We start from the raw sequence: 288,358 nt of genomic DNA on the forward strand, positions 1-288,358 counted from the left end.
ATATAGGAGATCCCTGAGATGTATTTATTTCAATGCGAAGAACATAGTAAAGAAGCTGGATGAGCTCAAGGTGTGGATTGACACGTGGCATTATGATGTTGTGGCCATTAGCGAGACGAAGTTGAAGGAAGGTTGTGACTGGCAGTTAAATGTTCCAGGATTTCACTGCTTTAGATGTGACAGAGTTGGTGGATTAAGAGGGGGTGGTGTGGCATTACTTGTCAGGGAGGATATTAAAGCAGTGCTGAGGCAAGATAGACTGGAGGGCTCATCGAGGGAGGCAGAATGGGTAGAACTGAAAAATGAGGGTGAGGTTACTATTATGGGGGTATATTATATGGGGAGAGGGAACTAGAAGAGCAAATGTGCAAAGAAATAGGTGAGATGTGCAGTAGGAATAGGGTGGTGTTGGTTGGGGATTTCAATTTTCCAAACATAGATTGGGAAACACAGTCAGTAAAAGGACAGGATGGCTTAGTATTTATGCATTGTGTTCAGGATTGCTTTTTGCAGCAATATGTTGAGACACCAACTAGAGGAAGAAGTAATGAAATGGGGCAGGTGACGGAGGTGAGCGTTGGAGAGAACTTCGGATCCAGTGATCATGGAGTCTATTAGCTTTAGCTTAATGATGGAAAGGGATAGGTCGGGTCCAAGGTCGAAGGCCAGATTTGGAGAAATGAGAATGGATTTGCAGAGAGTTGTGTGGGCTGATCTTTTTGACGGAAAGGATGTGGAGGAAATTTGGGGGGCACTTGGGTGAGATTTTGAGAGTACAGGATCTTTATGTTCCAGTCAGGCCGAAAGGGAAGACTAAAGGTTTGAGGGATCCGTGGTTTTCTGGTGAAATCAAGAAGTTGGTACAGGACAAGAGGGAGGCCTATACTAAATATAAAAAAACAAAGGATTGAGGAGATGTATGGTCATTTCTTAGATTGCAGGAAGAACTTTAAGAGGGAAATTAGAAAGGCAAAAAGAAGGGATGAGGTGTCAATAGCTAATAAAGTGAAGGTGAATCCTAAGGGATTTTATAGATATGTGAACAGTAAAAGGAGGGTTAAGGATAGAATAGGTCCACTGGATGACGGGATGTAACTATGTAAGGAACCGTATGAGATGGGAAAAATTTTGAACAATTTTTTCTCGTCTATTCACGAGGGAATGGGACATTGGGCTATATGAGATATGTAAGGTAAAACATCATGAGATGGGAATGTGTAAGGAGTTACCCTGTGCAGGGCTGTAACAAGAAGGGGAGGTGTCCTTGTACTCCTGTTAGGTAAAACATCATGAGATGGGAATGTGTAAGGAGTTACCCTGTGCAGGGCTGTAACAAGATGTGAATGCATCCTTGTACTTACAAGATAAGAGAGACATTGATGGATTGAGAGGCAGGAAGCTAGCAGGGAAAGGATAGCAACAGTTTTAGTCATTGGACAAGTAATGATATGATGATGTTCTAAGCACGTATCCAAGGGTATAAAAACTCACCATTTTGCTGATAATGGCAGAATGCATTCTCCGACTAACATTGTTAGTCGCAAGTGTTACAATCCGGTAATAAAGAACAAAGAACCCTGATTTCGACTCAGTCTGGTGTTTGTCTCACTCATTCATGAACAAAGCAGACCTAACAGATAAGAGAGGTAAAGGACTTAATTATGGAAAGGATAGGGATTAGTAAAGCGAGGGTTTTGGAGCTTCTAGGATTGATTAAGGTGGATAAGTCTCCTGGTCCTGATGGGATTTTCCCCAGGACTTTAAGGGAGGTCAGGGATTAAATAGCGGGGGCACTGATGGTGATTTTTCAAAGATCACTGGAGGAGGGGGTGGTACCACAGGATTGGAGGGTTGCGAATGTAGTTCCATTGTTTAAAAAAGGCTTTGGGTGTAGGCCAAGTAATTATCGGCCAGTAAGTTTGACTTTGGTGGTGGGAAAGGTTATGGAGGGTTTTCTTCGAGAGTATATACACATATCTGGATAGGCAGTGATTGATTAAGGGCACCCAGCATGGGTTTGTAAAAGGAAAGTCATGTTTGACGAACCTTGTTGAGTTTTTTGAGGAAGTGACAAAAAAGGTGGATGAAGGTAGAGCGGTTGATGTGATCTATTTGGATTTTAGTAAGGCTTTTGATAAGGTTCTGCATGGAAGGTTAATAAGGAAGGTTCAGTCACTTGGAATTAGTAGAGAGATTGTGACTTGGGTTCAGAGGTGGCTGGAAGATAGACAGCAGAGAGTCATTGTGGACAACTGTATGTCAGGTTGGGATCAGTGCTGGGTCCCTTGTTGTTTATCATTTATATTAATGATTTAGAGGAGGGTGTGGTTAACTGGGTAAGCAAATATGCGGATGATATGAAAATAGGATTACAGAAGGATTTGATTTGTTTGGAAGAGTGGACTGAAAGATGGCAAATGGAATTCAATGTAGACAAATGCAAGGTGTTGCATTTCGGTAAAAATAACCAGAATAGGACATATACAGTTAAGGTGAGGGCATTAAGGCACACAGAGGAGCAGAGGGACCTGGAGGTTATGGTACAGAGTTCACTGAAGGTGGATTCCCATGTAGACAGGGTGGTTTGGAAGACATATGGTACGCTGGCCTTCATAAATCACAGTATAGAGTATAGGAGCTGGGAAGTGATGCTGCGGCTGTTTAAGGCATTGGTGAGGCCAGGTTTGGAGTATTGTGCTCAGTTCTGGTCTCCAAATTCTAGAAAGGATATAGATAAGGTGGAGAGGGTGCAGAGAAGGTTTACAAGGATGTTGCCTGGCTTACAGCATCTGGATTACAGGGAGAGATTAAGGAGACTGGGACTTTATTCATTGGAATGTAGATGACTGAGAGGGGACTTGATAGAGGTATTTAAAATTATGAAAGGAATAGATAGACTAGATATAAACGAACTCTTTCCCCTGAGGGCAGGGTAGGTTGGAACAAGAGGACCTGAGTTAAGAGTAAGTGGCAAAAGTTTAGGAGAAATATTAGAGGATGCTTTTTCACTCAGCGAGTTGTGGCAAAATGGAATGATCTTCCAAATTAGATAGTTGTGGCAGGGTCCCTTCAGTCATTTAAGAGAAGGTTGGATGTGAACATGGAGGTGAGGGGGTTGGAGGGTTATGGGCAGAGAACGGGAGGGTTGAGCTAGTGGAAGTTGTTCTAGTGAACCAGTGTGGACTTGAAGGGCTGACATGGCCTGTTTCCATGCTGTAAATGGTTATATGGTTTTATTGGGACTGGGAGGGAGGAGGAAAGATTGTCAGTATGATGCACTGTATGTGGGTTCAAGGTTCCTTTTCTAGTCACATTATAACACATAAAAATGTAATATACATGATATACTTTAACTTTTCTCTGCTGTAGGGGAAACAAAGAGTCCCACCAAACATTGCCCTCTGCCCCCTAACCATAAGAACGACTCCTGTTCAAACCATTGGCTGCTGGAACTTGAAGACCAAACCTTCGATACGAACAGGAAGCCTTCAGTGCCCAAAGCCTTTTGTTGCCCTCAGCACTCTTTTGAATCCTGGTTCTGATACCTGGTTCTCATCAACCCGTCTCCAGCGGCCCACAGCTAATGTAGGTCTTTTGACCACAAGTGGCTACCCGCCTGCAGTCTGCGTGGGCCTTTCAGCCACTGAACCCCTTGCTGGTCTGCTGCTGTGGTCACCTTCCACGCAGTGTAATCTTCCATGCTGCTGCTTCTCATCGGGGGGGGGGGGGGGGGGTGTCCTCTCCATTTCTGCTGGTCTGCATTATCCGCAGCTCCCCTGACGTCTGCAATCCCTCTTGGGCACAGACCTGTGAGGTTGCAGGATTATTTGTAAAAAAAATGGCTCGTTAAACAGGCCATTTAAAGCATATACAGAACTGTAGACTTCAGTCCCTGTTCTCCCAGGTCTGTAGCAGAAGCACTGCCATTTTGTTTTGGGGTGGGGGGGGAGTTGGGGTTGCCACAGTAATAATATCTTGGTCTTGACCTTTCACCCCACCAGCCTCCATGTAATTTTCTGCAAACTCCAACATTACCTCATCATCAGTGATATGTTCATCTCCTTCCCCTAATTTTTATTCCACAGCGACAACTCTCACTGTGGCTCCTTGGTCCATTCATCCCTCTCCATCCACCTCTCCCTATCCCCTGGCATTTTTCCCAGTGACCACAACACTCCCCCTGTGCTACTTTCCTTACCATCTTCCAGGGATGAAACAACCCCCCCCCCCCCCCCCCACCAGGGCAGGGAACATTTAAGTAAAAGCCCTTTTTCTTTTCACCTCCTGTAACATATTTTTCATGTTTTTTTGTCTAGTTGGTAGAAGTACGGAACAAATCAAAACTTGACTGCTTCACAGGGAAGGGGCCCATAAACGTTGAGCAGAGTCCTAAGTGGGTGGGGGGTGGGGGGGGACAAAAGTTGAGAATGGCTACTTGAATTCTCCCTCCCACTCTTGACACCAACCTGTTTATTCTCCTTCTAGCAAATTAGGTTGGAACAACAAAATCTCATATTCCACTTGGCTGGCTTACAAATGAAGTATAAATACCAATTACTGTATGCATAAACATTGAATTTTCTAATGTAAGGTTTTTTAAACCCCCCCCCCATGATGCTCGTCCCTCACCTGTCTAGTTTTCTTCTCCCTTTTCCATCTCACCACCCTCCCCCCCCCCCCTCCCCGTTCCTGACCGGATTCCATTTGCCCACCATCCCATCCTCATCTGGTTCCACTCATTCCCCATACTGATATATGCTGACAGTCTTTCCTTCGTTCTGATATTGGGTCTCCACTCGAAACACCTTTTGTCTCAACAGACGCAGCTTGACCTGCTGAGTTCTTGCGATATACTTTATTTAAATCAAACAAGTATGTCCTTTCAATGTTCCTTCTGGCTATCCATCCCATAAGATGATGATAGTTCCTTTCAGTCAGTTTGTGGGGTTTGATAGGATACCCTACTCCACAGAAAGGAACAGCATGTGCATGAATGGATTTAGGTGAGTAGGGTCCAGACCCACCCTCTCGACATCCCCCTCCTGGATCCAATAGTATGTAAGGTCCAAGACGACTGGGGGAAGGTCTGTTGCAGTGAATGGCCAGACCAAGCTTCAATGCAAGGGATGCCCCTTCGGCGCTTCATAGCACGTGTTTGTTGTCTGTCTGCCCTTGAACAGGTCTTGTTCTCATCCTGCAGGGTATTTAGCCACCCTCCTTTCAATGTTCCAACAGGATTCTAAACCTCAACCATTCAAAATGTATGAATGAATGCTTAGAGCAGTGGTTTTCAACCTTTTTCTTTCCACCCACATACCACCTTAAGCAATCCCTTACAATCACAGAGCACCAATGACATAAGGAATGCTTAAAATGGTATGTGAGTGGAAAGAAAAAGGTTGAGAACCACTGACTTAGAGAGATATCACAGATCTTGGTCATATAATTCAGAACTGCCTTGGCCTGTAAGAATATACAATCTCAAGCTTCAAATGTCAGTGCAGTAAAATTAATATTGCTGGTGCTTGCTTACCCCAAGAAACTGTCTTATGACAGTTTGGACAACTGAAAGAAAAAGAACACTCCTCAAAATATTCATGGATGGCAAGTCCACTGAAAGCTTTAAGGCCATTTGATCTCTTAATTCTGTTAGACAAAGATGTTGGAATTGGGTGACTAGAATTGAGGAACTGGTGAGGTAGACTGTTGCAGTACAGAAAATGGTTTTAGCAGTTAATATTGACTTGAGGAGCAATCTTGGGGTTAATGGTTTATAATAGTTTTAGTATTGAAAAGACTCGGCAGCAATGCCCTCAATGCACATTCTTTTCGCTATTGCCACTTGCGTGGGGGTATGTCGTGTTGTCAGCGTGGGGGAGGTGTGCCTAGGGCCTGACTGGGACACTTGCATGGAGGTGAGTTGGGTTGCACTGAGTTTGAGTGGGACACTTGCATGGAGGTGAGTGGGGTTGCGGCAAGGGCCTGACCAGGACATTTGAGTGGAGGCGAGTCGGGTTGTCAGCATGAGGAAGATGCACTAAGACCCTGACCAGGTCATTTGCATGGAGGTGAGTCAGGCTGTGCTGAAGATCTGACTAGGACACGAGGATGAAGAGCCGCTCGCCTCTGGGGCGACTCTCCCAAAGTGTCTACCTGCTGAGTTAGAGTCTTTATTAGCACTAGGAATATTAGTAAGGCTTTATCTGTAAACTTGGGGGAGGGGGTTAATTATGACAGTGGCACAGTTAGCGTAGCGGCTAGTGCAACACTGTTCAGCGCCAGCGAATGGGGATTGAATTTAAATTTTGTAAGTTATGGGAATCACTTGATTAATGTGAACTTTATATAATGCAAGTCCACAATACTGATTTTTTTTCCAAATTAATTTTGCACTGTCTTTTGTCTTAAACGGTATATTCTTAATCCAGGTGCATTGTAAGAGTGAATCTCTGTAAAATTCAGATATCTGACATCCATGATCCCCAATCGGGATTTTACTGTAGAAGCTTTTTTTTATGCAGAGAATGGTGAACACTTGGTAAAAAAGCCATTGAGCTGTTACAGAAGAATGGATGAGTGGAATCAATGAAATATTTAGACACACCCTTTATAATTTGGCAAATTCTCTTTAATGGAACAAGTACATTTTAAATCTATCATCCTTGCTTATTCAAAGGCAAGATCTACCGTTTAATGAAAGGAAGACCTTGTATTTGTATAGAAGGATGATAGCTTAATTTTGCATCTCTCCAAGTAAGATAACATTGATCGCCAGTTTGGAATTGTCCATTTTACACCATTGCAAAGTTTCAAAAAACAGTCATGTGCATTTTTCTACACATTTAAATAACCAATAGTAAATGCCTTTAAAACGATTTGGAAGCAAGTTATTCAGGATAAGGCTACCAGTGATTTTTTTTTTCCACCAAAAACTACCTATTTCCCCATCTAAAACTCAAGCTTAATTCAGTTTGTTATTAGTATTTAGCAGTATCTTCAGTTTAAAAAAAAGCACTATCCAATCTGTCGAAAAGAAAATGTGTACCTCTGAGATAGCCAACCAACTGTGGCTTCTTTTAATTTTCCTCCTATCAAATAATTTTTCAACTTTGCCCTTCTAAAGGTGTGAATCCCTTCCTGGAGTTTAGGTATCATCCACTGCATGTTTGTGGACTTGAAGTTTTGATTTTAAATCCCACTAGAGCAATTGCAGAATTTAAATTTAGTTAAATAAATCAAACTGGAACAAAGAGGTCATATCAGTCATGATCAGAAAGCCCACAGATAAATCAAATAAATTTTTCCACAATTTGGCCCATATGTGACAGCAGGCTTCACAGTTATGTAATCAACTGTTTATTACTTCCTGAAATGGTCTCATAAACTTTTTGAGTGAAAGGCTGTTAGGGATTGTCGGCCATAGCAGAAATGCCCACATTTCTATGAAGGAATAAAAGAAACAGCTTGACAGTTTTTAGCCTAAACTCACTAGTCAGGTGCGCGCACTTGGCACAGTAGTTGTAAGGTGGCGAGGCCAACTTCTATCCAGAGCTCAGGTTGCAAGGTCAATTATGACACCTCCCACTAGAATAGAGGCCAGAATTAATCAACTCATTGTAGACAGGAGACTGTTCCAGGTCTGCATTGTTTCGGTACTCATGATGCTCAGATTGTCAAGAGCCCCGTTTATCAGTGAGAAAGAAAATGACCAGAGTTGACACTTTCTCTGTTACATCTATTCTAGTAGTTGTGACATTTGTCAAACAACTTGTAGCTACCAAAGTGTGAAACTGAAATAAAATAAATCCATTGATTTGTCCTGCAGAATAAAGAGGTTTCCAGAATTTGGTTTTGTTTTTATACTCCTAGCTTACTTGGTCATTTCAGAGTCCGAGAGGGACAACTAACTAACAAAATGTGGCTGGCTGTGATGTAATCTGCAAGTGAGAAAATATCCTGGAAGGGACTTTGAACAGCTTAAAAAGAAAAACAAGCTTATCATTGAGACAAAGAATCTTCGACCTTAAACACCAATCCTGCCCGCAGATGTGGGCTGACCTGAGTGTTTCCAGCACTTTGTGTTTATTCTAATCAACAGTAACTTAGTGACAAAAATATTAAAGTTCATACAACATTATTTACCATAATTCTTAATATCTATTTACTCCATTTAATATTGCTACTGCTTAAAATATAGATCTTTGTTTTCAGAAGTCTGCCTTTATACAAGTTACAGTAGGCATCATTTATCTGAGTCCTTGAATGGAATTGTGGGAATAAAACTAATCCACTCTGCAAATGTTCAGAGACATCATTTCTTTGCTTGGAACAGAATTCACCCTTAGATTAAATGAGATGAATAATAAGAACTGGAAGAAAAATGAATTTCTCTGCAATGGTGAGAGAATCCACTGCTGCTCAGACAGGGATCTTTTAACCTAACTGTTGGGTCACTTGCTTCAAGAAAATAAAACTCAGAAATTGATCCAGCCTTGAGCTCATCTTTCAAACTTATTGTTAATTCAAGAACAATTTACACAACTGTTCTGTACTGAAACCTACAATACACAAAATATTGCAGTAAATTCACCTAACTGGTGAATGTGCAGGACTGACTCATGACAGTGATAGGCAAATGAACGGTTCCCATTAGTTTGGCCTCATCCATTCAAAGGTATTTCATCTGCGAGGTGGCACACGTGCAAAATGGAAATGACCCTCAGTACTTTGGATTTAAGTGAATGATACAAGAGATCAGGTTGAAAGACTGAAGTCACCAAAAGCATAAGCCGAGGGACTGAATCCCCTTATACCTCAGCGTACCCGTGCTATTAGCAGACATTTGCCTTCTTGCAGAGAGCAAGGTTAGCGTAGTGGTTAGAGCAATGCTGTTATAGCGCCAGTGAACTTGGATCGAATCTGGCGCTGTCTGTGAGGAGACTGTACATTCTCCACATGTCTGCGTGGGTTTCCTCCCACCTTTCAAAATGTACCAGGGCTGAGGGTCAATTGTATGTAATTGAGTAGCACGAGGTTGTGGCCTGGAAGGGCTTGTTAGCATGCTATATGTCTAAAGTTTTTAAAAGACTGATTCAATGAGCATACTCCTGTACTTCACTACTTTTAGCCAAAAATATGAAACCAGAGAAGTGAATTAGGTCATTTATTGTTTGTTCACTCTTATTTGGAGGTTAAACATAACAAATATATATCATAAAAATAGTTGAACCAAATCTCCCCCCAAAAAATGCACTAACACTGATGTTATTTTGTCTAGCCATCCTGTTCCCTCTGCCCCCTCCAAAGCCCTCCAGCTTGTCAGCCTACAGGCTCTATTATGCCAATTACTATTGAGGATGCACATGCTGGGCTCCGCTACAAAACCACTACAATTATTTTTAAAATTAAATACTTGATGCCAGATGCCACTTTGTTCCAACATCTCTGGATAACAAGTACGAGCATAACTGATTCATCTCATTTTAACCCATAGGCAGGGGAGCCAAATCTAAAACTGTATCAACCTCTCCACCTTTGGTCACTCTTATGTAGAATCTCTCAATTACTTGGATTTTACCAGCAATGACTTAAAGGCATGGAGTGGAATGAGGAAGGAGAAAGGAAGAGACTCACAATGAAATCACAATTCCATTCTGATTGAGATTGATGCCTTAAAGATTTGGTATCATTTGGTGCAATGAAGAAACAGATAAATACATGAATAAATTCCAACAACAAGAGCTGGATTCTGTGACAGTAACTCAAATCACCAACTTTAATAATCTTCCATCTCTTGGAGACCAGCACATTGGTACTCTAACATCACAGAGCACCTATTGGCATAGTTGCTGTCCAGATCCAGTTCGTAACTGTGGATACAAGAAATCGACATGAAGCATTTTATTTGGCTTTGTATAAGTGTTAAATTATAACTCCCATGGTGACTTTGTGATATTTTACTATATTAAATGCGTTATAAAAACACATAGTAAAATAAATAAAGCAGACCTTTGCAGGTGCAAGTATGAACAGCTTTTCTGAATCTGGAAGTTACAAACTAGCATCTCAGATCTCCCTGGAAATGCTGAAGGAACCCAGAAATTTGCAATATAGGATTCTGGTTTTGGAATAATATCAGCTAAATAGAAAACTAGACCAGGCTGGCATACAAAAGATTTTCGTTATTTTGTCCATGGGCCTAAGAACCGGTCAAAATCTGAAGTAGAGACACACGAGATGCTAGAAATTTCTTCTGGAAATGAGTGATAGGAAGAGAGGGATGTTAACAAAGAGCACCATTCTCAGCGCAGAGAATTTCACACCAGGTTCTGCAGTGTGTGATTTATGGTAGCAGATGGTCAAACGCATTTTGTAAAGAGAATCCCTACACTTTCAAGTGTACAAGAAAGGGAAGACAAAGTTTGTAAAAAGGAGAGTTACAATTGCAATGTATTTGCAGTCACTCCACTCTGACCCCAACGTGATGTTCATATTCCACCCAAGATTCCAAACTTTATGCCTCTGCCTTTTAACACATCAAGTTCTCCACCTGTTTAAGTTTAAAAAATAATATTGAAATATTTGAACAAATATGGGAGCCTTACATGAAACACAATAGAGAAAACCTACCGGGGACATTCACTACCTAAATTAACGAAAGGAGAAGGAAATGAAAAGAATTGACTCAGTGGAATTTCTTGTTTATTTTTATTGAATGACAACATTGTTTGACTGGTTTAATGTATCTTAGATTTTGTACTTTATATGGATGGGGGGGGGAGGTAGGGTGGGTGGGATGGGAGGAGGGAGAAAATGACACTGTATATATTTGAAAAGGAAAATGTATGTATCATGGTCAATGTGGTTTATGGTGTGAAAAATAAAAAATTTAAAAAAAAAGTTCTCCAGCTGTTCTGGTGCACTACTTTTTCTCAAGTCCATCCGTACTCATCTAAACATTTGCTAGTGAGTTCCACATTCTAGACACCTTATTCTAAATTCTCTACTGATTTTTAATTTAATTTAAAAAAAAAATTAGGCATACATCACAGTAATAGGGCTCTTTCAGCCCAGCCTGTCCAATTACACCCAATTGACCTACAACCCCAGTACATTTTGGAGCGCAGGAGGAAACTAGAGCACCTGGAGGGAATCAATGCAAAGTGGGAAGAATACAGACAGACAGTGACAGATTCACACCCTGGTTTTTGGTGTTGTAACAGCATTATACTTAACTGCTAAGCTAACAGTGACACTCTTGTATACTTATGTCTGATCTGGTTACACCCAGAGAACAAAGTTGCTTATGCTTTTCCACAATTTGAAGTACCTCTCAAGTTATCTTTAATGAAAACAGAGTGTTCCAGCCTGTTATGTGTTTCCTATCATGTGGGATGAAAAAATGTGTTAAATGGAATTGACTCAGAACAAGCTGAGATCAAAATTTGAGATCAGGAGAATTACACACCACCTCAATCTGTCTCCCACTCAACTACTCAGCAAGGTACGGTATCACCTCTAGTTCAATGAAGAGTACAGAAAAAACGTGTCAGGAGCAGGTCCCAGGGACAGCTAGAGGTAAAGTGTCAACATACAAACACATTTGTGCTGATGAGTAAATATTTCCCCTCATGTAAGTGAGTGGTAGAATTGAGCAAACGAGAGGTTACTTGGAAATTGAGGAACCAGTGCCGACTCGATGGACCAAAATGGCCTCCTTCCACTTCGTAAGGAAATCGGGAATTTGCAGTCACATGAAGAATAACCAAAAAACAGCCCCAAAGAATGATTTCTGCTAGGGGAGTTGGGGACTGTGGATTTGTGAAGGGCAGGGACTACTTACACTCCTAATGGTACCGAATGAGCCTGTAATTACAGTCTTCAACAGTGGCATATTGTGGTTCACCTGCATTAAAAGAACAAACAAAGAGGTGGTTAAGGGCATTGAATTCTAGTTGTCTGATAGTGGGACCAGCAGTGATGACACTTATTGGCAGCAAATTAGAGTTGGAGAAGCAGAAGTGGGAACTATGCAATCCACCTACAAGAATAAGATGATTTAAAAAGTCTTGAAGTATTGATTTGACCTCAAGGTATTGCAGGCTACCAGTTCTGCACTGACAAGCTCAGAGAGTTTATTCCACACAGTAATCAGGCTCCTGAATTAACCCTCAACAGTGCATTGCTTTGTACTAATTAGTCTTTTATCATTGTAATTGTGCTCTCACCCTTCTACTTTACATGCGGTATGAACGTTGGAGTCAACCTGTTGGACTGGTTGCGGAAAAACCTTTCTCACACTGCCAGTTATAACGTGACAAATAAATTATAAATCATAAATACATGGCAGAACAGACTCGGTCCATTGGCCTAATTCTGCTCCTATGAACTATGATCTTAAAATTAAACTTCTGCTTTATATGACCAATTTTTCAAATTAATTCTTTGCAATCTTTATTTTAACTTCATTGTTCTTAGTTGTCCATTACATGGAAATATTATGACATTTCAATGTTTAGGAAATAATAAGGAAAATTAAATTCATTATAATTAAGAAGCTACAGAACTAGAAACAAAATACCAACATTGCAGGTCATCAGCGGAATCCCAACTGTTCCCCCCCCCCCCCCCACAGATACTGCCAGTCCTGACTGTTTATAATATTTACTGTTTTTTTAAAATTTCTATTATATAGAAAATATAAGGAGCCTTGGTTTTCAAGGGATATTTGGGAATTTGGTTCGGAGGAAGAGGGATGTGTACAATAAGTAGAGGTAGCAGGGAATAAATGAGGTGTTTGAGGAATTTAAGGAAGTGTTAAAAAAAATCTTAAGAAATAAATTAGAAAGGCTAAAAGGAGATAAGAGGCTGCTCTGGCAGGCAAGGTAAAAATAAATCCAACGTGTTTCTACGGGTACATTAAAAGTAAAAGAATAGTGAGGGATAAAATTGGGACCCTTGAGGATCAGAGGGGTAGGCTTCATGAGCAGTCAGAAGAGATGGGGGAAATTTTAAATGATTTCTTCAGCATTTACTAAGGAAAGGAATATTGAGTCAGGTGAAGTAAGAAAAGTGAGTAATGAGGTCATGGATATTATACAGATTAATGAGGAAATAGTATTGGCTATTTTAAAGAGAATCAAGGTGGATAAATCTCCAGGTCTTGACAAAATATTCCATAGGACCTTGAAGGAGATTAGTGTAGAAATAGCAGGGACTCTGACAGAACTATTTAAAATGTCATTAGCCACGGGTGAGATGCTGGAGGATTGTTCCACTGTTTAAAAAAGGCTCTAAAAGTAAACCGGGTAATTATAGGCCAGTAAGTCTGATGTCTGGCGTTGTCTCCGCTCCATCCTCAACATTCATTGGAGCGCTTTCATCTCTAACGTCGAAGTACTCGAGATGGCAGAGGTCGACAGCATCGAGTCCACGCTGCTGAAGATCCAGCTGCGCTGGGTGGGTCACGTCTCCAGAATGGAGGACCATCGCCTTCCCAAGATCGTGTTATATGGCGAGCTCTCCACTGGCCACCGTGACAGAGGTGCACCAAAGAAAAGGTACAAGGACTGCCTAAAGAAATCTCTTGGTGCCTGCCACATTGACCACTGCCAATGGGCTGATATCGCCTCAAACCGTGCATCTTGGCGCCTCACAGTTTGTCGGGCAGCAACCTCCTTTGAAGAAGACCGCAGAGCCCACCTCACTGACAAAAGACAAAGGAGGAAAAACCCAACACCCAACCCCAACCCACCAATTTTCTGCAACCGCTGCAACCGTGTCTGCCTGTCCCGCATCGGACTTGTCAGCCACAAACGAGCCTGCAGCTGACGTGGATATTTACCCCCTCCATAAATCTTCGTCCACGAAGCCAAGCCAAAGAGAGAGAAGAAGAGAAGAGAATGTTGAAGTAGTGAAATGGGAGATGCCAGAGAATAGTGGTGGAAATTTGCTTGTCAACTTGGAGGCTGGTGACTATTGTTGTTTGTCATGTATATTAATGATCTGGATGATAGGGTTGTAAATTGGATTAGTAAGTATGCAGATGATACTAAGATTGGTGGTGTTGTGGACAGCAAGGAAGGTTTTCAAAGCTTGCAGTGGGTTATAGCCCAGTTAGAAGAGTGGGCTGAAAGATGGCAGATGGAGTTTAATATTGATTGATACCTGTGAGGTTTTACATTTTGGTCGGAATAATCAACAACGGTCACATGGTAAACAATTGAGGAGTGCAGTAGAACAAAGGGGTTTAGGAATTCTGGTAGATAATTCCCTGAAACTGGAATCACATGTAGATAGGGTGGTGAAGAAAGCTTTTGGTATGTTGGCCTTCATAAATCAAGAGTATTGAGTACAGGAGTTGGGTTGTCATGTTGAAGTTGTATAGGGCATTGGTAAGGCCAAATTTGGAATATTATGTGCAGTTTTGGTCACCAAATTACAGGAAGGACATCAACAAAATAAAGAGAATGCAGAGGAGATTTACAAGAATGTTGCCTGGTTTTCAGGGTTTGAGTTAAAGGGAAAGGTTAAACAGGCTCATACTTTACTCTTATACAAGATTGAGGGGTGATTTGATAGAGGTATTTAAAATTATGAGGGGGACAGATAGAATTTTTCCATTGAGTCGTGGAGATTCAAACAAGATTAAATAGATTGAGATTGAAAGGGGAAATGTTTAGAGGAAACATGGGGGAATTTATTCACAGAGGGTGGTGGGAGTTTGGAATGAGCTTCGGCCGAAGTGGTAGATGCGGGCTCGATTTTACATGGACAAGAGGGTATGGAAGTTTATGGAATGGGTGCAGATCATTGAGACTAGGTGGGAGAAGGTGTTCAGCATGGTCTCTAAGGGCTGAACTGGCTTTTTTCTGTGCTGTAATAATTATATGGCTATAAATAAAGTCAGTTCCATTCGTGTTAAAACTATGCTCCCAATATGAAAGGAAGTGCAACTTGAAATAGCGAAATCAAATCAGAATTGCAAAGAATTATTTTGAAAAACTGCAAACATGATGCAGAACAGAGTGTGGAATCAACTATGTGGGTCCCATATTGTGTTCCCCATATCAGGTTTCTTCACCACCATCTCCACCCTGGGAATGAAATGCTCTACTATCAGATCACTTACAGCTGATACCCACTTTGTCTCAAAATAATAGTTCACTACCCACTCATCATCACTCCCATTGCCAAAAATAATAATACAAGAACACGAGACTTAAAAGCAGTCTCGAGAGAACTGATTGAATAAGAATGTCTACTTACTTGCTAAATTCTCGGGGTTTGGTAGAGGCATACGTCTGAGAAAACAAAAGGAAGATTGTGAAGCTTCTCCCTCATAAGGCCAAAATAACTCTGCAGATGATGACATTCTCACAATGTAATATCTCACTGAGATAAGAATAAAGAAATGAAGAATACACTTTTTGCACATCAGCCTCAGTTCTTTGTGCTGAATTAGGCTTTCGTGGTTTCTCTGTTTTCTCAAAATTTAAAAAAACCTCCTTATTTCCATTCTTTCTATAAAGCAATGTACTGAAAAAATAATGCTATGTACGCAAAAAGAGAACCTCAATAATAGATGTAAAAACACAAAAGGTCAAACCGTGTACTTTATGTAACCATATAACCATTTACAGCGCGGTAACAGGCCATGTCGGCCCTTCGAGTCCGCTCCGGTTCATTTGAACAATTCCACTAGCTCAACCCTCCCGCTCTCAGCCCAGATACTAAAGATAAAGATACATAATCAACGTTTCAGGCTTGAGCCCTTCATCAAGGTATGGAAAAATGGTGGCAGGTGGGAGGGGTTGGGGGAAGTAATAGGAGGATAAGGGAAGGAGGGCTCAGGAACAAGCAGGCAGAGGAGAGATGCCTGGGTGAATACATAGGAACATAGGAAGTAGGAACAGGAGTAGGCCAAAAATGGCCCATCGAGCCTGCTCCGCCATTCAATACGATCATGGCTGATCTAATTTATGGCCTAACTCCACCTACCTGCCTTCTCCCCATATCCCCTAATTCCTCTATCATATAAAAATTTATCTAACCAAATTTTAAATATGTTTAATGAGGAACCTCAACCACTTCCCTGGTTAGAGAATTCCAAACATTCACTTCTCTCTGGGAAAAACTATTTTTCCTCATCTCTGTCCTAAATCTACTCCCCCGAATCTTGAGACTGTGTCCTCTCGTTTTAGTTTCCCCGGCCAGCTCAAAAAGCCTTCCTACATCTATCCTATCCATACCCTTCATAATCCTATATGTTTCTATAAGATCTCCTCTCATTCTTCTGAACTCGAGCGAATACAATCCTAGATGATTTAATCTTTCATCATAAGTCAACCCCTTCATCCCAGGGATCAACCTAGTAAACCTCCTCTGGACCGTCTCCAAAGCCAGTATATCCTTCCTCAAATATGGAGACCAGAACTGGACACAGTACTCCAGGTGCGGTCTCACCAGTACCTTATACAGTTGCGACATTACCTCCCTACTCCTGAATTCAATTCCTCTAGCGATGAAGGCCAACATTCCATTTGCCCTCTTAATAACCTGCTGCACCTGCAACCTAACTTTTTGCCATTCATGCACAAGCACTCCCAAGTCCCTCTGCACAACAGCATGCTGTAGTTTTTCACCCTTTAAATAATATTCAGCTCTTTTATTTTTCTTGCCAAAGTGGATAACCTCACACTTACTAACATTGTACTCCATCTGCCAGACCTTTGCCCACTCAGCCAGCTTAACTATATCCCTCTGCAGACTCTCCACATCCTCATTACAATTTGCTCTTCCACTCAATTTGGTGTCATCCGCTGTAATGGAGGATTAAAACCATGTACCCAGATGCTTTTTGCTTATGTGGAACTGACGACACTGGGTCCACACGCAGGTCACCTTACTTTCAGAACTAGCAGATGTAATTAAACTCAGCCATGGGGACTTATCTGAAGATACACTTTGAAATGGAATTCCACTGTGAGGCCCAGGGAAAGCAGTTGTCAAATGCAACACTCTGATATTGACGAATTGGTCACAACCTGTCTTGCTCGAGAAGTTTTAATAAGTCTTTGTATCTACGAGATAAACCAGGAAATTATAACATCCTGGTTCCATAATAATTAATCTTCTAAATTGTAGAATGTAATGTTCAGTTTTGATTTTGGCTGACAAATATTAGAAGGAGTAGGCGCATGATTAATTGTTTTTGGGGTATATAAGCCTGTGGTCCTGCTGCTGAAGTTTAGACTCTCCGAGGGGTGGGAACACCCCTTGTCAAGAAGGAAGAACAGCCAGAGTCCGAGCAACGTCCCGGTCGGGGGAGGTGGAGAAGCTGCTACCGGCGCCCTGACAACCTACTACAAGTGTACAGTCGTTGCCTCGCTTTGGCAGTTGGGACCAGTCCAAGCGTTGATAAGTATAGTTGGAAAGGGCTTGCATATTGTAGTGTGAAATCAGCTTTTAAATTAGTAATAAACTTTTGTATAAACTGAACTGCTCTCGGTGTGTGTGTCTATTTTCTTTCGGTAGCTCAAACACTGTGACCAATCTAAAATGAACAAAATGAGAGGTATAAGTTTACCCAAGACAATTGGCGCTGCGAGCAGGATTGGTCTCAAGATGTTTCGCCGAAAGAAAGAGGTGAGCCCTGAGCAGTTCTTGATTCCTGGATGGACTTCCAAAGACGATGGGTTTGGCATGTTGGCCAATATCCTGTCTTTGTTGGGACCACCCATTAGTTGGGATGAGAAGTTAGACTCATCAAGTGCACCTCTGGGAGAGCGGGTTGCCACTCTCCTTCGAGAAAGTAAATTTCCTGATAAAAAGGGAACGCTGACGAATGGTTTTTGGTTGCTGGCCACAGCATTACGCCACTCCGTTCAGCGTGAAGCAGAATTAATTCAAAGAGAAGTAGAATCTCAGTGCAAAAGAAAGCAATTAGAGGAGGAGCTAGAAGTCCTGCGACAATGCTGTTCCATGATGAGCGAGATTGTTCGCACCAGTCAGGACAGAGCCAAAGAATGGGAAGATAAGCATGTCCAAATGATTTGCCGTAATATTAAACTCCGGCAGCAGCTCTGTGCAGGTAAGGAAAGGCATGGAGTAGAACCCGATCCATATCGTATTCATGCCATGATAAGGAATGGTGACGATCCTGATGTAATTGAGGATTGGGATGGGAATATCTGGAATGACAATGGTAATAATACAGATACTCCTCAGCATGTGTCTAACATACTACCCTCTCCATCTGCTGTTCACGCCCGCCCTATAAGGCAGCAGATTTCCCAAACAGACAGAAGGGGGGATGATGTAAGGGTAGAGATGGAAGGGATAGATACCCCGGTTTCCCATGTGGACCCAGGGGAAAATACCCAAACCCCTGCTTATGCTCTATGGCCTACTCCCTCTGTTGGATGGCCTCCACCTCCTCCCCTAGACTGGGTGGAGGACCCTGTGAGCCAAAGTGGGAACAGGGGTCGGAAGGAGTCAATGATCCGTGATTTCTCTGTAAAAGAGCTGGCTGCTATTGGAGATCGATTTAGGCAAAAAGCAGGGGAACATCATCCCCAGCTGCTAAGTCCGCCTGGCCCAGCTGTGCTTTCTGCTCCCACTGCTGCTTCTATCGAGCTGGCTTCTCCTGCTCCAGTTACTCATGATGAGGTAAAACAATGGGTTAAACAGGCTCTTAAAGATAACAATAGCATGTGGTCCTGGAAGCCCCCGAACCCTTCTGAAGCCTGAAGGTGTGGGCAGGATTCCCGTGTCTACTCCATCGAGACACGGCGCACACACGGGGATCCGCGGCCCTACATACCGTTAACAATCCACTGGGGTGGGGGTAATGATCGCCAATACTTGGCTTTGGTCGACACCGGTGCAGAGCACTCGGTGATTCCTGGTAATCCCGACCTCTGGACTGGACCGGCCTTTCGAATAGAGGGGTTGGGAGGAGCGGTCACCCTGGCAAAGGAAATAAAAGTCTGTGCCATGGTGGGTGATAGCCCTTCCCCTGTCTGGTTACATGCCCTGGTGGCTGCTACTGACGAGTGTATCCTGGGTATTAATATGTTGGCCGGTATGGCCCTTAATACTAGCCAAGGGGGATTTGAATTTGGAATTCGAACTATTACAAAAAAACTAGTAGTGGGTCAGGTTAAGTGGGATCCTGTGATGGTGCCAGCCCCCATGAAACCAGTGTGCATTCCACAATATCGTCTCCCTGGAGGGCAGGAAGAGATTACTGCCACCATCGATGCTCTGCAAGAAGAAGGGGTAGAGAGGCCCGCAACGTCGCCCTTTAATAGCCCTGTTTGGCCGGTCCAGAAGCCGGACGGCTCCTGGAGAATGACAGTTGATTATCGTTTTTTGAACAAACATGCCCCACCACTTGCTTCAGCAGTTCCGGACATTGTCACCCTTACTGAAAACATTGCTACTGGGAACTCAGGAACATGGTATGCTGTCATTATTCTTGCTAACGCCTTCTTCAGTATTCTTATAGCTGAGGACTCACAGGATCAGATCGCCTTTACCTGGAAGGGGCACCAGTATACCTTCACCCACCTTCCAGTATCGCCTTCCCTCTCAATTCACCATTATATTGATGATGTGGCCTCCTGGAGCCTCTGGCAGAAACAAGAGGGTCGCCGAGTCCCACTGGGATTCTGGTCACGTACCATGCCTGAGGCTGCCACTCGTTATTCTGTTTTTGAACAACAGTTACTAGCCTGTTACTGGGCCCTGCTAGAGACTGAAAGAATGACAGGTGATGCAGATGTTCAATTGCGACCTGCACTTCCTATAATGAATTGGGTCCTGGCTAATAATGCTAATCTAAAGATCGGGCGGGCTCAGCAGTCTTCTATTGTTAAATGGAAGTGGTATATTCAGAGTCGTGCGACCAGAGGGCCTGAAGGGGTGGGCCGCGTACACGAACAGGTGGCTTACCATCCCAGGTCAGGAACTCACTTATCGGAGGAGGGGGATGGTGGCTCCAGTCAGTATGCTGAGTTGAAGGCAGTCACTTTACCACTAGATCCCCATGATCACCCTCTTCGCCTGTTTACTGATTCCTGGGCTTTGGCTAATGGACTTGTGGTATGGATGCCTGATTTGCAAAAGAACAACTGGATGATACATGACCGCCCAGTATGGGGCAAAGAGTTGTGGCAGCTGTTGTGGGATGCTTCCCACCATCGTGAGATAACCGTTTATCACGTTGATGCCCATACCAATATGGCGACTAACATGGCTCAACATAATGCAGTAGCAGATCAGCTTGCCACTATCAGCTGTGCTGATACCGTCCCCCTGGCTCGATGGGCACATGAACAGAGTGGTCATTTGGGGGAGAAGGGATCAGCTATGTGGTCCCGTACACATGCTTTATCCGTCCATCAGGATGATGTCCGCATGGTCGTACGTACATGCCCAGAATGTCAGCTTGTGAAGTTCCATACCATTCCACCTGGTCCACATGGCCGAATAAAACGGGGTGCTCACTCAGCTGCGGTCTGGCAAATTGATTACATAGGCCCCATGCTAGACTGTATGGGTAAATATTACATCCTAGTAATGGTTGACACCTTTTCGGGCCTGGTTTTTACTTTTCCCACCAAGACGGCTGACCAAGCTAGCACTATCCAAGGACTAAACCATTTGATTTATCGTTATGATGTTCCAGAGGAGATTCACTCTGATAATGGCTCGCACTTCTCCGGGAAAGCAATCTGTGATTGGGCAAATGACAACGGTATTTTATGGGTCCACCATATTCCTTATTACCCGCAGGCTGCCGGGTTAGTTGAACAAATGAACGGCTTACTGAAGGAACAAATTCGTTTGGAAACATCACTGGGGACCCAGAAGGGATGGTGCCATGTGCTGCAGCAGGCAGTCGACAATTTGAATCATCGCCCTTTAAAAGGAGGTACACCTTTCCACTGACTTCTTCACGCTCCTGAATTACAGCCTATTCCAGAGGAAAAACAGTCATTGCCCCCCATCCCCGAACTAGAGAATGTTGGACAAAAGGTATGGGTGGCACCACCAGGTAGTGGCCCTCCTGTAAAAGGGGAAATAGTGACACCTGCCCAGGGTAACACTCGGTGGGTAGCTATTGAGGGACAGGATGATTTAGTCTGTTTAAACACTGAACGCTTATGGTATCGTGAGTGACATGTGTCAGGCTTCTTTGTTCCAGGTTCTCCATTTTACACTCCTGGTGATCTGGCTTAACAGCTGCTTTGATGCCAGCAATTGGATTTGTAATGTCGAGGACGTTCCAAGGGAGTTCCCCGTGGGAAACACGGTCCGATGCATTACACCAAGGAAGTCCTCGGTCACCAGCCTCAAGTGCAGCTTATATAAATATGTTATTGTTCAGCATGTTTCAAAATCTGTTCGTGAGCTCCAGTACCTGAGTCTTGTGGCCAACAAGGATAATTTGAGCCTTGGTTGGAATCCTTTCTCATGGCTAACTGCTACATTTGGGGGGGTGGGCCACACTATCCTCCGTTGGTTGCTCGCGTCATTGCTTATCTTTGTAATTGTTGTTTTGATTTCTCTTTTTTCGCTCCCTCTGTACTCAAATACTGGTTAGGCCTCGCAAATGACAGATTGTGACCAAGGGGTGGGATGTAATGGAGGATTAAAACCATGTACCCAGATGCTTTTTGCTTATGTGGAACTGACGACACTGGGTCCACACGCAGGTCACCTTACTTTCAGAACTAGCAGATGTAATTAAACTCAGCCATGGGGACTTATCTGAAGATACACTTTGAAATGGAATTCCACTGTGAGGCCCAGGGAAAGCAGTTGTCAAATGCAACACTCTGATATTGACGAATTGGTCACAACCTGTCTTGCTCAAGAAGTTTTAATAAGTATTTGTATCTACGAGATAAACCAGGAAATTATAACATCCTGGTTCCATAATAATTAATCTTCTAAATTGTAGAATGTAATGTTCAGTTTTGATTTTGACTGACAAATATTAGAAGGAGTAGGCGCATGATTAATTGTTTTTGGGGTATATAAGCCTGTGGTCCTGCTGCTGAAGTTTAGACTCTCCGAGGGGTGGGAACACCCCTTGTCAAGAAGGAAGAACAGCCAGAGTCCGAGCAACGTCCCGGTCGGGGGAGGTGGAGAAGCTGCTACCGGCGCCCTGACAACCTACTACAAGTGTACAGTCGTTGCCTCGCTTTGGCAGTTGGGACCAGTCCAAGCGTTGATAAGTATAGTTGGAAAGGGCTTGCATATTGTAGTGTGAAATCAGCTTTTAAATTAGTAATAAACTTTTGTATAAACTGAACTGCTCTCGGTGTGTGTGTCTATTTTCTTTCGGTAGCTCAAACACTGTGACCAATCTAAAATGAACAAAATGAGAGGTATAAGTTTACCCAAGACATCCGCAAACTTGGCTACACCACATTTTGTCCCCTCCTCCAAGTCATCAATGTAAATGATGAACAGTTGTGGGCCTAACTCTGACCCCTGCGGCATCCCACTTACCACTCTCTGCCAACCTGAAAAACTCCCATTTATCCCGACTCTCTTCCTGTCAGACAACCAATTTTCAATCCAGGCCAATATACTTCCCCGGACTCCACTTTCCTGTAACTTACTGATAAGTCTCTTGTGCAGCACCTTATCAAACACTTTCTGGAAATCCAAATATACAACATCAACCTGTTCTCCTCTATCCACCGCACTCATTATATCCTCAAAGAATCCTAACAAGTTTGTCAAACAAGATCTTCCCTTACTAAAACCATGCTGCGTCTGCCTGATTGAACCCTTACGTTCCAAAAGTTTCACTATTTCATCTTTAATGACGGCTTCAAGCATTTTTCCAACTACAGACGTCAAGCTAATTGGCCGATAATTTCCAGTCTTCTGCCTACATCCCTTCTTAAAAAGAATAGAGAGGGAAGGGGGTGGAAAGCTAAGGAAAAGTAGACAAGCGGAAAGGGAATGGTGGGAGAATGGAAGGTAGGTTAGCAGAAACAGGAGAGATCAATGTTAATGCCATCTGGCTGGAGAGTGCCCAGATGATAAATCAAGTGTTGCTCCTCCAATTTATGGGTGGTCTTGGATAGGCCATGAGAATGGGATGCAGAACTGAAATGGTTGGCCACTGATGTGGACAGAGTGAAAGTGCTCCCAGCGATCTCTCAGTCTCCAATGTAGCAAAGGCCACAAAGGGTATCCGCAGTTAATCAATCCCGCGGATACACAAATAAAGTGTCGCTTTACTTGAAAGGCCTGCACAGGGCCCCAGATTGTGAGGGAGGAGGTGCTGGCACAAGTGTACAGTTTCCTCACCCCTTGTCCCCTGCAACTATTCTCACAATTTCTCTATTTCTGCCACATCTGTTCCCAAGATGGTCTTCCAGTCCAGATAATCTGAAATGTCCACCTTCTTTCACAAACGGGACTTCCCCTCCACCTTCATCAACTCAGCTCTCACACGCATCTCCTCCATTTTCACTGATCTGCCCTCGCCCTCTCTGCCCCCAGGTGGAACAAATACAAAATTCCCCTTATCCTTACGTCCCACCCCAGCAGCCTCTGCTTTCAATTTCCAGCATCATCAACATAATCCCAACATAATCAGACACATCTTCCCCTGTCCTTCCCTCTCTGCCTTCTGTAGGGACCCTTCCCTCCATGGTTTCCTCGCACACTCATCCCTCCCCACCAATAGACCCTGGCACCTTCCCCTGTGGCCACAGAAGGTGCAACACCTCCTCCCTCACCACAGTTCGGGGCCCCAAACCAGCCTTTCAAGCGAAGCCACACTTTACATGTATCCGGTGCTCCCTTTGTGGCCTTCTCTTCATCGGAGAAACTGGGCGCAGACTGGGAGATCGCTTCGCTGAGCACCTTCGTTTTGTCTGTGGCTGGGCTCTCACTAACATCAACTTCTCTGGTCTCCGCTAACCTACTCTCCATTCTCCCTCCCTTCTCTTTCCACTTGTCTTCTTTCCCTTAGCTTTCCACCCCCTCCCCTATCTATTCACCCAGCCATCTCTCCTCCCCCTCCTTGCTCCTGTGCCCTCACTCCCTTATTCACCTATCACCTCCTGCCTGTGGGACTTTGCTCCTCCCCCACCCCTCCCCTTGCCATTTTGTTCAGATGCCATCATTTTCCCATTCCTTGATGAAGGGCTGGAGCCCAAACACTGGCTATGTATCTTTATTTTTGCTACATAAAGTACATTGTTTGACCGGCTGAGCTTCTTCAGCATTGTGTTTTTACTTCAACCACGTTGTGTGCAGACTTTCAGGCATGGACTAGTGGGGCCAAACTGGCCTGTTCTGTGTTATATGGTTATATGTTATATGGTTAAGTGTTGGATATGTATACTTGTACCAGTCCATATGGAAGATGGGGGTCCCACTGCACCCAGTTCCATTTGGCCTATCTGATACTGTGGAATAGCTGATAGGGCAAAATAATTCTGGTGATCTTTCAAACACCCCAGAGGTACAGCAACGGGTTTCAGCAGGGATGCCATCACACCCCCTTCCAGGAATGGTACCTGCCTCATTAAAAGAGGCTCTCACTAAGCAGCCCCTGCCATAATGATAGGACACACCAGTGGAGGAAAAGTATGCTTTGTGTGAACTGTCTGGGATGGAAAAACATTCGGCAGCAGTGATTGTGAAAACAAATGGAATTGGGTAGAGCCTATTCATAACCTTACAGATAAAGGGGACCTCGTCACTAATTGGGCTGGGATCATCAATTAAACAAGCCAGATTCCCTGTGAATCTGTGGATGGGAAGTGAGGATAATTTCACTGCTAATAATGGCACCTATTTTATTTATGAGTCTCAAGCTCCTGCGCAACTGGACTGGGTCCTGCTACCTAGGATATGTTGTCCCCTACACACATCATGCGAATGATCTACAGACACACTCATTTGGTCCTGAGACAAAATGCATGGGAAACCGGTACAGTTGAATGATTTTTTTTTTTGCCCTTATGGCCCTCCCACTGAGATGATTAGATTATTGCATGAGCTTAACAGTCTGGCCTCCATCTTAAAGCAGGTAGACAATGACACAGCAGAGACTATACAGAAATTATATGATGAAATTAAGAATGATCGACCTCCAGAATAAGATGGCCCTCGATTAATTGCCAGCAGAGAAGGGAGGCATTTGTGCCTTGATCGGCAAGGAATGTTGAACTTATTTTCCCAATCATTTGGAAAATATTACCAATTGATTAACTACCTAAGGGTACAGGCTATCAGTCTTTAGGTACACACTTTGAAGGGATGGTGGAAATAATTTGTGGCATTGGGTTTCAGGCCAAGGGACTTGGCTTTCACATGGGACATTGACGGTAGTAATTATTTGTCTTATTATTTGCTGTTGTCAAAATATGTTGCCAAGCAATTTTTAAAAAATACTTTATTTTAATCTTGTGGTCAAACATGTATCGAGAAATAACCATTACTTAAATACATAAATTGAAATGAAAAAAATCAATGGTACAAGTTGATCTACATCCATCACGTTAGGAAACATCTCAGCATTCACCCTCTCAATCCTTTTAGAAATTTTTATCTTTCTATACCTTTGGAATTTTCTATCTCAGAGGCTGCAAAAGTAAATCACTGAATATATTCTCAGCTAAGGGGGATAAGGTTCTTGGTCTACTAAGGAGATGAAGGCTACGAGAAACAGGCAAGCAAAAAGAGAGCAAGCTACAGCCAAATCTGCATCAGTCTTGATCTTACTGAATCGATTGAGGAGGTTGTTCAATCCTGATCAGCGTCAGGTTTGTGCCTTGGTGATTTGATGAAATGTGGATAAATAATGCTCTTGCCTAAAAGAGCCACCTTTAACTTGCTATGTATAGCTCTTACCTTGGGTTTGCAGGAACTCGGTTCTGAGGCAGCCCTCTCTGTCCGCTGTAATAGTTCTCATATAGGATGAGGGCTGAAGAAGAGAAATAGAAATATCACAGACTGTTGTAATAAACCAACATTAATCATTCTTTAAATGTCCTCATTGCTGAGATGTTGCACCACAACCTTGAATGGTTTTGCCTGGAGACCTGCACCCAGAATTCCATCCATCTTAATCTATGTCTACTAAGCACCATAGCTGCCAGGGAGAGTCGCGATTTTGTTTTTCTGAAGGAAGCACTGCTCACAGTAAAATGTCATTTCAATGATGGCTCATTTTCCAAGCTTGCTTCTCTTAAAAACACTATTCGTCCAAAGGTGCTCAATCTCACCATACAACGGTTCCGTGGTCCGATGCAACTCAACTTACCACTAGAATTTAATCCTTCCCTCTAATATGTACAGGCGTCAAATTATAGATAGTGATCAGTGGCTAAAATGTGGTCATTTATGATCACTCTCTCCCTTAACCTAAGGACACCTGACAGTCATGCTTCTCTTGCACTTCATTCAGTGAAGTAATCACTGCTTCTCTGCAAACCCAGCAGTTAATTCAAGAGCAGATCAGTCACTGTTGTACATGACTGAGGTCCTTTCAGCTGTGTTTTAAATGGGCAATTGCATCCACAGTTCTAGGCCTTGAGAATGTTTGGATCTCACCAAGTCCACTGGGTCACAGTTTCTATCCCAAGTTGGTTCACAGGCTCCTGCTGGAAAAGACCCTTCTACCTGGTGGTGTGTCTCCAGTTCTTTTCAAGTCAATGAAGAAGTCAAGGTCCTTCTGGATGTTACACTGTTCCAACACCTTCCGTATTTCTTCGTACATCTGAGGAGGAAGCAAAAAGAAAGATAAAGGCAACAAAAGGAAGAAAATAAGCATGAATCCCCAGAAGACAAGCCATCAAATGGTGGTGTTGCCATAGCTGCTGTAATGCCAGTCCTGTTGCTGGTTCAGACCCATAGAGAGCAGAGAGTGGAGACACAGAGCTCCCCCGCAGCGTCTTACCACCCAATCCTACTGCCGACAGCTCTGTAGAAGCTAAAGGAGCCAACAGTATTCTGTATAAAATCTTGCAACCACAGGGTCCGGAGTGGCAGTGCTTGTACTCCGCAGCAACCAGAAAAGGTTGCAGACCACAGGGGAATAGTGGACTGGAGGAGGGCACTAGTAACAGGGAGAATGCCACCCCAACCCCACCCCCATTGAGAAGGAGAAGCAGAGGAGACGACCCCAAGGATGGTGATCATGGTGGCAGACCAGCGAAGGACTCTGTGGCTGAAAGACACACACAAGTAGCAAACTATTGGCGAACCCGCACAGGCCACGGGTTGCTGGCGGCTCAAGGTCAAAGGACTCACACCAGGCTGAGGAATGCTGGAGACTTGCTCATGAGTACCAGATATCAGAACCTGGATTCAAGAGGATGAGGGCAAGGAGGATTCCCAAATGGCCCTGGGCACTGAAGGCTTGTTCATCATGTCAGAGGTTTGGATCTAGGCTTGGGTTGTCAATGGTTTGAACGGAACTGAAGTTTTGTGCAAGCTGCAGAGGCTGCAGGAGAGCTGGAGGCAGATCCGCGGACACTTGGACTCTTCAGGAGGTGGTGGGGGGGGGGTGAGAATTTATTTCTCAGATTGTAAGGGGCATCAGGCAGACCAAAGGCAATTCCGTGCAATATTACATTTCATGATAATAAATAGTATCTGATCTGAATTGATCTGAAAACCGAGGTCCAACTTCTTGCCCTATCTTTTATCACCTCTTACATTGCTCAACCTTGCAACCAAGATGTTTATAAAATAAAAATACTAATAATACTGGAAAAAAACTAAAAACAGCAACTGTGGAGAAAGAAATTGAGTTAATGCTTCAGATGAGTGACTCAAAAGATCTCCTCAGGACACTTCTTCCTTTTAATCTTGTTGCTATATCCTATAGGACTACACATACATCCCAAATTTTGCCACAGCTAATTCTTTTTTAAAAGGCCAAGATTAACCTTATTACACTGGTGGTTTATAACTTTGTTTCTCTCTCCATGGGTGCTGCCAGACCTACTGGAAGAAAATTGTCTTTCTTTTTGGTAGCAAGAATAAATCTATTGTAATGCAAGAGCTTAAGAAATAGGAACAGAAGCAGTTCAAATGGCTCCTCTGATCTTCAATAAAATCATGGATGATCTAATCTTTTCCTCAACCCCACTCTCCGGCTGGACAAACCTCTCAGCCATTACAAATATTTTAGTGGTAAAACCTATGATCGTGCTGGGTTTTAAAAGAGTAGAACAGCTGGAGATGGGCAGGAAACAGAATCAGATGTGGTGGTGGTTATTTTCTGAGCCAAGTAGAAAAGCATCTGTAAGAGAATGAAATTCTCACCTCATCGCTAGTCACACACCCTTGGGAGAGTTGATTGGCGTGAACCCACATGGCATTTCGAATGTTGTGTATTCTCTCACAGTCCTGCTTCTCAAGGAACTGCAATTAGAATAAACTATATTTAAACCCATCTCCATTCTTACCCCACAGAATGTCCTTGGGGTTTCTTATTTTTTTTAAATTTTAAATTTTTTTTTCACATACAAACATTTCTCATTAATTTACACAGTGGCCTTTCCTTCCCCCTTTTTTTCCCCTTTCCCTCCCTCCTTTCTACCCACCCCCCCTCCAAAACCCATTAATATTCAACATTTACAATACAATAAAACCATAAAACAATATCTTCACTCAAAGGAAAATAAACAAGAAAAATATGTCATCTATTTATTACACACTGAATCTAGTCGTTTTGTCTTCTTATCATTTTCATTCCCATTTTAGGGGATGGAGATCGTAGGCAAGCTCTCTCTGATATGTTCCATGTGTATGGTTCCCAAATTTGTTCAAACTTTGTGACTTTATTGTTTAAATTATATGTTATTTTTTCCAATGGAATGCATTTATTCATTTCCATGTACCATTGCTGTATACTCATGCTCTCTTCCATTTTCCAAGTTGACATTATACATTTTTTTGCTATCGCTAAGGCTACCATCATGAATTTTTTTTGCACTTTATCCAATTTGAGGCCTAATTCTCTACTTCTTATTTTACTTAAAAGAAATATCTCTGGTTTTTTTTTTGGTATGTTATTTTTTGTAATTTTATTTAGTATCTGATTTAATTCTTCCCAATACTTATTTACTTTCGTACATGCCCAAGTTACATGTAATGTTGTTCCCATTTCCTTCTTACAACGAAAACATCTATCCGATAATGTTGAATCCCATTTTTTTAATTTTTGAGAGAAATATATACCCTGTGTAACCAATTATACTGTATCATGCGTAAGCTTGTGTTTATTGTATTCTTCATAGTTCCAGAACATAACTTTTCCCATACTTCATTTTTTTATCTTTATGTTTACATCCTTTTCCCACTTCTGCTTAGGTTTATAGTTTATTTCATTTTCCTTATCTTGCAGCTTAATGTACATGTTGGTTATAAATCTTTTAATTATCATTGTGTCTGTAATCATGTATTCAAAGCTGCTTCCTTCAGGTAATCTCAAGCTGTTTCCCAATTTATCCTTTAAATAAGCTTTCAATTGATGATATGCAAACATTGAACCATGAGTTATTCCATATTTGTACTTCAACTGTTCAAATGTTAATAAATTATTTCACCAAAATACAATTTTCTATTCTTTTGATTCCTTTTCTCTCCCATTCTCTAAAGGAAAGGCTGTCTATTGTATAAGGGATTAGCAGATTTTGAATTTTGGTATTTTATAATTCGTTTTTTTCCTTTCTAAGTGGATCTTCTTCCATGTATTAAGTAAATGATGCAGTACTGGTGAGTTTTTATATTGCACCAGCTTTTCATCTCACTTATAAAGTATATGTTCCGGTACCTTTTCCCCTATTTTATCTAGTTCTATCTTAGTCCAGTCTGGTTTTTCCTTTGTCCGGTAAAAATCTGATAAATACCTTAATTGTGTGGCTCTATAACAATTTCTAAATTTGATAACTGCAAACCACCTTGATTATACCTCTCTGCTAATTTATCTAACGCTACCCCTGGATTCCTCCCTTTCCACAAAAATTTCCTTATTATTCTCTTTAGTTCCTTGAAGAATTTTTCTGTTAAAGGAATTGGTAACGTTTGAAATAAGTAGAGGAATCCTTTGGAACACATTCATTTTAAGGCAGTTTACCCTCCCTATCAACGTTAGTGGTAATTCTTTCCAATGTTCTAAGTCTTCCTGCAATTTCTTTATTAGTGGCTGATAATTTAGTTTGTACAAGTGGCTTAAGTTATTATCTAACCTGATCCCTAGGTATCGGATTGCTTGGGCTTGCCATTTAAAAGGTGATTCTTTTTTTAAATTCTGTATAGTCTGCGTTACTCATTGGCATCACCACTTTTATTTGCATTGATCTTGTACCCCGATATTTCTCCATATTCCTTCAATTTCTTATGTAATTCTTTTACTGATACCTCTGCTTCTGTTAGGTATACTATGATGTCATCTGTAAATAAGCTGATTTTAAACTCCTTCTCCTTTATTTTTATCCCTTTTATTTTATTTTCTATTCTTATCAGTTCTGCCAAAGTTTCTATTGCTAAGGCGAACAATGAGGGGGATAGTGGACATCCCTGTTTAGTTGATCTACTTAATTTAAAGTAACTCGATACATATCCGTTCACTGTTACCTTCGCCAACGGTCCATTATACAATGCTTTAATCCAATTTATATATTTTTCTGGTAGATTGAATTTCTGTAATACTTTAAATATGTAATTCCACTCTACTCTGTCAAAGGCTTTTTCAGCATCTAGAGCAACAGCCACTGTTGGTTTCTTATTTCCTTGAACTGTGTGCATTAGATTAATAAGTTTGCAGACATAGTCCACTGTTCGTCTTTTCTTAATAAATCCAGTTTGATCTTTTTTTTACTATTTTAGGTACACAATCGGCCAATCTGTTTGGTAATAATTTCACTATTATCTTATAGTCTGAGTTAAGTAGAGATATTGGTCTATATGATGCTGGTGTTAATGGATCCTTCCCTGTCTTTGGTATTACTGTAATTATTGCTGTCTTACATGAATCTGGCAAGTTTTGTGTTTCTTCTATCCAGTTCATTATTTCTAGGAGAGGAGGAATTAATAACTCTTCAAATGTTTTATAAAATTCTATTGGAAATCCATCCTCTCCTGGTGTTTTATTGTTTGGCAGCTTTTTTAATATATCCTGTATTTCCTCTATTTCAAATGGTTTTACTAGTTTGTTTTGTTCCTCTTCTTGCAATTTCTGCAATTCAATTTTAGCTAAAAATTCCTCATCTTTCCCCTTGTTCTCAGTTTGATACAATTGTTCATAAAATTCCTTAAAATTTTCATTTATCTCTGTTGGATTATATGTAATTTGTTTGTCCTTTTTCCTTGATCCCAGTATCGTTCTTTTAGCTTGTTCTGTTTTAAGTTGCCAGGCTAATATTTTATGTGTTTTTTCTCCCAGTTTGTAATACTTTTGCTTTGTTTTCATTATGTTCTTCTCCACCTTGTACATTTGTAATGTTTCGTATTTAATTTTTTTGTCCACCAATTCTTTCCTTTTCGTTATATCATCCTTTTTTACTAATTCCTTTTCTGTTCTTACTATCTCCCTTTCCAACTGCTCTATTTCCCAATTGTAATCCTTTTTAATCTTAGTCACATAATTTATTATCTACCCTCTAATGAAGGCTTTCATTGGGTCCCATAATATAAATTTGTCTTTCACTGATCCTGTGTTTATTTCAAAATATGTTTTAATTTGGCGTTTAATAAACTCCCTAAATTCCTGTCTTTTAAGTAGCATGGAGTTTAACCTCTGTCTATATGTTCTTGGTGGAATGTCCTCCAGTTCTATAGCTAATAATAGGGGTGAATGATCTGATACTAGTCTAGCTTTATACTCAGTTTTCCTGACTCTCCTTGAATATGGGCCGACAACAAAAAACATATCAATCCTTGAGTAAATTTTGTGCCTACTCGAATAATATGAAAATTCCTTCACTCTTGGGTGTCGCCTCCTCCATATATCCATAAGTTTTATTTCCTGCATTGATTTCACAATAAATTTGGCGACTTTATTCTTTTTATTTGTCTTTTGTCCAGTTTTATCCAACATTGGATCCAAATTAAGGTTAAAATCCCCTCATATCAATATATTTCCTTGTGTGTCTGCAATCTTCAAAAAAATATCCTGCATAAACTTTTGATCCTCCTCGTTAGGCGCATATATAGAGAGCAAATTCCAAAATTCTGAGTATATTTGACACTTTATCATTGAATACCTCCCTGCCGGATCTATTATTTCCTCCTCTATTTTGCTTGGTACATTTTTGTTAACTATTATGGCTACACCTCTAGCTTTTGAATTATAGGATGCTGCCATTACGTCTCCTACCCAGTCTCGCTTTAATTTGTTATGTTCCACTTCAGTTAGATGTGTTCCCTGCACAAATTCTATATCTATTTTTTCCTTCTTCAATAAATTTAGTAGCCTCTTCCTTTTAATTTGGTTATGTATTCCATCAATGTTTATAATCATATAGTTCAACATGGCCATCTTATATCTTGCATACATCTCTTTTCCACCTCTTCACCACCTCCATCCCCCTTTTCATCTCTTAGTTTTCTCTTATTACACTTAATGTACGACAACACATTTAAAACATAAAGTATCCCTGCAGTTCCCACATCCATTAATACCTTAACCTCCAAAGTTCCCCCCCTCTCTGAGTTGCCCCATATCCCTTGCTGGGCAACCACAACTCCCCTTTTCATTTGGATTGCGATCTGAGATAACAACTCTTGTGTCTCTTAAATTTTTTTGTCACTTTCTTCCAATTTTTCTCTTGTCATTTACTTCCATTTCTACAGCCGTTTCCCGCTCTTCCACATTCTCTACTCTTTCCCCTATTTCTGTCATTACCAGTTCTAACCTTTGCATTTTATCTTCTGTTCTTTTCATTTTCCTTTTAATTGCATTAAATTCTAATGACAAGCATTCTTTTAATGATCTCATTTGTTCTTCAAAAAAGACTTTATCTATATTCTGTACATCAGTTTTACCTTTTATTTCTTTGTCCATCAATTTTACCTTCTATTTCTCTGTGAAGATCTTGGTCATCTTCTTCCTCTTCTTCTGTGTCTGTATCTGTGTTTGTGTCTTCTCTTATTTGTGTCTGTGTCTCTTCTGTTTTTCCTGATGAGCTGCTGGTATCTCTTTGTCGGGCCTCTTCTTGCTGGGCCTCTTGTTGCTGGTCCTCCCCTCCTGGGCTGCTCGTCTGTTGTGCTTCCTGACGTTGATCTTCTCGGTCATCCCTCTGTCTATCTCCCACGTGTGCTTCATCGGTCCCTCTTCTGCTGCCTTCCTCGTCCTCCAGCTGAGTGCCCTGGTGTCAGGCATCCCTCAGCTGTTCGCTCTGAGATAGTCCACTTCTCTGCTGAGCCCCCCTCCCGCCGGTGTCCTCTTTCTCCTTTGATTGCACACTTTTGTTTGGCTCTGAGAGCCATTTTTGTAGTGCACTGGCTGGTGGGTCGTAACTCCACAGTGCAGGTACTGACCTCGAGGCTCAGGCGCTCCTCGCCACCACAGCATCCTGTTCCTTCGTGCAGGTAAGGCTTTCTTCTATCTTCTCCGGCGAATTTTCTACTTTTTTTCCAGTTGCTTTTACTTTCTCCTTCTTGGGAGCCATCTTCTTTCTCTTCTCTGTATCTTTATCTTCTATTTCTTATATTTTATTTTTGTTATGCTTTGCTTTTTCCTAACTTTTTTCCTATTTTCCTAGAGAGGGCTGGTTTTCCCGACCGGCCACTACTCCATCACGTGACTCCTCCCCCTCCTTGGGTTTTCTTGAAGTGAGATTAGACCAAAAGTCACCAACATTCTGGCAGAATTGGTTTCATTCTTCCAGTAATATTCAGCCCCAGCTTTCTCCTCAATGTTCAAGGATTCATACTTCATCTGCATGCTTATTGTGTTTAGAATGTGGCTTTGATGAGAAATTCAAGTTCAATTGACTTGTAAGAGCAATGTCACAGGTCAAGATTTGTGCATACATTGTGCTCACAGGTCACCCATCAGACCTTGAACCCGCAGGAACTAGAATTCACGCTTTTCTTCCCATTTAAAAAATAACAATTTAGACATACAGCACAGTATCAGTCCCTTCCGACCCATGAGCCCAGTAAAATACACCAATTAACTACAAATCTCAAATGATTTTGGAGTATGGGAGGAAACCGGAACACCTGGAGGAAAACCCACGCAGTCACAGAGAGAACGTACTAACTCCTTAAAAACAGCGCCATATTCGAACCTGGGTATTTTGCCCTGTAATAACATTGCACTAACCACTAAGCTAACCTAGTTTTATTTAGTAAAGATAGCAACCAAGCGATCATGAAGGGTGAAGCTTTTATTAACAATGTTTATAATGGATAGGTATCAGATCCCTCCCCCTCCTTTCAAAAACGATATAAATATTCAATCCCATATTGAAAGATTAATTGGTTTTTATTTTGCACCTTTAACCTGACCCTCTGGAGTCAGAAAAACCTTCCAATGAATAGGATTCTTGGTGTCAATTATAATTTTGCTTCCTACAGGGTTAGTTATTCTGAGAAAGATTCACATTCTTCATACCTGCCGAAAATACCTCAGTGGCTTTGTCCACCTTTTCTTATTGCAGCCCACCCACTACGTGATCCCACCACCAGACACATCTTCCCTGCCCCTCCCCTCTCCACCTTCTGCAGAGACCACTTCCTCCATGACTCCCTTGTCCACTCCTCCCTTCCCATCCCACCCCCATGCCCTTGGCACCTACCCCTGAGATCGCAGGAGATGCTCCACTTGTCCCCACAGATCCTCCCTCACCACCATTTGGGGTCCAAACCGTCTGTCCAAGTGAAACAACACATCACTTGTGCATCTGCAGGGGTCATCTACTATATCTAGTGATCCCATTGTGGTCTCCTCTGTATCAGAGAGACTGGACATGGACTTGGAGATCGCTTCATTGAGTACCTCGGCTCTGTCCATTGTAATAGGAGGGATCTCCCAGTGGACACCCATTTCAATTCCGCGCCCCACTCCCTTGCTGATATGTCTGTCCATGGTCTCATGTACTGCCAGACTGAAACCACCCACAATAGCATTAACATTAATTCCCCTGTTTCCGTTAGCCCCTCCCCCCATGTCTCCTTTCCTGTAGGTCTGTCTCTCTTCCCTTTTCCCTATCTCCTTTACCTCAGCTCTCTATTGACAGAGTCAACCCCAACCCCTCACCCCCATCAGCTCTCACCTTTCCTCTCTCTTAGCTTCTTCTCCATATCCCATTATCACCTTATGTCTGTTGTTCTGTATTCCTCCCACTGCCATTTCTTTTACTCAGATGCTGTCTGCTTTTTCCACACCTTGAAAAGGGGCTCAGGCCCGAATCGTCACTAATGCTGATATATCTTTAACTCCTATGGACGCTGCAAGACCTGCCGAGTTCCTCCAGCATTTCTGTGTTTTTACTACAACCCCGCCACTTTAGCTTCTATATTTATTCAATCACTTTGTGGCAGGAAGATGCAGATCTTCAAGTTCCATAGTACAGGTACACAATCCTTTATCTGGACATTTAAAATCTGGAAAGCTCCAAAATTCGGCAAGTGGGGAGAGAGTCAGGTAGTTGAGAGGGAGAGTCCGGCAGCGCGAGTCGGGCGGACAAGAGATGTGTGTCGGGCAGGTGAGGGGAGGGAGACCGGCAGTGCGAGTCAGGCAGGCGAGAGGCTGGCAGCTCATGTCAGGCAGGTGAGGGAAGGGAGACCGGCAGCACGAGTCGGGCAGGTGAGGAGGGGGGAGACCGGCAATGTGAGTCGAGAGGTCCGAGGAGAGACCGGCAGCGCGTTGGGCGGGCAGGGGGTGGGGGAAGACGGGTAGCACGACAGGAAGGGGGTGGGGGTGGATACGGGTGGGCTTAAATCTGGCTTTCCAAAATCTGTAAAAATCCAAAATTTGGAACACATTGTCCCCCAAGGGTTCCGGATAAAGGATTGTGTACCTGTATGGCTGAAGGTCATTCCTACACATGTTAAAACTGCCTGGAATGCTTCTATTTATATTCTTCATTACTCAGTATTATCACTGGTAATCTTGTCAAAATCTGATTGATGGATGTGTGGTCAATGTTTTGCAATGTCTTCACATTCCACTGGGTGTCAGCCTGTGCGAGGTACTTATTAAGTGGCTTCAAGAATTTAGCAGCATGTTTACTTTGTAGCTGCCCTATGGCAGCACTACAACTCCCAGAAGACATTGAACCGGCCATGTGACATCAGTGTTGTTATTTTGTCATTGACCACACATCCATCAATCAGATTTTCTGGAGAGGGCTAGTATTCTCCTACCGGCCACTACTCCATCACGTGACTCCTCATCCAATATGGTAGCTGACCAGGCCAATGATCTCTGAGGTGACAGATGGCATCAACACAGCTCAGCTCACCAGGGATCAGCTGAAGATACCAACACACGGGCATACCACACCGCCATCACCAGCCTATAAATGAAGGAGGCCCAACTCTCCTGTGCGATATGTCTACAGGCCACCCTAGGCCAATCCTGCCCGCAACCTGGAGACGGCAGGTATTCAATCAAGTGCATGGAGTCTCTCATCCTTCCATCCAGTCCACAGTCTGCTTCATTTCGGACAGATTCATTTGGTACGGGCTTCGGCGCGAAGTTTCACTTTGGGCAAAAACCTGTGTACAATGCCAGTGAGCCAAAGTCCATTGCACACTAAAGGACCAGTGCAATGTTTCCTGCCCACAACGGACAGGTTCGACCAAGTGCACGTGGACATGGTAGGGCCCCTTCCCAAGAATCAGGGGATGAGGTACCTTTTCACCAAGGTCAACAGCTTTACACACTGGCCAGAGGCAGTGCCCATGCCGGCCGGTGACACGGAGACCTGTGTGAGGGCCTTTACCTCACATTGTTGCCTATTTTGGTGCCCCTTTCCACATAACTTCAGACCCGGGAGGCCAGTTTACCTTTTCCCTCTGGTCAACCATGGCCAAATTCTGTGGCAGACAGCAACACCACACAACCGCCTACCACCCCCAATCCAATGGGCTGGTAGAGTGCTTTCACCCCACCATCTAAAAGCAGCCCTAAAATCACGGCTGCATGGCCCCAATTGGATGGATGAACTCACATGGGTCTTGCTGGGCATCTGCACAGCAACGATAGAGGGCCTCCCCACCTCATCATCGGAAATGGTCCACAGCACACCGCTCTCCATCCCAAGTGATGACCATTTCGGCTCCATGGAACCACCACCGAATGCCCTGGATGTCCTACATAGGTTGAGGAACCACACCACCTACCCACAACCACATCCTACCACCATCCATGGGACGCCAACCAGCCACATCCCACAAGAACTCAAAGCTGCGGGCTTGGTCTTTATAAGACACGGCAAACCAGGTATCCCCCTGCAGTGCCCTTATGAAGGGCCTTCAAGGTACTGAGAAGGGAAGGGATTGTATATACTCTAGACATTGGAGGCAGGCATGACATGTTTGCAGTCGACCACCTCAAGAAAGCCCACTTGAGCTGTTCAGAGCCTTTCCCAACCCCTACACTACAGCGCTGGGGGCACCTATCAAAAGACAATCTCCCAAACTTCACCCAAAGAGACTGTGATTCTGGGGGGATGGGGTGGGTGGTGTAGCAGGTCAGGTCAACCCTGCACACAACAAGCCGAATTGCCGTAGCGAACAGCCAGCACAGCAGGGCACAGGGGCTTTCCACCCACCACGCAGAAGTTCCAGGCTGCAGGACGCATTGCCAGGGGAATGGCTAGGCTTCACGGCAGCATTATGACATCACTCCCATGAGTTTGGTGCCTCCCCTAAAAAGGAGCACACGTGGTTTGAATAAACGGCAGTTACTGGTTTACTTGCTTGGTGTGGACAGTGTTTATTTCAGAAGCTCTGCCTTTAGCAGTGCTACACCTTCTCGAAGATGAAAGATTTGCTGACTCATGCCACCATGCTCAGCTACCCAGTTTTAAATGCAGCCACCACCCTTTCTACAGATGCTTCCAGTATGCCCTTCATCAATATGTCAATGGGCAATGGAAACATTGCCGCCATCTTCGTGAAGCAGAGAAGAAATACAGTGCTTTTGATAAGGAGCTTTTAGCCATTTACTGATCTATTTAACACTTCCGTTATTCTTTGGAAGGCAGAGATTTTACTTTCTACACTGACCACAAGCTCTTAACATTTGCGTTTTCCAAGGTTTCAGAACCCTGGTCAGCGTAACAACATTTCCGATTTCTCCACAAGAATACTACATATTTCCAGAAAAAGCAATGTAGTAGCTGATCCACTTTCCCGCTCTGCTCCACTCAAGGTTTTGTCTGTAGATCAAGCTATTGACTACGCAGCTTTGGCCGTGGCCCAAGAACACTCTTCCTTTGTGCCTGAAGACCTCAAAAACTGCAAATATGTCTTCATCCAAAGGGGAACACTTTGCTATATACCTGCTGAGTTTAATTATTTAATATTTAATTACCAAAATGTTTCACATAAATGGCAAATCAAGTTCATTTTTTCCTCCCTCATTGAAGGGCTCAAGCCCGAAACGTTAGTGATGTATCTTTACCTTTGCTATATAAAGGCCACTGACCTGCTGAGTTTCTCCAGCATTGTGTGTTTTTACTTAAACGTTAGTTATGTATCTTTACCTTTGCTATATAAAGGCCACTGACCTGCTGAGTTTCTCCAGCATTGTGTGTTTTTAGGTCAACTAGGTTGACCTGTATTTTGGACATTGGAGGGAAGCCACAGTCTTTCACGATTGACAGGCTTAAACAAGCTCATGTGGACAAGTCACCCACTGCAGCAGCCAACAGTCCGTCTCAGAAGTCGACCACCTAAAAGACAGACAAACCTTTCTGCCAGTTCTAGGGGGTGGGGCTGGGGGCTGTGTAGTGCCACTATACTGGCACAATGACTCCCAGAAGGCATCGAACCGGCCATGTGACATCAGTGCGTATTGAAGTCAGCGCGAGTCAAGCTTTTAAAAGGTTGCATAGGTAATGAAGAGTAAATCTATTTGATTCACTCTAGAAATACCTTGTGTTGTTATTTTGTCATGTCCATTTCCATTCCAGTGGCCACAACTTCACTAATATTAGTCCAAGGTTGGGAATGGGAAAGAAAGTTAAAATGCATGGTCTTTTGTCATTTATTTAAATCCAAAGAGGTATTTCCCCATGACTATCAGATTCTCTCCCACTATCTACAGTTCAATTAACTTGAAGTAAAGCACAAAAGTCTGCAGACACCATGGTTGAAGTAAAAACACACAATGCTGGAGAAACTCAGCAGGTCAGTGGCCTTTATATAACAAAGGTAAAGATACATAACTAACGTTTAAGTAAAAACACACAATGCTGGAGAAACTCAGTAGGTCAGTGGCCTTTATATAGCAAAGGTAAAGATACATCACTAACGTTTCGGGCTTGAGCCCTTCAATGAGGGAGGAAAAAATTAACTTGATTTGCCATTTATGTGAAACATTTTGGTAATTAAATATTTATTATTCTGCCTACAAATGATGCACAACATGACTTGATACAGAGGAATCTCCACTGTTGCCACTCCATTGGATTGAGGATCCGTAAAACATCAATGTGACATATTCCAGAGGGCAGCCTATTTAACTCTCCACTTACACTTGGGAAACAAAGTGCAAGTTGCATTAAGGTCATGAGGCAATAAATTGGTTCTAAAGTGAGCTTCTTCATGGAAGACAAAGGGTATTGATGGAGGGGTGACTGGAGGTCATGCTCTGTCCACAGAGGAAGTTAAGATTTTTACTGTGTTAATCAAGATTGATTTAACTCCTGGTTAAAATTTTACCTCTTAGTCCACCTCTAGGCTTTTATTTGCTATATGCAAATCCACCTTTTTAACCATTGAGCACTACAACACAGAAACAGGCCATTTAGCCCATTTCATCCACCCCTGCTAAACTATTTCACCTAGATCAATCGACCTACACCCAGAAATACATCTGCCATCCAAGTAGTTATTCGATCTTATCTTTAGTGTTGAAATCAAACCCACATCCGCCACTTCCACTGGCAGCTCATTCCACATTCTTCCTTCTGATGCTCCCCTTAAAAGTTTCTTCTTTCACCCTTAACCCATATCTTCTAGTTCTTGTTTTACAAGAAATTATTCTTCCAAAAGGATTCTTCAAAATTATTCCATATTGTTCTTTACTAAATCTATTGTTGTCACTGGATGGAGGTTATCGTAACAGGAAATTATTCAACTTCTTTCTAAATGCTTTGCAAAGTAATGAATGGTAAAATCATAACAGGACATCATACAGATGCCTCTCTCAAGGTCGCCATGCAGGTTGATAGGAGAGTTCAGAAGGTGTATGGGATGCTGGGCTTCATTAGTCAGGGGATTGAGTTCAAGAATCGAGAGGTCACGCATGCTACAACTCTACAAATCTTCCGTTATGGTCACCTCATTATATGGAGAGGGTGCAGCGGAGATTTACCAGGTTGTTGCCTGGATTGGAAAGTAAGTCTTATTAGCCAAGGTTAGCAGAGCTAGGCCTTTAGAAGGATGAGAGGTGATTAACTAGAGGTTTGCAATATTCTGAGAGGCAACCAGCAACTTTATTCCCAGAGCAGGAGTAGCAAACAGCAGAGGACATCTGTACAAAGTGAAGCAAGGAATGTCGAGGGGATATACATCAGGAATGTTTTTTTAACACAGAGAGATGTGGGTGCCTGGAATGCCTGGGTAGGGGTGGTGGTGGAGGCTGAAACATTAGTGCTATTTAAAATTCTCAGACAGAGATGAAAGTAAAATAGAGTGTTATGATGTAGAGAGGGTTTAGTACAGGTACATAATCCTTTATCCGGAACCCTTGGGAGACAGTGTGTTCCGAATTTCGGACTTTTCCGGATTTCAGAACAAAAGCCAGTTGCCCCAGATTTAAGCCCACCCGAATTGTGCTGCCGCATCCACCCATTTCCAGTCGCGCTGCCATCTCTCCCCCCTCCCCCCCCAACCTAGTCACGCTGCTGTCTTTCATGGGAAGTGGAGAGAGTTCAGGGGAAGGGGAAGAATTCAGGGGAAGGGGAGAATTTAGAGGAAGTGGGGATGATCAGGGGAAGCGGGGATGATCAGGGGAAGCAGGAATGATCAGGGGAAGCGGGAGAATTCAGGGAAAGTGGGAGAATTCAGGGGAGGTGGGAGAATTCAGGGGAGGCGGGAGAATTCAGGGGAGGCGGGAGAATTCAGGGGATGTGGGAGAATTCAGGGGAGGCGGGAAAATTCAGGGGAGGCGGGGAGATTTCAGGGGAAATGGGAAAATTCAGGGGAAAGGGAGAATTCAGAGGAAGTGGGGATGATCAGGGGATGCAGGGATGATCAGGGGAAGTGGAAGAGTTCAGGGGAAGAGGAGAATTCAGGGAAAGAGTAGAATTCAGAGGAAGTGGGGATAATCAGGGGAAGCGGGAACGATTAGAGCAAGCAGGAACAATCAGGGGATGTGGGAATTATCAGGGGAAGGGGAGAGTTCAGGGGATGTGGGGATGATCAAGGGAAGCGAGGATGATCAAGGGATGCGGGGATGATCAGGGGAAGCGGGGATGATCAGGGGAAGCGGGGATGATCAAGGGAAGTGGGGATGATCAAGGGAAGCGGGGATGATCAAGGAAAATGGGGATGATCAGGGGAAGCGGGGAGACTTCAGGGGAAGCGGGAGAATTCAGTGGAAGGGGAGAATTCAGTGGAAGGGGAGAATTCAGAGGAAGCGGGGATGATCAGGGAAGGGGAGAATTCAGGGGAAGCTGGAAGAAATCAGGGGAAGTGGGAAGAAATCAGGGGAAGTGGGAAGAATTCAGAGGAGGTGGGGAGAATTCAGGGGAAGTGGGGATGATGAGGGGAAGCCAAAGAATTCGGGGGAAGCAGGTGAATTCATGGGTGGGGAAAATTCAGGGGATGGGGAGAATTCAGGGGGTGGGAAGAATTCAGGGGAAGTGGGGAAAATTCAGGGGAAGTGGGGAGAATTCAGGGGAGATGGAGAATTCAGGGGAAGTGGGGAGAATTCAGGGGATGGGGAGAATTCAGGGGTGGGAAGAATTCAGGGGATGGGGAGAATTCAGGGGAGGTGAGGAGAATTCAGGGGAGGTGGGGAGAATTCAGGGGAAGGGGAGAATTCAGGGGAGGTGAGGAGAATTCAGGGGAGGTGGGGATGATGAGGGGAAGCAGAAGAATTCAGGGGAAGTAGAGAATTCAAGGGTGGGGAGAATTCAGGGGAAGTGGGGAGAATTTAGGGGAAGGGGAGAATTCAGGGGAGGTGAGGAGAATTCAAGGGTGGGGAGAATTCAGGGATGGGGAGAATTTAGGGGAAGGGGAGAATTCAGGGGAGGCGAGGAGAATTCAGGGGAGGTGGGGAGAATTCAGGGGGAGGGGAGAATTCAGGGGAGGTGAGGAGAATTCAAGGGTGGGGAGAATTCAGGGATGGGGAGAATTTAGGGGAAGGGGAGAATTCAGGGGAGGTGAGGAGATTTCAGGGGAGGCGAGGAGAATTCAGGGGAGGTGGGGAGAATTCACGGGAGGTGGGGAGAATTCAGGGGAAGTGGGGATGATGAGGGGAAGCAGAAGAATTCAGGGGAAGTGGGGATGATGAGGGGAAGCAGAAGAATTCAGGGGAAGTGGGGATGATGAGGGGAAGCAGAAGAATTCAGGGGTGGGGAGAATTCAGGGGAGGTGGGGAAAATTCAGGGGAGACTGATAAAATTCAGGGGAAGGGGAGAATTCAGGGGAAGTGGGAGAATTCAGGGGAGACGGAGAATTCAGGGAAGGGGAGAATTCAGGGGAAGTGGGGATGATGAAGGGAAGCATACATAGATTGTTCAGTGGTAAAATATGATGTGCTTGCACTGCTTTAATTGTATTTCCCTCTGCATTCTGCATTTTCTTTGAAACACCATACCATGCAGTTTTAGAACTTACTGCAACAATGCACCCTGCATGTTTAGAGCTTACTGCAACAATGCACCCTGCATGTTTAGAGCTTACTGCAACAATGTACCCTGCATGTTTAGAACTTACTGCAACAATGCACCCTGCATGTTTAGAACTTACTGCAACAATGCACCCTGCATGTTTAGAACTTACTGCAACAATGTACCCTGCATGTTTAGAGCTTACTGCAACAATGCACCCTGCATGTTTAGAACTTACTGCAACAATGTACCCTGCATGTTTAGAGCTTACTGCAACAATGTACCCTGCATGTTTAGAACTTACTGCAACAATGTACCCTGCATGTTTAGAGCTTACTGCAACAATGCACCCTGCATGTTTAGAACTTACTGCAACAATGTACCCTGCATGTTTAGAGCTTACTGCAACAATGTACCCTGCATGTTTAGAGCTTACTGCAACAATGCACCCTGCATGTTTAGAGCTTACTGCAACAATGTACCCTGCATGTTTAGAACTTACTGCAACAATGCACCCTGCATGTTTAGAGCTTACTGCAACAATGTACCCTGCATGTTTAGAACTTACTGCAACAATGCACCCTGCATGTTTAGAGCTTACTGCAACAATTCACCCTGCATGTTTAGAACTTACTTCAACAATGTACCCTGCATGTTTAGAACTTACTGCAACAATGCACCCTGCATGTTTAGAGCTTACTGCAACAATGTACCCTGCATGTTTAGAACTTACTGCAACAATGTACCCTGCATGTTTAGAACTTACTGCAACAATGCACCCTGCATGTTTAGAACTTACTGCAACAATTCACCCTGCATGTTTAGAGCTTACTGCAACAATTCACCCTGCATGTTTAGAGCTTACTGCAACAATGCACCCTGCACTTTTGCTTTATTATTCCACTACTTGCTGTACTCGAGCCAAGTTTATTTGCTGAGATAGCACACTTAACAAAGCTTTTTACAGTATCTTGGTGCACATGATAATAAGCAATTCAATTTAATGTGTGCATTCAAACCTACCTCACAGGTCTTGATGTGCTCCATTTGCCATTCCTCCTGGATCTTCCCCAAATTGGAAACATTCTGCTGATACTGTCTATCTGTGAGGGGGAGAAACAAGATACGAAACCACAAATTAAGTCACAAGCATGGGACAGATAAAACAAGAACATTTTCTTACAGCATCTTCATTTCTATGTTCCACGCAATGGTCACAAGCAAAACATCATAACAAAAACCGAGTCAAAGAAGTAGGCTTTGGATTGTGGGAGGCAGAAATTTATATGCTTTTTACATAGCCACTTTATTTCGGGATATTATTCCCTTTTTTCCAGAACACGTGCTGTGTTCAATGCATGAAACCGGAATGGGGGTGCCATTCCAGTCCTGAGTGCAGTACCTTGGGTAAAGGCTAGTTTTAGCAGGTGTAAATGAAGCTATTTGCATTGGAAACATTCAAGTCTGGTTTATTGACCACTTTCTGTAACTGGATCAGAAACAGCATGTCCAATACCATCACCTTGATGTTTACCGAGCTGACCCACGACTGTGCAGCGAGATACAGTTCTAATCACATCATCAAGTTTGCTGATAACACAACTGTGCTAGGGCTCAACAGCAAGAGCGATGAGTCAGCTTACAGAAAGGAGGTGAAATCACTAACGGATGGTGCAGAGACACCAATCTACACCTGAACGCCAACAAAACAAAGGAGATGGTGGTTGACTTTAGGAAAGCCCGGTGGGGGGGACAACTCTTTGCTCCACCATCGAGGTAGTCAAGAGTACCAAATTCCTTGACATGCACCCAGCAGAGGACCTGGTCCCCAACACCAGATCCATTGCCAAGAAGGCCCAACAATACCTTTATTTCCTGCAGAGGTTGAGGAAAGTCCAGCTTCCACCCTCCATCCTCACTACATCCCATGTAATTACATCACCGCCTAGTTTGGAAACTGTATCATCCCAGAACACAAGTCCCTGCAGCGGACGGTAAAGACTCCTGCGAGGATTAATGGAGTCTCTCTCCCTGCCATGATAGACATTTTTAACGGCCACGGTTTGCAGAAAGCCATAAACATTGTGAAGGACTCCACATACCCCTCCCACAATCTATTCTCCTTCCTGCCATCTGGGAAGAGGTACTGAAGCGTTCAGGCTCTCACAACCAGATTACGAGACAGCTTTTTCCCCCAAGCCGTGAGGCTTCTGAACTCCGGGGACACAGGGCTAGCGTATGTAACATGATATTTATAAGAAATATGTTATTTAGATAAAAGTTCCTGATGTAATTTATCCATGTAAATAACCAGCTCCATGGTCCGGAGAAAATGCTATCTCGTTTACAAATAAAACATAACTTGTCTTTCACATTTAGCATTCTCCTTAATCAGTCTTGGTTACCAGCTTTTACTCTTAATCTTCTATAACTAATCTACCCACCATCAGCATTGGGGTGAATTTAAGTTATATAAATTATGTTGATTTATTGTGTTATCATTTCTCCCTTGCACTTCATTTTGAATATGTAAGCATGCCGTGATATTCAGAGTCCATTAAAGAGAGATTGCAACACTACTGAAGACATCTCTAAGAATATTCAAGAAGATTCATCCAGGCTAATATAAAAATGCATGGAAAACAAATATAGCACTTAAGTATGGAAATTGGGAATCCTGCAAGCAATACCAACAAACCAGTCATTGTGCCTCACCAGTTACAAACAAAGAGGTCATTATATGAGAGCCCAATGTATCACAAAGCAAAGAGATTGTTATTCAAAGAGAAACTCTTGCTTTGAGACAAACAAACCAAGAAAGTTAAATCTGGAAACTCAAAGGGTCAAGATTGGCACAAATACACTTGGATTAGATTGGAGGAAGGATTTGCTTTCTACTCCTACCAGGTCATCTCTTTATCAGGATGCACCATCTTGGTACCAAACACGCAATTTGAAAATAACATCCACTGTTAAAGGAAACTTAGCCTCTTCTTCTGGCAGCTCGTTCCAGATAGCGACTACCCTCAGAGAAAAAGTTGTCCCTCAAGTTCCTCTTTGATCTCTCCCCACTCACCTTAAACCTATGCCCTCAAGTTCTAGAATCTTGGGATTGTGAGCTTTATCCACGGCCCTGGAGATTTTATAAACCTTTATAAGGTCACCCCTCAGTGTCCTATACTCCATGGGAAAAAAGACCCAGCCTATCCTAAAAGCTCAAGTCCTCCAGATCCAGCAACATCTTGGTGAATCTTCCCTGCACCCTTTTCAACAGATTGACATTTCTCCTGCAGCTGGATGACTGGAATGGCAGGCAGTACTCCCAGTATGGCCTCACCCATTCCTGCCACAGCTGTACCATGATATCCTAACCTTTGCACTCAATACCCAAGACAGGATCATTAATTTTACCTCCTATTCCTCTGTGCAGAGCTTGGTCTTCTTCTTCTGTCTGCTCTTGGATTTGTGTCTTCCTTGTATCTGTGTCTCTTCTGACTTTCCTGTTGAGCTGCTTGTCTCAGTTTGTTGGGTATTTTTTTTCCCCATGGTTTCTTGATGTTGGTCCTCTTCTTCTGGGCTGGTTATCTGTTGTGTCTCTTGCTTCCTTTTTTCTTTCTCACCCCCCCCCCCCCCCACCTTTCCCATTGCTTTTATTATCTTCCAGCTGGGAGTCCTGCTGTCGGGCCTCTCTCAGCTGTTTGTGCTGTGGAGTTTCACTGTTCCCCCCTCCCATCGGTGTTCTCCCTGTCGCGCATGCACAATTGCGCACCTCTGTTTGGCTCAGTGAGCCATTTTTGCAGTCCCGCGGTCGGAGGGTCGTGACCCTGCGGGGTCTCCACTAACCTTGGGGAGCGGGCTCCTCTTTCCACAGCGGGTCCTTGCTTTTTCGTGCAGGTAAGGCCTTCACCTTTCTCTTCCGACGTCTTTCCTTTTTTTCCCGTTGTTTTTGTTTTTTTCTTTCTTGAGTGCCATTTTCTCCACACCTTAATCTTTTATTTGTTGTGTTTTATGTATCTGGGGCTTTGCTTTTTCTTCACTTTTTTCTGGAGAGGGCTGGTATTCTCCTACCGGCCACTACTCTATCACGTGACTCCTCCAAGACAGGATCATTCGATACCCAACATCTCAAACCACATAATCAGAGTAGATGTAAGTGCTACCAGCCAATAGCAATGGACAATTAAGATTTTGATTCCTGAACACTTTTGGGTGTATTTTATGGATTTGGGGCTGTTGATCATGAAAATCACCTTAAAACTTTCCTATCACATACCGTTTTTTTAGAAATAACCTATATTTGTGATATCCCATCATATTTTAAATTTTAAATCTACTTCAAGCCTACAAAGCCACGAAGCGCAACATGTCCTTGAGCATTGGTAATGACCTTCTGGAGATTGTATCTGATCCTTCTGTAGATATCTGAATCTCTTGATCTGAACGCCACAGATCTGGTTTTCAACAATTTGTGGATCTCTTGGTTCAACCATGGCTTCTAGTTAGGACACACCCAGATAGTTTTAGTTGGAACATGCTTGCCTATGCATTTCCTGATAAAGTAGGTGATCACTGTGGCATATTCATTTGGATCTGCCACTGATTCCTTGAATCACTGACTCCAGACAGTCACGAAGCAGCTCTCAGACCAGGGATGGCCAAACCACGACTCGCGAGCCACATGCGGCTCTTTGACATGTAATGTGCAGCTCGTGGCAAAACCTTACATGGGGGGAAGGTAGCTGTGGTCAGCAGGGAGGGTAGGTGTATGCAGCGGGGAGGGTAGCTGTAGGCAGCGGGGAGGGTAGCTTTCGCCAGGTGGGAGGGTAGCTGTCACCAGCGGGGAGGGTGGCTGTTAGCGGGTTGCCAGCTGACTGTCAACAGCCTGCCTGCTGCTAGGCACCTGAAAGCTGCTAGCTGCTTTGCCTAATAGTGCCCCCCCAAGTCACCATTAGGGGCAGCTTACAGAGGCCAGTCAACCCATTGGGCATCTAACATTTGGGTCATAGGAGGAAACCAGAGCACCTGAGGGAACAGCACTTCTGCAGGTAGAACATCCAAACTGCACACATACCGCACCAGGCACCACTCAAGATTCGTCAGGGATAAACATATGCTGCTTTCAGGTGCCTAGGGGGAGTGCTCAAAAGCGGAGAATATACCTCTCCGAGGTGGGTTGAGTAAGTACACCTCGGGGACTGGTTCTCCATTTTCAGGTGGCCTCCTGACAGCCGCATTCTGGTATTTTAGACGGTTTTACATTCAGGTATTATGGCCACCTGAAAGAGGCTAACGATAGTGTTAGTGGGTGTGGCTTCCGATCACATGATTCCTACAGCTCTCAAACATCTGAAGTTTATGGGATGCAGCCCTTATAATAAGCAAGTTTGGCCACCCCTGCTCTAGACCATCTTATTTCAGCCTTCTTTCCCAGTGCAGTGCTCTCAATTTTTGCCTGTACACAGGAAGGAGGAGCACAAAGAGATGGTCTTTCATTCCTTTCTGTGGAGGTAGAAAGGAACGGTAGGCATCCATGACGGTGCTATGGATGATATTTGTCGATCCTCCAGTGCTTGCTTAACAGCTGCCTGTGAAGAGCTATGGATTGCAGTGAGAATAATGGTCATAAGTTCCCTCAAGGGGTAGAACATTTGACACTTTAGGACTAGATGTTCAAGATGAGGAGAGCAGTCATGGGTCTAAATCGCCTCACCTGAGCACCATGAAGATTTAACAATGAAGAGGACATTGCCTTCTCTTCCTTTATCCTAAGACATCGTAACCTGCCATTCTGAACCTTGACAAAGGTCTTTCAAAATTCCACAAAGACCATTCACTACCCATCCCTCATTGATCCTCTTGGTCACCTCTTTATAGTTTTTATAATAGATATCTAGAGTCAATTGCTATTGATTGCTAATACAGGATCAGGAGCAAAGAGGAAATGTAAAATGAGGATTTAATTTTTTATGAGCAAATTAGTTTATGCAAAATGGTACTGTTTTAAAAACGCTCAGTCCCATTTTAGATTGGGACTCACATATGCACATGAACAGACTGGCTCCAAGAATCTATTCTCTTTCACTGTTATGGCAGAGGGTACTTCCAGTTGTGACACAGCTGTGCAGTGGGTACGGCAGGAACACAGACTCAGTGCCACTTCAGTTTGTGGTATATTAACATGCCTGGACGCTCTTGGAATTTAACTATAATTAAAAGGACTGCAGTGGGTCCATGGTTCCTCCCACCCCCCCCACCTCATATTCCATCATGTTATGTACAATTTGTTCTTCATTCATGCTAGCAAACTAGTTTAGTGATTGGGGAAGTCCCTTATTAACCAACAGTGGTGTCCACAGTGCTCTATCTCACACAGTAAAACTCCAACCATTCTGCAGATTGTTCAGCTATCCTGTTCAGCATCTAACTTACTCCATGCTCCAGAGCAGTGGTTCTTTCCACTCACATACCACTTTAAGTATTCCTTATGCCAAAGGTGCTCTGTGATTAGTAAGGGATTGGTTAAGGTGTGTATATCTCTGTGCTACTTGGGAGGCTTCTTAACTAACTTAGAGATGCAAGATTTAAATAACAGAAGAGATTTTACTTAGTGATGCCTCAGGAAATTGTTCACAAACTCACATATATATACATACGCCCTACAGTGGTGCACTACAGTTACTACAGTGAGAAAAAGAGTGTATTCTTACACGGTTACAAAATAGTTCACATTATCCTGATTATATAACATGCCTCCTTCTCAAGATAAAGAAAAATTTAATGGTATCACTTTCTTTCCAGTGCAACTTAAGTAACTGAACTTGTATACTAGTTTATTTACACAACTATTTTTAAATAGTTCTAATCAATATCACACTGGCGGCAGTAAGTTGGTTCGCCATCTTGTGGATTTGGCTGTGACCATTGGGCTCTGTGTTGCTGCTCCACGTGGAGGTGATGTAGCTTGTTGTGTTTCACCTGACAACTGTTGTGTTGATGTTTCGGTATTAGTGGTTGTGGTCTCTTCACTTGATACTTCACTTGATATTGGTGTTGCAGGCTTTGTTGGTATTAAAGCTTTCTGCTTCATCACATCTTATGCCGGCCGGATGTGAATTCTGCTCCTCCTCAGCTGATTGCCAGAGTCTGTCTCAACAATGTATGATCTTGGTGTCTCAGCTTCTCTGATGACTTGGATTCTTCATCCGGATCTCATAATTGACAGAGATCAATCTCAACTCCTGACAGCTATCCAGATCTAGAATTGCTGGTCTGTCTGCACCTAACACATAGAACGTACAGAGGATGTTCTTTCCCTTATGGCAGCCATTGATCTTAGCTCTCCCTAGCTGCTTGATCATGTGTTCACTATAGGCCATTAATGTGGCATTGGCTGTTTGCAATGCACCATCTTTTGGATACCCTTTTATTATGTTCTCTGGTAACATCTGAAGGTAGAGTCTGAGTGGAAGGACGTTGCTTTGTGATCCAGTATCCAGCCTCACCTTTAGGTTAAATATCGTAAGCTTGTTCTGGATTGTCCTCTGTATTTGGATCCTTGTGTGCAATTCGCTTCCTTCTTTCATCTCACCCGACATCTTGTGAAGGTGTATGGATTCTATGTCCAGTATCTAGGTGTCGGAGACCTCACTGTTGTTTCCTTTTATGTGGTGGATCTTCTTGTCTTTTTTCTCCACTGGTATTACTGTTTTCTTCATACCAGACTTGCATATCTTCATCCAATGGTTTGCTTTACCACAGGCTCTACATTCAGAACCGTATGCAGGGCATTTGTTTCCGTCATCGAAGGGGTGTTGCCTGCCTCACTTCCTGCAGGTCTTGGGGGTTTGCACTTTTCTGATTGTGTTCTTTATAGGATCAACCCTTCCTTCTCTTTGCTGTGGGTGCATAGATAGGGATTTCATTTGCATCCTCGTGGCTTCGAAAGCTCTGGCTATGTCTACAGTTCAGCCAGCTTCAAGCTATCCTTCCCTATAAGAGACTTCTGCACTTTGGGATGGGCACTCCCCCATATTAGTTGATCAACTAATCTTTCCTCTATATCATTAAATCTGCATTTCGCAGTGACAATTTTTAGTCTAGTGAGGAAGTTATCAACAGACTGCTCAGACCAATTATGAGATCTTCACAGACTGCGGTTGAAATTTGAGAAGACTGAGGCAGACAAGAGAAAACCAAAAAATGAGGGAGATGGGCACTCCACGAAGACTCCTGCAGCCTTCCAAGGCCTCAAGGAAGTGACCGGCATCCTATGTAAACACTGTTGGGACTAACTCTGCCCTTGGACATTGGCAAATGAACCGGTGTGGACTTGAAGGGCCGACATGGCCTGTTTCCACGCTGTAAACAGTTATATGGTTATATGGTTTCATCAGTCTTTTGCATTAAGCCTTGAAATTCATAGAGTTTAATTCTATAATGAGACTTGGGTTCAAGGTGAGAAACAAACTTTCCAAATATCTGCTCTGGATCATTTTTCTCCCCCTCTGTAAGCTCCCAGCTATTAAATAAATCAAGGCCTCGCTCCTCTGTCCCGAGAAGTATATAACTGACCTTTGCCTCTGTTATTGCATTTTTAAAAGAGCTGTTGAATGCTAATTTGCACTCCTGCTGAAACTTTTTAAACAATTCAACAATGTCTTCAGCCTCCCAGCCCATCACTGGGTGACCTGCTATGGCTCCATTTTCTCAGTAATGCTTTTTTTCTTCTTTCCCTTGGTATTTCAGTGACTTACGATCAATTGTCTGGCTTTATTCTTGTTCTCTTATACCGCTGCCACTTTGTTATGTCTGTGTTACTCAAATAACAGAATAGATTTTATTTACTGATGTCTTCCACCATATCAGGAAACTGTTGGCACACTCACATAGACATACACCCCACAGTGGTACACCACAGTTACTACAGTGAGAAGGGTGTATTCTTACGCAGTTACAAAATAATTCACATTATACTGACTATATAACAAGATGGTATGTGGGTGGAAATAAAAAGTTTGAAAACCACTGTTTTAATTGTGCCTAATTGACTCATTATGTGTATGGTTTCCAACTCCAAAGGAAATAGCCCAATGACAATTTTTCTCAAACAAAATATTTCAGTAACAATGAGGTTCTGAGTAAGGAATAGTTGGTTGTAGATTTGCTCACTCTTTTCTCTGTATCTTCCTTCTCTACACTAACACATGCATTTTCCACTGATCCTTTTCTGATGAAAGGTGATTGATTTTTATTCTTTTTAACTCTTCATTGTGCAGGGAGGTGGGACTAGAAAGGGGTGTTTGGTTCGGTGCGGACTAGAAGGGCCTAATGGCCTGTTTCCGTGCTGTAATTGTTATGTTATGTTATGTTTTGTTATTCATAGACCTGTTGACTGTCTGCATTTTCACTTTTTATAATTGAGTCAACATTTCACTTGAATTATCATTCAAATGAATTACCATCAAGAGCAGTGATTCTCAACCTTTCCTTCCCATACCACCTTAAGCAATCCCTCACCATCACAGAGCACCGATGGGATAGGGATTAATTACAAGTGGTATGTGAGTGGAAAGGAAAAGGTTGAGAACACAGGTGGTGGGGGGGGGGTTTAGAATGAGTGTCCAGAGTGCAGCCGGGTCTGTACTGTGGAAAAAGCCAGGGTTCAGCAACATGGGTAGATTTGCTGCTAAAGTCCAGAGTGCTCGCGTATTTCCCACTCCCTTTAACCTCACCAGGTTTACTGAAATATTTATTATACTGTGTGAGATGAAAGCAGGCCTCAGGCCAAAAACGTTGGTTATACAGTATATCTTTGCTTCCTATGGATGCTGCATGACCTGCTGAGTTCCTCTAGCATTTTTGTGTTTTCACTGCAATCACAGCATCTGCAAACTTTTGTGTTTCACACAAATAGAGTGAAATATGTGTTGAAGTATTTTTACTGACCAAGATCCATCCAAGTTTATTTTTCATCCGAATTTACCAGTACAACCCAGTCCACGGAACAGAACAATGCAAAGCACGCGTACAGTCAGAACAAACATAGAGACAAATGATACATATGTATATATATAATATATATATATATGTATATTAAAATAAATATTATTAATAAATACTAGAGTCACAGAGAATTGTTTTAGCAGTTTCACTGCCTGCAGGAAGAAGCTGATCCTCAACATGGTCTTCTGACCCTGACATTTCTGTATCTTTTTCCTGATGGGAGTAGCGGGAAGATGCTGCATGTGGGGGTCGTAGGGGTCCTTACTCATTTTATGAGCCCCATTTAAATCCCGGTAGGTCACATTGATTGGGGAGGAAGACCCCGGAGTACCTCTCTGCAGCTTTTATGCTCCTGTGGATTGACCTCTGTTAGGTCTGCTTTGTTCATGAATGAGTGAGACAAACACCAGGCTGAGTCGAAATCAGGGTTCTTTCTTCTTTATTACCGGATTGTAACACTTGCGACCAACCATGTTAGTCGGAGAATGCATTCTGCCGTTATCAGCAAAATGGTGATTTTTTATACCCTTGGATACATGCTTAGAACATCATCATATCATTACTTGTCCAATGACTAAAACTGTTGCTATCCTTTCCCTACTAGCTTCCTGCCTCTCAATCCATCAATGTCTCTCTTATCTTGTAAGTACAAGGATGCATTTACATCTTGTTACTGCCCTGTACAGGGCAGGGTAACTCCTTACACATTCCCATCTCATGATGTTTTACCTTACACCTCCCATCCAATACCACACTGTGATACACCAGGCCAGGGCACTCTCGATAGAGTTTCTGAAGAAAGTTGACAGAATGGTGGCTGGTAGCTTCGCCCACCTCAATCTTCTCAGGAAATGCAGTCGCTGTTGCCTTCCTGTCAAGTGAGGAGACGTTGTGTATCCAGGAGGGGTCATTTCTTAAATCGACTCCTAAGGATTTGGCACTCTCCACTACTAAGCTATTAATATGGAGTGAAGGGTGGTCCTCCTGAAGTCCACCATCATCGCCTTCATCTTGTCCACATTGAGATTCAGGTTGCTATTCCCGCACCATTTCATGAGATTTTTGACCTCTTCTCTGTATTTTGATTCATCGAAGTTGCTAATGAACCCGACTACTATCATGTCATCTGCAAACTCGATGACTCTGCGGAGCTGGATCTGGCAATGCAGTCAGGGGTCAGCAACCTGAACAGGAGCAGGCTGCGCACACAGCCCTGAGATGCACCAGTGCTCGGAGTGATAGCGTTCAACGTTCTGCTGCTAACCCAGACAGACTGTGGTCTTTCCAGGTACAGAAGGGATGTCGAATCCCAGCGAGGCCATCTTCTCCAGCAGCCTCTGGGATAGGATTGCCTGGGATATGGGTCATGGTGCCATATGGCAGTCGTCACTGAGGCTTATTATCATCACCCTCTTTTGTACTGGGATGATAATGGGTGTCTTGAAACCCATGGGGATGATGGATCCAATTTCCCAGAAAAGCTGCTGGTCTGGCACCAAAGATATGAGGGTGGCACATTTTTGGTGTCCAACTGGATGCAATAACCTCTGCAATTTTTATGGAGAGATAATTCTGCTGTTACTGGGAGAAGTTGCTCTAGTTTCTCTTTTCTCTGCACTTTCAGCAAACTAGGTTTAGTTGAGGTTCTGCACCTGAACCCACTTAGAACTAATTGGCTGGTATATTCTTTTATAATTTATGTCCTATTATTCGATATATTGTGGCGGACCTTCGCAACTCCCCCACGGGGCCTCACAAAATGAAGGATGAACTCAACGATCCAGCAGGCTGCATGAGGCCCGCAGCGCTGCCCTCCAACTGGCCACAACCAAAAGAGTTTAACTGGCCTATCAGGGAAAGCGGATCGCAAACAACCAATCAGTGCTGAGAGGGTTTTGACCACACCCCTCAGCTTGAGAATAAAAGCAGGGCTGTGAGTCCAATAAAGCTCAGTGTGTTTGTTTGTGTCGTTCTTTCAGGGAACAGTGTGTTCTTTCTGAGCTAACCTGCATACACCTATAACCTCTCCTGTGCTACAGGCTCCGCAGAGCCATAGCTTGTAGCAGCGAGCTACACTATGATATTATTTTATGTTCCTCTCCAGACCAAACAATTATACTCTACATCTCTCTCCACAGATCTGTTGAGTGGTTTATTTGGTAGCCGACCACTACAAAGAAACACACTCACACCGTGTGGCAGGTTAAGCTTGTGGTGATATGTAATTACACCATTAGGTCACCAGGGGTCATCCTTGTGACCTTATATATAAATCAGTCCAGAGCTACAGTCTAGCCTTCCAAGTTTGTCTTGCAGAGAGACAAGACCTCTTAGTGTACATATTAGTTTATTAAAGCTGTCTTATACTCACACTGCTGGTGTGGTTATTGTCAGTACAATTAAATAAACTAATATGATAGCTACTAGGATGGAAGCTGCTTCTGCTCCAACGCGCATTCCTGACCACCTGGAGACTCTTCCTGAGAATGGGATCCGGGGACGACCAGCATGCACGTGCATCTGAGGACAGAGATGGCGAGGGACTGCTGTACTGGAATCGTGGTGGAATGCAGGGAAGACCACAGAAGTATGATAGGGCAGGTAAGAAAAGCCAAGAGCCCTGCCTGCCCATGGGTTCGCTGGTACGGTACAGGCGCCGCCGACTCTAAACCATGGTCCGATCACTACAAGCACGGGTGGAAGAATTTCCACAAGTCGTGCTCCCGATCGCCACGTATGTGCAAAATTCCCGACCATTCCAGAGCCACGGAAAGTTACAGTCACTCCCCCAGTAGCAGTTTCCCCAGTACCACGGAGACCTGACGCTACCACTGGGATTTCTCCTAAGCTTGCTGCAAATGTCCCAAAGCCAGAGACTCAGCCAGCAGCCCTAAGCACCCAGGTTACTCCTCCAGCAGACACAAGCCACACAGAGGCTCTACCAGCAGCTCCCAGTACCCCAGGGTCCTCCCATACTATACCTAAGGGACCAGAGACTATTGGGGTTAGATTTTCAGTGGCATTTAGAAAGCATTACAATAGTGCACAACGTGCCTCACCCCCCACTACGCCTTACGAAGAAACAACACTGCAGCCTGTCTGTCCTGAACATAGAACCCCCTCCGCTGTTCACACACCTGACCCCAGATTGCACACCAATAGCCACAAAGAGCAGGAGGTACAGCCCGAGGGAGAGAGCCTTCATTAGGACGGAGGTCTGCAGGCTAGTACAGGAGGGCATCATAGAGCAGAGCACCAGCCCCTGGAGAGCCCAGGTAGTTGTAATAAAGTCAGGAGAAAAACTGCACATGGTAGTGGATTACAGCCAGACAATCAACAAATTTACACAACTAGATGCCTACCCCCTGCCATGCATAGCAGACATGGTCAACAACATTGCGCAGTATAAGGTGTTCTCCACCATAGACCTGAAGGCAGCATACCACCAACTGTCCATTAGAAACAGCGATAGCATTTACACGGCATTTGAGGCAGACGGCAGGTTGTATCAATTTCTGTGACTCCCCTTCAGTATCACCAATGGAGTGACCCTGTTTCAGAGAGAAATGGACCGAATAGTAGATGAGTTCCAACTGAAGGTGGTGTTCCCCTATTTAGACAACGTGACAATATGTGGCCACACTCAGAAGGATCATGACACGAATTTAAAATGCTTCTTCCAGGCAGCTGAGGAAAGGAACCTAATATACAACAGGGATAAATGCGTCTTTAACGCCAGGAAGTTGCCAATCCTGGGCTACATAGTGCAGAACAGGGAAATCAGCTCAGACCCAGCCTGTATGGGCCCTCTCCTAGACCTCCCAGTGCCACACACGCTGAAAAGGTGTTTGGGACTCTTCACTTACTACGCCCAATGGATCCCCAACTACGCCGACAGGGCCCGCCCACTTATAAAAGCTTCAGTTTTCCCACGGTGCCCAGCAACCACCAGAGCATTAGGGACCATATCGCTAAAGCTACCATGCGGTCCATAGATGAGTTGATCCCGTTTCAAGTAGAAACGGATGCATCCAATGTGGCTATGGCAGCCACCCTAAACCAAGACGGACGACCGGTGGCCTTTTTCTCGCGAACCCTACAGGAGTCAGAGGTAAGACACAGCAGTAGAGAAGGAGGCCCTAGCCATTGTGGAAGCAGTAAGGCACTGGCGACATTATCTGGCGTGCAAACACTTCACCCTCGTCACGGACCAACGGTCTGAGGCTTTTATGTTCGATAACCAGAACGGGGAGAATTAAGAATGACAAAATCCTGCGCTGGTGGATAGAATTGTCTATATTTAACTACCACATTCTATACCGCCCCGGGAGACTCAATGAGCCCCCGGACGCGCTGTCCAGAGGCACTTGTGCCATCCTTAACCACACGTCCCAGTTGCAGAGCTTGCACAATGAGCTGGACCACCCGGGGGTCGTTAAGACTGTTTCACTTCATTAAAACTCAAAACCTCCATTTTCGGTAGAGGAAGTGCAGTCAGTGAACAAGAGCTGCCCTATCTGTGCGGAATGCAAACCACAATTTTACCGGCCAGACAAAGCCACCCTGATAAAAGCAACCAAACCTTTTGAGCGTCTCAGCCTCAATTTTAAAGGCCCGCTCCCGTCCAATAATAGAAATGTCTATTTCCTAAACGTAATAGACGAATATTCCCATTTCCCCTTTGCAATCCCGTGTTCTGATGGATCAGCAGCCACGGTTATAAAATGCCTCCAACCCATCTTCAGCAGATTTGGGTACCCGAACTACATACACACAGACAGGGGTGCTGCATTCATGAGTGCAGAAGTACAGCAGTTCTGCACGAGAGAGGGATTGCTATCAGCTGCACCACAAGTTACAATCCCAGGGGGAATGGACAAGTTGAAAGGGAAAATGCCACTATCTGGAAGAAGGTCCTCTTGACCTTAAAAGCAAAAGACCTGCCTGTTACTAGATGGCAAGAAGTGTTGCCAGAAGCCCTACACTCTATACATTCTTTGTTGTGTCCTGCCACTAACATGACCCCACATGAACGTATCTTTTCTTTCACAAGGAAAGCCACGACGGGCCCAGTGCTGCCTAAATGGATGATGACACCGGGACCTGTTCTCCTCCGGAAACACTGCAGACCCCACAAAGCGGACCCGCTGGTGGATCAAGTGGAGTTGAGGCACGCGAACCCTCAGTACACCTTCGTCACATTCCCAGATGGAAGAGAAGACTCGGTGGCCACCAGGGATCTCGTGCCAGCCGGATGTGTGAACAACGCGGAGAAAACACAGATGTCTACGAATCAACAAGGAGCGCAGCAGCAGTCACTAGAACAGTCGTCCATCGAGTCACCCCAGAGGACTATACCACCCACCCTGGAAATCAGGACCCTGGGTATGCCCACCCCACAATATATCACCACCCTAGACTTCATGGCAGGACCTAATCCCATACAAGAGGATCCCCAGCCCACACGGCCACATGGCCATCTAGTACTTCCCACTCCCACATCTCCACCAAGAAAGGCCGAAAGGCAGACGGCACTCCCCACCCATATACCACTACCGAGGAGGTCCAGAAGGCAACAGAAACCACGAAAAATTTTGAACTTATGAAATTACAAACCAGGGAAGGAGGACATGAGGGGGGGGGGGGTGGTGCGGGGGAATAACAATATTTTTAAAGTGGGGGATGAATGTGGTGATATGTAATTACACCACTAGGTCACCAGCGGTCACCCCAGTGACCTTGTACATAAAGCAGACCAGAGCTACAGTCTTGCCTTCCAGGTTTGTCTTGCAGAGAGACAAGATCTCCTAGTGTACATATTAGTTTATTAAAGCTGTCTTATACTCGCACTGCTGGTGTGGTTATTGTCAGTACAAAGCTCACTCCTTTATTAGGGCTGAAAAGGCTGCTTTTATACTGTTCAAGTTCCCGCCGTTTTTTGCTGATTGACAATAGTGGGCAGGAACATCCATGCATATGAATGCCCTTCTTCCCCAGCCTGTTTCTGCTGAGTTAGCTGGGCAGTTTGACCAATGCCATTTTAGGGTTGTTGGTCTGATGATGCCCCAGCTTCTACCCCCGCCAGTTCATTGTCCTAGGAGTCGCTTTAGCGATCTCTCTCCACGTCTGCTGCCATGCGATGTGCCGTCCCGATCTCCGCAACTCGGGCCGCCACAATTTTAGATTTTTAGCATCTGTATCATATCGCATGTGAAACTGTCCTCATTAATGAAACATCAGAATTGCAGGGATAACTTCCAGGCACTGAGGTTGAACCATTTTTGCTGTGAAGAGCAAAACTACTTTCAAGAGAAATGAGGCGAGGAGCCAGAGATATACATCAAGGGGACGCGAGTCGGGGAACTGCAGGTGGCTTTACTGTTGAGTCAAATTCTGAATGTTGCTCTGTGTCCCTCCCATCCCCTGTTCTTTGTCCATTCTCACTCACCGGCATCCTCGGCACTTTGCTTACTCTGGTTCGCCTTTGCCTGCAACTGGAACAAAACAAATACCAGATTTAGTTGATTCATGATATCAGGTAAAGAGGCTGAAGCCTGAAAGGTTACCTCCACATTTCTCTGCTTAGAATGTTGCCTGACTTGCTGAACCTTTATCTCGGATTTCCAGCATCTGCAAACATTTTGCCTCTGATTGATATTACTCAAAATCATGTAGTAGCGAGGTCACTGGCCACAGTTTAAATAATGCACCTCAATGGGTGGGGAATGTTTAGAGCATAAATGTAAGAGGCATTGGGTCATTTGGGTAAAAAGTTGCCAAAGTTTAAATAAAGGTTTTATTATCCACAGAGCAGGATGTTTCCATGCTCAGAAATGAAAAAAAAAACCAGAAAGCATCATCACTGATTAAAAAGAGAGAAGAAATTGTTCATGGCCCGGTCTAAGTAGGTGCTGTGACCATTGTTTTCCCTCCTCACCCCTTGAGAGTAGAAAAATTGAAAGCAAACCCTTATCAGGGGAACAGAAGCCCAATGTTCTCCCCTCACAGGCTGCCTGCTCCCCCACCCATCACTACTGGGTGCTCCCATCATATCCATCACCACAGGGTGACCCCCACCCTACCCATCAGCACCTAACCCGTCACCTTGGGGTGCCTCCCCACCATACCCGTCACCATGGAGTGTCCCCATCCTACTCATGTCCACGGGGTGCCTAGCTCCATGGGGCACCCACCTTCACCAGGGCATCACCAACCCATTGCTCTCCCTCAATGGGACATTTCCCACTTCCCTACACGTCCTCACCACAATAATGACATCCAGTTCATTTTCTCAACACACTCACACCTCCTGCAGCCAATGCAACTCTGGCACTCCTCCACACACACACTCATCCTGGCAGGGCAGTCAGCACCACTTCCCTTTTTGTTATTTTTAAAATTTATTTTATTTAACAAGTCACAATATAACAAATCTCTAACAATATTTCCACAAGCTCAGTATGTGTACATAGTTCATCACCACTTTCTTAAACCCAGTCTGCCAGTATGCATAGCCTCTATTAATGTCTGCTGCAGCACAAACGCTTGATTGCAGCAGCAGGAGATTGTGTAGTTCTTCACCACCAAAACCTCTTTTCCTTTGGTTTTGTGAACTAAACACAAAATTTGTCACGAGGCCCGAATATCACGTTAAGCTTCAAGCTGCTCCCTAACCTAAGTGAAATGGAGTTAAACGCCAACGCTGGGGTTCAGAGCGATGTACAGAAGTGCTGGAGAAACTCAGCATGGGACATTCTCAAAACATTTGTCTTCCTACGAATGATGGTTGAGTTCCTCTAGCACTGTTGTGTATAGCACAAGCTCAGTAAGAAACCATTTCCATTGAAATGTTGTGAAACCAATGACTCAGAAGCTATCGAGAATGATTCTTACTTTCTCCTGCTGCTTGGAGTTGCTGACACCAACGCTTCGATTTAACGTCTGTTCAGCCTCATCCTTTTCTTTACATTTTTGCTCATAGGTTTTCTTAGACTGCAGTGAATAAAAATCATAATGAAAACTAATGAAGCAAAACCGGTTATAAAAGAGCATTCTGCCCATCTTTCACTCCTGACTTTTACCCAGCAATAGAGCACAAAGCCCCACAGCTCCAGTGACCTGGGTATAATCTTGAGCTTTGGGGCTGGTGCATATTCCATCTACAACCATGCACATCTCCACTGGGAGTCTGAGTTTCTTTCCACATCCCAAAGACACACGCGTGGGTTGGTAGGATAAATGGCTGCTGGGAATTGCTCCCAGGGTGCAGGCGATTGGCAGAATCTGTCGGGGGTTGGTGCGCATGTGGGAAGAATAAAAATGGGATTGGCGTAAATGGGTGTTTAAAAGTCAGTTAGGACTTGATGGGCTGAGAGGCTGCATGAGTATAAATATTATCAATGCGGATGATTTATTGTCACGTTATTGCAGGACAATCCCCTGTAATTATGACTTTAAATGTCAGGTGTGAAAATCTAAGCCATTATGTTGAGCCTTAAGCCTCAGCAGAGAGAGAGAGAGAGAGAGAGAGAGAGAGTCCTGATTTGGTGACACGTCAGTTAGCCAGAGATCATTCCAAGCTCTGTGGGATGGAAAGGCAGTCAGTGAGCATCTGTTTGGTGATAATGGAATGCCATGGCAGTCCAGAGCAGGGTGTGGGGAGAGACAATTTAGGTATAATACCTGAAAGAGGTGTATATCATTATGAGAGGCATTGATAGGGTGGACCATCAACATCTTATCCCAAGGATAAATGCATCACAAACAAGGGATTGCGTTTAAGGTGAGGGAAAGGTGTGGGGAAAATATTTTACACAGACAGTGGTGGGTGCCTGGAAGAAGCTGCCAGAAGTTGAGGTGGAAGCAGATAAAATGGTAGTGTTTAGTAGGCTTCTAGATAGACACGTGAAATGTGAAGGGGAAAGAGGGACATCTCTCTGGTCCAAGCAGCAGAGTTTTAGTTTGCTCCAGACATCATGTTCAGCACAGACACGTGATGTGAGGGGCCTGTTCCTAAGCTCTACTGTTCTACATTCTATGTATAAACCAGTGATTCTCAACCTTTTTCTTTCCACTTTAAGTGATCCCTATACCATCGGTGCTCTGTGATTAATGAGGGATTGCTTAAGGTGGAATGTGGGTGGGAAGGTTGAGAATCACTGCTTTAGACCCAACTGTTATTGAAATATTTTGTTTGAGAAAAATTGTCATTGGCCCATTTCCTTTGGAGTTAGGAAACCGTGCACATAACGAGTCAATGAAGTACAAATAAAACAGTGGCATTCAAACCTTTTCTTTCCACCCACACACCACCTTAAGCAATCCCTTACTAATCACAGAGCACCGATGGCCTAGGGAATACTTAAAGTGGAAAGAAAAGGATTGAGAACCACTGGTATCAACCGAACAACCCAAATTACAGTGCCAGCGTTCTGGGTTTATATCTGGCACTGTCTGTACATTTTTCCAGTGCAGGCATGGGTTTACTCTCATTCTCGTGATTTCCTCCCACCCTCCAAATATGTTCAGGGGTCGTAGATTAATTGGTGTATTTGGGTGGCATGGGCTCATGGGCCGGAAGGCCTTGTCACCGTGCTTTGTCCACATCAAAAAAAAATCGAGACCAAGAAGAAAGATGTCATAAAGCGTGAAGAGGAGCAGAAAAGATTTACAAGAACGTTACCAGGACTGGCAGGCTTATAAAAGGAGAGTCCGATAAGATGGGGGGTTTCTGCAGGAAACTATATAGAAGTACTTAAATCATAAAGAGGCATCATTAAGGAGAAAGGTCACAGTCTTCTTCACAGGGTTGGGGTGGGGGGAATCTAAAACTAGACTCCCCTACCCTCTGTGCCAGAGTGAATGGTGGAGAGCTTGCGATGTTGTTAAGCCTACGGACAAAGACTGAAATAGAAAGGTTGAGCACAGTGGGAGTCAAGTTCTGAGCTGCAGCTATTTCAATGTAAGGAGTATTGTAGGAAAAGCAGATGAGCTTAGAGCGTGGATCTGCACCTGGAATTGTGACATCATCATCATTAAGTGAGACTTGGTTATAGGAGGGACAGGACTGGCAGCTCAATGTCCCAGCGTTCTATCATTCTAGATGTGAATAATCGTGGGTATAAAAACTTTCCAACAAGGGCAAACTACAGATTAGTTCAATTTCTTTCAGGTAAATCCATTAATAACCAAAAAAATGCTCCTACTTCCATGGTTTTTTTGTACATCATTGTCTTCTGTTTGTGCAGATTTTCTATGCAATGTTCAATCTGAAAAATAAACAAAAAACCAGCATGATTGGAAGAAAACAGGTCTTCTCGTTGTATTCTGTACCTTCAAGCAACGTCTTCTAGACCAGTACTGTCATAAACCTCTGTAATGTATAATTATCTGGTCGAGCAGGCCTATTGGCCAGTTGTACTTGTGGCCCCTCCCCACAGGCTCCTGTATAAAGGTCCCTGCAACTCAGTGCAGGACAACCGAGCAGTAGGGATAGGCTATGTTCCTAAATGAATTAAAGTTTATTGGTTCCTCCACAATAGACTCCTGAGTGATTGATGGTGCATCAATTTAATTCATTTGGAGTTTCTACAATGGAGCAGATCTTCAAACCACAAAAACTGGAATGACCCTAGTCGCCTGGAGCATCTACCAGCTTTGTTCAACAACTCTGTGCTGTTTTGAGGAATTCCTGCAGGCCTCCTCTAACATTTTGCTACGAGAGACTGACAAACTGCAAGTACTGCACTCCTGGGTCGGCACCCTGATGCCCTCCATGATCAGGGATACCACAATGTACCAGGAGGCCATGGACACCCTCAAAGGGCAATACCTGTGTAAGATCAACATTGTCTATGCTAGACACCTTCTAGTGACCAGAAAGCAACAACCCGGTGAGTCTAACGGCAAATAACTCCAGGCCCTTTGAGCACTCACCATGGCCCGTGAATGCAAAGCTGTGTCTGCTGCAGAGTATAGAGGACCTGATCCTGGATGCCTACGTCACGGGGATCAGGTTGAATTACATACAGACTTTTAGAGCAAGAGGAGCTCAGCCTGCGGAGAGCAGTCAAGCTGGCAGGTATGCTGGAGGTGACTCTCCAGAACGTGGAGGCCTACTTGACCGACAACATGACCTCCTCGTGGTTACCCCGGTTGCAGCCATCCAAGGATGCTCTACCACCCCTCCGCTCCACTAACGACCAGACTTCAGCAACAGTGTTCTGCGAAACCTTCCCAATGCTCTTGACTGGCTCTGGTAACGACCCGACCACAGCTGCAGTGTTCTGGGAACCCTAAAGTTCTATTTTTGAGGACGGGGCAAGCATCAGAAGAAACGCTGCTCTGCGAAGGATTCAATTTGCTCCAGCTGCGGGAAGAAAGGCCACTACACCAAAGTGTGCAAGTCCAAACCCATTCCTCACAGTGCTGTGTGCGGATCATGGGGGGGGCCATCACCTGGGGCCAGCAACGCCATGTGCGATCCATGGGGGCTGCCATCTTAAATGCCACCTTCAGGACCCAGCTGTGCCACATGCAGGCCATGGTGCCCTCCATCTTTGGATCCAGCAACACCACGTGCGGGCCCTGGGACCCACCATCTTGGACGCCACCACCTTCTACTGCAGTGACCTGACGTTAGCCTCCAGCATGCTCAACCAGACAGTCCACACCAACTCCCCAGGTCAATGATGGACATCAAGGTAAACGGCCATGTGACAAGTTGCTTGTCCGATAGGGGAAGCATGGAGAGCTTTATACATCCGGACACAGTGTGGCCTCTTCCTCACAGTACTACCGGTGAACCTGAAGGTCTCCCTGGCATCCAAGTTGTTTACAGCAGACGTTCGGGGTTTCTGTATTGTGACTTTAATGGTGAAGGGTTCTGCATACGACAACTTTAGACTGATGGTAACATCACAGCTCTGCACTTCTGTTCGGTTGGGGTTTGATTTTCCATATCACCTTAAAAACGTGATGATGGCGTTTGATGGGCCCCATCCACCCCTCACCATTTGTAATCAGAAATTCAATAGCCAAACACCCCGCCATACACATCCACCAACCTAACCACTCTCCATGCATGACTTGCTGGCTCTCTACACTTAAAGTCCCCCTCCATCGCTATTCACCAACCTCACCACTGACTGCAAACCCATCACCACTAAAAGCAGACAGTACAGCACTGGCGACAGAGCCTTCATCCGGGTGGAGGTACAGTGCAGGGGTTATTGAAGCCAGCAATAGCCCTTGGAGAGCATAGGTTAGTGGTTGTGTGGAACGGGGAAAAGAATAGCATGGCCATCGATTACAGTCAGACCATCAATACACTCAATTGGATGCATACTCCTTCCACGAATTGCCGACATGGTCAAACAAATTGCCCAGTATTAGGTCTTCTCGACCATTGACATAAAATCGGCATAACATCAGTTGCCTATCCGCCCAGAGGACCAACAGTATACGGCATTCAAGGCGGATGGCTGCCTCTACCACTTCCTGAGGGTCCCATTTGGCTTCATGAACGGCATCTCAGTCTTCCAGCAGGAGATGGATGGTATGCTGGATCAGTACGAGTTCCAGGTCAATTTCTCAAATCTCAACAATGTCATCATCTGCGGCTACGATGCCAATTTCCAGAGATTTCTTGAGTCAGACAAGCTCCTTAATCTGAATTCAACAAGGCCAAGTGTGTTCCACACAACTCACTTGCCCATCCTTGACTGCGTTGTGGAGAATAGCGTCATTGGTCCAGATCCAGACCGCATGAGACCACTCCTGGAGCTTCCCCTCCCACACAGCCTCAAGGCCCTGAACAGGTGCCTTGCATTTTTTTCCTATTTTGCTCAGTGGGTCCCCAATTATGAGGACAAGGCCCACCCCCTTATCAAATCTACATCCTTCCCCCGGCAGAGGAGGCTCGTGCAGCCTTTGATCGCATCAAGTCCGTCATCACCACGGCCACGATGCATGCTGTGGACGAATCCACCCCTTTTCAGGTGCAAAGCGACGCGACAGACCACCCTGGCAGCCACCCTTTATCAGGCTGGCAGGCCCGTCGCATTTTTTTCACGCACCCTGCAGGGCCCCTGAGATTTGACACTCCTTGGTAGAAAAAGAAGCCCAAACCATTGTCAAGGCAATGCTACACTGGTACCATTACCTGGCCGGTAAGAGATTCACTTTGCTGACTGATCAATGTTCAACAATCAACACTGCGGCAAAATCAAAAACAATAAAACACTGCAATGGAGAATGGAATTATCCACCTATAACTTAGGTGGATAATGAGCCATCAGATGCCCTGTCCCATGGGACTTGTGCCAGTGCCCAGATCAACCAACGGTTAAATCTCCATAATGATCTCTGTCACCCTGGTGTCACCAGATTCTTTCACTTTGTCAAAGCATGCAACCTGCCATACTCCATTGACGAGATCAGAACCATGACACAGAACTGCCAGTTCTGTGCAAGTCGCACTTCTACCTGCCAGACCGGGACAACTTATTAAAGCCACTCGCTCCTTCAAGTGACTCTGTGTCGACTTTAAAGGATCCCTGCCCTCCACCAACCATAATATATTCTTCCCTAACATCATCGATGAATACTCCCGCTTTTCATTTGCTATCCCCTGCTAGGACATGACCGCCATCACAGTCACCAAGGCCCTGCGCAGCGCTTCACTCTATTTGGCTTCCCCAGTTGCATCCACTGTGCCCGAGGGTCTTCATTTATAAGTGACGAGCTGCGCCAGTACCTGTTGGCCGGAGGAATTGCCACGAGCAGGACCACTGGTTACAACCCCCGAGGTAACAGGCAAGTGGAGTGGGAGAACACTATGGTCTGGAAGACTGCCCTCCTGGCCTGCGATCAAAGGGCTTCCCAGTTTCCTGATGGCAGGAGCTTCTCCTGGAGGCCCTCCACTCTATTAGGTGCCTGCTGTGCACTGTCACTAATGCTACAGCACATGAACGTATGTTTTCCTTCCCCAGGAAACCTGTGACAGGGACTACACTACCTGTATGGCTGAAATCCTGCTCTGGAGGCATGTGAGGAACCTTAAGTCTGACCCATTGATTGAAAGGGTTCACCTCTTCCATGCCAGCCCCCAATATGCCTATGTGGCATGAGGACCGTTTCCATCAGGAACATGGCTCTCTCAGGGTCCTGGAGACCGTTGCTAATCACCCTACACCCTCCTCACCATTGAACACATATAATACACCTGACCTCTGGTATCTTGCCTCCAACCCAAGGGAGGATACACCAGGCACAGCACCCACCCATCCTGATGGATATGAACAGGTGCCCGAGACCGTCCAGGACTCCACTGCTGCACCGCAGCCACAACGGTCCCAGTGAACGACCAGACCACCTGATAATCTGAACTTGTAACTTTGCAAGTTCTACCGCAGGATTCTTTAAAAATAAGGGGTGAATGTGGTAAACCACTGTGATGTATAATCATCTGGTTGAACATATGTACCTGTGGCCACTCCTCACAGGGTCCTGTATAAAGGAGGCTGTCCACAGCCCCCTGTAACTCAGTGCAGGACAACCGAACAGTAAGGATATGCTATGTCCTCAAGTGAATTAAAGCTATTGGTTTCTCCACAATAGTTTCCTGAGTGATTGATGGTGCATCAAATACAACTGGAATCAACCTAGGTCCCATCACCTCGTGTCCCATCCTCACCAAACATGTGGGAATGTCCTTGCCATCTCCTGGGAAACCCATCCCCTGACTGTCAAATCAGTTAGTGGGGCTATCACATTTTTTCCCTCCTGAAATCTGTTGCAATACACACCATAGTCAAATCTCTGGGATTTCCAGCATCTGATTTTTTATGTCAGAAAATAAATTCTTCCTTATAAATATAAGCACCTATCTTTAAATTTCTATGTCCAATGCCAAATTAAACATATAGGCAACAATTACAGTAGTTCAAGTACACCCCACCACCACCAATCTCACCACTTTGAACAGTACATATCACCTTGAACAACACACCACCATCCTAACACTGGGCTTCAAACCACCTCATTCAATATTTTAGTTGCTATAGAAGGCTAGGCACCTGAAATCTGTAAATGTCCTCAGTTTGTCAGTTCTGAAAACAATAATTGCAAATGCAGATGCTGAAAATCTGAAATAAAAACAAAAGTGCTGGAAGCACTCAGCCAGTCAGGCAGCATCTGTGGAAAGAGGAACAGTTAACGTTACATGTCCAGGAACTTTTATTTGAATTGTGGAAGAGTCGCAAACCTTAAAACATGGAAGAGTACAGCAGGTACAGGCCTTTCAGCCCACATGTCAGTGCTGAACATAATATCCAAATTAAAATAAAAATCTGCTGCTTGCTGCTTGCTCCTGTGATACACCCCTCCATCCCATTCTATCAAGCAACCTCTTAAACACAATTATTGGATCTGCTTCTGGTGGCCTGTTCCAGGCAACTACCACTTTCCTTGTCAAATATTTGCCATGCACTTCTCCATTCAACTTTCTCCCTCTCCCCTGAAACACATGTCCTCCTGTGTTTCCTAGGGGAAAATATTCATGATTTTTACATTTCTATAAGGTCTCCTATGTATCAAAGAAACCAACCACATCTTTTCTTTAATGGGGTGACCAGAATTGGACACAAAACTCCTAATGCAGTCTAACAAGTTTTACTTTGCTGAAACATGATTTCCTTACTCAGTGAAGGCAAGCATTCCATACACCTTCTTTACCCCTATTTGCATGACCACTTTGAAGGAGGTTAGGATCTGAAAACCCAGATCCCTCTGCACGTTCGTGTCTTTACAAGACCTACCATTTACTGTATTCATTTCCCTTACTTTTGGCCCCCCCAACTGCAACCCCTCACACTTGTCTGAATTTTTCATCGACAGCCCCTCAGTGGTTCATTCCAGACTGAACTGCTCCATTGCAGAGGGAAATGGCACTTGTCCGAATTCTTCATCGGCAGCCCCTCAGTGGTTCATTCCAGACTGAACTGCTCCATTGCAGAGGAATAATGGCTTGTGCCAGGTTTCCAGCAGGGAAGTTCACAGCAGCACAGAGGCCAGGAGTTTGGAACAGGATTCCAACACTGCAGTGCTGCCAGTCATGGATTTCTCCATTCACGGTGTTGCAATGACCCCTTTTAGCATGGGTTTCACGGATGCTCGTTTTACTCAGAATGCCTCGAGTACTAAAGCAAAGTAGCAGTTCATGTTGACATTCAACAATCAACATAGTGAAATGTTGAGCGATGCTCTTCATTAGTGCCACACAATTTTAAATACACACAGAGAGAAGAAAGGAATTAATTGAGTAACCATATGCCACATCATGTGAGAAGTTTATGCTTCCTCTTTGCTGTCATAAATGTGCAACATTTTTCAGCTTCCTTTTTTTGCCATGGAATCTGAATCAGTCACTTAACCTACAAAGTTTCTGTTTTGTTAATTTAGAGCTGCTCAAAGTGCTGGTGATCCAAATAAACCCACTGGTATCACTTGGAGCACCGATAACGATCCAAAATCTTTAACATGGTAAACAATAGTAACGGCAGACAACCATTCAGCCTTTGAGCCTCTTCTGCCATTCAATTGGATTATAGCTAATACCTAACCCAATTCCATCAAGCAGTTTTTGGATTGAGGAGTCACGTGATGGAGTAGTGGCCGGACGGTGAACTCCAGCCCTCTCCAGAAAAGTCGGGAAAAACAAGAGAAAATACAAAGGCACAGAAATACAAGTTAAAGAAAAGTGAATATAAAGGTGGAAAGAAGATGGAGACAAAAGGAGAAAAATCAAAATCAACGGAAAGAAGAGAGGAAGAGAAGACAACGGAGGAAAAAGGTGAAGGCCTTACCTGTCCGAAGAGGCCCGCTGCGGAGAGAAGACCCCACTACCTCAGGTCGGTAGAAAGAGAACTACAACAATGGCTCACAGAGCCGAGTAAAAGTGCGCAACCGCGCATGCGCGAGGAGTCGCGCATGCGCGATGCGCATACAGAAAAACACACCGACGGGAGGGGGGACCAGCTGGGGAGTCGATCTCCACAGCCGGCAACGACAGCTGCAGAACACCTGCAGCAAGAAGAGACCACAGAAGACAATAGAAACAAGAAAGAAGAGGAGGAAAGGGCAGCAAAGAAACAACAGATGGTCAACCTAGAGGAAGAAGAAGAGGAAGAGGAAGAGTACAGGGAAATAGAAGAAGAAAAGATAGGCAAGGTAAAGGAGGTACTTGCTCTTGTTAGAGGATACATGGAGTCATTTAAAGAATGGCAAACACAGGAATTCAATGATTTAAGAAGAAGAATAAACAACACAGAAAAGAAAATAAATAAAATGGATATGACCTTAACAGAAATGGGGAAAAAAATGGACAAGATGGAAGAACGGGCAATAGCAGCAGAAATGGAGGTAGAAGACTTAAAAAAGAAATTGGAGGAATCTAATAAAAAAACTAAAGAGACACAAGAATTACTAGCCCAAAAAATAGATATAATGGAAAATTATAACAGAAGAAATAACATAAAGATAGTGGGCCTTAAGGAAGATGTAGAAGGCAAGAATATGAGGGAGTTTATAAAAGAATGGATCCCTAAGGCCCTAGGATGTCCAGAACTACAGCAAGAAATGGAAATAGAAAGAGCACATAGAGCATTGGCCCCTAAACCACAACCACAACAAAAACCAAGATCTATTGTAGTAAAATTCCTAAGATATACTACAAGAGAAAAGGTGCTGGAGAAGACAATGGAAAAAGTAAGAGAGGGCAACAAACCACTGGAGTATAAAGGGCAAAAAATCTTCATTTATCCAGATATAAGCTTTGAACTCCTAAAGAAGAGAAAAGAGTTCAATGCAGCAAAAGCGATTTTATGGAAGAAAGGATATAAATTTACACTGAAGCATCCTGCGGTATTGAAAATATTTATTCCAGGACAACAAAACAGACTATTCTCGGATCCAGAAGAAGCACGAAAATTTGCAGAACAATTACAAAAATAGACTGAGGGATGAAGACGGGTAATGAGAGCAAAAATTATCACGATTGATATGTATGTGGGTAAAGACAAAAATAGACTGAGGGATGAAGACGGGTAAGGAGGGTAAAAATGACCACGATTGATATGTATGCGGGTAAAGAGGTATAAGAGTGAATAGAGACAACGGGCATATGTGAAAGTATCTGTAATTAGAGGAAAACATAGAAAGTATAGACAAGAATTAATAAGGGAAGGTAATGGAATAGAGAGAATAAGGAGGGAACTAAAAGAGTGACCTTTGTGACATATAAAAAACGAAATCTTTTCTGGGGGGGGCTGGGTGGGGGGAAAAGAGCGGTCACTGCAAAATCAGTTGACGCTTGCGAGTGGATTCGCAAATCCAAATGGAGAGGGGAGATGTGGTTGTCCGACAAGGGATAAAGGGCAACTCAGGAGGGGAAGGGGAGATTGGGGATAAAGAAGAGAGAAATAGGAGAATAAGGAAAATGTTGGATGTTGTAGGAATGTTGTCTGGTAAAGAGTTGAAAATAAGAAAACAGAAATGGAAAAGGAGGAAAGGTAATGATGGAAAAACGGAAAGAGAAGATAAACAAAATATAAAATGGCTACGCTGAACTATATGACTCTAAATATTAATGGAATACATAACCAAATTAAAAGGAAGAAACTACTAAATTTACTGAAAAAGGAAAAAATAGATATAGCATTTGTCCAAGAAACACATTTAACTGAATTGGAGCACAAGAAATTAAAGAGAGATTGGGTAGGACATGTAACAGCAGCATCGTATAATTCAAAAGCAAGAGGAGTGGCTATATTAATTAGCAAAAATGTGCCATTTAAAATAGAAGAGGAAATAATAGATCCAGCAGGGAGATATGTTATGATAAAATGTCAGATATATTCAGAGCTTTGGAATCTACTTAATATATATTCACCTAACGAAGAAGATCAAAAGTTTATGCAAGATATCTTTTTGAAGGTAGCTAATACGCAAGGGAACATACTAATAGGAGGGGATTTCAATCTGAATTTGGATCCAAATATGGATAAAACGGGGAAAAAAATTAACAGGAAGAACAAAGTAACCAAATTTATAATTAAATCAATGCAAGAAATGAAACTTGTGGACATATGGAGGAAACAAAACCCAAAAGAAAAGGAATACTCATACTACTCGACTAGACATAAAACATACTCAAGGATAGACCTATTCCTGTTATCAGCCCACATACAAGGGAGAGTTAGGAAAACGGAATATAAAGCTAGACTATTATCGGACCACTCACCCCTGTTATTGGCAATAGAGCTAGAAGACATCCCTCCAAGAATGTATAGATGGAGATTAAACCCCATGCTACTTAAAAGACAGGATTTTAGAGAATTTATTGAAAAACAATTAAAAATGTACTTTGAAGTAAATACGGAATCAGTGGAAGATAAGTTTATACTATGGGACGCAATGAAAGCATTCATTAGAGGGCAAATAATAAGTTATGCAACCAAGATGAAGAAGGACTATAATCAGGAAACAGAGCAGTTGGAAAGGGAAATAATAAACATAGAAAAAAAATTAGCAATAAAGGAAGATACAACCAAAAGAAGAGAATTGGCGGATAAAAAAATAAAATATGAAACATTACAAACATATAAGGTGGAGAAGAATATAATGAAGACAAAACAGAAATATTATGAACTAGGGGAAAAAACACACAAAATCCTAGCATGGCAGCTTAAGACAGAGCAAACTAAGAAAATGGTATTGGCAACAAGGAAAAAAGACAAACAAATTACATATAATCCAAAAGAAATTAAGGAAAACTTCAGAGAATTCTATGAACAATTATACCGAACCGAAAACGAAGGGAAAGAAGGGAAAATAGATGAATTTTTGACTAAAATTGAACTACCAAAACTACAAATAGAGGAACAAAATAAATTAACAGAACCATTTGGAACAGTAGAAATACAAGAGATAATAAAAAATTTACCAAATAATAAGACACCAGGAGAGGATGGACTCCCAATAGAATTCTACAAAACATTTAAAGACCTAATAATACCGCCCCTCCTGGATGTAATCAACCAGATTGATGAGACACAAAACTTACCAGATTCATGTAAAACAGCAATAATTACAGTGATACTAAAACAAGGGAAAGATCCACTCTCACCAGCGTCATATAGACCAATATCTTTGCTAAACACAGATTATAAGATAATAGCTAAACTATTAGCGAACAGATTAGCAGAACAGGTACCGAAAATGGTAAATTTAGACCAAACTGGATTTATCAAAAAAAGACGCACAACAGACAATATTTGTAAATTTATTAACTTAATTCATGCAGTAGAAGGAAATAAAGCACCGGCAGTAGCAGTTGCTTTAGACGCAGAGAAGGCCTTCGACAGAGTAGAATGGAATTACTTGTTCAAAGTATTGCAAAAATTCAGTTTACCGGAGAAGTATATTAATTGGATTAAAGCATTATATAAGGGACCGTTAGCGAAAGTGACAGTAAATGGACATGTATCAAAGCAATTTAACTTAAGCAGGTCAACGCGGCAGGGATGCCCACTATCACCATTATTGTTTGCGCTAGCTATAGAACCACTAGCAGAATCGATAAGAAGAGATAATAATATAAAAGGAATAAAAATAAAAGACAGGGAATATAAAATCAGTCTGTTTGCGGATGATGTGATAGTGTACTTAACAGAACCAGAACTATCAATAAAAGAACTATATAAGAAATTGAAGGAATATGGAGAAGTGTCGGGATACAAGATAAACGTAAATAAAAGTGAAGCAATGCCTATGAATAACGCGGATTTCTCAAAATTTAAGGAGGAATCCCCATTCAGATGGCAAACGCAGGCAATAAGATACCTAGGTGTGCAAATAAACAAAAATCTAGGCCAATTATATAAACTCAATTACAATCCACTAATGAAAAAATTACAGGACGATTTAGAGCATTGGAAAGAGCTACCACTAACACTGATAGGAAGGATAAACTGTATTAAAATGAACATTTTTCCAAGGATACTATACTTATTTCAGGCATTGCCAATACAACTGACAGAAAAATTCTTCAAAGAGTTAAAGAAAATAATAAGGAGATTTTTATGGAGGGGGGGAAACCGAGGATAGCACTAGACAAATTAACAGAATGGTATAAACAAGGAGGCTTACAATTGCCAAACTTCAAAAATTATTATAGAGCCGCACAATTAAGGTACCTATCAGATTTTTATCAAACAAGGGAAAAACCAGACTGGACGAGACTAGAATTAGATAAAATAGGGGAAAAGATACCTGAACACATATTATATAAATGGGACGAAAAATTGGTACAACATAGAACTTCTCCAGTATTGCACCATCTCCTCAATATATGGAAGAAGATTCATGTAGAAAGAAATAAAATAAATTACCAAATACCAAAACTAATATTGACGCAAAATAAGCTACTCCCTTTTACAATAGACAACCTTGCCTTTAGAAAATGGGAAAAAAAAGGGATTAAAAGAATAGAAAATTGTTTTTCAGGAAGTAGATTCTTATCCTTTGAACAAATGAGAGATAAGTACAATATAACGGGAGATACAGCGCTGGCATATTACCAACTGAGATCCTACTTGAAAGATAAATTAGGAAGCAACTTGAGTTTACCAGAGGGAAGTAACCTTGAATATGTGATTACAGATACAATGTTAATCAAAAGATTTATAAAAAATATGTATATTAAACTGCAAGAAAAGGAAAATGAGGAAACAAATGGTAAAACTAAACAAAAATGGGAACAAGATTTAAATATAAAGATAAAAAAGGAAACATGGGAGAAGTTATGCTCTGGAACGATGAGAAATACAATAAATACGAGGCTGCGTATGATACAATATAATTGGTTACACAGACTATACATTACACCGCAAAAGTTAAATAAATGGGACCCAACAGTATCTGATAGATGTTTTCGATGTAAAAAAGAAAGGGGAACAACAATTCATGCAATCTGGACATGTGAGAGAGTAGAAAAATTTTGGGATGATCTCAATCAGATATTAAATAAAATAACAGAAAACAATATACCAAAGAATCCAGAGATCTTTCTCCTAAGTAACATAAAAAATAAAGAATTTGGAATTGACTTGGAAGATGCACAAAAAAGATTTGTCAAGATAGCCCTAGCCGTAGCAAAAAAATGTATTATGTCAACCTGGAAATTGGAAGATAATTTGAAAATACAACAATGGTATATAGAAATGAATAAATGTATTCCATTAGAAAAAATAACATATAGTTTAAGAAATAATATTGAAATATTCGAACAAGTATGGGAGCCTTACATTAAATACAATAGCGAAAACCTACCGGGAACAAACATTACCTAAATTGATGGAAGGAGAAGAAAAGAAAAGAATGGACTCAGTAGAATTTCTGGTGTATTTTTGTTGAATGACAACATTGTCTAACTGAATTAATGCAACCTAGATTGTATAACTAAAATGGATGAGAGGGGGGAGGGATGGGGGGGTGGCTTGGGAGGAGGGAGGGGGGAGGGAGAAAAAGTCACTGTAAATGTGTGGAAAAGAAAAAGTGTATATCATGGCAATTGTGATTTATGGTGTGAAAAATAAAAAATTTAAAAAATAAAAAAAAAAAAGCAGTTTTTGGATTTAGAATTTAAAGAATACAGCAGCTCTGGTCCACCATGTCTGTACTGCCCATAATTAAGTTCATTACCTGACTGGACATAAACAACCCGTTTCTCTAGACCAGGGAGCACACCCATGCGCTATAGACAGTACATAATAATCACAGATGTACATAAAGATATAATTTGGGAAAAAAAATACAAATATTTGGGGATGGTTTAGCTCAGATACAGGATTTGGAAAGGTGATCAAAGAAAGCTGCAAGAATCCCAAGGTTTAGAAAACAAGTCTCGAGGCAATTATGAGTCTTTTGTAAAGCATAATTATGACTTCATTACATTAGAAGAACAAGTTTAGTCCTATAAACTGAGGTCCACACTATATAGGATATAAATTGGATCCTTGGATGTAATTCAGATTCATTCTGACCAACTACCTATGAAGGGAAATAAACTTGAATAGGGATTTGAAAAAAAGGAACTTTCTTATCATAAGAAAACAGAAAATTATGAGTTAATATGATATAAAATATTAATACAGGGCCCTCCATAATGTTTGGGACAAAGACACTTTCTTCCTTTTACTTGCTCCCAGCTGGAAGATAAAGAAAGCAATGGGAAACGGGAGGGAGGAGAAAGAAAAAAGGAAACTAGAGACACAACAGATAGCCAGACCAGAAGAGGACCAACATCAAGACACCATGGAAAAAAAAAACTCAACAAACTGAGACAAGCAGCTCAACAAGAAAGTCAGAAGAGACACAGATACAAGGAAGAGAAACCCAAGAGCAGACACAGAAGAAGAAGACCAAGCTCTGTACAGAAGAATAGGAGGTAAAATGAATGGAGAGTACATAGATAAAAAAAATTTTCAAGAACAAATGAAAGCATGAAAAGAATGGCTGACACTAGAATTTAGTGAAATGAATAGAAAAATGAAAAGTACAGAAGAAAAAGTGAGTAGAAAATGTGGAAGAACGTGTAATGGTGGTAGAAATGGAAATGAATTACTTAAGAAGAAAATTGGAAGTGACAAAAAAGAAACACAGGAGTTGTTAGCTCAGAAGATGGATATAATGGAAAACGAGCAATTCACAGGAACAATTGGAGGTTGAGTCTAGAGAAGGTAGGCGTCAAGATGTGGAACTGGAACCTGGAATGGAGTCTGTTGTTACAGTTTTGGAAGGGATTGCCTATCATATGGATAATATGTCTAACCAAATCCAACTCAAGGATTTTTGGATGTGACAACTAAAATATCTAATATGTCTGAAGATATATCTACAGTTAAGAGGGATGTCAGTAAATGTATTAAATTAGTGGATACAGTGCAAGAAAATTTTTTAAAAATTGAAACAGCTTTTTCTGAATGTAAAATTCAAGTAATAAGGAAAAAATAGAGAAAGTGGAAGATTCATTTGTGGTTTGGGGAATCCAGAAGAAAGACTTACTGAAAAAAATTGATTCATTGGAAAATCAAAGTCGGAGAAACAATGTGAAAATTGTGGGTCTCCCAGAAGACATTGAAAGGCCTGATACAATAAAATTTTTCAAGAGTTGGGTTCCCAAGGTGTTGGGCAAAGAGTTTTTTTCAGAACGTTTAGTATTGGAGAGGGCACATAGAGCGTTACAAAAGAAACTGTTACCGGGACAACCACCACGAGCGGTCTTAGTTTGGTGTCTAAACCATCAAGACAGAGAAATGATATGACGGTTGCCGGTACAGAAGGTAAGACAAAGTCAATCTCCAATGATAATTCAAAATAAGAGAGTATTTTTTTATGTAGATTTGAGTCAAAAAATTATTAGGCGACGACAGGAATTTAATTCGGCTAAAGAAGTACTGTGGCAGAAGGGTTATAAATTTTATTTTCGATATCCTGCTGTGTTAAAAGTCTTTTATGGTAACTTTCAATCTCAATTTTTTGAGAATGATCAGGATGCATTAATTTTTGCTAATTCATTACCGGATTTACGAGGACATGGAAGAGTTTCACCACCGTCGCCTAAAAAGAGGGCAAATGGAAATGGAAATGGGCAGAATGGAAAGAATGGGAAAAATGAAAAGAAAGAAGTTTTTACACAAAGTATTATTGACATTGAAGATCCGGAACAATCATTGGGAATGGAGTCATTGGGTTGAATATATTTACAGTATTGAATTGTATTAATATGAATGATGTATTTCTGCTGGGGGGGGGGTGGAGAGCACTGAAATCTTTGATAGTCATCCACCACTAGTGGGGTTTACCACACCCAGATTTTTAGGGCATTACTACCTTTGGGTAGTGTTTTTGGGGGGGGGGAATAATTAAATTTTTTTCTATATATACTTTCTTTTAAAAAAAAATTATTTTTTTAAAAAAGAAAGATGGTTTTAATTTACTAGAAGGGGAGCGATATTTTGTAGTAAGTGATTATATTGTTAGTTTGTAAGGATGTCTAATCTGAAATTTGCAACTTTTAATGTTCAGGGGTTAAATAATCTGATTAAGTGAAAGCGAGTTTTGGCTTATATCAAGAAAATGAAAACTGATATTGCCTTTTTACAAGAAACACATTTGACTGAAAAAGAACATTTGAAATTGAAGAGAGATTGGGTTGGACATGTGTTTTTTTCTTCATTTAATTCTAAGGCAAGGGCTGTAGCAATTTTAATTCATAAGAATTTGTCTTTTGAGTTGCAAACTATGGAAGGGAATGCTGGAAGGGTCTTAAAGGTGAATTGTAAAATTTTTACTGAATCTTGGACTTTGCTTAATGTTTATGCACCTAACGTGGACGATGAGTGTTTTATTTCGGATGCTTTTTTGTTATTAAATCAAGATAATGAATATTTTAGTTGGGGAGATTTTAATGGTGTCTTGGATCCTTTGTTGGATAGATCCCCAAAAATTATAAAGAAATCAAAGATGGCAATACAAATTGGGGCCTTGAAGGATTTAAATTTGGTGGATATTTGGAGAAGGGTTAATCCTACAGAGAAGGATTTTTCTTTTTATTCGTCTCGACATGATTCATTTTCTTGAATAGATTTTTTTTAGTATCAGCACATTTACAAGGAAGGGTATTACAGGCAGAATATAAAAGCGGGGTTATATCAGATCATTCTTTATTTTTTTTTCTTATGTAAATTCAGAGGTGGTACAATCATCTTATAGATGGAGATTTAACACAATGTTATTGAAAAAAACCAGAGTTCGTTATTTTTGTTAAAGAACAGATTACTTTTTTTGCCTGAAAATATTAATTCAGTAAAAAGTCATTTTGTGTTATGGGATGCATTAAAAGCTTATTTAAGGGGACAGATTATTAGTTATACCACTAAAGTTAAGAAGCAGTATATTGCAGAAAGCTTTGAATTAGAAAAGCAAATTGATGAATTGGAGAAGGAATTTCAGAAGGAAGTGATAGAAGATAAAAAGTGCCTTTGACTAAATTGAAATTGCGTTATAATACATTGCAGACTTATCAATTTGAATGTTTAATTAATCGATCTAAGTTATTATGAGTTGGGTGAGAGGGCACATAAGGTACTTGCATGGCAGTTAAAGAAGGAACAGGTTTCACGGATTATTAATGCTGTAAAAAAGAATTCAACAGTTATCTATAAATCTCAGGAAATTAATGACCAGTTTTATTCATTTTATAAAAAATTATATACTTCTGAGAGGAAACAGGATAGTGGTTCTATTGATTCTTATTTATCTAAGTTAACGTTACCAGCATTAAAAGAGGAGGATGTTATGGATCTGGAAGCTCCGTTTACAGAATGAGAGATTAAGGCGGTTATGTTGGAAATGCCAAATGGGAAGTCACCAGGCGATGATGGGTTTTAGGTCGAATTTTATAAAACTTTTTATGAAGATTTATCTTCGGTGTTTGGGGAGGTATTACAACAAGTGACTAAACAGTATGAGTTACCAGAATCTTAATTACTGTAATCCTGAAAAAAGATAGAGACCCATTGAAAGTGTCTTCGTATAGACTTATTTCTTTATTGAATGTTGATTATAAAATAATAGCAAAAGTGTTAGCAAATCGACTTGCTAAGTATTTACCTAAATTGATACATGTTGATCAAACAGGTTTTATTATAAATAGAAATGCTTCAGATAATATTCTTCAATTGATTAGTTTGGTCAATGCATATCGACAGCAGCCCAACCATCCAATGGTGGTTGCGCTTGATGCAGAAAAAGCCTTTGATAGGGTCGAATGGGATTTTTTATTTAAAGTATTGAAGAAGTTTAAATTTGGCCCTTTTTTTATTGGTTGGGTTAAAGTTTTATATACAAAGCCGACTGCTAGGGTGGTGACAAATGGTCAAGTATCATCATTTAAATTGATGCGTTCAACTCGACAAGGTTGTCCATTGTCACCAGCTCTATTTGCATTGGCTATTGAACCATTAGCTCAAACAATAAGACAGAATGAACAGAAAAGAGGTTAAGAGTTATGGATGAAGAGTATAAGATTAATTTGTTTGCAGATGATGTTTTGATATATTTAACATAACCAGAAAAATCATTGCTACATTTACAGGAATGTTTATTACAATATGGAACATTATCTGGATATAAAGTTAACTGGGATAAGTGTGAAATTTTGCCAGTTGGAGAAAATATTATAAAACTCAAATGGTCTGATAAAATTAAATATTTAAGAATAATTGTAAATACTGAGTATCAATCTTTATACGAGTTAAATTATGTTCCATTATTAAAAAAGACTAAAGCAGATTTAATTAAGTGGAAAGATCTTTGGTTAACTTTAATTGGTCGAGTTTATTGTATTAAGATGAATATTTTTCCTCGTATTCAATATTTATTTCAATCAATACCGTGTTCTCTTTCAAAGAGTTTATTTCAGGATTTAAATAAAGTTACGAGAGAATTTTTATGGAAAAGTAAACTTACTTGGAAATATGCGTTAGGTGGGCTTCAATTACTTCATTTTCAAAATTATTATGAAGCAGCCCAATTGAAAGTTATTAGTAGATTGATGGATTTGGACCAGGCCCCGAGTTGGGCTAAAGTTGTCATGGCCTGTATTTCTGAAGTCGATGTGTATCAATTTATATTTCGATGGAATGTAAATTTGTTGAGGGAATATATGACGATATTAAAACATCTATTAAAACTATGGATTAAAAAAAATAAGATTTTAGGATCAAAAGGTAAATTGTCAATTTTAACTCCATTATATAATAATCAGCTTATTTCTTTTTCAATGTTTAATAGTCATTTAAAGAGTTGAGATTCTAAGGGTATAGGATTGTTTTGTAGAAGGACATTTCTTTGTTTCAATCAATTGAAAGAGTTTTTGATATTGCTGAAAATTCTTTATTTGTTTATTATCAACTTCAATCTTTGGTGAAAAATATGTATGGTAGAGAGATGATTTTACTTGTATTGACAGAATTCGAGTCTTTGATTTCTTCTATACCGAAAAGGGGTTATATTTCTGTTATGTACCAAGTATTACAAGACAATATGGGTAAGTCAGAACGGGAGAAGTCTAAGCTTAAATGGGAAAATTATTTAGCTTTTGTTTTTCCTGAAGATTACTGGGCAGATACGTGTCATGATAGTGTTACTAAATTGACGAATGTGAGGTATGGAATGGTTAATTATAATTTTCCATCAGTTGTATGTAATCACAGAGAAATTGAAAAAAAAATGGTTTTAGTAATTTGGATTCTTGTTTTAGATGTGGTGTATGTACTGGAACTTTTTTACATGCTGTTTGGTCTTGTGTGCATGTACAACCATTCTGGGATGAAATTAAGTTAATTTTGGAAAAATTTTATAATTTTAAGTTACCATTGGATCCGTCTATTTTTTTAATGGGTTATATGATTCCTTTAAGGGGATTAGGGTTGGATAAATTTTAAATTGCATTTATATATTTAGCATTGTCTGCAGCTCGAAAATGTGTAGTAAGTACATGGAAAGATAATATAGTGATTAATATAATGCGATGGCATAATGAATTGAAAGCTTGTATTGTTATGGAAAAAATTACATATAATCTACATGACAATTCTTCTTTTTTTCTTAATAAGTGGTTACCATATTTGGAATATATGCATTTAGATATATTTTGATTTATTATATACTTTTAGTTTATGTTTATATATTTTTAGCTGTCCTTAGGAGAGCTGGCTGGCTAGGGAGGAGTCACATGATGGAGTAGTGGCTGGTAGGGAAACTCCAGCCCTCTCCAGAAAAGTAAAAAGATAGAGAAAAAACAAAGGCACAAACATAAAACCATAACAAAGTGAAAGTAAAAGTGTGGAGAAAATGGAGGCGAAGAATGAAAAACCAAAAACGGGAAGAAAAGAAGAAGGAAGGATGTTGGAGGAGGAAGGTGAAGGCCTTACCGGTACGAGAAGGCCCACCGTGGAGAGAGAAGCCCGCTCCCTGAGGTCAGTGGAAGCCCCGAACTCGGGACTACAAAAATGGCTCACGGAGCCAAACAAAAGTGCACAACCGCGCATGCGCGATGCGCAAGACAAAAATAACACTGACGGGAGGGGGGACCAGCTGAGGAGTAGATCTCCACAGCTGAAACAGACAACTACAACACAACAGCAAGAGGAAAACATAGAAAATAACGAGAACAAGAAGAAAGAGAAAAAAAATAAGAAATCAAAGAAACAACAGATGACCAACCCAGAGGTTGGTCACCAAGACACTTCTAATAAAAATAAGAAGACCAAAAATACCCAACAAAATAAAACAAACAACCCAACAAGAAAACTAGAAGAGACAGAGGTAAAGGACACAGATCCTGGAGTGGACTCAGAAGAAGAGGAGGAAGAACATAGAGAAATGGAAGATGAAGGGAAGGGCAAGTACATGGATATATTTTTTTTTAAAGAATGTATGGAAACAGTAAAAGAATGGGAGTCACAAGAATTCAGTGAAATAAAAAGAAGAATAAAAAGTACAGAAGAAAAATTGAATAGATTAGAGATGATCATGACAGATATAGGAAAAAGAGTAGACAAGGTGGAAGAACGAGAAACAGCCATAGAAATGGAAGTAGATGACTTAAAAAAGAAATTAGAAGAATCTGATAAAAAAGTTAAAGAGACACAGGAGCTATTAGCTCAGAAGATAGATATAATGGATAATTATAATAGAAGAAACAATATAAAGATAGTGGGCCTTAAGGAAGATGAAGAAGGCAAAAATATGAAAGAATTTATAAAATTCCCAGGATCCCCAGGGTCCTAAGAAGACCAGAATTACAGGAAGAAATGGAAACAGAAAGGGCACACAGAACATTACCCCTAAACCACAACCACAACAAAAACCAAGATCCATTCTAGTAAAATTCCTGAGATATCCAACAAGAGAAAATATATTGGAGAAAGCAATGAGGAAAATAAGAGAAGACAAAAAACCACTGGAATACAAGAGTCAAAAATTTTTTTTCTATCCTGATATAAGTTTTGAACTCCTGAAGAAGAGAAAGGAGTTTAATGCAGCAAAAACAACCCTATGGAAAAAAGGTTATAAATTTATGTTAAAATACCCAGCGGTACTTAAAATAGTTATCCCGGGGCAGCAAAGCAAACTATTCTCGGGTCCGGAAGAAGCACGAAAATTTGCAGAACAACTACAAAACAGACAGAGAGATGAAGAGATGTAACAAGAACAAAAATGACAACAAACTATATGTATGTGTGTATGTGGGTGTATATATATATATATATATATATATATACACACACATACATATGTAAATGTGTGTATGTATATATGTGTGTATATATAAGAAAAATAGAGTATAGGTAAGAACTAAGAATGGAAAGAAAGGGAAGAAAGGAAGTAAGGAGGGAATTAAGAGAGTGACCTTTGTTATATATGAAGATTAAAATCTTTTCTGGGGGGGGGCTGGGTGGGGAAGAATAACAGTCACTGCGAAATCAGGTGACACTTGCGAGCGGATTCGCAAATCCAAATGGAGAGGGGAGATGTGGTTGCCCGACAAGGGACAAAGGGCAACTCAGAGAGGGGAGGGACTATTGGGGTTAAAGGAATTTTAGATATGAGAATAGTGGAAAAATTTTATGTTTTAGAAATGTTGTCTTATTATGTGTTCAAAAAAAGAAAGCAGAAATGGATAAGAAGGGAAGATGGTGATGAGGAAACGGAAAGGAAAGATAAACAAAGTATGAAATGACTATGTTGAACTATATGACTTTAAATATTAATGGAATACATAACCAAATCAAAAGGAAGAAACTGTTAAATTTACCGAAAAAAGAAAAAATTGATATAGCATTCGTACAAGAAACACATCTAACTGAAATGGAACAAAAGAAATTAAAGAGAGATTGGGTAGGACATGTAACAGCAGCATCATATAATTCAAAAGCCAGAGGAGTAGCTATGTTAATCAATAAAAATGTACCAATCAAAATAGAAGAGGAAATAATAGATCCAGCAGGGAAATATGTCAGATATTTAATATAAAATGTCAGATATATTCAGAATTTTGGAATTTACTCAATGTATATTCACTTAATGAAGAAGATCAAAAATTTATGCAAGATATCTTTTTGAAGATAGCAGATACGCAAGGGAACATACTAATAGGAGGGGATTTTAACCTTAATTTGGACTCAAACATGGATAAAATTGGAAAAAAAATTAACAGAAAGAACAAAGTAACTAAATTTATAATTAAATCAATGCAAGAAATGCAACTTTTGGATATATGGAGGAAACAACACCCAAAGGAAAAGGAATATTCATATTATTCGGGTAGACGTAAAACATACTCAAGGTTAGACCTATTCCTGTTATCAGCCCACATTCAAGGGAGAGTTAGGAAAATGAAATATAAAGCTAGACTATTATCGGACCACTCACTCCTGTTATTGGCAATAGAGCTAGAGGACATCCCACCAAGTATGTATAGATGGAGATTAAACTCCATGCTACTTAAAACACAGGATTTTAGAGAATTAATTGAATGACAAATTAAAATGTACTTTGAAATAAATACAGAATCAGTGAAAGATAAGTTTATACTATGGGACGCAATGAAAGCGTTCATCAGAGGGCAAATAATAAGTTATGTAACTAAGATGAAGAAGGACTACAATCGGGAAACAGAACAGTTGGAAAGGGAAATAACAAATATGGAAAAAGAATAAGCAATAAAGGAAGATACAACTAAAAGAAGGGAATTGGCAGATAAAAAAATAAAATATGAAACACTACAAACATATGAGGTGGAGAAGAACAAAATGAAGACAAAACAGAAATATTATGAGCTATGAGAAAAAACGCACAAAATTCTGTTGTGGCAGCTTAAGACAGAACAAACTAAAAGAATGGTATTGACATTAAGGAAAAAGGACAAATAAATTACATATAATCCAACGGAGATCAATGAAAACTTCAGGGAATTCTATGAGCAACTATATCAAACTGAAAACGAAGGGAAAGAAGACAAAATAGATGAATTTCTAACTAAAATTGAACTACCGAAATTACAAACAGAGGAGCAAAATAAATTAATAAAACCATTTGAAATAGAAGAATTAGAGGAGATATTAAAAAAATTACCGAACAATAAAACACCAGGAGAGGATGGATTCCTAATAAAATTCTATAAAACATTTAAAGATTTATTAATTCCTCCCCTCCTGGAAGTAATCAACCAGACTGATAAAACACAAAGCTTACCAGATTCATGCAAAACAGCAATAATTACAGTAATACCAAAGACAGGAAAAGATCCACTTGCACCAGCGTCATATAGAACAATATCTCTACTTAACACAGATTATAAGATAATAGCTAAACTATTGGCCAACTATGTACCAAAAATAGTAAATTGAGACCAAACTGGATTTATTAAAAAAAGACGAACAACAGACAATATCTGTAAATTTATTAACTTAATTCATGCAGTAGAAGGAAATAAAACTCCAACAGTGGCAGTTGGTTTAGACGCAGAGAAGGCCTTTGACAGAGTAGTATGGAATTATTTATTCAAAGTACTACAAAAATTCAGCCTACCAGAGAAATATATTAATTGGCTTAAAGCATTATTTAAGGGGCCATTGGCGAAAGTGACAGTAAATGGATATATATCAAAACAATTTAACTTAAGTAGATTAACAAGGCAGGGATGTCCACTATCTCCCTCACTGTTCGCATTAGCTATAGAACCACTAGCAGAACTGATAAGAACAGAAAATAAAATAAGAGGGATAAAAATAAAAGAGAAGGAATATAAAATCAGTCTATTTGCAGATGATGTTATAATATACTTAACAGAACCAGAAATATCAATAAAAGAATTACATAGGAAATTGAAGGAATACGGAGAATTATCGGGGTACAAGATCAACGCAAATAAAAGTGAAGTAATGCCAATGAATAATGCGGATTTCACAAAGTTTAAGAAAGAATCGCCATTTAGATGGCAAACGCAAGCAATGCGATACCTAGGTATACAACTAAATAAAAACCTCGGCCATCTATATAAACTCAATTACCATCCATTAAGAAAAAATTACAAGAAGACTTAGAGCATTGAAAAGACTTACCACTAACACTGATAGGAAGGATAAACTGTATTAAAATGAACATTTTCCCAAGGATACAATACCTATTTCAGTCATTACCAATACATTTAACAGAGAAATTCTTCAAGGAGTTAAAGAAAATAATAAGGAAATTCTTATGGAAAGGGGGGAAACCGAGGATAGCACTAGATAAATTAACAGAATGGTACAAACAAGGAGGCTTACAATTACCAAACTTTAAGAATTATTATAGAGCCGCACAATTAAGATATCTATCAGATTTTTATCAAACAAGGGAAAAATCAGATTGGACCAGATTAGAACTAGATAAAATAGGGGAGAAGATACCTGAACATATACTATATAAATGGGATGAAAAATTGGTTCAACGTAGGAATTCACCGGTATTGAATCATCTGCTCAACATTTGGAAGAAGATTCATGTAGAAATGAATAAAACAAATTACCAACTACCAAAACTAATATTGACGCAAAATCAGCTAATCCCTTTCACAATAGATAACCTTTCCTTTAGAGAATGGGAGAGAAAAGGGATCAAAAGAATAGAAAATTGTTTTTTGGGAAATAAATTATTATCCTTTGAACAAATGAAGGATAAATATAATATAACTCACGATACAATGTTTTCATACTACCAACTGAAAACCTACTTGAAGGACAAATTGGGAAACAGTCTGAGGTTACCAGAAGGAAGCAATTTTGAATATGTGATTACAGACACAATGATAATTTAAAAATAAACATGTACATCAAACTGCAAGAAAAGGAGAATGAGGAAACAAACGGTAAACCTAAACAAAAATGGGAACAAGATCTAAACATAAAGATAAAGAATGAAACATGGGAGAAGCTATGCTCCGGAACTATGAGAAATACAATAAACATGAGGTTACGCATGATACAATATAACTGGATACACAGGCTATACATCACACCTCAAAAGTTTAATAAATGGGACCCAACAGTATCAGACAGATGTTTTCGCTGTAAAAAGGAAACGGGAACAACAATTCATGCAATTTTGACATATGAGAAAGTGGAAAAATTTTGGGAAGATCTAAACCAGATATTAAATAAAATCACAAAAAGCAATATACCAAAAAACCCAGAGATCTTCCTCCTAAGTAATATAAGTGAAGTATTTGGACTCGAAATGGATGGAGCACAAAAAAGATTTGTTATGATAGCCCTAGCTGTAGTAAAAAATGTATTATGTCAACCAGGAAATTAGAAGACAACTTGTGAATACAACAATGGTATATAGAAATAAATAAATGTATTCCATTAGAAAAAATAACATATAATTTAAGAAATAACATTACAATATTCGAACAAATATGGGAGCCACGCATGAAATACAATATAGAAATCCTACCATGGACTTCCACCATCTAAAATGACAGAAGGAGAAGATAATGAAAAGAACTGACTCAGTAAAATTTCTTGTTTATTTTTATTAAGTGACAACATTGTTTAACAGGTTTAATGTATCTTATAGATTGAACTTCAAATAAATGGGGAAGGGGGTGACTGAGGGAGGAAAGGGAGGGGGGAAAGGGGGGAAAAAATGACACTGTATATGTTTAAGAAGAAAAATGTCTGTATGTATCTTGGTCAATATGGTTTATAGTGTGAGAAAAAAAAAAATTTAAAAAGAGAGCTGGCTGATGGGGTGGGGGGGGGTGGGGATTTGATTTTTTTTCCTTTTTGGTTTTTTTAAAATATATATTCATATAAAATTTTCATTATGGAATGCATTTTGTATTATTATTGTTAATGATTCTTCAAAAAGATAAAGTTTAAAAAACAATAAAATTATCCATAAAATAGAAACAAAGATGGCAGCAAAACAAATCAATATAAAAATCAATATATAGCTGGAGATGTGTCTATTTAGACCTTTAATAACAGAAAAAAACAGCCATTCATTAATTTGCTTCAGCACAATATCCACCAATATTTCTACCCTGGAAACCTAGATATTTCCCCAGTTTTGTGAAGAGATGTCCAATTTTTAAACTGTTTGTAAGACAGGCATTCAAATGCTGCCACTTGGGCCATTTCTGAGGCCCACTCCTGAAATGATGCCCCCCCCCATCAAATTCTTCCAATCTCCAAGTATAATTTGTCTTACTACCATTATACTTGTCTGAATCCAATTTTGAGAGAAAATGACCTAAGTAATCTCCCAAAACAAATTGTCTGGGCCAAAAAGGAATTTGAATACCTGAAACCTCACCCCAATATATTTATGTATCATAATCCAAAATTCTTAAATTCTGGAACAAGATCAAAGCGCATGTACTAAGTCCCCCATATCCGCCTCACAGCGCCAGCAGTCAGGGGTATTTTTCAACCCTAATCTACATAACCTTGCTGGAGTCCAATAAAAATTGAGCAGAATCTTGAATTGAATTAGGCACACTTCTCAGGTCTCTTGACATTATTTTGATATTTTTACAAATATTGTCCCATTCTTCCATCTCAAAAATCACACTCAGGTCTATTTCCCATGCCCTTTTAAGACCCAACAGAAGTTTATCCCCTAAAATTTGAGTTAAGTTTGAATAATAAAATGAGGCTTCGTGACCTTTACGATATCCAGCTAGTAGAGTAGACAGTATCTTAGCAACTTGTGGGGGTTGCTGTGTAGAACCAAAAGTTGTGTGTAGCACATGACGCAGTTGAAGATATCTTCAAAATCGTGACCTGGAAATATCATACTGTTGGATGAATTGATTAAAAGATTTTAAATTATCATCATTATTAAGGTCTCCCAATTTAATTATACCTTTCCCTTGCCATTTCCTCCAGAAAAAAAAGGGGACTTATCAATACACAACTTTGGATTCATTTAAATATGAATTAAATTAAGAATATTATATTTATTTTTTTAACTGTTCAAATTTGCTCTTGCAAATAACTATCTTCTTTATACCTGACCCCTTTCCATTGTTAAAGGAATTAATCTATTTTGTGTCAAGGGCATTTCTGGACATTTCTCAGGCCAACGGATTGAGATTTGGTGCTGCGAGCAGCAAGGATCAAGGGCAAGTTTTCCTGGGACAATAATCACGTTATGATTTTCCTGGACCCACACGAGTAAATCAAGGAGAGTTTAAAGAATGTAAGAAGATGCTTCAGGGCAGAATGTGAGCTTTGAGCTGCTTTATTCAGCCAAGCTAAGAATAGAGACTAAGGGCGGCTTTAAGCATTTTGATTGTCCATATAAAGTAAGAAAACTTACTGAGGAGATGCGGTGGTCAAACTACACTAGTTAATTTGAGCAAGACGCGAGTCAGGTTATATTTATTCATTTTTAAATTATGCCGAATTGTATTGTACTGAAGCTACCTTGTTTTCGCTAGGGCAGATGTGGGTTAAGTGTACTATTGTTGACTCTAAAATTAACATAACATAACAATTACAGCACGGAAACAGGCTATTAGGCCCTTCTAGTCTGCACCGAACAAAACACCCCTTTCTAGTCCCACCTCCCTGCACAATGCCCATAACCCTCCATCTTCTTCTCATCCATATACCTGTCCAACCTTTTCTTAAATAATACAATTGACTCCGCCGCCACTATTTCTCCCGGAAGCTCATTCCACACGGCTACCACTCTCTGAGTAAAGAAGTTCCCCCTCATGTTACCTCTAAACCTCTGCCCCTTAATTCTTAACTCATGTCCTCTTGTTTTAATCTTTCCTCCTCTTAACGGAAATAGTCTATCCACATCCACTCTGTCTATCCCTTTCATAATCTTAAATACTTCTATCAAATCCCCTCTCAACCTTCTACACTCCAAAGAATAAAGACCTAATCTGTCCAATCTCTCCCTATACTCTAGATGCTTAAACCCAGGTAACATTCTGGTAAACCTTCTCTGCACTCTCTCCACTCTGTTTATATCCTTCCTATAATTAGGCGACCAGAACTGCACACAGAACTCCAAATTAGGCCGCACCAACGTCTTATACAATCTCAACATCACCTCCCAACTCCTATATTCCATGCAATGATTGATAAAGGCCAGCATACTAAAAGCCTTCTTCACGACCCTATTCACGTGAGTTTCTACCTTCAGGGAATGATGTACCGTTACTCCTAAATCTTTCTGCTCTTCTGTATTCATCAATGCTCTCCCATTTACCACGTATGTCCTATTCTGATTCTTCTTACCAAAATGAAGCACCTCACACTTATCAGCATTAAATTCCATCTGCCATTTTTCAGCCCACTTTTCTAAGCAGCCCAAATCCCTCTGCAATCCTTGAAAACCTTCTTCATTATCCACTATTCCACCTATCTTAGTATCGTCTGCATATTTACTAATCCAATTCACCACCCCATCATCTAGATCATTAATGTATATAACGAACAACAATGGGCCCAATACAGATCCTTGAGGCACACCACTGGTCACCGGCCTCCAACCTGACAGACAATTATCCACTACCACTCTCTGGCCTCTCCCTTTCAGCCAATGTTCAATCCATTTGACTATCTCAAAATTTATACCTAAAGACTGCACCTTCCTAACTAACCTTCCATGTGGTACCTTATCGAAGGCCTTACTGAAGTCCATATAGACAACATCCACTGCGCTACCCTCATCCACATTCCTAGTCACCTCTTCAAAAAATTCAATCAGATTGGTCAAACATGACCTTCCTCCCACAAATCCATGTTGAGTGCTCCTGATCAGACCCTGTCTATCCAGATGTTTATAAGTACTATCTCTAAGAATTTTCTCCATTAATTTACCTACCACAGATGTCAAACTTACAGGCCGATAGTTGCCAGGCTTCCTCCTTGAACCCTTTTTAAATAACGGAACCACATGCGCAATGCGCCAATCCTCCGGCACTATCCCCATATCTAATGACATTTGGCACCAGGGTCATTTCTGAGCAGTTAACTGGTCGGGCCGTTTCATAGACTATAATTCTTTGTGGAAGCGACATTTGGCGGTGTTGGATGTGTGCACGGAGGTGAGGAGGTTGGAGGGTTATGGGTGGAGAGCGGGAGGGTTGAGCTAGTGTGAGTTGTTCTCGTGAACCGGTGCAGACTTGAAGGGCCGACATGGCCTGTTTCCGCTCCGTAGACGGTTATATGGAAACATAGACTGAGCAAGGGACTTAGATATATATAAGAAATTGTTACCGGCAGCACAGTTATCAGCAGAGAAATCTGTAAACCACTGAGTGGTTTTACGCTTTTTTTTAAATAGTGCAGGTTCAAGTATGAGCAGAAGCTATTTACGCATCAATAGACAGCTGCAGTTTAGATGCGTAAAACAGGTCAAAGATGAAGCAGGGAGAATTCTTATTATTTTGTCAGAAATACAAAACCAATATATTTTAGCGAACATATATGCACCTAATATAGAAGATACAAGCCTTTTTATGGTTCGAAAGAAAACAACACTCTATTGGAGCTTATGACATTATACTTGGGGGAGATTTTCATTTGGTAATGAATGTAGTAAGACATTATCTAGAACCTTAAAGAATACTATGATGGTACAAAAAATGTATAAGGCCCTTGGGCTTGTAGATGTTTGGCACCTTAATGATCTCAGCAATAGTGATATCACTTTTTTTCCTCTATTCTTAAAACATATACAAGGATTGATTTATTTCTTATATATCTAAGTCCCTTACTCAGTCTTTGTTTCCATATAACCGTCTACGGAGCGGAAACAGGCCATGTCGGCCCTTCAAGTCTGCACCGGTTCACAAGAACAATTCCCACTAGCTCAACCCTCCCGCTCTCCGCCCATAACCATCCAACCTCCTCACCTTCATGTACACATCCAACCTTCTCTTAAATGACAGAAGAGACCCTGCCTCAACTATCTCATTCAGAAGATCATTCCATTCTGCCACCATTCGCTGAGTGAAAAAGCATCCACTAATATTTTTCCTAAAGTTTTGCCCCCTTACCCTTAACTCATGTCCTCTTGTTCCAACCTCCCCTGCTCTCAAGGGAAAGAGTCTGTTTATATCGAGTCTATCTATTCCTTTCATAATTTTAAATACCTCTATCAAGTCCCCTCTCAGTCATCTACATTCCAATGAATAAAGTCCCAGTCTCCTTAATCTCTCCCTGTAATCCAGATGCTGTAAGCCAGGCAACATCCTTGTAAACCTTCTCTGCACCCTCTCCACCTTATCTATATCCTTTCTATAATGCCTTAAACAGCCACAGCATCACTTCCCAGCTCGTATACTCTATACTACGATTTATGAAGGCCAACATTTCATATGCCTTCTTAACCACATGGGAATCCACCTTTAGTGAACTCTATACCATAACCCCCAGGTCCCTCTGCTTCTCAGTGTGCCTCAATGTCCTCCCCTTATCTGCATATGTCCTATTCTGGTTATTTTTACCGAAATGCAGCACCTCGCATTTGTCTACATTGAATTCCATCTGCCATCTTTCAGCCCACTCTTCCAAACAAACCAAATCCTTCTGTAATCCAAGAAAATCTACCACACTATCTACCACTCCCCTTATTTTTGTATTATCCGCATATTTGCTTACCCAGTTAACCACACCTTCCTCTAAATCATTAATATTAATGATAAACAACAAGGGACCCAGCACCGATCCCTGAGGCACCCCACTTGTCACAGGCTTCAATGTGCAATTGGTAATATTATAATATCAGATCATGCTTGGGTTTGTCTGGAGACAATACCTCAGTATAAGAGAATGCGGTACATAGATGGAGATTTAATTCATCCTTGTTACAAGATTCAATATTTAGGCAATCAATGAGACAACAAATCAAGGAATATATAGAGTTAGATACACTTATAGCCTCTTTGGCAGGGATTAATTGGGAAGCTCTGGAGGCAGTTTTGAGGGGATATATATTCAACATACTTCTTAAATTAAAAAAAAAATCAGAAAATTACAAATTTAGAAAATACAATCAAAAAGATTGATACAAAAATGAAGCAGCAGATGTCATCCAAAGACTTGAGAGAATTAACATGGCTGAAATATCAATACAATCTAATATTATCCCAAAAAGAAGTTTGGCTTTTTAGGGCAAGACAAAGGCAATTTAAATTGGGGAAGAAAGATGGTAAGCTTCTGGCAAAGTGTATAAAACAAAGAGAATCAAGGTCTACCATCCTAGCTATTAGATCAGCAACTGGTGATATTTTGACAGCACTCAAAAATAGTAACGGTGCTTTTGAAGAGTTTTATAAGAACCTATCCTTGGGTCGTAGGTTTTATATCGGAGTGGCCTTCTCCTATGCAGGTTTATTACCCGGGCTGGAGGGGCCTGCCTCCCCTCCTAGGTCGGTCCATACTGCCCGGACCGGGGCCGAGGCCGCCGCAGTTCACCCTGTGCCTGGACTGGGGCCACCGCCTCCCACTCCCTGCCCGGACCGGGGCCTCCGTCTGCCTCACTCGACCGAGGCCGGGGCCGCCGTCTCCCCCTTGCTCCTGCCCGTATCGGGGCCGCCGCCGTCTACCCTTCGCCCGGACCGGGGCCGGGGCCGCTGCTGCTCTCCCTGTGCCCGGACTGGGGCCGCCGCCTCCCACTCCCTGCCCGGACCGGGGCCTCCGCCTGCCTCACTCGACCGAGGCCGGGGCCGCCGTCTCCCCCTCTGCCCGGATCGAGGCCGCCGCCGTCTACCCTTCGCCCGGACCGGGGCCGGGGCCGCTGCTGCTCTCCCTGTGCCTGGACTGGGGCCGCCGCCTCCCACTCCCTATCCGGACCGGGGCCTCCGCCTGCCTCACTCGACCGAGGCCGGGGCCGCCGTCTCCCCCTTGCTCCTGCCCGTATCGGGGCCGCCGCCGTCTACCCTTCGCCCGGACCGGGGCCGGGGCCGCTGCTGCTCTCCCTGTGCCCGGACTGGGGCCGCCGTCTCCCCCTTGCTCCTGCCCGGATCGGGGCCGCCGCCGTCTACCCTTCTTCTCCCTGTGCCTGGACTGGACTTATATGAGACATATAAGGCAATCGAACAACTGAAAAGTGGCAAAGCAGCAGGTATGGATGGAATCCCCCCAGAGGTCTGGAAGGCTGGCGGCAAAACTCTGCATGCCAAACTGCATGAGTTTTTCAAGCTTTGTTGGGACCAAGGTAAACTGCCTCAGGATCTTCGTGATGCCACCATCATCACCCTGTACAAAAACAAAGGCGAGAAATCAGACTGCTCAAACTACAGGGGAATCACGTTGCTCTCCATTGCAGGCAAAATCTTCGCTAGGATTCTACTAAATAGAATAATACCTAGTGTCGCTGAGAATATTCTCCCAGAATCACAGTGCGGCTTTCGCGCAAACAGAGGAACCACTGACATGGTCTTTGCCCTCAGACAGCTCCAAGAAAAGTGCAGAGAACAAAACAAAGGACTCTACATCACCTTTGTTGACCTCACCAAAGCCTTCGACACCGTGAGCAGGAAAGGGCTTTGGCAAATACTAGAGCGCATCGGATGTCCCCCAAAGTTCCTCAACATGATTATCCAACTGCACGAAAACCAACAAGGTCGGGTCAGATACAGCAATGAGCTCTCTGAACCCTTCTCCATTAACAATGGCGTGAAGCAAGGCTGTGTTCTCGCACCAACCCTCTTTTCAATCTTCTTCAGCATGATGCTGAACCAAGCCATGAAAGACCCCAACAATGAAGACGCTGTTTACATCCGGTACCGCACGGATGGCAGTCTCTTCAATCTGAGGCGCCTGCAAGCTCACACCAAGACACAAGAGAAACTTGTCCGTGAACTACTCTTTGCAGATGATGCCGCTTTAGTTGCCCATTCAGAGCCAGCTCTTCAGCGCTTGACGTCCTGCTTTGCGGAAACTGCCAAAATGTTTGGCCTGGAAGTCAGCCTGAAGAAAACTGAGGTCCTCCATCAGCCAGCTCCCCACCATGACTACCAGCCCCCCCACATCTCCATCGGGCACACAAAACTCAAAACGGTCAACCAGTTTACCTATCTCGGCTGCACCATTTCATCAGATGCAAGGATCGACAATGAGATAGACAACAGACTCGCCAAGGCAAATAGCGCCTTTGGAAGACTACACAAAAGAGTCTGGAAAAACAACCAACTGAAAAACCTCACAAAGATAAGCGTATACAGAGCCGTTGTCATACCCACACTCCTGTTCGGCTCCGAATCATGGGTCCTCTACCGGCACCACCTACGGCTCCTAGAACGCTTCCACCAGCGTTGTCTCCGCTCCATCCTCAACATCCATTGGAGCGCTCACACCCCTAACGTCGAGGTACTCGAGATGGCAGAGGTCGACAGCATCGAGTCCACGCTGCTGAAGATCCAGCTGCGCTGGATGGGTCACGTCTCCAGAATGGAGGACCATCGCCTTCCCAAGATCGTATTATATGGCGAGCTCTCCACTGGCCACCGTGACAGAGGTGCACCAAAGAAAAGGTACAAGGACTGCCTAAAGAAATCTCTTGGTGCCTGCCACATTGACCACCGCCAGTGGGCTGATAACGCCTCAAACCGTGCATCTTGGCGCCTCACAGTTTGGCGGGCAGCAGCCTCCTTTGAAGAAGACCGCAGAGCCTACCTCACTGACAAAAGGCAAAGGAGGAAAAACCCAACACCCAACCCCAACCAACCAATTTTCCCTTGCAACCGCTGCAATCGTGTCTGCCTGTCCCGCATCGGACTGGTCAGCCACAAACGAGCCTGCAGCTGACGTGGACTTTTTACCCCCTCCATAAATCTTCGTCCGCGAAGCCAAGCCAAAGAAGATAAGAACCTATATATGTCTACCTCCAACTCTAGTCAGGATGAAATTGATAGTTTTCTGTGGCCATTAGGATTATCCAAGTTGATGAAAGAACAACAACAATACTTTAATGCCGCTATAACATTGGAAGAAATTATATCGGTGATTAAGATGTTACCTATTGGGAAAGCTCCTGGTCCAGATAGATTTACTATGGAATTTTTTTAAATGCTATGTGAAGGAGCCAGCCCCATTACTGTTGAATATGTAGGTCTATAATTTACCCCCTACTTTATCACAAGCACTAATTATATTGATTCTGAAAGAGGGTTAAAAATCCGTGTGAAGGTAAGAATTATAGACCAATTTCCCGTATTTCGGTGGATGTGAAAATTTTATCAGAGTCTTATAAACTGTTTAGATACAGTAATAACTCGCTTGATACATAGTGAACAGGTGGGATTTATTAAGGGCCACAGCTCATCTGATAATATCAGGCATCTTATAAATATTATGTGGTCGGTGGCCAATAAACAATCATCTATAGCAGCTATTTCACTCTTTGCTGAAAAAGCATTTGATCGGGGGGGGGGGGGAATGGGGATATTTGTTTAAGATTCTTCAGTTTTTTTTTGGATTTGGACCCATCTTTTTAAAATGGATTAGATTGTTATATAATAACCTGAGGCAGCAGTTCAAACTAGTGGTTACATTTCACCTTATTTCTCTCTTAGGAGGAGCACATGACAGGGTTTCCAACTTTCCCCAATGTTATTCTGTCTAGCTTTGGAGTACCTGGCAGCAGCTATTAGAGAAAATGAGAACTTTGTAGGGATATCTGTGAGAGGACAGGCTCATAAACTGATGATTTAAAAAAAAATTGTATAGGACCCTGGCTGGTCGGTGCCATTTCTTTTGACTATTATTAAGTTTTATTCTCGATTCTCAGGTTATAAGGTTAATTGGACAAAATCAGAAGCATTATGTTGACTGCATACTGCCCTGCATCTGCTTTTTACCCTGGCCAATTTCATTGTCCAAAGAAGGGTGTACGATATTTAGGTATCCATTTTTCACCCCAACTGTACTTGTCAATGTCAGGAAAAGTAAATGCCTTGATGATGAATGGTATTCCAAAGGTTAATTGTCTGTTCCAATCGTTACCACTGCAAATCCTAATAATGTTTTAAATTAAGGCTTTTGATTGGAATGGTAAACACCTAAGCTTGAAACTTCATAAATTACAATTGCCAGTTGTAAGGGGGGGGGCTTAGTTTTCCCAAAGTTAATGTACTACTATTATGTTTTACTCTTAAGCATTTAGCACATTCGTCCTTCCCTCCGGGGAGAGGAGAACACATCTTGGTATCATATTGAGGGTCTGCTCTTCCTACTATCCTTTCATTACAATGTTTGTCTATCAAGTTACCTCCTAAGCCAAGATTGCGCCCAATTATACTGCATATGCATTTGTTCTGGAATAAATTAGCCAGATTTTTAGAAAAATATTTTATTTTAATTTTGTGGACAACATGCATCCAAAATAATCATTACTTAAAAATTGAAATTGAAAAAAAAATTGTAAAAGTTGTCCATATCTCCAAACAATCCCATCTCCCCACTTCCCCTAACAAAACCTGGAAATAAAGAAAAAGAAGAAATAAAGAGAACTGAAGATTAAGAAAAAAAAAAGAAAAGAAACTGTCGGGGTTCAGTATCCAGTTCATAAGGTCTAATTCCTTTTCTAGCGAGATCTGTAATAGGGGAAAGAACCAGGACATAGAACTGAGGAACAGAATAAGTGTCCCTAAATATTCAACCCTGCGTTCTGCTAATATGGCTTTCAGACCTGCAAAAACATGTTATGCTTCCTTAAGTTGTAAGTAATTTTCTCCAGGGGACACAGCTGTGCATTTTCTCATTCCATCTGGCTATATTCATTTCTTGCATTGATTTAATTATAAATTTGGTTACTTTGTTCTTCCTGTTAATTTTTTTCCCCGTTTTATCCATATTTGGATCCAAATTCAGATTGAAATCCCCTCCTATTAGTATGTTCCCTTGCGTATTAGCTACCTTCAAAAAGATATCTTGCATAAACTTTTGATCTTCTTCGTTAGGTGAATATATATTAAGTAGATTCCAAAGCTCTGAATATATCTGACATTTTATCATAACATATCTCCCTGCTGGATCTATTATTTCCTCTTCTATTTTAAATGGCACATTTTTGCTAATTAATATAGCCACTCCTCTTGCTTTTGAATTATACGATGCTGCTGTTACATGTCCTACCCAATCTCTCTTTAATTTCTTGTGCTCCAATTCAGTTAAGTGTGTTTCTTGGACAAATGCTATATCTATTTTTTCCTTTTTCAGTAAATTTAGTAGTTTCTTCCTTTTAATTTGGTTATGTATTCCATTAATATTTAGAGTCATATAGTTCAGCGTAGCCATTTTATATTTTGTTTATCTTCTCTTTCCGTTTTTCCATCATTACCTTTCCTCCTTTTCCATTTCTGTTTTCTTATTTTCAACTCTTTACCAGACAACATTCCTACAACATCCAACATTTTCCTTATTCTCCTATTTCTATCTTCTTTATCCCCAATCTCCCCTTCCCCTCCTGAGTTGCCCTTTATCCCTTGTCGGACAACCACATCTCCCCTCTCCATTTGGATTTGCGAATCCACTTGCAAGCGTCAACTGATTTTGCAGTGACCGCTCTTTTCCCCCACCCAGCCCCCCCCAGAAAAGATTTCGCTTTTTATATGTCACAAAGGTCACTCTTTTAATTCCCTCCTTATTCTCTCTATTCCATTACCTTCTCTTATTAATTCTTGTCTATACTCTCTATGTTTTCCTCTAATTACAGATACTTTCACATATGCCCATTGTCTCTATTCACTCTTATACCTCTTTACCCGCATACATATCAATCGTGGTCATTTTTACCCTCCTTACCCTTCTTCATCCCTCAGTCTATTTTTGTCTTTACCCACATACATATCAATCGTGATAATTTTTGCTCTCATTACCCGTCTTCATCCCTCAGTCTATTTTTGTAATTGTTCTGCAAATTTTCGTGCTTCTTCTGGATCCGAGAATAGTCTGTTTTGTTGTCCTGGAATAAATATTTTCAATACCGCAGGATGCTTCAGTGTAAATTTATATCCTTTCTTCCATAAAATCGCTTTTGCTGTATTGAACTCTTTTCTCTTCTTTAGGAGTTCAAAGCTTATATCTGGATAAATGAAGATTTTTTGCCCTTTATACTCCAGTGGTTTGTTGCCCTCTCTTACTTTTTCCATTGTCTTCTCCAGTACCTTTTCTCTTGTAGTATATCTTAGGAATTTTACTACAATAGATCTTGGTTTTTGTTGTGGTTGTGGTTTAGGGGCCAATGCTCTATGTGCCCTTTCTATTTCCATTTCTTGCTGTAGTTCTGGACATCCTAGGGCCTTAGGGATCCATTCTTTTATAAACTCCCTCATATTCTTGCCTTCTTCATCTTCCTTAAGGCCCACTATCTTTATGTTATTTCTTCTGTTATAATTTTCCATTATATCTATTTTTTGGGCTAGTAATTCTTGTGTCTCTTTAGTTTTTTTATTAGATTCCTCCAATTTCTTTTTTAAGTCTTCTACCTCCATTTCTGCTGCTATTGCCCGTTCTTCCATCTTGTCCATTTTTTTCCCCATTTCTGTTAAGGTCATATCCATTTTATTTATTTTCTCTTCTGTGTTGTTTATTCTTCTTCTTAAGTCATTGAATTCCTGTGTTTGCCATTCTTTAAATGACTCCATGTATCCTCTAACAAGAGCAAGTATATCCTTTACCTTGCCTTTCCCTTTATCTATTTCACTGTACTCTTCCTCTTCTTCTTCCTCTGGGTTGACCATCTGTTGTTTCTTTGCTGCCCTTTCCTCCTCTTCTTTCTTGTTTCCATTGTCTTCTGTGGTCTCTTCTTGCTGCAGGTGTTCTGCAGCTGTCGTTGCCGGCTGTGGAGATCGACTCCCCAGCTGGTCCCCCCTCCCGTCGGTGTGTTTTTGCGCATGCGCGGTTGCGCACTTTTACTCGGCTCTGTGAGCCATTGTTGTAGTTCTTTTTCTACCGACCTGAGGTAGTGGGCTCCTCTCTCCACAGCGGGCCTCTTCGGACAGGTAAGGCCTTCACCTTTTTCCTCCGTTGTCTTCTCTTCCTCTCTTCTTTCCGTTGATTTTGATTTTTCTCCTTTTGTCTCCATCTTCTTTCCACCTTTATACTCACTTTTCTTTAACTTGTATTTCTGTGCCTTTGTGTTTTCTCTTGTTTTTCCCGACTTTTCTGGAGAGGGCTGGAGTTCACCGTCCGGCCACTACTCCATCACGTGACTCCTCCCCATCTGGCTATATTCAGAGGGGTATCAGACTTCCAAGTAATCGCAAGAGGTTTTCTGGTCACCACAAATACAATTTTAAGAAATTCTAATTGATACATGGACAGTTTGGATTTTATGTTGACAGTATTTCCCAATAGAAACAATCCGGGACTTTTGTAGTAATTGTTTCCCAATAATTTGATCTAACAAAATTCTTAAATTTTCCAAAAAGGTTTCACCTTAGGACATGATCAATTGGAATGTAAAAAGGTTCCCATTCCTTAATCGCATCTAAAACATATATCCAATATATTGGAGTTTAATTTCTGAAGGGTAAGATATAGCTGATGCAAAAAATTATATTACAGCAATCTATATCTTACATTAATTGTATTTGTCATCTTTGGCTTGGCTTCGCGGACGAAGATTTATGGAGGGGGTAAAAAGTCCACGTCAGCTGCAGGCTCGTTTGTGGCTGACAAGTCCGATGCGGGACAGGCAGACACGATTGCAGCGGTTGCAAGGGAAAATTGGTTGGTTGGGGTTGGGTGTTGGGTTTTTCCTCCTTTGCCTTTTGTCAGTGAGGTGGGCTCTGCGGTCTTCTTCAAAGGAGGTTGCTGCCCGCCAAACTGTGAGGCGCCAAGATGCACGGTTTGAGGCGTTATCAGCCCACTGGCGGTGGTCAATGTGGCAGGCACCAAGAGATTTCTTTAGGCAGTCCTTGTACCTTTTCTTTGGTGCACCTCTGTCACGGTGGCCAGTGGAGAGCTCGCCATATAACACGATCTTGGGAAGGCGATGGTCCTCCATTCTGGAGACGTGACCCATCCAGCGCAGCTGGATCTTCAGCAGCGTGGACTCGATGCTGTCGACCTCTGCCAGTTTTGGTATAAGTCAGAACATTTCTTGTCACCAATATTAATATTCAAGTCTGATTCCCATATTTGTTTTGATTTATATAATCCTGCTTCTTCTTTCTTTGGCTTGGCTTCGCGGACGAAGATTTATGGAGGGGGTAAAAAGTCCACGTCAGCTGCAGGCTCGTTTGTGGCTGACAAGTCCGATGCGGGACAGGCAGACACGATTGCAGCGGTTGCAAGGGAAAATTGGTTGGTTGGGGTTGGGTGTTGGGTTTTTCCTCCTTTGCCTTTTGTCAGTGAGGTGGGCTCTGCGGTCTTCTTCAAAGGAGGTTGCTGCCCGCCAAACTGTGAGGCGCCAAGATGCACGGTTTGAGGCGATATCAGCCTACTGGCGGTGGTCAATGTGGCAGGCACCAAGAGATTTCTTTAGGCAGTCCTTGTACCTTTTCTTAGGTGCACCTCTGTCACGGTGGCCAGTGGAGAGCTCGCCATATAATACGATCTTGGGAAGGCGATGGTCCTCCATTCTGGAGACGTGACCCATCCAGCGCAGCTGGATCTTCATAAGCGTGGACTCGATGCTGTCGACCTCTGCCATCTCGAGTACTTCGACGTTAGGGGTGTAAGCGCTCCAATGGATGTTGAGGATGGAGCGGAGACAACGCTGGTGGAAGCGTTCTAGGAGCCGTAGGTGGTGCCGGTAGAGGACCCATGATTCGGAGCCGAACAGGAGTGTGGGTATGACAACGGCTCTGTATACGCTTATCTTTGTGAGGTTTTTCAGTTGGTTGTTTTTCCAGACTCTTTTGTGTAGTACCTAACTGAAGTAAGGAATACATTGCAGATATAAACTTTCTTGTGCTCCACTTTTGAATTAGAATTTCCATTCCACTGCACTCTGTTAATATCATGGTCGGTACAAATTCATATCCAAAAAAAAATCCTAATTGAAAGTAGCAGAAGATTGTATTATTAAGAATATTAATGACACCTTCACATCATTCCATTCCAAATTATACAAATCAGAATCTCAAAGAGATGTTAATAAAATCAATGATTATTTGTCACAATTGGTTTTCCCAAAATTAGATTTGGTTGAGCAGATGGAACTCAATGCATCTTTTACTCAATTGGAGATCGAAGAGGCATTGAATTCATTGTACGTTAATAGATCTCCCAGCGAGGATAGTTTTCCACCAGAATTTAATAAAGAATTTAAGAATTTGTTAATTCCTCCTTTTATGGAGGTACTGAATCAAATGGTTGGATCACATACCTTGCCAGATTCTTTCTCAACACCAATAATAATGGTAATTCCCCAAAAAAGATAGAAACTCATTGAAACTGTCATCATAAAGACTGATTTCTTTGCTGAATACGGTCTATGAAATACTAGCCAAAGCTTTTGTAAGCAGATTGGAGAAATTTTTTCCAAAATTGATAAAAACCAACAGGATTTGTTAAAAGGCCATCAGCAAACAATGTAACCAAATTGCTTAATACAAATCATTTGGCCCAAAAAAAGAGGTGATTTAAATGTGGCAGTTGCCTTGGACGCGGAAAAGGGTTTTGATAGACTGGAGTACAACTTTTTATTTAAAATATTGGAGAAATTTGGATTAGGTCAAAACTTTATAAACTGGATTCGAGCCCTATATAATGAACCTAAGGCCAGAGTTGTGACAAATGGCCAAGAATCTTTAACGTTCCCACTGTCCAGATCTAACAGAGAAGGATGCCCACTATCTCCAACTCTTTTTGTATTGGCTTTAGAACCTTTGGCAGAAATTATTCAATGGGATCCAGACATTAAGGGATTCAAGATGAACATAAGATTAATCTGTTTGCATAAAATTAGTCTGTATTAATATATTTGACCAAACCAGAAACTTCTTTGCAAAGGTTGCATTTACAATTGGAAGATTATGGGAAGGTTTTTGGGTGTAGAATTAATTGGAATTAGAGTGAAATTATGCCATTAATTGATGGAGATTATACAAATTGTCAAAGAATTAAGCAATTTAGATGGTCAAAAAATGGGATTAAGTATTTGGGGATCAAAATAGATAAGGACTTTTTAAAAAAATTGTATAAAATGAACTACCTCCCCTTGCTTAAAAAAATTGAAGAAGATTTAATTGTAAGAGTTAACAGTAGTAAAATGAATATATTGCTGCATGTACAATACCTTTTTCAGACTCTTCCAATACCATTACCACAGAAGCTTTTTCAAAATTTGAATTAAGTTAGGAAATTTCTTTGGAAAGGTAAGTTAGCCAGAGTCTCTATGGAAAAATTAACTTGGTCAGAAATGGGTCTAGGTCTTAGCACTCTGTGTGCGCGTTCTAGTTCCAGCTTTCTCTCCTGATTGCCGACAAGCTCTAAGACTAGTTTATCCATTCCCTCTGGAATGCCGAAGAACTCGAGATTGTTGCGCCGATTTCAGTTCTTCAAGTCCTCCAATTTATCTGTTAGCTGCTCAATATCCACTTTGTTAGCCAATGGGGAGAACTCACTTCTCAACCTCTGTAAGCCAATTTATCAGTGATGACAGCTTTGACTCCACTGTATATCTTCAAGGTTTCCAGGTTGTCCAAGATCTTTTTCAAAGCCATATATATGTCAGCCAAATCATGATTCACCTCCTGCTGCACTCCTCAGATGGCGGTCCTCTGAAAATTTGACTCAAGGCCTCCTGCCCGGAGCACTGTGACCACAAATGTCTCTTAATATCTCCAGAAGCAGTCACCTTAAGTTGTTTTGACATCTTACATGAACAGTAACACTTCTGAGCTGCATCCGTTATAAAATAGACAGTAACAGTGAATTTTTATAGGATAATCATATACCACAAGCATTGTTCTAAGCAGCTATCACAGCCATTGTGTCATGTTACTCTTTCAAACACTTTCTTCTTAATGATGTTCCAAACTGTTGACTTTGATAATCCTAAGGTTTGAGCGATGTCTCTTACCATTTTATTCTTGTTTTTCAGCCTCAAAATGGCTTCTTTGACTTTCACTGGCACAACTCTGATCCTCATGTTGAAAAATAGCAACTACAGACTCCAAGGTGATCAAAAGCTTAGAAGCAAGCTTAGCTCTCTTATACCTGCACCAATGAAGCAACTGAGTACCTGAGTACTCACACACAAGCCAAATGTCCCTGATATGAGGGGACTCTGTATAAAAAGTGCTGTAATATCTACATAGTCAAATCAAAATGTATACAATTAACCTTGAATAAAATCTGGAATGTACATTTTAATCACGCGAATTGTTTGAATACAAACTTATAACTGTGGAGCACAGCAAAAAAAAAAGGTCTTTGTCCCCAATATTATGGAGGGCCTTGTATAATGAAAATAGATACAGGAAGAGAGAATTGTTGCAAGTTACTACAGACTGAAAATAGACAAACACAGGATGGATATTATAGAATTCATGTAGTATTATTGGTTATGGTGAAAACCACCTCAATATTCAAAATTAAGTTGCTGGGGTTGAAGGAGGAAATTTGAGACCACAATTTATTGGCGCACAATTTACTGTCAAAATAATAGTCAGGTCTATCACATTCTCCACCATATAGGAACTGCAGTCAAGGGAAGTATGGTGACATGTTTCCTCCATTGTATATAGTTATTATTGTTAGTTGTATATATGGAGCTGGCCCACCCATGGATGACTCATACCCTATGACTCCTCCCCTGTGGTCCTGGGCCATAAAGGTTGAGCCACCTTTCCTTTGCCACCATTCCTATCCTGGGAACCAGGTCAGCAAGGTTCTTCTGTGCATTAAAGTCTGTTGTTTCCTCAGCTTGTCTATCAAGATGTAACCATATCCTGCTAGTGCCCTACTGGAAGGTCGGCGATTGAAGATGGTAATCCAGACCAGAAGTAGCTGTCTGCAATGCTCTGCTCCACCATTAGCTTTGAAAATCAGCACCTCAGAGTATGTTTCCATAACTGTGCTCCCGTTGTGGTCTCCTCTACATCGGAGAGACTGGGAGGTCACTTTGTTCAGCACCTTTGCTTCTGTCCGCCGCAATGGCATGGATCTCCCAGTGGCCACCCATTTCAATTCCTCATCCCATTCTCTTGCTGACATGTCTGTCCATGGTCCATGCACTGCCAGACTGAGACCACCCACAAATTGGAGGAATAACACCTGATCACCCGTCTGGGCACCCTCTAACTGAATGACATTAACCAACTTCTCTGGTTTCTGTTAAAACCCCCTCCTCCTTCTTCTTCCCCTGTCACCTTTCCCCCAGCTGTCTCTCTCTTTCTCTCTCTCTCGCCCCCCCCCCCTCCTCTTCCCTCTGTCTCCTTTTAGACCCAAAATCAATTCTTGCCTCTCCTCTGATCATATCCAATTAACAACTTTTGTTGGTCTGGACTCTTCCCCTGCCAAGTCTTTATTCTGATGACTTCCTGTTCTTTGCTTATACCTTGAGGCCCAAAACGTTGGTAATATATCTTTATGAGACCAGCTACATTCCTCCAGCATTTCTGTGTGTTTTTACTACAATCACAGCATCTGAAGACTTTCATTTTTCACTCCGAATGCAGGTTGCAGCTATGGTTACAGAGGACTTACAGACTTTACAGATTACGTATCACATCACAGAACAACATGATCAAATCAGAGAAGTATAAAATATCTTACATAAAGGAATTTTATGTGTATTATTTCTATAATTTTTGTATTCAATATTGATTTTGGACATAGTATGAGTTATGATTTAATTATTTAATTATTATAATTATATAATTTGATGTCCTAAACAAAATAAGTTAATGTAATAATTATTGTTCTCCTTCTAATTTTCAATTGATATGTGACATATATGTGATATGATTTGATTTATGTTATCATTAATATACCTTGTGTAAAGGGTTTTTATTAAACTCAATAAAAATATTTTAAAAAAGAAAGACATTTCAATCCATGGCCCAGAAACCTATCTGGCATCAAAATGCTTGGTATCACTCACGCATTTTGTCTGAAATTTGAAATATTTTACACCTTTTCTTTATTTATTTTCCTTTACCTCCATTAAAAATTATTTGATCAGTCCTTGATTAGTGAGGGTATCAAAGAATATTGGGAGAATGCAGGAGAATGGGTTGAGATTCTAATGGCAGGGCAGATCAATGGGCCAGATTCTGCTCCTAATCTGATGGGCTAACACAAAACTTCTTGTTTTTTTTCTCTCTCTCTTATTTTATCTTAACTTACATTTATTTCCAATCCTCGTACGTTAACTTCAGGAACTTTCAGCGAAGTTGCTCAAGTCCTTGTTCATCGAGCCCCAGTTTGTCTGGCGCTCCTCAATGAGACATTATCTGCCTGTCTCTACAGAAATTTGACACACCTAAATTTTTAAAAAACTAAGTGTCCAGGACAAATCTAATTTGCAGTCAGCAATAAAAAGTGTTGCAGCAAGTTTCAGTACAATACGATTCATTTGCTCAGATTTGAACCAAAGCATCCTTGGCACCTCCCAGCTATATATATATATTGTCTGAACTTGCTATTGCTGTCTCAATGCACTGAGCAAATTGTTGGAGCTGTGGGCTGACAAGTTTGCAATCAGCTGGAGTTTGTCCTAGCATTTAAAAAGAGACTGTTGAGATAGTTTGCACATTGGTTTTAATTTTGCAAATTTGCCAAGGTCTGGGGAGGCTTCCATTAGCAAAATGTACTTCCTAGATTCAAAAAAGGAGGGAAACAAAGAGCAGGAAATTTTACCTTAATATATGTCGAAGTGAAAATGCTGGAGGCTTTGTTAATGACATTTTAACAGGGCCCTTAAAAAAACACTTCAACATAATCTAGCTGAGTCAACACAGTTTTCCAAACAAGGAAATTATGTTTCACCAATTTATTGGTGCTCTTTGAAGAAGTAACATGTGCTTATAAAATCAGCCATTCTCAATGGGGGTCTGACCCCCCCCCCCCCAACTTCCGGGGAACACAACACATTTAAGTAAAAGCCTGGGATTTTTTTTCACCTCAGGTAATAAATATTTTTATGTAGTCAGTAGGCAAGGTTAGCAGAGCTGGAACTTTTCTCTTTGAAGCGTAGAAGGATGAAAGGAAATTTGATAGAGGTCTACAAGATTATGAGAGTCCTAGATAGGGTGGACAGCCAGCACCTGTTTTCCAGGGCAGAATCAGCAAACACCAGAGGACATGTTTGGGGAGACCACAGGGGTAAGTTTTTTTTATAAATGCAGAGTGTTGTGTGGGTGCCAGGGATAGTGGTGGAGGCTGAAACATTAGGGGTATTGTGAGAATGAGGTGTCTGCTTTTTAGTTACAGTTAGAATTTAAAAGGCTCATTAAAATTCCTAAAGAGGAACAGCAGCGGCCAGGACCAACTAAAAATGAAATGCAGGCTCATTAACAATTAAAAATAACTTTGTAATATTTCATTCTTCCCTCCTGAACAAAAACACTGGCAGTATCAAGCAACACTTAACAGGACTACTTCTATCCATATCTATTGGTAGGTTTTGGTACTCGACCAGATCTCCTGGTGGGTGGTAAAACTGAGGCTTTAGTTCAGCACAGACCCTGCATGAAGAACAAATCTTCTTGACATCTTCTGTAGAAAAGGGGAGATTCTTTGCAGCAAAATGCAGCATCAGGGACCACATCTCTTTCCCAGGACAATACTTTATTGTGTAAGTAAATGTTGCAAGTTACAGCTTCCTTTCTTGAATCTTCATGTTCTTTATCTCTTTATGCCTTCTACTGTCAGGCATAAAGTTCACACTGACCTCTGATCAGTAACCAAGCTAAATTGGCACCGTGCTAGGTAGTGGCTTCATTTGCGCACTGACAGTCACTCCATTATGTCATTTTCTTTTGATTTTTGAATTGTTATTTTAATTATGACCAATTAATTTAAAAAAATTAACTAAGTGATTAAAGCTTATATATTGAATATACCAAGGGAGTTAGTTGGGAGGAGTGGGACGTGTTGGTTTCTGCGGGATTGTGTGTGTTTTTGTGTCTTTGGTCACAACCTGTAAAGTAGAAGGAGTTAGTGTTGTACTGGACAACACTCATTGGGAGGGTTTTTTCCATATTGTTCCAGGAATCAACTTGCATACATATGTTATTTTGTATTATTGCCTTTCTCTTTTTTCTTGTTTCGGATTGCTAGAGGAGGTGTGTACAGATACACAGATTTTTGTTGGATTTGGAGGAGACCTGCAGGACGGGGTGATGGAGAGGGATTGATGAATATTTGCATTAGATGAATAAGGTAATTAAGTTTGTTTATTTTAATGTTAAAGGGCTAAACAGACCAATAAAAAGAAAGTGTTAACATATATTAAAAAATTGGCAGTAGATATAGCTTTTCTTGAAGAAACACACTTAACTGAGAAAAAAAAACATTTGTAATTAAAACAGATTGGGTGAGATATGTAATGTCATCTTCATTCACTTCTGAAGCATGAGGTGTAGCAATTTTGATTGAAAAGAATCTTCCAGTTAAGGTCCACAATATTGTTACAGGCCCTGCAGGTAGATATGTAATGATACACTATCAAATTTGAGTAAATTGTGAGAATGAAAACCTTGGTGGCTGCTTTCCAAGCTTTACTCAACTTAATTGTACAGTTACAGTTAGAATTTAAAAGAAAGGTGTGTTCTAAATTTCTAAAGAGGAATGGCGATGGCCAGGATCAACTCAACAGGAAATACAAGCTCATTAACAATTAAGAATAATTTTGTAATATTATAATGGGAATTTAAGAGACTCTTTGACAGACATATGGATGAAATAAAAATAGAGGGTTACAGGGTAGGGAGGGTTTAGTATTTTTATTTTTAAGGAATATATGGGCCGCCACAACATCGAGGGCCGAAAGGCTTGTACTGTGCTGTAGTGTTCTATGTTCTAAGACATTGCCTAGAATGGAGGGCTAGAGATACAAGAAAAGACTGGAGAGACTCGGTTTATTGATAGAACAGATACCATTACAATGTTTAAAAGGCATTGAACAAGTACAGCATATTTGGATAGAAAAGGTGCAAAGATATGAGACTCATGCAGGGAATGGGATTGGCATAGATTAGTATCATAGTCAACACAGACAAGGTGGCCCAAAAAGGACCCTTTCTGTGGTGTTCAATTCAATGGCAAATTTGGAACTCTTGTGTAAATGGCACTTGATGCCATTTTAATTAATTTTAGATTTTTGTTAATGAGTGTTATTAAGTAATGTCAGAAACAGGGAGACATAAAGAACTAGTATTCCTTCGCCATTCAGTCTGTTAAGTTCCACTTCAATCTTTCCTTTAATTGCAAAAGGTACTGACCTGGGCTTAAAAGAACTTTAGTTTCAATGACTGGTTTCAGGTGAAAAGATGAAGAGCTAAATGGCCAACTCCCACTTTTGGGGGCAACAAGTTGCACAAATAGAAGGCAAGTTCAGTGGAAGAAACTTCCATAACTTCAAACAAGAGAACTAAATAAATATTAGAATCTAGAACACTTTGCAGGGTCGAGACAATTGCTCCAACAATGGATAATCCAAGCAAAGGGCTGAATGGCCTCCTTTAATGCTGTCTCATTCAATGATTCTATAACAATGGAATTCCCCCCGTTTAGGTGAGTGTCACTTTCACCTTGCCGTAACTCCCAATTCATTCTGCAAAGGGGTATAAGACTCAGGAGAGTCCTGAGGAACCACACCTAGATTCTGTTCCACTAACCTAGAGGCTTCACCATGCACCTAGAGGATAATCTGTAACAGGGTGGACAACAGGACATTCCACCAGAAGCCCAGCTCTTACCCACACTGACCCACAGCAAATGGGTAAAGTAGTGGGATGGGGAGGTAAAGTTTGAGCAGCAGGAGGCCATATTTGCCAAGTGCGCCCATTTTTAGCTACAATTTTGTGTGAAAGTGGAAAGACAAATCTAGATCACTCTTTTTGTTGACAAAAAAAACCTCACTTATCTAGTTTTAAATTTGGGAGTGATTCCTTAAAATTAGTCACAGGATACACAAGATTTCCACAAGAAAGTCTTGCCACAATCTTCCTGTCTTTAGGAAGGGATTATATTCATCCAAAGGAAGATGCAAGGCAGAGGTCTGTTTGACTATAAAATAAAAACCTGATCTTACCACAGCCAAGCCAAGTCTGAAGACTATCCTGATACCCAGCCTAACCAGACACATGTATCCAATCCTCTTGGGCATCCTTGGAGGAGCCAAACTGCAGAGGGAAGGGCCCACAGCTTGGCTCACGGCTCCTTCAGTGGATTTCACTGCCGGCATTATCCTTGGGATCCTGCCCTTGAGGTACCATCTGGATGTCTTGGGGATGCCTCAGTTCTAGTCTCAGTTCTTTGCCAGCTGACCATTACTACAGACATGGCGTTTGCACACCACCACTCAAGAAAGTCAAACAGGCGTTTTAAAAGCAAATATTAATGAGGACTTTTCAAGGCTGACGTGACCTAAACCCAACACACATAGTCCAAATCAGTTTGGCCAGCCAGGCAAAATGCTTGGGTTCATAGATTCATCGTTATCAGCACAGAAACAGGTCCTTTGGCCCTTCTTTGTCCCTGATGACCACAAAGCATACCTAAGTTAATGCCTATGTTTGGCCCACTTCCTGCAAAACCTTTCCTATCCATGAAGTGCTCTGGGACATCCAGTGAAGGTCTTGCAATGCTAAATGAATACATCTTTTCTTTCTATTGAAGCCCAGAAGTTTTAATTTTTTTTAAAATTCAGACATACAGCACAGTTACAGCCCCCACCCAATTACACCCCATTAACCAACAACTCCTCAATGTTTTTGAATGGTGGGAGGAAACCCATGCAGACACGGGGAGAACATACAAATTCCTTACAGATGGCACATGATCTGAACACTGTTGTGCTAACCACTATGTGAATCATGGTGCCCTTACGCTGACCCTACCACTTTTTGTTGTTATGATCTCAATATCTTGTTGACAGAATGTTTCAGACAAGCAAACCACTGCAAGGAGAGGGTTCCTGTTCAATATGAATTGCCATCAAAAAATTGCCTAGGTCTCAGGTACCAAACAGAAACTCAAGCCCCAACTAATTAAGGGAAGTTGTCTGGGAAGGTCAGAGTAAACAGATTAAAAGGAGCAGAAAAACACTCGGATGGCCATTCTCGAAGAGGGCAGGGAACTCGAAAAAGGTAAGAGAAATGATCATTTAATTAAAAAACAGTCAACTCACTTTTTTCCTTTGATCCTTTTGTTTTTCCCGGAATTCCTCTAGTTTTCTAATTTCTTCCCGCAGGCTGCTTGCTAGCTGGATATGTGAAAGCCCCACGTTCTCCATCTCTGCAAGAACACAAACTATTGATAGCAGTCAAGGCCTGTAGAGGCTGCAATCTGGAGCTAAAAATAAACTGCTGGAAGAACTCTGTGTGCCAAGCAGCATCTGTGGAGGCAGAGGGAGGGGTCGACATTTAAGGTCAAGATCTTGAATGAGTACTAAGGGAGTTGAGGGGAAATAGCCAGTATAATAAATCCAAAGGGTTTCTATAAGTACATTAAAAGTAAAAGATTAGTGAGGGATAAAATTGGACCCCTTATAGATAGTGAGGGTAGGCTGAGTGAGAAGTCAGAGGAAATGGGGGAAATTTTGAATGATTAGGGAAAAAATATTGAACCAGTTGAAGTAAAGAAAAATAGTGGGGAGGTCATGAAGCATATAAGGATAACCGAGGAGATAGTGATGGCTGTGTTGAAAAAGATAAAGGTGGATAAATCTCCGGGACCGGACAAAATATTCCCAAGGACACTCAGGGAGGCTAGTGGACAGATAGTGGGGCCATTAACAGAGATATTTAGGATGTCACTGGCCACGGGGGTAGTGCCAAAGGATTGGAGGGTGGCGCATGTGGTTCCGCTGTTTAAGAAAGGGTCTAAATGTAAACCTGGGAATTATAGGCCCGTGAGTCTGACGTCTGTGGTGGGCAAGTTGTTGGAAAGTGTTCTGAGGGATGGTATTTACAAATATTTGGAGGTACAGGGATTGCTAGGGAGTAATCAGCATGGTTTTGTCAGGGGTAGATCATGCTTGACAAACCTGATTGAGTTTTTCGAGGGGGTTACAAAAAAGGTTGATGAAGGGAAAGCTGTGGATGTTGTCTATTTAGACAAAGTTCCCCACAAGAGGTTAGGAAAAAAGGTGGAGGCATAAGGTATAAATGAGGAGATGGTGAAATGGATTCAGCAATGGTTGGATGGGAGGTGTCAGAAAGTAGTGGTAGAAAATTGTTTGTCCAATTGGAGGCCAGTGACTAGTGGAGTTCCTCAGGGATCGGTCCTGGGTCCACTATTGTTTGTTATATATATTAACGATCTGGAAGTAGGGGTGGAGAATTGGATAAGCAAGTTTGCGGATGATACAAAGATTGGTGGTGTTGTGGACAGTGAGGAAGATTACCGTAGATTAAAAGGTGATTTAGGAAGGCTGGAGGTGTGGGCTGAGAAATGGCTGATGGAATTTAATACAGATAAGTGTGAGGTGTTACATTTTGGAAAGGCAAATCTAAATAGGTCACATGCATTAAATGGTAGGCTATTGAGATGTGCAGAGCAACAAAGGGATTTAGGAGTTGTGATACTCAGGTAGATGGTGTGGTGAAGAAGGCATTTGGAATGTTGGCCTTCATAAATCGGAGTATTGAATTCAAGAGTAGGGAGGTTATGATGAAATTGTACAAGGCATTGGTGAGGCCAAATTTGGAGTACTGTGTACAGTTTTGGTCACCAAATTATAGGAAAGATGTAAACAAAATAGAGAGTGCAGAGAAGGTTCACGAGAATGTTGACAGGATTTCAAGGTTTGAGTTACAAGGAAAGGTTGTGCAGGCTGGAGCTTTTTTCTCTGGAGCGTAGAAGATTGAGAGGGGACTTGATAGAGGTGTTTAAGATTTTAAAAGGGACAGACAGAGTAAACGTGGATAGGCTTTTTCAATTAAGAGTGGGGGAGATTCAAACTAGAGGGCATGGTTTAAGATTGAAGGGGGAAAATAATAAGGGGAACATGAGGGGAAATTTCTTTACGCAAAGGGTGGTGGGGATGTGGAATGAGCTTCCGACAGACGTGGTCGAGGCGGGATCATTGGTTACATTTAAGGAAAGACTGGATAGTTACTTGGATAGGAGAGGATTGGAGGGGTAGGGACCGGGTGCTGGTCAGTGGGACTAGGAAGGTGGGGATTTGTTACGGCATGGACTAGTAGGGCCGAACTGGTCTGTTCTGTGCTGTAAGTGGTTATATGGTTATAAAGAGGTAAGGGGTGAGACAGGCAAGAGATGGAACCAGGTGAGGAGAGGGATAATGGAGCCAGCTAGGGGGTGGGAAGGGGAGGGTAAAGACTACAACAGTCTCAGCATCACCTTCTAACAGGTTGAAAAATATTGGTTAATGGCATTGTCTACTGTTTCTCATGTACTGTACTGGGAAAAGGATTCCCAGATCCAGTTGCTCATCCACGCGATTAAACTAATGAGTTCATTCTGTGGAAATGAGGGTTGTAATTGTTTGTTAGGAGTAATCTGGAAGTGATTCAAATATGCACAGAATCCCATGTCCAGCTAGACCAAATGAAAATCTATTAATATTGTCTCCTTACCCAGACAGTGCATTCCAAGATCATACTTTTGTCTATTCAGCAGTTTCTATATTACAGCAGCAAACCCATGCAAAACATACTCTACAATTGCTCACAGTAACAGAGCTAAATTTTGCATATGCTCACGTGACATTCAGTCACAGCTTGGAGAAGACAAATACTTACGTTGCTTAAAGACGTCGAATGCTCTCTTCAGTGTACTAAAAGGGAGGGGGGGGGTGAAAGAGACTGGGGTGAATAACGAAGTACAAGATGAGGTGGATGTAGTTGCAAATTACTGAGAATCACCATAGTACACGACTGGAGTAAAACATGAGAGTCTGCAGGCACCAGGATTACTTTATAGAGCAAGGATAAAGATACATAATCAATGTTAATGCATCTTTGCTCTATAAAGTACACGGTTTGACCTGCTGAGTTTCTCCAGCATTGTGTTTTACATAGTACACAATTGGTCTAGTTTCCACTGTCCTCCACCCCCACCCCAACTGAAGGATGAAAGAATCTAAATTACTAGTTAACAACGTCACTGGCTGAGTCCCATATTAAGAGTGACTTCAAATAATTTAAAAAAATTTACACTTCTAGATAGTGTTTTATTTTCTAACCTTACTCCGCGCTCTTCAACTGGTCAAGACAAAATTAAGGGTGACACCGTCAGCATAGCAGTAAATGCCACACTACTGCAGCACGAGCAACCCGGTTTCAAATCCAGTGCTGCCTGGAAGGAGTTCGTACATTCTCCCTGTGACTTGAGTGGCTTTACTCCAGGTGCTCCGGTTTCGTCCCACCCTCCAAAATGTACAGGGTTGGGAAGTTAACTGGGTGTAATTGGGCAGCACGGATTTCATGGGGTGAAAGGGCCTTCTACTGTGTTGATAATTTTCAAACAATTTAACTGTACTTTATGATTCAGGGTCCTGTGTAGGTCAGACCAGAAAGGGGTAGAAAGAGTTAATGAGGGGGTGTCATATTATACTTGCTGCGAGTGTTTCTTTTCATCAACGTTTTGGTTACAATCGCAAACTTGTTATTTCGAAACTTTGTGAGAGAAAAAAAAATCACCTCAGAAATGTTTATGAAACTTACTTCAGTTCATTTTGTCCACACACTTTTTTTGACAACGAAATCAAATCCTTGCCGTATCTCTCCTCGATGGAAGCCCTGGTTCACAGAAATGTAAGAACGTTACCATTCAGTGCAGAAGGCAGATGTCCATAATGGACAGCAGAAAGAAAAGAAGGATCAAGAGCCTGCACCTCATTCGATAAGATCATGACTGATCTGCCTCACTGAATGTATTTAACACACAAATTTTAATTAGCTCATAGATAGAACAATGCAACACAGGACAGACCCTTCAGCTCCCGATGTTGTGCCAACCCATATATTCATTCCTAAAAAAGAAAAAAGTGCTTACCCACCCTACTCCTCTATTTTGCTTTGAGCCTCCTAAATCACCACCAATTGATTCACCATGATTGATACTAGCCTTTGTAGCGTGAAGGGTCATGTGACTCCTCAGGCAGGAACCTAGTCAGAAGCCACCACATCCATCAATCAAGGTCAAGATCACCCATACTGAGCACTCACCTTGACACTGGCCCCTTTAAAAGACACACACATCGTCATTGGCTCCTTTAATCCCCTGACCTAGTTTGGGCATACCTGGGCCAGTTGGAGCCCAATATGTAGAGCAGTTGGGACTCTTTTCTCTGAGGAATGAACCCCAAGCTCTACTCCAGGTCATGGGCCAGAGACGATGCTGGAGAATCAATGGCAAGGTGTGTGCCAGTAATGGCTTATTGTGATGCTCGCTAACAAATCAGTGTTATATCACATTTCTTCTCTTCCAATTAATCAGAATGCTGTACCCAAGCCGGGTCCAGGGGTAGCAGGTATTTAATGCGATTTGTCTGGATTATCAACTTAGTTGCATCTAATGTGGCTGTACTGCTTGTGCCTTGTCTGAATGTCTGTGTTCCCTGTGGAGACTTTCCCCCTCAGGAAAATAAAGGTCTTTTGTGATAATCAATTTGTGTCCAAACTCGATGCTTCTCAGACCCACTGATCCCTGTTGCTCACATCACAGCCTTTCTATTTCATAATTATTCATTCATTTCAAATTACATTTTCCAGTGATTTAAACTTTTGTCTTCTGATCAATGCTACTTAAGAAACAACATGATTATATCTTTGGACATGATGGTTGATTATATTTTATTCACCAGAGTGCATGGGTACTCGGGTAACCCAATACCGAGAACCATTGGCCCATCCAGTCCATGCCGAGCTATCGTTTTGCCTATTTCCATCAACTTATTCCTCTCATAATTTTGTAGGCATTTCCAGATTCTTCAGCTGGCAGCAGGGCTATTAAGACAGTTTTTTTTACAAATATTATTTTGTGTAATATTAGTCTCTATACGTTCCATCATTGGTGCATGAAATTTATTTCTCTTCACTCAGTAGGTTGATAAAGCTTACGATTACTCATTGAAATACATTTGTTTGGGTTTTAATGTTGTTCTTGGCAATCAACTGGGAATTTACATCTGTGATCTATCTCATCTGCATTCAGATCCTGGAGCAGAAATAGAACCTATCCACCCCTTCCCCTAACCCTCAATTCTCCTAATCTGTGCATTCAATGAGGCAGCTTCTAGAGGCTGTGAAAATGGAACCAGCGGGCATAGCTTCAAGATTCGAGGGACTAAATCTACGATAGAGATGAGGAAATGCGAGAGAAATGCAGAGAGAAGTGAACCTGCAAAATTCTCTACCCAAGGAAGTAGCAGAGGGTCCATCATCAAATATATTTAAGACGGGGTTGGATAGATTTTTTTTGGCATGGAAGAGGAATTAAGGGTTATGGGGAAAAGGCAGGCAAGTGGAGTGGAGTCTGAAGCTAGATCAGCCGTGATCTTATTGAATGGTGGAGCAGGCTCGACAGGCCAGAAGGCCAATTTCTGCTCCTATTTCTTATGTATTGATCTAGATACTATTCCTTTCATAAATATGTTTCTATAAGATCCCCCTCATATACTCCAAAGAGTATAGACCCCGGCTACAGGCTACTCAGAAGATAACCCCTTCATTTCCATAATCAACCCAGTGAACCTCCACTGCACCACCTCCAAGGCCAGTATATCCTTCCTCAAGACCAGAACTGCATGCAGTACTGCAGTTATGGCATAAACAATAACCTGCACAGTCACAGCAGAACCTTCCTGCTCTTAAATTCAATCCCCCCAAGCAGAAAGACCAACATTTTATTAACCTTTTTAATCACATGCTAAATCATGTCCAAATCTCTCTGCATAATAACAAATTGCAATTTTTCACCATTTAAATCATAGCCTGATCTATTCCTTTTCCTTCCAAAGTGGACGACCTCACATTTATTGATGTTGTTCTCCATCTGCCAAACTCTTGCCCACTCACTTAACCTATCTCTAATCTCTGCAAACACCATGTCCTCGACACAATTTGCTTTTCCACTCAATCTTTAGACATATCAGAAAATTCGATATTCTACGCTCTGCCCCATCTTTCAAAAATCATCTATGTACAGTATATTTTGAACAGATGAACCCAGCATTGACTCCTGTGCACCCCACTAACCACTGATAGGCAAAGAGAGAAACATTTATTCCAACTCTCTTTTTCCTGTTGGTTAACCAATCCTCTATCAAGAGAGATTTTTTTTAATACTAATTAATTGTTGCTTTAGCTGTACTGTTAAATAATAATAAATACCAGTATCGTTGAATGGTCCTTTATAACTCGAAGCAATTTCATCTTATTATCCTCAATCAAGTCCCTCCCTGGGCTTATCCATCTCTCCCCATAGTCTCCTCCAGCCTTGCAACCCTCAGATCTGTGGGTTCCTCCAATTCCACTCTCCTGTGCATTTCCAGTTTCCTTTGCTTCACTATTTGGGCTGTTTTCAAAAGGTTTGGCCACCCTCAATACAAAGATGATGCATGAATTTTTTTTTTAAATAGATGGTGTGAATAAATAATTATCTGTAGATACAGGTATCTGGAGCAACAGCACTGGAGGAACCTAGCAGGTCGAGGAGCATCAGTGGGAGAAGCATGGTCAATACTTCAGACTGAACCACTTCATTCGGACGTATTTTTCCAGAATCATTCCCCGTTTTGATGAAGGATTCCAGGAAAAGTTTACTATCCTTTTTTCTCCCACTGATGCTGCTTGATCCACTGAGTTCCTTCAAATAATAATTTTAAATTCTTTGGAAGGAATATTGTCAGGGATGCTAGGCAAGATGGGAACTCAAGTAAATATAAAAGCTTCATCACATGACATTTGGCCAGCTATTAGTCTTTTTAACCTGTCTTCTTCCACCAAATGTAACAGTTTTATGACCAACATATAAACTAGGAACATGTCTTGACCCCTCAAACCTGCACCACCATTTAAAACTGTGCCTGATCTGACTGCAACCTCAAATCCACAGTCCCACCAACCTCCATCACCTTTTATCCTTTGCTTATCAAGTATCTACCTTAAAAAGCCTCCCTCCTCTTCCAATATCCTAAGATGTGTTCCCCATGAATCTCAGAGAAACATCACCCGTTGTTCTTCTCCTATTCACTATTGGGTTTGAAAAGAAACAGCTGGATCATTGTCCTTGGAGAAATCTGGGTTGGGTTGATGGAGGTGTGCGTAATTATGAATGGTTTAGAGAAGGTAAACCAAGACGAACTGTTCCTTGTAGAGGTTATTCAAGAAGCAAAAGGTGCAAAGATTTCAAATTCTTGGCCAAAAAATACCAAAGGAAACATGAAGGAAATATTTTTTAAAATACAGTGTAATTACATTGTGGACTCACAAAGAAAGTCAATCAGAGCTTTGAAAAGGAACAGCAGGGAGTAACACCAGATTGTGTGGAAAAGGCAGGGATACAAAGCTGACAGGATGACTCAATTAGGATCTGACAAAATCCCTATCGGCCATCGTACTTCCTGTGCCATCAAACTGCTCTGAAAAACAAGTGCACCTCACCAAATATTACCTTAAGTTCAAATTTAGAATTGTTAAATATTAGACCAGCAGCAATAGAAATTCAGCATGACAACGGTATCTTCAAAACAATAATTTTTATTAATAGCATCAAACTTCTTACTTAACCCCATTATGCACAAGTATGTGAGTGTGGGTCAAAATCAAAAACCATTTCAGTTCAGGCATAATTCTAAAGAGATGATTTTAAAGTTCAGCCAGTTTTGTTTTGAAACTCAGATTCTTTAAATTGTTGTGCCACAGCAATTATGGAGTCGGTGTGAGGCATCAGACTTTTCAACTCACAAATTTCTTGTTGAGTTGTTTTCAGAGAATTGTTTCTTCATGCAAATGATTTCCCCCTCTTGCATGGAGCCTTCAGTACGTGCTTTTCTTCCACGATGATTTCACAAGCCCAGGCAAGGATTAAATGAAGAAATGGTTATGTTTCAGATGCAAGATTAATTTTTCTTTCTTAATCAAAAGTGACCATTTCAATGGACACATCGAGACTCTTTCAAAGAGACGGTCTTTAAAGAGAAATGGCTATTTTCTTCAAACCACTTTTTCAGTGTTCCTCCTTTGACCAGAAGTAACCTATAGCAGTATCTTTCTGGTTAATGTATCCTCAATCTTGTGTGACTTACAGGATGGTCAAGCACCTGCTTCAATCCTGTGTAACCTACAGGATGGCCAGGCATCTTCTGGCTTCAGTTTGCAATCAGTTCCTTAATATTCAAAAACGTTTTCCATCTTGAACTGTCTTTACTACATGATATTACATCATTCTTGTCTTTTGAAGTTTATATTTTCTAAATGTTTTATGAGCTATTGCCTCCAATATGTCTGCTAACCACAAGCAAAAGCCTGTTTTTGTTTAAACAGATGTCCTCCTGAGCAACCCCATTGTCCTAGATATTCCAATGAACAAACATTTTTTTTTAAAAATTGGGGTTGCTTACCAGACATTGCAACTCCGAAAATGGCTTCTCTGAGCGTAATTGTGTGTCCCTGTGTCCAAACCCACAAAATAACTTTATTAAAAACATATATAGAATGTTATATACCTAAAGATTAATATTACAATTCTGTCACAATAAGCTTGTGACAAAAAATGGCAGTAATACTGGGGTTTCCATAATGGCAGCGGTGACGTTGGTGTTACCTGGGAGAGAGGAGAGCTAAGAGAGAGTGCTGCTCCACAAGGACCTACTGCTCAGACCTGATGCCAATGGATCTGTACAGAGCTCTGTACCCAAGATGGCAGTACCTGTGCTAGGTAGCATAACACAAAGGGTTGCAGAATCCATGGGAGCAATGGACTGGCAGAGGGCACCAGAAATGGGAAGAACATCCCCCAATGAGTAGGGGGAGCATGGAGATGACCCTACAGGGAAGGTGACCACAGAAGCAGACCAGCAAGGGGCTCAGTGGCTGAAGGGCCCACACTAGGCTGAGGGGTGTTGGCGACGTAGCCGTAGAACTCACACAGGCCACGGGCAACTTGTGGTCGAAGGACCTACACAAGCTCTGCTGGAGCCTGGCTCATGGCAGCAAAGTATTGGACCAGCATTCAAGAGGGTGCTGAAGGTGAGAAGGGCTCCTGAAGGGCCTCGGGCGCTGAATGTTTCCTGAGCATAAAGTTCTCCAAAAGGTAGTGGAGACTGCCCAAGACATCACAGGCAAAATCTTCCTTTCTATCAAGAGCATCTACAAGTTTTTTTGCACTACCAATAAGTGGTCATTCTGCCTTGTCCGCACGAAAAAGAATCTCAGGGCTATATGTACTCTGACAATAAATCTGAATCATATCAGATCTGGATCTAGAACTTGGACTGTCAAAGGTATGAACAGGTGTCTGTGAGTGCACTGGAGGTGAATCCACTGACAGTCATTCTCGGAAGGAACTCTCTGTTGCTTCTCTTTCTTTTATCGTTTAGGGGCACCAGACAATGCTCATGGTGACTCTTTGTTTGCCTTAAAGCAGACAAAAGTTGAAGTATATCATGTACATTACACTTTTATGTGTTGTACCGTGACAATAAAAGGAACTTTTAACAATGAATCGGGTGAAACAGCATTTCTCTGCAGCATGGTGCACACACTCCTGATACACAGAAAATAATACTCACATTATACATAAAAATATAACATGAATATTTTGGAATATTTCAGAACAATTTGCTTCTTTCATTTATAAGAGACACATGTTAACAGGAAATCATTTATCAATCTTTCAGAAGCTATTTCCCAGCCTGCAGCCCTGATTTTTGGCTCCTCCTTCCTGATTGCAGTATTTCAAAGATACAGTGTAATGGATAGAAAAGGTCTTCAATAATTCTCTGAGCCCTATTTGAGCAATGATCCCAGTGAATGTCATTAATAGAGGAAATGGAAACCCCAGTGATCTTCTCAGTCATACTGATGATCCTCTGTATTAACTTTCCGCCCGATGCTTTGCAGCTACCATACTACGCAATGATGCAGCCAGACAGGACACTCTCAGTTGTGCTCCAGTAAAATGTGGTCAAGATGGGGGCCAATAGTCTTGTTCTCCTCAACCTCCATCAGTCTCCTCAGTGTCTTGCAGACAAAACCTGTTCCATCAGAGTATTCCAGATGATAACCTCTTTCTTTCAGGTCACCAGAGCTCCTTTCTGCTTCTCTTATTCCAAGTGAAACATTAAGTCAGTCCTCGCCTCTTGTATGAGCCACAAGGGCTTCGACCAGGCTGTCTTCCAAAAGCTTACCAGCTTGTCCTGTTCCAGTCCCAGCAACTTCTGCTGGCTGACACTGTCAAGTCATCTCTGCTTTTCTCTTTCTCTCTCTCTCTCATTCACTGAGACTGAGGGAAAGACTACTTAACATTCTCTACTTGCAAAACCACATGACCCTCCTACAAAAACAAAACTCTCCTGCAGACAATAGTGGCTCCAGTCTGCTCTTTCATCTGTTGCCTTGATAATGTAACATCTCTGGAGCACTCTTCAAAGCTCTTGCAAAAAGGTGTGAGAAGCCACAATGTCTCCAGTATTTCAAATAAGATCTGTGTATTCTAACAAACCTTTCCCAATTTATCTCCCAAAAACATTTCTATATACTCTGTCACACAATGAACAACAGCCTGGCCTATGGGTTTAGCAGGGGAATGGGTTTAAACTCATTGGTAGGGGAATGGGAACCAGATTGAGAGGGCAATAAATAGGGCAGGAAGGATAGGCAATCAATAGAGCAAAATTGCAATCGTAAATGTCCATTTCATGGATTATGCTACAGCCTTGTCCCTTTACTCCATCCTGACCCACCTGGAGAACAATGCCTCATATGCTAAGCTGGTGTTTCAGCTCAGTGTTTGATATGATCATTCCCCAGAGTACAGCGGAGAAGCTGTCCTTGCTGGGATTCAACATCTATTTGTAATTGGATACTGGACTTTCTAACAGAAAGACCACAGTCTGTCTGGGTCAGTAGCAGAATGTTGAGCACTGAAGTTGTGAGCACTGGCACCTTAAGGCTGTGTGCTCATCCTGCTCCTGTTCACGTTACGAACTCATGACTGCTTCAGCAGACAGTGTTATCAATGACAAAGAGTAGTTGGTCTCATCAGCAACAACGATGAGAAGAGGTGAAAAATCTTGGGATATGGTGTGAAAGTAACAACCCGAGACTCAACATAGACAAGATGAAGGAGATGTTCATGGACTTCAGGAGGACCAAGAACAACCACCCTCCACTACAGATTAATAAGTCTTTAATGGAGAGACTGGTTCCTTGAAGTTTACACATCTCACTTGTCAGGAAGGCGCAACAGTGACTGCACTTCCTGATAAAATTGAAAAGGGCAAGGCTTCCAGCCACCATTACGTCAACCTTCTACAGGAGCTCTATCAAGAAAGTCCTGGCCGGCTGCAGAGAAATGGTTTGGAGGTCAATCCAATGGATTATAAGAGTGGCAGAGAGGATCAATAGAGTCTCCCTCCTTCCACTTCCCCACTCCCTCTCCAATCAACGTGATCTACTGGATTGTTGTCTGAAGATGGTGCCAAAAATCTTTGAGGACCCCTCCTTCCACCCTGCACACAACATCTTTCAGCTGCTCCCATCAGGGTAGAGATACAGGAGTACCAGGCTGAGGAACAGCTTCTTCCCACAGGCAGTGAGAATGCTGAACGATGTTGGAATCTAAGGGTTAAAACATCATGGAATATATGACTATTTAACAATCTTATATTTACTTCATGTTGTTGTTTAAAAATCGATGACAATGGGCAAGCAGTAAAGGATATTTCTTCAGGCATTTGCAAATTAGCTCATGTCCCGGTTCAGACCTGGCGACCCTTGGGCAGCTCATGGCTAGGAAATTTGTTTTCAAGAGGCTGGGGATGGATACAGACTGCAGTGCTAGTTGCTGGAGTGGTGGTGTTGGCTTTGATCCTGATCCCGTGAATCCTTCCCTGCCTCCAGTGCCTGCCTGGTTCAACGAGCATTTTCACAGAGAGCCATCCCCAGATCCCAAGGCATGTATTTGTCCCTACTGCCCTCCCAAGAGTATAATGACACCAAGGGGTCGGAGATGCCGGTCCTTGCAATAACTCCTGAGGTCTCGGTCTAATAAGGTAACAGGTGGTTGGTCTCATTTTCATGAGACCAAAAGGGGGACTGTTGGAATCTAGGGGTTAAAACATCATGGAATATATGACTATTTAACAATCTTATATTTACTTCATGTTTACAATATATATGACTATGTAACAATATTATATTTACTTCATGTTTACTGGTGGAATCTAGGGGTTAAAATATCACGGAATATATGACTATGTAACAATTTTATATTTACTTCATGGTTAAGGGAAAAGAGTAATGTAATTAAGTGGCAATCACAGCATGGAGCAAAGTTGGCTGAGTACAGTAGGGGTAGAATTGTCTGCTCCAAAAATACAAGGGAGAGGAAATGTATGAAACGATTTAGGAGGAATGCTCAAACTGAAGGAGGTGTTGAGTAGCACAGGAGACAGACCAGAACAAAGAGTATCCTGTAAGAAACAAAGGGAATGGAAAGCCAGTCTAGGAAGAAGATTAAGGCATGAGGAGGTGTTAAGGAGAACAGAAGAAATTGGCCAGACAGGAACAGAATGATGATTGGAAATATCTGGGGTAGGAATTGATTTCTGTTCAAAACAATAGGATGGTCTGATCTTGAGGATTTAAGATAAGAGGTCTACACCCGAGATAAACTGTAGAATAGGAAATTGCTGGTGATATACTTTATGTAAAAAATCTAGCAAAGGAAGCCAACTTTTGTTCTGTATGGTAATTTGGATCTATATAAACTGAGCAGACTGGACAATAGGGGTCAGTCTTGGTGAATAGCTTACTGTGCAGGTGACCTATGAACTAACGACTGACCCAGAGCTCTGTTAAGCTTTATTCTTGTGCTGTGTAATAAACTGATTGTTGAACCGAATACCTTCTCCTATCACTTCATTCAATGAGCACGCTGGACTCAGACGACACATAGACTAAATTGAGGGTAGGGTAAAGCCAGAGTCCGACAACGACCAAAAGAGTTTCTCACACTAACCATCCAAGACTCTCATATTCATGAAACAATATTTAGTTATTTATTTGTAAATGAATACTTGTCCAGCATATGTATTGTTTGTCTGAATGTCTCTTATGTCTGCATGCTTAGCACTGAGGACCTGAGAACGCAGTTTTGTTAGATTGTACTTGTGCAATCGGATGACAATAAATTTGACTTGATCTGAGATTAAGGATTTAACAGGAAACAAAATTGAAATGGATAATGTAACAGCACTGAAGGTTTTGTCTAAGAAATAAGGTATTATTAATGATCTTGTAGCACAGCTGGAAGTTGACATTATGGCCAACACAGAGTCATAGGTGAAAGAAGACCACATCTGGGAACTAAACATCCATAGATATTGCACAAAGAACTTTGGAAGGACAAGAAGGTAGGGATGGGATGATTCACACTGCAGTTTGAGAGGGAGAAATTATAATCAGAGGGGCCATATACTAATGGAATAAAGGGGATTACAGAGCTATGAGAGAGGAACTGGCCAAAGTTGATTAGAAAGGCACATTAGCAGGCAGGATGGCAGAGGAGCAATGGCTGGGGTTTCTGCATGAAATAAGGAAGGTGCAGGACAGGTATATTCCAAAAACAGAAGAGATATTTGAATGAAAAATGACACAACTGTGGCCGACAAAAGAAGTCAAAGCCCAAAGTAAAAGCAAACGCAAACGTAAGAGTATAAAACAAAACAAAAATTAGTGGGAAGATAGAGGACTGGGAAGCTTTTACAGTGTGCAGAAGGCAAAATTAGCAATTAATATCAAAAAGGACACCAAAAGTTTTTTTAAATAAATTTTTAAAAAGGAGAGAGTAGATATAGGACCAATAGGAAATGACAATGGAGAAATTGTAATGGGAGACAAGGTGATATCAGAGGAATGAATGAATATTTTGCATCAGTCTCTCGGACCAGATGGATGCACCCTTGGGTTCTGAAAGAAATAGCTACAGTGATTTTGGAGGCATTAGTAATGATCTTCCAAGAATTCATTGATTCTGACATTTCTCCTGAGGTCTGGAAAATTGCAAAGATCAGTTCGCTATTTAAAAAAAAAGGAAGGAGGCATCAGAAAGGAAGTTTCAGACCAAACATTTGTGGTTGTGAAGCTGTTAAGAGTTGATTGTCAAGGATGAGGTTGAGGAATGCCTGGAGTGGCATGACAAGATAGACAAGTCAGTATGGTTTCCTTAAGGGAAAATCTTGCCTGACAAATCTACTGCAGTTTTTTTGAGGAAACCACAAGCAGGCAAGACAAAAGACTGCAGTTAATGCTGTATACTTGGATTTTTGAAATGCCTTTGACAAGGTGCGGCACATGAGGCTGCTTAACAAGACGAGAGTTCTTCAAATTTCAGGAAAGGCAACTCCATGGGCTTATTGGAGGGAAAAAGAGAGTGGAAATAAAGCTATCCTATTCTGGTTGGCTATCGGTTACCAGTGGTGTTCCGCAGGGGTTGCTGTTGGGGTCACTTCCTTTTATGTTGTATGTAATGATTTTGATTGTGGAATAAATGGTTTTGTGGCTAAATCTGCAGATGACACCTGTGATGGAATATTTGGAAATGTTTTTGGGAGATAAATTGGTAAAATTTGAGTAGGTTACATACATACACACACTTTAAAACGGATCTTATTTGAAATACTGAAGAATTTATATTCATTGACATTACAGAAACTATGGAGAATGTTTTGCATATATCACAAGTTGGTGCTAACTGAAATTATGTCATGAAATGAATAAGACCATATTTTTGGAAGAAAAACTGGAGTCAGGTCGTCTCTGTTGGATGTTTTTTTTGCAAGGTTTCTGACCTCTCTGCAAAATGCTCACTCAAAGATCATTGCGAGGTGTTTTTTTAACCTAAAACAACAAATGGGAGCAGAAGACTGACTCCTATTGTTTGCTGGAGAGGGAGGGAGTTTTGCAAGTGAGAGAGAGAGAAGGACATGTGGCTGACAGTTTGAATCTCAAATGGAGAGAGAGAGACACACAGCTGAAACAGTGTCAGCCAGGAGAAGCTTGTTGGAACTGAAACAGAAGCTCCAGAGTGGTGGGATGTCTGGAAGTGCTATCTGACTGATGTTTCTCTTGGAATAAGTGGAACAGAAAGGAACTCTGTGATAGCCTGAAAGAAAGAGGTTATCATCTGGAGAACCCTGATGCAGCAAGTTTCATCAGTATGATACTGAGGTGACTAATGGTGATACCTCAGTTGTTGGAAATCCTGGAGCAAATCATGTCTCTCTGCAAACCTACAAGAACCTTCCTGAGTGGTAAACATTTACCTTTCAACCTTAGTACCTTTGGGCACTAAGGTTCATTACATGCATTTTAACTGCAATTTAAAGGTTCGATTATTGTCACATAATACTACATCTAGAATGTAACATACATGAAATTCTTTAACTTTGTCTACCATAAGGAAGACAGAGAGTTGCCACTTTGTCCCGCATCCCTCATAGAAATGAGGCCCCAGCGAGGAAGGAACTCGTGACCCCTTGTTTATAAGATTAGTGCTCTAACCACTGTGCTATTGGAGCCTCAAAGTGGAATTTAGAACAAAAGTGCACATAGATGCAATCACAAAGAAGGCTGACCAATGGCTTGATATAGGAGGTTCGGTATGCCACTAAAGACTCTTGTAACCTTCTACAAGTGTACCATGGAGAGCATTCTGGGTGGTTGCATCACTGTCTGGTATGGAGGGGCCAACTCTCAGGAGAAGAATAAACTCCAGGGAGTTGTTAACTCAGCCTGCAACATCTAGGCACCAGACTTCACTCTATCGAGGACATCTACATGAGGCAGTGTCTTAAAAAAGCAGCTTTGATCTTCAAAGACCCCCCACCACCCAGGCCATGTTCTCTTCACTCTGCTACGATCGGGGATAAGGTACAGGAACCTAAAGACAAGCACTAAGCAGCATAAAGACAGTTTCTTCCGCACTGCCATCAGATTCCTGCATAATCAATGCACAAAGATACTGCTTTACTTTTTTAAAATTTTTTTATTTTTTACACCATAAATCACATTGACCAAGATACATACATTTTACTTTTCAAATATATACAGTGTCATTTTCTCCCCACCTCCCATCCCACCCTCCCTACCTCCCCCCCCATTCATTTAAAGTACATTAAACCAGTCAAACAAAGTTGTCATTCAATAAAAATAAACAAGAAATTCCACTGAGTCAATTCTTTTCATTTCCTTCTCCTTTCGTTATTTTAGGTGGTAGATGTCCCCGGTAGGTTTTCTCTATTGTGTTTCATATATGGCTCCCATATTTGTTCAAATATTTCAATATTATTTCTTAAATTATATGTTATTTTTTCTAATGGAATACATTTATTCATTTCTATATACCATTGTTGTATTTTCAAATTATCTTCTAATTTCCAGGTTGACATAATGCATTTTTTTTTGCTATGGCTAGAGCTATCTTAACAAATCTTTTTTGTGCACCATCCAAATCAAGTCCAAATTCTTTGTTTTTTATGTTACTTAGGAGGAAGATCTCTGGGTTTTTCGGTATATTGTTTTCTGTAATTTTATTTAATATCTGGTTTAGATCTTCCCAAAATTTTTCTACTTTCTCACATGTCCAGATTGCATGAATTGTTGTTCTCATTTCTTTTTTACAACAAAAACATCTGTCAGATACTGTTGGGTCCCATTTATTTAACTTTTGAGGTGTAATGTATAGCCTGTGTATCCAGTTATATTGCATCATACGTAACCTCGTATTTATTGTATTTCTCATCGTTCCAGAGCATAACTTCTCCCATGTTTCCTTCTTTATCTTTATATTTAAATCTTGTTCCCATTTTTTGTTTAGTTTTACCATTTGTTTCCTCATTCTCCTTTTCTTGCAGTTTAATATACATATTTGTTATAAATCTTTTGATTATCATTGTATCTGTAATCATATATTCAAAGTTACTTCCCTCTGGTAACCTCAGACTGCTTCCTAAATTGTCCTTCAAGTAGCACTGTATCTTGAGTTATATTGTATTTATCTTTCATTTGTTCAAAGGATAATAATCTATTTCCTGAAAAACAATTTTCTATTCTTTTGATCCCTTTTTTCTCCCATTCTCTAAAGGAAAGGTTGTCTATTGTAAAAGGGAGTAACATATTTTGCGTCAATATTAGTTTTGGTAATTGGTAATTTGTTTTATACCTTTCTACATGAATCTTTTTCCAAATATTGAGTAGATGATGTAATACTGGAGAACTCCTACATTGTACCAATTTTTCATCCCATTTATATAATATGTATTCAGGTATCTTTTCCCCTATTTTATCTAATTCTAATCTAGTCCAATCTGGCTTTTCCCTTGTTTGATAAAAATCTGATAGGTATCTTAATTGTGCGGCTCTATAATAATTTTTAAAGTTTGGCAGTTGTAAGCCTCCTTGTTTATACCATTCTGTTAATTTATCGAGTGCTATCCTCAGTTTCCCCCCTTTCCATAAAAATTTCCTTATTATTTTCTTTAACTCCTTGAAGAATTTCTCTGTCAAGTGTATTGGCAATGCCTGAAATAGGTATAGTATCCTTGGGAAAATGTTCATTTTAATACAGTTTATCCTTCCTATTAGTGTTAGTGGTAAATCTTTCCAATGCTCTAAATCGTCCTGTAATTTTTTCATTAGTGGATAATAATTGAGTTTATATAGATGGCCGAGATTTTTATTCATTTATATACCTAGGTATCTTATTGCTTGCATTTGCCATCTGAATGGTGATTCCTTCTTAAATTTTGAGAAATCCGCATTATTCATTGGCATTGCTTCACTTTTAATCTTGTAACCCGACGCTCTCCATATTCCTTCAATTTCTTATATAATTCTTTTATTGATAGTTCTGGTTCTGTTAAGTATACTATAACATCATCTGCAAATAAACTGATTTTATATTCCTTGTCTTTTATTTTTATCCCTTTTATTTTATTTTCTGTTCTTATCAATTCTGCTAGTGGTTCTATAGCTAACGCGAACAATAAGGGTGATAGTGGGCATCCCTGCCTTGTTGATCTGCTTAAATTAAATTGCTTTGATATATATCCATTTACTGTCACTTTCGCCAATGGCCCCTTATATAATGCTTTAATCCAATTAATATACTTCTCTGGTAAACTGAATTTTTGCAATATTTTGAATAAATAATTCCATTCTACTCTGTCAAAGGCCCTCTCTGCGTCTAAAGCAACGATACTGTTGGCGCTTTACTCCCTTCTACTGCATGAATTAAGTTAATAAATTTACAAATATTGTCTGTTGATCGTCTTTTTTTAATAAATCCAGTTTGGTGTAGATTTAGCATTTTAGGTACATAATCGGCTAATCTGTTTGCTAATGGTTTAGCTATTATCTTATAATCTGTGTTAAGTAATGATATTGGTCTATATGACGCTGGTGCGAGTGGATCTTTCCCTTGCTTTGGTATTACTGTAATTATTGCTGTTTTACATGAATCTGGTAAGCTTTGTGTTTTGTCAATCTGGTTGATTACTTCCAGGAGGGGAGGAATTAATAAATATTTAAATGTTTTATAGAATTCTATTGGGAATCCATCCTCTCCTGGTGTTTTATTATTTGGTAGTTTTTTTATTATCTCTTGTATTTCTACTATTTCAAATGGTTCTGTTAATTTATTTTCCTCCTCTATTTGTAATTTTGGTAGTTCAATTTTAGTTAAAAATTCATCTATTTTGCCTTCTTTCCCTTCGTTTTCAGTTTGGTATAATTGTTCATAGAAATCTCTAAAGTTTTCCTTGATCTCCGTTGGATTATATGTGATTTGTTTGTCTTTTTTCCTTGATGCCAATACCATTTTCTTAGCTTGTTCTGTCTTAAGCTGCCATGCTAGAATTTTGTGCGTTTTTTCCCCTAGTTCATAATATTTCTGTTTTGTCTTCATTATGTTCTTCTCCACCTTATATGTTTGTAGTGTTTCATATTTTATTTTTTTATCTGCCAATTCTCTTCTTTTAGTTGTGTCTTCCTTCATTGCTAAATCTTTTTCTATTTTTACTATTTCCCTTTCCAACTGCTCTGTTTCCTGATTGTAGTCCTTCTTCATCTTGGTTACATAACTTATTATTTGCCCTCTGATGAACGCTTTCATTGCGTCTCATAGTATAAACTTATCTTTCACTGATTCCGTATTTATTTCAAAGTACATTTTAATTTGTCTTTCAATTAATTCTCTAAAATCCTGCCTTTTAAGTAGCATGGAGTTTAATCTCCATCTATACATTCTTGGAGGGATGTCCTCTAACTCTATTGTCAATATCAAGGGTGAATGGTCCGATAATATTCTAGCTTTATATTCTGTTTTTCTTACTCTATCTTGCATATGAGCTGATAACAGAAATAGGTCTATCCTTGAGTATGTTTTATGTCGACCCGAATAATATGAATATTCCTTTTCCTCTGGGTGTTGTTTCCTCCATATTTCCAAAAGTTGCATTTCTTGCATCGATTTAATTATAAATTTGGTTACTTTGTTCTTTCTGTTAATTTTTTTCCCAGTTTTATCCATATTTGAATCCAAATTAAAGTTGAAATCCCCTCCTATTAATATGTTCCCTTGCGTGTCTGCTATCTTCAAAAAAATATCTTGCATAAACTTTTGATCTTCTTCGTTAGGTGAATATACATTGAGTAGATTCCAAAACTCCGAATATATCTGACATTTTATCATTACATATTTCCCTGCTGGATCTATTATTTCCTCTTCTATCTTAATTGGTACATTTTTACTGATTAATATAGCTACTCCTCTTGCTTTTGAATTATACGACGCTGCTGTTACATGTCCTACCCAATCTCTCTTTAATTTCTTATGCTCCATTTCAATTATATGTGTTTTTTGCACAAATGCTATATCAATTTTTTCTTTTTTCAGTAAATTTAGCAGTTTCTTCCTTTTGATTTGGTTATGTATTCCGTTAATATTTAAAGTCATATAGTTCAACGTAGCCATTTCATACTTTGTTTATCTTCCCTTTCCGTTTCTCCATCATATACACACATACATATAGTTCGTGGTCATTTTTACTCTCATTACATGTCTTCATCTCTCTGCTTGTTTTGTAGTTGTTCTGCAAATTTTCGTGCTTTCTCTGGATCCGAGAATAGTCTGTTTTGTTGCCCTGGAATAACTATTTTAAGTACCGCTGGGTACTTTAACATAAATTTATATCCTTTTTTCCATAGGATCGTTTTTGCTGTATTGAACTCCTTCCTCTTCTTCAGGAGTTCAAAACTTATGTCTGGATAGAAAAAAAATTTTTGACCTTTATATTCCAGTGGCTTTTTGTCTTCTCTTATTTTCTTCATTGCTTTCTCCAATATATTTTCTCTTGTTGTATATCTTAAGAATTTTACTATAATGGATCTTGGTTTTTGCTGTGGTTGTGGTTTCGGGGCTAATGTTCTATGTGCCCTCTCTATTTCCATTTCTTCCTGTAATTCTGGTCTTCCTAGGACCCTGGGGATCCAATCTTTTATAAATTCTCTCATATTCTTGCCTTCTTCATCTTTCTTGAGGCCCACTATCTTTATATTATTTTTTCTATTATAATTTTCCATTATATCTATCTTCTGAGCTAACAGCTCATGTGCCTCTTTAACTTTTTTATTAGATTCTTCTAATTTCTCTTTTAAGTCCTCTACTTCCATTTCTACGATTATTTCTCGTTCTTCCACATTGTCCACTCTTTTTCCTATCTCTGATATGACCATTTCTATTTTATTCATTTTTTCTTCTGCACTCTTAATTCTTCTTTTTATCTCATTAAATTCTTGTAATTGCTATTCTTTCACTGATTCCATATATTCTTTAAAAAAAAAGATATATCCATTCTCCTGCCTTTCCCTTCTTCTTCCATTTCTCTATGTTCTTCTTCTTCTTCCTCTGGGTTGGATCTGTTGTTTCCTTGTTTTCTTTTTGCTCTCTTCTTTCTTGTTCTCGTTATTTTCTATGTTCTTCTGTTGCTGTGTTGCAGCTGTCACTCTCAGCTGTGGAGATCGACTCTGCAGCTGCTCCCCCCTCCCGTCAGTGTTTTTTTTCATGCGTGGTTGCGCACTTTTACTCGGCTCTGCGAGCCATTTTTGTAGTCCCGAGCTCGGGACTTCCACTGACCTTAGGGAGCGGGTTTCTCTCTCCACGGCAGGCCTCCTCGGACAGATAAAGCCTTCACCTTCTTCTTCCGACGTTCTTTCTTCTTCTCTTCTTCCCGTTGCTTTCGACTTTTCTCTCTTCGCTGCCATTTTCTTCTCACCTTTACTTTTACTTTGTTTTAATTTTTATTCTTGTACCTTTGTGTTTTGTGCATTTTTTTTCAACTTTTCCAGAAAGGGCTGGAATTCCCTGACCGGCCACTATTCCATCACGTGACTCCCCCTACTGCTTTACTTTTCATGCACTGTTATAATTTTTTTTTTAATATAGTAATGTCGTAAGATGGTTATAATATGAATGTTTGCTCTATGACGCTGCTGTGAAACACTGAATTTCATAGCTTGCTCATGACAAAAAAAATCCTGATTCTGAGTGCATATTTAATGTAATATTTATAAAGACTTCCATTTCTTGTGTTGAGTTATATCAAATAACAATAGAAGTGCTTTCCTGATTTCAGCAAATGACTGTTGGTGTAAAATGGATTGCCCTGTCTGGGTTACCATCATGCAAGTGTTACGAGCCCAGAGAACCCATAAACCCAGCAGCAATCGATACTCACCAAGACAAATGGTTAAACAAAAGTTGTTTTTAATTATCTTTAAACATGAAAATTGAATAAAACTTTAACTTATCTATTATTAACTTAACCTAACTTCTAATTCTAAGCACACCTGTATGCAATGCGTGTTTAAGTTCAGAAAGTTCTTTGGTTCAGAGTCCAATCTCACTTCTCATTCTTGCAAGTTCACTGGTTGCAGGCAATTCTTATACTGTGCACAGAATTTAACATGTATAAAGTTCACCAGGCTTTGGTGCTCGAAAGGTTAAATGGTTACCACTCAGGAAGGTCGATTTTCAGAGAGAGATGCATAGTTTCAGGACATCCACAACTGATATACTTCCATCAGTCACCTCAGTGTCTTGCTGACGAAACTTGCCCCATCAGGGTTCTCCAGATGATAACCTCTTTCTTTCAGGTCAACACAGAGTTCCTTTTTGTTTCCCTTATTCCAATTGAAACATTAGACAGCCAGCCCTCTCCTCTCGCATTAACCACAAGGGCTTTGACCAGGCTTTCTTCCAAAAGCTTGCCAGCTTGTCCTATTCCAGTCCCAGCAACTTTTTGCTGGTTGTAACACTGTCAAGTGGTCTCTGGGTCTCTCTCTCTCTCACACATACCCTGATACTGAGAGAAAGCCTGTTTGACTCTCTCTGCTTGCAAAAACACATGACCCTCTCCAACAGCAAGTCTCCTACAGACAATACTGGAGCCAGCATTCTCTTTTATCTGTTGCTTTTGGGAAAACAACAATTCATCAGTGACATCTCCTGAGCACTCTTCAAAGATCTAGTGTGAGAAGCCACTATGTCTAGCATAGCTCCAGTATTTCAAATAAGATCTGTTTTAAAGTGCTTGCATGTGACCTACTCTAACAAACTTTTCCCAATTTATTTCCCAAAAACATTTATATATACTCTGTCGCACAAGACAATATATCATAAGTACAACCATTCACATTGCTGATACAAGCACCTTTCTAACACTGGTCTGATGTGCCTCGAGGCCAGTTCAACTTTTCAGTTAAACTTTTGTCAGGCTTGTTACCTTCATCTGTGGCTTTCTATTTCAGTCAGCAGGTAGATTTCCCCTGCAGCAGTCAAAAAGCAACTCCATGATTCCTCAAAATATTACACTGCAGCTCAACCAGGAACTTCCCCTTCTGAACTTTGTGCAAATCTAGGTTCAACCTATCATGGTTTCTGAGAGCTCTATCAGTCCCCCACCTCACCCTGGAATTACATTCTTGCAAGTTCACTGGTTGCAGGCAATTCTTATACTGTGCACAGAATTTAACATGTATGAAGTTCACCAGGCTTTGGTGCTCGAAAGGTTAAATGGTTACCACTCAGGAAGGTCGATTTTCAGAGAGAGACATCCACAACTGATATTACATTTTCTCACACTGTTGGTTCTGGTTTGTGGCAATCCAGATAGGACCACAAAAGTCACTGCTTGTTTGATCTTAGAAGCAACAGAAAACTTCAATGAGTCCAAAAGCAAAAAAGCTGCAGATATCAAGGAACTCATTTTCCATCAAATTATATTCAGGAAGGGTACCTTAATTGCCAATTCCAAGATGGTTTCAGGTAAAGGAGCTGAGCCTAGTGTAAGGTAAAACATCATGAGATGGGAATGTGTAAGGAGTTACCCTGTACAGGGCTGTAACAAGAAGGGGAGGTGTCCTTGTACTCCTGTTAGGTAAAACATCATGAGATGGGAATGTGCAGGGCTGTAACAAGATGTGAATGCATCCTTGTACTTACAAGATAAGAGAGACATTGATGGATTGAGAGGCAGGAAGCTAGCAGGGAAAGGATAGCAACAGTTTTAGTCATTGGACAAGTAATGATATGATGATGTTCTAAGCATGTATCCAAGGGTATAAAAAATCACCATTTTGCTGATAACGGCAGAATGCATTCTCCGACTAACATGGTTAGTCGCAAGTGTTACAATCCGGTAATAAAGAACAAAGAACCCTGATTTCGACTCAGCCTGGTGTTTGTCTCACTCATTCATGAACAAAGCAGACCTAACACTAGCCCTTAACATTTTTAAATATCTGCAGCAGAGATGGGAAGAATTTCAACTGATAACATTCCAAGATTCCTTTATTGTCTTTGCCATCTCCAAGGCAGTCAAAGAGTCGCCATTAGTGTTGCCCAGCGACCCTTACAGTAAGAGAAAGAGAAGCAAAAGAGTCATGACTCTCTGTGGATTCACCTCCAGCACTCCTGCAGCCTCAAAGACTCCTGTTCAATCCATTGGAAACCCAAGCTCCAATACGATCAAAGCCCTTTGGAAGTCCTTCTTCCCTCAGTACCCTCTCAAATACCTGGTTTCCATGAGCCAGTCTCCAGCAGCTGCAGCCTGTGTGGATCCTCTAGCCACAAATTAAGATACAAATGGAGAATGTGGACATCGATCCCGCTTCCTCTCATGTGCTAAGTGAGTGCTCTACCATTTGAGTAGCACCTGACAGCTGTGGCAGGGCCTAAATGCCAAAACCAAATCCAGTGAAGTAGCAGATGGCAAAGCATCAATCTCAGAGGAACTCGATGTCTTCTACGCCTGATTTGACGACAGTATCAGTGAAGAACTGCCCCTCTTCACTCCACATCCCCTGATGATCCTATCCTGCCCACATCTGAGGATGATGTGCATGCTGCCTTCAGGAGAATGAATCCTAGGAAATTATCTGGCCGGATGGAGTACCTGGGTGAGTATTAAAAATCTGTGCTGACAAACTTAACAGTGTAATTATGGATATCTTCAATATCTCACTCCAGTAGGGTGTGGTACCCTCCCGTTTCAAACAGGCGTCAATCAGACAAGTGCCCAAGAAGAGTGTAGTAACCTTCCTTAATGACTATCGACCAGTAACACTTACATCAACAGTGATGAAATGTCTTGAAAGGCTGGTGTTGAAGCATGTCAGCCAGCAGCTAATATCTACTTCACTTGTCGTAACAACAGGTCTATGGTGGATGCCATCTCACTAGCTCTATACAAAGCCCTGGAACACCTGGACAGCAAAGATGCATTCATCAGGATGCTCTTTATCAGCTACAGCTCAGCATTTAACACCATCATCCCCACAAAATTGATCAGCAGCCCACGGTGAAATTGGATCATGGATTTCCTCATCTCCAGACCACAATTAGTGAGGATTGGCAAAAACATCTCCTTCACAATCACCATCAGTACCAGAGATCACAGGGCTGTGTTCTTAGCCCCCTGCTCTACTCACTTTACACCTACGACTGTGTGGCTTGGTGCAACGATAACATCATCTACAAATTTGCTGACAAAACCACGGTAGTGGGTTGAATAAAGGAAGGGGATGTTAAGATATGGAAGGGGGATTGAAAACAGAGGAATGGTGCACCAACAACAACCTTGCACTCAATGTCACCAAAACTAATGAGCTGATTGTTGACTTCAGGAAGGGAAAACCAGAGGTGTACAATCCAGTGATCATTGAGGTGAAGAGGATGAGCAAATTTTAAGTTCTTGGGAGTCACTATCTCAGAAGATCTTTCCTGGAACCAACACACTAAAGAAAGCACATCAGTGGCTCTACTTCCGGAGAGTTTGCGAAGGTCTGGTATGACACCAAAAACCCTGGCTAATTTCTACAGATGTGTAGTGGGAAGTGTGTTGACCAGCTGCATCATGGTCTGGTACGGGGACACCAATACCTCTTGAGTGTAAAGCACTGCAAAAGGTAGTGGACACATGCCAAGACATCACAAGCAAACCCCTCCCCACTATCAAGAACATCTACAGGGAATGCTGGCATCGGTGAGCAGCAGCGATCATAAAGGATTCACCCATTCAACACATCCTCTGTTCTCACTGCTGCCACCAAAGAGGAATAGTTGCCACGAGACTCACACCATCAGATTCAGTAACAGCTGCTATCCCTTCACCATCAGACTCTTCAACAACAAACTTAATCAGGGACTCATTTAAGGACTCTTGTGCATTTTATCGATATTTTATTCTCTCTGTGTTGCTCAATTTGTTTACATTCATTATCAGTTTACAGTTCTTTACTTGTTTACATGAATACGCTGTGTAGCTTTTATTTGCACTACCACTAAGCGGTAATTCTGCTGCGCACGCAGGAAAAAGAATCTCGGAGTTGTATGTGATGTCATGTATGTACTCTGACAATAAATCTGAAATTGCAGTGACTACTGTACAAGCTTGTGTGATTAAAAAACATGGAGGGAAATATGAACATGATGAGTTGCTGGTGGAAGCTGTTAATCAAAATTTGGAGAATCATCATTTTCTCTTTCAAAGTGTAATGATTTAAAAAAAAGAGGAATTACATTCATCTCAACAACCATACAATCGTCTGTGCCAGGAAGATAGCTGAAGCAGCTTGTTTCAATGCCTATTTCACATGTTAACCCTACTTGTTATGTTCAATTGAACACATTAGAGAACCTAGTGCGTATTTGCATTAAAGGAAGTACAAAGAAGGTTCATAAATTTTACTGCCGAGATGGAGGGGTGGCTTTTGTGGATAAACTGAGCAGTTTAGATGGGCAATCAGCGGAGTTGAGAAGAAAAGGATGTAATCTCATTGGAATAAAGAGGGTGCTAATTCTTTCAGAATAAGGTGTCACCTATGTAAAATGGAGGGATACTTTATTTCCCGCAGTCACAATTCTTCAGAATTTTCTACCTCAGAATTATAGAACACTACAGCACAGTACAGGCCTGCGCCCTCAATCTTGTGCTGACCTATATATTCCTACCCTAACCCTTAAACCTTCCCTACCTCATAACCTCTATTTTTTCTTTTATCCATGTGCCTGTCTAAGTGTCTATTAAACCCATGCACCCACAACTCTGTTTAAAAAAAAATCCCTGTTGTCTCCCCAAAACTTTCCTCCCTTCACTTTGTATAGATGTCCTCTGGTGTTTGCTACTCCCGCCCTGGGAAAAAGGTGCTGGCTGTCTACCTTATCAATGCCTCTCAGAATCTTATGGACCTCTATAATTCACTCCAAAGAGAAAAATCCTAGCTCTGCTAATCTTGCCTCAAAAGACTTTACTGTACTTGCTAATCCAGGCAACGTCCTGGTAAATATTCTCTCCATAGCTTCCACATCCTTCCTATAATGAAGTGACCAGAACTGAACACAATACTCTAGATTTGTAGAGTTGCAACATGACCTCTCGACTCTTGATCTCAATATCGACTAATGAAGTCCAGCATCCTATAGGAGTTCTTAACGATCCTGTCAACCTACTCAGCAACCTTGACTGATGTTTGAACTTGGACCCTCAGGTCTCTCTGTTCTTCCACACTATTAAGTATCCAACCATTAACCCTGCACTCAGCCTTCTGGTTTGACTTTCCAAAAAGCATTATTACATGCTTAACTGGATTGAACTCCATCTGTCACTTTTCTGCCCAACACCTCATCCTGTCTATATCCACTTGTAACCTACAACAACCTTCACTCTCTACAACTCCTCCAACCTTCATACTATCTGCAAACTTACTGATCCATTCTTCCACTTCTTCATCTGCATCATTTATAAAACTCACAAAGAGCAGGGGTCCCAAAACCACTCTCTGATTCCTACAGGCAAGCCAATTCTGAACCTACAATGCCAAGGTTCCATGGATCCCATGGAAGCAGAGCCACTGAAGATATTCCAGCCAATGCTGCCAGAGTTTGGATGAGAGGAGGGTTATGCCAAGTTGACAAGAAAGTGGATCAGTTCACTGATGATGTTACTGAAAGGCAGAGAAGGTCCATGGAAAGCCAAAGGTATGTTCTTCTGCTCCCATTTTTTACATTATGGCCCACACTCTATCCATGTCAGCAGTGAGAGAAGTGCCCTCCCATACAGTCATTAAAGAGGCAAAGCCATACGGAGGATACTTTTAAATCAAAAAAATTATTTACAGCATGTAGAAGCCGATTCTGGTCATTTAAACCTGTGCCGCCCAATTACACCCAAGCTTATAAGTTTTGGAATGTGGGAGGAAACTGGAGCACCCAGGGAAAAACCACTCTGACATGGGAAGACATTTCAAACTCCTTACAAACAGCACCAAATTAGAATTTGGGTCACTAGCGCTGTAATAACTTTGCAATAACTACTATGTCAACCACTTCACATTGATACCTGCATTGATATGGTGACAGAGTATATAAATATGTTTTTGGGAGATAAATTGGGAAAGGTTTGTTAGAGTAGGTTACATACAAACACTTTAAAACAGATCTTATTTGAAATACTGGAGCTCTGCTAATGCTAGACATATCGGCTACACAGGTTTTGCGGAAGCTTTGGAGAGTGCTCAAGAGACTTCACTAATGGATTGTTGTTTACAAAAGGCAACGGATGAAAGATCTTGTTGGAGCTGCAGATTGTCTGGATGAGAACTTGCTATTCTAAGAGGTTCATGTGGTTTTGCAAGCAGAGAGAATCAAACAGGTTTTCTTCCAGAGAGAGAGAGAGAGAGAGAGAGAGAGAGAGAGAGAGAGAGCGCTACAGTGTCACAGCCAGCAGAAGCAGCTGGGACTGGAACAGGACAAGCTGGCAAACCTGTGGAAAGCCCCATTTGGAAGACAGTCTAGTCCAATCCCTTGTGGTTCATGCAAGAGGAGAGGACTGGCTGTCTAATGTTTCACTTGGAATAAAGAAAACAAAGAGGAACTCTGTGTTGACCTGAAAGAAAGAGGTTGTCATCTGGAGAACCCTGAAGGGGCATGTTTCATCAGCAAGACACTGAAGTGGCTGATGGAAGTACATCAGTTGTGGATGTCCTGGAACGACAAATCTCACTGAAAACCAACAAGAACCTTCCTGAGCAATAACCATTTACCTTTCAAGCACCAAAGCCAAGTGAACTTTAAAAATGTTAAATTCTGTGCACAGTATAAGAATTGCCTACAACCAGTGAACTTGGAGGAATGAGAAGTGAGATTGGATTGTGAACCAAAGAACTTTTCTGAACTTACACACACATTACAAACACGTGCACTTAGAATTAGAAGGGGGTTAATTTGGGTTAGTTAAGTAAATAGAGATGTTAAAGTTTGATTCTATTTTCATGTTTAAAGATAATTAAAAGCAACTTTTGTTTAAGTAACTATTTGTCTTGGTGAATATCTATTGCTGATGGGTTTTGGGGTCCTTTGGGCTCATAACAATACAGGCAGACCCAGAACAGACATGATTACTTAAGACTGCACATCCAGCATGTGCTGTTGACCATTCTTTGGCTTGGCTTCGCGGACGAAGATTTATGGAGGGGGTAAAAGTCCACGTCAGCTGCAGGCTCGTTTGTGGCTGACAAGTCCGATGCGGGACAGGCAGACACGGTTGCAGCGGCTGCAGGGGAAAATTGGTTGGTTGGGGTTGGGTGTTGGGTTTTTCCTCCTTTGCCTTTTGTCAGTGAGGTGGGCTCTGCGGTCTTCTTCAAAGGAGGTTGCTGCCTGCCAAATGATCATAGGATGTAGCATGCAGTGTTGTGGCTCGAGAAGACTTTTGATAATGTGCTTTATGAAAGGTTAATGGACAAGGTAAAGGCGTTGAACAGAATGCAGCCGAGTGGCTACCAGACAATGGATGCAGGAAAAACAAGTCTGTTTCATATTGGCAATCTGTACCTAGAGGTTCACGGGCATCAGTGATGATGCCTCAACTATTTATAATGGGTACTGATATCAAATCACAATGGTTACAGAGTTTACAAATATATGTTGATTAATACATAGTAAAGAAAAGAGAAAAAAATGACAAACTACTAAAAAAAAACAAAAACTAAAAAAAATTAAAAACCATCGAAACCCTCCCTCCGCTAACCCCAATAACTAGAACGCTTCCACCAGCATTGTCTCCGCTCCATCCTCAACATTCATTGGAGCGACTTCATCCCTAACATTGAAGTACTCGAGATGGCAGAGGCCGACAGCATCGAGTCCACGCTGCTGAAGATCCAGCTGCGCTGGGTGGGTCACGTCTCCAGAATGGAGGACCATCGCCTTCCCAAGATCGTGTTATATGGCGAGCTCTCCACTGGCCACCGTGACAGAGGTGCACCAAAGAAGAGGTACAACGAATGCCTAAAGAAATCTCTTGGTGCCTGCCACATTGACCACCGCCAGTGGGCTGATATCGCCTCAAACCGTGCATCTTGGCACCTCACAGTTCGGCGGGCAGCAACCTCCTTCGAAGAAGACCGCAGAGTCCGCCTCACTGACAAAAGACAAAGGAGGAAAAACCCAACACCCAACCCCAACCAACCAATTTTCCCCTGCAACCACTGCAACCGTGTCTGCCTGTCCCGCATCGGACTTATCAGCCACAATCAAGCCTGCAGCTGACGTGGACATTTACCCCCTCCATAAATCTTCATCCGCGAAGCCAAGCCAAAGAAATCTAAAATACATAATAACATAACTGCATACTAACTTGGATTGCTTCAATGACGTTCAAGGGTGTATTAATGACTTGAACAAAGTTATCACCACATTTGACAGGTGTGTTAACCAATTGTAAGAATTGTCCCGTGAATCTGATTCAGTATTTTTCTGAAAATGTGACCGGAATTGATGAAGGAAAACACTAAATTCCACATGGAATTTAGCAACACCTTTAACAAGGTCCCATGATAGGCTGGTCTGGAAAATCAGATCACATGTGATCCAGGATGAACTGGCCTCCAATCTGAATAACAACCTCCACTACCACCTGCATCAATGGGCCAGTTCAAGTTCAAATGTCATTGGTCAATTGGATACAGAACTGGCTTGATGAGAGGAGACAGAAGGTAATAGTGGAGGGGTTGTTATTCAGCTTGTGAATCGTTAGTCTTCTCTATTTTAGAATATTATGGAGGCGGAGGTGCATTCAAGATGGAATGAAAAACAGAGTCAAGAGAAATGGGAAGGCGGCTTGAAAGTGGTGGCGAGGGCAAGATTAGATCAACCAATGCAGGGATGAGCAGATTCTAGGCCATTCGCTGAACCTTTCTTTTATTTCTTATACTATGTAGGGGTAAATGTTCTAGAGCATGTTGATATTAAGAGAGAGAGCTCATGGGAAGCTGACAATGAGGGAACGGTCTTCCTGTGAGTGAAAAGGTCATTTGAACTTGTTTTCACTACATCAGGCAACTGAGTACAGATCAATTCACGTGTGTCTCTTGACGTTAAGCTGCAGGTGAGTGGTTTACCACTACTTGGGGACCACAAGCAGATAAACAGAAAACTGTAAGTCACACAGCGATGACACAAGAATTATTTGCATTAGGATGGATAAATCCCTAGGGCCTGACAGAATATTCCCCAGACTGCTCCACAATGCAAGGGAGGAGATTGCTGAGTCTCTGGCTAGAATCTTTGTGTCTTCGCTATTGATGAGAATGGTACTGGAGGATTGGAGGGTGGCAAATGTTATCCCCTTGTTCCAAAAAGGTAGTAGGGAAGTCCAGGTAATTATAGACCAGTAGTCTCTCGTCTGTGGTGGGCAAGCTGTTGGAAAGGATTCTTAGAGATAGGATCTATGGGCACTTAGAGAATCCTGGTCTGATCAGAAACAGTCATAATGGCTTTGTGAAGGGCATATCATGTTTCACAAGCCTGATAGACCATCTTTGAGGAGGTGACCAGAGATATTGATGAGGGTAGTGCTGTGGATGTGGTCTTCATGGATTTTAGTAAGGCATTTGACAAGGTATTGTTATAGTAGGCTTATTCAGAAAGTCAGAAGGCATGGGATCCAGGGAAGCTTGGCCATGTGGATTCAGAATTGGCTTGCCTGTAGAAAGCAGAGGGTTGTGGCAGAGAAAGTACACTAAGATTGGAGGGTTATGTCTAGTGAAGACCCTCAAGGATCGGTTCTGGGACCTCTGCTTTTCGTGATTTTTATTAACGACTTGGATGAGGGGGTAGAAGGGTGGGTTGGCAAGTTTGCAGACAACTCAAAGGTTGGTGGTGTTGTGGATAGTAGAGGATTGTAGAAGATTGCAGAGGGACATTGATAGGATGCAGAACTGGGGTGAGAAGTGTCAAATGGAGCTCAATCCAGAGAAATGTAAGGTGGTACACTTTGGAAAGACAACATCCAAGGCAGAGTACAAAGTTAATGGTAGGATTCTTGCCAGTGTGGAAGAACAGAGGGATCGAGGGTCCATGTCCACAGACCCATGAAAGTTGTCTCACAGGTAGACAGGTTAGTCAAGAAAGCTCATGGGAAGCTGACAATGAGGGAACAGTCTTCCTGTGAGTGAAAAGGACATTTGAACTTGTTTTCACTACATCAGACAACTGAGTAGAGATCAATTCATGTGTGTCTCTTGACATTAAACAGCAGATGAGTGGTTTACCATTACTTGCGGACCCACAAGCAGATAAACAGAAAGCTGTAAGTCACTCAGCGTTAACACAGGAATTATTTGGCTGTTCACAAATGGGTGCCTGTCCCGCATCGGACTTGTCAGCCACAAACGAGCCTGCAGCTGACGTGGACATTTACCCCCTCCATAAATCTTCGTCCGCGAAGCCAAGCCAAAGAAAAAAGAAAAAAAAATGTACAACTTAACACAGCAACACCACAAAAGCCAGGTAGTGTATTCTTTTTCGGCTTACTATTTTTCCTCTCTTATGATGGGCATGTCGGAAGGTAACCCCATCATAAGTACTGGAAAATATGTCACATATAATGTGACAATGACCCCTTCCAACAAGAGATCGTCTTAGTGTTTTTCAAACTGCCCCCCCCCCCCACCGTAGCGCAAAAAAACCTCTCACAACTGGAGGGAGAACAAATGCTTTTACTAGCTTATAACTATGGGTAGGGTCTCACATTAGTCAGGAGTGTTCCAGGTTTAGGCAGGAAACCAGGGTCATATGTGAGCAGATGGAGGTGGAGCCAGGAGCCAACAGCACAACACACTACCAGTGAATCCCACTTCACTGCACCCCCTAAACTTACTTTCCATCTTAAGCAATCCCTATGCCATCAGTGCTCTGTGATTAGTAAGGGATTGCTTAAGGTGATATGATATCATCCTAGACATTTGTATACATATATAAACAACAGGGGTTCCAGCACCAATCCCTACAGAATACCACATGTCACAGGCCTCCAGCCTAAATAATTGCCATCCAGCACTACCTCTGTCGTTTATGGGGCAGCCAATTTCATATTCCACTCACCGTGGTTCCCATGCATCTGCACCTTCTGGATCGGTCTACTGAAAGCAACCTTGTCAAACACGATACTAAAGTCGATGTTTCCAAACATCCACTGCCCTATCCCCATCAACTATCTTTGTTACCTCCTCCAAAATTTCAATCAAAATTGATTACAAACTCCCTGCCCCTCACAAAGCCAAGATGATCATCCGTAAATTGACTACAACTTTCCAAATGTGCAGAAATCCTATCCCCAGTCATCCTTCCCAATGTGAGGCTTACTCACCCATAATTTCCTGAATTATCTTTATTCTCTTCTTCAACAAAGCTTCAACATTAGCCACTCTTCAGTCCTCTGGGATCTCTCCTGTCACTAATGAAGGTGCAAAGATCTTTGCCAAGGCCAGCACAATCTCTTAACCTGCCTCTTTTAAGAACCGGGAATATATCACATTAGGTAAGGTACTTATTTAGTACCTCACCCACTCTCTTGGACTCCAAGCACAAATTCCCACCTTTGTCCTTGAGTGGTCCGATCCTCTTCTGAGTCATTCTCCTGTTTTTAATGCAAGTATAAAATGCTTTGGGATTTTCTTGAATCCTGCTTGTCAATGGCATCTAATTCCCTACTTGAGTCTACATTCTTTATATTCCTTCAAGTCTCTGTCTAATCATTGTTTCCTGAACCTTATATATGCCTCCTTTTTCCTCTTGACAAAGTTCATAAACTCTTATCATCTCTCTCTTTTTACCTTGCTGTCCCTGTCCTTCCTTCTCACAGGAACATTCCAGTTCTGGACTTTAATTGTTTGGCCCTTAAACATCTGCTACATGTCAGTTATGAGCTTGCCCGATAATGGCTGCTCCCCCAATTAACCCCCTCACCCCGTCTGTAATGGTTAAAATCTTATGTTTATGATTTATGGGAATTTTTTTGTCTTTTTCTTTAATGATGAATTGTTTTTCTAGTGTTACTATAGTTTTTTTTTCTTTTTTTTTCTTTGGCTTGGCTTCGCGGACGAAGATTTATGGAGGGGGTAAAAAAGTCCACGTCAGCTGCAGGCTCGTTTGTGGCTGACCAGTCCGATGCGGGACAGGCAGACACGATTGCAGCGGTTGCAAGGGAAAATTGGTTGGTTGGGGTTGGGTGTTGGGTTTTTCCTCCTTTGCCTTTTGTCAGTGAGGTGGGCTCTGCGGTCTTCTTCAAAGGAGGCTGCTGCCCGCCAAACTGTGAGGCGCCAAGATGCACGGTTTGAGGCGTTATCAGCCCACTGGCGGTGGTCAATGTGGCAGGCACCAAGAGATTTCTTTAGGCAGTCCTTGTACCTTTTCTTTGGTGCACCTCTGTCACGGTGGCCAGTGGAGAGCTCGCCATATAATACGATCTTGGGAAGGCGATGGTCCTCCATTCTGGAGACGTGACCCATCCAGCGCAGCTGGATCTTCAGCAGCGTGGACTCGATGCTGTCGACCTCTGCCATCTCGAGTACCTCGACGTTAGGGGTGTGAGCACTCCAATGGATGTTGAGGATGGAGCGGAGACAACGCTGGTGGAAGCGTTCTAGGAGCCGTAGGTGGTGCCGGTAGAGGACCCATGATTCGGAGCCGAACAGGAGTGTGGGTATGACAACGGCTCTGTATACGCTTATCTTTGTGAGGTTTTTCAGTTGGTTGTTTTTCCAGACTCTTTTGTGTAGTCTTCCAAAGGCGCTATTTGCCTTGGCGAGTCTGTTGTCTATCTCATTGTCGATCCTTGCATCTGATGAAATGGTGCAGCCGAGATAGGTAAACTGGTTGACCGTTTTGAGTTTTGTGTGCCCGATGGAGATGTGGGGGGGCTGGTAGTCATGGTGGGGAGCTGGCTGATGAAAGACCCCAACAATGAAGACGCTGTTTACATCCGGTACCGCACGGATGGCAGTCTCTTCAATCTGAGGCGCCTGCAAGCTCACACCAAGACACAAGAGAAACTTGTCCGTGAACTACTCTTTGCAGATGATGCCGCTTTAGTTGCCCATTCAGAGCCAGCTCTTCAGCGCTTGACGTCCTGCTTTGCGGAAACTGCCAAAATGTTTGGCCTGGAAGTCAGCCTGAAGAAAACTGAGGTCCTCCATCAGCCAGCTCCCCACCATGACTTACTATAGTTACTTTGACCTCATATGCCATAATATCCGAGCAGACCAGGACTTCTCCTTTCTCATTCTTAGAATTTATCATTATTATTCATTATTAATCATTTATTATCATTTTAATTTGTTTATACTTGAAGTTGAATATCGTTATCATTTACTCATCATTATGAAGTGTGAAGCTATGAAAATGCTTTTTGCTTTTATCAATGGAAAATTAAAGCTATTTACAGCTGCAATTATGAAGTTTGATTTATTCGTATGAATAAGATACAATTTGGAATATCCTCTTGGAAGGTGACACGTTTTGAGATTGAGGAATATTAGAAGCTGGGAAGTGTCACCTACAATTTATTCAAAGAGAAGTGTTTTATAAAATTGTGAATTTGGTTGGAATAAACAAGTTAAGATTTAAAGAAAGTCTGTTAGAAAATTCTGGAAACTTCTATGAGAACATCTCGGGAATTGTACAGTTAGAGCATGTCTTCTGACTTCTGGAACCTGTTATCTTGAAAGAGAAAACCGTAAGATAACCGCTCTCCCAGCCAGACAAATTAGCAGGAAGCCCATATTCTGTGTTCTATAAACATAGATAATGCAGCAAGTTTGTGCAGAATACTACAGAACACAGAACTAAGACAGCCAGAATGTAGGCTCTTAAAGGGACCACGCAAGATACCAATTTGTTTACAGTTCCAAGAAGAGGCCAAGAAGACAGGCTGCAGTGTGAAAAATCTGATAGGAGGAAGAAGTCTTGTCGGACTAAAGACCTTGAGCAATCAGCTCATCTCACGGAGCTGTCTGATCGTTAGTTGAGCCAGCAAGACGGACCGACAACGCTTGGCAGAAGGTTGGAGTCATTGACCAGAGAAGAAGTGGCTTCACTACCAAGTAGGAAGAAGACTCCATTAAGGCACTGCAGACCTCATTGGCTGGTTTAGAGGTTAGTGGAACTGGAACAGATGAAGCCATGTTGCAAAGCCCCACTGGTGCTGTACTGAGCGAAATGCTGAAGGTAGAGATTCTATCAGTGGTATCTGAATGTTCAGATGTGAATCCTGATGATAATATTTCCAGGGTTATGAGTGTAGGAAGATCTTCTAAGTCTTCAAAGACATCTAGAGCAAGCACAGCTTTGCATGCTTCAAGCATATCGGCTATGCATGCTAAGGCGCAAGCAGACTTGGATACTATCTGTCCACAATGTGAGTGGTTTTTAAAAAGACATGCTTTAGAAGATAATGGAAGCTGAAATAAAGAATCAGTATCTTATGCAAGAAGTTGAAATGAAAAAACAACAACTCCAGCTAGAGGAACGAAAAAGATTATTGAAGAGAGAAAAGACTAGAGCTTGAGGAACAACATGCTATGAAGATGGCCAGAGTAAAAGCATTAGCTCAGGCTTCTGCAAGATCTATCACTCAGCCTGAAGTACCCAGGGAGCCACCAGGAGGTCAATGGGTACGGCAGCCACAAGAAACGAGTATATTTGAGGAAGGAGCCATGGGTGGAACTGCTAGTGCTCGAATGTCAATGAGCAACCCTGTGGAAAGGGCTCGCGACCTTCTATCTTTCCCTAGCACATAATTTATGAATCTTCCTGAAAGAAGGGCATTTCAACCAGGTTCAACTATGCGAGTTGATCATATTCAACAACTGACATCTCAACCACGTGTTACTGAAGAGACAGCGATAAGTCAAGGATCTACAGCAATGCCATCACAGCCATACCAAGGAACCCCATCAATGCCATCATTTACATGTCAAGGTCCAACACTAATGGCACCAGTTCAGCCAGCTCCATTGACAACAAGACAATCAATCGCAAGCCATGGTGGACAAGGCAATATATTATCACTCATGGCAAAACAGTTTGAAATTTCTGCTATGGTAGCGTAGCAACAAGGTTCATATGGTCTACCCAAGAAGGAAATTCCAGTTTTTACTGGAGATCCATTACAATATCTGATGTTCATGAATTCCTTTGAACATCACATTGAAAGTAATACTAGAAACACCAAAGATTGCTTGTATTACCTGGAGCAGTATACTGGAAGATAGGTGAAGGAGTTAGTCAAAAGTTTCCAATATATGGATTCAGACCAAGGTTTCGAAAGGAAAAAAGAATAATTGCATTATCATTTCAGCGATGAGCAATAATTTAGAAAGGGCCCATTTAGACAAGATTCTTTCTTGGCCAGCAATAAAATCAGAGGATGCAAAGCCTTTGCAAGCATATGCACTCTTTCTGAGAGGATGTTGTAATGAAATGGGAAGTAGTGTTTATTTGCAAGAGCGAGTTTGCTTGCTAATTTGACAATTATTGTCAATAAATTACCTTATGTTAAAGGACTTATGGAGAACCAAAGCCACAGAGCTTAAGATGCTTTCCGGAAGGGCTGCTACCTTTGAGGATGTTGTACAATTTTTGTAATGGCTTAAGCATGTGCATCATACCAGGATTTGGAAATATTAAAGATACTTCAATAGTTCCTAAGGATGTAAAGAAGTCTAAATTATCGTTTCAGCAGAAATCAAAGGTAAGTAGTTTTGTTAATTCTGTGTCAGATACAAGCACAAGGATAAGGAAACAATGAAAAAGATCAAACTGTTCAGGAAAGCTGTTTGTATTGTAAAGAACAACATGCTTTAGAAAAATGTTCACAATTGGAGAAAAAAATCGTATGACAAGAAATTAACCTTTTGAAAGAAGAATGTGATATGTTTCGGTTGCTTATGCGAAAGACACACCAAACTTGTGACTCAGTTGTGATGTATGCAGTTTAAAGCATCCCAAGTTACTGCATATTCAATGAAGTAAAGTTGAGAAGGATGTCAAACAATCTGAATCCAAGACTAAAGACACAGTCAAAGAGAATACTGCTGCTTCGGTTCAGACAAACAGTTTTACAGGGCCGGTGACAAAGTTTTCTCGATAGTTCCTGTACAGGTTAACACTGAAAAAGGAAGCTTCATACTGAAGACTTGTGCCTTTCTTGATCCAGGAAGTACTGCATCATTTTGTACTGTTGAATTATGAATAAACTTAATCTTCATGGTTAAAAAAAAGTCACAAATCTTGTTGAAGACAATGAATGATGAAAGGAACATTGAAACTAATAGTTTCAGGTTTACAGATTGCTGGATTGGATAGCAATGAGTTTTGCGATCTTCCAAGTGTATATACTCAGAATATACCTGTGAATGAGAATATTCCATCTCAGGAAGATATTAAACAATGGGATTATCTAAAAGACGTTTGCTTACCCAAGATTGATGCTAAAATCGAGATGTTAATCGGATTAGATGTACAAAAGGCTCTCAGACCTCTAGAAGTAATAAGGAGTCAAAATGATGGACCTTATGCTGTAAGAACGTTGCTCAGATGGACAATTAATGGAGCATTATTAGGAAAAATGAATAATGATCAGGAGACATCGAATGTTAATGGCAACAGAATTTCAGTTGTCAAACTTGATGATCTGTGGGAACAACAGGTTAAAATTGATTTCCCTGAATGTCACCAAGATATTCAAGAACCTTCAAAGGAGGATAAATAGTTTCTGGATTTAGTTTCAAATTCTGTGAAACATGTTGATAGTCATTACTATATAGCATTACCTTCGAAGAAAAAAGAAATTTGTATGCCAGATAATAAAAGAATTGCAGAACAGTGTATGCCGAATTTGAAGAGAAAATTCAAAAGAAATCCTTCCTTTGATTTGGAATATACCAATGTCATGTCAGATATGATAACCAAGGGTTATGTGGAAAAGGTATCAGAAGATATCTTGGAATGTAAAGATGGGAAAAAGGTATTTACCTCATCATGGAGTTATACATACAAAAAAAGGAGAAACTACGTGTAGTATTTGATTGTGAAGGAGTTTCATTGAATTCTCAACTTTTACAAGATCCAAACTGAACCAGTACTTTAATAGGCGTTCTGATAAGATTTTGTAAAGAGCCCATTATGATTGAAGCAGATATTGAAGCGATGTTTCATGAAGTACCAGCAGAAGATCGTGATCTTCTATGATTGTTATGAGGCCTAATGGCGGTCATGGTAAAGATATGATTGAATAAAGAACTACAAATCATTTATTTGGAGCAACTTCATCACCGAGGTACAAATTTTGCTCTTAGGAAATGTGCTGAAGATGATTGAAGAGCAATTTAGTTCTCAAACTAGAAACATCATCAGAAATAATTTCTGTGTTGATGATTATCTTATTTCAGTGGTTTCAGAAAAGGAACCAATAGATCTTTATCATGAGTTAAGAGATCTGTAATAAAGGCGGTTTCTTCCTTATGAAATGGATTAGCAACAGTCAAGATGTGTTGGTTGTTATTCCTAAGGCAGAAAGGGCAAAGGAGATAAAACATCTTAATTTGGATTGTGACGTTCAATCTGTCGAAAGAATTCTAGGGGTGCAATGGTGTGTTCAATCTGATGTTCTCAAATTCAAAAATGTTTTGAAAGAACGGCCTTTAACAAGAAGAGGTATTCTTTCAATCGTAAGGTCAATATATGATCCTTTGGGAATATTGGCACCAGTAGTATCAATAGCCAAGAAAATTCTGCAAGAACTGTGCAGAAGAAAATTTGGATGGGATGAACTACACCACATTCCATCGCACAGGATTGGATGAATTAGATTGAAAGTCTTAAAATATTAGAAAATTTTGAAGTCGACATATGTTTTAAACCGACAGACTTTGAAATTGACACATTTGCTTAATTACACCATTTTGGTGATGCATATGAAGGTGGTTTTGAAACTGTCAGTTATTTAGTATTGCAAAATAACCAAAAGCGAGTACATTGTGGATTTGTGATGGGAAAAGCCAGAGTGGCACCATTAAAGCCAGTTATTTTACCTCATATGGAATTGACTGCTGCTATTATGGCAAGCAAAATGGACACTGTGTTAAAGGATTTAGAGATGGAATAAGCAGATTGTGTTTTGGACTGATAGTACATCAGTGCTTAAATACATTAATAACAAAACCATGAAGTTTCATACTTTTGTGATTAACAGAATTAATGAGATCAAAAAGGTTTTGCATGTTAATCAATGGAGATATGTTAAGACAGTGGATAATCCAGCTGACATGGCTTCATGAAGATTAAAATTTCAATCGTTTCTGAAAAGAGCCAACACCGTGGTCCTCAATTTCTTTTGCAATCTCAGGAAGATTGGCCTCAAAATCCAGATGGAAGATCCAGAAATCCAAAACACTAATGGATCTAATTTTACAGGAGCTCAACTAGAGTTACGAAATGCAATTAAAAATTGGAATCAACATCAAATTCATGATTCATTACTTCAAAAGGAAATAAATTGCATATTTAACCTGCCTACAGGATCACATCATAGTGGTGTGTGGCAAAGAATAATTAGATCAATCAAGAAAATGCTTAATTCTATTTTGAATAATTAAATGCTGAATGATGACAATCTTCAGACAGTATTGTGTATGATTGAAGCTATTTTAAATACTCGTCCAATAACTAAAATTTCTATGGATTCAAATGACATCGAGGAACTTACACCGAATCATCTCTTACATCTTAAATCTAAATCTTCAATGCCTCCAGGTGATTTCAGAAAAAAGATATTTATGCAAGACGCGGATGGAGATAAGTGCAGTTTATCGTGGATTTATTCTGGAAAAGATGGGTTAAAGCATATCTTTCTTATTCCAAGAAAGGCAAAAATAGTCTAAAGCTAAATGCAATTTTATACGTGGGGACATTGTAATTATCGTGGACGATTCTGCACCAAGAAATTCTTGGTTGTTGAGAAGAATCGTGGAAACAGTTCTGGATAAAAAAGGTTTTGTTTGGCAAGTGCACATTAAAACCAAGACTGGTTATTTAATTCAATCTATTACTAATATCTGTCTTTTACAAGAAGTAGAAAGTTTTGATTTTTAATTTGATACTTACCATATTTACTTTTGTTCTGTAATAGTAATTATTACGTCAACTCTCGAGAAACATTTCTTTGAATTTATCATTATTATTCATCATTAATCATTTATTATCATTTTAATTCATTTATATTTGTTTGAAGTTGAGTATTGTCATCATTTACAATATGCTTTGTTTTACTCAGTTATGAAGTGCAAAGCTATGAAAATGTTTATTTGCTTTTATCAATGGAAAATTAAAGCTATTTACAGCTGCAATTATGAAGTTTGATTTATTTGGATGAATAAGACACAATTCGGAATATTGAGGCTTACTTCTCTTGGAAGGTGATGTGTTTTGAGATTGAGAAATATTAGAAGCTGGGAAGTGTCACCTACACTGTCTAATCATGTAATAATTTAACTCCTTTGAAAGTCATACATAAATTAATCCCCGTTTGAAAATCTAATTGCCTGATTGGGCTCATTTGCCAATACAGGGTCTGGTCAGGCTCCCTTCCAGGTTGGACTACATACATAAAGTAAAAACAGTGTTGGAGAAACTCAGCAGGTCAAACAGTGTACTTTATACAGCAAAGATAAAGATACATAACCAACATTTCAGGCTTGAGCCCTTCATCAAGGAATGAGCAAAATGTAGACAGGCACCTGAACAAATTGTGACCTGCTGAGTTTCTCCAGCATTGACAGTGTCTGCAGACTTTTATGTTATACTTCTGAGCTATCTATATGCTGCTTCATGAAACTCTTCTGGACAGACTGATCAAAGTCTGCCCCATCTAAGCACTGGCAATAAAGACATTCCAGTGAATATTAGGAAAATTTAAATTTTCCACTACAACAACCATGTTGCTTTTGCAACATTCTATAATCTGCTGACATATCTGTTTCTCCACTTCCCGGTGACAATTGAGAGGCCAATAGTGTAATCCTAGCAGAGTGATTCCACATTTGTTTGCACTCTGTTCACACGGTCGAACCCACCTCATAGGGTCCTCTCTAGCCCCTTTCACACTTGCGAGTGATCCCAGAAATTAACCACCGATCAGCCTTTAAAGTGTCGAGTGTGAAAGCAAAATCAGCTCAATGCCGGATTGGACTTCCCAGAATGCCATGCAGCAGAGAAACCCCTCCATGAATGCTCTGTGCATGCAGCCAGGCACACAGCCCTTTCTCTGCCACATGGAATTCCAGGAGGGCAGGTCTGCCATCGCTTTTTCCCACTGTATTTATAAATTGTAGGTAATAGTGCTACCATATTTCCCATGCTGTATAAATTGTGCACTACAGCGCTACTAATTTTCCCTCCCTGTTTAAAAATTGTCCGCTATTGCTATTTATTGTTAGCACTTTCCCAAGGTCCCTTATAAAGGGTTATACAAGTCGGCACAACAACTGGGCTCATATTGTGCTGTACATAAAGCTTCATTAGGTTACAATTAGGCATGATTAATTTTGTTCAAATATAAGATCACAATAAGTTGATCAAGATTTAGGGCAGGTCCACCATCGCTCAATGTGTCAGGATGTCACTGGGAGAAGGTAGAACAGTCCTAACTCCGGAGGTGGCTCCTTGCAAGTGTGAAAGCATTCAGTGTCCCAGTCAGGAGTGGTCAAGTGTGAAACCCAGACCCCCATTTCAGGACACGAACAGCCAATTTAGTGGGACAAAAGGGGCTTTTGAGTGCAGCTGTGTCAACCACACTCCTCACCCAAGGAAGACATGCTTGGTGGTAAGGGGGTGCTTCAAATGTTTACTAGACTGATTTCTGGCATGGCAAGACAAGGAAAGATTGGGTAAAATAGGGTTATGCTCCTTAGAATTTGGAAAAATGAGAAGGAATCTCATCGAGTCAAAATTTTCAACGGGCTAGGTAGGTTAGATGCAGGAAGAATGTTGTTGATGTTGGGGAAGTCCACAACAAGGGGTCACAGCCTGAGATGAAGACTGGGTGGTGGAGAAACTTCTTCACTCAGAGTTGTGAAATTGTGGAACTCCCTACCACAGGAGTTGGATTTATCCCTTATGGCTTAAGGAATCAAGGGGGTACGGAGAGAAAGCAGGAAAAGGGTACCAAGATCACATGATGAGCCATGATCTTATTGAAAGACGGTGCAAGCTCGAAGGGATGAATGGCCTTCTCCCATACATATCTATGAAATCTAGGATATTTCAGCAGCACTTCTCAAGTCTTCAACCTTCAAGGTCAGCGGATGCATGAGAACACCTGATACTTTCTCCAAGTCACACAATGATCCGAACTGGAAATGTATCACAATTCTTCATCAATGCTCCATCTAAATCCCGAAATGTCCCACCCATCACATTGCAGAAGTATCAGAATGACTGCATGGTTCAGCATTACCAAACCCTGGTCCGGTTCCAATTGCTGGCGCTGAAAAGGCATTGCACTTATGCTACACCAACCGCATTGCTCACGATCAGCTTTGGGACTTGGTTCAAATTTCTGGTGAGACTAGGTTTTTAGTGGCCTTTTCTTTGATCATCTCTGCTAACTCCAGGAGTGGGAGGGCAAGTCAAGAAAGACGAGGGCAGGGAATAGAAGAGTAAAAAGGAGATGCTAAACCTATAACAATTATTGTCAAGGTTGCAGGTGGAATGTTACTTAAATGCAAATTTGGGAAGGACTTTTGAGAATTTAGGAAAATACTGGCGATCTGTCAGGATGAAGCCAGCATGAAAGAGTTCAGCTGCAATCAAAGGGAGTGTTCTCTTTTCACTGCAACAAACAAAACCATTTGGGGATTTTGAAGTTTTTAAATTGAAAGATTTGAGAGAAAATTAGATGATACAGGTTGGTGAGCAGCTTGCTGACAAGAGTACATAGGTCGGTTTGTTTTCATTGAGATGAGTCAGTAAGCCAGCATTTCTTGTTCTTTGCCAATACCCCTGGAGAAGGTAACGCTGAACCATTGCAGTCATTCTGGTTCTCCCTGTGTCTGTGTGGTTTCCTCCCACCATTCAAAAACGTTCGGGGGTGGGGGGGGGTGTAAGTTAATGGGCTGTAAATTGGGCGCCACAGACTTGTGGGCAGAAATGGCCAGATATTGAGCTGCATTACTAAATTTTAATTTTAAAATTCTAAATTCTAAATTTACAAGCTGTCAGAAGCAGTGAAGGCCCTATCTTAAAACTGACACTTCGAGCAGCAGTGGGGATTGTAAATCATTTTGACAGATTATGGGCATTTTAATTCTCCGTCTGCAGGTCCCATGCTACTGGACAACTGGAAGTGGTGGTGGTCATGGCAACTCGAGTCATGGGCACACAGGATACAGAGGTGTGATCTTCGACCACTCGCAGTTGACAAAGGGACTTCTTTCCTCTTTTTCAGGATAACTCCCTAATGTGTTGACATGGCTGCTTTCACTAAGGAAGCACATTGTGGGGAGGAGTCACGTGATGGAGTAGTGGCCGGTCAGGGAATTCCAGCCCTATCCCGAAAAGTTAAAAAAAAAACACACAAAGCACAAAGGTACAAGATTAAAATTTATAATAAAGTAAAAATAAAGGTGAGAAGAAAATGGCAGCGAAGAGAGAAAAGTCAAAAACAACGGGAAGAAGAGGAAGAAAGAATGTCGGAAGAAGAAGGAAAAGGCCTTACCTGTCCGAAGAGGCCCGCCGCGGAGAGAGAAGCCCGCTCCCTCAGGTCAGTGGAAGTCCCGGGACTACAAAAATGGCTCGCAGAGCCGAGTAAAAGTGCGCAACCATACATGAAAAAAAACACACTGACGGGAGGGGGGAACAGCTGCGGAGTCGATCTCCACAGCTGAGAGAGACACCTGCAGCACAGCAGCAGGTGCAGAACACAGACAATAACGACAACAAGAAAGAAGAGGGTAAAAAGAAAATAAGGAAACAACAGATGGTCAACCCAGAGGAAGAAGAAGAAGAAGAAGAACAGAAAGAAGTGGAAGAAGAAGAGAAAGGCAAGACAATGGATGTATCTTTTCTTAAAGAATATATGGAATCAGTGAAAAAATGGCAATTACAAGAATTTAATTAGATAAAAAGAAGAATTAAGAATGCAGAAGAAAAAATGAATAAAATAGAAATTGCAATGTCAGAGATAGGAAAAAGAATGGAAAATATGGAAGAACGAGAAACAATTGTAGAAATGGAAGTAGAGGACTGAAAAGAGAAATTAGAAGAATCTAATAAAAAAGTTAAAGAGGCACATGAGCTGTTAGCTCAGAAGATAGATATAATAGAAAACTATAATAGAAGAAATAATATAAAGATAGTGGGCCTTAAGGAAGATGAAGAAGGCAAGAATATGAGAGAATTTATAAAAGATTGGATCCCCAGGGTCCTAGGAAGACCAGAATTACAGGAAGAAATGGAAATAGAGAGGGCACATAGAACTTTAGCCCCGAAACCACAACCGCAGCAAAAACCAAGATCCGTTTTAGTAAAATTCTTAAGATATACAACAAGAGAAAATATATTGGAGAAAGCAATGAAGAAAGTAAGAGAAGACAAAAAGCCACTGGAATATAAAGGTCAAAAATTTTTTTTCTATCCAGACATAAGTTTTGACCTCCTGAAGAAGAGGGAGGAGTTCAATACAGCAAAAGCGATCCTATGGAAAAAAGGATATAAATTTATGTTAAAGTACCCAGCGGTACTTAAAATAGTTATTCCAGGGCAACAAAACAGACTATTCTCGGATCCAAAGGAAGCAAGGAAATTTGCAGAACAACTACAAAACAAGCAGAGAGATGAAGACATGTAATGAGAGTAAAAATGACCACGAACTATATGTATGTGGGTAAAGGGGTATATGTGTGTATATAGTGTGCATACATGAATGTATCAGTATTTAGAGGAAAATCTACAGACAAGAATAATAAGGGAGGGAAAGGGAATAGAGGGAATAAGGAGGGAATTAAAAGAGTGACCTTTGTTAAATATGAAAATTGAAATCTTTTCTGGGGGGGGCTAGGTGGGGAGGAGTTATGGTCACTACAAAATCAGTTGACGTTTGCGAGTGAATTCGCAAATCCAAATGGAGAGAGGAGATGTGGTTGCCCGACAAGGGATAAAGGGCAACTCAGGAGGGGGAGGGGAGAATGGGGTTAAAGAAGTTTTAAATAAGAGAATAAGGAAAATGTTTGATGTTTTAGAAATGTTGTCTTATAAAGTGTTCAAAACAAGAAAGCAGAAATGGATAAGAAGGAAAGGTGATGATGGAGAAACGGAAAGGGAAGATAAACAAAGTATGAAATGGCTACGCTGAACTATATGACTTTAAATATTAACGGAATACATAACCAAATCAAAAGGAAGAAACTGCTAAATTTACTGAAAAAAGAAAAAATTGATATAGCATTTGTGCAAGAAACAAATTTAACCGAATAGGAGCACAAGAAATTAAAGAGAGATTGGGTACGACACGTAACACCATCGTCGTATAATTCAAAAGCAAGAGGAGTAGCTATATTAATTAGTAAAAATGTGCCAATTAAAATAGAAGAGGAAATAATAGATCCAGCAGGGAGATACGTAATGATAAAATGTCAGATATATTCGGAGTTTTGGAATCTACTCAATGTAGAGAGGGCACATAGAAGAAGATCAAAAGTTTATGCAAGACACTTTTTTGAAGATAGCAGATACGCAAGAGAACATATTAATAGGAGGGGATTTCAACCTGAATTTGGATTCAAATATGGACAAAACTGGGAAAAAAATTAACAGAAAGAACAAAGTAACCAAATTTATAATTAAATCGATGCAAGAAATGCAACTTTTGGATATATGGAGGAAACAACAACCAAATGAAAAGGAATATTCATATTACTCGGGTAGACATAAAACATACTCAAGAATAGACCTATTCCTGTTATCAGCTCGCATGCAAGACAGAGTAAGAAAAACAGAATATAAAGCTAGAATATTATTGGACCATTCACCCTTGATATTGACAATAGAGTTAGAGGACATCCCTCCAAGAATGTATAGATGGAGATTAAACTCCATGCTACTTAAAAGGCAGGATTTTAGAGAATTAATTGAAAGACAAATTAAAATGTACTTTGAAATAAATACGGAATCAATGAAAGATAAGTTTATACTATGAGATGCAATGAAAGCATTCATTAGAGGGCAAATAATAAGTTATGTAACCAAGATGAAGAAGGACTATAATCAGGAAATAGAGCAGTTGGAATAGAATTCTATAAAACATTTAAAGATTTATTAATTCCTCCCCTCCTGGAAGTAATCAACCAGATTGATAAAACACAAAGCTTACCAGATTCATGCAAAACAGCAATAATTACAGTACTACCAAAGACAGGGACAGCGTCATATAGACCAATATCATTACTTAACACAGATTATAAGATAATAGCTAAACTATTAGCAAACAGATCAGCCGATTATGTACCTAAAATGGTAAATCTAGACCAAACTGGATTTATTAAAAAAAGACGAACAACAGACAATATATGTAAATTTATTAACTTAATTCATGCAGTAGAAGGGAGTAAAGCGCCAACAGTAGCAGTTACTTTAGACGCAGAGAAGGCCTTTGACAGAGTAGAATGGAATTATTTATTCAAAGTATTGCAAAAATTCAGTTTACCAGAGAAGTATATTAATTGGATTAAAGCATTATATAAGGGGCCATTGGCGAAAGTGACAGTAAATGGATATATATCAAAGCAATTTAACTTAAGCAGGTCAACACGGCAGGGATGCCCACTATCACCCTTATTGTTCGCGTTAGCTATAGAACCACTAGCAGAATTGATAAGAATAGAAAATAATATAAAAGGGATAAAAATAAAAGACAAGGAATATAAAATCAGTTTATTTGCGGGTGCTGTTATAGTATACTAAACAGAACCAGAACTATCAATAAAAGAATTATATAAGAAATTGAAGGAATATGGAGAAGTGTCGGGTTACAAGATTAACGTAAATAAAAGTGAAGCAATGCCAATGAATAATGCGGATTTCTCAAAATTTAAGAAGGAATCACCATTCAGATGGCAAATGCAAGCAATAAGATACCTAGGTATACATATAAATAAAAATCTCGGCCATCTATATAAACTCAATTATTATCCACTAATGAAAAAATTATAGGACGATTTAGAGCATTGGAAAGATTTACCATTAACACTAATAGGAAAGATAAACTGTATTAAAATGAACATTTTCCCAAGGATACTATACCTATTTCAGGCATTGCCAATACACTTGACAGAGAAATTCTTCAAGGAGTTAAAGAAAATAAGAAGGAAATTTTTATGGAAAGGAGGGAAACCGAGGATAGCACTAGATAAATTAACAGAATGGTATAAACAAGGAGGCTTACAACTGCCAAACTTTAAAAATTATTATAGAGCCGCACAATTAAGATACCTATCAGATTTTTATCAAACAAGGGAAAAGCCAGATTGGACTAGATTAGAATTAGATAAAATAGGGGAAAAGATACCTGAATACATATTATATAAATGGGATGAAAAATTGGTACAACGTAGGAGTTCTCCAGTATTACATCATCTACTCAATATTTGGAAAAAGATTCATGTAGAAAGGAATAAAACAAATTACCAATTACCAAAACTAATATTGACGCAAAATATGTTACTCCCTTTTACAATAGATAACCTTTCCTTTAGAGAATGGGAGAAAAAAGGGATCAAAAGAATAGAAAATTGTTTTTCAGGAAATAGATTATTATCCTTTGAACAAATGAAAGATAAATACAATATAACTCAAGATACAGTGCTGGCATATTACCAATTGAGATCCTACTTGAAGGACAAATTGGGAAGCAGTCTGAGGTTACCAGAGGGAAGTAACTTTGAATATGTGATTACAGATACAATGATAATCAAAAGATTTATAACAAATATGTATATTAAACTGCAAGAAAAGGAGAATGAGGAAACAAATGGTAAAACTAAACAAAAATGGGAACAAGATTTAAATATAAAGATAAAAAAGGAAACATGGGAGAAATTATGTTCTGGAACGATGAGAAATACAATAAATACAAGGTTACGTATGATACAATATAACTGGATACACAGGCTATACATTACACCTCAAAAGTTAAATATGTTGCGCATGTGGTTCCTTTGTTTAGAAAGGATTCCAGGAGCAAGCCTAGCAATTATCGGCCTGTTAAGTTTGACGTCTGTGGTAGGTAAATTGATGGAAAGCATTCTTAGAGATAGTATATGGAGGGACAGGGTCTGCTCAGGGACACTCAACACGGATTTGTGCATGGAAGGTCGTGTTTAACCAATCGTTGAATTTTTTGAAGAGGTGACTAGGAATGTTGATGAGGGTAGAGAAGTGGATGTTGTCTATATGGACTTCATTAAGACCTTCAATAAGGTTCTGCATGGGAGGTTAGTTACTTCATTAAGACCTTCAATAAGGTTCTGCATGGGAGGCTAAGTCCTTGGGTATTAATGTGGAGATAGTCAAATGGATTCAACAGTGGCTGGAAGAAAGGTGCCAGAAGGTAGTAGTAAATAATTGTTTGTCAGGATGGAGGCTGGTGACAAGCTGTGTACCTCAGGGTTCGGTATTGGGACCATTGCTGTTTGTCATATATATTAATGATCTGGAGGATGGGGCGGTAAATTGGAATTGTGAATGATGAAGGGGGTTTTCAAAGATTGCAGAGGGATTTAAACTCTGGGCAGAAAGATGGCAGATGGGGTTTAATTCTGATAAATGTGAGGTGCTTCATTTTGGAAAGAATAATCAAAGCAAGACATATGTGGTAAATGGGAGGGCATTGAAGAATGCAGTGGAGCAGAAAGATCTAGGTATAACTGTGCATTGTTCCCTGAAGGTAGGAGCGCATGTGGATAGGGTGGTGAAGAAGGCCTTTTGTATGCTTGCCTCTATAAATCAGTGCATAGAATATAGGAGTTGGGAAGTAATGATGAAACTGTACAAGGCATTGGTGAGGCCAAATTTAGAGTACTGTGTGCAGTTCTGGTCACCAATTTATAGGAAGGATATTAACAAGATAGAGAGAGTGCAGAGAAGTTTTACAAAAATGTTGCCTGGGTTTCAGCATCTGGAATACAAGGAGAGATTGAACAAATTAGGTCTTTATTCCTTTGAACGTAGAAGGCTGAGAGGGGATTTGATAGAAGTGTTTAAGATAATGAGAGATAGAGTTGATGTGGAAAGGCTTTTCCCATTGAGAGTAGAAGAGATGGATACAAGAGGTCATGGGTTGAGAGTTGATGGGCAAAGGTTTGGGAGCAACATGAAGGGGAACTTCTTTACAAAGAATGGTTACTGTGTGGAATGGCCTTCTGGGAAAGGTGGTGGAGGCAGGGTTAATTTTGTCATTTAAGAAAGAGTTGGATAAGTATATGGATGGGAGGGGGATGGAGGGATATGGGCAGAGTGCTGGTAAGTGGGATTAGTGGAGGGTACTTGGATCAGTGGGGACTAGAAGGGCCAAATTGGTCTGTTTCCGTGCTGTAATTGTTATATGGTTATATAAATGGGACCCAACAGTATCTGATAGATGTTTTCGATGTAAAAAAGAAATGGGAACAACAATTCATGCAATCTGGACATGTGAGAAAGTAGAAAAATTTTGGGAAGATCTAAACCAAATATTAAATAAAATTACAGAAAACAATATACCAAAAAATCCAGAGATCTTCCTCCTAAGTAACATAAAAAACAAAGAATTTGGAATTGATTTGGATGGTGCATAAAAAAGATTTGTTAAGATAGCTCTAGCCGTAGCAAAAAAATGTATTATGTCAACCTGGAAATTGGAAGATAATTTGAAAATACAACAATGGTATATAGAAATGAATAAATGTATTCCATTAGAAAAAATAACATATAGTTTAAGAAATAATATTGAAATATTTGAACAAATATGGGAGCCTTACATGAAACACAATAGAGAAAACCTACCGGGGACATTCACCTAAATTAATGAAAGAAGGAAATGAAAAGAATTGACTCAGTGGAATTTCTTGTTTATTTTTATTGAATGACAACATTGTTTGACTGGTTTAATGTATCTTAGATTTTGTACTTTAAATAGATGGGGGGGGAGGTAGGGAGGGTGGGATGGGAGGAGGGAGGGGGGGAGAAAATGACACTGTATATATTTGAAAAGGAAAATGTATGTATCATGGGCAATGTGTGAAAAAAAAAATTTTTTAAAAAAGGAAGCACATTGTGACAGCAGATTCTTTGCTGGCCTTTGAATGGCTCTGATTAAACAATGAGGTTCATTATTTTGTGTTTGTTTGATTTCATTAAAAATTGCAGGTAGCCTCCCAGCAAATGAAAAGTTCTGGGCATACAATCAGCCGGGCAATTCTTTTCTGTTGTGCTAACAAAATTAGAGGCATCAAAACTATTTATAAAGTAGCAGAAATGGACCATTGTTGCAGGTTGGAGAAAAGTACCCATATGTAGGAGCACTGAAGGAATGGTTATGTGCCGTAGCCAAGTCCTGCAGGAACCAGATGGGAGATTTGTGGCCCTTCCTCCCCGTGTCTGCACCTGGGGCTGCTGCAGGTTTCTGCAGTTGCCCACCCAGCCTGGGTGGCACGGCGACCTCTCCCGGCCCAGTGGGACAGGGATTGGGAAAAATTATGTCTCCTTGACCCCACGAGACAGGGATGGGGAAGGCAACCTCTTCCTTCCCAGCGGGACGGGGGATGGAGATCATCTCCCTGCCCAGTGAGACGGTGACCTCTCCCTGCCCAGCAGGGAAATGCCATTGTAACATTTCGTTGAAATTGGTAGGGTCAACAAAACAAAAGGTTGCACATTAAATTAATTGTTAGATTTTTCTAATATTAAACTAAATCAGTGATTTGTCTTCAAATAACACAACCAAAGGTGATAGCGATTTTTTGAATTTTAATATGTCCACGTTTTAATCATCGTTGTACACTGGTTTTGCATAATCGTTTTACTAATAAATGCAGGCCGAATTCGTTCCTTCGCTGCAGGGACATCTGGTCCGTTATTATTAATGAAACAGTTGTAAAAAAATGTGTAATGTACAAATTGTTTTGAAAGAAATCTCAGCAAAATGAAAGGAGGAGTCAAACTCACGTTTGTAAATTGAGTTGTAAAATCACAAGGAACTCGGCAGGGCTCACAGCATCTGTAGGAGTTAAAGATATATTTCCGACGTTTTGAGCCCGAGTTCTTCTTCATGGTATCTTCACCTCCTTCCTGTGAATGCTATGAAACCGGCTGAGTTCCTCCAGCATTTCTGTGTTTTACCAGTTACAGTGATGGATGAAGGGTTGGGTCTGTGGGACAGGGTGGGCAAGGTCGGTGGGCGGGTGGGGGGGGGGGGGGGCTTTACTAAAGTTCAGCCTCGGGCCCAGGTGAAAACCACCACTACTGGAGCCATCTGCAATGACTTTATAAGTTCTCCCTGTGTCTGCTTGGGTTTTTCTGGGTGCTCTAGTTTCCTCCCATCCTTTAAAACATCCCGTGGGTGTAGATTGATTAGTGTATTTGTGCAGCATGGGCTTGTGGGCCAGAAGGGCCTATACCCTGCTGAATGTCTAATTTTAGAAAAAAATGAAACTACCCTTTTGGGCAGATAAGGTTTAGAGTTGACAAAAATAGAATATAAAACTGACCAGGCTATAATGCAGCGTATCTTTTTAAAACCAAACATGCATTCAAAAAAGTCTTGCTTTTCTTTCTGAACTTCTTATTTTTGAGAATATGACCACCTCTGATGAAGGAAAGCAGAAATCTACAGTCACACTATGTGGTGAACTGGGATTCACTAGAAATGTCCTGTACTGATGAATGGTCCCGCTTCCCGACCCCTCCCCCGGAAACCCGCATATAACCCTGGTTTCCCGCCTAAACCCCTCTGAAGCCTGTTCGTGAATCCTAACTGTGTTGTTAGCTAATAAAAGCGTTAGTTCTCTCTCCAGTCAAGTGTCAGCTTTTATTTACACTACAATTTTATTAGCTTACAAACAAGGATGGAGACGTTGCTCAAGAACAGTATGCTGCTAATAGACTCCCAGTCCCCCAATGCAACTGTGGAGTTTGCATATTGGCTAGACTGCTTCCAGGCCTACCTGAACGTGACTAGGGACGTCTTCCACACCGAGGTTCGGAGGTCGGCACTCATCTCAAGGGTAGGGACGAAGGGGTACGCAGTTGTCCAAGACTGGCCAACATATGAGGCCATCATCGAGGAACTGAAAGGCCGCTATATGAAGGCCCCAAATGGGGTCATAGCGAGGCATCGGTTCGCCCCCAAGCCACCAACGGCCCAGAGAGTCCATTGACGACTACCTGCTGGATCTGCGGATGCTGGTTAAGAAGTGCAGGTATGAGGCTGTTTTGGGCAGCATCGGGAAGATGAACAGATCTGGGACACCCTAGATGCAGGGGTCTGCTTGAGGGACGTGAGGCAACGACTGTTCGAGTCACGAAGGAAGGACCTTGCTATCCACGTCAAGCTGGCCAAATCACTGGAACAGGCCAGTCTCAAGAATGATGACCTTGAGGCTAGCGAACTCATACTATTGGGTGAGACCTCTAAGGACCAGCGGCCCCTGCTCTACCAGCTGCCGCTTCCCAAGCCCGGGAGTGCTTTATCTGCGGCAAGGAACAGCACCTTTGTGCCCGCTGCCCAGCCAAAGACTCAACATGCTCCAGCTGTGGGAAGAAGGGACATTGGGCAAGGGTCTACTGCGTGAAGGGAGGTCTAGAAAAGTCCATGGCCTGTACTGCTCCATCCAATTCCAGCCCCAAGTTGTCTGCACCGACTCGCCCAAGATCACCTACTGCGCAACCTGCTGCCAATGGAAACAGGGCAAAAAGGCTCAGCGACCATCTTGCAGCGCCCCAATTTTGAATTCAGCGCCATCATAATCACCAAAGGAGAAAGGAGGGCAGCCATCTTGCCGTGTCACGAGGTCGGCACCACTCAGGATGGAGGGAGCCGTTCGAGGGAAGAACACGGCATCTCCAGTGACCTGGCATTCCTGGTCCTCAACCAGAATAAACCTCACCAGCTCAGCAACTCGATGGTGATGGTAAAGGTAAACGGACATTCGACCAAATGCCTGATTGACACAGACTCCACAGAAAGTTTCATAGACTCACGGACTGTGCAAAAATATAACTTAAAAATGTACCCGTCTCATTATCGAATCTTCCTAGTGTCCCAGTCCCATTCAGCGTGTATACAGAAACATTGTATAGTTCATCTGTCAATTCAAGTGGGGAATTTTGTAAATTTCACCTTGTGACGGCCCGCAATTGAGGAGATCGGACCGGCACATCACGTGGCAGCAGACACAGACAGAGATCGCTAAAGTGACTCCCAGGACAATGAACCAATGGGAATAGAAGCTGGGGCAGCATCAGACCAATAGCCCTAAAATAGTTTTGGTCAAGATGCCCAGCTAACTCAGCAGAAACAGGCTGGGGAAGAAGGGCATTCATATGCATGGAAGTTCCTGCCCGCTTTTGAAATTCATATGGATGTCAGTGAATCAGCCAAAATCAGCAGGAACTTGAACATATAAAAGCAGTGTGTATGTGTGTTTCTTTGCAGCGTTCGGCTACATCATGTACATTTTAGATGATTTGTGTGCTCCAGCATTGTTGGGTCTGGACTTCCTATGTCCTGTTAAAAGCGTGACCTTGGAGTTTTCTGGTCCCCTTCCCCTGGTATCGATTTGGAATGGATGGCCCTCAAAAACCAGAACCCACTTGTAGCCTCTTCACGCTGAATATCAACCCCCTGCCTCTGTTCCCCAACCTGTCTACCAACTGTAAGCCCATCGTCACCAAGAGCAGGAGGTACATTGCGGCAGACAGGGAGTTTATAAAGACAGAGACCCAGCGCATGCTTGAAGAGGGGATCATCGAACCCAGTACCAGCCCGTGGAAAGCGCAAGGGGGAAAATAAGTCCAGGTTAGTGATTGACTAACGCCAAACAATTAACAGTGCTGGACGCATACCCCCTCCCTCACATTTCAGATATGAAGAACGATACCGCACAGTATCGGGTCTATTCGACCATCGACCTGAAAGCTGCCTATCACCAGCTGCCAATCCGTTCCGAGGACCGCCCATACACGGCATTTGAGGCTAACAGTTGACTATCAGTTCCACAGGGTCTCTTTTAGCATTACCAGCGGGGTGTCTATCTTCCAGCAGCAGATGTACAGGTTGGTGGACGATTATGGGTTGAAGGCTAGCTTCCCCTACCTCGACAATGTCACCATCTATGGCCACACCATGGAAGACCATGACGCCAATCTCCAGAGATTTCTCCATGTGGTGAGAGACCTGAATCTCACCTACAATTCTGACAAATGCGTAGTCAGGATTACACGACTGGCTATCCTTGGCTACGTGGTGGAGAATGGTGTCATTGGCCTCAACTTTGATAGGATGTCCCCCCACCTCCTCACCCATGGAACCGCAAAGGCTTTGAGGAGATGCCTGGGGTTTTTCTCATATTACGCTTAGTGGGTCCCTCAATACGCTGACAAGGTTCGCCCCTTCTTAAAGGCCACAACTTTCCCCCTTTTGGCCGAAGCCCAGACCGCTTTTCATTACGTCTGAAGTTACATTGCGAAAGCCGCCATGCTTACAGTAGACAAAAATGTACCTTTCCAAGTGGAAAGTGACGCTTCGGATGTAACCCTGGCCGCTACTCTCAATTAGGCGGACAGGCCAGTTGCATTTTTCTCACTGATGCTTCAAGGCCACGAGCTCTGGAACCCATCTGTGGTAAAGGAGGCTCAGGCCATTGTAGAAGCCATAAGGCACTGGAGGTACTACCTGGCTGGTAGAAGATTTACACTCTTCAAGGACCAGCACTCCATCGCCAATTCATGTTCTGCTAGGTGGAGGATCGAACTCTCCACCTACAGTTTTGACATTGCCTACTGGCTAGGGGCCCTTAAGGACCTTCCAGATGCCTTGTCCAGGGGATGCTGTGCTTCCACACACACCGGTCAACTGCGGACCATTCATAATGAGCTATGCCATCCAGGGATCACCTATATGGCTCATTTTGTCAAGTCCTACAATTTTCCCTACTCAATAAAAGACATCAGGGAAATGACCACGTCATGCCAAGTCTGCATTGAGTACAAGCGCACTTTTATCGCCCCACGAAAGTGTACCTGATTAAATCACCCAGGCTCTTCGAACGGCTCAGCGTCAATTTTAAGGGACTTCTCCCCCTACGAACAGGAACATCTACTTTCTCTCAGTCATCAACGAGTACTCCCGCTTCCTTTTTGCCATCCCATGCCCAGACACGTCCACCTCGTCTGTTATAGAGGCCCTATACACTATTTTCACCCTGTTCGGGTATCCCGGCTATATTCATATCAACTGGGGCTCAGACTTCATGAGTGATGAGCTGTGTCAGTATCTGCTGGTGAAAGGCATTGCAACCAGCTGGACTACCAGTTACAACCCCCAGGAGAACTGGCAGGTTGAAAAAGAGAATGCTATGATCTGGAAGGCTATCAAACTTGTCCTGAAACAAAGAGGCCTTCCAGACTCACACTGGCAGGATGTCCTCCCCATCGCTCTCCACTCAATTCGATCACTACTCTGCACTGAGACCAACGCAACTCCTCATGAGCTCGTTTTCACATTGACAGAAGGTCGGCATCAGGGACTACACTCCCAGCCTGGCTCACTACTCCTGGTGCAGTCCTTCTCAAGAAGCACGTGAGGAGAAGGAAGACCGAACCCCTGGTGGAGAGGGTGAAATTGCTCCATGTCAATCCCACATATGCTTACATAGAGTCCCCGGATGGCAGCTAGAACACCATCTCCATCAGGGACCTGGCACCCGCTGGATCAATGGATCCATTGCCTCAGGTGCCCCACAAGCTATCAATTTTTTTTCTCCCCCCCCCCCCGCTCAGGGCCTCAGGGGACCCGGTTCAGGAGGAAAGTGAACCCCCCTCTATCGTTGAGCCGGAGCCCCAGCAGGCAGAACAGGAGACTCAAGGAGCCCAAGGCCCCCCAGTGCTAAGGCGCTCCACCAGGATCTCCAGACCCTCGGACCGCCTGAATCTGTAAATAGTATTGTAAATATTTCTCTTCTGTGTCTATTACTGGCTTCTGATCCTTGTTTTCTTCATCCACAGGCACTTAATTCTGAAGGAAGGGGTGAATGCAATGAACTGGGATTCACTAGCAGTGTTCTGTACTGACGACTGGTCCCGCCTCCCGGCCCCTCCCACCAGGGGTTTGTATATAATCCTGGTTTCCCGCCTAAACCCTGAACCCCTCCGAAGCCTGTCATGAACCCTACCTGTGTTGTAAGCTAATAAAAGCGTTAGTTCTCCCTCCAGTCGAGTGTGAACTTTTATCTACACTACACACTGCACTTCCTTAGTGAAAGCAGCCAGGTCACCACATTAGTATGCCTTTTTTGCACAGTTCCTGGAAACATTCGCAGCAACCAATTCTGTCAGCTCCCACGCATGGTTTCCCCCCTACTGGGTGATATTCTTTCAGAAGATAAGACAGATACTTTGTTTAGCCATTTATAATTTTTCTGGAGGCCCAGCAGGAGCTTAAAGCACAGATGGTACTTTCACCACTCTGCTGGTACCACGACAAAAGGGCAGAGGTCTTGGGTGAACTCAAGAATCCAAGCTACCACAAAACAACTGAGTACACTGGAATCAAGGCAGCACCAGGATCCACATTCTACCTGAGCACATTCTTTCCATCAAGGAGATCCAAGGTCAAACCTGGTGCTGCTACTGCTGAGCAGACAGTGGTAATGAAGGAGTTAATCTACCAGTCCCAAGTTCAAACCCCCCACAGAAGGTGAAGAATTTAAGTTCAGTTAATAATCTGTATATTAAAAGCGACTGAATTGTCTTAAAAACGCAACTGATTCGCTATTGTCCTTCATGGAAGAGAAATTCCCCTACTTATCCAGTCCAGTCCTACAAGAGATTCCAGACACACCCTTGGAAGTGGGCCAGAAAACCATTCAGATCAATGATTGGCATTAACTATTGGATGTCAGCAGGGCGAAGATCACAAATAAAAAAAATTAAAAATCCTGACTCAGTGCAGAGCAGACACCAGGCAAACAGAGAACTGTGATACACTCAAGGAAGAAGTTGGAGACACTTTTAGCGAATAAACTTTCTTGACAAAACAATTCCACTGCACTCGCTTTCCACAGCTCTCGTCTCTTCCTCTGGTTAAAATACCAGTTCACAGCATCAGAAACTGCTTTGCAGTTATTGAAATACTTTGGAGCACTGCATACCAACTTCTCATCAAATTTATCAACCGTCTGTTGAGCTTTGTAGGATTTTAAAACCAATGGGGCTCACCAGATTAACATAATAATTCCTAAAATGCCAGAGTCCCTGAGTGGGCATGCTGCTGAGAGGGGAGGTAAGGTGCTCGGGTCTTGTTCCACAGAATGCAGTCCGACACTTTGCTTCCTGACAGATTTTACCAGGCAGGCTGCCTGCTGTTGAAATGATCTCAGCAGCTTGTGAAGGTGGCATGACCCTGATCAACAAGGTGGCCCATGACACCCAAGTATCATGGCTGCCTGAGAGAAAGCTTTCCTATCGAAATAAGAGCTGGTGAGAATCAAACACAAGCAAACTGGCAATTCCTTGCACTATTACAGTGACCCTGGTTTGAATCCACCGCTGTCCGTAATGAGTTTGTACGTTCTCCCTGTAATCTGCATGTGTTTTCCCTGGGTGCTCCCATTTCCCATTAGGATAATTGGGTGCAATTGGGCGGCAGAGGTATAATCGGCTGGAAAGGCCTTCTGCGTGCTGTAACTTTAAAATTCATCCTTGGTCCCACCAGCCAATGTATTCCTTCATTATGTATACCCACAAACCCACAATCCAAATGCAAAAATGCAGATCTCGATAGTCCCACCTCTGTTTGATAAATTCTTCTAGCTCTTTACAGGTTTTCCGTCCATCGTTCATGTGCTGAACCAGATTGTCATAGCCAATTGTGCTGGTTAGGTCTGTACTCTGGAACCAAAGCAGAAATGCAAAATAATTGGAATTGGGAAAAATAAGACACAAATGAGCTTTTGCAGGACATAGCATTTTTAAAATACATCTATTTTCAATCGCTATTGAAACATTTAACACTGCAGGAACAAGCCCTCGGGCTCACGACGTTTGTGCCAAACATGATACCAAATCGCTTCTATCTGCCCCTGATCCATAGCCCATCATCTCTTCCATATTCACATCTCTACCTAGAAGCTCCTTAAGCACTTCTATTGTATCTGCTTCCAGCCTTATCCCTGGCAGCCTATTCCAGGGACCTTCCACTCTGTCTAAACTTACCCCACATCTCTCCTTTAAACTTTTCCTCTTCTCACCTTAAATGATATGTCTAGTATTTGACATTTTTACCCTGGGGCAAAAATTCTAACACCTCTCCTTGTAGTTCATACCCTCGAAGCTGAAACAAATGAATTATAATCCTTCCTCCAAACTATCTTTCTCACTGAGTTACAGCTGATTGGCACCACACAACAGTTGCCCCATTGATTACAGAAACAAATTTTGTGCCTATGGACACGTTCCCCACTGAGCTGGGCAAGCTGGCCCGCCTGCTGAACCGGTATCCTCTCCCCTTAAGACCCCTAATAAAGCCCTAGTCTCCTCCCTCATACTTGCCCCTGGACTTCGTGTCTGTGAGTGGTCATTGATTGCTCCACAATTTATTGATCTAAAGTTTTAGGTGCCATGGACAAGGCGATTCAGTTTGAGAAGCTGGAGATTGACCCCAAAAACCCAGAGGCCTCCGTGAAATTTGACATGTGGCTACACTGCTTGAAGGCGTACATGAAGCACCACGAAGTCACAGCAGACGACGATGAGTATGACCTACTGTTCACAGCAGTAGGCCATCGCGTGTACCAATTGATCCACGATTGTACAGGGTATGAAGAGGCGATGGCCCTGCTCCAGCAACAGAACAGAGCACCGAGGAATGCTACATACGCGTGCTTCCAGCTTGGCTCCTGACACCAAAGCCCAGGTGAGTCAGTACTTGAGTTCATGCGGGCCATGCGGGAGCTGGGACGAGACTGTGGATGTTGGGATGTGACGGTGGCAGAGTACCAGTAGGAGCTCATCCGCGATGGACTGGTCGCAGGATTCTGCTCTCAAAACATCCGCGAGCGACACCTGGAGAAGGGTGATCAGTCCCAACAGGAGGTCTTGCAGATGGCCCAGGCCATGGAGATGGCCCAAAAGAATGCAGAGTCCTACACCGTGAGCATAGATATGCAAAACAGGCAGCGCCCTACTGGGATTTGGGGCCCTTGTCCCTGACGGTTGCCACAACTGCCAAGCACACGAGGTGCAACTACAGTGGGCAGAGCAAGGATCTATGAAAGTACTGTCCTGCTTGTAGCACGACCTACTCAAACTACCAGCGAAAGGGGCACTACACAAGGGTATGCCAATCTAAGCCCCCCCCGCGACCAGCGCCGTGTGCGGCCTGCGACCCATGTCGCCATCTTGGATCGAGCAGCTCCAGTTGTCACTTCCGGTTACAGAAACCAAACTTTTGTGTCCAAATCACGACAAGAAGGGACGACACTGCCGGCTTAATTTTCAGGTTCTACCGTGTGCCATCCATGGGGCAGCCATCCTTGCAATCTTCCGGGTGGTTATTTTGGCAGCCAATGACTCAACGACATGGGAGCAGTGGGTTAGACAGCGAACTGATGTGAGCCTCGATCATCTTGGACCAGAGTCAACCACACCAGCTGGGATGGTCCACAATGGACATAGAAGTAAATGATCACACTACGGGCTGCCTATTCAACACAGGAAGCACCGAGAGTTTCATACACCTGAGCACCGCCAAACGCTACTCCCTGACCGTGTCCCCTGTGAAGTGCCGTGTAGCACTACCCCTCTCGACAGAAATCCGTGGGAACGGTTTGGTTCACAGAACCGTGGGGGGGAACGAAATACAAAAGTTTCAGACTGCTGGTGATGCCCCATCTCTGCGTCCCGGTTATATTGGGACTAGATTTCCAGTGCCAGCTATAAGGGGTACTGATGCAGTTTGACACCTCCCCCCCCCTCCCCTATCCTCCGTTCACAGTCAGGAACAACCAGTTCCGGGAGGTCCCTCCCACTTTCCTGGAGAGGCCCAATCACATGCTACCAACCTATGGCCTGGCCACCCTACAGGTCCATCCATCCCCGCTGTTCCAAAACCTCACCCCAGACAGTAGGCCGGTGGCCACCAAGAATAGACAGTACAGCCCAAAGGACAAGGGATTCATTAGGTCCGAGGTGGAATAGTTGCTGAGGGAGGCATTATAGAGCCCAGTAATAGTCCATGGAGGGCACAAGTGTTGGTGGTAAAGGGGGCAGAGAAGAACCGGATGGTGATTGACTACAGTCAAACCATCAACTGGTTCACCCTATTGGATGACTACCCCTGCCCTGAATTGATGACAATGGTAAATGAAGTCGCAAAATACAGGGTCTTCTCGACCATAGATTTCAAGTCAGCATACCATCAGATCCCTATCTGCCCAAAGGACCAGCTCTACACTGCATTTGAGGCTAATGAGGTTGACTGTACCAATTCTTGTGGGTCCTTTTCGGCCTCACAAACAGGGTATCGATTCTAAAGGGAAATGAACTGCATGGTGCACGACAATGGGTTAAAAGCCACCTACCCATACTTGGATAATATCACCATGTGCGGCCAAGACCAGAAAGAACACGACGACAGCCACTGGAGGCACTACTTGGCCAGCAGGCCATTCACCTTGCTGACGGACCAGAGAGCCATTGCCTTTATGTTTGATAAAAAACAGTGGGGCAAAATTAAGTGACAAGATCATGTGGTGGAGAATTGAGCTGTCCACCTATAATTACGGGATCTTGTACCGGCTGGGTAAGCTCAGCGAGCCGCTCGATGTGCTGTCCAGGGGAACCTGTCCCAGGGTGCAAGTAGATCGCCTCCGCGCCCTCCACAATAGCCTCTGCTGCCCTGGGGTCACAAGACTCTACCGCTTCCCTACTCGGTGGAAGAAATCACAGAGCTGACATGCAATTTCCCGGTCTGTGCGGAATGCAAGCTGCAGTTTTACAGGCCAGAGAGAGCCCACCTCGTCAAGGCCACTCGCCCCTTTGAACATCTCAGCATAGATTTCAAGGGGCCCTCCCATCCATGAATCAGAACAGCTATTTCCTGAATATTGTGGACAAATACTCACACTTCCCATTTGCCATTCCCTGCCCAGACATGACCACAGCCACGGTCATTAAAGCATTCTGCACCATATCCACTCTGTTCAGGTACCTCGCGTACATGCATAGCGACCAGGGTTCAGCATTCTTGAGTGAGGAGCTGCGATGTTACTTTCTCTCCAGGGGCATAGCGAAGAGTAGAACCATCAGCTACAACCCCTGAGGGAATGGCCATATAGAGAGGGAAAACGGCACCATTTGGAGGGCAGTCCTCTTGGCCCTAAAGACAGAAGAGATGAATGTGTCCCAGTGGCAAGAGATAATCTCGGAAGTGCTGCATGCTACCAGGTCCATACTCTGTATGGACCCATCCAATCATATCAGTTATGAATGCAACGCCTCATGAAAGATTGTTCTCCTTCCCTAGGGGGTCGGCATCAGGAACCACGCTGCCGGTCTGGCTGACGGCCCCTGGGCTGGTGCTCCTCCGTAAGCACGTTAGAACCCACAAGGCAGACCCACAGGTGGAGGAAGAGCACCTCCTGCATGCAAACACCAGTATGCGCTGGTAAGGTACCCAAATGGAGAGGATGACACAGGAAGGGACCTGCATGAGTGGGATTCCCAGCATGGGAGGTGCATCAGAAACCCTTGGGCAGCAACCAGCCGGCCTCCCGAATGTTTACCCCCCACTGGAGGGTTCCCCTCCTAGATTACTGACTAACCGCCCTTCCCCCCGACCACTCCCACAGACCTGGGAGACACTGACACAGTTCAGTCCCCCAACAGCCAGCCCAGTGACCGAGTTATTGGGCTGCCGGATCAAGGAACACAGCCAGCGGGACTGCGGAATCCAAACGACAGGTAAAACCACTGGAGAAACTAAACCTGTGAACATTACAGTACAACTCATGGAGCGTAAAGACAGTGCCCCGCAGGGTGAATGTGGTGGAACATGGTAATGTGGGCATGTTCCCCAGTGAGCTGGGCAGGCTGGCCTGACTTCTAAACTGATAGCCCCTCCCTTAAGACCCCTAATAAAGGCCAAGAGCCCTAGTCATACCTGCCCTTGGACTTGAGCCAGCAGCATGCTTAGGCATGCTTGGATCTTTAGATCAATAAAGCCTTTTGCCCTTACTTCATGTCTGTGATGGTCATTGATTGCTGTACAGTGCCGTGAATAGCTGACAGGAAGGGTAGTTCTGCTCAGGCAGCCAGCACATTGAAACGCTTCCTCGCATAACAATACAATCTGCAGTGCTGCCATTGACTTCCCTCCTGTTAAAAAGGCACAGTAAATGTTGGAGGAACTCAGCTGGTCTCACAGCATCCATAGGAGGTAAAAGTTATATTACTGACATTTCGGGCCTGAGCCCTTCTTCAAGGTATAAGACAGGGGTGGCTAAACTTGCTCAAGGCAAAAGCCACATACGATAAACTTCAGATGTTTGAGAACCGCAGGACATGAAAAAATATTACTTACAAATTTTTACTCTTACATGCACAAACATTTTATACAAATAGTAAGAAATACATCTATGGAATAATATTTATTCATGTATGTAGTGTTTTTTTTTTAAACAGCTAATTTGTATTAGTTTCAATAAGCAAAAAGTGCACATACTGTATGTAATAGTTAAGTTTTGGGGGAGGCCAATTTTTTGGGGTAAAATTTAAGGGATCACACACATACTACTTTGACCGTGCATCATTCAGGGTGTCGGGAGCTCGGGTGGGCGGGCGGCTGGGGCCTAGGCGAGAGTCCGCAACCAGGGTGTCGGGAGTTTGGCTAGGCGGCCAGCTGGTGCCTAAATGAGAGTCCACAGTTGGGACGTTGGATAGGCAGGCAGCCAAGGCATAGGCGAGAGATCTCCATCAGAATGTCAGGACCTCGGACGAGCAGGTGGCTGGAGCCTAGGCAAGAGTCGCAGCCAGGGCATCGGGAGCATTGGATGGGTGGGCGACCTGGGCCTTGGTGAGAGTTCGCGGTCGAGGAGTTTCCAATCACAAGCCACGCCCACTAACACTACCATTGTGAGCACCAGTTCAAATGATTCTGGTGTCGGCCAATATATTTGTGTGCATTATATGTCAGAGCTGCATGTGGCTCGCGAGATGCGGGTTCGGGCACTCCCAGTATAAGCAAAAATCAGGCAGGCAAAAGGGCCATACACTGGCAATTACAGAATAGAGAAAAAGTTCTCAATTTCTCAATCCTTTCCATCTTAAGAGCATCACAGACCTGCCATTGCTCAGCCTCACATGGTGAAACATCACGTTCCTTGGTGAAGGTGGACGTCAACCTCTCTGGATAGGGTGGGGGGGGGGAGGAGTTACATGACGTGGCACAGCTACAAGAGCAACTATCTCAACTCGAGGTAATTCCTGACCTTGGGTGGTGTCTGGGTAGGCCCTTTGACCCTCTGGGGTTTCCTCCTGGTGCTCCTGTTTCTTCCCACATCCCAAAGCTGTAATGTTGGAGGGGTAATTGGACCCAAAAGATAGTGGAGTGATAGATTCTTGGGGGGATGGAGGGGTGGGAAAGAGGTAATGAAAATGTGAGATCACTACAATAAGGCTTAATGTTTTTCTTTGGCTTGGCTTCGCAGACGAAGATTTATGGAGGGGTAAATGTCCACGTCAGCTGCAGGCTCGTTTGTGGCTGACAAGTCCGATGCGGGAAAGGCAGACACGGTTGCAGGGGAAAATTGGTTGGTTGAGGTTGGGTGTTGTGTTTTTCCTCTTTTATCTTTTGTCAGTGAGGTGGGCTCTGCGGTCTTCTTCAAAGGAGGTTGCTGCCCGCCGAACTGTGAGGCGCCAAGATGCACGGTTTGAGGCGATATCAGCCCACTGGCGGTGGTCAATGTGGCAGGCACCAAGAGCTTTCTTTAGGCAGTCCTTGTACCTCTTCTTTGGTGCACCTCTTTCACGGTGGCCAGTGGAGAGCTCGCCATATAACACGATCTTGGAAAGGCGATGGTCCTCCATTCTGGAGACATGACCTATCCAGCGCAGTTAGATCTTCAGCAGCGTCGATTCGATGCTGTCGGCCTCTGCCATCTCGAGTACTTCGATGTTAGGGATGAAGTCGCTCCAATGAATGTTGAGGATGGAGCGGAGACAACGCTGTTGGAAGCTTTCTACGAGCCGTAGGTGATGCCGGTAGAGGACCCATGATTCGGAGCCGAACAGGAGTGTGGGTATGACAATGGCTCTGTATACGCTAATCTTTGTGAGGTTTTTCAGTTGGTTGCTTTTCCAGACTCTTTTGTGTAGTCTTCCAAAGGCGCTATTTGCCTTGGTGAGTCTGTTGTCTATCTCGTTGTCGATCCTTGCATCCGATGAAATGGTGCAGCCAAGATAGGTAAACTGGTTGACCGTTTTGAGTTTTGAGTGCCCGATGGAGATGTGGGGGGCCTGGTAGTCATGGTGGGGAGCTGGCTGATGGAGGACCTCAGTTTTCTTCAGGCTGACTTCCAGGCCAAACATTTTGGCAGTTTCCGCAAAACAGGATGTCAAGCGCTGAAGAGCTGGCTCTGAATGGGCAACTAAAGCGGCATCATCTGCAAAGAGTAGTTCACGGACAAGTTGCTCTTGTATCTTGGTGTGAGCTTGCAGGTGTCTCAGATTGAAGAGACTGCAATTCGTGAGGTACCGGATGTAAACAGCGTCTTCATTGTTGAGGTCTTTCATGGCTTGGTTCAGCATCATGCTGAAGATTGAAAAGAGGGTTGGTGTGAGAACGCAGCCTTGCTTCACGCCATTGTTAATGGAGAAGGGTTCAGAGAGCTCATTGCTGTATCTGACCCGACCTTGTTGGTTTTCGTGCAGTTGGATAACCATGTTGAGGAACTTTGGGGGGCATCCGAGGCGCTCTAGTATTTGCCAAAGCCCTTTCCTGCTCACGGTGTCGAAGGCTTTGTGAGGTCAACAAAGGTGATGTAGAGTCCTTTGTTTTGTTCTCTGCACTTTTCTTGGAGCTATCTGAGGGCAAAGACCATGTCAGTAGTTCCTTTGTTTGCGCGAAAGCCGCACTGTGATTCTGGGAGAACATTCTCGGCGACACTAGGTATTATTCTATTTAGGAGAATCCTAGCGAAGATTTTGCCTGCAATGGAGAGCAGCGTGATTCCCCTGTAGTTTGAGCAGTCTGATTTATCGCCTTTGTTTTTGTACAGGGTGATGATGATGGCATCACGAAGGTCCTGAGGCAGCTTTCCTTGGTCCCAGCAGAGCTTGAAAAACTCATGCAGTTTGGCATACAGAGTTTTGCCGCCAGCCATCCAGACCTCTGGGGGGGGATTCCATCCATACCTGCTGCTTTGCCACTTTTCAGTTGTTCAATTGCCTTATATGTCTCTTCCCGGGTGAGGACCTCATCCAGCTCTAGCCTTAGGGGCTGTTGAGGGAGCTGGAGCAGGGCGGATTCTTGCACTGAGCGGTTGGCACTGAAAAGAGATTGGAAGTGTTCTGACCATCGGTTGAGGATGGAAATCTTGTCGCTGAGGAGGACTTTGCCATCTGAGCTGCGCAGCGGGCTTTGGACTTGGGGTGAGGGGCCGTACACAGCCTTTAGAGCCTCGTAAAAACCCCTGAAGTCGCCAATGTCCGCGCTGAGCTGGGTTCGTTTGGCGAGGCTAGTCCACTACTCATTTTGGATCTCCCGGAGTGTGCGCTGAAGATGGCTGCATGTGCGACGGAAGGATTGTTTCTTCTCTGGCCAGACGGCTTTGTAAGGTGAGCCTGGTGGGCAGCTCGCTTCTTTGCCAGCAGCTCCTGGATTTCCTGGCTGTTTTCGTCGAACGAGTCCTTGTTTTTCCTGGAGGAGAAGCCCAGTACCTCTTCAGTCGTCCTGGTGCGAGAAAGAGACAAACGAGATGTGCTCCACACCAGGGTCATGCCCAGCGCAGAATGCCACACTGACCACCGGCTGGTTCGCTGCAAGCTCAACCTTCACTTCAAGCCAAAGTCCAGGAACAGTAAAGCCCCCAGAAAGAGGTTCAATGTTGGAAACCTGCAGTCAGACGAAGTGAGAGGAAACTTCCAGGCAAACCTCAAAGCAAAGCTCGAGAATGCAATCAGCCTCACGGACTTGTCCCCTGAAACCCTCTGGGAAGGCTTAATGTAGGATTATTATAAATGGGTGGTTGATAAGCAGTACAGATTTGGTGGGCTGTTTCCGGGCTGACTGTCTCGAACAATACACATCAAAGCAAAGATAAACATAAATTAAGAGTGGTAGGCTTCTCAGACCCTCCATCTCGTTCCACCATTTGATAAGATCATCACCTCAACTCCATATCTCTACCAACTCCAGCAGTGCTTTGAGAGGACATCCTGAGTGGTGGTGGGGGGGGGGGGGAAACACAACATGTACTGCCAGACTGGGACCACCCGTAAATTGGAGGAACACCTCATCTTCCAAATGGGCACCCTCCAACGAATGGCATTAATATCGACTTCTCCAGCTCCCGTTAAAACACTACCCCTGCCCCTACTTCTTTCCCCGTCACCTTTTCCAGCTCTGTCTCTCCCTTTTGCCTGTCACCTGTTGCGCAAACATGATAAATTCTTACCTCGTCCCTTTATCATATCAAATTAACACCTTTTGTTGGTCTGGGTTCCTCCCCCAGCCAGCATTTCAGAGATTTCCTGTTTCAGGCTCATTCTGCTTATTCCTTAAAGAAGGGCTCAAGCCCAAATTGTCAACAATGTCTTTAATTTTTATTGGCGCTGAAAAGACCAGCTGAGTTCCTCCAGCATCTGCAGACTTTAGTGTTTTACTCGAGGGATACTGAGGGTCTGCTCAGGAAAAAGAAAGCATAGGTATCTGGGATCAAGCAAATTCCTTGAGGATTGCAGGGGATGAAGGAGTACCAAATATTGGTTGGCCCACACTTGGAGCATTATATGCATTAATGAGGAAGCCTCTACTGCTTCCTTTGGCAGAGAGTTCCACAGATCCACAAATCTCTGGGAAAAGCAGTTCTTCATATCGATCTTGTTTTCTGGCCAGGCCAATTTTGAATCCAATTTGCCAACTTGATCTGAATCCCATGGGATCTAATCTTCTGAGTCAGTTTTCCATGTGGAACTTGATTGAGACGAGGAGATATTCTGTTACCCAAAAAGCGATGAACTTGTGGCATTTTGCCACAGATGACAGTAGATGCCAAATCATTAAATACTGTATATTCAAGATTTTGGTTATAACAGGGAAGGAGATCAAAGGATACAGAAAGAAAGCAGGAAAAGTTTAATGAATCTGGATGTTCAACCATGATTATATTAAAAAGCAGAGCAGACTCCTGCCCCCAATTTTGAGATCTACATTTCTATCTTTTCGCCTGAGATGAGGAAATAATCCTTCATATGGAGGGTGGTAAATATTTGGAATTCTCTAGCCCGGTGGCTGTGGAGAGTCAGTTGTGTTCATTCAGAACAAAGGCTAATACGTTTCAATGCGTTAAATTATGGGTTCCTGAATAATATTTGTAAAGTGTTGAACAATGGTGGAGAGATAAAAGATTGGTCATGATGAATAAAGGAAAAGTCCCACAGGGCTGAATGACCTACTTTTCCCTTGTGCCCTCATTTGAATGGACAAAATCAGTGAACTGATATTTGCATTGCTTTCGGACCACCCGTTCAAACACATTCTTAACAAGTCCGGTCAATTTTGACTTCGTATATTAACATTCTTTGAGGTCTGGTCCCAATTGCTCAATTTCCATCAGGATGTTGATGCTACCACACATTTCACCCACACCCCTGATCAACAACAAAGTGAGAATGTTTGTGCTTGGGCATGAAACATCATTGGCTTGTCCTGAAGTCCATAACGGAGAACCATTCAGAGCCCCCATTAGCCAAATGACATCTCCTCTGCTCTAGTGTTATCTTCATTATTTGAAGCAAATGAACAGCATCACATTCCCCAAATAGAACAAAAACTGCCTCCTTAAAAGAGCCGCCCTCTACATGTTTGGACAAGACAACTACAAGTACAATCGACCCACACCCACGTGGATCCATTTAGTTTAGGATACGAAACATACTCTTTGCTACTGCTATTGAGCCCTGAAACAGTTATTTTTAGCCTTGTTCACAATTAACTACAGACTTCGACATTCCCTCATTGACTACAAACAGTACTTGGCTTACAAAACCAGAAATTCTACCACTCAACCACACCGTGCCCAGCTTTCGTCCCATTCAATGGGTTTCAGATTTCAAAAGGCTGCGTGTCTTCTGCCAATCCCAATTACTTTTAATGTGAAGGCCTGCCCTTAAAAACTCTGCTAGCAATCAGATCTCATTCACTCTAGGCATGTTGGCCCATGTTGATTTTTGTTACACAGCATCTGTGTTCTGTCCGCAGGTCAAGATTCAAGAATCAAACAGCATAGCAAAAATACAAGTACATAGGCAATGATTTGGCCTTGAGGCTTTCAATTAAGGTATCCTTGCCTTTGCTCTATAAAGTACTGTACCGTTTATCCTGCTGTTTCCCCAGCGCTGCGCTTTTACTTCAACCATGGTGTTTGCAGACTTTCATCTTTTACTTCAGGATCCCTTTATTTTCAAGTTCTGGAATGCTAGAACTCCAGGTTACTAACCATTTTATTTCCCCCTCACTATTCCCATATAGACATCTGACCACAGACTCATGGATTCCAAGGATAAGCCAAAACATAAACTGAAGGAATATATCATATATCCTCCTTGTCAAACTTCAACTCTGCAACATGAACATATTTTTCCAATTGTACCTTCTGATAGGTCATTTCTTCACCCCCCCCCCACCTCCTCCCCAAGCAGCATCCAAAGCTATACGTGTTACCATGAGGAATGACCATGGTGGGACTCTGTACTGTCTGCCTTCTCCCTTTATTTGCCTTAGTCATCATCCAGCTACTTGCAGCCAGTCAGTACCTTAGCATCTCTCTCTGTATATACACCACCTGTCAGGTAAAGTGTTTCCAGCAACTGGAGTATTTGCATATCAGTTCCAACATTGTTTTTCTCTCATTTTACTTCCTTTTCCTGATGCTCGTCAAAGAAGATAAATGAGGGCTCATTAGTAGTGTCACGTCTCCAGAATGGAGGACCATCGCCTTCCCAAGATTGTGTTATATGGCGAGCTCTCCACTGGCCACCGTGACAGAGGTGCACCAAAGAAGAGGTACAAGGACTGCCTAAAGAAAGCTCTTGGTGCCTGCCACATTGACCACCGCCAGTGGGCTGATATCGCCTCAAACCGTGCATCTTGGCGCCTCACAGTTTGGCGGGCAGCAACCTCCTTTGAAGAAGACCGCAGAGCCCACCTCACTGACAAAAGGCAAAGGAGGAAAAACCCAACACCCAACCCCAACCCACCAATTTTCCCCTGCAACCGCTGCAACCACGTCTGCCTGTCCCGCATCGGACTTGTCAGCCACAAACGAGCCTGCAGCTGACGTGGACATTTACCCCCTCCATAAATCTTTGTCCGTGAAGCCAAGCCAAAGAAGAAGAAAGAAAGAAAGAAAGAAGAAGTGGAGAGGGTCAAGAACTTCAAATTCCTGGGTGTCCTGGATCTGTCCTGAAGCCTCCAGTTGATGCAATCACAAAGAAGGCTCACCAGCAGCTATACTTGGTGATACGTATGAGGAGGTTCGGTAAGTCACCGAAGACATACTTAAAACTTCTACAGGTATAATGTGGCAAGCATTCTGGCTGGTTGCATCAGTGCCTGGTGTGGAGGCACCAACTCTCAGGACAAGAATAAAATCCAGAGTGTTGTTATCTCAGTCTGCAACATTACAGGCACCAGACTTCACTCCATCGAGGACATATATATGAGGTGGTGTCTTTAAAAATCAGCCTCTATTCTCAGATCCCCACCACCCAGCCCATGCCCTCTTCACTCTGCTACGACTGGGAAAAAGGTACAGGAGCCTAAAGTTGAGCACTCAGCAGTACAAGGACAGCATTTTCCCCACTGCCATCAGATTCCTGAATAATCAATGAACCAAAACACTGCCTTACTTTTTGTTCACTTTTATTGTTATTATTTTATTTTATTTTTTATAATAAACTCATAAAATGAGTATGATATGTATGTTATGACGCATATAAAAACTAATGCTTTGCTAAAGAACTTCAAAAGCAGGAGCAAATAAACAGTCCACGCTCAGAGGCTGATAAGATTTTTCAAAGACTGGGTGTGGTGCCCTGCAAGAAGGTCATGTGGTTTTTCAAGCAGAGTGAGGGTGAGAATTAACCAAACAGGCTTTTTGTGTGTGTGTGTGTGTGTGTGTGTGTGTGTGTGTGTGTGTGTGTGTGTGTGTGTGTGTGTGTGTGTGTGAGAGAGAGAGAGAGAAAAAGAGAGAGAGACTGATTTTTGGAAGCTTGTGAAAAATCCTATTTTGAAGGGTTGTAGGGTTGTGAATTCTGAGTTCAGCCTGTTGAAAAACCCTTGTGGTCCTTACAAGAGGAAATGGCTGGCTAGAGTGTTTCACCTGAAATAAGGGAAACAAGAGGAACTCTGTAGTGACCTGGAAGAAGAGGTTATCATTTGGAAAACCCTGAAGTGACTGATGGAAGTAAATCAATTTGTGTGTGTGTGTCCAACGAGCAACAAATCTCTCTCTGAAACCAACAAGAATCTTCCTGAGAGGTAACCAATTATCTTTAAACACCAGAGCTTGGTGAAAATTCATAAATGTTAAATTCTCTGCACAGTATAACAATTGACATACCAATAAACTTGGAGGAGTGAGAAGTGAGATTGGACTGTGAATCCAAGAACTTTTCTGAACATACACACATTGCATACACTTGCGCTTAGAATTAGAAGAGGGGTTAAGTTAATAGTAATGTTAAAGTTTGATCTTGTTTTAATGCTTAAAGATAATCCTCTGCAACATCAACACCATGTTCAGAGACCACATCACTATAGCTGCAACTGATGACCTTGTGGGTTGCAGTTAGAATAGCAGTAAGCACAACTCGATGAGAGCGCCAGCGACACAGGATTGAATCCAGCGCTATCTGTAAGGGGATTGTATGTTATCCCTATGATCTGCATTGGTTTTCTCTGGGAACTCTGGTTTCTTTCCAATCTCCAAAAGATTGGTTAATGGAGTGTAATTAAGGCAGCATGGGTTTCACATGCTGTATCATTAAAATTAAAACCCTCTCAGACGATCCTGACTGCATCCAACTCCAGCTCCAATTCCTCAACAGGGTCACCAAAGAGCTGTGGCTGGATGCTCGTCCCACAAAGGTCGTTCTCAAGGGACACTCAAAGATTCCCGGCAGGAAGAGCAAACCTCTGGTCTGACTTCATCTTCACTGCCCGGAGCTCCTTTGCATGACCTTAACCAGCCTCACCTCACTTTCTGTTTCAGCTCTCTTGAGCCAAAGCCTACTCCATCGCTGCCACACCCAAAATAGCCACTCCGCCACCCCTTTTGTTGGATGTTGTGCCTCCAAAAACCTAATAGCTATTCACTCCTCCTCAAAACACTGGTTCAGTTGCTCACTGGACTCCCTTTATAAAAAGTGCTTTAAGTTAGAGAAGGAAGAAAGTTGTGATGAAGGCAGAATTCAAGAGAACCCAGGTGATTTAAAAAAAAAAGCTATTAATCACAGCTGATCTGTCTATAGGAGGTGTAAACGGAGAAAGCGATGAATGAGGATGCAGAAGAGCCACAAATAAAATTGAAACACACGAGGTCCAGTATACGGTGCTTGCTTGAAATGCGAGAAACACTTTTATCAGGTTGAAACTCTCTCTCTGCAACCTGCCATGTTCAGTATTTCCAGCAACTGGAGTATTTGCATCTCACTCCCAACCTTGCTTTTCTCTCTTTTTACTTCCTTTTCCCGATGCTCCATCAAAGTGGGAGACTGTAAGATTATAAATGAGCTGGGTCCTGTGCAACATCAACACCAATGTGCACACTGGTTGGTTACCAATAAGAAAAAAGCAGCCTGCAAATCCAAGGGACGGTGGGGGGAGTGGGGGGGGGGGGGGGGGGATGGGATTATCCAAATTTGAAGACTCAGTGAGGTGAATGGATGGGAAAGGGACATTATACAACAGTCATAGTCATTTTCCACTTGATTTCAGAGTTCAAGGTCATCTGTTTTGAATTAAAGAAAATCAAACATGAGAGATTAGGGGCTGTGTGAGAACAAATGGACTCATATATCCAAGAATGCAAACTATTTGAAGCCAAGTGCAAAGATTAAAATACTGTGGCACTTTAGCTCAAAGTGAAATTCAAAAATGAGTAAGTGATGTTGTCCCTGTAAACAGAGGTGGACAGAGATAAATCAGATCAAAAACCTTAACAGAAACAAGAGGAGGCATGGCCTACACATGCTCCTTCATCTTACGAGCTTATAATTGCCTGATACCCTTAATATCCAAAAAATACACTGATCTCTGCCCTGAATATACTCAGTAGCTGACTCCATACAATCCTCTTGGGTGGGGAATACCAAAGGTTCACCACATTCTCAGTGAAAAAATGTATCATCCATCCCGAATGGAATATCCCTTATTTCTAAATACCTAGCCAGTGAAACAATAAACTATATTAAAACCAACAGAAGAGCATTTCCTTTAGAAAACCATGCTTAACTAACAAAGCTTCACAGAACAAAAGAGTAATAATTTTTTTTAATTTATTTTCAATACAATAGAAGCAGATTCCAGCCATTGAAACGAGTGCCAACTAATTATGCTCAATTAATTTACCAACCCCTCACAGTTTTAGAGGGTGGGAAAAAACCAAGCACCTGCAGAAAATCCTCACAGGTAACAGAGCATACAAATTCCTGACGTGCAACGCCAGATTAATCTGGGTTGCTGGCATTGTAATAGTATTGACCCTATGGTCCTGACCATTCCTCACTGATTGGACCCTAACCACTACACGAACTGTGCTGCCCAATGTGAAATATGTGACATACTTGGTTTTTCAAAAGGTCTCTGATAAGGTCATTAGAGGTGGGCTCATTTCCAGGGGGAATCAGCAGACGGATCGAAAGCAAGTTGGTTAAAAAAGTAGGTACAGCCTGGGCTAAGGATAGTTAATCAGATCGGAGGAAGGTACTGTAGTAAACCACTGTAATGTATAATTATCTGGTCAAGCATACCTATTGGCTGGTTGTACCTGTGGCCCCTCCCCACAGGCTCCTGTATAAAGGTGGCTGTTCCACAGCCACCAGCAACTCAGTGCAGGACAACCGAACAGTAGGGATGTGCTATGTTCTCAAGTGAATTAAAGCCTATCGGTTTCTCCACAATAGTCTCCTGAGTGATTGATGGTCCATCAGGTACGAAGTAGGTTTTTATTCATTTGGATTCAGAATTAAGTTACTCATGATCAAAGTATGCAGGAGATACCAAAGCATGCAGGAGATACCAAAGCAGAATCTAAAATTCACTGCGAGGAGGAAGGTATTTGGTCACCTGCTCGCTGCTCAGTGGAGAAGGGAGCTTTTACAGAAACGGTGAGGTGAGGAAATTTGATGAGAAACACATGCATCATGCATGCCAGAGAAACAGAGTGTGGTGAAAGAGCAGAGTTCTGGGGAGAGCCAACTCACCTGTCCACATCAGAGATGCTGAAGTGGAGACAATAGACAGCTTCAAGTTCTTGGGAGGAAACATTTCTAGTGATCCAATCTGAACCAACAGGAAAATGTACCAACACCTCCATGTCCTGTGTTACGGGCCCAGAGGACTCCAAAACCCAGCAGCAATAGAAATTCACCAAGACAATTGTTACTTGAACAAAAGTTGCTTTTAATTTCCTTTAAACATAAATAACAAGATCAATCTTTAACTTATTACTATTAACTTAATAGAACTTAACCCACTTCTCATTCTAAGCGCACATGTATGTTATGTATGTCATCTCTGTTTCACTGTCCAATCATTCACTTCTCACTTCTCCAAGATCACCAGTATCAGGCAATTCTTATACTGTGCACAGAATTTAACATTTAAGAATCTCCACTAGGCTCTGATGCTTAAAGTTAAATAGTTACCACTCAGGAAGGTTCTTGAAAGATATTTGTTGCTCGTTGGACACACATAAACTGATTTCCTCCAATCAGACACTTCAGTGTCTTGCTGAAGAAACTTGCCCCATCATGGCTTTTCCAAATGATAACTTCCTCTTCCAGGTCACCACAGAGTTCCTCTAGTTTCCCTCATTTCAGAAGAAACACTCTGGTCAGCCATTTGCTCTTGTATGGATCACAAGTTTTGAACAGGCTGAACTCAGAACTCACAACCAGTCTTCAAAATGGGGTTTTTCAACAAGCTGCCATTTTGCCATATTGCAGCCTCATGGCCACTGTCGAACTGACTTCTCTCTCTCCCCAAAAGAGAAAATCACCTATCTTTTCTTTCCTCTCACTGCTTGTAAAAAAAACCCATAAGACTTCTTACAGGGCTCCAAACCCAATCTTTGAAAGATCTTATCAGTACTTGAGCCTGGGCTTTCTTCCATTTCCACCTCCTTTTCAAGTTTTTTTTCCAAAGCAGTTCCATTGTTTCTGCAAAATCAACCAGAGCCTCAACGTCTAGCTTTAGCAAAGCTCTTGCATTTTAAATAAGATGTCTTTTGTGAAGTGTTACTCTGTGAAGTGACCTACACTAAACCCCCACAATCTATATCTTTTAAAGACACATTTATCCATAGCCATACAAATATAACCTATAACACCTTCTGCAGGTGTACCATCAAAGAATCCTAGCTGGATACATCAAAGTTCAGATTTATTGTCAAAAAACAGCCATAGCATCAAATACAACCCTGAGATTCTCCCTCCTGTGAGCCAGGCAGAATTTCTACTTATCAGTAGTGTAAGTAAACTCAAGAAAAGAAATGTATACAAAGGAGAGAAAACTGCCTGTGCAGTACAGAACATAAGAATTCAATTATAAATAATGTGCAAAGAGTCCTTAAATGAGTCTCTGAGTGAATTTGTTGTTTAGGAGTCTGATGGTGGAGGGGTAGCACCTGTTCCTGACCCTAGTGGGATGAGTCTTGTGGCACCTAAACCTCTTTCCTGATGGTAGCAGTGAGAACAGAGCATATCCTGAGTGGAGTGGATCCTTGATGATTGCTGCTGCTCTCTGACAGCAGCGTTCCACATAGATTTTCTCCATGGAAGGAGAGTTTTGCCTGTGATGTACTAGGTTGCATCCACTCCCTTTTGCAGGGCTTTCCGCTCAGGGGTATTGGTGCCCCCATACAAGGCCTTGATGCAGCCAATCAGTACACTTTCCATTGCACACCTGTAGAAGTTGGTTAAGCTTTTTGATGCCAAACCCAACCTCTGCGAACTCCTGAGAAAATAGAGGCACTGACATACTTTCTTTATGAGACATTCATGTGTTGGGTCCAGGAAAGATTGTCTGAAATACTGACTCCCAATAACTTAAATTTGCTCACCTTCTCCACGTCTAGTCCCCCAATGATCACTAGATCATACACCTCTAGTTTTCCTCTCCTAGAGTCCATATCAGCTCCTTGGATTTGGTGACACTGACTGCAAGGTTGTTGTTTGTACATTGTTACGGGTTATATTATATATAAATATATTTTTAAAAGAGATAGATTGTGGGGGTTTAGTGTAGGTCACTTCACAAACAGATACTTAAACGTCACATCTCATTTAAAATGCAAGAGCTTTGCAGAAGGCGGAATTCACACTCTGTGACTTTGAAGAGATAATGGAACTGCTTTGGAAAGAATCTCCAGAGCAGGTGCAAATGGAGAAGTCCAGACTCAAGTGCTAATAAAAATCTTTCAAGAATTGGGTTTGGAGCCTTGGGAGGGGTTCTGGTTTTTACAAGCAGAGAGAGCGAGGGAAAAAACAAACAGGTTTCTTGAGAGAAAGAGAGAGAGAGAGAGAGAGAGGTCAGTTCGGCAGTAGCAGTTGAGACTGAAAAATGGTAAGCTGGCAGGCTTGTTGAAAGACCCCATTTTGAAGACGTTCAGCCTTTTCAAAACCCTTGTTGTCCTTACAATAGGAAATGGCTGGCTAGACTGTTTCTCCTGAAATAAGGGAAACAAGAGGAACTCTGTGGTGACCTGGAAGAAGAGGTTATTATTTGGACGGGGCAAGACACTGAAGTAACTGATTGAAGGAAATCAGTTTGTATGTGTGTCCAACCAGCAACAAATTTCTCTCTGAAACCATCAAGAATCTTCCTGAGTGGTAACCATTTAACTTTAAACATCAGAACCTGGCGGAGATTCATAAATATTGAATTCTGTGCACAGTATGAGAATTGCCTGATACCAGTGAACTTGGAGAAGTGAGGTGAATAATTGGACAGTGAAACAGAGAATTTTCTAGAACATATACACATTACATACATGTGCGCTTAGAATTAGAAGGGAGTTGTTTGACCCTGTTTTTATGTTTAAAGAAAATTAAAAGCAACTTTTGTTTAAGCCCTGCAATAACACACGCAACCAGACGGGTTGAGCTCAGTGAGCAGGCTGCTGGGCTGCACTTACACTCCCAGCCCAGACCTGGCTGAGAACTACGCTGTAGGGCACTGATGTCACCCGGGCATCACGTTGTCCCCAAGCACAGGTTTCTGAGCCCCGAGCTGGAAGGAAGGGAAACCCCCAACGGAGCCATTTTGGTCGGCTGCCCTGCCGCATGGCTTACAAGCAGGGCCAGTTCGCCTGCCTTGTGGTGAGCCTGGCTCAGTGGGATCGAGGTGCGCTGGCTTCAGCCTGTCCATGGTAAACAGCTCATGCCTGCTGCCCAAGCCCAGCGTGAATGTCGAACCGGAAAGCTGTATAACCCTGTACGGCCCCTTGTATGGTCGCTGCAGAGGTGCCACGGTCGGGCCCCGCCAAATGAAAACGAACTCCCCAGAAAGCAGCTCGCCAGGAACCTGGGCGGCGGTGGGGGTTTGAAGGAGTCCAAGCGTGCCCTGAGGTGAGAAAGTAGTTCGTGCGGCGACCACTGGGGATTGTGAGGTGCGTTGACGAACTCACCAGGTAGTGCCAGCAGCGCACCATAGACCAGCTCAGCTGATAACGCCTGCAGATCTTTCTTTGGATTGGAGCAGATGCCCAGGAGCACCCAAGGCAGTTCATCCGTCCAGTCGGGACCGGTGAGGCAGGACACAAGCGCTGACTTAAGGTGGCGGTGCAGACGTTCGACCAGTCCATTGGCCTGCGGGTGGTAGGCTGTGGTGCAATGTAGCTGTATCCCCAACCTGTTGGCAAGCTGTGCCCAAAGCGCAGATGTGAACTGTGTGCCCCGATCACTGATGAGGTGAGCCGGGATGCCGAACTGGGCGACCCAACCATGCAACAGGGCTCAGGAGCAGGAGTCGGTGGAGGCGATTAGCATTGGGATTACCTCGGGCCAGCGAGTGGTGCTGTCCACCACTGTAAACAGGTAACAGTTGCCCCGGGAAATGGATAAGGGCCCGATGATGTCCATGTGAATGAACCATTCCTGGACGTGCTCGAACTCCTGTACGGGCGCCCTGATGTACTGGCCCAGCCCACGATCTGCTTCCGCAGCCCATGCCATACGAGCCGTTCTGCCACCATCAGGACTGTGGACCTGATGATGGATGTGAAAGGTCGTGGATGTGACGAAAGACCTGCCTGCGCCACTGCTGCAGAACCACTGGCCGTGGGGGTGCCCAAGGTGATATCGCACAGGATGGTGCCTTCGCCGCTCGGAGTCGGGAGGTCTCGGAACCGCAGGCCGGTGATGGCGGTCTTGAAGGCTCTCGTCTCCTCATCAGCTTCCTGGTCCCGAGCGAGCTGGTCGAAGTCGAGGCCGGGCGTAAGCTCGCAGATGGCCGGTCGCGAGAGTGCATTGGCAACAACATTGTCCTTCCCCGCCTTGTGCCGAATGTTGGTGGTAAACTCCGACACGAATGAGAGGTGACGCTGCTGGCGGGCCGACCAGGGATCCTTTGCCATCGTGAACACCTGGGTGAGGGGTTTGTGGTCGGTGAAGATGGTAAAAGTCCTCCCCTCCAAAAAATAGTGGAAATGCCACACCGCCAGGTACATGCCCAGTAACTCGCGGTCATAGGAACATAGGAAGTAGGAACAGGAGTAGGCCAAAAATGGCCCATCAAGCCTGCTCCGCCATTCAATACGATCATGGCTGATCTAATTTATGACCTAACTCCACCTACCTGCCTTCTCCCCATATCCCCTAATTCCTCTATCATGTAAAAATTTATCTAACCAAATTTTAAATATGTTTAATGAGGCAGCCTCAACCACTTACCTGGTTAGAGAATTCCAAACATTCACTACTCTCTGGGAAAAACTATTTTTCCTCATCTCTGTCCTAAATCTACTCCCCCGAATCTTGAGACTGTGTCCTCTCGTTTTAGTTTCCCCGGCCAGCTCAAAAAACCTTCCTACATCTATCCTATCCATACCCTTCATAATCCTATATGTTTCTATAAGATCTCCTCTCATTCTTCTGAACTCGAGTGAATACAATCCAAGACGATTTAATCTTTCATCATAAGTCAACCCCTTCATCCCAGGGATCAACCTAGTAAACCTCCTCTGGACCATCTCCAAAGCCAGTATATCCTTCCTCAAATATGGAGACCAGAACTGGACACAGTACTCCAGGTGCAATCTCACCAGTACCTTATACAGTTGCAACATTACCTCCCTACTCCTGAATTCAATTCCTCTAGCGATAAAGGCCAACATTCCATTTGCCTTCTTAATAACCTGCTGCACCTGCAACCTAACTTTTTGCAATTCATGCACAAGCACTCCCAAGTCCCTCTGCACAACAGCATGCTGTAGTTTTTCACCCTTTAAATAATATTCAGCTCTTTTATTTTTCTTGCCAAAGTGGATAACCTCACACTTACTAACATTGTACTCCATCTGCCAGACCTTTGCCCACTCAGCCAGCTTAACTATATCCCTCTGCAGACTCTCCACATCCTCATTACAATTTGCTCTTCCACTCAATTTGGTGTCATCTGCAAACTTGTCTACACCACATTTTGTCCGCTCCTCCAAATCATCAATGTAAATGATTAACAGTTGTGGGCCTAGCACTGACCCCTGCGGCACCCCACTTACCACTCTCTGCCAACTTGAAAAACTCCCACTTATCCCGACTCTCTGCCTCCTGTCAGACAACCAATTTTCAATCCAGGCCAATATACTTCCCTGGACTCCACTTTCCTGTAACTTACTGATAAGTCTCTTGTGCAGCACCTTATCAAACGCTTTCTGGAAATCCAAATATACAACATCAACCTGTTCCCCTCTATCCACCGCACCCATTATATCCTCAAAGAATCCTAACAAGTTTGACAAACAAGATCTTCCCTTTCTAAAACCATGCTGCGTCTGCCTGATTGAACCCTTATGTTCCAAAAGTTTCACTATTTCATCATTAATGACGGCTTCAAGCATTTTTCCAACTACAGACGTCAAGCTAATTGGCCGATAATTTCCAGTCTTCTGCCTACATCCCTTCTTAAAAAGTGGCGTGACATTTGCTGTCTTCCAGTCTGCCGAGACCTGCCCAGAATCCAAGGAATTTTGGTATATGACCACCAATGCATCAACTATAACTTCTGCCATTTCCTTCAGAACCCTTGGATGCATATCATCAGGACCAGGTGATTTGTCTGGCTTTAGTCCCATTAGTTTCTCCATCACTACTTCCTTTGTTACAACTATTTTATCAAGGCCCTCCCCAACATTCGCATCCTTAACTCTGCACTTGGGTATGCTGGACGTGTCTTCCACCATGAAGACTGACACAAAATATTTGTTTAATGCCTCGGCCATTTCCTCATTTTTTGCTACCAGTTTTCCTTTCTCATCCTCCAAGGGTCCTGTTAACTCTGGCTACCCTCTTCCGTTTTATATATTTATAAAATTTTTTGCTTTCTATTTTTATATTTTGTGCCAATTTACTTTCATAATTCTTTTTCCCATTTCTTATTACCCGCTTTGTAACCCCTTGTTGTCTCTTAAAGTTTTCCCAATCTTCCAGTTTCCCACTGCTCTTTGCAGCTTTGTACAGTCTCAAGTTATAGCTTTGTATACTCTCCTTTATTTCCGTTGTTAACCACGGTTGATTTTTCCCTCCCTTTCTGCCCTTTTTCCTGACCGCAATATATTTTTGTTGACATTACAAAATATTTCTTTGAAAATCTTCCACTGTTCCTCAACTATTTCATCAATTAGCCTGTGCTCCCAGTCCACTCTGCCCAATTCCTCCCTCATCCGATGGTAGTCACCCCTGTTTAAGCATAATATATTAGTTTTAGATCTAACTATTTCCCCTTCCATCTGAATGAGAAATTCAATCATACTATGATCGCTATTTCCCAGATGGTCTCTGACTATTACATCATTTACTTTACTTGCGTTCCGGCGGGTGGAGCAGGCGGCTGAAGAATTCCAATGGCTTCCAATGACTATTCACCTGCTGTTCCAGGATGGTACCGAAAGCTGTGGCAGAGGCATCAACATGCAGGTCAGTGTGCGGGTGGGCAAGCATGGCAGCCTTCGCGAGGGCGTCCTTGGTGGCCTCGAATGCGGTGCAGGCTTCTGGGTTCCAAGCGAGCGTCTTGTGCTTGGCTGCGATGAGGGCTAACAGCGGCTGCACGATGCATGCAGCTCCCGGGATGAAGCAGTTGTAAAAGTTGACCATACCCGCAAATTCCTGCAGCCCCTTGAGGCTGTTCAGGTGTGGGAACTCCATGATAGCAGCAACCTTCGCAGCGGCGGGCATGGCTCCTTTGGCCGTGATGGTATGACCCAAGAACTGCATGGACTCTTTACCGAACTGGCACTTGGCCGGGTTGATGGTAAGGCCGAAGTCAGCCAGACGGGAGAAAAGGGCACATAGGTGGGCCCTGTGTTGCAGCCGGTCCTTGCTGGCGACAAGGATGTCTACCTGCAGGACTCAGTCAGCAGCTGGTGGTTCCTCATTGACACCGGAGCCCAAGTCCCTGCCCACAGAGTCCATGAGGCGCTGGAAGATCTGAGCAGCATTCTTGAGCCTGAACAGGATGTGTAGGAATTCGAACAGGCCAAAGTGGGTGATGATGGCCGTCTTGGGTATGTCCCCAGGGTGCACCGGGATCTGGTGATATCCACGCCCCAGGTCAACCTTGGAGAAGACCCTTGCGCTGTGCAGGTTGGCCATAAAGTTCTGGATGTGAGGGATAGGGTAACGGTGAGGAACAGTTGCCTTGTTGAGCCGTTGAAGTTTCCGCAGGGACACCAGCCGCCGGAGGCTTTCGGGAGCGGCGAGGCCCATGGGCTGTCGGACCGCTAAATGATCCCCAGCTCCAACAGGTGCAAAAACTCCTCCTTCGCTACCTGGAGATTGTCAGGCGGAAGCTGGCGTGCCTTGGCGTGAACTGGCGAGCCATGGGTGGGGATGTGGTGGAACACCCTGTGGCGCAGCAAGGCAGCAGAGAACTGTGGCTTGAGGAGTGTTGGGAACTTGTCCAGGATCTGCTGGAACTCGTCTCTGGGCGTGCTAATCATGGCCATCTGCAGTTGCTCCGAGCGGGAGGTGTCGAGGGAAACAGCCTGGAAGGTACGGACATCCACCAGGCGGCTACCTCAAATGTCCACCAGAAGCCTGTGTGAGAGGAGGAAGTCTGCACCCAGGATGGCATTCAGGAGGGACGAGATGGTGAACCTCCACGTGAAATTCCGTTGGCCGATCTGGAAGTGGACTGTCTTGTCTCCATACATCCGGATTGCCGTTGTGTTGGCCGCACAGAGGGGAGGTCCACGAGGTCAGTTCCTAGATTCAATGGTCGTGACTGGGATAACGCTGATCTGGGCTCCGGTGTCAATGAGGAACCACCAGCTGCTGACTGAGTCCTGCAGGTAGGAAAGGTTCTGTCCTTGGCCAGCCATCGCAGCCATTAACAGCGGCCAGCCTGGTCGTTTCCCTGGAACGAGCAGGGCTGACGACACGTCCGAGCCTTGGCTCCCCAGCGCTGGTGGTAGAAGCAGAGGCCTGAAGCGGATGCTGTGGCCTTGGTTATGCTCTTGGGGGCCCCTGCAGGGGCTGGGTGCTCTACCGCAGTGCTAGGGGTGGGCTTGGTGCGGTCATGCCCATGCCTCGTGACCTGCTCGACCACTGAGCCTTCAGAGAATCATGCAAGCCATAGCTCTTGGACCTTCTGGCGATCTTACTTGGGTCAGTGAAGCTCTCCTGAACCAGCAGCAGGCTGATGTCCCCGGGCATACATTCGAGGAAGATGCACTCGAAAAGTGGGCTGTTGGTGTGCTCACCCATGAGCGCGAGCATCTCGTCCATCAGTTCCATCGGGGACCTGTCCCCCAGGGTGTCGAGGTGCAGCACCCAAGTGGAACGCTGGTGTCTGGATAGTCCGAAGGACCCGGAAAGCATTCGCTTGATGGTCTCATACTTGTCCTCGGCAGGTGGGTGCTGGAGAAGGTGCAGCATGCGTCTGGCTGTGGCCTGGTCCAGGGCAGCAATCACGTGGTAGAATTTGGTCATGTCGGACAAATTCTGGTGGAGGTGAAACAGGGCCTCCGTGTGGCCGAACCAGGTCTCTGGCTCCTGAACCCAGAATTTAGGCAGTTTCACGGCTATAGGGCTGATCGTAGGCTCGCTCATGATGGGTTCAAAGATGTTTGAACCAGTCAGGGTCACCAATTGTAGTGGCGGTTACACTGCTCCTGCAATAACACATCCAACCAGACGGGTTGAGCTCAGTGAGCAGACTTGTTTATTGCAGGCTGTTGGGCTGCACCAAGTGCAGGTTTCTGAGCTCCGAGCTGGAAGGAAGGGAAACCCCCCGACGGCGCCATTTTGGCCGGCTGCCCTGCCATGTGGCTTACAAGTGGGCCCGGTTCACCTGCCTTGCGGTGAGCCGCCACAAAGTAACCATTTGCCTTGGTGAATTTCTATTGCTGCTGGGTTTTGGGAGTCCTCTGGGCTTATAACACCACCATTCAACCAAGTTTTCAACCTCCCTTCTGTATGCTGACTCCTCTTTATACAAGTCACTACTGTGATATCGTGAGTAGTTTTGTAGATAAATGTTATTGTTGTATGGAGCCACACAGTCATAGGTGAAAAGTGAAAAGAGCACAGGGCTAAGAACGTAGTCTTGTGGTGCTTTGGTACTGATAGAGATTGTGGAGGAGAAGTTCTGACCATTCCTCACCGATTGGTGTCTGGAGATGAGGGAATCCAGGATGCAATTACACAATGGGGTTTTGAAGAGATGATGGTGTTGAATGTCGAACTTTAATTGATGAAGTGCATCTTGCTACGGTTAAAGCTATCATAACAAATCTTTTTTGTGCACCATCCAAATCAAGTCCAAATTCTTTGTTTTTTATGTTACTTAGGAGGAAGATCTCTGGGATTTTTGGTATATTGTTTTCTGTAATTTTATTTAATATCTGGTTTAGATCTTCCCAAAACTTTTCCACTTTCTCACATGTCCAGATTGCATGAATTGTTGTTCCCATTTCTTTTTTACAACAAAAACATCTGTCAGATACTGTTGGGTCCCATTTATTCAACTTTTGAGGTGTAATGTATAGCCTGTGTATCCAGTTATATTGTATCATACGTAACCTCGTGTTTATTGTATTTCTCATAGATCGAGAGCATAACTTCTCCCATGTTTCCTTCTTTATATTTATGTTTAAATCTTGTTCCCATTTTTGTTTAGTTTTACCATTTGTTTCCTCATTCTCCTTTTCTTGCAGTTTAATATACATATTTGTTATAAATTTTTTGATTATCATTGTATCTGTAATCACATATTCAAAATTACTTCCCTCTGGTAACCTCAGACTGCTTCCCAATTTGTCCTTCAAGTAGGATCTCAGTTGGTAGTATACCAACACTGTATCTTGAGTTATATTATATTTATCCTTCATTTGTTCAAAGGATGGTAATTTATTTCCTGAAAAACAATTTTCTATTCTTTTGATCCCTTTTTTCTCCCATTCTTTAAAGGAAAGGTTATCTATTGTAAAAGGGATTAACTGATTTTGTGTCAGTATTAGTTTTGGTAATTGGTAATTTGTTTTATTCCTTTCTACATGAATCTTTTTCCAAATATTGAGCAGATGATGTAATACTGGAGAACTCCTACGTTGTACCAATTTTTCATCCCATTTATATAATATATGTTCAGGTATCTTCTTCCCTATTTTATCTAGTTCTAATCTAGTCCAATCTGGCTTTTCCCTTGTTTGATAAAAATCTGATAAGTATCTTAATTGTGCGGCTCTATAATAATTTTTAAAGTTTGGCAGTTGTAAGCCTCCTTGTTTATACCATTCTGTTAATTTATCTAGTGCTATCCTCGGTTTCCCCCCTTTCCATAAAAATTTCCTTATTATTTTCTTTAACCCCTTGAAGAATTTCTCTATCAAGTGTATTGGCAATGCCTGAAATAGGTATTGTATCCTTGGGAAAATGTTCATTTTAATACAGTTTATCCTTCCTATTAGTGTTAGTGGTAAATCTTTCCAATGCTCTAAATCGTCCTGTAATTTTTTCATTAGTGGATAATAATTGAGTTTATATAGATGGCCGAGGTTTTTATTTATTTGTATACCTAGGTCTTATTGCTTGCATTTGCCATCTGAATGGTGATTCCTTCTTAAATTTTGAGAAATCCGCATTATTCATTGGCATTGCTTCACTTTTATTTGTGTTAATCTTGTAACCCGACACTTCTCCATATACCTTCAATTTCTTATGTAATTCTTTTATTGACAATTCTGGTTCTCTTAAGTATACTATAACATCATCCGTAAATAAACTGATTTTATACTCCTTCTCCTTTATTTTTATACCTTTTATTTTATTTTCTGTTCTTATCAATTCTGCTAGTGGTTCTATAGCTAACGCGAACAATAAGGGTGATAGTGTGCATCCCTGCCTTGTTGATCTGCTTAAATTAAATTGCTTTGATATATATCCATTTACTGTCACTTTCGCCAATGGCCCCTTATATAATGCTTTAATCCAATTAATATACTTCACTGGTAAACTGAATTTTTGTAATACTTTGAATAAATAATTCCATACTACTCTGTCAAAGGCCTTCTCTGCGTCTAAAGTAACTGCTACTGTTGGCGCTTTACTCCCTTCTACTGCATGAATTAAGTTAATAAATTTACATATATTGTCTGTTGTTCGTCTTTTTTTAATAAATCCAGTTTGGTCTAGATTTACCATTTTAGGTACATAATCGGCTGATCTGTTTGCTAATAGTTTAGCTATTATCTTATAATCTGTGTTAAGTAATGATATTGGTCTATATGACGCTGGTGCGAGTGGATCTTTCCCTGTCTTTGGTAGTACTGTAATTATTGCTGTTTTGCATGAATCTGGTAAGCTTTGTGTTTTATCAATCTGGTTGATTACTTCCAGGAGGGGAGGAATTAATAAATCTTTAAATGTTTTATAGAATTCTATTGGGAATCCATCCCCTCCTGGTGTTTTATTATTTGGTAGTTTTTTTCCACAAACGAGCCTGCAGCTGACCTGGACTTTTACCCCCTCCATAAATCTTCGTCCGCGAAGCCAAGCCAAAGAAAAGAAGAAGTTTTTTTATTATCTCTTGTATTTCTACTATTTCAAATGGTTCTGTTAATTTATTTTGTTCCTCTATTTGTAATTTTGGTAGTTCAATTTTAGTTAAAAATTCATCTATTGTGTCTTCTTTCCCTTCGTTTTCAGTTTGGTATCATTGTTCTTAGAATTCTCTGAAGTTTTCATTAATCTCCGTTGGATTATATGTGATTTGTTTGTCTTTTTTCCTTGATGCCAATACCATTCTCTTAGTTTGTTCTGTCTTAAGCTGCCATGCTAGAATTTTGTGCGTTTTTTCCCCTAGTTCATAATATTTCTGTTTTGTCTTCATTATGTTCTTCTCCACCTTATATGTTTGTAGTGTTTCATATTTTATTTTTATATCTGCCAATTCTCTTCTTTTAGTTGTGTCTTCTTTCATTGCTAATTCTTTTTCTATATTTACTATTTCCCTTTCCAACTGCTCTATTTCCTGATTGTAGTCCTTCTTCATCTTGGTTACATAACTTATTATTTGCCCTCTGATGAACGCTTTGATTGCGTTCCATAGTATAAACTTATCTTTCATTGTTTCCGTATTTATTTCAAAGTACATTTTAATTTGTCTTTCAATTAATTCTCTAAAATCCTGCCTTTTAAGTAGCATGGGGTTTAATCTCCATCTATACATTCTTGGGAGGGATGTCCTCTAACTCTATTGTCAATATCAAGGGTGAATGGTCCGATAATATTCTAGCTTTACATTCTGTTTTTCTTACTCTGTCTTGCATACGAGCTGATAACAGGAATAGGTCTATTCTTGAGTATGTTTTATGTCGACCCGAATAATATGAATATTCCTTTTCCTTTGGGTGTTGTTTCCTCCATATATCCAAAAGTTGCATTTCTTGCATCGGTTTAATTATAAATTTGGTTACTTTGTTCTTTCTGTTAATTTTTTTCCCAGTTTTATCCATATTTGAATCCAAATTAAGGTTCAAATCCCGTCCTATTAATATATTCCCTTGCATGTCTGCTATCTTCAAAAAAATATCTTGGATAAATTTTTGATCTTCTTCGTTAGGTGAATATACATTGAGTAAATTCCAAAACTCCGAATATATCTGACATTTTATTATTGCATATCTCCCTGCTGGATCTATTATTTCCTCTTCTATTTTAATTGGTACATTTTTACTGATTAATATAGCTACTCCTCTAGCTTTTGAATTATATGACGCTGCTGTTACATGTCCTACCCAATCTCTCTTTAATTTCTTATGCTCCATTTCAGTTAAATGTGTTTCTTGCATGAATACTATATCAATTTTTTCTTTTTTCAGTAAATTTAAGTTTCTTCCTTTTGATTTGGTTATGTATTCCGTTAATATTTAAAGTCATATAGTTCAACGTAGCCATTTCTTACTTTGTTTATCTTCCCTTTCCGTTTCCTCATCATCACCTTTCCTTCTTATCTATTTCTGCTTTCTTGTTTTGAACACTTTATTAGACAACATTTCTAAAACATCAAACATTTCCCTTATTCTCCTATCTAAAATTTCTTTAACCCCATTCTCCACTCCCCCTCCTGAGTTGCCATTTATCCCTTGTCGGGCAACCACATCTCTCCTCTCCATTTGGATTTGCGAATTCACTCGCAAGCGTCAACTGATTTTGCAGTGTCTGTAACTCCTCCCCACCCAGCCCCCCCCCGGAAAAGTTTTAAATTTTCATATATAACAAAGGTCACTCTTTTAATTCCCTCCTTATTTCCTCTGTTCCCTTTCATTCCCTGATTAATTCTTATCTATACTCTATATATTTTCCTCTAAATACGGATACACTCATGTACACACATATATACATACACCTCTCTATATATATATATATATATATATGAAAAAAAAAAAAATATATATATATATATATATACACACCCATATACACACATACATATAGATCGTGGTCATTTTTACTCTCATTACATGTCTTCATCTCTCTGCTTATTTTATAGTTGTTCTGCAAATTTTCGTGCTTCCTCCAGATCCGAGAATAGTATGTTTTGTTGCCCTGGAATAACTATTTTAATTACCGCTGGGTACTTTAACATAAATTTATATCCTTTTTTCATAGGATCGTTTTTACTGTATTGAACTCCTTCCTCTTCTTCAGGAGTTCAAAACTTATGTCTGGATAGAAAAATTTTTTTTGACCTTTGTATTTCAGTGGCTTTTTGTCTTCTCTTATTTTCTTCATTGCTTTCTCCAATATATTTTCTCTTGTTGTATATCTTAAGAATTTTACTAAAATGGATCTTGGTTTTTGCTGCGGCTGTGGTTTCGGGGCTAGTGTTCTATGAGCCCTCTCTATTTCCATTTCTTCCTGTAATTCTGGTCTTCCTAGGACCCTGGAGATCCAATCTTTTATAAATTCTCTCATATTCTTGCCTTCTTCATCTTCCTTAAGGCCCACTATCTTTATATAATTTCTTCTATTATAGTTTTCCATTATATCTATCTTCTGAGCTAACAGCCTCTAACTTTTTTATTAGATTCTTCTAATTTCTTTTAAGTCCTCTACTTTCATTTATATGATTATTTCTCGTTCTTCCACATTGTCCACTCTTTTTCCTATCTCTGATATGACCATCTCTATTTTATTCATTTTTTCTTCTGCACTCTTAATTCTTCTTTTTATTTCATTAAATTCTTGTAATTGCCATTCTTTTACTGATTCCATATATTCTTTAAAAAAAAATATCCATTGTCCTGCCTTTCCCTTCTTCTTCCATTTCTCTATGTTCTTCTTCTTCCTCTGGGATGGTCATCTGTTGTTTCCTTGTTTTCTTTTAGCTCTCTTCTTTCTTGTTCTCGTTGTTTTCTGTGTTTTCTTCCTGTTGCTGTGTTGCAGCTGTCACTCTCAGCTGTGGAGATCGACTCCTCAGCTGTTCCCCCCTCCCGTCGGTGTGTTTCTTTTCATGCGCAGTTGCGCACTTTTACTCGGCTCCGCGAGCCATTTTTGTAGTCCCGAGCTCGGGACTTCCACCGACCTTAGGGAGCGGGCTTCTCTCTCCGCGGCGGACCTCCTCGGACAGGTAAGGCCTTCACCTTCTTCTTCCGACGTTCTTTCTTCTTCTCTTCTTCCCGTTGCTTTCGACTTTTCTCTCTTCGTTGCCATTTTCTTCTCACCTTTACTTTTACTTTGTTTTCATTTTTATTCTTGTACCTTTGTGTTTTGTGTGTTTTTTTTCAACTTTTCCGGAGAGGTCTGGAATTCCCTGACCGGCCACTACTCCATCACGTGACTCCTCCCCGATGTAGTGCATCTTGATGAATGCATCTTTGCTGTCATTGTGCTCCATGGTTTTATGAGGAACCATTGAGATGGCATGTGCCATGGACATGTTGCTGCAAAAGGCAAATTGGAAAGGATATACATCGCCACTCAGACAGGAGCTGTTTGAACACCAGCCTTTCAAAACACTTCATCCCTGTGGATGTGAATGCCACTATATCAGTAGTGATATAGGCAAGTTATCTCACTTTTCTTGGGCACCAGTACGATTGACGCCTGTTTGAAACAGGTGGGAACCATGCCTGCCGGAGTGCGATGTTGAAGATATCAGTGAAGACGTTAGTAAGTATCACTTACTGAGCTGCTATGGCAGAATGTGATGAATGCAGCTCAGACCATCACACAAACCTCTTCCCCCCCACCCTATCTGAACTTCTCACTGTCTTCTCCTCATCTTCCGATGGGGCACCCTCCAATCGGAAGGCATTAATTTCGACTTCTCTGGCTTTCATGAAATTCCCCCCCACCCCACCCCACCTTCCCCCATTGCCTGTCTCATTTCACACAAACAGCATCGAATTTACACCTTTTGTTGTTCTAGATTCCTCCCCTGTTGTTTTAATTCTTAGACTTTCTAATATATCCTGCTTCTGCCTTTTCTGTTATTTCCCTCAAGAAGGGCTCAAGCCCGAAACGTCGGTAATATAATTTTGTCAAAAAGATCCAGTGTTTTTACTACATAGCATCTGCAGCCTATCACGTTTCACTCTTTCATACTGAATGACTCATCGTATCCCAGCCAAAATCTCATCTGCCTTCTACCACCAGGGAGAAGATTCATAAATGCAAAATTGCACACCAAAGACTAGCTCTTCGCTGCAGCTATCAGGTTCCTGTATGGACCTCTCAATAGTGTTCCCACACTGACCTCGCTACGTACAAACTGATCTTTTCACTCTAACCCAACACACTTATGTGCTCTTGCTCTTCTATTTTGTACTTCTGTTGGCATGTTAGAGTTGGTTTGCTGGACTGCTCGTAGAACAAATTCTTCTCACTGAACCAGATTAATATGACCACTTGATCTGGAAATATAGGAAGTCAAATCATTCATAAATCTTGAAATTATGTTGAATTAGAGCCTGTTGAAATGACACTTAGAATATTGAATCAGGTTCTGCTTTCCAAACAATTAAAATAAACACAATAAAGCACTGAGGACACCTGAGAAAATTTTACAATGGAAGATTATTACTATGAAAAAGGATCAAAAAGGTGGAGAAAGAAACCAGAGGGATGACAGGACACTAAATCTTTAAAGATACATCTGGGTAGATAAGGAAACTTGAAGGGATTGTAAACAAGCATGGATCCATTGGACTAAATGGTCCATTTTTATGCTAAATATGTTTTGCTTATGAAAAAGCTATTCAAATTTATTATTATCATCCTTCACTTCTGCAGAAGTTCTGTAACAAGATAAGTACCTGTGCTGTAATCCCAGAGGGACACAACCTGACCCCTAGCCACAAACTCTACCCTATAATTGACTGTCCATTGCACACACTCTGGACTTTTGCAATACTTTTCTGAGCACTTCATATCTTGTGCATCAAGTGGTCATTCAGCAACACCCTGGCTTGCAAGTTGTGACTGGGAACATGCTTTACTGGTTTTGATGTTTGATAATGCTCAAAAAGGAAGTACATCTTTGGTCAACAGGTTTTGTAATTCTCACACAACACTGCATTGTAGAGCTGCAAGCCGAAATACCAGAGTTTCAGAGCCAGCTCTTCAGCGCTTGACGTCCTGTTTTGCGGAAACTGCCAAAATGTTTGGCCTGGAAGTCAGCCTGAAGAAAACTGAGGTCCTCCATCAGCCAGCTCCCCACCATGACTACCAGCCCCCCCACATCTCCATCGGGCACACAAAACTCAAAACGGTCAACCAGTTTACCTATCTCGGCTGCACCATTTCATCAGATGCAAGGACGACAACGAGATAGACAACAGACTCGCCAAGGCAAATAGCGCCTTTGGAAGACTACACAAGAGTTTGGAAAAACAACCAACTGAAAAACCTCACAAAGATAAGCGTATACAGAGCCGTTGTCATACCCACACTCCTGTTCGGCTCCGAATCATGGGTCCTCTACCGGCATCACCTACGGCTCCTAGAACGCTTCCACCAGCGTTGTCTCCGCTCCAACCTCAACATTCACTGGAGCGCTTTCATCCCTAACGTCGAAGTACTCGAGATGGCAGAGGTCGATAGCATCGAGTCCACGCTGCTGAAGATCCAGCTGCGCTGGGTGGGTCACGTCTCCAGAATGGAGGACCATCGCCTTCCCAAGATCGTGTTATATGGCGAGCTCTCCACTGGCCACCGTGACAGAGGTGCACCAAAGAAAAGGTACAAGGACTGCCTAAAGAAATCTCTTGGTGCCTACCTCATTGACCACCGCCAGTGGGCTGATATCGCCTCAAACCGTGCATCTTGGCGCCTCACAGTTCGGCGGGCAGCAACCTCCTTTGAAGAAGACCGCAGAGCCCACCTCATTGACAAAAGGCAAAGGAAGAAAAACCCAACACCCAACCCCAACCAACCAATTTTCCCCTGCAACTGTGTCTGCCTGTCCCGCATCGGACTTGTCACCCACAAACGAGCCTGCAGCTGACGTGAACATTTACTCCCTCCATAAATCTTCGTCCGCGAAGCCAAGCCAAAGAAAGAAGAGTTACAACCATAAAATGCCACTGATTTCTGGATTGACACTTTATTACTAGCAAAGTTTTAAATTTAAATTAATTTTTAAATTAAATTTGAATCAACAAATCATAACCAATTTTAAACAAAAAAATACAATTCTAACAATTTATTTGCCCCTCAAACCATAAGACAACCAAATAGAACTCTGTTCCTTCAGCCACAAAATCTGCAAATGTTACATTATCTGCTTGCCAGTCAAAAGGGAGATCACCCAAGTCTTTTACCAAACTTAGTGATGGGAATCTTGTACTCCTGCCAGAAAGTTGTAACACAATGAGGATTTGATTACTAATGTATTTGCTATTGGGCATCACAACACAATTTCTCAACATGTCCACAGGGTGCAAATAATATTTTAATTGTTTGGAAAGCAGAACCTGATTCAATACTAATAAAGCCAAGGTAGATGAACACTATGCAACATCAATTGCTTTCGGATAGTGGAACAGGCCTCATTGGTAATCAGAGTCAGGTATTACACTAAAATGGGAAAGAAAACACTCATCTCTGCCTCTCGCAGCAGTTCTCTTTCATAGAAGAGAATGGACTTGCATTACCTATGCCAATATAGCAAACCAAATCCCCCCCTAAAAAATGCTGGGAAACAGTTACCTGGAGGATTATCCAACAGGGCGGCACAAAACTGGATAAATGCATATGCTTTCTCCTGCAGTCATCTGACAAAAGTCATTTCTCCATGCCATTCAAGGTTAGCCCATCCACAGGTGAGGGCACAGGTTATGATTGGCTCACATAATCACCTGACCTAATTAAGGCATCCCTGAGCCAGCCCCTCCAGTATAAAGCTCACCACATGGAGCAGCTCGCTCTCTCTTTCTCCCCTGAGAACTAACCCTAGCTACACTCCAGGTTGCAAGCTGTGGGCAAGGCCGGAGAGTCAAATGTAAGGTGTGTGCTGGTACCGGGGGCGTGATGCAATTGTCGTGCACACAACAGAAAGAATTGTTGTGCCTTATTCTTGGTTTTCAGGGTGATTAGATTCTGCAGTGAAGTGGAATACCGAGCCTGCTAGTGAGCGAGGGGAGGTGGGTACTGTTTGTTTGATCTGCACATTTGACCACAGGGACTGAGAGTAGTAGCAATCTTTCAGGGATAGTGAATATTGATTGTTCAGTTGGGTCCACGATGCATGAATTCTGCATAGTTTCTTTGTCTGTGTGTAGGAGTGCAATCCCTGTTGCGATTTATCCCCACGTGTTCGTTGTTGAACTGTTCACCCTCATCACTTCTTGAACCCTCCAAACTTGTTCTCCACATCACAGGAACCGTCTGGCCATTGAACACCAAACAAAGTCTAAATTCCAAACTCAGTCAGACACAACTCTTTGGCCCTCTACTTGGCTCTGGAACATTGGGACATTTGAGTACACCCATAGGATTCTAGTCTTCCTGGAATACAGCTCCGCTTTCAATACCATAGTTCCCCAGAAAACTCATCCCAAACCTTGGGACCTTGGACTCTTGGCTTCAACATTCTCCCCACCCTCACCCCACCCCCCCCCAATCCCCGCCATCTCTGCTACAACTGGATCCTTGACTTCCTGGATTGCAATAAGTGAAGATAAGTAACAACAACTTCACCATGATCACACATGGCACTGGCACTCAAGGATATGCACTCATTCCCCGACTAACCTTTCTCTACACCCGCAACTATACAGCTAAATACCAGTCCAACTCTATCATCAAATTTCCTGACAACATCAGTGTCAGAGGCTGGCTATCAAATAACATTGAGACGGTGACATAGTGCCAAGATATCAACCTCTTTCTCAACTTCATTAAGAGGAAAAAGAAATGATCTTAGACTTGAGGAGATGGAACAGAGACCAAGCCATCATCACTGAAGAGGCGAGATAGCTCCAAGTTCCTGTGAGTGTACATCTCCAATGACCTGACCAGCACCAACCAAACAGAGGGCTAAGATTTTGTATTTAGATGCACAAAGCCCAAGAAATAAAGCGAATGACCTTGTAGCACAGCTACAGATTGGCAGGTATGATGTTGTGGCTATCACAGAGTTATGGCTAAAGGATGGATATCATTGTGCATCCTTGGGCATTCAGCTCCCAATGTCTCAAAGATAAGTAGAGGGGGTGGTGTGGATCTGCTGGTAAGGAATTGATAGAAAGAGGTGTCATAGCATTAGAAGATACAGAAATCACTGTCTGCAAAAGGCCACTGTTGAAAATAAAATACAGATATCCAAGCAGTAGCCAGGATGTAGACAACAGCTTACAACATCAAAGAGAAAAGGCATGTCTGAAAGGCAATGTTATTGTAGTCATGGGAGATTTTTACATGCAAATAGATAAACCAGGTTGAGACTGGGTCTCACGAGACCTTATAGAGTAAAGGAACCATTGGGGGGCAATGATCACAAGATGATGGAGTTCAATTTGAGTTTTAACTAAAGTCAGATGTGTTGGTATTTCAGTGGAGTAAAGCGAATTACTGTGCCATGAAATAGGAACTGGACAAAGTAGATTGGAGGGGGGCACTAGTCAGGAAGACAGCAGAGTAGCAATTGATGGAGTTCCTCTGAGAAACAAGAAAGGTGCTAGATAAATACATCCCATACAATAAGAAATATTCAAATGGAAAAATGTCACTACTGTGGTTGACAAGGGAAGCTAGAAGACCATAAGACGAAAAGACAGGGACAGAACTCAGCCCACTAAGTCTGCCCTGCCAATCTTGAACTGATCCATTTTCCCACTCCACTCTAATGCCTTGGCTTCTCCCCATTAGTGTTGATGCCCTGGTTAATCCAAAACCAATTAATCTCTGCTTTAAATACACCCAAGGGCCTGGCCTCCACAACACAATTCCAAAGATTTACTACCCTTTGGCTGAAGAAACTTCTATGCATCTTTGCTCTCAGCAGAAGCCCTTCAATCTTTAAGTTGTGCCCTCTTGTCCTAGACTCTCCCACCATGGAAAACAATCTTTCTACATCCACTCTCTCCATGCCTTTCAACATTCAAAATGTTTCAATGAGCTCCCCCTCATTTTCCTAAATTCCAACAAATGCAGGTCAAAAGTTGTCAAACTCTCCTCATAGATACCCTTTCATTCCTAGAATCATCCTTGAAAACCTCCTCTGAGCCCTCTCCAATGTCAGCACATCCTTTCTTAAATGAGGAGTCCAAAACTGATCACAATACTCCAAGTGAGGCCTCACCAGTGCCTTGTAAAGCCTCAACATTACATCCCTGTTCTACGATTATATTCCCCTTGACATGAAAGCCAGCAATGCATTTGCCTTCTTCACCACCAACTCAACATGAAAGTTTACCTTCAGGCTATCCTGCATGAGGACTCCCAGGTCGCCTTATGCAGTTTCAATTTTCTCCCCACTTAAAAAAAAAGTCTGCCCACAGTGCATGACCATTCACTTTCTGAATTTTGTCACTTCTCTGCCCATTCCTAATGGAAGGTTACAGGGTAGGAAGGATTTATTACTTTTGTTAAAGGACTATATGGGCCAGCACAACATCTATGTCCCATGTAATCTGTCTAAGTCCTTCTGCACAGGGCTGACACTGCCAGATGCCTAGGGCGCAGACCTCAGCGGGGCACTGTTGAATAGAGATTCCAACAGCTCTGGCACCTCTGCGTCATGAATGATGTGGTTCTGACTAAGGGGCTATACATTAGTCTGGTAAGGTGGAGGGAAAAGTTAGTCTGGTTTGTTCAAATAATGTGACGTTATTTTTTAAATTGTATATTATTTTTTTCCGATGGAAGACATTTATTCATTTCCATGTACCATTGCTGTACTCTCAGGCTTTCTTCTGATTTCCAAGTTGACATTATACATTTTTTTGCAACAGCTAATGCTATCATAATAAATCTTTTTTGTGCTTCATCCAGTTTGAGGCCTAATTCTCTACTTCTTATATTATTTAGAAGAAAGATCTCTGGATTATTTGGTATGTTGCTTTTGTGATTTTATTTAATACCTGATTTAGATCTTCCCAAAACCTTTTCACTTTCTCACATGCCCAAATTGCATGGCCTGTTGTTCACGTTTCCTTCTACAGTGAAAACATCTATCTGATGATGTTGGATCCCATTTTTTTTAAAACTTTTGGGGCGTGATATATAACCTATGTAACCTATTATATTGTATCATACGTAACTTCGTATTTATTATATTCTTCATAGTTCCAGAACATAACTTTTCTCAAGTTTCATTTTTTTTAATCTTAATGTTTAAATCTTTTTCCCACTTTTGTTTGGGTTTATATCTTATTTCATCATTTTCCTTATCTTGCAACTTGATGTATATGTTCCGTTATAAATCTTTTTATTATCATATTCAAAGCTGCTTCCTTCTGGTAATCTCAGTCTGTTTACCATTTTATCCTTTAAGTAGGCTTTCAGTTGATGAGTTATTCCATATTTGTACTTAATTTGTTCAAATGTTAATAAATTGTTTCCCAAAAAACAATTTTCTATTCTTTTAATTCCTTTTCTCTCCCATTCTCTAAAGGAAAGATTATATATTGTAAAAGGGATTAGCTGATTTTGCATCAATAATAATTTTGGTATTTGGTAATTTGTTTTTTTCCTTTCTAAGTGAATCTTCTTCCATATATTGAGTAAATGATGCAATACTGGTGAGCTTTTATATCGTATCAGCATTTCATCCCACTTATATAGTATATGTTCCGGTACCTTCTTCCCTATTTTATCTAGCTCTATCTTAGTCCAATCTGGATTTTCCCTTGTCTGATAAAAATATGATAAATACTTTAATTGAGCTGCTCTATAATAATTTTTAAAGTTAGGTAACTGCAAACCACCTTGGATGTACCTCTTTGTTAATTTATCTAAAACTATCCTCAGTTTTCCTGCTTTCCATAAAAATTTCCTTATTATTCTCCTTAGTTCATTAAAGAATTTTTCTGTTAAAGGAATTAGTAACGATTGAAATAAGTATTATCCTTGGGAAGACATTCATTTTAATGCCATTTACCCTCCCTATCAACATCATTGGTAATTCTTTCCAATGTTCTAAGTCTTCCTGCAATTTCTTTATTAGTGGCTGATAATTTAATTTGTGCAGGTGGCTAAATTGCCATTTAAATGGTGATTCTTTTTTAAATTCTGTATAATCCGCATTACTCATTGGCATCCCTTCACTTTTATTTGCGTTGATCTTGTACCTCGATATTTCTCCATATTCCTTCAATTTCTTATGTAGTTCTTTTATTGATATTTCTGGTTCTGTTAAGTATACTATGATGTCATCTGCAAATAAACTGATTTTATACTCCTCCTCCTTTATTTTTATCCCTTTTATTTTATTTTCTGCTCTTATCAGTTCTGCCAATGGTTCTATTGCTAAAACGAATAGTGTGGGAGATAGTGGACATCCCTGCCTAGTTGACCTACTACTTAATTTCGATTGGTTCGATACATATCCATTTACTGTTACCTTTGCCAATGATCCATTATATAATGCTTTAATCCAATTAATATATTTTTCTGGTAGACTGAACCTCTAATACTTTGAATAAATAATTCCATTCTACCCTGTCAAAGGCTTTTTCTGCATCTAAAGCAACAGCCACTGTTGGCTTCTTATTTCCTTGAACTGCATGAATTAGATTAATAAATTTACAGACATTATCCAATGTTCGTCTTTTCTTAATAAATCCAGTTTGATCTTGATTTACTATTTTTGGTACACAGTCGGCCAATCTGTTTGCTAATAATTTTGCTATTATCTTATAATCTGAATTAAGTAGAGATATTGGTCTATATGATGCTAGTGTTAGTGGATCCTTCCCCATCTTTGGTATTACTGTAATTATTGCTGTCTTACATGAATCTGGCAAGTTTTGTGTTTGTTCTATCTGGTTCATTACTTCTAGGAGAGGAGGAATTAATAACTTTTTAAATGTTTTATAGAATTCTATTAGGAATCCATCCTCTCCAGGCATTTTATTGTTCGGCAGCTTTTTTAATATATCCTGTACTTCCTCTATTTCAAATGGTTTTATCAGTTTGTTTTGCTCCTTGCAATTTCGGCAATTCAATTTTAGCTAAAAATTCTTATATTTTATCATCTTTCCCCTCGTTCTCAGTTTGGTATAATTGTTCATAAAATTCCTTAAAGTTCTCATTAATCTCCATTAGATTATATGTAATTTGTCTGTCCTTTTTCCTTGATGCCAATACATTTCTTTTAGCTTGTTCTGTTTTAAGTTGCCAGGCTAATATTTTGTGTGTTTTTTTCTCCTAGCTCATAATACTTTTGCTTTATTTTCATCATGTTCTTCTCCACCTTACACGTTTGTAATGTTTCGTATTTTATTTTTTTGTCCGCCAATTCTCTTCTTTTTGTTATATCATCCCCTGTTGCTAGTTCTTTGTTCTGTACTTACTATCTCCCTTTCCAACTGTTCTATTTCCCGATTGTAGTCCTTTTTCATCTTGGTTACATAACTTATTATCTGCCATCTAATGAAGGCTTTCATTGCATCCCATAATATAAATTTGTCTTTCACTGATTCCATATTTATTTCAAAGTATATTTTAATTTGGAGTTCAATAAATTCTCTAAATTCCTGCCTTTTAAATAGAATGGAGTTTAACCTCCATCTATATGTTCTTGGTGGGATGTCCTCCAGTTCTATTGCTAATAACAGAGGTGAATGATCAGATAGCAATCTAGCTTTATAATCAGTTTTCCTAACTCTCCTTTGAATATGGGCTGACAATAAAAACATATCAATCCTTGAGTATGTTTTATGCCAACTCGAATAATATGAGTATTCCTCCTCCCTTGGGTGCTGCCTCCTCCATATATCCATAAGTTTCATTTCTTGCATTGATTTAACCATAAATTTGGCCACTTTATTCTTTTTGCTAGTCTTTTGTCCAGTTTTATCCAACATTGGATCCAAATTAAGGTTGAAATCCCCTCCTATCAATATATTCCCCAGTGTATCTACAATAACCATATAACCATATACAGCACAGAACAAGCTAGTTTGGCCCTACTAGTCCATGCCGGAACAAATCCCCACCCTCCTAGTCCCACTGACCAGCACCTGGTCCATACCCCTCCAATCCTCTCCCCTCCATGTAATTATCCAGTCTTTCCTTAAATGTAAATAACGTCCCTGCTTCAACCACCTCCGCCGGAAGCTTATTCCACATCCCAACCACCCTTTGCGTGAAGAAATTTCCCCTCATGTTCCCCTTATAATTTTCCCCTTTCAATCTCAAACCATGGCCTCTGGTTTGAATATCCCCCACTCTTAACTGAAAAATCCTATCCACGTTGACTCTCTCTGTCCCTTTTAAAATCTTGAACACCTCCATCAAATTCCCCCCCCCCCCCAATCTTCTATGCTCCAAAGAAAAAAGCCCCAGGCTGCTCAATCTTGCTCTGTAACTCAAACCCTGACACCCTGTCAATATTCTCGTGAACCTTCTCTGCACTCTCTCTATTTTGTTTATATCCTTCCTATAATTTGGTGACCAAAACTGCACACAGTACTCCAAATTTGGCCTCACCAATGCCTTGTACAGTTTCAGCATAACATCCCAACTCTTGAATTCAATACTCCGATTATGAAGGCCAACATTCCAAATGCCTTCTTCACCACACCATCTACCTGAGTATCAGCCTTGAGGGTACTATTTACCATCACTCCTAAATCCCTTTGTTGCTCTGCACTCCTCAATTGTCTACCATTCAATGTATATGACCTATTTAGATTTGCCTTTCCAAAATGCAACATTTCACACTTATCCGTATTAAATTCCATCAGCCATTTCTCAGCCCACTCCTCTAGCTTTCCTATATCTCTTTTTAAGCTACAGTAATCTTCCTCACTGTCCACAATACCACCAATCTATGTATCATCCGGAAACTTGCTTATCCAATTCTCCACCCCTTCTTCCAGATCGTTAATATATATAACAAACAATAGTGGACCCAGGACCGATCCCTGAGGAACTACACTAGTCACCGGCCTCCAATTTGACAAACAATTTTCTACCACTACTCTCTGACACCTCCCATCCAACCATTGCTGAATCCATTTCACTACTTCCTTATTCATACCTAATGCCTCCACCTTTTTACCTAACCTCCTGTGGGGAAATTTGTCAAAAGCTTTTCTAAAGTCTAAATAGACAACATCCACAGCCTTCCCTTCATCAATTTTTTTCGTAACCCCCTCAAAAAACTCTATAAGGTTTGTTAAGCATGATCTACCCTGACAAAACCATGCTACTACCTATCAATCCCTGTTCATCCAAATATTTGTAAATGCCATCCCTCAGAACACTTTCCATCAACTTACCCACCACAGACGTCAGACTCACAGGTCTAAAATTTCTAGGCTTACATTTCTTAAACAGTGGAACAACATGAGCCACCCTCCAATCCTCTGGCAGAACCTCAACTTTAGGCCTTTCTTTGCTCTTCCCTAAAACTACCCTAAAACTAACAAGAGTTGTGATCACTAGACCCAATTTGTTCTCCAACATTAACCTCAGACACCTGACCTATCTCGTTCCCTAACAGGAGATCCAGTATTACACCGTCCCGAGTCGGTTCCTCTACGTATTGATTAAGAAAACTATCTTGTACACATTTGACAAACTCTAGCCCATCCAGCCCTCTTACTGTATGGGTATCTCAATCAATGTGAGGGAAGTTAAAATCTCCCATGATAACTATCTTATGTTTATTACACATATATGCTATCTCCTTACAAATTTGTTCCTCCAATTTTCTTGGCCCATTTGGTGGTCTATAATACACTCCTATTAGTGCCCTCAAGCCTCCTTCACCCCTCAATTCCACCCAAACAGCCTCACTGGACGATCCCTCCAAACCATCCTGCCACCTCACGGCAGTAATGTCCTCCTTAACAAGCAGAGCAACTCCTCCCCCTTTTTTATCACATCTAAAACATTTGTATTCTGGAATATTTAGTTGCCAGTCCTGACCCTCCTGTAACCAGGTCTCACTAATTGCCACAACATCATGATTCCAAGTGCCAATCCATGCTCTAAGCTCATCTACCTTGTTCACTATGCTTCTTGCATTAAAGTACATGCATTTCAGAGAATGACCCTCACATATATTCCCTTTTCTACCTTTTACCTTAACTCCCATCCTTCATTTGTTATCTTTATCATTCTTAACTAGGTGTCCATGCACCCTAGACACTGCTCGCAAACTCTGCTCCCCACCCCCCTGCCAAACTAGTTTAAACCCTCTCCCACAGCTCTAGCAAATCTGCTTGCCAGGATATTGGTCCCCCTCCAGTTCAGGTCGGACCTTCTCCAGAAGAGATCCCAATGATCCAAAAATCTTATCCCCTGCCCCCTGCACCAGCTCTTTAGCCACGCATTCATCCGTCACATCCTCCTATTACTACCCTCTCTAGCACATAGCACCAGCAGCAATCCAGAGGTCCTGTTTTTTAACTTCCTGCCTAATTCTATGTATTCCTGTTTCAGGACCTCATCCCCACTTCTAACTAAGTCATTGGTCCCCACATGGACCACGACTTCTGGCTGCTCACCTTCCCCTTGCAGAATTCTGTGAACTCGATCAGAGACATCCCTGATCCTAGCACCAGGGAGGTAACAGACCAACGTGGATCCCTGATCTCGTCCAACAAACCTCCTATCTGTCCCTCTGACAAGTGAGTCCCCAACCACAATTACAAAAATATTCATTAGGTACATATATATTGATCAAATTTGAAAATTCTGAATATAAATAATAGATCCAGCAGGGAGGTATGTAATGATAAAGTGTCAGATATATTCAGAATTTTTGAATTTGATCAATATATGTGTTTTCATATATTTAAGAGCCTTAAAATTGTCTTGGTGAATTTCTATTGCTGCTGGGTTTTGGAGTTCTCTGGGCTTGTAACAGTATAAATAAGATAATAAGAGGGTGGGGTGGTGAATCTGTAGAATTTGTTGCTACAGGTGATTTGTAGAGGCCAGGTCCTTGGGTATATTATATGCCCCTTTCACACTTGCAAGTGATCCCAGGAATCAAACGCCAATCGGCCTTTAAAGTGCCTCGTGTGAAAGCAAAATGAGCTCAGATGACTGCCTCAACCCCTAGTACAACCCTTTGCATCTGCAGATACCAGCGTTGCCTGTGATAAGGCAAATGTGAAACAGGAAATTGCATTGTGGTATTGAAATGACCCAAGTTTTTGTGTGAATTCAGGAAGATTAAAATGAAGGTATAAACTTTGCCATGGGAAAGCCACAGTGGGGCGAGAGAGGAAATAAATAGCAATAGTGGACAATTTTTAAACAGGGTGGGAAAGTTGGTAGCGCTATCCCGTACAATTTATAAATACCGTGGGGAAAAAGCAATGGTGGTCCTGACTTCCCAGAATGCTGTGCAGCAGAGAAATCCCTCGATGAGTGCTCCATGTATGCAGCTTCTCTGCCGCATGGAATTCTGGGAGGGTAGGTCCGCCATTGCATTTTCCCCACAGTAATTATAAATTGTACACTATAGTGCTACCAACTTTCCCACCCTGTTTAAAAATTGTCTGCTATTACTATTTATTGCCCATACTTTCCCATGGTCCCTTATAAAGGTTTATATAGGTCGGCACAACAACAGTGGCTAAAGGGCACTGTACATAAAACATAATACTGTGCTGTACATAAAACTTAAATCATGTTATAATCATGCATGATTAATTTTGTTCAAATATAAGATCATAATAGATTGATCAGGATTTAGGGCAGATCCACCATCGCTCGATGCATCATGAAGTCATCGGCAGAAGGTGGAACAGTCCTCACCCCGGAGATGGCTCCATGCAAGTGTGAAAGCATTCAGTGTCCCAGTTAGGGGGGTCAAGTATGTAATGCCAAATCCCCATTCCTATCCCAGACCTATCCCATCCCATTTAGTGGGATGCAAGTGTGAAAGGGGCTTAAAACAGAGATTGATAGGTTCTTGATTAGCCAGGGCATCAAAGATTATGGGTGAAAGCCAGGCAGTAGGGGCTGTGGGGCTGAGAGTGAAAATATTTGAGATCACAATTGAGTGGTGGGGTAGCTTCGATGGGCCGAATAACCGATTGTTGCTCTTAAGTATATGGTTTTAAATGAACCCACTCAAACCAACCTGCTCCACATACCCTATCACATGCCCACAAAAGCTACCTCCACCCCATCCGCCTCCCCACTGTCTCGGCTCGACCTCGCCCGGACACTCCCCGGGCGGACGCTCTGTGCCCGACCTCGCCCGGACACTCCCCGGGCGGACGCTCTGTGCCCGACCTCCCCCGGACACTCCCCGGGCGGACGCTCTGTGCCCGACCTCCCCCGGACACTCCCCGGGCGGACGCTCTGTGCCCGACCTCGCCCGGACACTCCCCGGGCGGACGCTCTGTGCCCGACCTCGCCCGGACACTCCCCGGGCGGACGCTCTGTGCCCGACCTCGCCCGGACACTCCCCGGGCGGACGCTCTGTGCCCGACCTCCCCCGGACACTCCCCGGGCGGACGCTCTGTGCCCGACCTCGCCCGGACTCTCCCCGGGCGGACGCTCTGTGCCCGACCTCGCCCGGACTCTCCCCGGGCGGACGCTCTGTGCCCGACCTCGCCCGGACACTCCCCGGGCGGACGCTCTGTGCCCGACCTCGCCCGGACTCTCCCCGGGCGGACGCTCTGTGCCCGACCTCGCCCGGACACTCCCCGGGCGGACGCTCTGTGCCCGACCTCGCCCGGACACTCCCCGGGCGGACGCTCTGTGCCCGACCTCGCCCGGACACTCCCCGGGCGGACGCTCTGTGCCCGACCTCGCCCGGACACTCCCCGGGCGGACGCTCTGTGCCCGACCTCGCCCGGACACTCCCCGGGCGGACGCTCTGTGCCCGACCTCGCCCGGACACTCCCCGGACGGACGCTCTGTGCCCGACCTCGCCAGGACACTCCCCGAGCGGACGCTGCACGACTCCCCGGCGTTGTCCGTGGCTCACCCAGAAGTTGTCTCTGAAGCGTGACTCCTTCATCCTGCAGCGCTGTGCAAAGGCGCTGCTCTCTGTGCCCGGCTCGTTGGAGCGAGTGTTCCGCTCTCGTGTTGCAATTTGTCAGCTTCCTACAGTAATGATTGATTCACTTCCTCCTCGGTCCTGAGTTTCCGAGCAACCACGCACACGCAGTGGATGCCCCCCCAGGTCCTAAACCCGCCTGGCACCGAGCCGCTCCAGGTTGCCTTCCATCCACGTGATATTTGTTATTGGACTTGCCAAAAAGTCAACAGGCGAGCAATGGCAATGAGCAATAGGTATTTTTGGGCTGCCGGGCGGTTCAAGATCCAGCCGTACAAAACCAGCCTTATCTTGCACTCAGAATCAGAATTTATTGTCATGAATAAATCACGAAATCTGTTTTGCGGAAGCATCACATTGCAAACATTTATATCCATCTCATTATAAAGATAGTGCGCGGAAAGTCAAAGTAAGTGCCCTTGATTCAGGAATCTGATGGTAGCCGGAAAGATGCTGTCCTTGAGCCGTTGAGAGCTCTTCTTCAGGCGCGTGTACCTTTATCCAGGTGGGAACCGAGGGCATGGCCTGGGTGGTGGGGGTCCTTGAGGATAGAGACAGCACCTCTTGTAGATGCCCTCGATGGAGTGATGTCGCAGGCCATGTTAACAGCCCTCTGCAGTTTTTTATTCTTGCCCAGAGCGTTGGCACTTCCACAGCAGACAGCGATGTAACCAGCCAGAATGCTCTCCGCCCAAGGGCGTAGCCAGGTTCTCAAGTACAGGGGAGCGGGCACATGAAAAAAGATGCCATGACACATACCAGACAGTGAGTCAGTGGTTGAATGGCGGGCCGCACTGATCTTTCAGTGCCGTCGGATCGGAGCTGGGGGGGAGGGGTGGGGGAGGGCGGCGGCGGAGCGGTAGGAGTTGTGATGGCGTCGGATTGGAGCTGGGGGAGGAAATGGTGTCAGTGGTGTCAGACTGGGGGAGGGAAAAGGCATCACTTTTGAAAAATGTACTCAGTGGGAGCAGTCGCTCCACCTGCACCAACCCACCCCCCAGCCGTCATGATAATGAATATGCATGATATGTATTAACCTGACCGGAAGTCAGATGGTATGCACTGGAGGTGGAAGGTGCAGGATGATGAAATAAGGAAAGCAGGAAAATAAAGACACTGAGATGTTCAACTGGTAAAGCATGTGGTGATGGTGCTATTAATTTCACATTTCAGGCCACAAATGTGACATTGGCGACGAGGATAAACATTTTTGATTTTAAATGTGATAAACATTTTGGATTTTAAATGTGATAAATATTTTGGATTTTGAATCGGAGGCTTTGAGCTGGAAGGTTTTCTTCATGGCAGTCACAGGAGCTGAATTTCTAGCACTTTGAGGTGTTCCTCATTTTGACCCGACGGGTGATGCAAGCACTGTGAGTGTGAAGTGGAAGGCATGTATGGGGTGTCGTTCTCAAATTATAGCTTCATTGTCCATCCTCATATCAACACACAGTCTTATGTCACCATTTGGTTTGGGCACGATCACTACTGGGCTGACCCATTGTGTTGAATGTTCTACAGGTTCAATAATGTCTTGCTCAATCAACTCTTTGATTTTGGCCTCGACTTTCCCACGAAGTCCAAATGGAGTTCTGCACACTGGTTGCACCTTGGGTTTAACCGTTTTGTCCTCTGCTAGCTTTAGTTGTCGACCTTTCAGCTTTCCTACTCCCTGGAAAACTGCGGGGAATTCTTGCTTCATATTCTCGTTTGACTGAACTGAATTGGCACGAGCTCCAATATGAAGTATTGCCAGGTTTTGCACCTTGCAATGGTTCTCCCCTCTCGTCTATGACAACAAACTCTGCTTTGGTGTACTTGTCACCAGCTTCAACAGTCGCAGTGAAACATCCAATGGTCTGCAATGGCTTGGTTGCTGTGTATGGATACAGTTTCTTTGAATACTTCTTCGATGTACAAATGATCTTTTTTCCTTTCAATTTCTCCCATAAGTGTCGGTTAATTACATTACTGTCACTGCCTGAGTCTACAATGACCGGAACTGTCACACCACCAATTATCACTGGTACCTTCTCATGATGTACATCATTCAATGAAAACTGATAGTATTTCTGCCCATCCTGGTTGTCATCATCATCGCACTTTCTGGGTTACCTTCTATATGGCGAATAGTGCCTTTCTTTCCAGGATACTTTCCTTTCCCCCAAGCTTTGCCCTTAGAAGCTGAACTCTTCCCATTCTGGTTTGCATTTGACTTGCTTTTGCACTTCTTTGCAAAGTGGTCCTTACCTCCACACTTTCTACAAACTTTGCCTTTTGCTGGGCAGCATGGGTCTTTTCCAAAATGACCTCTGTTTCCACATCTGTAACACTCCAAGTCATGTGTCGGCATATTTCTTGGCTGGCTATGGCTATGCGAGAGCCTATTTATTTGTTGACCAACTTTGACTTTACTGGGCTAGCTTGAGTTGTCTTTCAGTTTCATAGTATGAAATTGCCCCTCAACAGCCTCTAATGCAGCAGCCATTGTTAAAACATTGGTAAGTTTCAACTCACCCCCTTTTTCCAGCAGTCGCCTTCTGAGTTTGTCTGATCTGCAGTACTGCATAACTTGATCCAATAACTGGTTGTCCAAATCAGCTACCATGTAATTGCATCCCACAGCCAGTTGTCGCAATCTCGTCACATACTGGGCAACCGTTTCTCCATCTTCTTGTTTTGTCTTACGACACAAATGGTGTTGAAATGTAGCATTCGGTGTCACCACATTGTGTGCATTCAATGCATCTACGGCTTTCTGGTATTCCTCCTTCCTTCCAGTATTCGAAAGCGTATTAAAAGTTTCCCGAACTGCGGGTCCTGCGGTGAAGAGAAGTAACGCCCTCCGCTGCGCTTTCTGTTCCACCATACTGCTATTGAGAAATAGGCCACGACTGTCGGCGAAGGCTTCAAATTCTTCCAGCCAGTGGAGGAAGTACTTCAGGAGTTAACTACCAGTCAGGTGTTCTCAAAAATTGATTTAAAATGGGGCTATCATCAATTAGAGCTGGACCCAGAATCCAGGGATGTGACAACATTTGTGACTCACTGTGGTACACCGTTACAAGAGACTATCGTTCGGCATCAATGCAGCTCCTGAGATCTACCAGTACGAAATCCATCGAGTGATTCAAGGCATTCCTGGAGTTGCCAACATTTCTGATGACATCATAGTCCATGCGGCTACAAAGGAAGAGCATGACAGACGGTTGAAGTGTGTGCTATCCAGACTACAGGGGGCAGGCCTTACCGTGAATGGAGACAAGTGCCAGTTTGGTGTCTCAGACATGGACTTCATGGGACACAGGCTTACACGGGAAGGAATGAACCCAGCTGATGCCAAGGTGAAAGCTGTTGCAGATGCACGTGAACCCCAGAATGCAACGGAGATGAGGAGCTTCTTGGGATTGGTTAATTATTGCACAAAGTTCATCCCTAACTTTGCTACACTGGCAGAACCATTGAGGAAACTAACCAGGAAAGGTGTACAATTCCATTTTGGCTCTGAGCAGAAGGAAGCATTCACAGCTCTGAAACAAAGTCTGACGAATGCCGATACTCTTGGGTATTATGATCCGGCTGCACCAACCAAAGTCATAGCAGATGCTAGTCCTGTTGGTTTAGGAGCCGTGTTGATCTAGATGCGTGATGTGGGACCAAGAATCATTGCCTATGCCAGCAGATCTTTGACAGATGTGGAAAGGAGATATTCTCAGACAGAGAAAGAAGCACTCGGACTTGTATGGGCCTGTGAGAGATTCCATGCATGTTTGTATGGCATTGAATTTGAACTCATGGTCCATAAACCATTGGAGGTGATCTCTGCCACCAGGTCCAAACCGTGTGCCAGGATAGGTGCTCAGACTCCAACCGTACAAGTACAGAGTAGTTCACATTGCCAGGAAAGCAAACATTGCTGATCCGCTGTCCAGATTGTTGAAAGATGGATGCCCACAATCCAAGTCAGAATTGAGGACAGAAGCAGAGAGTTTTGTACGCTTCGTAGCTATTCAATCAACACCGGAAGCTGTGACAAAGAGGGAAGTCGAGAGAGAGTCCGAACATGACTCAGAACTCATGGAAATTAGAGAATGTATCCAAAGTGGACAATGGGACAAGTGCATTCACAAGGCATATATTCCCATTAGAGATGAACTTTGTTGCATCGGGTAGTGTGTACTGAAGGGGTGTAGATTGGTGAAACCACAGAGGTTGAGACCGAAGATTGTATCATTAACTCATGAAGGACACCTAGGTATTGTTGGTACCAAGCAAAACCTCAGGAGTAAAGTATGGTGGCCAGGTTGTGATAAAGACGCAGAGAAATTCGTCAAAACCTGCCATGGGTGTCAACTCACAAGTAGGAATAATCCTCCAGAGCCGATCCGGAGTACGCCACTCCCGACAGGACCGTGGATCGATGTAGCTGTTGATTTTCTCGGACCTTTACCAACTGGTGAGACAATCATGGAAGTGGTAGATTACTACAGCAGATACTATGAGTACTCTGTGATGAGGTCAACGACCACTGAAAAAACAATACAAGCATTGGCAGAGATCTTCGCGAGATATGGATTGCCTGTTACGCTATACTCTGACAATGGTCCACAGTGAATTTCAGAGACATTTGCTGAATACATGAGGACCACAGGTATCCACCATCATAAAGTAACTCCTAAATGGCCGCAAGCCAATGGGGAAGTAGAGAGACAAAATCAGTCCATCGAAAAACGATTACGGATTGCTCATGCAGAAGGACAGAACTGGAGAGAAGCATTGCTATCCTATGTAGCTGTCTATCGGGCAACGCCTCATGCAACCACAGGAAAAAGTCCAGCAGAAGTACTTTTGGGAGGAAAATCCGCACAAAAATGCCCGAAATAAAGGAAATCAGGGACGACCAGGAGATGAGGGACCACGATGCTGAAAAGAAGGGAGCAGCAAAGCTGGATGCAGATTCGAGGTGTGGGGCCAGGTACTCAGACATCATGCCTGGAGATAATGTTCTTGTGAGGCAAAAGAGTGGTGGTAAGCTAGACACACCTTATTACCATCAACCTTACACTGTTGGGGAGGAGTCACGTGATGGAGTAGTGGCCAATAGGGGAACTCCAACCCTCTCCAGAAAAGTTTAAAAAAGATAGAGAAAAAGCAAAGGCACAAACTTAAAAACCAAAACAAAGTGAAAGTAAAAGTGTGGAGAAAATGGCAGCGAAGAAAGAAAAACCAAAAATAACGGGAAGAAAAGAAGAAGGAAAGACGTCAGAAGAAGAAGGTGAAGGCCTTACCTGTACGAAGAGGCCCGCCGCGGAGAGAGAAGCCCGCTCCCTCAGGTCAGTGGAAGTCCCGGGACTACAAAAATGGCTCGCAGAGCCGAGTAAAAGTGCGCAACCGCGCATGAAAAAAAACACACTGACGGGAGGGGGGAACAGCTGCGGAGTCGATCTCCGCAGCTGAGAGAGACACCTGCAGCACAGCAGCAGGTGCAGAACACAGACAATAACGACAACAAGAAAGAAGAGGGTAAAAAGAAAACAAGGAAACAACAGATGGTCAATCCAGAGGAAGAAGAAGAAGAAGAACAGAAAGAAGTGGAAGAAGAAGAGAAAGGCAAGACAATGGATGTATCTTTTTTTAAAGAATATATGGAATCAGTGAAAAATGGCAATTACAAGAATTTAATGAGATAAAAAGAAGAATTAAGAATGCAGAAGAAAAAATGAATAAAATGGAAATGGCCATATCAGAGTTAGGAAAAAGAGTGGAAAATATGGAAAAATTAGAAACAATTGTATTAATGGAAGTAGAAGACTTAAAAGAGAAATTAGAAGAATCTAATAAAAAAGTTAAAGAAACACAGGAGCTGTTATCTCAGAAGATAGATATAATAGAAAACTATAATAGAAGAAATAATATAAAGATAGTGGGCCTTAAGGAAGATGAAGAAGGCAAGAATATGAGAGAATTTATAAAAGATTGGATCCCCAGGGTCCTAAGAAGACCAGAATTACAGGAAGAAATGGAAATAGAGAGGGCACATAGAACTTTAGCCCGAAACCACAACCGCAGCAAAAACCAAGATCCATTTTAGTAAAATTCTTAAGATATACAACAAGAGAAAATATATTGGAAAAAGCAATAAAGAAAGTAAGAGAAGACAAAAAGCCACTGGAATATAAAGGTCAAAATTTTTTTTTCTATCCAGACATAAGTTTTTAACGCCTGAAGAAGAGGAAGGAGTTCAATACAGCGTAAACGATCTTATGGAAAAAAGGATATAAGTTTATGTTAAGGTACCAAGCGGTACTTAAAATAGTTATTCCAGGGCAACAAAACAGACTATTCTCGGATCCAGAGGAAGCAAGGAAATTTGCAGAACAACTACAAAACAAGCAGAGAGATGAAGACATGTAATGAGAGTAAAAATGACCACGATCTATATGTATGTGTGTAAAGGGGTATATGTGTGTGTATATATATATATATATATAGTGTGCATACATGAATGTATCTGTATTTAGAGGAAAATATATAGAGTATAGACAAGAATTAATAAGGGAGGGAAATGGAATAGAGGGAATAAGGAGGGAATTAAAAGAGTGACCTTTGTTACATATGAAAATTGAAATCTTTTCTGGGGGGGCTGGGTGGGGAGGAGTTACAGTCACTGCAAAATCAGCTGACGTTTGCGAGTGAATTCGCAAATCCAAATGGAGAGGGGAGATGTGGTTGTCCGACAAGGGATAATGGGAAACTCAGGAGGGGGAGGGGAGAATGGGGTTAAAGAAGTTTTAAATAGGAGAATAAGGAAAATGTTTGATGTTTTAGAAATGTTGTCTTATAAAGTGTTCAAAACAAGAAAGCAGAAATGGATAAGAAGGAAAGGTGATGATGGAGAAACGGAAAGGGAAGATAAACAAAGTATAAAATGGCTACGCTGAACTATATGACTTTAAATATTAACGGAATACATAACCAAATTAAAAGGAAGAAACTGCTAAATTTACTGAAAAAAGAAAAAATTGATATAGCATTTGTGCAAGAAACACATTTAACTGAATTGGAGCACAAGAAATTAAAGAGAGATTGGGTAGCACAAGTAACAGCAGTGTCATATAATTCAAAAGCAAGAGGAGTAGCTATATTAATTAGTAAAAATGTGCCAATTAAAATAGAAGAGGAAATAATAGATCCAGCAGGGAGATATGTAGTGATAAAATGTCAGATATATTCGGAGTTTTGGAATCTACTCAATGTATATTCACCTAACGAAGAAGATCAAAAGTTTATGCAAGATATTTTTTTGAAGATAGCAGATACGCAAGGGAACATATTAATGGGAGGGGATTTCAACCTGAATTTGGATTCAAATATGGACAAAACTGGGAAAAAAATTAACAGAAAGAACAAAGTAACCAAATTTATAATTAAATCGATGGAAGAAATGAAACTTTTGGATATATGGAGGAAACAACACCCAAATGAAAAGTAATATTCATATTACTCGGCTAGACATAAAACATACTCAAGAATAGACCTATTTTTGTTATCAGCTCGTATGCAAGATAGAGTAAGAAAAACAGAATATAAAACTAGAATATTATCGGACCATTCACCCTTGATATTCACAATAGAGTTAGAGGACATCCCTCCAAGAATGTATAGATGGAGATTAAACTCCATGCTACTCAAAAGGCAGGATTTTAGAGAATTCATTGAGAGACAAATTAAAATGTATTTTGAAATAAATACGGAATCAGTGAAAGATAAGTTTATACTATGGGATGTAATGAAAGCGTTCATTAGAGGGCAAATAATAAGTTATGAAACCAAGATGAAGAAGGACTATAATCAGGAAACAGAGCAGTTGGAAAGGGAAATAGTAAATATAGAAAAAGAATTAGCAATGAAGGAAGATACAACTAAAAGAAGAGAATTGGCAGATAAAAAAATAAAATATGAAACACTACAAACATATAAGGTGGAGAAGAATATAATGAAGACAAAACAGAAATATTATGAACTAGGGGAAAAAACACACAAAATTCTAGCATGGCAGCTTAAGACAGAACAAGCTAAGAAAATGGTATTGGCATTAAGGAAAAAAGACAAACAAATCACATATAATCCAAAGGAGATCAAGGAAAACTTTAGAGAATTCGAAGAACAATTATACCAAACTGAAAACGAAGGGAAAGAAGGGAAAATAGATGAATTTCTAACTAAAATTGAACTACCAAAATTACAAATAGAGGAACAAAATAAATTAACAGAACCATTTGAAATAGTAGAAATACAAGAGATAATAAAAAAATTACCAAATAATAAAACACCAGGAGAGGATGGATTCCCAATAGAATTCTATAAAACATTTAAAGATTTATTAATTCCTCCCCTCCTGGAAGTAATCAACCAGATTGATAAAACACAAAGCTTACCAGATTCATGTAAAACAGCAATAATTACAGTAATACTAAAGCAAGGGAAAGATCCACTCGCACCTGCGTCATATAGACCAATATCATTACTTAACACAGATTATAAGATAATAGCTAAACTATTAGCAAACAGATTAGCAGATTATGTACCTAAAATGGTAAATCTAGACCAAACTGGATTTATTAAAAAAAGACGCACAACAGACAATATTTGTAAATTTATTAACTTAATTCATGCAGTAGAAGGGAGTAAAGCGCCAACAGTAGCAGTTACTTTAGACGCAGAGAAGGCCTTTGACAGAGTAGAATGGAATTATTTATTCGAAGTATTGCAAAAATTCAGTTTACCAGAGAAGTATATTAATTGGATTAAAGCATTATATAAGGGGCCATTGGCGAAAGTGACAGTAAATGGATATATATCAAAGCAATTTAACTTAAGCAGGTCAACACGGCAGGGATGCCCACTATCACCCCTATTGTTCGTGTTAGCTATAGAACCACTAGCAGAATTGATAAGAACAGAAAATAATATAAAAGGGATAAAAATAAAAGACAAGGAATATAAAATCATTTTATTTGCGGATGATGTTATAGTATACTTAACAGAACCAGAACTATCAATAAAAGAATTATATAAGAAATTGAAGGAATATGGAGAAGTGTCGGGTTACAAGATTAACGTAAATAAAAGTGAAGCAATGCCAATGAATAATGCGGATTTCTCAAAATTTAAGAAGGAATCACCATTCAGATGGCAAATGCAAGCAATAAGATACCTAGGTATACAAATAAATAAAAATCTCGGCCAACTATATAAACTCAATTATTACCCACTAATGAAAAAATTACAGGACGATTTAGAGCATTGGAAAGATTTACCATTAACACTAATAGGAAGGATAAACTGTATTAAAATGAACATTTTCCCAAGGATATTATATCTATTTCAGGCATTGCCAATACACTTGACAGAGAAATTCTTCAAGGAGTTAAAGAAAATAATAAAGAAATTTTTATGGAAAGGGGGGAAACCGAGGATAGCACTAGATAAATTAACAGAATGGTATAAACAAGGAGGCTTACAACTGCCAAACTTTAAAAATTATTATAGAGCCGCACAATTAAGATACCTATCAGGTTTTTATCAAACAAGGGAAAAGCCAGATTGGACTAGATTAGAATTAGATAAAATAGGGGAAAAGATACCTGAACACATATTATATAAATGGGATGAAAAATTGGTACAACATAGAAGTTCTCCAGTATTACATCATCTACTCAATATTTGGAAAAAGATTCATGTAGAAAGGAATAAAACAAATTATCAATTACCAAAACTAATATTGATGCAAAATAAGTTACTCCCTTTTACAATAGATAACCTTTCGTTTAGAGAATGGGAGAAAAAAAGGATCAAAAGAATTGAAAATTGTTTTTCAGGAAATAGATTATTATCCTTTGAACAAATGAAAGATAAATACAATATAACTCAAGATACAGTGCTGGCATATTACCAATTGAGATCCTACTTGAAGGACTAATTAGGAAGCAGTCTGAGTTTACCAGAGGGAAGTAACTTTGAATATGTGATTACAGATACAATGATAATCAAAAGATTTATAACAAATATGTATATTAAACTGCAAGAAAAGGAGAATGAGGAAACAAATGGTAAAACTAAACAAAAATGGGAACAAGATTTAAATATAAAGATAAAAAAGGAAACATGGGAGAAGTTATGTTCTGGAACGATGAGAAATACAATAAATACGAGGTTATGTATGATACAATATAACTGGATACACAGGCTATACATTACACCTCAAAAGTTAAATAAATGGGACCCAACAGTATCTGATAGATGTTTTCGATGTAAAAAAGAAATGGGAACAACAATTCATGCAATCTGGACATGTGAGAAAGTAGAAAAATTTTGGGAAGATCTAAACCAAATATTAAATAAAATTACAGAAAACAATATACCAAAGAATCCAGAGATCTTCCTCCTAAGGTACATAAAAAACAAAGAATTTGGAATTGATTTGGATGGTGCACAAAAAAAACTTGTTAAGATAGCTCTAGCCGTAGCAAAAAAATGTATTATGTCAACCTGGAAATTGGAAGATAATTTGAAAATACAGCAATGGTATATAGAAATGAATAAATGTATTCCATTAGAAAAAAATAACATAAAATTTAAAAAATAATATTACAATATTTGAACAAATATGGGAGCCATACATGAAACACAATAGAGAAAACCTACCGGAGTCATCTACCACCTAAAATGACAGAAGGAGAAGGAAATGAAAAGAATTGACTCAGTGGAACTTCTTGTTTATTTTTATTGAGTGACAATATTGTTTGATGGGTTTAATGTATCTTAGATTCTGAACTTTAAATGAATGGAAGGGGAGGTAGGGAAGGTGGGATGGGAAGAGGGAGGGGGGGAGAAAACGACACTGTATATATTTGAAAAGGAAAGTGTATGTATCTTGATCAATGTGGTTTATAGTGTGAAAAATAAAAAAATTTAAAAAAAAATGTAACCAATGATCCCGCCTCAACTACATCTGCCGGAAGCTCATTCCATCCCCACCACCCTCTGCGTAAAGAAATTTCCCCTCATGTTCCCCTTATAATTCTCTCCCTTCAACCTTAAACCATGCCCCCTAGTTTGAATCTCCCCCACTCTTAATTGAAAAAGCCTATCCACATTTACTCTGTCTGTCCCTTTTAAAATCTTAAACACCTCTATCAAGTCCCCCCTCAATCTTCTACATTCCAGAGAAAAAAGCCCTAGTCTGTACAACCTTTCCCTGTAACTGAAATCTTGAAATCCTGTCAACATTCTCGTGAACCTTCTCTGCACTCTCTCTATTTTGTTTATATCTTTCCTATAATTTGGTGACCAAAACTGTACACAGTACTCCAAATTTGGCCTCACTAATGCCTTGTACAATTTCATCATAACCTCCCTACTCTTCAATTCAATACTCCGATTTATGAAGGCCAACATTCCAAATGCCTTCTTCACCACACCATCTACCTGAGTATCAGCCTTAAGGGTACTATTTACCATCACTCCTAAATCCCTTTGTTGCTCTGCACATCTCAATAGCCTACCATTTAATGCATATGACCTATTTTGATTTGCCTTTCCAAAATGTAACACCTCACACTTATCTGTATTAAATTCCATCAGCCCACACCTACAGCCTTCCTAAATCACCTTTTAATCTACAGTAATCTTCCTCACTGTCCACAACACCACCAATTTTTGTATCATCCGCAAACTTGCTTACCCAACTCTCCACCCCTACTTCCAGATCATTAATATATATAACAAACAATAGTGGACCCAGGACCGATCCCTGAGGAACTCCACTAGTCACCGGCCTCCAATTGGACAAACAATTTTCTACCACTACTCTCTGACACCTCCCATCCAACCATTGCTGAATCCATTTCACTACGTCCTTATTTATACCTAATGCCTCCACCTTTTTACCTAAACTCTTGTGGGGAACTTTGTCAAAAGCTTTACTAAAGTCTAAATAGACAACATCCACAGCTTTCCCTTCATCAACCTTTTTTGTAACCCCCTCGAAAAACTCGATCAGGTTTGTCAAGCATGATCTACCCCTGACAAAACCATGCTGATTACTCCCTAGCAATCCCTGTACCTTCAAATATTTGTAAATACAATCCCTCAGAACACTTTCCATCAACTTGCCCACCACAGACGTCAGACTCACGGGCCTATAATTCCCAGGATTACATTTGGACCCTTTCTTAAACAGTGGAAACACACGTGCAACCCTCTAATCCTTTGGCACTACCCCCGTGGCCAGTGACATCCTAAATATCTCTGTTAATGGCCCCACTATCTGTCCACTAGCCTCCCTGAGTGTCCTTGGGAATATTTTGTCCAGTCCCGGAGATTTATCCACCTTTATCTTTTTCAACACAGCCATCACTACCTCCTCAGTTATCCTTATATGCTTCATGACCTCCCCACTATTTTTCTTTACTTCAACTGGTTCAATATTTTTTTCTCTAGTGAATACCGAGGCAAAGAAATCATTCAAAATTTCCCCCATTTCCTCTGACTTCTCACTCAGCCTACCCTCGCTATCTACAAGGGGTCCAATTTTATCCCTCACTAATCTTTTACTTTTAATATACCTATAGAAACCCTTTGGATTTATTTTTACTCTGTCTGCCAAAGCCTCTTCATGCATTTTTTTGGCCTTTCTAATTTCTTTATTAAGATTCCTTCTTCACTCCTTGTAGTCCTCCTTCAAATTCTCAGCTCTCTGCTCTTTATACCTCTTGTACACCTCCCTTTTTCTCCTAACCAAATTTCCAATATTCCTCGAAAACCAAGCCTTCCTATGACTTCCAGCTTTTCCTTTGATCCTCACTGGGACATATCTGCTCTGTACTCTCAAAATTTCTTTTTTGAATATCCTCCATTTTTCATTTACATCCTTACCTGAAAATATCCTGTCCCACTCAATACTCCTGAAATCCCTTCTTATTCCTTCGAAATTTGCTCTTCTCCAATCCAGAACCTCAACTTTAGGCCCCTCTTTGCTCTTCCCTAAAACTAACCGAAAACTAACAGAATTATGATCACTAGACCCAATTGGTTCTCCAACATTAATGTCCCATACCTGACCTAGCTCGTTCCCTAACAGGAGATCCAGTATTACACCGTCCTGAGTTGGTTCTTCTACTAATTGATTTAGAAATCAATCTTGAACACATTTAACGAACTCTACCCCATCCAGCCCTCTAACTGTGTGGGTATCCCAATCAATGTGAGGGAAGTTAAAATCTCCCATGATCACTACCTTATGATTCTCACACATACACGCTATCTCCCTACAAATTTGTTCCTCTAATTCTCTTGGCCCATTTGGCGGTCTGTAATACACCCCTATTAGCACCCTCATGCCTCCTTCACCCCTCAATTCTACCCAAACAGCCTCACTGAATGATCACTCCAGACCATCCTGCCACCTCTCGGCAGAAATGTCCTCCTTAACAAGCAGAGCAACTCCTCCCCCTTTTTTACCCCCTGATCTATCACATCTAAAAAAAATGTATCCTGGAATATTAAGTTGCCAGTCCTGCCCTTCCTGTAGCCAGGTCTCACTAATTGCCACAATATCATGACCCCAAGTATCTGTCCATGCTCTAAGCTCATCTACCTTATTCACTATGCTTCTTGCATTAAAATATAAGCATTTCAGAGAATGATCCCCACATATATTCTCTTTTCTATCTTTTACCCTAATCTCCATCCTACCTAGTTTATTGTTATTATTCTTATCTAGGTGGCCATGCTCCCTTGATACTGCTCTCACACTCTGATCCCCACCCCCCTGCCAAACTAGTTTAAACCTTCCCCCACAGCTCTAGCAAATCTGCTTGCCAGCACATTGGTCCCCCTCCAGTTCAAGTGGAGTCCGTCCCTCTTGTACAGGTCCGACCTTCCACAGAAGAGATCCCAATGATCCAGAAATCTTATCCCTTGCCCCCTGCACCATCTCTTTAGCCACACATTCATCCTCCACATCCTCCTATTTCTACCCTCACTAGTGCATGGGACTGGCAGCAATCCAGAGATTACTACCTTGGAGGACCTGTTTTTTAACTTCCTACCTAATTCCACATAATCCTGTTTCAGGACCTCATCCCCACTTCTAACTAAGTCATTGGTCCCCACATGGACCACGACTTCTGGCTGTTCTCCTTCCCCTTGCAGAATGCTATGTACTCGATCAGAGATATCCCTGACCCTGGCACCAGGGAGGCAACAGACCAACCTGGATCCCCGATCTTGTCCCACAAACCTTCTATCTGTCCCTCTGACTAATGAGTCCCCAACTACAAGATTCCTATTCTTATCCTTCTTTCCCTTCTGAACCTCAGGGGCAGCCCCTATGCCAGATACCTGACCCTCACGACTCATCCCTGATAGGCTGTTCCCCCCAGCAGTATCCAAAGCCGAATACATGTTGCTTCACCACCCTTTTGACCACTTTCATAGAACTATGTCCCTGTACCTCCAAGCCTCTTGTTCAGTAACAATCTCCACACCCCTGCCATTCACCATGCAAGTCCTGCACTGGTTTAACCTACCAAAGAGCAACACTTCACACTTGTTCCAAGTTAAATTACAGTACCTATTACCTCTTCCCCAGCCCTTCCCCCACACCCTTTTTTTATATACAGTACGGTATTATTTTGTAGCAAGGTCAAGCATTCGGAAAATCTAATTGATGATGCAAATTATTCCACAGATGCCAATCCTACTATGATAAGATGAACCTCATGGTGTCAGTGTTTTTATATCATGTTCTAACAGGATTAGAATCTGAGAATATCATCCCTTTAAATTTGATCTGATGAATAAAGATAAAGTAGAATAATAGCGCATGAACATAAGTCCCTCAAGTGTTATCCACCATTCCACATTATTAACTAACATGATAATTTTTCTCCCTCTTGCTAATTGAGAATTTATCTATATCCATCTCTAAAATATTCAAAAACTGCTTCCGCTGCCTTTTTGAGGAAGAAATTCCAAAGACCAGGATGAAGGGCATATATTGGAAAGGCAGCAAAACTTCCTGCGTAGAGACGTCCAGGGCCAGAGGACTTATGTTTATGGTAAATGGTTTAGAGGGGATATAAAGGAAGGCATTTTTTAACCAATGTGTGGTTGGAGGTGGGAATGCACTGCCTGAGACAGCATTGAAAGTGGAGACTCTCTCAGCATAATCAAAGAAAGTGCTAGAAGTGCCAAGGCATGTGTAATGGAAGATTCTAACCTATTTTTTAACACCTATTTTTTAACCTATTTTTTCTTAATTCCCAGCTCTTGGTTCTGTAGAGCTGAGAACCTTTTTTTAAAAAAAATTGCAGCTTTGGGTTCTGCAAGGCTGAGAACCTGCTTGTGTTTTAGAATCAGCAGACATAAGCAAAATTCCACCAAGGGGCCAGAGCTGCAGTTATCTGACGAAAGCACATCTGTGTACCAAGAACATTTAATCTTCCTGCTTGTTTTGGTCACAGACTGTCAGAGGCCTAGCCTTGATGCAAAATAAACCATTGTATTCAAAGTGATAAGCTGAAAATAATGTTATTCGTTAGAAGCCTAGCATGCTATCTTGCTCATTTACCTTTCTTGCTGTGCTGGGAATAGGTGCTTGGGTTAGCAGTTTTTGGGTAATATAAGTCATGGTCCCGCTGCTGAAGTTAGGAGACTCTCCGAGAGGTGGCAACATCTCCCAAGAAGAAGAAGAAGACTTCTGGAGTCCAGCCAACGTCCCGGTCAGGGGAGGTGGAGAAGCTGCTACCGGCGCTCTGACAACCTACTACAAGTGTGCAGTCGTTGCCTCGCTTCGGCAGTTGGGACCAGTCCAAGCATTGATAAGTATAGTTGGGAAGGGCTTGCATATTGTAGTGTGAAATCAGCTTTTGAATTTGTAATAAACATTTGTATAATCTGAACTGCTCTCGGTGTGTGTGTCTATTTTCTTTCGGTAGTTCAAACACTGTGACCAATCTAAAACGAACAAAATGAGAGGTATAAGTTTACCCAAGACAGCATGGAAGTCTGTGGACAAAGTGCCAGGAAATGGATTATCAGTTTGATGGTGGGAATGCTTTGGACCCTCCTCAATCTCCAGATCTAACTGGACCAGCACATTCTGCTCCAAAAAATTATCCTAGACATATTTCACCCTCTCCTCCTCGCTGTTTCCCACTGTTCTACTGTTTGTGCCATTTATCATGTTTGAAGTGATTCCGTCAGCGGTATGTGTGCGAAAACAGTAGTCCCAGCATCCGAATGCTTGGAAATAATGGCTCAGAGTTTTGAAATTCTAATTTGCTACAACCAAACAGGTACTTCATGAACAACTACAATTGTAGGGGAGTCACGTGATGGAGTAGTGGCCGGACAGTGAACTCCAGCCCTCTCCAGAAAAGTCGGGAAAAACAAAGGAAAACACAAAGGCACAGAAATAAAAGTTACAGAAAAGTGAGTATAAAGGTGGAAAGAAGATGGCGACAAAAAAAGAAAAATCAAAATCAACGGTAAGAAGAGAGGAAGAGAAGACAACGGAGGAAAAAGGTGAAGGCCTTACCTGTCCGAAGAGGCCCGCTGCGGAGAGAGAAACCCGCTCCCTCAGGTCGGTAAATAATGGACTACAAAAATGGCTCGCTGAGCCGAGTAAAAGTGCGCAACCGTGCATGCGCGACTCCTCGCACATGCGCGATGCGCATGAAAAAAAACAAACCGACGGGAGGGGGGACCAGCTGGGGAGTCGATCTCCACAGCCGGCAACGACAGCTGCAGAACACCTGCAGCAAGAAGAGACCACAGAAGACAATAGAAACAAGAAAGAAGAGAAGGAAAGGGCAACAAAGAAACAACAGATGGTCAACCCAGAGGAAGAAGAAGAGGAAGAGGAAGGCAAGATAAAGGAGGTACTTTCTCTTATTAAAGGATACATGGAGTCATTTAAAGAATGGCAAACACAGGAATTTAATGATTTAAGAAAAAGAATAAACAACACAGAAGAGAAAATGAATAAAATAGAGATGACCTTAACAGAAATGGGAAAGAAAATGGACAAGATGGAAGAGCGGGCAGTAGCAGCAGAATTGGAGGTAGAAGACTTAAAAAAGAAATTGGAGGAATCTAATAAAAAAAACTAAAGAGACACAAGAACTACTAGCTCAAAAAATAGATACAATGGAAAATTATAACAGAAGAAATAACATAAAGATAGTGGGCCTTAAGGAAGATGAAGAAGGCAAGAATATGAGGGAGTTTATAAAAGAGTGGATCCCTAAGACCCTAGGATGTCCAGAACTACAGGAAGAAATGGAAATAGAAAGGGCACATAGAGTATTGGCCTCTAAACCACAACCACAACAAAAACCAAGATCTATTGTAGTAAAATTCCTAAGATATACTACAAGAGAAAAGGTACTGGAGAAGACAATGGAAAAAGTAAGAGAGGGCAACAAACCACTGGAGTATAAAGAGCAAAAAATCTTCATTTATCCAGAACTCCTAAAGAAGAGAAAAGAGTTCAATACAGCAAAGGCGATTTTATGGAAGAAAGGGTATAAATTTATACTAAAGCATCCAGCGGTATTGAAAATATTTATTCCAGGACAACAAAACAGACTATTCTCGGATCCAGAAGAAGCACGAAAATTTGCAGAACAATTACAAAAATAGACTGAGGGAGGAAGACGGGTAATGAGAGTAAAAATGATCACGATTGATATGTATGTGGGTAAAGACAAAAATAGACTGAGGGATGAAGACGGGTAATGAGAGTAAAAATGATAACGATTGATATGTATGCGGGTAAAGAGGTATAAGAGTGAATAGAGACAATGTGCATACGTGAATGTATCTGTACTTAGAGGAAAATATAGATAGTATAGACAAGAATTAATAAGGGAAGGTAATGGAATAGAGAGAATAAGGAGGGAATTAAAAGAGTGACCTTTGTGACATATGAAAAGTGAAATCTTTTCTGGGGGGGGCTGGGTGGGGGGAAATAGCGGTCACTGCAAAATCAGTTGACGCTTGCGAGTGGATTCGCAAATCCAAATGGAGAGGGGAGATGTGGTTGTCCGACAAGGGATAAAGGGCAACTCAGGAGGGGAAGGGGAGATTGGGGATAAAGAAGATAGAAATAGGAGAATAAGGAAAATGTTGGATGTTGTAGGAATGATGTCTTATAAAGAGTTGAAAATAAGAAAACAGAAATGGAAAAGGAGGAAAGGTAATGATGGAAAAACGGAAAGAGAAGATAAACAAAATATAAAAGGGCTACGCTGAACTATATGACTTTAAATATTATTGGAATACATAACCAAATTAAAAGGAAGAAACTACTAAATTTAAATGAATAAATGTATTCCATTAGAAAAAATAACATATAGGTTAAGAAATAATATTGAAATATTCGAACAAGTATGGGAACCTTACATTAAATACAATAGCGAAAACCTACCGGGGACAAACATTACCTAAGTTGATGGAAGGAGAAGGAAAGAAAAGAATGGACTCAGTAGAATTTCTGGTGTATTTTTGTTGAATGACAACATTGTCTGACTGGCTTAATGCAACCTAGATTGTATACCTAAAATGGATGAGAGGGGGGGGGTGGGGGGGTGGCTTGGGAGGAGGGGGGGGGGGGGAGAAAAAGTCACTGTATATGTGTGAAAAAGAAATAGTTTATATCATGGCTAATGTGATTTATGGTGTGAAAAATAAAAAATTTAAAAAAAGCAAAAAAAACTACAATTGTACACATTAAATTAAAATAAAGTAAAAGTGAAAAAGGTAGGTAGTTACCAGGGCACAAAAGAAAAATAAGTGTTACAAAGTGAAGACAGTCCTTTGGTCACATTGGAGCAGTCCGTCATCAGGTCACTATGGGCGCAATTTGGACAGTGATGGGCACTCAGTGTTGGGATTGATCTCTGAATAAAGTTTTATCTACTTTGCGCAGCACTGTCAAGCTAGCAGTTAGCACAACACTATACAGCGCCAGCAACCTGGGTTCGAATTGGGCGCTGTCTGTAAGAAGTTTGTTTGTACAGTCTTTGTCCGTGTGGTTCTCCTCCGGATTCTCAGGTTTCCTCTCACAGTCCTAAGACATAAGGGGCTGGTAGGTCATTTGGCCACATGGGTGTATTTGGGCAGCGCAGGCTCATGGGCTAGAAGGCCTGTTACTGAGCTATATCCTGAAATTAACTATACTTTTGTGGCGCTTGCAGGAGCTGAAGGAAATCACTGCTGCCACACCGAAGGTCAAATTCAGGACGCCCCTTTAAGGGCAGCATGAGCCCAATCACCTGGTGCATTGTGACGTCATAATCGCTGCTCAGGGCACGTGCTGGAAGGGATGTTGGAGTCAGCGATACAAACGGGGCCGGTTTGCCATGAGGATGTGCTCCGCCACACAACCTCCCCCTCCAGAACCGGCTATGCGTCCTGTTGCTTTGGTGGCTGGCCCCGGCACTTGGGCGCGGATGTCTACACCGGCTGTGACAAGTCCAAATGAGCGGTTTTTAAGCAGTCCACTGTAAACTGTTCTTCCCTGCCCCCCACATCTAAAGTGAAAGTTCCACCCAACCGCCGGAGAACCTTGTACGGCCCTTTGTATGGGCGCTGCAGCGGGACCCTCAGTGGTCCTCTCCAGACGAACACTAATTGCGCCACATCCAGTTCTTTTGGTCGATGGGAAGTTGGGTGCCGTGGTGCAATGGGGGTGGCGGGGTTAGGTTGCCCAGTCATTTATGGAGGTCCACAAGCTGCTCACCTTCATTATGCGTTGTCTTGGCCTCCGGACCGAAGAATTCACCTGGCAGGGAGAGTGGCGTGCCGTAAACCATTTCTGCTGACGAGGCTTGCAGGTCCTCTTTGGGCATCGTCCTAATCCCAAGGAGAACTCAGGGCAACTTGTCCACCCAGTCGAGGCTGGAAAGTCTTGCCATCAGAGCGGACTTTAGGTGTCGGTGGAACCTCTCTAACAACCCGATAGACTGTGGGTGGTAGGCCATAGTGTGGTGCAGTGTTACCCTAAAAGCCTTGCCAGTTGCGAACATAGTGCGGATGTAAATTGGGCGCCTCTGTCGCTCATGATGTGCGCCAGCACGCTGAAAAGAGCGATCCACTAGCTGATCAGGGCTCTAGCACACGTCTCCGCTGACGCCTCATGGACCAGGATGGCTTCCGGCCACCTGGTTTCTCTGCCCACTGTGGTAAACAGGTACCGCGACTCCCTAGACACTGGCAAGGGGCCCACGACATCCACGTGAATATGCTGGAACCTCCGCGTTGCCGAGTCGAAATGCTGAACAGGGTCCTGCGTGTGCCTGTGGTCTTTAGACGTTTGGCTCCTGATGCAGTTGTGGGTTAGCACTGCCACCTCCTTCTTGAGGCCATGCCAAACGAATCACTGCACCACCATATGCATGGTAGTCTTTACTGATGGGTGGGCGAGATTGTGGCTAGAGCTGACGACCCAAGCCCTCCACTCCTGTGGGACTACCGGGCGTGGTGAGCTGGTGGAGGTGTCGCAGAGTAGCGGATAGGCAGAGTCAGGAGGCTGGATATCTTCGAGCTGGAGACCTGAGAGCTTGAGTTTCGGCGTCGTGCTGCGGAGCCTGCACTAGTTGCGCATAGTCGAGGCCGGGAGTTAGCGCATCTGTGACTACATTGTCACCCGCCTGGTGCCAGATGTATGTAGTGAATTCGGACATGTAAGACAGGTGGCGCTGTTGCCTGGCTGACCACGGGTCCTTGGCCATAGCCAGTGCTTAGGTGAGGGGCTTGTGATCGGTAAAAACGGTGAAAGTTCTGCCCTCCAAGAAGTATTGGAAGTGACGGATGGCCAGGTACAGTGCCAGGAGCTCCCAGTCGAACGCACTGTATTTAAGCTCCGGTGGCCACAACTGCTTATTGAAAAAGGCCAGTGGGTGCCACCGCCCGTCCAGCCATTGTTCCAGTACTTCCCTGACTACCGTGGTGGAAGCATCAACCGAGAGTGCCGTGGATGATTCAGGGCACGGGTGCACCAACAAAGTCGCCTCTGCGAGGACCTGTTTCATTGCAGCGAAGGGCTCATCCGCCTCCTCCGACCAGGCCAGGGTCTTCTCTTTCGTCACGATCAGCACAAAAAGAGGGCACATGATGCGGGCGACGTTGGGGATGAATCTCTGGTAAAAATTAACCATTCCCTCAAATTCCTGCAGACCCTTGAGGGAGGAGGGTTTGGGAAAATGCTGCATAGCTGCCACTTTCTCCGGTGCCGGAGCTGCCCCAGACGCTGAGATGGTGTGCCCCAGGAACTGCAATGTCTGTTTTCCAAACTGGCATTTGGCCTTGTTGACCGTGAGGCCAAATTTTGCCAGCTGGGCAAACAGGGTACGGAGATGGACCTTGTGCTCTTCATGGCTGTGGCTGGCTACCAGGATGTCATCTAGGTAGATAAAGACAAATTCCAAATCCCTACCTACTGCATCCATGAGGCGCTGGAACATCTGGGCCGTGTTTTTCAACCCAAACGGCATCTGGAGGAATTCGAGCAAGCCAAAAGGGGTGTTAATGGTGGTCTTTCCAACGTGATCAGGGTGGACCAGGATCTGGTGGTATCCGCGCACCAGATCGACTTTTAAAAAGAACCGCACGCTGTGGAGGTTGGTCGCAAAGTCCTGGATATGGATGACCAGGTACCTGTCTGGAGTCGTGACATCATTTAGCCATCTATAGTCTCCACAGGGCCCCCAACTGCCAAGCACTGTCCGACCGCCAAACGATGCCCAACTCCTGGAGCCTGGAGAATTCCTCCTTTGCCTGTTTTAGCTTCTCTGGTGGCAGCCGCCTAGCTCTGGCGTGCAGCGGGGGGACTTTTGTGGAGAACTCCATGGCGGGGGGAGGTGACGTCGAAGCATGGCTCCAGGATGGCAGGGAACTCACTGAGGATCTCGGCAAACTCATCTGTGGCGGTGGCTACCATGGCGATTTTGGGTCTGTCGTCGTCCGCCGTGCCCAAGTGCACCGAGCGAAAGGTGCGGGAGTTAAGCAACCTCCTTCCCCTCACGTCCACTAGCAGACTGTGAACCCTTAGGAAGTCAGCCCCTAACAGCACCGTGCCCACCGAAGCCAGGATGAACCTCCAAGTGAACTTTTCATCCCTGATCTGTATCTGTGCCCTACAGGTGCCATAGGTCTTGATTGTGGAACCGGCAGCCCGCAGGGTTGGACCGGGGATCCGCATTCAAGATTCCAGCACTGTAGGGGGGAGGGTGCTCAGATTGGCCCCTGTGTCCACCAGGAACCGGCGGCCTGTGGACTTGTCAGTGATGTAAAGGAGGCTGTTCACGTGGCCAACCTTGACAGCCATCAACGGCGGTTTGCCTGGCTGTACCCCTGGAAATCGCAGAGCTGGCGGCACTTGCAAGCTTTCACTCCCCAGCATTGGTGATAAAGGCACCACATTGACTGGGTTCTCTCCGGCTTGTGCTTGGAGGTATCCTGCGGACGGCGGGGCCCCTGCTGAGGGCTGCCTCATTCTCCTGTTTTGCACACCAGAGGGCATCTGTCCGGGCTGCGGCCTTGCAGGGGTCGGAAAAGTCCTCTTCGGACAGATGGAGCTGGATATCTTTTGGCATCTGAAGCCTAGCTGTACACCAGTCTATTAAAACGTGTTTTACCTGCACTCTGTCTCGTGTGGTTTGATGTGAGTCACTTACAATTTAATAGACTGCTATACATCTCCAGAATGGACGCCCCGCTAGACCTCGACTCAGCCGAGACCCGACTCAGGAACCCAGGAACGGAAATGAGCCCTGTGCACGTGCAGCCAAAAATGGACCGGCCAGAAAGCTGCAAGATCGGGATGGATTTCAGGGAGATCAGACACATCCCGGGACAGGTAACAAGCGGCAGAGTGGCCTACCTGTTTGCAAACTCACCAGGGCAGCACGCAGGGTACCTGGTGTATGACCAGGAGTCATGCCAGACATGGGTGAAGGGCAGACGGCAAGTCGCCTTGCCAATCGCGGTTTACTGGCAGGATCGGGGGATGGACTATTACCCCAGATCCACCCCCAACCGTCTCTGATTCCCCGGAGGGTGCCTGCATTTCCGAAGGGGCGTGCGACCACGTGCGAGAGGGATCAAGCCCATCACGCGCCTACCCTCCAGCTATCGAACCACAAGCTGAGGCTCAGCCAGGTACTGCAGCCAGAGAAGCTTGAACTGGATCCCAGAACCCTCAGTGCGAGCATGCATTTTGGCCAGTGGTATAGGTGTTTTTTAAATTACACGGGGGTAGAGTGAGCGTCAGAGGAGGAAATGCTGATACTACTGTTGGCTCAGCTGGGAGATCATCCATACTCGTTAATTCAGGATGCCAAGTCATACTGGGAAGCAATGGACACTCTGCAAAGACATTATAATAGGGGGCACAGTGAGCTGCACTCCAGGCACAGACTCATGACCAGGTCGCAGCAAGCAGGGGAGTCTGTTAGAGACTTTATACTTGCGCTAAAGGATTTGGCAAGGGCTTGCAATTTTAAGACAGTATCTGTCCAAGAGTACGCAGACGACCTGGTGAGGGACAGAATCGTAGCCGGGGTCAGGTCAACGGAGATAAGACTGTTGGAAAAGGGGACAGTGAGGCTAGATGAGGCTGAAACCATTGCGGAGGCTCTGGAGGACTCTAGGAGGGAGCTAGAGGAGTACACTGAGCCGGACTCGTGGGCCACTTACAGGGAGAGGTGCATGGGTGAACAAGGGCAACATTCCACAGCAACTGCCTCATTAGACTGTTCCAAGTGCATTTTTTGCAGGCAGCTAAAGCATCCCAGAGCCCACTGTCCAGCTAAGGAGAAGGACTGCTCAAGGTGTGGAAAGAAGGGGCATTATGTGAAAGTATGCAGAAGCCTCAAGGCTCCCGCCAAAGCCCTCTTTCATGCAAATGAGAGGCGGGAAAGATCTTCTCCTTCCCTCACAGGCAAGACGAAGCAGAGTGCCATGTGCTGTTGGCCATCTTGGGATGCTGGGCAGAGGACACAGTGACCAGATGACGGCTTCAGTACCGAGTACTACGATCGAGGTTGGGATTAAAGCTCCTATCAGAATGGAGGAAGCGCCAGGTTGGCCTCATTACGACTGAATCAGGCAAGTCCACACGACCTATTGGACGCGACCATTAGTATTAAAGTTAACGGGGCTACTGTAGATTGTTTGGTGGATAGTAGGAGTACAGAGAGCTTTATAGACCAAGGGTTGGTAGAACACCTCATGTTAAAAACATACCCCAGTGACCATCAGATCCTAATGGCATCTAACAGCCATGAAGGCAACCACTTCTGCAGGGTCACTCTGGAGATCCAGGGTACGGCGTATGAAGAGTTTAAATTGCTGGTGCTCCCACGCCTCTGTGCTCCAGTGCTGCTGGGTTTGGATTTTCAGTGCCAACTGAAAAGCATCACAATGGTGCATGATGGGCCGCTTCCCCCATTAATCCTTAGAAGGAAGCGTTACTGCAACCTCACGGCCCTGAACATAGAACCCCCCCCCCCCCGCTTTATTCATGCACCTCATGCCTGACAGCACCCCGGTGGCCACCAAAAGCAGGAGGTACAGCCCAAAAGACAGGGAGTTTATCGGTGCAGAAGTCCGTAGACTCCTGCAGGAGAACATTATTGAAAAGAGTTCCAGCCCTTGGAGAGCACAAGTAGAGGTAGTGAAGTCCGGGGAGAAGAGACATATGGTCGTAGACAACAGTCAGACCATCAACAAATTCACGCAGCTGGATGCGTGATCATATATTAACAATGTAATATACGTGATATATTAACTTTTGCCTGCCACAAAGCAAACAATGGCCATGAGCATTGCCCAGCCCCCTTAACACAGGAGAAATGGAAACAAAAGGAGGTCCCTTCAGAGACAGAGTATCCATTGATTCACCTCCAGTGCTCCTGCAGCCTCTACAGATACCAGTTCAAATCATCAACAAAACCCAAGTTCAGGATCTGAACCTCTGATACGATCAGGAAGTCTTCAACGCCCTTGCCCTCAGCACCCTCTAGAATTCCGGTTCCGATACCTCGTTCCCATATCCCAGTCTTCAGCAGCCCGCAGTCTGTGTGAGTCCTTTGACTGCAAGTCCCCAAAAGCCCGCAGCTTGTGAGGACCCTTCAGTTGCTGAGCCCCTCGCTGGTCCGCTGCCGTGTTACCCATCTTTTAGGGTCATCTCCTACGCTTCGCTTTCTTAATGGGGATATGCTTCCTCTCTGAAAGCACAGAAGATGCCAGTGTGTAAAGAAAAAAACACAATGCTGGAGAAACTCAGCAGGTCAGTGTACTTTATATTGCAAAGATAAAAATACAGAACTGATGTTTCAGACTTGAGGATATGGAAAAATGTCCGCAGGCGTCCGAATAAAAGGGTAACGGGGGAGGGGTGGTCATAAAGGCAGGAAGAAATAGTTGGAGAAGGGAGGGAGGGCACAGCAGTAAGTAAGGGAAGGAGGGATGGCTGGGTGAATAGAGAGGGAAGAACTGAGGGAAAGAAGACAGGGAGGGGGAATGGAGAGCAGGTTACCAAAAAGTCGATGTTAATACCATCTGGCCAGAGAATGCCCAGATGGAAGATCAGAAGTAGTTCCTCCAATTTATGGGTAGTTTTGGTGAGATAGAACATGAGGCTATGGACAGACATGGGGGTTTGGGTGTGGGACACAGAACTGAAATGGTTGGCCACTGGGCAGACCCTGAAACTGGTGTGGATGGAGCGAAGGTGCTCAGTGAAGTGATCTCCCAGTCTGCGCCCAGTCTCTGTGATGTAGAGAAGGCCTCAAAGGGAGCAGCGAATGCAGTAAATCAATATTGCGGGTACACAAGTGAAGTGTTGCTTCACGTGAAAGGCCTGTTTGGGGCCTAGGACTGTGATGAGGGAGGAGGTGTGGGTGCAAGTGTGGCACTCCTGCAGCCACAGGGAAGGTGTCGGGGGCGGGGTGGGGGTGGCGCACAATTCGTGGAGAGGGATGAGTGCATGAGGGAGTTATTCTCAGGCTTTCTTCCATTTTCCAAGTTGATATTATACATTTTTTTGTTACTGCTAAGGCAGTGGTCCCTATGGAAGGCAGAGAGGGGAGGGGAGGGGAAGATGTGTCTGGTAATGAGATACTGTTGTAAGTGCTGTAAATTCTGGAGGGTAATGTGTTCAATGAGGAAACTGGTGGGGTGGTAGGTGAGGACAAGGGGAATCGTGTTTCTTGCATCTGGGGGCAGAGGGGGCCAGGACAGATAAGTGGGAAATGGAGGAGATGTGGATGAGGGCTGAGTTGATGGGAAGCCACGTTTGTGGAAGAAGAAGGACATCTCAGAGGATCTGGATTGGACTCGCAATTTCACCGTCTCCGCCACACCTGTTCCCAAGATGAGGTCTTATAGTCCACATCTTCTGAAATGTCTGTCTTCTTCACTCATGTACTCATTCCTTTCCTCCACCCCCCATGCCCCCCATCACCCCAGCACCTTCCCCTGTGGCCGCAGGAGGTGCCACACTTACGCCCACACCTCGTCCCTCACCACAGTCTGGGGCCTCAAACGGACCTTTCAAATGAAGCAACACTTCACTTGTGTACTCGCAGGATTGGTTTACTGCATCCAGAGCTCCCTTTGTGGCCTTCTCTACATCGCAGAGACTGGGCGGAAACTGGGAGATTGCTTCAATGAGCACCTTCACTCTGTCTGCATCAGTGACAGGGACCTTCCAGTGGCCAACCACTTCAGTTTTGCGTCCCACTCTCATACTCACATGTCTGTCCATGGCCTTATGTACTATCCCACCAAGAACATCTGTAAATTGGAGAAACAAAACCTGATATTCCAGCTGGGCATTTGTATATTCATATATGGGGGGAAATACTGTTGTTTTATGATTATGGTGTTCAACAAGGAAGTCCCAGTAGCTTTGGGGAAAACCCCAGACCATTAACTTTAGTCAACACAATAATGCAATAGCTTTGGAGAAGAGAATGAGATTATTAAATCCATCCAATCAAAATATTTGCCGGGTGTGGTGATAAGCTTCCTCCATTGTATATAGTTATGGGTTTTTTAAATAATTTTTTTATTTTTCATATTGTGAACCATATCACCAAAATATATACAAACGTTTCTCATTAAATATACACAGTGGGATTTTCTCCCTTTTTTCCCCCCCTACCTTCCCTCCCCCCTTCCCACCCCCCTCCAAAACCAATAAATATTAAACATATACAATACAATAAAACCATTAAACAATGTCATCACACAATGAAAAACAAACAAGAAAATTGTGTCATCTACTTTTACACACTGGATCAAGTCATTTTGTCTTCTTATCATTTTAGGGGGTGTAGGACTGAGGCAAGCCCTCTCTGTTATGTTCCATGTACGGTTCCCAAATTTGTTCAAATAATGTGACTTTATTTTTTAAATTATATGTTATTTTTTCCAATGGAATACATTATTCATTTCCATGTACCATTGCTGTATTCTCAGGCTCTCTTCCATTTTCCAAGTTGACATTATACATTTTTTTGCTACAGCTAAGGCTATCATAATAAATCTTTTCTATGCTTCATCCAAATTGAGGCCTAGTTCTTTACTTCTTATATTACTTAGAAAAAGATCTCTGAATTTTTTGGTATGTGGCTTTTTGTGATTTTATTTAATACCTGATTTAGATCTTTCCAAAGCATTTTCACTTTCTCACATGCCCAAATTGCATGTACTGTTGTTCCTGTTTCCTTCTTACAGCGAAAACATTTATCTGATAATGTTGGATCACTTTTTTTTAAACTTTTGGGGTGTGATATATAACCTGTGTAACCAATTATACTGTATCATACGTAACCTTGTGTTTATTACATTCTTCATAGTTCCAGAACATAACTTTTCCCATGTTTCATTTTTTATCTTTATGTTTAAATCCTTTTCCCACTTTTGTTTGGGTTTATAGCTTATTTCATCCTTTTCCTTATCTTGCAGCTTAATGTACATGTTCGTTATAATTTTTTAAATTATCATTGTGTCTGTAATCACATATTCAAAGCTGTTTCCTTCTGGTAATCTCAGTCTGTTTCCCAATTTGTCCTTTAAATAAGCTTTCAGTTGATGGTATGCAAACATTGTACCATGAGTTATTCCATATTTGTACTTCAACTGTTCAAATGTTAATAAATTATTTCCCAAAAAACAATTTTCTATTCTTTTAATTCCTTTTCTCTCCCATTCCTTAAAGGAAAGTTTATCTATTGTAAAAGGGATTAGTGGATTTTGCATCAATAATAATTTTGGTAGTTGGTAATTCATTTTTTTCCTTTTGAAATATATTGATTAAATGATGCAGTACTGGTGAGTTTTTATATTTTACCAGCTTCTCATCCCACTTATAAAGTATATGTTCTGGTACCTTCTTCCCTATTTTATCTAGTTCTATCTTAGTCCATTGTGGTTTTTCCCTTGCCTGGTAAAAATCTGATAAATACCTTAATTGTGCGGCTCTATAATAATTTTTAAAGTTTTGTAACTGCAAACCACCTTGGTTGTACCTCTCTGTTAATTTATCTAACGCTATCCTCAGTTTACCCCCTTTCCACAAGAATTTCCTTATTATTCTCTTAAGTTCATTAAAGAATTTCTCTGTTAAGGGAATTGGTAACAATTGAAATAAGTATTGCATCCTTGGGAAGACATTCAATTTAATGCAATTTACCCTCCCTATCAACGTTAGCGGTAATTCTTTCCAATGTTCTAAGTCTTCCTGCAATTTCTTTACTAGTGGCTGATAATTTAATTTGTACAGGTGGCTTAAGTTATTATCCAACCTAATACCTAGGTATCGGATTGCTTGTGTTTGCCATTTAAATGGTGATTCTTTTTAAAATTCTGTATAATCAGTATTACTCATTGGCATCACTTCACTTTTATTTGCGTTGATCTTGTACCCTGATATTTCTTCATACTCCTTCAATTTCTTATGTAGTTCTTTTATTTCTGGTTCTGTTAAGTATACTAAGATGTCATATGCAAATAAACTGATTTTATACCCTGTACTGACAATAACCACGACAGCAGTGCGAGTATAAGACAGCTTTAATAAACTAATATGTACACTAAGAAATCTTGTCTCTCTGCAAGACAAACCTTGAAGGCTGGACTGTAGCTCTGGACATCACCGCGATGACCCCTGGTGATGTAATGGTGTAATTACATATCAACACATTCACCCCCCACCCCCTTACACCCCTCCACCCCCGTCCTCCTTCCCTTGTTTGTAAGTTCATGAGTCCAAAATTTTTTGTGGCTTCCATTGCCTTCTGGACCTCCTCAGTAATGGTATATGGGTAGGGAGTGCCGTCTGCCTTTCGGCCTTTCTTGGTGGAGGTGTGGGAGTGGGAAGTTGTGGTTGGTCATGTGGCCGTGTGGGCTGGGGATCCTCTTGTATGGGATTAGGTCCTGCCATCAAGTCTAGGGTGTGATATTTTGTGGGGTGGGTGTACCCAGGGTCCTGATTTCCAAGTTGGATGGTCTAGTCCTCTGGGGTGACTCGATGGACAACTGTTCTCGTGACTGCTGCTGCGCTCCTTGTTGATCCGTAAACATCTGTGTTTCCTCCGCGTTGTTCACACATCCGGCCGGCGCAAGATCCCTGGTGGCCACCGAGTCTTCTCTTCCATCTGGGAATGTGACGAAGGCGTACTGAGGGTTCACGTGCCTCAACTCCACTTGATCCACCAGTTGGTCCACTTTGTGGGGTCTGCAGTGCTTCTGGAGGAGAAGAGGTCCCGGTGTCATCATCCATTTAGCCAGCTCGGTGCCCGTCATGGCTTATCTTGTGAAAGAAAAGATATGTTCATGTGGGGTCATGTTAGTGACAGTTCACAACAAAGAACGTATAGAGTGTAGGGTTTCTGGCAACACTTCTTGCCATCTAGTAACAGGCAGGTCTTTTGCTTTTAAAGTCAAGAGGACCGTTTTCCAGATAGTGGCATTTTCCTTTTCGATTTGTCCATTCCTCCTGTTATTCTAACTTGTAGTTTGGCTGGTAGCAATCCCTCTCTCATGCAGGTACTGCTGTACTTCTGCGCTCATGAATGCAGCACCCCTGTCTGTGTGCATGTAGTTCGGGTACACAAATATGCTGAAGATGGGTTGGAGGCATTTTATAACAGTGGCTGCTGATCCATCAGAACACGGGATTGCGAAGGGGAAACCGGAATATTCATCTATTACGTTTAGGAAATAGACATTTCTATTATTGGACGGGAGCGGGCCTTTAAAATAGAGGCTGAGGCGCTCAAAAGGTTTGGTAGCTTTTATCAGGGTGGCTTTGACAGGCCGGTAAAATTGCGGTTTGCATTCCGCACAGATGGGGCAGCTCTTGTTCACTGACCGCACTTCCTCTACCGAAAATGGGAGGTTTTGGGTTTTAATGAAGTGAAACAGTCTAGTGACCCCCCAGGTGGTCCAGCTCATTGTGCAAGTTCGCAACTGGGACATGTGGTTAAGGATGACACAAGTGCCTCTGGACAGCGCGTCCGGGGGCTTGTTGACTCTCCCGGGGTGGTATAGAATGTTAGAATGTCTTAGTTAAATGTAGACTATTCTATCCACCAGTGCAGGATTTTGTCATTCTTAATTCTCCCCTTGTTCTGCTTATCGAACATAAAAGCCACGTCACCCATGTGAAAAGGGTGAAGTGTTTGCACGCCAAATAATGTCACCAGTGCCTTACTGCTTCCACAATGGCTAGGTCCTCTTTCTCTACTGCTGTGTCTTACCTCTGACCCCTGTAGGGTTTGCGAGAAAAAGGCCACTGGTCGTCCGTCTTGGTTTAGGGTGGCTCCCATAGCCACATCGGATGCATCCGTTTCAAGTAGAAACAGGATTGACTCATCTATGGACCGCATGATAGCTTTAGCGATATGGTCCCTAATGTCCCTGAATGCTGAGGCTTTTATGTGGGACCTATTGGGCGTAGTAAGCGAACAGCCCCAAACAACTTTTTAATGCTTTCAGCGTGTGTGGCACTGGGAAGTCTAGGAGAGGGCGCATATGGGCTGGGTCTGGGCTTATTTCCCCGTTCTGCACTATGTAGCCCAGGATTGGCAACTTCCTGGCACTAAAGACACATTTGTCCCTGTTGTATGTTAGGTTCCTTTCCTCGGCTGCCTGGAAGAAGCATTTTAAATTCGTGTCATGGTCCTCCTGAGTGTGGCCACAGATTGTTATGTTGTCTAAGTAGGGGAACACCGCTTTCATTTGGAACTCATCTACTATTTGGTCCATTTCTCTCTAAAATAAGGTCACTCCATTGGTGACACCAAAGGGAAGTCACAGAAATTGATACAGCCTGCCGTCTGCCTCAAATGCCGTGTAAATGTGATCGCTGTTTCTAATGGACAGTTGGTGGTATGCTGCCTTCAGGTCTATGGTGGAGAACACCTTATAATGCGCAATGTTGTTGACCATGTCTGCTATGCATGCCGGGGGTAGGCATCTAGTTGTGTAAATTTGTTGATTGTCTGGCTGATATCCACTACAATGCGCAGTTTTTCTCCTGACTTTACTACAACCACCTGGGCTCTCCAGAGGCTGGTTCTCTGATCTATGATGCCCTCCTGTAGTAGCCTGCGGACCTCCGTCCTAATGAAGGCACTATCCCTTGGGTTGTACCTCCTGCACTTTGTGGCTATTGGTGTGCATTCTGGGGTCAGGTGTGTGAACAGCTGAGGGAGTTCTATGTTCAGGACAGAAAAGCTGCAGTGTTGTTTGAGCAGGCTTACGATGAATAAATGCCCAGGGCCTGATTTGGAAGGCAAGGAAGGAGTTTGCTGGGCTCTGAGAGAGATTTTACGTTTTTTTCAGGCTGTAGGTGAGGTGTCAGATGAGTAGAAGACTGCAAAGGTGGTAACGATACTGGATGCAGTGCTGGAGACATGCAAAGATTTAAGAAATATTGAGACAAGCACTTTGTGACAGAGTATTTAGAGGTGGTTTGAGAGGAATTGTTAGAGCAGCTTGCACACACACATTTTAAAACAGAAAATTTGCAGGACTCTTGCAAAATGCTTTTTGCAAGAAAGCAACAAAATTGCAGAATACAGATTGCCTGGGAGAGCATGTGATCTTTGCAGGCAGAGGAGAACAGTTTTACTCTCAGAGAGGGAGGGTGTGAAGCAGAGAGAGAGAGAGAGGAGACAGAAATCCATTCAAGAAGGACAAGCTGCAAACTTTGGAAGGCTGCCTGGTTAAAGGAGAAGACTGGCAGTGTGAAAGGTGACATGAAAGAAAGAGGATCATCTGGAGAACCCTGAAGGGGACAAGTTTCATCGGCAAGACTGATTGAGAAGGAATCATTATTGATGTCCTGGAAAAGGAATCTCTCTCTGAAAACCAGCAAGAACCCATTTGCACAGTACAAGAATTGTCTGCAACCAGTGAGATTGGATTGTGATCCAAAGAACTTTACTAATCTTAAATATACATTTCCTGCCCTTAGTATTAGAGGGAGGATTAAGTAGTTAGGTAGGTTCAGTAATAATTTAAAGTTTAAATCTGTTTTCTTGTTCAATTATAATTAAAAACTACTTTTAAGTAACCCTGTGTGGTGGTGCATATCTAGTGCTGGTGGTTTTGCGGGTCCTCTGGATTTGATTTGAACATTGCAATTTGATGATTGGAGTTTTTTTTGCAAGCTATTGTGTCTGGAATTTCTGTAAGCTATTTTTGCAAGATAACTTAAAGCTGGTGCCTTGAAAAGCAGCAGCAATGGAAGTTGATACATTTTTGTTACAACCATCACCTGCAGAGCTGCCGAGCAAGAGCAAGAAGGCATTGAAAATTGCTGAAGTTAAATATTGGATGAGAAAAGTACAAATACAGAGGATTATAGTGAAATATTATATAAGTGAAGGAAAATTTGTTGAGGAAGACTTAGAAAATGTCCAGAGAATAGATCTTTTGAATTGCAATTGGAATTAGAGAAATTGAGGGTGGAAGAAGAAAGAGAGAATCAAAATTTAGAGTTGTAGAGACAACAATATGAAGCTGAAAAGCAAAGAGCAGAGGCTGAGAGAAAAAGGATATATGGGGCCAAGGAAGCAGGAAAACAGAGGAAATATGAGTTGGAGGTAGCTGAAAGGCGGAACGAGGAAATTGAAAGGGACAGATTCAATTAGAGAAGTTAAGAATGGAGATATATGAGAAGTGAGGCTGTAACTCCTGGGGAGGGGTTTTTGGCTAGTAGAGAGGTAAATCTAGTGCCTCCTTTTGATGAGGGAGAACCACAGGTTCCAGTTAAAAATTTTAGAGATACTGGTGTGGATCAAAGGACTGACACAGGGGAGACAACTTTGATTAGAGGTGTTGGAGGTGAGGTAGAGTCAATATCGCTTCACAAGGTTGTGCTAAATTCAGAATTAGTTAAAGGACCTGTTGTAGTAGGAGTAATTCCAAAGTTACCCATGCAGGGGGTCTCGTTTTTGTTGGGGAATGATTTGGCAGAGGATAAAGTTGGGTCAGTTTTAAGATTGACAAATCGGCCAAGTAAGGATGTGGTTAGAGAGGATGGTGAGATATATCCTGCATGTGGGGTAACTAGGTCTGTGACTAAGGAAATGATGACAGCTGAAGAAAATCCAGTTAATAGAGATTTGTCCAGTACTTCTGAAGTACTTTTGAAAGAACAGGGTCATTGTGAGAGTGAGGATTTCTCTTTGTCAAGGAAAAAGTTAATTTAGCAACAGAAAATAGAGGGAGATCTTGTTGTCTTAAGGGAGAAAGGAGAGTAGGAGAGGAGAGTAAAGAAATGGCTTGTGGATATGGCTTGGAGGGTGAATTGTTAATAAAACCTTATTTAGAGAATCCACGCTGCTGAAGATCCAACTGCGCTGGGTAGGTCATGTCTCCAGAATGAAGGACCATCGCCTTCCCAAGATCGTGTTATATGGCAAGCTCTCCACTGGCCACTGAGACAGAGGTGCACCAAAGAAAAGGTACAAACACTGCCTAAAAAAAAATCTTTTGGTGCCTGCCACATTGACCACCACCAGTGGGCTGATCTCGCCTCCAACCGTGCATCTTGGCGCCTCACAGTTCGGTGGGCAGCAACCTCCTTTGAAGAAGACCGCAGAGCCCACCTCACTGACAAAAGACAAAGGAGGAAAAACCCAACACCCAACCCCAACCAACTAATTTTCCCCTGCAACCGCTGCAACCGTGTCTGCCTGTCCCGCATCGGACTTGTCAGCCACAAACAAGCCTGCAGCTGACGTGGACATTACCCCTCCATAAATCTTCGTCCGCGAAGCCAAGCCAAAGAGAGAATAAAGATAGTGAAAAATCTGTATCAGAGATGTTGGCTGTTGACAGAGTGGAGGAAATGGTGGATCATAAGATTATGGAAACAGAATCTTGTGAGGGTAACCTTAAAGAAACCATGGTTCCTGTGCACCTGTCTAACTCAACAATTTTGGAAAATTTGGAAGAAAAGTTAGGCCATCTTAAGTTACAAGAACAGATGAAGTTGAAAGAATTAGTTTTGAAATACACAAATTTGTTCCCTGATGTTCCAAAAAGGATATCAGTGATTTGCCATGATGTAGATGTTGGAGAAGCAAATCCCATAAAACAGCACCCATATAGAACAAACATTCAGAAGAATAAAATCATGGATCAGGAGGTGGAATATATGTTGAGGAATGAGATTATTAGACCTTCGAACTCAGATTGGAGTTCTCCTTGTATTTTGGTACCAAAACCAGATGGAACTTTTAGGTTTTGTCCGGATTATAGTAAGGTTAATTCAGTAACTAAAACAGATGCTTATCCTATTCTGAGAATAGATGACTGTATTGACAAAATTGGAAAAGCTATATTTCTTAATAAGTTGGATTTGTTGAAGGGTTACTGGTGTGTGCCTCTGAGAGAGGAAAGAATATTTCAGCTTTTGTAACTCCATGCGATTTATACGAGTATAAACGTTACCTTTTCGCATGATCTTTTCCCTTCTCCACTCCTCTGTCTGCTCTAGTACTCTGATCATCATTAACTGTTATACAGCCAACAGTGATGGTTTCAATGGAGCAAATTTGGCTAGGTAATTGCGGAAACAGTACTAAACACACAGCCTTGGGGTGCCCCAGTGTTGATAGGCAGCAAAGAGAAGGTGACTTGATTGGGGTCTGCTGGTGCCACTACCTGGCAGACAGGAGGTTCACCCTCCTCACCGACCAATGCGCAGTGGCTTTCATGTTCAGCGCTACCCATAAGGGCAAGATCAAGAACGATAAGATCTTGTGCTAGAGAGTCAAGCTGGCCATGTTTAGCTACAACATCCAGTACAGAGCAAGGAAGTTCAATGACTCCCCCGACACCCTGTCCCAGACATGCACCACTGAGCAGTCCAACCAACTGCAGGCGCTGCACGACACCCTCTGCCACCCGGGTGTCACATGCCTGTATCACTTCATCAAGTCTCAGAACCACCCCTTCACTGTTCAAGAAGTCAGAACCATGACCGAGTCATGCAGGGTCTGTGCAGAATGCAAACCGCACTTTTTCCGACTTCCACAGGCCCACGTCGTCAAGATCACTCGGCTCTTTGAATGGCTTAGCCTCGACTTAAAGGGCCCCCTGCTTTCCACGAACAAGAACGTCTACTTCCTCACGGTGGTAGATGAATACTCCCATTTTCCCTTCGCCATTCTTTGCCCTGATACCTCCACAGCCACTGTTACCAGGGCACTGACGCAGATCTTCACCATGTTTGGATACCCAGCATTCATCCACAGTGATCAGGGTCCGGCTTCATGAGTGAGGAACTGCGCCAGTACCTGATAGCTCGAGGCATTGCGGCTAGTCGCACGACTAGCTACAACCTGAGGGGCAACGGGCAGGTGGAGCATGAAAACGGGGTGATCTGGAAGGCAGTCCTCCTGGCCCTGAGATCCAAAGGTTGGTCCGTTGACTACTGGCAAGAGGCACTCCATGCCATTAGGTCGCTTTTGTGCACAGAAGGCTTGTTCATCACTGCTGATGTGCCTGGAGGTGATGTAAACGGAAATATAAGAGGAAGAAACAAGGCAAATAGAAGGAAAAGAACTATAAGCTATGCATCAGGGATGTATCTGAATCTGAAATAAAATTAGAGAAGAGTAGAAATATTCTGCAACTGCAGTGAGAGAAATACTTCAGTTGAAAATTTAATGAGAACTGTCCCAATCTGCTAAAATTGGAGAGGATTGTTATATGGTTAAACTTTTAAAACCGTGGCATGCAAAATGAAACGGGTTCCTCACGTTTACATCGGGAAGGTGCAAGAGAAGTCAGCGTAGAAGAAGGAGAATTAAAATGGCAGATAATTAAAAACTCAGAATCATTGAATCTGCTTGATTTCTCTGGCATAGACAGGATTGAATCTTGAGCACCAATTATAAATTATTATCTGTGTCTGTGTTTGTTCAAATTTTGATATGACTTATGGTGGCAGAGCAAGATTTGTTCTAGATCGATTTTAATTCCTTGTCTCCATCATCATTTTTACTCAGCAGGGAGGTGGCTTCCCCCAGCTGATGGCCTGGTCTTCCTGTCCCTTGCCCTGGTTATTCAATTTGTCTTGGTCATTCCTAGCTTTCTCTTTCTTGTTTTCGGCAGCTTCTCTGAACCTCAGCAGCTCATTACTTTCTGCTGTGATTTGCAGTTTCTGCCCTCTTGCATGATTTTTAAGGACTTTTTTCAGATTCAAATACTAGGAGTCGTGGTAAAACATTTCTTAAAGTGGCTCTGGCCAGCAGCGTAAACACGAAAGGAAAATATTTAACAGGTGTCAGCGTGGCAGGTAAACAAAGTGCTGTGGAAACTAAGCAGTTTAGGAAATAAAAGGGAGTCGATGTTTTGGCCCTGAGCCCTTCGTTGGGAATGTGGAAAAACAGATAGATGTCTGGATAAAAAGGTAGGGGGAGGAGAGGAGAACGAAGGAACAGAGCACAGGTTAACAGGTAATAGGCGGATATGGTGGGAGGTGGAAGAGAAGGAAACTGAGAAATGATAGGGGTAGAAGGCAGAGGACAGAGGGCTGAAAATGGTAGCAGTTTGATAGACAGAAAGGAAGGGGGTGAGGAACTGGAGGAAAGGAGACGGGGGGTAGGGTAAGAGGGAGAGCTGGGGAGGGGTTTATCAAAAATTGGAGGTTGAAATTGATGCTGTCTGGTTGGAGACAGCCAAGATGGAACATTAGTTGCTGTTCCTCCAACTTGCAATTGGCCTCAGTTTGGTGCATGACGCCATGGATGAGCATGTCAATATGGCAATGGTGTGTGGAATTAAAGTGGTTGGCCACTGGGAGGTCCTTGCTGTTGCAGCATATCTGTGATTCACCCTTTGTGAATTCTGACCTGAATTCAATGAGCTTTGAGGTGGTCACAGGAAATGGGTAAGTTTGACCTGAGAGCCTTAAATTGGAGGGCTTGACTTTAATAATAGAAGGCAGGGCCTGATGAAAGTAAATTGGGAGCATCTGCTGGGGGGGAGGGGGAGGGGGGGTGAAGAACAACATCCAGCAAGTTGGAGGCGTTTAAACACCCAGCAGTAAAAGTTCAGAATCAGCACGTCCTTGTAATGGTCAGACAAGTAGGTGGTAAGGATAGGGATCATGAGTTAATAAAGGAAAATGAAGATTTGACTGGGAAAAAAAGGGTATGTCCAGTATAGAAAATTGTTATAATGTGAATCCTTTAAGGTTAATGGAGGATATAGCAGAGATCTTAAGAAAGCAGTTACGAAGCAAAAAGGGACATGAATTGGCTATCACCAACAGAATCAAAGAGAATTCCAAAGTCTTTTGTAAATATATTTGTATCAAGAGGGTATCATGAAAAAGAGTTGGCATCCTCAGGGGCCAAAAGGGAAGTCTCTGTGTGGAAACAGGGAATATGTATGATGTCCTGAATGAGTCTGTATTCAGTGGGTAGAAGGATGAGGGGGTTATAGAGTTTGGGAGGTGTATGATAATCAAGCGTCCCTGTGTGTCAGGAAAGAGGAACTGTTAGAGATATTGAAACACATTAATATGGAAAATTCTCCGGGTCCTGATGGAATTTATCCCTGATGTTATCGGAAGCAAGAGAGGAGCTTATTGGGGTTCTGACAACGATTTTTAGCCTTCAGTGAGTTACCGGAGACTGGAGAGTAACTAATGTTTCCATATTTAAAAGGAGCAGTTGGGTTAAGCCAGGAAATCTCAGGACAGTGAGAGGAAGAGGATAAATGGTAGAGGGCTGATCTTCTGACAGAGTTTAGAACCAGTAGGTGCACCACAGGGATCAGTGCTGGGACTTCTGTTGTTTATCATGTATACAAATGACTTGGTCTATGGGCTGAAAGGTATGCTCGTTGACAACAGGGAGATTGGTGGAGTCATAGATAGCAAGGGTGGTTAGATGAAGATCATCTGGAAAGGTGAACAGATGGGGGCAAATGCAATCTAATCCATAGAAGTATGATGTCATTCATTTTGGGTCATTTTGCGCTGAATGGATATATACAGTAAACACAGGAAACTCAGAAGCATTGATGTGCCAAAACACTAACTTGCTTCTCACTGTACAGAATCTGGATGGCCTGCTGTGTGTTTTCAGCATTAAGTAAAACATGAAAATCTGCAGACACTGTGATTGAAGTAAAAACATAACGCTGGAGAAACTCAGCAGGTCAAACAATATCCTTCATACAGTAAAGATACAGGAGCCCGAACAAAATGGGGTACAGGGGGAGAGAGGGGCAGGGAGAGGAGCACAGTCCCATAGGCAGGAAGCAACAGGTGGATATGGGAGGGAGAGGACATCAGCAAACAAGGGGAGGGGGGGGGTGGTGGCTCTGAATGGAGAAGGAAAGGGGTGGAGAGCTGGAGGAAAGAAGACAGGGAGGGGAAGAGAGGGAGAACAGGAAGTGGGCCAACAGAAACTGGAGAAGTCGATATTAACGACATCTGGTTGGAGAGCGCCCAGATGGAATATTAAGTGTTGATCCTCTAATTTACGAGTAGCCTTGGTTCATCAGTTCATCTGTCCATGGACAGACGTGTCAGCACAGGAGTGGGGCGCAGAATTGAAATAGTTGGCCACTGGGAGATCCCTATCATTGACGTGGACAGAGAGAAGGTGTCAGCAAAGTGATCTCTCAGTCTGCATCCAGTATCGCTGATGTCGAGAAGGCCACAATGGGAACATGACTTCCACGGATACACAAGTGAAGTGTTGTTTGTTTTAATTTTTTTTACTTATTTTATTCTAATGAGGGTTAATATGATTGGGGGGGGGGTGGGAAACTTACTTAAGAAAAATGTTACGTTAACTGCATGAATTAAAGGTTGCCACATTGTTGAAGTAAATCTGTGTTTATTGAGTAGAAGCAAAAGCTGTAAAATAATAATACTGTTCTGGAAGTGTTCATGTACCGAATTACTGGACAGAAAGGAAAAAAGAGACTAAAGTTCAATTATATGCCCAAGATCAGGCGATTAAAACAGACACCCTAGTTAGAGCTGAGATGACAAGAGTTACGAGGTAGATATAGGATGTGCTCAAAGACTCTTTGAAGGAATGCAATGTCCTCACTGACTTCTGTCCAAGAAAGTGGACATGAAGGATTTGGATGGTCTTGAGAAATTTGAGCTATGCACCTGGAGCACATAGAAGTTCAGAGTAAAGAGCCCTCTTATACTACTGTACATACCAACCCATCGCCTCAGGCCCTTTCTGTGAAGCAGTTCCCACTTTGATACACCAACCTGTTGACAATGCATTGAAACAGAGTGAAAGCAAATTGTTCTCGGTCCCAAGGGAATAAGAAGAGGAATGGATTTCCTCAAACATGTGGATTGATGAGGCTTTCTTCTTGCTGCATGTCAGGTGTCTGCAAGAGTTGCTAGGTTAGGCTACAAGAAATTAAATGGAACAATTAGAAGATACAACAGGCTTGAAATTATTGACAACAAAATTGGCTTGAATTTTTTTTTGTCACATGTACCGAGGAACAAATAACTTGGTTTTGCACTCTCTCCAGGCAAGTCAACTCTGCATAGTAAGTTAGGTAGTGCAAGAATAAAAACAGTGCTACAATAAAACTGCTCTGCAGAATATTGTGTCACATAAGGCAAAAATGCAGGGTTTAATGTTAAAGATAAATGTACGTATAAACAGTGCCAGGCATTGACTTATCTTAATGTGAGGTCTATTCAAGAGTTAGATAACAGCTGGAAAGGAACTGGGGTGCAGGTTTTCAAACTCAAGTATCTTCTGCCTGAAGGAGGAAGAGAGCATGAGGCAGGGTGGGGTGTACCCTTTAATATGTTGGCTCCTTTTCCAAAGCAGCAGAAAGTCGATGGAGGGGAGGTTGGCTTGTGTGATGGCCTGAGCTGCTGCAATTTTCTGATGGACAACAGAAAATGAGGTGAGATGTGTGGTGCAGCAAGCAAGCACAAAATTCAGCAAAGACTGTACAACAGGCTTTAATCCATTAAAGGTCTGTACACCAGTTCTGTCCTGATGGTTCCATGAGTGACTAGCCCAGGAGAGAGGTTTATATTCAGGTTTATGTAGATTGACAGTGGCCAGGTGGAGTCAGCCCCTTAGTTGGTCTTCCTGCAGGTACAGAGGTCGCCCCCTGCAGTAGGCTGATGGTCGTATCACCACAATATGAAAATATATTCCAGTTAAAGACAAGGACAGTAAAGGTCAGTAGACCCAGTCATGGATAACTAAGGAAAGAAAGGATGAGAAATGCTCATGCACACAAATTATCAAGAGTATGGGAAACTAGAAAATTCAAGAAACTTAAAAAAAAGGACCACTGAGCAAGTAATAAAAAGAATTTTGCAGCAGTCATTACAGTAGAAGGCATGGGTAATATGCTGGTTGACACAAGGATGCAAAGGGAGATGAGGGCCTCAATTTCGTCATTATTGTGAAAGTTAGGTTTCCTGTAGAATTTTATAAACTTTTTTATGATGAATTTTCTAATATATTTGGGGAAGTGTTAAATCAAGTTACTGAAGATCAGAAGTTACCGGAAATGTGTTCGAGTGCTTTAATAACTGTTAACCCAAAGAAAGACAGAAATCCTTTACAGGTATCTTCATATAGGCCTATTTCTTTATTGAATGTAGACTATACAATTATGGCAAAAGTATTAGCTAACAAACTTGCTAAATATTTACATAAATTAGTACATATTGATCGAACAGGTTTTATTAAGAATAGAAATGCCTCAGACAATATACTTCGATTGTTTACTTTGATCAATGCTTATCAGCGGCAACCTAATCATCCTATGATTGCATTAGATACTGAAAAAGCTTTTGATAGGGTTGAATGGACTTTTTATTTAAGGTATTTTTAGAGAAATTTAAATTTGGCCCTTTCTTTATTGGTTGGGTTAAAGTGCTAGAGTGGTGACAAATAGACAGACATCTTTACCTTTTAAATTGACTCGATCAACTTGTCAAGGCTGCCCATTGTCGCCATCCTTATTTGCATTGGCTATAGAACTGTTAGCACAGGCTATTAGACAAAATGAGGATATTAGAGGGATGAGGATTAAGGATGAAGAATATAAAATTAATCTATTTGCAGACGATGTGTTGATATATTTGACAGAGCCCGAGATATCGTTGAAACAGTTACAGGAGTGTTTATTGAAATTTGGAGAATTTTTGGGATATAAAGTTAATTGGGATAGAAGTGAAATTTTGCCAATTGGAGTAGAAGATTATTCTGAATTTAAAAATATTACAAGATTAAGATGGACGAATAAAATCAAATACTTAGGTGTGTTTGTGGACAATGACTATCAATCATTATAACAATTAAATTATGTACCTATAACTAAATGGAAAGATCCATTAACTCTAATTGGATATGTTAATTGTATTAAGGTGAATATCTTTCCTTGAATTCAATATTTATTTCAATCAATACCTTGTTTACTTTCAAAGAGTTTTTTCAGGATTTGAATAAAGCAGTACGAGAGTTTTTGTGGAAAGGTAAATTAGCTCGAATAGCTTTGTAGAAACTTACTTGGAAATATGCATTGAGTGGCTTACAACTGCCACATTTTCAAAATTATTATGAGGCAGCTCAGTTGAAGTTTATTAGTAGATTGATGAATTTGGATCAACCTCCTAGTTGGGCTAAGGTGGAGATATCATGTCTACCTAGAACGGAGGTACATGAATTTATATTCTGTTGGAATTTGATTTATTACAGGAATATGATATGCCAATACTGAAACATTTATTAAAGATATGGATTTTTTTAAAAATTAGGGTCAAAAGATAAATTACCAATTTTAACTCCTTTATACAATAATTGGCTTATTCCTTTTTCAATGTTTAATAGTTATTTAAAGATTTGGAATTCTAAAGGTATAAAGACAATACAGGACTGTTTTGTAGAGGGACAATTTCTTTCTTTTATCCATTTGAGAGAACGATTTGAAATACCTTTAAATTATTTATTTGTGTATTATCAGCTTAGGGCTTTGGTAAAATTATGGTAGAGAGATGTATTTACCTACTTTGTCGAAATTTGAATCTTTGACTTCTACTATACCAAAGAAGGGTTATGTTTCAGTTATGTATAATTTATTACAGGACAATATGGATAAATTAGATTGGGAAAAATCTAAACTTAAATGGAAGACTGATTTAGTGTTTACTTTTCCTGAAGATGATTGGGCGAACATGTGTCAGGACAATGTAATTAAATTGACTAATGTAAGATAAGGTATGGTCAATTATAATTTTTTACATCAACTGTATTTGGCCCCAGAAAAGTTTTTAAAAATATGGGTTTAGTAATTCAGATTCTTGCTTTAGATGTGGTTTATGTATTGGTACTTTTTTACATGCTGTTTGGACTTATGTGAAAGTCCAAGCATTTTGGCAAGAAATTAAAATAGTTTTGGAAAAATTGTATAATTTTGAACTACCTTTGGATCCAATTATTTTTTTGTTGGGAGATTTGTATTCATTAAGGGGAATGGGTTTGGATAAAGTTCAAATTCCTTTTGTACGTTTGGTGTTGTCGGTAGCGCGTAAATGTGTTGCTATTACTTGGAAAGATGATGTAGAAATTAATATAATGTGCTGGCATAATGAATTAAAAGCGTATTGTTATGGAAAAGATAAATCACCCAAAGGCAGTTTACCCCTAAAAAACTGGGTGTGGGAAACCCATTGGTGGCAGATGACTAGGAAAGTTTTCAGTGTCATCCACCCCCCACAGTGGATACATATTTATTATATAGATAAACACGTTCAAATATAGTCCATATCTTCAACCCAGTAACTCCACACCCAACGATTGCTCCAGATCTTCATATCAAGAGGATTCTGTTTTTCTTCTTTCCATTTTTTCCATTCTTCCCAATCTTTCCATTTCCACTGCCATTTCCATTTCCATTTAATCTCCTTTTAGGAGACAAAGGCGGAGAATGACATTTCTTCTCAATTCCGGCAGAGAGTTCGCAAAAACTAAGGCATCATGATCATTTTCAAAAAATTGAGATTGAAAGTTTCCATAAGAAACCTTCAAAATTGCAGGGTAATGAAAAGCAAATTTATAAACTTTTTACCATGGAACAACTTTACTGTATTGAATTCTTGCCGTCTATGTATAACTTCCTGACTCAAATCAACATAAAAAAGCACTCTGTGGATTTGAACCATTAATGGAGATTGGTTTTGTCATTCTTTTTATACTGCCATATGTAAAATAATTTCTCCATCCTGGTATTTTAAACAACGAATCAAAACTGCTCTCGGCGGTTGTCCTGGAAGCGGCTTTCTTTTCAGAGCTCTATGAGCCTTATCTAACTCCAAACCTTCAGGAAAGAACTCTATACCCAAAACTTCTGGGATCCATCGTTTAAAGAATTTTATAGGATCAGAGCCTTCAATATCTTCTGGAAGACCACATTATTTCTCTGACTTTGATTTTCCAAAGAATCAATCTTCTTCAATAAGTCTCTTTTTTGAATTCCCCAATCTACGAAAGATCCTTCCACTTCTACTATTTTTTTCTCTATTACACTCCACTTGACTTTGACATTCAGAAAAAGCTGTCTCAATTTTCTTAAAATTTTCTTGTATAGTATCAACAGATTTTATACATCTATTAATGTCACTTTTGACGACATTCATATTTTGCTTCATATTTGACATTTCTTTACATAAAATATGCATCTTCATTTTCACCTCCATAAATCCTTGATTCATTTGATCTGATATTTGTTTTGACATATTACCCATCTGATAGGCAATCCCTTCCAGAACTGTAAATACTGGATCGATTCCAGGTTCTGGTTCCATTTATTGAGGTTTACTTTCATAGGTTGCTGGCTCCCCCTGCTGGATGTATTCTACAAAGGTAAGTAGTTCCTCTTCTTCTGTCGGTGTGGATGCCTTGACAGTGCGGCTGTGGGTCTGGACACCCGACGCCGGCACCCCGACCTCTTCGGGGCACTGGCATTCGAGCTTCCCCGCAGCCCACACCTTATCAAGGAGCTCCCGGACTCGTGATGGCTCCACGCAGGCCGGGCAAAGCCACGGGGCACATTGGAGCATCTTCCAACGCTACTCCGTGCGTCCTGGCAGGTCGCCCGGCAATATTGCAGGGCCGCGGGTCTCTGTTAACTGTGTCGTCCGCACAGCAGCAGCCAAACTCAACAGGGTGCCAGAGCCATCTTGTGGGAACAAGGTCGGCGCCGGTGTCAAGATTGGCTGAGCAGGGGTCCTTTGGGCCTTAGGAATTGCCGAAATTGACTCCGAGGATTCCACTGTAAAGGTAGGCCTCAATTCTTCCGTACTTTTAAATGGCAATTTCTTTTGGAGTTGAGCCTTAGATTTTTTTTACATTAGTTGCCTTAGAAATTTGCTATTGTTTAAAAAATTAAAAATATTATTTTTAACTAATTTTAAACAACTTAAAGTCGGGCGTTTAATGTTCCAGCTGGGAGAAGGTGGAATACACGTCTTGCCTTTACGCCATCTTGCCACGCCCCTCGGAAAATCAAGTAGGTTGATGGAGTCTGGAGGATGACTTCATAGAATGCATCCGTGGTAGCCTTCTTGAGCAGCATGTTAAGGAACCAACAAGGGAGAATGCTACTTTAGATCTAGTATTGTGCAATGAGACAGGTCAAATTAACGATCTAGTAGTTAGAAACACGCTTTGAAAAAGCGATCATAGTATGATTGAATTTCTCATACCCTAACATCGAAGTACTCGAGATGGCAGAGGCCGACAGCATCAAATCCACGCTGCTGAAGATCCAACTGCGCTGGGTAGGTCACTTCTCCAGAATGGAGGACCATCGCCTTCCCACGATCGTGTTATATGGCGAGCTCTCCACTGGCCATCGTGTCAGAGGTGCACCAAAGAAGAGGTACAAGGACTGCCTAAAGAAATCTCTTGGTGCCTGCCACATTGACCACCGCCAGTGGGCTGATATCGCCTCAAACCGTGCATCTTGGCGCCTCACAGTTCGGCGGGCAGCAACCTCCGTTGAAGAAGACCGCAGAGCCCACCTCACTAACAAAAGTCAAAGGAGGAAAAACCCAACACCCAACCCCAACCAACCAATTTTCCCTTGCAACCGCTGCAACCGTGTCTGCCTGTCCCACATCGGACTTGTCAGCCACAAACGAGCCTGCAGCTGACATGGACATTTACCCCTCCATAAATCTTCATCCGCGAAGCCAAGCCAAAGAAAGACTGATGGAAGGTGCAATAGTTAGATCTATAACTAGTGTATTATGCCTGAACAAGAGAGACAACAGCAGGATGGGGGAGGAATTGGTCGGCATGGATTGGGAGCACAGGCTAGTTGGCAGAACAGGTGAGGAACAGTGGAAGACTTTCAAAGAGATTTTTCAGTGTTCAACAAAAATATATTCCCATTAAAAGAAGGGGAAGAGTCAGTCTTGGTTAACGAAGGAAATAAAGGAAACTTTAAAAGGCAACAAAGACACTTAAATGGGAAATAAGGAAAGGGAAGAAGGATTGTGAAGGTAAATTAGCACAAAGTATAAAAACAGATAGCAAAACATTTTATAAATATATAAAACAGAAGAGGGTGACTAGAGTCAACATAGGTCCTTTGGAAGATGAGAATGGGAGCAATGAGGAAATGACTGAGGCATTGAACAAATATTTTGTGTCAGTCTTCATGGTGGAAGGCACGTCCAGTATGCCAAAGAGTGGTGATAGGGAGGTGAGGGCCTCGATAAAATAATTGCTACAAAAGAGATGAGTAAACTAATGGGCCTGAAGGCAGAGAAATCCCCTGGTCCTGATGTGATGCATCCCAGGGTACTGAGAGAAATGGCAGGAGTTATAGTCGATGCGTTGGTGATCATTTATCAAAATTTTCTGGAATCAGGGCAGGCCCCGTCAGATCGGAAGACAGCAAATGTCACGCCACTTTTTAAAAAGAGATGAGGGCAGAAGACTGGTAACTATCAGCCAGTTAGCTTAACGTCTGTAGTCAGGGAAAATGCTTGAAGCTGTCATTAAGGATGAAATAGCGAGACATTTAGAATGAAGGGGTTCCATATGCAGCATGGATTCAGAAAGGGCAGGTCTTGTTTAACAAACTTGCTGGAGTTCTTTGAGGGTATAATGGGTGTGGTAGTTAGAGGGAAACAGGTTGTATATTTGGATTTCCAAAAGGCATTTGATAGGGTGATGCACAAGAGACTTAATAAGATACAGATGAATGGAGTTGGGGGAAGTATATTGGCATGGATTGAAGATTGGTTAACTGGCAGAGTGTTGGGATAAATGGGTATTTTTCTGATTGGCAGACAGTGGTAAGTGGGGGGCCGCAGGGTTGATGTTGGGCCCACAGCATTTCACCATTTACCTTGATGATCTGGAAGAGGGGACAGAGTGGAAAAGCAAATTGTACAGAGGATATGGAGAGGTTGCAGAAGGATATAGTTAAGTTAGGCGAGTGGGAAAAGGTCTGGCAGATGGAGTACAATGTTAGTAAATGCAAGGTTATCCATTTTGGTCGGAAAAATAGAAGAGCAGATTATTATTTAAATGGTGAAAAACTGCAGCATGCTGTAGTGCAGAAGGACTTGGGAGTGCTTGTGCATGAATCGCAAAAAATTGGGTTGCAGGTACAACAGGTTATTAAGAAGGCAAATGTAATGTTGGCCTTTATTGCTAAAGGAATTGAATTCAAGGGCAGGGAGGTCATTCTGCAACTGTACAAGGCACTGGTGAGGTCACACCTGGAATACTGTGTACAGTCCTGGTCTCTATACTCGAGAAATTATATACTGGCCTTGGAGACAGTCCAGAGGAGGTTGATCCCAGAGATGAGGGTGTTAACCTATGAGGAGAGACTAAATTGTCTGGGATTATACTCACTCGAATTCAGAAGAATAAGAGGAGATCTTATAGAAACATATAAAATTATGAAAGGGACAGATAAGATAGAGGCAGGAAAATTGTTTTCACTGGCAAGTGTGACCAGAACTAGGGGACACAGCCTCAAGATTCAAGGGAGTAGATTTAAGACAGAGATGAAGAAAAACTGTTTTTCCCAGAAAGTAGTGAATCTGTGGAATTCTCTACCTAGGGAAGTGGTTGAGGCTACTTCATTGAACATATTTAAGGTTCAATTAGATGGATTTTTACATAAAAAAGCAATAAAGTGATATGGTGAAAAGGCAGGTCGGTGGAGTGGAGACAATGATCAGATCAGCCATGATCTCATTGAATGGTGGAGCAGGCTTGATGGGCCTGTTTCTTATGTTCTTATGCTCTGCTTTTTTTTCATTTTTCCTTGAAGAAGGGCTCAGGCCCGAAATGTAATATATTTTTGTCTCCGATTGATGCTGAAAGGACCATCTGAGCTCCTCCAGTATTTTGGTGTTTTTACTACATACAGCGTCTGCAGCCGATCATGTTTTGCACCAAAATTCTTACTTGTTGCACCCAAACAGATAGTACAAACTGAAGCACCACGTTATGCCAAGACAAAATAAGTATGGAAGGATAAATAAATAAGTATTCATAGTTGCAGATCATGAAATCAGATCTTTTGGTGGTTCTGGAGTAATTTATATGGTTAGGGTATCACAGGGATGATCAAGAGCCTGACACCTGTTGGAAAAAAAACTCTTTTCTGATTGTAAGTGCATATATGACACCATATACAATCCTGAGATTCTTTTTCCTGTGGGCCAGGCAGAATTTCTACTTAATGGAAAAAAACCTATAATCAATGTACAGATGAAAACAAATGTAAACAAATTGCAATTCAGAGAGAAAACCTCAATAAAGTGCGAAAGTAAGGTCTCATTTGGAGGAGTCACGTGATGGAGTAGTGGCCGGTAGGAGAATACCAGCCCTCTCCAGAAAAGAAGAAAAAAAGTGAAGAAAAAGCAAAGTCCCAGACACACAAATCACAACAAATAAAAAATAAGGGTGAGGAGAAAAAGGCACCTAAGAAAGAAAAGCCAAAAACAATGGGAAGAAAAGAAGAAAGAAAGACGCCAGAAGAGAAAGGTGAAGGCCTCATCTGCACGAAAAAGCAGGGACCCACAGTGGAAAGAGGAGCCCACTCCCCGAGGTTAGTGGAGACCCCGCAGGGTCGCGACCCACTAACCTCAAGACTGCAAAAATGGCTCACGGAGCCAAACAGGGGTGCACAATGTGCATGACAAGGATAACACCGACAGGAGGGGGGACCAGATGTGGAGTGAAACTCCACAGCACGAACAGCTGATAGAGACCCGAAAGCAAGGCTCCCAGCTGGAAAATAAAGAAAACAACGGGAACGGGAGGGGTGAGAATGAAAAAAAAGGAAACTAGAGACACAACAGATAACCAACCCAGAAGAAGAGGACCAACATCAAGACACCATGGAAAAAGAAAATACCCAACAAACTGAGACAAGCAGCTCAACAAGAAAGTCAGAAGAGACACAGATACAAGAAAGAGAAATAGAAGACACAAACCCAAGAGCAGACACAGAAGAAGAACACCAAGCTCTGCACAGAGGAATAGGAGGTAAAATGAATGGACAGTATATAGATTTTAAAAATTTTCAAGAACAAATGAAAGCATTAAAAGAATGGCTGACATTAGAATTTAGTGAAATGAAAAGAAAAATGAAAACTAAGAAGAAAAAGTGAGTAGAATAGAGCTGGTCATAACAGATGTAGGGAAAAGATTAGAAAATGTGAAAGAAGGTGTAATAGTGGTAGAAATGGAAGTGAACGAAAAAAAGAAAATTAGAAGAAAGTTACAAAAAAATTAAAGAAACACAGGAGTTGTTAGCTCAGAAGATGGATATAATGGAAAAATATAGTAGGCAAAACAATATAAAGATAGTGGGCCTTAAGGAAGATATAGAAAGCAAAGATATGAAAGAATTTATAAAAGAATGGATCCCAAAAGTCCTGGGAATGCCAGAAATGCAGGAAGTAATGGAAATAGAAAGGGCACACAGAACATTATCCCCAAAACCACAGTCACAACATAAAGCAAAATCCGTTTTAGTAAAATTCCTGAGATACAAGACAAGAGAAAATATATTGGAGAAGGCAATGAATAAAATGAGAGAAGACAAAAAATCACTGGAATACAAAGGTGAAAATTTTTTTTTCTACCCAGACATAAGTTTTGAGCTCCTGAAGAATAGGGAGGAGTTTAATGCAGCAAAATCGATCCTATGGAACAAAGGCTATAAATTTATGTTAAGATATCCAGTGGTGCTTAAAATAGTTATCCCGGGGCAGCAAAACAGACTGCTCTCGGATCTGGAGAAAGCACGAGAATTTGCAGAACACCTGCTAGACAGAAAGAGAGATGAAGAGATGTAACAAAAACAAAGAACGATGACAAACTACATATAAAGAAGTAAAAATAATGTATAAGTAAGAACTAAAGGAGAGAAGAAAAGGGAAGTAAGGGAGAAGGGGGGAAAGAGGAGGGGTTAAAAAATTAATAAATAAAACAGAAAGAAAAAGAGAAGAAACAAGGGAGAGCTTTGTTGTAAGATAGTATGTGAAGATAAAAGTCTTTTCTGGAGGGGGTTGGGTGGGAGAGAATAACAGTCGCTGCAAAATCAGTTGACACTTGCGAACGGGTTCACAGTCCGAATGGAGGAGGGGAGTTGTGGTTGCCCAGCAAGGGACAAGGGGCGACTTAGAGAGGGGGCGACACTTGGGGTTAAGGGAATTTTAGATGTGGGAATGGTTGAAATATTTTATGTTTTAGAAGTGTTGTCATACAGTACGTTGAAAAAAAGAAAACTGAGAAATGGAAATGGGGAAAAGGGGAAAGATGGTGGTGAGGAAGCAGAAATGAGATTTAAACAAAGTATGAAATAGTCATGTTGAACTATATGACTATAAATATTAATGGAATTCATAACCAAATCAAAAGGAAGAGGCTATTAAATTTACTGAAAAAAAATTGATATAGCATTCGTGCAGGAAATGCATCTAACTGAAGTGGAACACAAGAAATTAAGGAGAGAGTGGGTGGGGCACGTAGCAGCAGTAACATATAATTCAAAAGCCAGAGGAGTAGCTATATTAATCAATGAAAATGTACCAATCAAAATAGAGGAGGAAATAATAGATCCAGCAGGGAGGTAATGATAAAGTGTCAGATATATTCAGAATTTTGGAATTTGCTCAATATATATGCACCTAATGAAGAGGATCAAAAGTTTATGCAAGATATCTTTTTGAAGATTGTAGATACGCAGGGGAATATACTGAGAGGAGGGGACTTTAACCTTAATTTGGATTCAAGATGGATAAAACTGGACAAAAGTCTAGCAGAAAGAACAAAGTAGCCAAATTTATGGTTAAATCAATGCAGGAAATGCAACCTGTGGATATATGGAGGAGACAACACCCAAAGGAGAAGGAATACTCATATTATTCAAGTAGACATAAAACATACTCAAGGATTGACCTGTTCCTGTTGTCAGCCCATATCCAAGGGAGAGTTAGGAAAACGGAATATAAAGCTAGATTGTTATCGGATCACTCACGACTGTTAATAGCAATAGAGCTGGAGATTAAACTCCATGCTACTTAAAAGACAGGATTTTAGAGAATTCATTGAAAGACAAATTAAAATATACTTTGAAATAAATACGGAATCAGTGAAAGATAAATTTATATTATGGGATGCAATGAAAGTCTTCATCAGAGGGCAGATAATAAGTTATGTAACTAAGATGAAGAAGGACTACAATTGGGAAATAGAACAGCTAGAAAGGGGAATTGTAAGTACAGAAAAAGAACTAGCAACAAGGGAAGATACAACAAAAAGGATAGAATTGGTGGACAAAAATATAAAATAGGAAACACTACAAACGTATAAGGTGGAGCAGAACATAATGAAGACAAAGCAGAAGTATTATGAGCTAGGAGAAAAAACACAAAATACTAGCTTGGCAGCTTAAAACAGAACAAGCTAAAAGAACAGTATTGGCATCAAGGAAAAAGGACAAAAAAAAAAGGAAAAAGGACAAAGAAATTACATATAACCCAACAGAGATCAATAAAAACTTCAAGGAATTCTACGAGCAATTATACTGAACTGAGAACGAAGGGAAAGAAGACAAAATAGATGAGTTTCTAGCTAAAATTGAACTACCAAAATTGCAAGAAGAGGAGCAAAACAAATTGATAAAACCATTTGAAATAGAGGAAATACAAGATATATTAAAAAAGCTACTGAACAATAAAACACCTGGAGAGAACAGACTCCAATAGAATTCTATAAAACATTTAAAGACTTATTGATTCCTCCTCTCCTGGAAGTAATGAACCAGATTGAAGAAACATAAAACATGCCAGATTCATGCAAAACAGCAATAATCACAGTAATACCAAAGATGAGGAAAGATTCACTTACACCAGCATTGTATAGACCAATATCTCTACTTATCACAGGTTATAAGATAATAGCAAAACTACTAGCAAACAGATTGGCCGACTGTGCACCAAAAATAGTAAAACTAGATCAAACTGGATTTATTAAGAAAAGACAAACAATGGACAATATCTGTAAGTTCATTAACTTAATCCATGCAGTACAAGGAAATAAGACGCCAACAGTGGCGGTTGCTTTAGACACAGAGAAAGCCTTTGACAGGGTAGAATGGAATTATTTATTCAAAGTACTACAGAGTTTGTTGTTGAGGAGTCTGATGGAGGAGGGGTAGCAGCTGCTCCTGACCCTGGTGGCGTGAGTCTTGTGGCACCTCTATCCCTTTCCTGATTGCAGCAGTGAGAACAGAATGTGTGCTGGGTGATGTGGATCCTTGATGATTGCTGCTGCTCTCCAATGGCAGCGTTACCTGTAGATGTCTCGATGGTTGGGTGGGTGGTTTATCTGTGATGTCCTGGGCTGTATTCCTTACCTTCTGCAGGGCTTTCCACTTAGGGGTATTGGTGTCCTCATGCCAGGCCATGATGCAGCCTGTCTGCACACTGTCCACCACACATCTGTAGAAATTTGCTAGAATCTAGAGGTTCAGGACTTCATGTTTCTATACCTTATATGTGAAGGTAGCAGTGAATCGAAATTGTGGCCATAGAGATGGGAGTCCTTTAGAACATTAGCTGCCGCCTTGAGGCAGCGTCTCACACAAATGCCTGTGTCGGACTTGATTTGCTTTGCAACGTTCTGCAGCCTTCTGTATTCTTGGACTCAAGTTGCCAAACGATCTGGTTATGTAATCAGTCAGTTTACTTCCCACACCACACCTGCAGAAATTCAATGAGAGCATTCAGCAACGTGCCAGATTTCCTCAGACTCCTTCCAAAGTGTTGGTATGTGTCTCCTGGTTGCTTGCACATACTCCCAAGAACTTGAAGTCACTACCCTTTCCACTGTTATCCCATCAATGAAGACAGGTGATGATGATTTAATGTGATGAAATTTGCCATCTTTATTTTCCTTGGTTTATGAAACATCATTGTTAGGGGAAACCACAAATCAAAATCTCTGGTACCTTTCAAGGCAATAAACCAAGGGCAATAAATGACAGTATTGCAATTATGCCCATAACTTGTATAGTACTGGTCATTTCTATTGTTGTTGCTGATCTCATCAAGTATCAGAGGCCATCAAATCCAGGCTGCCCAAGAAGGCCCTTGGTAGTCATATCATGTCATGGAAGGTATATCCTGTGCTGAAGTTGCTCACAGGTATTGTACATCCAATGTGTGGTTTCATTTCAGCTCTTGCTCTACAGTGCACAGCTTTCACTTTATATCTTTAGCACCCAACTACATATTTTGCTCCCAAAAATTTACAACTTTGACCATTTTGTTTCAAATCAAGCCTCACATTGCACATCAGTTGGATTATCAGCAAATTCCATATGCAATGCAATGCTATCAGTGTTCTGATCACCACACCTGCTTGTAGGCCCTTTTATAGAGGAAAATAATTCGACTGTAAAGGTGGATATTCTCCGCCCTCATGTCGCTGAACTTGCCTCCATAAATGCTTGGCATGTTGCTCCAAATCGCCGAGTCCAATCCCTCCTCAGGCTGCTCGCTCCACTTCAGTCCATAAATGTGCTGCCACTGCAAGTGGCTGGCTACGGACATACTGATGACGTTCATCCCACATTAAAACAAAAAGAGGTTCCTGCTATAAAACTTGAGGGTCCTTCCTCCAGGTCTGCTGACCGATGCTGCCCCTCTGGCATGCCAAGCCTGGGTCTTCACTCCCCTCTTTCAACCATCAGATTCCCCCAGCTCTGCTTCTCCATGTCCACTCCTCAGCATCTTGTAGCAGTAACATCACTCCAGTGCATGTTGATGGGTGGTGCCACGGCACAGTTGTCCTGCCTCTATCGGATCCAGGAGTCGCAACAAGGCACAGCTCTTCATAAAAGGGACACTGCCACAGCCTTATAGACCTCCTCTATAAAATGGTAAGTGCTCATTTTTCTCCGCCTATGGACCTGGCCTTGAAGTGTGGTCCCTCCATAAAAATGACTTATGAGAGTGAGAGAGCTGTCTATATTCATGGCATTACCCTCGTGAATTGCACTTCTCATTGTTCCAGTTAGTAGTAAGAGCTATAAAATTTCAACTTAAATATTAAGCAATTTTATTTTGCAGCCAGTAATCTAGGCCGGTCGTTCTCAATAGGAGCCATTTGCAACCCCGGGCTGGGCGGGAGGAGGAGGGGAATAACAGCACATTGAAGTAAATGCCTTGTTTCTTTTTCACCTCATGTAATATAAATATTTATGATTTTTATGTAGTCAGTAGCTGAGAAGTACGGAAGAAACCAAGACTTGACTGTTTCACAGGGAAGAGGTCTCATAAACTTTGATCAGAGTTCTTGTGGGGATGGGGTGAGCATCGCCAAAAAATAGTTTGAAAATGGCTGATCTAGTCCACCAATCTCTGCAAGATGGGGACTTCCTGGCAATTCTTAAGCCCACTGTAACAAGACTGAATGAACTTAGAGTCTAGCAAAGAGTACAAGCACTTTTAATAGCTGGTAGACACAATCGTCCTCAGGTGAATCTGAGGTAAGGCAAAAAAACCAGGGTTTATATTGGGGTAGGTGAGGGTGGAGCCAGCCATCTGAACACCACACAGACAATGAATTCCAGTTCACGGCACCCACATTATTTGATCAGTATCATTGCAGTCCAAAGCCTGAGTGGGTTTTGGATCGTTTAATTTCCCAGTGCTGATCCTCAAGTATCAGATTGCCGGGGCAGGCCTGTGACTCAAATGTACAAATACCTCCCTCTTTTTGATGAAGGGCTCCAAACCCAAATGTTGACCATTCCTTTTTCTCCCACTGATGCTGTTTGATCCACTGAGTTCCTCCAGCAAATTCATTTTTGAACCTTAAAATGTTACTTGTTCCTCTTTTCATTGATGCTATTTTTTTTAAATTACAGTTCAGGAAGTCCTACCTTGAACTAACTGGCATACTTATATGCAGAGGGATCAATGTAATGGTAGCGGAACGCCGTTAAAGTGCCAGAGATGGGGGTTTCGAATCCTGCGAAATTTGTACATACCCCCACGTCTGTGTGGGTTTTCTCTGGGCGCTGCAGTTCCCTCCTACCATTCAAAAAAATGTACCAGGGTTGTAGGTCAATTGGGGTTAATTGAACAGCACAGGGTCGCGGGCCAAAAGAAAAATGATCTGCCTGAAGTAGAAACAGTTTCGAAATTTCACCCTTAAACCCCACTGAAAAATAACCAACCTCTATTCTCAACACTAATTTGTGAATAACTGAGCAGTTTAAACTTACCATGCTTTTCCTCACTGCTACAAATTCAATAGTCTTGAAAAGGATAAATATTGCAATAAGCAACATGAAACTTGGTTTTTCTACTCAATTTTGCAGTTATCCCAGAGGATGGCCCGCTTCCTAAATACATCCACTACTCTTAATTTTCTCTTGTTTTGAGGAAAATACATTCAAAGAAAATTAATCAAAACCTGCCTGATATTCAGTTACATTAATGATCTGGAAAAGGGGACAGAATCCTGCATATGTAAGTTTGCTGATGACGTAAATCAGGGGTCTCAAGCTTGCGGCCTGCGGGCCAACTGCGGCCTTGGGACGATAGTTTGTGGCCCCGCCTTAATATGAAAGTTTAATGTTAGTGCGGCCCACGAGTTAGATATGATTGGCACTTTTCAGTGTTGTGTGCGGAGCTGAACGAACCTACCAATCATGGTGGGGTATATTGCTCTCGGGGGCGGGACATCTGCTGGGCTTATTGCGAATATAAGCATATTTGAGTGCATTTTCTATTTGTCATTATATGCACGCGGCACATGCGCAATTTCCGCGGCCGCTCCCGCTTCACGCGCTTTGGCGTCTAGTCTGAACCCGGAAGTTGTTGCTCAGCGGGACAGAAAAAGAAGCAGAAAAGATGCATCGGCTAAACACCGATTCTTCAATGCAACAATGACACCAAGTGGAATTATATGTATTATACAGCCCCAAACATGTCTTTTTCAAAGCCTGCTGTGAAGAGAAAGGTTGGTGATGAGCACAAACAATTTCAGGAAAAGTGGGAAGTGCAATATTTCTTTGTTGAGCACAGGGGTATCCCGACGTGTCTTATTTGCACAGAGAAAGTTGCAGTGCACAAAGAATACAATTTGAAATGTCATTACACAGCTAGACATGCTGAGGAGTATGCAAAATACCAAGGAGATGAGAGAGCCAACTAGGTTGCTAATCTTAAAACATGTCTAGTGAGGCAACAAGATTTCTTTAAGAAAGCAACCAAAGGGAATGATGCAGCAGTCAAAGCTAGCTATGTGGTTAGTGAGATGATTGTTAAAGCAGGAAAGCCATTCACAGAAGGTGAATTTGTCAAAAAGTGCATATTACAGGCTGCAAGTATTGTCTGTCCAGAAAAGAAAGGTGTTTAGCAACATCAACTTTTCTGCCAACACTGTGGCAGAGCGTATTTCTGACCTGTCAAGTGACGTTTATGATCAACTGTGTGAGAAAGCAAAATGTTTCAGTGTATACTCAGTCGCTCTTGATGAGACCACAGACATCATTGACACTGCCCAGTTTGCAATCTATGTTCGTGGTGTTGATGACAATTTTGAAGTCACAGAGGAGTTGTTCACAGTAATTCCAATTCATGGCCAGACCACCTCTCAGGAGAATGCCGGTTTGCCATAGAAGAGGTTTGTTGGAATAACAACTGATGGAGCGCCCTCAATGACAGGGAAGAAAAATGGACTGGTGGCACTTGTTAAAAAAAAACTGGAAGAGGAGAGTGTGGAGGAGGCCTTTGCTCTGCACTGCATTATCTATCAGCAGGCTCTTTGCAGCAAATGCCTAAAGTTTGACAATGTGATGTCTGTCGTTGTGAAATGCATCAACCAAATCAGATCCAGGAGCTTAAAGCACAGAAGTTTCCGTGCTTTTTTAGAGGAAATGGAGTCAGATTATGGGGATGTGCTCTACTTCACCGAGGTACGTTGGCTCAGCAGGGGAAACATATTGAAGAGGTTTATTGAGTTGAGAGTGGAAGTGAAAGCCTTCATGGAGAAAGATGGGGTTGCTGTTCCCGTGCTAAGTGATCCCAAATGGCTCATGGACTTAGCTTTTCTTGTTGATATTACACATGAGCTTAATGTACTGAACAAGAAGTTACAAGGCCAGGGGCAACTTGTCAGTGCTGCCTATGACAACGTGAGAGCATTCTCTGTGAAACTTACGTTATGGAAAGCCCAGCTTTCTCAGACAAACGTTTGCCATTTCCCAGCATGCAAGGCACTCATGGATTCAGGCACACCATTCAGTGGTGAGAAGTATGTGGATGTCATTTTGAAGCTACAGGAGGAATTTGATCACAGATTTGCAGACTTCAAGATGCACAGAGCCACATTTCAAATTTTTGCGGACCCCTTCTCCTTTGATGTGCAAGATGCCCCTCCTGTGTTTCAAATGGAGCTCATTGACCTGCAGTGCAACTCTGAACTCAAAACCAAGTTCAAGGAGGTGAGTGGAAAAGCAGACAAGCTTGGGCAATTTTTGAGAAAATTGCCCCCAAGCTTCCCTGAGCTTTCCCGAATGTTCAAGCGGACCCTGTGTCTTTTTGGGAGCACATACTTGTGCGAAAAGCTCTTCTCTACCTTGAACTTCAATAAGTCCAAGTACAGGTCCAGACTTACTGACGAGCATCTTCAAGCCCTACTGAGGGTCTCAACTGCCTCCTCCCTTAAGCCAAATATGGCTCGGCTATGCGAGAGGAAGCGCTGCCAGATCTCTAGCAGTAAGAAGTAGGCAGAAGAAGATATGTTCAAAACAGTTTATGTTCAATGTTCCATTCATGTTCAGAAAGTTAAAGGTTAAATAACTTTTAATACAGACATTTGAATTTGAATAATAATAATTACATTTCTCCAGTCAGCAACTATATGTGGTTTCTTCAGTCTTCTATATCTGCTGTATTATTATTATTTTCATTTCATTTATTTATTACTGATTGATTTTATTTTTTTTCTTATGGATTGTTAATTTGTTTATTTTTTCATCTTATTTTGTGTTAAAAAATAAAAATAAAGACATTTGATAACATTGGAATGTTTTTGTAAGAGCTTTTCTTGTGGAAAACCTGATGCGGTCCAGCCTCACCCAGACTCTACCTCCAGCGGCCCCCGGGTAAATTGAGTTTGAGACCCCTGACATAAATTGAGTAGAAAAGGAAATTGTACAGATGATATGGAGAGTCTGCAGAGAGATATAGATAGGTTAAGTGAGTGGGCAAGGATCCGGCAAATGGTGGTAAATGTGCTCTAACACTTCACAAACATGTAACTGTTCTTCACTTTGGAATGAAAAATGGAAGAATAGATTATAATTTAAATGGCAAGCGATTGCGGCATGCTGCCGTGCAGAAGGGACTTGGGAGTTGCTTGCACATGAATCACAAAAGGTTGGTTTGAAGGTGCAGCAGGCTCTCAAGAAGGCAAGTGAAATGCTGGCCTTCATCGCTGGAGGGATTGAGTTTAGGAGCAGGGAGATTATGCTGTAACTGTACAAGGTACCAGTGAGGCCGCATCTGGAGTAGTACATGCAGTTCTGGTCTTACTTGAGGAAGAATGTACTGGCTTTGGAGGAGGTCCAGAGGAGGTTCACTCAGCTGATTCCAGAGATGAAGGGGTTGGCCTATGAGGAGGGATTGAGTCATCTGGGACTGTACTCACTGGAATTCAGAAGAATGAGAGGGGATTTTACAGAAATGTATAAAATAGATAAACAAAGACAAGATAGAGGTAGGTAAGTTGTTTCCATTGGTGGGGGAAACTAGAACTAGGGAACATAGCCTCAGGATTCAGGGTCATAGATTTGGGACAGAAATGAGGAGGAACTGCTTTCCCCAGAGGGTGGTGAATCAACGCAATTCACTGCTTATTGAATCAGTGGAGGCTACCTCAGTAAATATATTTAAGACAAGGTTGAATATATTTTTATACAGTAAGGGAATTAATTTTGAGATAGTCAAATGGATTGAACATTGGCTGAAAGGGAGAGGCCAGAGAGTGGTAGTGGATAATTGTCTGTCAGGTTGGAGGCCGGTGACCAGTGGTGTGCCTCAAGGATCTGTATTGGGCCCATTGTTGTTCGTTATATACATTAATGATCTAGATGATGGGGTGGTGAATTGGATTAGTAAATATGCAGACGATACTAAGATAGGTGGAATAGTGGATAATGAAGAAGGTTTTCAAGGATTGCAGAGGGATTTGGGCTGCTTAGAAAAGTGGGCTGAAAAATGGCAGATGGAATTTAATGCTGATAAGTGTGAGGTGCTTCATTTTGGTAAGAAGAATCAGAATAGGACATATGTGGTAAATGGGAGAGCATTGAGGAATACAGAAGAGCAGAAAGATTTAGGAGTGACGGTACATCGTTCCCTGAAGGTAGAAACTCACGTGAATAGGGTGGTGAAGAAGGCTTTTAGTATGCTGGCCTTTATCAATCATTGCATGGAATATAGGAGTTGGGAGGTGATGTTGAGATTGTATAAGACGTTGGTGCGGCCTAATTTGGAGTTCTGTGTGCAGTTCTGGTCGCCTAATTATAGGAAGGATATAAACAGAGTGGAGAGAGTGCAGAGAAGGTTTACCAGAATGTTGCCTGGGTTTAAGCATCTGGAGTATGGGGAGAGATTGGACAGATTGGGTCTTTATTCTTTGGAGCGTAGAAGGTTGAGAGGGGATTTGATAGAAGTATTTAAGATTATGAAAGGGATAGACAGAATGGATGTGGATAGACTATTTCCGTTAAGAGGAGGAAAGTTTAAAACAAGAGGACATGAGTTAAGAATTAAGGGGCAGAGGTTTAGAGGTAACATGAGGGGGAACTTCTTTACTCAGAGAGTGGTAGCTATGTGGAATGATCTTCCGGGAGAAATAGTGGCGGCGGAGTCAATTGTATTATTTAAGAAAAGGTTGGACAGGTATATGGATGAGAAGAAGATGGAGGGTTATGAGCATTGTGCAGGGAGGTGGGATTAGAAAGGGGTGTTTGGTTCGGTGCGGACTAGAAGGGCCTAATGGCCTGTTTCCGTGCTGTAATTGTTATGTTATGTTATGTTATGGAAAAGGCAGGTGAGTGGGGGAGGGGGGTGCATGAGCCTATTGTGAGAAACAGAAGTACCTTCACAGAAATTGCTCCAGACAAAAATTGAGAACAAAGAACATTTATTTTACAACAATGCAAAGTTGGGTGCTTTCCTCTTACCCTGGGAATACACCCCTACACTGGGGCTCACCCAACTTTTATACAGTTGATTTCAGTATGGAAATACCCTCCCCCTTGCATTCTTCTGCCTCCTGGATGAGTTTGGCATTAGGCAATCGTGCCTGCCTACGTGCTGTTTCTGTGAATTTGGAGGACCAGGGGGTATCCTGTCGGTGTCCCATCATGTCATTATCCTCATTGTCCTTATTCACAAACCTGTCTTTGTTCTAATTCACACCTTCCCGATTCTCAGGGCTACAACCTTCTTATATGCAGAACTTGCTAATTCTGTCTAAGGCTAGAAGACCCTTATCTTATCCAAACTAACTTCCTACATTCTATTAACTATTATCTATCCTATTCATACTGGCGAACTTGCTGATTCCGTCTAAAAGGCTAGAAGACCCTTATCTTATTCAGACTAACTCTACTTCCTACATTCTAATATCTATTCTTATCCTATTCATACTGGCTTTCTTTCTTTGGCTTGGCTTCGCGGACGAAGATTTATGGAGGGGGTAAAAAGTCCACGTCAGCTGCAGGCTCGTTTGTGGCTGACAAGTCCGATGCGGGACAGGCAGGCACGGTTGCAGCGGTTGCAGGGGAAAATTGGTTGGTTGGGGTTGGGTGTTGGGTTTTTCCTCCTTTGCCTTTTGTCAGTGACTTTATTCATTACACATATATCTATACTAGTTTCCTCATCTTCATATTTTCATATCAGTTTTACTCATCTCTCACACTATCATTTGATCAGTCATGATCTCAATGAATGCAGAGCAGGCTCGACAATGCCAGGTGACCTACTCCTGTTCCTATTTGTTATGTTGTTCAGCTCTTGTCACGTTCTTGGTGTGAGATTGGGGACAATATGCAATAATTTATTCCAATCTAATATGGAATGTTGCACTATCTGCTGGTATGAAAAATGGTGGTACTGGTGCGAGGAGATACCACACTTCCATAGGCTCCAACCACCCAATCCAACAGCCATCAGCCAGTACAGGCTTTGATGGGCCAAAGAGCCGACAGTAGTTTTATTTAAAATCCCATGACCACGGGGTCTGCACCCAAGAAGGTGGTACCTATCTTTGGCAGCAGTCACAAGGGATCGCAGGGCACCAGAAAACAGGGAGACCATCCTCCATCTGAGAAGGAGAACAAGAGGACATGACCCATGGGACGGTGACCACAGTGGTGAATAGGTGAGGGGGCTCTGTGGCTGCAAGTCCAATGCATGTGGTAGGCTGCTGGGCACTCGAGGCAAGGAGCCCACGGAGGCTGTGAGCTACTGGAGACTCCTGTCAGGGGACTCACACTGGGCTGCAGACTGCTGGAGACTGGCTTGATCTGGCTGAAGGGGTACCAGGTATCAGAACCAGGATGCCGAAGGCAAAGGGTTCCTGACTGTGTCGGAGGTTCGGATCTGGAGCTCAGGTTGGCAACGGTTTGGACTGGACTCTGTGTGGCTGCGGAGGCTGTGGAAGTGCTGGAGGTGAATCTACGGACACACAGTTACTCTGGGAGGGAACTCTTTTGCTTCTCTTTCTCTGACTGTAAGAGGCGCTTCAGGCAGTTTCTGCCGATGCAAATCTGTCTGCCTTACAAAAGCAATTTTGTGTAATAGGACACTTTTATTACAGTGACAATAAACTAAATCTTGAATAAGGAACTTCATGCATCGTCTACATTTCAATCGAGCTGGTTATAATTTGACAAGACAGGGGAAATGTTTCCAGAGCTAGCTTCCCCATATAAATAAGCCTTTTGTTTTATTAACATGCAATGTTCAAAAAAAAGTGAACCAATTGTTTACTTATAAAACCCAGCCAACACCCTTATGACTGCACAACTTCAAAAATATTACATTTGGATCAGCACACTGAATGGCCAGATTCCGAAACCCATTTTCGTCTGGGTTCACACTTAACAAACTCAGCTTTTAACTTTGGCTTTAATGTATAATGCTTTCAGACGAGGGTCAGTTTTGAGACAATAGCACGTTTCACTCTTCCTGATAGTCAGATCTCGTACATCACCCAGCTATGCACAGCAAATCTCTTTCTAAATGCCGTCACGTGGCTTTTCTCAAATCTTAATTTAATCACCCATCTTAATAAAGTTGCTAATTTTACGAAGTAAAAAAATTCACCATTTTGCACTTTGAATCTGCTCTAACACTTCACAAATATATAACTGTTCTCCACACAACCCCCCCCCCCCCATTCTTTTGATGGCATTCAGTTCGAAATCTACCTCCTTCTTAAATACATTTGTGCAACTTAGCCTCAGGCACCAACAGAATTCACAGGTTCAACTGCACTTTGGTACATGTGACAAGAAACTTAAACTCAAACTTAATCTTCTCACCTCACTATAGCCACATGAATCATGTGCAGCCAGAAAAGATGGGAGTATATTTCAGGGCAAAGCTTTTTAAAAAAATCAGAGACAGGGAGTCAAATCTTAGTTGTTCGCTGCATCAAGTCCTGGCTCACAGATAACACCATGGTCCAACCAGTGGGTTTCACCATTCACAGACTAGATTGGAACTCAAATTCTGGCAGTGAGGGGGTGGTATGCGCTTTTTAGTCCATGGACATTGGGGTCATGTTAGGTTCCTGTTCCACTGCATTAGAGGAAATATCAATCAAATGCAGACCCTTCCATCTACCGTGGGAGTTCTCATCAGTGATTCTTACTGGAGTTTATATCCCTCCTGATGCCGATGACAAACAGGCACTTGTGCTCAGTAAACAAGGGGTGGCCCAGCCTGGCACACTGCAAATTATATTTTGTGACTTTTACCAAACCTATCTCAAGTAAACCCTGCCCAATAACCCGCTGTATCAGATATCCCAGCACACTTGATCACTGCTACCTTTCTTTCCTGACACTGCGTTTTGACATCAGATCACCTGGCTGTGCTACTTCTGTCTTCATACAGGACAGAGCCTAAAAAGAAGCTTCAGAGATCAGAACAGCCAGGTGATCTGATGTAGGAGGCTGATGAATGGTCACAGGAATGCCTCGAGTTTGCGGATTGTGTGATGTTCACGAACTCAGCTGAGGTTTTGAAAGATTATACGAGGGACCTTACAGACTTTTATCAAAGCAGATGTGGATAAGAGTATACCCGTTAAATTGTTCAGGGTTTTCCCCAGCCAGAAGATCTGAATGAACAATTAAATCTGGAATCGACTGATACCCAGATCGCAGGCATTTAAGTCTGGAAATCTAGAACACTAGAATAACCATCTCTGGGGCAAATTGGAGATTCTGGGTAAAAATGGAGGGACACCCAACAGCTGTTGCAAAACCAAATTTGATGCAGTAGGGGACAGCAAAGCTTCACCTCCAGCTGAACTCAATACCTTCTACGCCTGCCACTGTGCACCCCCATGTCCCCTAATGATAGGGTTGCATGATTAATGTGCAACATTGATCAGGACCGGGTTTGGAGGAGTCACGAGATGGAGTAGTGGCCGGACGGTGAACTCCAGCCCTCTCCAGAAAAGTCGGGAAAAACAAGAGAAAACACAAAGGCACAGAAATAAAAGTTACAGAAAAGTGAGTATAAAGGTGGAAAGAAGATGGCGACAAAAAAAGAAAAGTCGAAAGCAACGGTAAGAAGAGAGGAAGAGAAGACAAAGGAGGAAAAAGGTGAAGGCCTTACCTGTCCGAAGAGGCCCGCTGCGGAGAGAGAAACCCGCTCCCTCAGGTCGGTAAATAATGGACTACAAAAATGGCTCGCAGAGCCGAACAAAAGTGCGCAACCGCGCATGCGCGAAGTTTCGCGCATGCGCGATGCGAATGAAAAAAAACACACCGACGGGAGGGGGGACCAGCTGGGGAGTCGATCTCCACAGCCGGCAACGACAGCTGCAGAACACCTGCAGCAAGAAGAGACCACAGAAGACAATAGAAACAAGATAGAAGAGGAGGAAAGGGCAGCAAAGAAACAACAGATGGCCAACCCAGAGGAAGAAGAAGAGGAAGAGTATGGTGAAATAGAAGAAGAAAAGAGAGGCAAGGTAAAGGATATACTTGCTCTTATTAGAGGATACATGGAATCATTTAGAGAATGGCAAACACAGGAATTTAAGGATTTAAGAAAAAGAATAAACAACACAGAAGAGAAAATAAATAAAATGGAGATGACCTTAACAGAAATGGGAAAGAAAATGGACAAGATGGAAGAGCGGGCAGTAGCAGCAGAAATGGAGGTAGAAGACTTAAAAAAGAAATTGGAGGAATCTAATAAAAAAACTAAAGAGACACAAGAACTACTAGCTCAAAAAATAGATACAATGGAAAACCATAACAGAAGAAATAACATAAAGATAGTGGGCCTTAAGGAAGATGAAGAAGGCAAGAATATGAGGGAGTTTATAAAAGAGTGGATCCCTAAGACCCTAGGATGTCCAGAACTACAGCATGAAATGGAAATAGAAAGGGCACATAGAGTATTGGCCTCTAAACCACAACCACAACAAAAACCAAGATCTATTGTAGTAAAATTCCTAAGATATACTACAAGAGAAAAGGTACTGGAGAAGACAATGGAAAAAGTAAGAGAGGGCAACAAACCACTGGAGTATAAAGGGCAAAAAATCTTCATTTATCCAGATATAAGTTTTGAACTCCTAAAGAAGAGAAAAGAGTTCAATACAGCAAAGGCGATTTTATGGAAGAAAGGGTATAAATTTATACTAAAGCATCCAGCGGTATTGAAAATATTTATTCCAGGACAACAAAACAGACTATTCGCGGATCCAGAAGAAGCACGAAAATTTGCAGAACAATTACAAAAATAGACTGAGGGAGGAAGACGGGTAATGAGAGTTAAAATGATCACGACTGATATGTATGTGGGTAAAGACAAAAATAGACTGAGGGATGAAGACGGGTAATGAGAGTAAAAATGATCACGATTGATATGTATGCAGGTAAAGAGGTATAAGAGTGAATAGAGACAATGAGCATACATGAATGTATCTGTACTTAGAGGAAAATATGGATAGTATAGACAAGAATTAATAAGGGAAGGTAATGGAATAGAGAGAATAAGGAGGGAATTAAAAGAGGGACCTTTGTGACATATGAAAAGTGAAATCTTTTCTGGGGGAGGCGGGGTGGGGGGAAATAGCGGTCACTGCAAAATCAGTTGACGCTTGCGAGTGGATTCGCAAATCCAAATGGAGAGGGGAGATGTGGTTGTCCGACAAGGGATAAAGGACAACTCAGGAGGTGAAGGGGAGATTGGGGATAAATAAGATAGAAATAGGAGAATAAGGAAAATGTTAGATGTTGTAGGAATGTTGTCTTATAAAGAGTTGAAAATAAGAAAACAGAAATGGAAAAGGAGGAAAGGTAATGATGGAAAAACGGAAAGAGAAGATAAACAAAATATAAAAGGGCTACGCTGAACTATATGTCTTTAAATATTAATGGAATACATAACCAAATTAAAAGGAAGAAACTACCAAATTTAAATGAATAAATGTATTCCATTAGAAAAAATAACATATTGGTTAAGAAATAACATTGAAATATTCGAACAAGTATAGGAGCCTTACATTAAATACAATAGCAAAAACCTACCGGGGACAAACATTACCTAAGTTGATGGAAGGAGAAGGAAAGAAAAGAATGGACTCAGTAGAATTTCTGGTGTAATTTGGTTGAATGACAACATTGTCTGACTGGCTTAATGCAACCTAGATTGTATACCTAAAATGGATGAGAGGGGGGGGTGGGGGGGTGGTTTGGGAGGAAAGGGGGGGGGGGAGAAAAAGTCACTGTATATGTGTGAAAAGAAATAGTGTATATCATGGCTAATGTGATTTATGGTGTGAAAAATAAAAAAATTAAAAAAAAAAAAAAAAAAAAAAAAAAAAAAAAGTTAAATAAATGGGACCCAACAGTATGAGACAGATGTTTTCGCCGTAAAAAGGAAACGGGAACAACAATTCATGCAATTTGGACATGTGAGAAAGTGAAAAAATTTTGGGAAGATCTAAACCAGATATTAAATAAAATCACAAAAAGCAATATACCAAAAAACCCAGAGATCTTCCTCCTAAGTAATATAAGAAACAAAGAATTTTGTCTCGATTTGGATGGAGCACAAAAAAGATTTGTTATGATAGCCCTAGCTGAAGCAAAAAAATGTATTATGTCAACCTGGAAATTAGAAGACAACTTGAGAATACAACAATGGTATATAGAAATGAATAAATGTATTCCATTAGAAAAAATAACATATAATTTAAGAAATAACATTACAATATTTGAACAAATATGGGAGCCATACATGAAACACAATAGAGAAAATCTACCCGGGACATCTACCTCCTAAAATGACAGAAGGAGAAGATAATGAAAAGAACTGACTCAGTGGAATTTTTTGTTTATTTTTATTGAGTGACAACATTGTTTGACGGGTTTAATGTATCTTATATTCTGAACTTTAAATAAATGGGAGGGGAGGTGAGGGAGGGAGGGAGGGGAGGAGGGAAGGGGGGAGAAAACGACACTATATATTTAAGAAGGAAAATGTATGTATCTTGATCAATATGGTTTATGGTGTGAAAAATAAAAAATTTAAAAAAAGAATACACTGTTTAAAAGAAAAAAAAAAAAAAAAAAAAAAAAAAAAAAAAAAAAAAAAAAAAAAGATCAGGACCGGGTTTGAATCCTGTGCTGTCTGTAAGGACTTTGTACGTTCTCCCTGTGTCTGTGCGGGTTTCCTCCCACCCTTCAAAATGTACAGGCGTAGGTTAATTAGATGTCACTGGGCAGCACAGGCTTGTGGGCCAAAGTGGCCTGTTAATGTGTTGTATTGATAACATAACATTCTACTGAAAGTATCAGAGGATGATGTGTGGACTGCCTTCAAGAGAATGAATCCAAGGGAGTGTGGCCATGTGAAGGAGATAACAGACATGCCTTGTATGAGCTATCTGTGAAGAGTTTTAAAAAGATGGTTTAAAAGTTTAAAATTAAGAATTTTTTCACTGTGGATGAGCAAAGTGAACACTAAGAAGACATGGCAGCAAAAAACAAAATCGGAATAGACACCAACTCAGCCAGAAACATCGAGTGAAAGCCCAAAAAGGAGTGGCACAAGAGCAGTAGTGGGGGTGTCGGTGCAAGATCTGAATATAATCCTGGATAAGATGGAAACTTTATGTAATCATTTCACGGGTGTTGAGAAATAAGACAGAGAAGACGACTGAATTCAAAGAGTCTATCGAGGATTTAATGTAGCAAATGGGCCAAGTGGAAGTTGACTTGGTTAAAATGCAAGAAAAGCTGAAAGCTGGGGGGTGGGGGGTGGGGGCGTGCCGCATGATGATGTGGGGTTAGACTGATAATCCCTGCTCTCCTTGAAAAAGTTGATAAAAAGTGACAAAAAAGACAATAAAAGTTACACAAAATATAAGTGTGACAGATTGTAGATACGTTCATGGGTCCTCTGGGCTCATAACATAAGGAAGAACTGTCTGAAGATATCCAGAAGATATTAACAATGCCACCAAAGAAGGATAAAAACCTTACTATTGTACAAGAATGTGAGCAAGAACAGGAAGAGAGGCCTATCTTGAGAAAGGATCCTGGAGCTGTTCACAAGGTAATATCCAAAGGAGAGAGGCCAGAAGCCGGGGAGACCTTGGACATTGCTGCACAAGGTCTCCCCCAACAATGGCCGTCGACATCTGGTGAAGTAACCCTGCATATGCACGACTCCTCGCGCATGCACAGAGCGCAAAAAAAGGAAATTTTAAAAGAAGATTCCAGACACCCACAGCTCCAGTGATCAAGAAGAAGACTTGGAAAAGCAAAAGAAAGAACAAAAACAACCTACAATCAAGGAAAAAAGCAGAAAAAAATGCAGAAGCTTCATCTTCAGGTGAATTAAAGCAAATGTTAGATATTTTTTGACAATCCATGGAAGTGTTAACTGATAAAGTAAGGAAGAATGGTGATAAGATGGAAAGATTAATACAAGTGGACACTAGATTTGAAATAGTGGATGGAAAAATTAAAGGGAATGAGTTTGAGATTCAAAGCATTAAAGATCAAATGAAGAAAGCACAAGTGGAGGCAGCTGATAACGATGACCAATTAATTCCAAAAATTGATATTTTGGAAAATTTTAGTAGACGGAATAACATCAAAATTGTTGGACTTAAAGAAGGGGACAAGGGTTCAGACTTGAAAAGATTTTTGCAACGATGGATACCAGAATATTTGGGTCAGGCTGAATTTCAAGGATATTTGGAGATAGAGTGAGCCCATACGGCATTGAGACCTAAACTTCAGCCTGACCATAAGTCCTGTCCAATACTTGTCAGATCCCTTCGATATGAAGTAAGAGAGAAGATATTGGAGCTGGCAGCAAAACAACCCAAAGAAAGACAATCACCTTTGCTTTATAATGGAAATAAGATTTTCTTTTATTCAGATATAAATTTTGATTTGTTGAAAAAAAGAGTTTAAACGGTTAAAGATGTATTGTGAAAAAAAGGCATGCCTTTGTTTTGAGGTATCCTGCTGTTTTGTAGGTATTTGTCCCAAGAGGGAGGAATAGATTTTTTACTGAGCCTAATGAAATAAAGGTATATGTCGATTCACTGCCTGTTAAAGATCAGCAGATGGTTCTTGATACTGGAATTAATTGCATAATTGAGAGGTTTTGTTTTAACTGAAAATATATCAAGTTTGGATACAATACTTATTTCAATCGTTAACAATTCCCTTAACAGAGAAATTCTTTAATGAACTAAAGAGAATAATAAGGAATTTTTTATGGAAAGGGGGGAAACCGAGGATAGTGTTAGATAAATTAACAGAGGTACAACCAAGGTGGTTTGCAGTTACCAAACTTTAAAAATTATTATACAGCAGCATAATTAAGGTATTTATCAGATTTTTATCAGACAAGGGAAAAAACAGATTGGACTAAGATAGAGCTAGATAAAATAGGGGAGAAGGTACCAGAACATATACTTTATAAGTGGGAAGAAAAGCTGGTATGATATAAAAGCTCACCAGTTTACTCAATATATGGAAGAAGATTCACTTAGAAAGGAAAAAAACAAATTACCAACTACCAAAATTATTATTGACGCAAAATCAGCTAATCCCTTTTACAATAGATAACCTTTACTTTAGAGAATGGGAGAGAAAAGGAATTAAAAGAATAGAAAATTGTTTTTGGGAAATAATTTATTAACATTTGAACAAATGAAGTACAAATATGGAATAACTCACGGTACAACGTTTGCATACCATCAACTGAAAGTCAAAGGATAAATTGGGAAACAGTCTGAGATTACCAGAAGGAAGCAGCTTTGAATATGTGATTACAGACACAATGATAATAAAAAGATTTATCATGAACATGTACATCAAGCTGCAAGAGAAGGAACATGATGAAATAAGCTATAAACTCAAACAAAAGTGGGAAAAAGATATAAACATAAAGATAAAAAATGAAACATGAGAAAAGTTATGCTCTGGAACTATGAAGAATATAATAAACACAAGGTTACGCATGATACAGTATAATTGGTTACACAGGTCATACATTAAAAGTTAAAAAAATAGGATCCAACATTATCAGATAGATGTTTTCGCCGTAAGAAGGAAATGGGAACAACATGCAATTTGGGCATGTGAGAAAGTTTTGGGAAGATCTAAATCAGATATTAAATAAAATCACAAAAAGCAACATACCAAAAAATTCAGAGAACTTTCTTCTAAGTAATATTAGAAGTAAAGAATTAGGCCTCAAACTGGATGAAGCGCAAAAAGATTTATTATGATAGCCTTAGCTGTAGTAAAAGAATATATAATGTTAACTTGGAAATCAGAAGAGAGCCTGAGAATACAGCAATGGGACATGGAAATGAATAAATATATTCCATTGGAAAAAATAACATAATTTAAAAAATAAAGTCACATTATTAGAGCAAATTTGGGAGCTGAACATGGAACATAACAGAGAGGGCTTGCCTTGGACCGCCACCCCCTAAAATGATAAGAAGACAAAATGACTTGATCCATTGTGTAAAAGTAGATGACACATTTTTCTTGTTTATTTTCATTGTGTGATGACATTGTTTAATGATTTTATTGTATTGTATATGTTGAATGTTTAATAGGTTTGGAGGGGAGTGGAAAAGGGGAGGGAAGGTAGGGGGGAAAAAAGGGGAGAAAATGCCACTGTGTATATTTAAGAGGGAAATGTTTGTATGTACTTTGATTGATATGGTTCACAGTGTGAAAAATAAAAAAATAAAAACAAATTTTTATTTGTTTATTTGCAGCGGCGGCCCCGGCCCCGGTCTGGGCAGAGGGTACGCGGCGGCGGCGGCCCCAATCCGGGCAGGAGCAAGGGGAGGCACCGGCCTCAGTCGAGTGAGGCAGATGGTGGCCCCGGTCCGGGCAGAGAGTTGGAGGCGGAGGCCCTAGTCCGGGCAGTATGGGCCGACCTAGGAGGGGAGGCAGGCCCCTCCAGCCCGGGTAAGAAAACTGCATAGGAGAAGGCCACGCCGATATAAAACCTACGACCCAAGGACCTCGCTGCCACGTCCCAGCTTGCTTGGCCACGGCACACGAACCATGGGTGTAAAGGGTGGGGCCAATACTGCACACACTGCACTCCACCTAAAAGCTCCTTTGCGCAGGCCCGAGGACAGGTCCACGTCCTCCCCCTCCACGTCCTCCCCCTCCACGTCCTCCCCCTCCACGTCCTCCCCCTCCACGTCCTCCCCCTCCACGTCCTCCCCCTCCACGTCCTCCCCCTCCACGTCCTCCCCCTCCACGTCCTCCCCCTCCACGTCCTCCCCCTCCACGTCCTCCCCCTCCACGTCCTCCCCCTCCACGTCCTCCCCCTCCACGTCCTCCCCCTCCACGTCCTCCCCCTCCACGTCCTCCCCCTCCACGTCCTCCCCCTCCACGTCCTCCCCCTCCACGTCCTCCCCCTCCACGTCCTCCCCCTCCACGTCCTCCCCCTCCACGTCCTCCCCCTCCACGTCCTCCCCCTCCACGTCCTCCCCCTCCACGTCCTCCCCCTCCACGTCCTCCCCCTCCACGTCCTCCCCCTCCACGTCCTCCCCCTCCACGTCCTCCCCCTCCACGTCCTCCCCCTCCACGTCCTCCCCCTCCACGTCCTCCCCCTCCACGTCCTCCCCCTCCACGTCCTCCCCCTCCACGTCCTCCCCCTCCACGTCCTCCCCCTCAAAAGATGCTCACAAACTCAAGCTAGCATGCTGGAACATCAGAACCATGCTAGACAAGGCTGACACCACCGACCTGAACGTCGGTCTGCCCTCATTGCACATGAACTCCTCAGACTTGACATCGACATAGCCGCTCTCAGTGAAGTCCGCCTGGCAGATGTAGCCAGCCTCCAAGAACGCGGC

General features: G+C 42.1%; 1 protein-coding gene across 1 annotated transcript; it reads right to left on the reverse strand.

Annotated features, from left to right (window-relative positions):
- Nucleotides 1–6,606: 6,606 nt before the first annotated feature.
- pstpip2 (proline-serine-threonine phosphatase interacting protein 2) lies at nucleotides 6,607–216,656 on the reverse strand. Its single transcript, XM_069923777.1, has 15 exons — nucleotides 216,474–216,656; nucleotides 170,478–170,578; nucleotides 114,982–115,056; nucleotides 114,058–114,092; nucleotides 111,480–111,586; nucleotides 63,227–63,289; nucleotides 60,915–61,013; nucleotides 59,470–59,515; nucleotides 44,043–44,122; nucleotides 28,318–28,416; nucleotides 26,668–26,764; nucleotides 25,897–25,969; nucleotides 15,268–15,302; nucleotides 11,843–11,905; nucleotides 6,607–9,869 (listed from the first exon to the last, which is right to left on the reverse strand). The coding sequence occupies exons 1-14, from the start codon at nucleotides 216,504–216,506 to the stop codon at nucleotides 11,847–11,849; spliced, it is 1,002 nt and encodes a 333-aa protein (XP_069779878.1). The 5' UTR covers nucleotides 216,507–216,656; the 3' UTR covers nucleotides 6,607–9,869; nucleotides 11,843–11,846.
- Between the last annotated feature and the right edge of the window lie 71,702 nt (nucleotides 216,657–288,358).

The sequence above is a fragment of the Narcine bancroftii genome, chromosome 3 (assembly GCF_036971445.1).
Source record: "Narcine bancroftii isolate sNarBan1 chromosome 3, sNarBan1.hap1, whole genome shotgun sequence".
Classification (NCBI taxonomy): domain Eukaryota; kingdom Metazoa; phylum Chordata; class Chondrichthyes; order Torpediniformes; family Narcinidae; genus Narcine; species Narcine bancroftii.

Excerpts from the sequence above, each read along its gene's own strand:
- pstpip2 (XM_069923777.1), bottom strand. The coding sequence starts at position 216,506 with ATGAAGGAGTCACGCTTCAGAGACAACTTCTGG. Across the intron at positions 25,970-26,667 it reads AACTGGAGACACACCACCAG|CCCTCATCCTATATGAGAAC; the intron begins GTAGAAGGGTCT and ends TCTCTTCTTCAG. Across the intron at positions 15,303-25,896 it reads CGAGTTCCTGCAAACCCAAG|ACGTATGCCTCTACCAAACC; the intron begins GTAAGAGCTATA and ends TTGTTTTCTCAG.